The sequence below is a fragment of the Miniopterus schreibersii genome, assembly GCF_964146895.1.
Source record: "Miniopterus schreibersii genome assembly, chromosome: 1".
NCBI lineage: Eukaryota > Metazoa > Chordata > Mammalia > Chiroptera > Miniopteridae > Miniopterus > Miniopterus schreibersii.
This window is the reverse complement of record NC_138101.1, coordinates 25,683,433-25,971,790: the sequence shown is the minus strand read 5'-3', so window position 1 is coordinate 25,971,790 and position 288,358 is coordinate 25,683,433. Positions and strand designations below refer to the sequence as shown.

At 37.3% G+C, this 288,358-nt stretch overlaps 2 protein-coding genes and 1 long non-coding RNA gene across 5 annotated transcripts; 2 read left to right on the top strand and 1 right to left on the bottom strand.

Moving 5' to 3' along the window:
* Positions 1-82,872: 82,872 nt before the first annotated feature.
* Positions 82,873-194,471, top strand: GABRA2 (gamma-aminobutyric acid type A receptor subunit alpha2). 2 transcript variants are annotated; one of them, XM_081120480.1, is made up of 11 exons: positions 82,899-83,205; positions 84,102-84,191; positions 86,669-86,784; positions 136,090-136,157; positions 151,076-151,296; positions 153,426-153,508; positions 157,992-158,135; positions 159,161-159,313; positions 181,886-182,088; positions 187,830-188,009; positions 192,266-194,463. In XM_081120480.1, exons 2-11 carry the CDS (start codon positions 84,127-84,129, stop codon positions 192,560-192,562), a joined length of 1,530 nt encoding a protein of 509 aa, XP_080976606.1. In that variant the 5' UTR covers positions 82,899-83,205; positions 84,102-84,126; the 3' UTR covers positions 192,563-194,463. The 2 variants fall into 2 exon arrangements, with proteins under 2 accessions (XP_080976605.1, XP_080976606.1); XM_081120479.1 differs by lacking the exon at positions 187,830-188,009 and having other exon boundaries at positions 82,873-83,205; positions 192,266-194,471.
* A 46,099-nt stretch (positions 194,472-240,570) lies between these two features.
* Positions 240,571-244,337, bottom strand: LOC308557361. Its single transcript, XR_013998819.1, has 3 exons — positions 243,925-244,337; positions 242,964-243,125; positions 240,571-241,646 (listed from the first exon to the last, which is right to left on the bottom strand). It is a non-coding gene; the product is annotated as an uncharacterized lncRNA (long non-coding RNA).
* A 599-nt stretch (positions 244,338-244,936) lies between these two features.
* GABRG1 (gamma-aminobutyric acid type A receptor subunit gamma1) lies at positions 244,937-286,910 on the top strand. Of its 2 annotated transcripts, none has more exons than XM_081149347.1 (9): positions 244,937-245,335; positions 257,568-257,716; positions 262,664-262,731; positions 273,503-273,723; positions 274,417-274,499; positions 276,332-276,469; positions 276,582-276,734; positions 279,541-279,629; positions 286,419-286,910. In XM_081149347.1, the coding sequence occupies exons 1-9, from the start codon at positions 245,232-245,234 to the stop codon at positions 286,686-286,688; spliced, it is 1,275 nt and encodes a 424-aa protein (XP_081005473.1). In that variant the 5' UTR covers positions 244,937-245,231; the 3' UTR covers positions 286,689-286,910. The 2 variants fall into 2 exon arrangements, with proteins under 2 accessions (XP_081005473.1, XP_081005472.1); XM_081149346.1 differs by having other exon boundaries at positions 245,063-245,335; positions 279,418-279,629; positions 286,419-286,908.
* The last annotated feature ends 1,448 nt before the right edge of the window (positions 286,911-288,358 follow it).

The following is a 288,358-nucleotide window of genomic DNA, read 5'->3' as shown; positions in this document are numbered from 1 at the left end:
ATGTAACCTTACTGATTTCAAAGCAAAAGAGTTGAAGGAGATGAAAATGCTTGAATCACACCAGAGCCTCAGGTGGTGCCTTTGGCGCTGAAGAGTTGACATTTTATGTCCAAATCTCAAAATGTATGAGACATAACTGAACTTTGGGTAAATCTGATGCAGTAGCAACAGCTTGTGACAATATAGGCCTAAATTCCAAGGAGAAGACAAGATGTTTAGTGTGCATAAAAGCCCATGCAGCCCAAACAAGGGGCATGAAAGGGTAAAATAGGAGCTCCCCGACCTGGGCTTTCAGGAGAAGATTTTGTGGTGTTGCACAGGGGGTGCCATAGTAGCAATGTCTCTGACCCATGGGAAAATCCTGCAAGGCGGGAAGGACTTTTCCTTAAAAAAATAGACTCAAACTCTTGCCTGTTATTGACTGAATAAAGAACTATGTTCCTACAGAATGGCTGGTGATAAACAAGTTGCAATCTGGTAAAACCAATTGCAGAGCATAGTAGAGAAAAAGAAGTCTCCCTTAGTTAAAGTCTTATGTTGAGAAAGGCCATAAAATTATACATTAAGTCATTTTATTCTATAAATACATAATTATTCATTATGTTTATACTATTTTACATTTATCGAGTGATTACTACATGCCTGGTACTGAATTGAATATTTCACAATATTATTGCTTTTAAACCCCATTGACAGTCATAGGGAATATGTGCAATTATCAATCTCATTTTTTAAACAGAAAACTGGAGGATTTTATAATAATTATTGTGTTATTCAAATATATGAAATATTAATGTGCAAGCTACTTTTAAACCCTTTTTGAACTTTATATAAAGGCACCATAAAACTCTAGAGGTATTTTCTCTTTCTATTTGCCACTTACATTTCTCCTTCTAAATATATGCAATTTATTTTGCTATAAATATATTTTGAGCCCAGCCAATGTAATAATACCTGCCATTGGCTCTCTGGCATCAATCAGCAGTGCATCTCCCTGAAGCAAGCGATGCAGTCCATGTGTAATGAGTATTGTCTTTGTGGTGCCTAAGTGTCTATGTAGTAATTAAAGCAAGTAGCTATTGCAATCATGGGCTATTAGGGAGAAATGCTTGTGATTAGAAGAGAAGATGATTGTTTTAATATTTCAGGTGGCAGAGTCTGTCAGAAGGAAAGCTATTTCTGGAAGAACTCTGAGACTCTGTTCTTTAGATGCATTTGCTAATCTCAGATCCCAATATTAAAAACCTAACTATCTTTATCCAATATGAACCTGAATGACTTTTCCCACACACTACTTGAGATTCATTGGATATAAAGAGAAGGAAGCAAAAGGGTAGAGGATGATACTGTAAGGGGAGCATCGTAAAGCAATCAAAAACTACTGAACACTTCTATCTATATGCAAAGCAACGTGCTAGATACTATAGATTATAGACAAAAATATTGACTGCTCTGCCTGACCTCAGAGAGCCTGTATTAACAAAACTATGCACGTTTTTTAATTGAACAGTACAATAGTGTATTAGTTTTCTATTGCTGCTATGACAAATTATCACCAAGAGTGATTTAAAAACAACTCTAATTGGTTATCTTACAATTCTGTAGCTTCTAAGTCTCATCACCAGGCTAAAATAAAGATGCCCCCAGGAAGCTCTTTGGGAGAATTTAACTCCTTGCCTTTTCCAGCCTCCAGAAGCTGTGCACATTCGTCTGCTTGGGGCTCCATTACTCTGTCTTCAAAGTCAGCAACATCGAATGTCTCTCTAACCCTTCTTCCATCATTGCATTTCCATCTGACTTCAGAAGACAATGTTTCTCCACTTTTAAGGACTCAAGTGGCTAGACTGGGCTCACCTAGATAATCCAAGATAATCGATCTCAATATTCTTAATCTTTATCATAACTACAAAGTCCATTTTGCTAAGTAGGGTAACATATTCATGAGTTTTGGGGATTAGATGTATTTTAGGGGTGGTTATTCTACCTACCATAAATACTGAAAAGGTAGTTTAAGAAAAGATCATGTGGTCAAGATTCTAAGGGAAGAGTGTATCAGGGAGTTAGATAAATTGATCTTTCAAAAGTAGATTATTTGCTTTTTGATGTTTTCTTCTGCTTCTTGAATAAATTTTACTTTCAGAAAATCAATTATTTTATCAGTTTTCCAAGTTACTAGCATAGATAATAACATTTTTTTATTCAGATTTATGCTCAAAACACTATTAGGGAGGTATTGTTATGATCCTTGGTATATAGATGAAAATACAGATTAAGTAAATTACCCCAAATCACATACCTTGTACATATTGATACTAAATGCAAAACTACATTGGAACCTGTGTCTACACTTAACCACTATACTCTATACCTCTTTTTTACATATTTCTTCAAATTTCTAATATTTCATTATATTATTTTCTTTTTAAAAAACCAGGGTTATATTTAATTTTAAAAGACTAAGATGTTACATTTGATACATTTTATTTTCTATTTTTAAATTAAATTTATTGGGGTGACATTGGTGAATAAAATTACATAATTTTCAAGTGTACAATTCTATGATACATCATCTGTTTATTGCATTGTGAGCCCACCACCCCGAAGTCATATCTTCTTCCATCACCATGTATTTGATCCCCTTTACCCTTTACTCCCATTCCCAACCCCTTCCCTCTGGTAACCACCATACTGTTTGTTGTCTGTGTCTATAAATTTTTGTTTGTTTGTTTGTCTTGTTCATTTATTGCTTTCGGTTTTATATCCCACATATGCGTGAAATCATATAGTTCTTGACCTTTTCTGTCTGACTTATTTCACTTAGCATGATATTCTCAAAATCCATCCGTGTTGTAGCAAATATGGTTAGTTGTTTGGTGAGCAACCTTTCAATGTCCCAGGAATTTTTTTTTGGCATATATTTACAAAAATAATATAACAATATGTAAACTGTTTATAATTTTAAAAACATTTTTTACAATGTCAACAAATCTTTTTATGTCATGATTTTTGCCGATTGCACAGTAAGCCTTCAATGAAGATATTATAATGTATTTAGCTAATCCTCTTCTGTAAGATGGGTTTTCCCCCCAATTTTAAATTATTATAAATAACACAGCAATGAATACCTGTATACTTCTATCTATATCTATCTATCTTTTCCATATGTCTTATTTGCATGTCTATTTGATTACTATTCTTTGTAAGATAACATATTGTATTGTTAAGTATATGTGTTCTGGTCTTAGTATACCTGGAAATGAATCTCTTTTCCACCAGTCACTTAATATGTGAATTTAGGCTGGTCATTTAATCCTTCTGTGGCTCAGTTGCCTCATTAATGAGGAAGTAATAGTATGGCCTCATGAGATTGTGGTGAGAATTAAATAAGATAATTCAGGTAAGCCACTTTTAAAAGTGCCTGGTATATATTGTCAATAACTATTAGGTCATTATTTGAATTTATTCCTAGAAATAAAATTTCCAGGTCAAAGGGAATTCACATTTTATAGTAATATAAGACTGATGACATCATACCATGTAAACTCAGAAGACAGTTAAAACACGACTTCTCCTAAAGTAAACAAGCCCCTCTTTAAAAAAATCTTTAGAATTTGAGCCTTTTTAAAAATTTTTGTGATTTTAGACATTGAATTTAAAAAGTAATTCTAAGGTAATAGATTACATAAGGGAAAGATATCCAGAGAAAGATATGGAAGATGCTTCCACTGTGAAAAAAAATAAGTAAAATGAAAATCTAAAAGCAGGTCATCAATATTTAATATATGTTTCTCATTGTTCTGTTGTTCTCAGTCCAATTAGTGCCCATATTATAAAAAATGTGCAAATTATATCTTATAGAGTCATTTTAACTGTTTTTGTACTGTATTTGGAGAATTTACATTTAAAAATTAAACTTTACTTTAGTTAATAGACTCAGTGAATTAATAAAAAAGAATGATATTAAAGAAGTATATTGCCTGGCCGGCATGGCTCAGTGGTTGAGTATCGACCCAGGGACCAGGCGGTCACAGTTCAATTACCAGCCAAGGCACAAGCCCGGGTTGCGGGCTCGATCCCCAGTAGGGGGCATGCAGGAGGCAGCCAATGGATGATTCTCTCTCATCACTGATGTTTCTCTCTCTCTCTCCCTCTCCCTTCTTCTCTCTAAAATCAATAATAACGTAGTTCAAAAAAAGAAGTATAAAAATGCCATCTGTCTTTATTTTGTTAATACACTCAATTAGCCATAGACTATTCTGTTAGCTAGCTTTTCTCTCAAGAAAAGGTAAAATTATTTCCGTAGATATAATATTATGTTTACACAAAAATCAGTAATGCATACATTTATGCCATGAGTCCTGCCTAATAATCTAAATGAACATTCCTTGGATTAAATACAATTCATTGCCAAATGGTTGATTTGTCTCTCTTTATGTGTGAGCCCTGGACTACTTATGGGGACAGAGTGATTTATTGACGCTGAGAAGGCGATGCATCTAGACACTGTCATATACATGTGCAGCTCTCATCAATTTCAGTATGTGCTAATGATAACATGATATAAAGTGTTTGTGGTTAGGCTCTGGTTCAATTCAATTTTACTTAACTAGACAGAGAAATAAACCACTGAGGAGGCAAATGTGGGAAGGGAGGGAGCTCCAAGAGACAGGGTGTGTAATGTCAACAGGTTAAGAGGAAGGAAAAGCAGGCTGGGCCCATGGGGCCACACGGGATAAAGGAAAGCACAGCAAACTGATCTTCCCCTTAGTCATAGCCCTGGGGATTTTACAATCTGAAATTCCCAGAAAAGTGATAAAATGGCTTAAAGCAAGCCCAGCGTTAACTATGCCAACTAAATCAACACTAGATCCAAGAATTTAAAAACGAAAAATATCAGAATGTAAACCAGGGACGTTTGCAGTGGCCAATGCAATATTATGATTCTTTTCTTTTGGGTCCTTCCATTGGTTCTATTTTATCCACTTACTTTCTCTTCTCTACACTCTCCATGATTTTACTTATCCGTAAGTCATTTGTAGTATCTGCTCTCCTTTTACATTTAGTGAAGGTAAAAAGAGAAAGGAAAATATTAAAGATTATCTAATTCAACACTCTCACTTTAACAAAAGAAAGTAGCCCCGGGGAGGCAGTGACATGCTCAGAGTCAATGCGGATTATTGGTAGTAGCAGAATCGCAGATGAATGTTGCTCTACTGACCCTTCATGTGTTTCCCAGTATGTGAAACTGCTTTTCTAGCCTAGCTCGAGGCCCAAGTCCCAGGCGAGGAACATTGTAAAACTGTCAAAAGCTTCTTGTGTCAGTTTGAATTCTCTGGGACGCTGATGCCAAGACAGCATTAGAGGGGCCTGATGTTTATTGGGGTAGGCACCTCTGAAGAATAAAGAAGACTAAAACAGAGGGGGAGAGGCTTCAGATCATGATGCCAGTCTAACGCTGTGAGGGGGAGAGGGTGAAGGGGGGCACCCCGAAGGCTACACAGTTCCGAGAAAGTGTCAAGCAGGCTGATGGAGTGCTCAGAGCAAAGATTCGCCGTGAGAGGTGTCCCACGCTGGACAGAACGGTCTCGGCTCTAATATCTCCAGTCTTTGCTTTGCTTTGTCATGGGCTGAGAACCGGCTTGGGCTGGTGGGGGAAGGAAGGGAGTAGGGAGAACACTGTAGCGGGCCCCGAAAGTGTGAAGCTGCAAGCTTTTAGCTAATTACAGGCCTTGGAGCAAGTTCTCTCTTTAAGGAGATCTGAGCCATACGCTCCTTTAACTGCCTCAGTTGCCTACTACGTAACTTCTAAGAGGTGTGCGGTAAGGTGGGTAAGGGTACTAGTTGTGTATTGCCGCGTAACAAAGTACCACAAACACCGGCTTAAAACAGCACCAAGCTTGGGTTCTCCTTACTGTTTATAGTAAAATGCCAGAGGAGAGAGTGAGTTGAAGGGTAAATTGCTAAGTAAAAAGGAAACAGACTTTAAATATTCAGAAATTTCTTAGCCTATATATATTTAAAAGAAAGAAGAAGAAAAAGAAAGAAGAAAGAAAGAGAAAGAAAGGAAGGAGGGAAGGAAGGAAGGAAAGAAGGAAGGAAGGAAGGAAGGAAGGAAGGAAGGAAGGAAGGAAGGAAGGAAGGAAGGAAGGAAGGAAGGAAGGAAGGAAGGAAGGAAGGAAGGAAGGAAGGAAAAGAAAGAAAAAGAAAGAAAGAAAGAAAGAAAGAAAGAAAGAAAGAAAGAAAGAAAGAAAGAAAGAAAGAAAGAGAAAGAAAGAAAGAAGAAAGAGAAAGAAAGAAAGGAAGAAAGAAAAGCATGTTCTGAAGAGAACACCAGGATGTAGCTTAAAAAATCCTTTGGTAAAGAGATTGTGGGTGTGACTCATGGACGCAAAGAAAAGAGTGGCCCTGGGATCTGAATCTAATGATCCAGTTTTAGAGTTTGAATCTTTTTTCTTTTAAATGTTTTTATTAATTTCAGAGAGAGTAAAGGAGGGGAAGAGAGAGAGAAACATCAATGTGAGAGAGAAGCATCAATCAGTTGCCTCTTGCACGCTCCCCGACCAGGGGGGGTCGAACCAGCAACCGAGGCATGTGCCCTGACCAGGAGTCAACTGGCGATCTTTTGGTGCAGGGACTGACACTCAGCCAGCTGAGCACACCAGCCAGGGCTAGAGTTTGAGTCTTTAAAGTCAAAGCTTCCTGATAATTAGCATTTTAAAGGCCCTGGTAAGTTTTTGTTGTTGTTGTTTTTTTTAAAATTCACTTCTGTTTAAAATCTCAAATTTATTTGGGTATCACACTCTGTTATTCACAGTATACACACACACACACATATACATATATATGTGTATATATGTATGTATATATATGTGTGTGCATATATATATATGTGTGTATTTCATGGAGCGCATGTTAGGGAATTTCTACATTCTGTAGAACAGATTTTAGAAGACCGGACAAGTGAGGTTTTTAAGAGGAGTACAGGGGTGACTGGGATGTAAGAGGGCCGCTTGGTCAGCATGAGGATTTGTGCCTATAGCATGGTATGGAAGCATTTGGAGTCTTGTATTTCCTGGAGTGAGTTGAGTAGCTTGTCAATAGTAAGCAGCTTTTAAGAGAGGCATTTCAGTAGAGTGGTAAGAAAGGTCCACCCATTGTAGCCATGCATTAAAAAAGGTTGTACACGTCAGATGTTTTTGTTTTTGAGATTTCATGCATCTGGATTTTTATATAAAATTGCCATTTAAAAAAAAAAAGTTGGAAAGCACTTAAAAATTAAGTGCTGTGAAGGTAAAGAAAAATGTCTTCACACTAAATCGAGCCTAAAGCCATGTTTGCGATGCCTGGTTTGCGGTCAGCAGAGGTGAAAATGAAAGGAACGAACAGCCCATTACAGAAGAGCTGAGGCTGGACGGCAGGAATTTGCTGTGCTGCCAGGCAGCTTGCTCATCCTTAGCAGAGCTGGGTTGGAGGAAAGGAAAAAGCTCTTTCTAACCTAGAAGTTTTGTTATGTGGGTTTGGCAGGAGATCAAGAGAACAAAGAAATCTGTATAGAGGGAGGGACATTCATAAAGAATGTAGTTAACAAGCTGAGAGAGCCTAGAGAGGCACATGTTTCTCCATCAAAAACAGGTTTATAGAGAGAATGAATAATAGATACATTGCCAGAGCCACTAGGTGAGACAGGTGACACCCCTAGAGTACAGCATTTAAGGAGGTGCTTGCTCACAGGGCCACACGGGTTCTGGGTGGTGGCTTGCACAAACCAAGGAGTGAGTGCTCCCTTGCTTGTGTGCCCTGGATACATCCTTTGTCTCATCCTAGTGCTGGTGCTGGTGCTTGCATTATTTCAAAACCATTTATTTTTTTCCTTATGTGACATGGCTATATTTCAGGTTTGAGAATAGCAAATCTCAATAAAAAATAGTAAAAAGCACAAAGAAAAAATCTGGACACGTATGTTCTATTTTTTTGATGATGGAAGAATTTGCAACCATATTTGTGTTTTGTCTTTGTAAATCAATTTTTATTTACAATTATAGATTTTCAGTTGTACCTGCAAACTATGGCACAATTTCACTTTCCTGGTTTACATATTTATTTATTTATTCAAATATATGTATTAATTGAGTGCCTTCCTAAGGAGCCAGGCATTGTGCTAGGCAATGGCTATATATTGGTGGAAAAAACAAGAAAGGTCACCACCCTCTTTGAGTTTGTGGTAAGTAAAAGAGAAAGAACTATTTAACAGGTTTACAGGTAAACAAATATGTCCTTATTGTGGTAAGGACAATGAATGAAACAGACGAGATGCAGGAGTGTCTGCTGTTACTGGTTCATAGAGAGGACAATGAAAAATCACCTCCAAGACCTGAATAGTGGGGAGATCAGCCATGTACTGATGTTTTGGGGGATACAGTGTTGGGAATCATTCCACCTAGAAGCCCTGAGACATTTGAGAAAATAAACTATGTAACACCTTTTCTTTTTTAAATAGTAAAATAAAATGAAAATAATTAATGCATGCTATAAAAAATTAGAAAATATTTTTAAGTATATAGAGGAAAAAACAAACATATATGATACCATTATGAGAGGACTGTTAAAATTAGTTTTTCTCTTTTTTTCCTCATGCCAACACTTTCATAAAATACATATCACTCTTCTCCTTTCTTAAGTCTCCTTTTTTTCTTATACATTTAAGACTTATCTAACTTTAATTTTCTCACTAAAGCTACTTTTAGATATTTCGGGTTTTGTTGCTTTTGTGAATAAAGTCTGGTCTCTATATTTTCTTTTTATAATTTTCATAATCTCTTTACATAGTCTAAAAGTTTCACTGTTGAAAACATTTTTACAATAGGAAAAATTCTAAAACAAGAAATAAAAATCACCCAACAATGACATCTCTGGTTAATGTTTTCAGCATAACCTTCCAGGTCTAGGTCTCCATATGCAAACAGCAGTTTTGTTGATCATATGCAATTAGTATATTTTGTGATTATTATTTACTTATATAAAAGAAAGTTGAATTTTACTATAGATAGCTTGCATATGCCATCATCCTATCATATCTAATCAAATACTTTATCTTCATCTACTAAAATACAGCAGGTTCTCAGATAATGTTTCATTCAATGCTCCATTATAACATTGATGAGATGCTTAAGAACTTAACTCTTGTTTATATCAATTAGCCTACAGTAAAATTGGTGTTGTTATATGTTGTTTTGCTTAAGTCCCAAGAACCTATTGATGAAGTTAAGGACTTATTGTAATTATCATTTTCATATTTCGTCAGATCAGATTGATAGAGTTTTCTAAAATAGCAATGACCTTGTGTTCCTGGGATAGAATTTATTCATTCATGGTAGGTTATTTTTATTTAATTGGTGTAAATTTACAGAGATTAATAACAAAATTTATTATAATTGTAAATTCCATATGCATCATATGTTAAAGCATCATCCTCTTATCAAATAACCTTCTGGTAGAACTTAATAATTCCTCTATTTTTGCTACTTTAATTTAAAGACATTTCTTTGACCTTTCCCTATCACACTCTATTTTAAAAGTCCACTTACATAACATTGAAAACATAATTTTTTATCCATTTTAATAATGAAATTGTATAGAATTTACTCTTCCAAACGGTGGCGTGCAGGAGGGACAAAAGCCTTAATCTGTAGCATTTACTTGTTTCCATGGGGTAACTGTCCTCGCCCTGGCTGATCCCGAGCTGCAGGTGCGATGTCGCCGGCGTGGCTGTGTGAAGCAGTGCACGCAGCTGACATCGCGACCTCGTAGGAGGCAGCCCTAGCCCCCACCCACACCGACGGCCGGGGACGAGCCAAGGATGTGGGAAGAGTGGAAACTGTCCTGCTGCCCAGAGTGGGCTTGGCTCTTGCAACACGACAGGCTTGCCCGTGCCTCACGGGACGAGTTCAGGGGCTCGGGAGGCTTCCCCCCTCGCCGCAGCGCAGGGACAGCCTGGCCTGGGGGCCGCCGCCCGGGCAGCAATGTGTCTGAGCTTTGCCCCTGCCTACGAGTTAAGCTCCTGAGTGAGCAACATACATTTTCTGGGCCTCCATGTTACAACGAGAGAAAGTGTGTGTGTGTGTGTGTGTGTGTGTGTACACATACACACACATATATACTTCAAATTTTTGGGAGTGAGACACAGAAGTATTCATTCCTTCATAAACTATAGAAATGAACCTTTCCCCAGCTGTTTATAGAAACTGGAACTACCTTTCAGGATCATTCTTTAGTTCCTAAGTCCTTCATCAAGCCTTTCCTGACTATATGACTATATTCAGTTTCCATCTTCAGTCATTTCATTCTTTTTCATTTCCTGTACATTCACTTTCTTTATCACACGGTGCGACATGTGTATAAGTATCATTGGCATTATTCACAGCTTCATGTTTCCTGAACTTTCCTTTTTAGATATATTTTAACTTCTTAATGCTTGGAATCAGAAAGCGTCCAAATATTTAGCATGTTGTCTCATATCTAGCAGTGATCCAATGAATAACTGTTCACTAAATATGAAAATAGGATGTCACTCTGAACTTGAAAGAGTAAGTGACTAAAAACAAATCTTTGTGCAATAAGAATTTAGACCTGTGTTGGCATTTTTGAACTTGAATTGTTGCCATGTTTATTGTCGATTACTTACCGTTACGGTGTCCGACAAATTATTATGCTTATCACTTATTAAGGGCTTCCTACATGCCCAGACCCGACTAGGAACTTTTATTCTCTTTTTTCATTCTTATAACTCTAATAAGATAGGTCATTTCATTCCTTATTTTTGAGGCAAAAATATTATGCCTGAGAGATATGAACGTTGTCAAGGTTATATAAACCTTGAATGGTAGATTCAAAAATCAAATCCAGGTGTGTCTGACACCAAAGCCGATGTCTTAAAATATTGCATTACAAGTGCTAAAAGTATCTTCCAGAAGTTTACATAAAATTAAGGATATTCAAATATATGGAAAAGAGAAATCAAATGCTCCTAGTCTAAATAATACTAATGGTTCGGCATATAGGAAATCATAAGACAACTGCTTAAATTTAACCTTACCCTAGAAAGAACTCTAATTCTAGCCAGCGAAATTGAATCAGACATTAATAATGCAAGGTGATGTGCAGAGAAAGTCTTTCAGCCCATAAAAGTGATTCATTCACTCTCTTTCCGGAAACAGCATTCCACTGGAGCAAATCAATGCTCTGAGCTGCTGCTGAAGACACTGTCTACGCAAGCCAAAAATCACTGAAGTTCACTTTTATTCCGTGATTGTGATTCTGAAAAGTACTTGGCAAATGTTGCAGGATGTTCGGTACAAGAGGTGAACGGTAATAATTGGGGAAAATTGGGTATTGTACAGGAATGGACTCCTGAAGGATCCCTGGCATTAATTTTCTTTGTTTTCCTTTTTATGAGTTTTAATTGAGGGTTGGCAAAAAAAAATTGTTTTATAGGAAAAAAGGTTGTGTTGTTTTAAGTCCAAACCAAAAATACCTGAAAGATAAAATATTAAAAGATACATACATAAAACTTAAAACTTTTAGAATTATATTAAATGTTTATTTCCTTTGACTAAACAAAGGTTTCTGTTACACATAAGATTAGCGCTGAGGTTTGTTGGTCCCCAGTTTTTGATAAATTGTAAGCTAACAGAAAGGATGGGCTAGGTTGACAATTGTAAGTCACTCAACTTACCTACACACTGATGATAGTTATTCAATAAGAATTTGCTAAATGACTAATTGAACGTTTGGCTGTGAGTATATGTTTATGGGTGTATATGTAAACACATGTGGATACATATATATATATATATATATATATATATTTCTACATATGTATACATTTTCACAGCAAGAATTATAAGTACACATACATTTACAGGCAGACTTTTATATAGATCTATACAGATATACAGATACATACATACAGAGTAAATATGTATGTGTGCGTGCATGTGTTATTGAAATATAGGACTTGATTCAGAAATATTCTAAATCTCTGACCATTGTGTGTTCTGTGCTTTAGAAGAAGAAGAACAGATTTTAGAAGCAAACACACTTGGCTTTGAATGCAAGTTACACCATTACCCACACTCTAACCTTGGACAGTCTAATGTTTCTAAGCCTCAGTTTTCATCAGTCAGTTCACCTGCTTCTTCAGATTTGTTGAGACGATTGCAGAAGACAAGCCTAGTACAGTGTCTGATACAGAAAAGTAACTAAAACGAGCATTTCCCTTCTGTTCTTACCCCCTTTCGTCACCTCAGAAAGTACTCAGTAAAGTCTGTTACGCCTAATGAAGTTCTGCAGGTGCTTAACTCATTTTACCCTTCCAGTAAGCCCTTAATAATGTAAAATATCGTCTCTGCGCTGTAGTACTGGTAACATTTATGGTCATTTACGATACTTTCATTCTGGGGACATCATTTATGCCTTTCCAATGACCAGGGAAGTTGGTACTGTCCTTCCTGTCAAGTTAAATTCTCCACTTGTTCAAGGTCCATCTCAGAGCTTATTTCAGCTCCACATGATCACATTTCCTGTTTTGATCCTCTCAGTATGTGTATCTCTAACTGGTTCTATATAATTTTCTAGTGTACTTTGGTGGCCTTTAGACCTTGATATTTTATTTTGTTTTATTTTTTATGTGTGTTTTGTTTCACAAGACCATTTATCCAAGCTTTCCAAGGAGATGAATGTGATTTTAAGTTTCTTTGGTATCTCAAAACCTAGTGGACTGCTTGAATATGTAAAAACAAACAAACAAATAAAAAACCCCAAACAAACAAATGAACAAAAAAGGAAACAAACCAAACACTCTATTGACAGTGACTGAGAACTTTCACGCTGCACGGGGTAGGTTTCTCAAGCAGCTCCTTCCCAGTTTCTTGGGTTTAGTCACCTCATCCCTGCTGTCCTGGAACATGTGACTTTCGATTGTTAGCTATGTCTCTACGTTGACCCACTTGGGTCTGGGGCAGGAAGGGTCTCCCCCTGAGATTTAATTCTAACCGTTAGACCAGGGTCTGACCCCTGAGTTTCACCCTTTACCACACATTTCTAAGACAATGTATGCTAAATAGATAATGCCTGCATATAGAAAGAATTCAATACATGCTAATAATTTTATTTTTGAATGAACCTTTGGAAATAACTTACACTAAGCATTTATGCTTCCCTTTTGTCATGGTAACAAGATTTACATAACCCCAACATTTTAATGTTATGTGGTCTTAAGTTTTAGTTTCACTTTTGAATAATTTCAACATTTCAATATAGCCATTGGGGCTACAGACCCCATGTGTGCTGCATCTTTGAAGAAGATGCTATTTCCCTTTTTTAATATTCATGAATTAATTAAGTTGTTTTTCTGCTAGAGTTTAGACTGCTTTTATTTCATTTTCTAATAGAGTGTGATTCCAGACATTCTATTAAATTAAATGGAGTTGGAGAGAAACCAAATGTATAATTTATTAGGGAAACAAGTCTTTAAAGTAAACTAATACGCTCTTAGAATTTTACAAATAAGTATCAGGAGTTTGGGACCAATAAGTACAGACCATAATTCCCGTTACAGAAGATTGGAAACAATATGATCGAAAAACTGACTAACCATATAAAGTGGACAATGATAATTTTAATTAGGCAATAATTTAATTTTGCAATAATAATTTTAATTAGATGATGACATTTTCTTAATCTTTTATTGTGAATAAAACTAGCATTGGCAAAGCTCTAGTTCTCATCATAACAAATCATTTCCAGGTGTATGTACAGTTTTGTTAATCTTTCTAACTCCAAAATAGGCTGCATTCATTCTGCATCTCCCCCATATCTGTCAAACTCAGAAATGATGGCACCATCTTAAAAATAAATAAGTATCTATCATGTTGGAAAATAAGAAAGAGAAATGTCAATAAACAAGAAACTAAAATGAATTCCCCACAAAAATAATAGTAGAAGAGAAGTAGCGTTTCTAATTCATGACAACTATTAAGAAAAGACAGACAACACAGAGAGCTCATGTCATACAGCGAAGCCCACAACTGTTTCAGGAAGATGCAGCTCAGAAGTAGAAGAATCTGCAAAAGCGTGTTACAATAAACTTCATCACCACATCTTCAAGCATATCCAAGTTTCGGAAAGCCTAACTCAACACGTAGCATTTGCACTCAAAGAAACAGAGCTAATAGAACCGATAGGCACCCCTTTTACGAGTATATTTAATATGTCAGTAAAGTAAAGCAAGAACTTACACCCCCTTGGAATTATAAACAGGTGACTGTGAAACACAGAGGTGATTCTGGTAAAGGCCTCGATTCAATGTGTGTGTGTATAACTTTTGAAAGGGGATGTCTCAGAAAATGGTAGGAACTGGGCTTCGTTTTTCTCTTTCTGCCCATTCTTCCAAATTCCAAGTTTCTTTCAGTTCTTTTGTTTTTATTTTTTCACCTGAAACTGACTTTTTATTCATTCGTTAGTAGATTCCGAAAATTTGCATAATTACTTTGCCTCTGTGAGTTATATAAATTTTGGCTCTCACTGTTGTTCTGTATTCCAAATAAAATAAATAAATGCATAAATGCATAAATGCATAAATGCATAAATAAATAAAGTTAAGTGTAGTAAATTAGACCAAATGCTTTAGGCTGAACAGCCTATATCCTATGAACACCGCGCGATCATCTAACTCTGTGATGTGAGCCTCGCTTGGAATAGTTGCTGCACTCCTCTCCTTGCTCGGCCTTTCTCTCCTGTGGACTCTGGCCCCTCTGCAGTCCTCCTGAGCGGGTAATTTATAAGACACGGACTCCAGACTGACTCACCGGTGGGCTTGTGAAATCCATGTTTATCTCCCTAAGTACACAGCTCCGCCTGCCCTCTCCGGGACAGTACTCGCTTACCCTGTGGAATCCACATACAGGGAAAACTTCGGTGTCTGGTCCACAGCCCCCTTCACTCCCACTGCACTTCAATGAAAATAACGTCCTCTCCAGTATCATTCATCCATCTAATGACACCCTCATACCGTCACATGGTGGAGATTTGCAATCACCCCAACTCCCCTATTTCCAAAATTATTTACTGAAACATCCATTCCTCAGCCCCAACTTCCTGCCCTTCCAGAACGCTTGTTTAAACATTTCCACTACTTTTCTCTTCTATTTTTTGGCCTTACTGGGATTTTCAGTTCACTAATTTCTCATCTCTCTCATTACCCATAATTACCTCCTTTCCTCATGTCCTTCTGAACGCAGCTTAGATTGCATATTTTGGCCACTGTCTTCCCAGCCTGAAACTCTCTGCCTCCTCGATGAGCCCAGCTGTTCCCTGCACCTCCACCCGGGCGGGGGGCCCTGCTGAGGTAACATACGCAGCCAGGTTGGGATGACACTATTGTCAATTTCTGTTCCCCAGTGTAAACACTGTTTGAACTTTAAATGCATTTCCCTAGTCACCTAATTGTTCTACTTTCTGCAGAAAGAAGTTCATATCTTTCCATTCTACCCAGACTCCCAGCCCTTTCTACTTCACCGCACTCAGCAGAGTCTCAGAAGTCTCTTATTTCCTGTGGAAAATAAAAGCCAGCCTTGTGGAACTCCTTCAACCTCCCACCACGAAACGCAAACACCTCCCTGAATCCTCAGCCATCCTTCTTTTTCCCATGTTTAAAACTGATTAAACGTTATTTCTCAGGAGATGCCTAGAGCTTCCATTTTCTATACATTTCTTCACACTTTAACTCACTGCAATCCAAATTATTGAATTGAGAGTGACAGAACCACTTCAATAACACTCTAGTGGCTAAGAAAATGTAGATGATCTTAATTTACTAAAGTCACTTAATTTCTCAGCAGTATGATCCTTTGTTTCATAACACACACCTCTTAGTTTTTTCCTTACATTTCTTTACTACTGAGCTTTGTCTCTTGCCTTTTTTTTCTTCTTCTTCAAGACCTATGTATTTTCCTACTTCCTTCCCTTCTTAGCCTAACCTCCCCACATGATCACATCCATTTCTAGGGCTCAGTCAGTGTCCATCAAGACTTTTGTCTGAGTTGTAGATCCATACAACTATTTGCTTACTTGACATTTACGTTTGGATTTTCCAGAAGCATTTCAAATCTTCAAAACTGAACTCATGACTATATTTCCTAAAGCATTCTTGCTTTCCATAGTCTCCTATCACCCCGAAACAGGTTTGCAAGTCAGAAATATGGAAGGTCTTCTTGATACTGATTCCCGAAACCTTATTATGTCGTATCTGTCTTACTTCACTTACCACTGAGTGTTATTTCTTCCCGTCTCCATTCTACTCACTTACCTTCTGAACTACTGCATTAACCTTCCTACTAGCCTACCTTTATTCAAATATTTGTCTAATTAATGACTTAATAATTGAAGGAAAGAATGAGTTATTCCAAAGATCACTGTTGGAAAAATGTATTCCCTTCCTGGAAATTAACTCCTACTCTAAGATCTAGAACCAATTTATCTCTTTGGATGTTTAACAGATATTTTGGCTTTAGGTCGTCTTTTGCTCGATATTATGTAATTCTAGGGACTTCTTTGGGATGATTCATGAAGGTCTTCTCTCTCATAACTTCATACAGTCTATAGTGTCGGAGAACTTTCAATCTTTGTAATTCCAGAATGGGGGCATTGAGTGTTTGCCAAGGCCCACTGCTCTAAGCTTTAGGATAATCTCTTTTTGCTATCAGAGAAATTTGAGTTCTATGACCAAGATAATGAATAGATTTATTTAGCAGAGCAAATAATGTCTTTTCACATAAATGTCAGCTCTGCTCATCATTGCCAGAGTTTCCTCATAGGCATATGGAACAGACAGCTACTTGTCCCCCAAAACATGATTCTGCAGTTTAATGATTTGGGATTTGGCTATCTATAACAGCTTGGAATTTATAAAAATTCTTCTCCTTCACTGTACCCAGCTCCTCTAACTGTCGGATTTTATTTTTCCCCCTCTTGACTGGGTACGGTATCCTGAGACAATTCCTGAGACAAAGGTCCTGCTTACCCAGTCCTCATTTCCTCTGAGAAATGGAGTCATCTCTGAAACCCATTCTCGGTTCTTATGTTCTTGATTCCTGCTGGACACTCTTGGCACTAAGTTTCCGGGAGGCTAATCTTATATTTCAGGATACAACCTAATTTCTCTGCCCTTATTATTACTGAAAGCTTGCTCACAACTTTTTTCTGGTCCTGGGGGGATGTTTAGTTCATTTCATCACTGAGCCTAGGTTTATGCAGGGCCCATGGCATTTTGTGTTTGCTCATTTTGATCTGATTAAGAACATAATATGTATCCAATATAGAAAATTTAGAAGATCTAGAAAAGCTTTCAGTCACAGTAACACAACACAAATATATGTATATACTCACAGTCAAGACTAGCATTGAATTGGGGTCAAAATGTCAAAGTCTTGGATTTTAGGAAGATTTTGAAGTCACCCAATGCTTTGATACACTTTGAATATACTATACATATGCACAGTGTCACACATTATTATTGTCGCTTATTGACCAAGTGAAATTAATGTGAAAGTAATTTAATAAGCTGATGGGGAAAACACTCACCTGGATACTTAATTAACATATGATTATGAAATTATAATACATATTCAAATTTTATTTAATTTAAATATCTTTCAAAATTGTAATTTTTTTCCTTTTTGGCTGGATAAAAAAAATCTACATGAAGATGGGGTCTATATAGCAATAAAGTACAAAGTTTAAGATACATATAAAATAGAATAATAAAGTCCAAAATGAAGTAATATAATCCAGTATACAACATAAAAATTCAAATAATACAAATGTATGTGAGTCTAGCCAGGTTGATTTTATATTATTATTTAGAGAATAAAAGGATATTTTAACATAATCCTATGGGGATATTTTAGGAATGGTTCATGTTAAAATAAAATACTTGGTATTTGGAGAACTTACGACCAAGGTCTATTTATTGAAAGAATGTTGATCCTCCTGTCAAATACTGTCACATCCTTTAATTGATATGGCACAAAGTTACTGGGTATGTTTCCCGCTTCTCTTATTGAATAGAAAGTGCTTTTACTTTTTCCCCACAAGGCCAGACCCCAAGCAGATATGAGCCTCTAGGTGATGGGGAAGGTCTGCTTCTCCCAGAAGTCACACATAGTTTAGCCACCTCCTCTCTATATTTATCTGCCAAGGTCCTGCTCCCTCAATAAATTTTCTAGAACACTTTACTACCATTTCTGCTTTGCTAACAAGTGACTCCCCTGTTTCTGGAGGGGAATTATATGCCTTTCCTACTTCACGGCCGAGAGGAACTGAACAGGGAATAAAAGTGCCTAAGTGGAGTTTTCAACCTGAGCACTGCTTTGGAATTACCGCTTTGGAATCACCAGCCCATCCTGAGGATTAACTGTTTTACTAACGGTTGTTTAGTTCTTCACATTGCAGTTTAAATTACGGCTGTTTTAGACTTACCGACAGAAATATTCAGATATTGCACAGGGATCTGGAGAATTAATTTTTCATACTAATAAGATTTATTGTACCTTAGAACAGAAAATAAGCTAACTGTCGTGTATGGTTTAATAAAACCTAAAGAAGAAGGGAAAATCAGTGAATATCATTATATTGACACAGAAATTTCTTTATAACAGTCTTTTAAAATGCAGTTTGATTCCTCATTTCCCCAGTAGTTTAATTTTCCTTATTTACTTTCACTTACCCAAAAAAGCAACATATAATCCATTCCTTGGATTTTGTTTTTGAGTTCAGTGATGGAGACAATTTCTAGCTCTATCATCTTTCCTGTGAAGTTCAGAGCAGCTTTATTTGAATTCAGTAATGGTTCCAATTCATTTTATTTCTTTAAGACATAGAGTAAGATATAAAATGGGGCCTGGCCACTCTCTCAATGGAATTTTTAATGACTAGTTTAAATACCTACCGTACTAATTTGTATTTTTTTCCACCCTTGGAGCCATGACCTAAGACTGGGGAAGAATCTGTAACATGATCACGTTAAACCCTGGAGAAGAGCCCATCGTTGACCTCACCCTCTTTGTGCCTGTCTGTTTTTGCTTCGGCTCCCTGCTGATGCTCTGTGGGAGCCAGGGCTAAATATGGTTTCAGATTTAATTTCTAGCCATTAATGGTTTACTTTCCTTATTTATAAAAGTAACTAACTTGCTGAAAGAAAAGTTCTGACCAGGATTTGCAGTGTGTTCAGCAAACTTTTAATTGATGTACGATAGCGTATTAACGACACTGAGTACATAACCCTGCTCATATCCTTTTCTGTAACAATAAAATTAAACTTCAGACTGACAAAGCATTCTCTGCCAAGATAACTCGCAAGTCCATGGGGAGAAAGCCATTCTTCTACCTATAGAGGATATATACTTAAGTGGGATGACTATATGATTCATTGGTCAAATGGGGACACTTTGGAGAGGAAAATAAGATGTTAATAATCATTAAATAAGACAAAATTAAATTAAGTTATACAAAAATAGGGATGTCCCAAGAAAATAAAAACATGATTCTAGGAATTGCGAAAAAGTAGGCCAAATAAATTACTGAACTTTAATTTTGAGAAGTGAAACCCGAGTTTCATGATTACCAGGTCTCTCCAGAGATACTCTGTACATAAATATGTCAGAATTACTCTAGTGAAGGGCCAGCTTTACTACTATACACTTTCAACAATAAAAAGAGATGCTGTAAAGTTGCCGAGGAGTATACCATGCTTTTGCTTGACTTTCATGGGGTTTTCCTTGCTCGTTTCCAATATGTTTCTTTATTTTGTTTATTTGTTTTAAATCAGGATTATGGAGGTATAATTTATATGCAGTAAAATATATATATTTTTAGGTATACATTCACACAAATTTTCCCACCAACATCATCAACATTTAGAACAAATCCATTACCTTACAAATAATTTCCAACATTTTAAAGTTCCTTCATTTTACTCATTATAGGTGAAAATGTGTCCGTTTCCTTCTTGCCAACAGGGACACATGTGGATCACTTGAATTCCTATCTTTCTAGATCCTGATACCTGAAATCTCTGGACATGTTTATTGATTACTCTGTAATGCATGAATTCCATAAGAAAAATCTAAGAGAAATGGACAAAAAATACAGGTACTTTGTTCTCTATTCTTACTTTAAGTTATACAATACATTAATTGCCTAGCTAATTTTTTTTTTTTAAACCGTGTTTTTATTTTCCTTATTTCCTTTCCTTTCCTTTAGATATTTTGCCTGGTGGAGGGGCACTGATCCTCAGAGTTATGTTCTTCTGAAAGAAGAACATAACTAACCTACAACTACTTGGCGCTGTGTCATATCGAGCCCACTTCCATCGGCAGCTATAAATACTGTGCTTCATCCATTTAAATTGCATTACATTGCTAAGTAAAATGCACCAGGATTTGGGGAGTAAAATCTGGAGATATTAGCTTTTGTTATTAACATTTTTCAACAGAAAATGTAAGATCTGTTACTTATAATGTTGGGCTCAAGCACCTATTAAAACTATACCCTAAGAGATGAACAACTTGAAAGTGAGACTTACACACTCTCTTTACTTGAACTCACCTCCACTGAAACAGCGATGGAAATTAGCCATAATCTTGAAATCACTTTAGAAAAAGTCAATTATGTTTGAAATGCCAAATCTAATCAACACTTTTAACTCTTTTCTTATTTAAACTTTTCCAAAATATAAAAATATTGTTCATCATTTTCTCTTCCTTTGTAATGACTTTTCTAATATACACATAACACCTGATCATTTTTTAAAATGTGGAAAATGCACAGATATAAAAAGAAGAGAAAATGGAAATTGGTTAAAAAGATACTGCCATTTAAGAGCAATTAGTTTTTGTATACACTCTAGTGTATATTATATATGTATACTGTACATAGTGTATAGATATGTGTGTGTGTGTGTGTGTGTATTTCTGCTCACATTTGGGTTATCGAACTTAACATTTTTTATTTCAATGATTGTTCTCATTTGTCGATTTCTGTTTTCTAAGCCCTAAGCTTATTCTCCAAGTCATTAGGATGGCAACAGCGAGCTTCATCCCATCATTGCAATACTGTATCCAGGCTCCCAGCAGTTGCTCAGCCCGTTTCTAAAATAACTCCCAGCCCCTGAAAGCCATTTCGCATGGTGGTCGATGCCTGGGCTGGAAAACAAACCGTTCACCTTGGATCCTGGCTGAGTAACCGGGCAGGCTGCTTAATCCTCTGCGCTGCGGTTGCTCTTCTCAAAATAGAAATAATAATAGTACACATCACATGCTTTTTCATAAGGATGAGATGAGTGAATAGATGCAATGTGCTGAGAACTGTGCCTGGCATCTAGTAAACCTTCAACAAATGTTAACTTTTATTAGTATCACCTTATAAGAAAGAGCCAGGGTCCTTAACCAAAATGCTGACTTTGAATGTCGAACCCTTGGGAAGTGTTAATGTTTTCACCAGCCTTTCAGGATCTAAAGGACTAGCAATTAATTGACGAAGTGCAATCTTCCCAGACTGCTTGGCATCTCATAATATTTAAAGTCCACATGTGTTTTCCCGAAGTGTAATGTGCACACATCAAAACTCTGCAGCTACAGAGCAGCTTGGCACCCTGTCATTTCTCGTATTCCTCACCACGTGGGATGCTGAACCAGAAGGTGCCTGCCTCATTTCCTAAAAGAGGGCAACATCCAGAATGTAGTAGGGGGTATTATATATATTGCATCGTAAAGGACAGAATACAGCGGAGAATGCCACGAGAGAGGTCAGAGCTGCGGGAAATGAGAACTTCATGAACCCCCCAAGTTAGAAGGAAAACAGGGGGAACCCTCGGAGTCGCGTCCCTCTGCCTCGATTGTTAACACCGGCTTCTGGTCTGTCAACAGCCCTTCCCACCCGTCTCACAAGGCTTGCGGACAGATGCTTGTCTCTGCCTTAGAACGGCAGGGAGCACTGCTGGTGGCATCCTTCAGGGGTGGGAGGTGGCCCCTTGTTCAAAGGGCTCCCACCAGCACAGTGGGAACTAAGTGCTCCGCAGCGGTCACTGGCTTCTGAGCTCCTAGAAATGCGCGGGAGGACAAAGAACTGAAAGGCACCCTTGCTTGCTTCGCACGTTTCTCTAGGCCTGACTTTCATAATCGCAACGAACTTTTCTTTACCATGCAGGACTCCAAACCCTCAGTCGTGTCATCTCAGGATGTCTCCTGAGACCCTGGGAGCAGTGACGGGCAGACGGTATCTTCCCTGATCTACAAATGGAGCCCTGAGGGTTTTTTATAGCTTTCAGAGTAACATTTCAGAGCAAGGGCCAGGCAGGTACTAGGACAGCTGTCTGCTGGTGGTTTATTGAGTGCTCCCAGGACTTCCCTATACCAATAATGTCTCCATGATAAAAACATAAACAAAACCTACAAAAGGTTCATGGAATCAAGAGAAATATCCAGATGGTCATGCCTGCACTTAAGAAACTGAGTATAACCCATTAGATGCACCCTTGGGCGCTTTGTTACATACATACTTTTTACGAAGTTGTTACTGAAACCCTTTTGATGGACCAGCTTATTCTTATGAAGGTCAGCCTGAATCGAATGGTCCTGTCTTTTTGCTGTATTTTTAAATAATTTGCCCTAAGTATAATAATTTGAGACACTGAAAAGATTCAATCTTCCTCAATTAAGGAGTTTAAAAGTTGTTTGGAGAGATAACATTAACATACATGAAATAATATCGTAACGTCTAAAATAAATGCATCAGATGTGATAATAACTATTAGCACTCCATGAATTCATGAGCGAGGACAGTCCGTGTGCACTGGGGAAGACGGGGGGATGGGACTAGGGCGCAGCTTGAAGGAGCGGACCAGGATCTTATCAAGAACACACTCCCCTGGGCGGCGTGGGTGCCTCACAGCTTCCTAATAGCACCTTTTGGGCGTTGCTGTGAACCTGTCGCTGTGAACCTGTCGCTGACATGTGCTGCTTACTCGTCCTTTCCAAATGTGAACATGTACTGGTATTGCCACGTCCCTGTGCTGCGCCGGCCCGCGGGGTATCTAGCGGCAGAGTGGAGGCAATGGCAGGCTTCGTATGCCCAGGTGTGGGGACATCAGGCTCAGCCGTGGGTTTTCTGTGCCTCTCTATGTGAAGAAAAGATTCATCCCATCCTATTGACATCAAGCTTCACCAAGTGACTTCCTTTGTCTGGTGAAATGTGACAGATGCGTCCTGTTAGGATTCGGAGCAAAAGCTTTACTAACCCCTGCCGTGTTATTGTTTTACCATCCAGAGCAAGAACGTCAGCTCCCCCAGGACTAATCTCTCAGCCTGAATACCAGAATGGAGATTCTGTAGAAAGAGTCGCAAATTGAGGTGAACACAGCACGAGTGAAAAATAAACCTTTTCTTGTGGTAAACCTCTAAGAGCTGGGAGTCATTTATTAGTACAGCATCACTTAGACAAACTGACTGTTAACAGTGACAGGTTTGTGCTGGTGGAAGGAAAGACACAGTCTCGCATCACAATAGGAGGCACGAGTAAAGGAAAGATGCAAGATGTGGGAGAGGAGCAGTGAAGAGGCGAGCCTGAACACAGCGTTACAAAGAGGGAGCCATGGACATTTGTGTGCAGGTTATTTTTAGGCCTTGGGAAATCTCAACGCTAGGCATGAGTAACATTAATAAACATTTAGGCTTTTAGGCAGAAGTCACATGATGAAAATCCATGTAAGGACAGCCAGTTTGGCTGTTACAAGCCAGAAAAATGGATTGGGTGAAGAAGCAACAGAAATCCTGGAGAAGCTAAAGAAAGAATTGTAATAGTCATTTTAATTTGGGTGAAATGTGGCCTCTAACAGTGGAAATAGGAAGACGGTGAAGAACAAAATCATTCTTTCAAGTAAAAATATGGAGTTCTTGATCATTTAAAGAATAAATATAGTGACTAAAGAAAAGGAATTTGTCAAATATAACTTTATAGTTTTAAATCTAAGGAGCTTGGAAAATAGAAACACCATGGGCAAAGATAGGTAAATTAGAAGGAAAGGCTAATTTTGAGTGAAAATTTTGTGTTTGGAGTAGATGTGTTAGTTTTTATATTTGAGATGAACCATTCATTGGAAGGTTGGAGCACTCTACTGCCTGGATCAGAGATCAGGTCCCAGGATAGAAATTTGTGAGTCATCTACACAAGGGTTATTACTAAAGGAATGAGTCTTCTGAGACAAAACATAGAACAAAAATTTATGAAGGTTAAGGAGGAAACCATGGTTAAGGGGTGAGAAGGAGGCAGAGAAGTTTTAGAATCTAGAATTTAGATGTGCATATATACTAGACTTAAATATTATCACAGAATTGATTTCCCCCCCAAATATAGTTTCTTTAAGATTATGTGAGGCATGAGAAAAAATAAGAATAGAGAGGAGAGAAAAAAAGTTCATTGGATGCATCAATTCTCAGGGTTTGTATAAAAAGTCATTTAAGGTTCAAGAGCATTGAGAAGACTTAGGAAGTTTAAAGCTGGTATACAATAAGCATTAGAAATCAAAGATTCTCAAGGGAAGTGGAAATGGGGTAAGTGTGAGACAAGCAAGCAGTTTTTATAAACCAGATGGGATGAGGGATGCAAGTAGTGAGATTAAATTAGCTTTAGGTGAGATAAGTGTTTTCACTTTGACCTTATGGGCTGATGTGAAACTAATAAACATAGATGACCTGATTAAGTCCTTATGAGTAAAGCACTGTATTGAGCATGTAACATATATTATGTCATTTAATCCTACATATAATCTTTTTGATTAAGTAGTGCTATTATTATCCCCATTTATAGGGGGAAAAACACACTTATAGGCAATGAAAGGTAAAATGAATTAGCATAGGTCACCAGTAAGTGGCAGAACTGAGAGCTGAACTCATAAGTTTGGATTTAGAACCAGTACCCTAACCCACTACATTTAGGATGAAAATTAGCATGGAATTTAAAACAAGGGAAAGTAGGTGTGGCCATTATAACAAGCAACTTGAGGGGACTAGCATTATTGTAAGCGAAATGTCACTAAATATGTATATCTACTCTAGTCCCAACCATTTCAAATACTGGGACATTTTATAAAATAAGTACCTTTTTTTATTCTCACCTGAGGATATTTTCTCCATTGCTTTTCAGAGAGGGTGGAAGAGAGAGGGGGGGGGAGACATCGATGTGAGAGAAACACATAGATTGGTTGCCTCCAGCATACTCCCCAACTGGGGCCAGGAATTGAGCCTGTAACCTAGGTACATGCCCTTGGCTGGAATCAAACCCAACACCCTTCAGTATGCGGGCTGCTGTTCTAAGCACTGAGAGAGACCAGCTAGGACTAAAATAAATATTTTTAAAAATCAAATGAGTGATTTAGCATAACTCTTCATAATTTATTACCCATATTATTTAATTTGATTCTTACATCAAACTATATAAAATATAGGAAGTAATATTGGCTTTCTTCTTTTTCTTTTCTTTCTATTTTTTTTTAAACATGAGAACACCTAAGGAGGATGGGGGAGAGGTTAGCTTTGTCAAAGTTGCCCTGTTAGAATGTGACAGAACTGGAGCTCAAAGTTAGGTCTATCCCTTCATCCCAAATTCACTTTGCCAACCGGTCTTCTACCAAGAACTCCATTCTTTTGAAAATAACAGAATAAAACATTCATAGCATTTGATAAAATCCTCTGATTTTCTCTAATTATTCTTGAAGAGAGCATAATATGGGAATCAGAAAATTCTAACTCTCCAAGAGATACGCCTCCACTGTGGACCAGCTTCTTGACCTCCCCTTCTCTGCACAAGTCCGCTTACTGTATTGAACTCAGAAGTACTGATTGTAAGTTCACAGAGAATGCTTAGACTGATTTCTCTGTAGCTTTGAGAGCCAGTTCCCTGAGGCAGTAAAGAAGATCCTGTGTAGGTCTCTCATCATCGCATCCAAAATATAAAGTATTGCTTTCAGCTCTGAAATTGAGCATCCCTGGGGCTGGAAAGGCATAATTTATCCCATGTTCCCATGAGTCACATATTTTAACAAAGCACAACTTGTAACCTTTTATCTAAATGTAGTGAAAGCTTTTCTTCAGCATTATTCTTGTTCTTGCTTAAGTTATTAGCAATAGTTTGAGTTACAATTAAAAATAACATTTTAGCTCCCATTCTTCAAGTAAGCACTTTGCAAATTACTTTTGTTTACTGCAAACACTGTGTGTTTGGATTGTGGCCTAAACAAAATAAATTATTTATTAAGTACAGAATGCAGAAAAATGAAATGTATTGCCATTGTTCTTAGTTGCTTTCTTTTCCCTAAGATTAACTACATAATTTAGCATTATAAACTACCATACTTCACTTTGGGAAAGCAGTCCTATGAAGTTTGTTTAACTGGGACTAGATGTTTAGGTTCATGGCCAACAACATATGAAAGTGAACATTCAGATGCAGTGTTGCTCAGTATCTGTCTTGTGAGAGGTTTGCCATGCTGACAGTGCAATTCTCCAGACTCTAGCTCAGGAGCTGGCATTCAAAACTCTAGCAGCATTCTATTTAAACAATTGATTAGAACCAGAAGCTGTCCATACCCTCAGAGCGTAACATCCAAGAGAATAAAAATCCAGGTAGAGCTAAATTTGAGAAAAGCTTATAAAATCTGAATTTATCTGTTTGTCTAGAGCCAGCTCTGAGGAGAAAACAGTTTCTTGCTTCTGGATTAGTAACTTGGGCCAGTGCTGGAAGATGAACCATTTCAGTACTTCAAGGTAAGAGATATTTCTATCCCTGAATAGCTCCTTTCACTTAAGCAGCAAAACCATACCAGCTAAAACCCCTTTTCCAGATTCATTTGGGCTCGCGTGTCATTTTTAAAAAAATGCAAATATCCTGAAACAGTTAAGGGGTTAATCTCTTAGTGTAGAAAAATCTTTCATTCAGATTGCTTCTTTCCTAACATTGAACAAAAAAGCAAACCATGCTGAGAATAGTTGAAGGCCAAGACTTTTGAGGATCTTGAAAGTCAAGCAACCTTGGTATTGAAGGTGTGAGGTAACCGCCACACTTTCTTATGCAAAAGTGAAAAATACCACTTAAGGAAAATGGCCAACAGTACAGAAAAGTGAGTATCTATAAGCAGGTGTTGCTTGGTACCTTGGGCAGAGGCTTGCTATGCTGATAGCACAGTTCTCCGGACAATGAGATGTCTGGGATATGGGCTGGAACACGGCTGCATGGAGACGGGCATGATCTCAGGCCCTCGAGGCAGTGGGCTTGCCCTGCTCTGCTACATACTAACTATGTGATATTGGGAAATTCACTTTATGTTCTTAGGCTCAGTTTTATCACTTCTCAAAGGAAGGTGTTAAGTTATATATTTTTTTAAGTTTGTACATGTGCATTAATTTTTTAATTGAGATGGAGTTAACAAATAGCATTATATTAGTTTCAGATGTACAACATGATTCCACATATGTCTCTGTTGCAAAATGATTCTCACAATAGGTCTAGTTAACCTTCATCACCAAACATAGTTACAATATGTTTTTCTTGTGATGAGAATTTTCAAGATCTCCTCTCTTAGCAACTTTCAAATATACAAAACAGTGCTATTAACTATAGTCACCATGTTGGCCACAATAAGATATTATCTCACACCTGTTACAATGGCTATTATATATATATATATATATATATATATATATATAAAGACAAGAAATAACAAGAATTGGCAAGGATGTGGAGAAAGATTAGACCTTGTTAAGGTTCCTACTAGCCCAGATTGAAAATCAAATCATCGGAGTAGAATCAGAAAACCATGGGCACTTAAAATTAGAACATACCTCAGCAATCATTCCAGTTCCTGTCCAATTCAGGAATTCTTCTTTAATATCATTGATGAAATGGCCTGTAGCTGAAGACTAACCCTGAGAGGAAATGCTCCATGTTGTAAAGCGGCTTCTTCTAAGAAATAGGCCAGGGAGCTCCATGGCTAACAGAGCTTTGGAGTCATGCCCATCTGAGTGGGGACCGCTGCTCACTAGCCGAGTGGCCTTGGGCAGGTTAGTTCATCTCTGCAAGTCACAATTTCATCATTTGTTTAAAAAGGTAATATTACTGTTGTCAGTATTGTGATTATTGACAAAGACTCTCTCCTGACTAAACTTGAGTTCGGCTCCTCTGAGCCCTCTTCTCAACTAGGTCCCCTTGTCCGTCTTTGACAAGCCCAGTTTTAGCAAGAATCCTGCTAAGGCAGTTTATCTGATTGCCCTTGATATCTGATCACCCCTGGATAGCTGATCATAGTCCTTACCCCACCCTTGATATCTAATCACCCTGGTCTGCCTTCAGTAAGCATACTGTTAAATAAAGTTAGCAATAATCCCCCTATTTTTGATGTCTCCTCTTACTAATTTTCTATTCATTGATACCCTTACTGGCTCACTAGCTAGAAATCCTCAGCTGTCGTTGTTGTATCTGGAGTTGAGCCCAACCTCTCTCCTCTGTTACAATCTCCCTGTTGTAAGAGTCTTGAATAAAGTCTTCCTTGCCATTTTTATGTGTCAGAATAATTTCGAACATGTTCTCTAATTATTAGAAAGTTCCCCTTTGTGTTAAGCTGACAACTCACCTGTTATCATTTCCTCCCACTGGCCCTAGCACTTTCCTTGTCCTTTTTGGAGACATGAATAACATTTCTATTTCTCCTTTCACATGAAAATCTTTCAAATACATGAAGGAAAAGATCACATATATCAAATCTTCTTTATTTTAGGTTAAATATGTCCATTTTCTTCAGAGTTCCAGATCGTTACCATTTTGGTCCCTCCATATGAATATGTCTGAATATGTCACTGTGGTAGTTACGATACTTCAAGAGCGATCATACAGTCTTTGAGCCCAGTGACACCATTATCTTTCTTGGTCTAGGCCTTACCATTCTATGAAGTTGGCCTAAAATGTAGCCCACAGATGCATTAATTTTTGGCAGCTGCACCACACTTTGGCATACTGACACTGAGATGAATCTGAGTTTTCTCTAACCTTGAATTTTTGCAGTTCATTTTTTAAAACTAAGTGCAGGACTTAATAATTGAATGGGATTGTTGAGGATAGGCTTCCAGTAAAAGGCATTTACAGTCATCTCATCAAATAATGATGGACATGCATCTTGTGAACTGAGGCTTGAAAGAGGTGTTGGGCACTACAATGAAGAAGAGTGAATATTTTCTAATAGTAGGGTGGAAGAAAGGCGTGGGGAGAGGAACTCGCATGTGGCATGTGGGTAAGAAGGGAGCAAAGCGTGTGTAATGATGTATCACCTGCAGGGTGTCCCAAGAAAATGTACACACACTTTAACAGCTGATAGCTCAATTGATGTTTCTTTCCTTTCAGATTTAACCTATTGGAACAAATAATGGTATTCAAAGTGTGTATACATTTTTTGAGACACCTGTATTAGCTGAGATATTTCTTTCTTTGGAAAATCCCCCCTTGCAATCCCCCCTTCAACATTGGGGATTTGTCTCCAAAGCACCTTAGACCACAATTAAACCAGTTTTCAAACTGTATTTCTTTGACATGTGTTATTTCTTTTTCTGGAACATAAAAACAATTTGTTAGAGAAAATATTAAAAGTGTAGAAAAGTACATTTGATCTGAATTATATAGAGATATATATTTCTGTCACAGAATTAAATATATATACACACAAATATATTTGTTATGATATAGACATAGATGTAGGTGTAGTTATAGGTATTGATATGTAATAAAAATTTTCCCTTCTTCTCTACTGATCCCACTTCCCAGAGAAAACCATTGCAATTCACTTGTCTAGGCCCATCCCTCTTTGACCCTGTAAATTCCTTGATTATGTAAGGAGGGCTATGTTCAACGTTGCTAACCCCTTGATAAAAGATGAGGTTTGTGTGCAGATGAAGTCCTCTAAGCATTAACTCCTACCTGGTAACATTTTAATACACAGTCAGTATTCCATATTATATAGAAATAATACATGAGGATGAAAGAGAGAATTCCACCCATGGCACAATTACCAGATAAATGAGAATATATTTTTATCTGGAAAAAACTTGGCACAAGCTAAGCAATCGTGATGCCTTATAGGCTTTTAAAAATTATTATAGGAAATAAGCTTAAGTTGCACCCTGATAGAAGAACTTTGCCCAAAGATACAGTGTTGTTAGCCTTTTGTGCATCCCAGCAGCAAGCCACAGAGCTAAAAATGAACATTGGATTTAACAAAAGCAACAAACATTGTCACATAGGGTAGACAGGACAAAAGTAACGAGGAGAACAAGCTTTGGAGATGATAAAAGCTCAGTATCTTGGCAACCTTTTGTGTTGGGTTATTTTTAAAAGATTGATAATATTGTGCTCTGTTTCTAATTTATTCAGCCACTTGCTGAGTGATAGCAACATCATAAATAAAAAAACTATGTGTCACCATGACATTGTAAGTATTTCTTAAATACAGTAATACTTATTTTATTTTTCACTTCTTTATTTGTGTTGTGGTGGGGAAAAAATCTTAAAGTATTTAACTTGATTGGCTCAACTACATCGCCTATTTGAAAAGTCACAATTTTGTCCAGTCTTTTATTTTTAATTTTGAGAAATATTTCTTAATGTTTCTGTTACAGAAAGAGCAGGAAAAAAAAGTGAATTCAGCCAGAAATATCTTTCAAAAAAACAAACCAACCAACCTGGGATTTAATTTATTAGGTGCAAAGGCATAAGTAAACAGGGTGATTAAAACACAAACAAATACTTAAGTTCCAAGACTATTAAATGCCGCTTTTGTGCCAGGCACTGTCCTGAGTGTTATGTATACACAGATGTGTATGAAAAAGTCTGATCTTCACAGAGTTCATAGGTCAGTAGCAAATAATTATCTCATAATTTTCATGATTTATGTCTTTCAAAGATCTTTTACATTTACCATGAGGTGAATAGTTTAAAGATTATTTATGTAGGATTCATCACTAGCTGGCCTCTCATGCATTGTTCGAAGGAGCGCTAACTGTTGTTAAATTTATACATTTCTGCTGCTCTTCCTCCAGGGCTATGAGCTGTGGATGTGCAAAGCAGCTCAAAGGCAAATCAGAAAACTTTGTGAAGCTCGCCTCCCCCTCTGTTCCCCAAGTGCAGCTTATGAGTTGAGTCAGACCATCTAAAACCATCTCTCAAATTTGTGAAACCCAGACCTGGCATTTTCACATGAGGCTGTGACAAATATGTAGTGCCCTACATTTTTAAATATAGATTCTTATTCTGCTATAATCACCATCAAACATATCATACTCTAATCTGATGCAAACAAATGTGTGTGGTGCTCATTAACTTATTTTTCCATGTGATTTTTAAATATAATTTCTTTTCCCAGTTAATTCTTCTTTTAACTATTTCACTAGCTCAGCACAGTAAATATTTGTTAAATCTACAGATAAATGAATGGAGAAAAATACTAGACTCAAGAGCATGTCTCATCTTCGCTCTCTTTGCTAATCCTTTAGTAATGCCCCACGAACACTGTAGTTGCAACTGGGACTCAGACCTCCTCCTTCCTCCTGCACTGGCCAGTGGCTCCAGATGCCTTCTGCTCTGTTGCTTCGTCTCCACTTCTCACATTTCTCATGCTTTGGGGGTGCTTTCTTTGTTTTTGTTTCTGTAAAATATTGCATATCACAATGGTTTGTAGTAGGTACATGCAAACATTTCCAAACCTCGCAAGTTACTCAGTTTTGTTTTATCATTATTATTTTTAATCCTCCCTGAGGATATGCTCATTGACTTTAGAGAGAGGGAGAAAGGAGAGAGAGAGAAAGAGAGAGAAACACTGATGTGAGAGAGAAACATGGCTCGGTCGCCTGCCGGGCCCACAGCCTGGGCATGTGCGCTGACCAGGAATCGAACCCACGACCTTTCGGTGTATGGGAGGGTGCGCCAACCAACTGAGCCACACCAGCCAGGGCTTCTTTTATTATTTCAATGTTTTCTCCCCCCCCCCCCTTTCTGAGATTTTAAAATTCTACCTTTACTAAAATCTTCCCAAGTATTTCAGCACCTACATGTTAAGCACTTTACCTATGCTACCCCTTTAGCTCTCACTGTAACTGTAAGATACAGATATTCTACCTTTATCTGCTCTTTACATAGGAAAAAACCACAGAAACCCCTGCCGGGTAAGGCCCGGCCCAGGCTGGCAGCTGAGGATGGCCGAGTGTGGCTCTGCGCCCCCAAAGCTGCTGCTCTCCCGCCGCGTCCAGGGCCCTGCCTCCCTGCCATCTGCGCCTTCCAACCCCTGGAGAAATAGAAAGCCCCCCTTTGAGGCTCCGCGCGAGGTTCGGTGAGGACCCTAAAGAGGCTGGTTGGTGAAGCAGCGGCGCGCAGCCGGGAGCTGAAGTGCGAGCGCGGGCCGGGCTGGCAACGCTCACCTACCGGTGCTGCGCCTGCTGCCCACGAGCCTTCAGACGCCCCGGGTTTCTCTGGGCTGTCGGCCCCCTGCTTGCGTTGCACCGAGGCCATGCTGCGTCTTCTTCCTCTCAAAACAAGTCCAGCACCGTCCGTGGCCCATCTGCACCTTGGTGTCTTCAGTGTCATCAGTTTCCTCCCGTGACTTTCCTCTCAGCCCTCCTGGAGTTCCCTTTAGCGACTTCAGATATTCTCGACTTCGGTTTGTCTGTCGTTGTCCAGACGATATTGTCTGCATCAGGTACCTAAGCATCTCTCCTTTTTAACCATTTTCATTCGTCTTCCTCTAGTTTGTTATTTTCTTTGAGAGGATTTGCGGGCCACGCAGGAAAATAAAGGGCTACGTGGGTAGACTTGCTTCGCTCCCCTTATCACAATAATTTATTTCTTCCCCCACCCATTGAACACTAAAATGTGGGTCTTTGATGTAGATATATTGTGGGACCCAGATTTAAAGAAATAATTATTATGGTTAATCATCAAAGCCATATTTTTGAATAAACTAATAGGTGATTTTCCCCTCTCCCCTGAAATCCACAGCTATTTTTGGACCTCGGGCCTATCATTTGCCCGGATGTCATGCCTTCTGCTAAGCCTGCCAGCCTTTGCAGCGAGATGTCTACATGTGTTGTGATTGGTGTTCAGTATGTTAGTGACCTCCAGATTCTAACGCTTCTCTCCCCCTTATAATTATTAGTAGTAAACTATCTTGTCCTGGCCTCTCACCTTTAAGTCACACACCTTTAATCCAAAGGCTTTTTATAATTTTTTTTAAAGAGCTTAAAGACTCAGCAGAAAACCATCAAATATCAAGAAACATTCTTTTCTACCTTAATCACTGTGTGTAATTTCTGAGTTGATATGCCTGCTATAGAATAATTTTTAGCCTATTGATTACTTCCTCGGTACACACTTTACTTCTGTTTTATGTGGCATACGTTTCTTTCTTAAAGAGCATTTCTGTGATTTCTAATTTTTCTTTCTGTGCCATCAGAGTGCCTATTTTTAATATCATAAATATGATCCTAACTTTCTCTTTTTTGCATATTTTATATTTCTGTCTTATATTTTATTCTTATTTGACATTTTTTTAATACTTTTTTACCTTGATGGAAGGGACACATTCTCTCACCTGTACTCTGATTTTTCCAGTTGAGCTTTAATTTGCTCTCCTTTGGTTTCTACTCTGGCTCTCCCCACTAAGTGTCTCTGTAGCCTATGGAATATTGAGTTTCTTTTTGAAAGCGCTTTCTTTCCTCGCTTGCTTTAAAAATCATTCTTCACATCACCTTTAACCACACATCCCAACATCCAATTATTCCACTCTATGAATCAGGCTTTTGATTAGACGAGTCCTTTCCCGTTCTCATTTCCTAGGTTTGGTACTTCTCATATGTGTTCTCATAACACCTTCCATACAGCCCAGGACAGCATTTGTCACTCTTAACTGCAACCATCTGGTTCCTTGTGCCAGTCTGGCAGTTTTCTGACACAGGGTCATCTTAGAGGCATCTTTAGCATGGTGGCTGTGGGTACAGACTGGACTCATGCAGCAGTGACATTTCCTAGCTATGGACTGGGGAGAGTCACCCACCTCTCTCTGCCTTGTTTCTTCATCTACATGTGAGAGATATTATTCTACTTGCCTTGTAAGTCTTTGTTTGTGAGAATCAAATTCTTAGAACAATTTCCAGTATAACTCACAGTAAATGCTCTATAAAGTTAGCTGTAAAGTTTACTATAATAATAGTAATGATGATTATTATTCAGATACATTCCCAGGATATCAAGCATAATACATGCCCTACAATACTACTCAATTAATATCTGTTGAATAAATGAACTAATGAAAAGAAATGAATGATGTTGAAAATAATGCACTCACATAAACAATCTAACAACACAAGAGAGTGCAGATAAACTAGGACATATAAGAATGGGGCCCTGGGTGGGTGGCTCAGTGGTTGGAGCATCATCCTGTGCTCCAAAGGGCTGCAGGTTTGATTCCCAGTCAGGGCACATATCAAGGTAGTGGGTTTGATCCCCACCAAGGTGCATAGGGAAGGCAATGGATCTCTCTCTCTCTCTCTCTTCCTCCCCCTCTCTCTTCCTTACTCTAAAATCAATAAACATATCCTCAGGCGAGTATTAAAAAAAAAGAAAAAAAGAATGGGAACTTCCCAGAGGCTGGATTTCTCTCTGATTTTCCTTCTGACTGCCAGATCTAGAAAGGAGCAGACCTTCCAGATAAAACCACCTAAAAATAGCCAGGCATTGGTAATTAGTATGCACTTTAGAGATGTCCTTTGTTATCTCAAGAAACTTCTTTTCTGGCCTCTTCCCAAATTATTCTCCTGCCAAATATTCTCAGTTTATGAGAATATTCTGCTTTTCCCATGGCATTATAAGAAAAGGAAATGTCTTCCTTATTGTACAAGCTAAATTCCTTCTTATACACAAATTCTGTCAATTCTGTCACATCTCCTTTTTTACTGAATTTGTTAGAGTGTTAGCATGAGCATGCAAATGAACATCCTCCAATCCTGTGCTCTTTCAGATTGCATATAGCTATTTCTTGTGCAGATCTTTGTGGTTGCTGTTATTATTTTCTTTCTCTGTTTCTGCTGTTATTGGTTTCTATCACCTTCATGGATGGGCAGCCCAAATCCTCCCAATGGGTTGTATGCATAAAAACACAAGGTGTTTGCACATTCCTTGTTTCTTTCCATTTGAAAAAAAAAAAAAAATATATATATATATATATATATATACACACACACACACACACACACATTCACATGTCTAATCACACATGAAATTTTCCCTGGGATGATTCTACATCTAAATCTTAATATTCCACAACCAATTTTTGCATTTGACATTCACTGATTTAATATCTATTGACAACTCAATGTGGTATAAGGAAAGCAGAGGCAATAGGCCTTCTAAAGAAGTGTATAGTCTTTTTGTAATGTTAATTTTATAGTGGTTTGCATAAAATAATAATAATTCTAGTAAAAATATTAACATTAGTTAGCATTGTTCCAAGTATTTCACATACATTGACTCCTTTAGTTTTCATTAAAAAGCCTCTAAATAGCATTTGTAACTGACTTCAGATATGGGAAACTGAGTACCAGAGATCCTAACAATTACCTGTTATTAAACATACATAAGATGAAAAGAATACTTACAAAATTATTCTACTGCCAAATAAGTGTGTTATTATGAATCCAGTGAGACAAAAATATCAGGTTGTCCAGCTTGGTGGCATATAGTTGTTCACAGGATTTTCTTACAATACTTTGTATTTCTGGTGGGACAGTAGTTATTTCACCTCTTTCGTTTCTGATTTTGTTTATTTGGGTCCTCTCTTTGTTTCTTGAACCTGGCTAAAGGTTCATCAGTCTTCTTTATCTTGTCAAAGAACCAGCTCTTGGTTTCATTGATCTTTTTAATTTTTTTTAGTCTCTATGTCATTTATTTCTGCTCTGCTTTTTATTATTTCCTTCCTTCTACTTATTCTGGGCTTTTCTTGTTGTTGTCTTTCTAAGGTTTTAAGTTGTAGGGTTGGAGAGTCTATTAGAAGTTTTTCTTGTTTTTTGAGGTTGGCTTATAGTGCTATGAACTTCCCTCTCAGGATGGCTTTCCTTGTGTCCCATAGATTTGGAGTTGTTGTGTGTTCATTTTCACTTGTTTCCTGGAAGTTTTTTCTTTCTTGATCTCCTTGGTAACCCAGTCATTGTTTAAAAACATGCTTTTCAGCTTCTATGTGTTTCAGTGTTTTTTAGTGTTTTTATTGTAGTTAATTCCTAATTTCATGCCACTGTGGTCCGAGAAGACACTTGATATGATTTCAGTCCTCTTGAACTAGTAGAGACTTGTGTTGTGTCCTAACATGTGGTCTATCTTTGAGAACAACCCATGTGCACTTGAGAAGAATGTATATTCTGCAGCTTTGGGGTAGAATGTTCTGTAAATGTCAATTAAATCCATCTGATCGAGTGTGTCATTTAGGGTCACTGTTTCCTTGTTGATTTTTTGTCTGGAAGACCTATCCAGTGAAGTCAGTGGGGTGTTAAATTCCCCTAGTATGACTGTATTGCTGTCGATATCTCCCTTAAAGTTCTCTAGAAGTTTGTTTTTTATAAATTTAGGTGCTCCTATATTGGTTGCATATATGTTTATCAGGTGGATTGATCCCTTTAGTATTATGTAATGACCTTTCTTGTCTTGTTATGGTCTTCAACTTGAAGTCTATTTTGCCCTATATGAATATTGCTACCTCAGCTTTCTTTTCATTTCCATTTGCATGGAAAATTTTTTTCCATCCCTTCACTCTCATCCTGTGTGAATCCTTTATTCTGAGGTGGGTCTCTTGTAGACAGCATATATTTGGGTCATGTTTTCTTATCCATTCAGCCACCCTATATCATTTTATTTGGGCATTTAATCCATTTACATTTAAGGTTATTATGGAAAGATACTTACCTACTGCCATTTTGTTTCTTTATGCCTATGTTTCTCATTCTCTTTATTTCTACTTCTAATTACAGCAGTCCCTTTAACATTTCCTGTAATGCTGGTTTTGTAGTGATAAAGTCTTTTAGCCTTTTTTTTTTTTTTGTCTGGGAAGCTCTTTATTTCACCATCTATCTTGATTGATAATCTTGCTGGATAGAGTAGTCTTGGTTTCAGATCCTTGTTTTGCATTACCTTGAATACTTCATGCCATTCCCTTCTGGCCTGTAGAGTTTCTGATGAGAAGTCAGATGACAGCCTTATGGGGGCTCCTTTGTAGGTAACAGATTGCTTTTCTCTAGCTTCCTTTAAGATCCTCTCTTTGTGTTGAATTCTTGGCATTTTAATTATGATGTGTCTGGGTATGGGTCTCTTTGGATTCTTGTTGCTTGGGACTTTCTGTGCCTCCTGAACTTGTGTGACTTTTTCCTTGACCAGGTTAGGGAAGCTTTCTGCCATTGAACAGGTTCTCTAACCCCTGCTTACTTTCGACCTCCACTGGTACTCCTATAATACAAATATTGTTACGTTTTATGCTGTCCCATAGCTCCCTTAGACTGTCCTCCTGTTTCTTAATTGTTTTTTGTTTTGGGGTCTCTGATTGAGTAATTTTTTTCTACCCTGTCTTCTAATTCACTGATCCAATACTCAACTTCCTCTAATCTGCTGTTTATTCCTTCCAATGTATTCTTTATTTCTCCTATGTCATTCTTAATTTCCTTCATAGTTTCCATATCTTTTTTCATACTGTGGAGCATCCTTACAATCAGTATTCTGAATTCTATATCTGAGAGATTGCTTATCTCCATTCCATTTAGCTCTTTTTCTAGAGACTTCTCTTGTTCTTTCATTTGGGACTTATTTTTTGTTCTCCCCTTTGTGGCTACTTTTTTGGGTTTGTTTTTAAGTGTTAGGTAGATCTGCTAGGACTCTCAGTCTTTTTGGAGGGTCTCTGGTACAGGCCAATGTCAGATGCAGTTTGTGCCTGGCCTTGAGTACCCTGTTTGGAGCTATCAACAACCCTAGGTTTGAGATCTCCACTGCTGGGGCTGGGTGAATTTGGACAGGACCAAGATGCACACCAAAGTCTGCTTTTCTAAGGCCAGGGTCTTGAAGCAGATCAGCCAGGCCCAAAGCACCCTGATATCTGTCTCTGCCTGCAGACTGATTAATCTGATTTCTTAATGAGCCTCAGGCTGTAGAAGCTCCACAGGGTGGGGCAGCTGGTTGTTATCAATTTCTTAACAAGCCTCAGGCTGTAGAAACTTCTCTAGTCAGGGCAAGATGCTTTCCGGCAGGGTGGGGCAATTGTTTCCCCTACTCCCCTCAGGCAAAAGCCGAAAATTCACTGCCCAAGAAAAATGTCCCCCACAGTCTAGGGGAATGACTTGTCACAGGAACCCAGAAGGGCGTCCCCTGATCTCACTCTCCAGTGCCCACAACCCCAGACTCTCCCCACACAGCTCCAGTCCACTCCACTCCCCGTCCGCCGGAGCCCAAGGTGAGTGACTGCACACGAAACTTTGTGCCTTGGCTCTTCAAGAGGGGCCTGCATTTTCAGGCATCTCTCCCTGGCAGACAGAAACCCTGCTGCTTTTCCCAGCCAGATGTTGTGTGGGCACCTATCTCAGTCCTGGTGCTCTGGGCTGAGGAGCCCAGCCTGGGGTTTAAGCCCCAGAGTCCTCAGTAGGACCCCCACAGCCGAGATCTCCCTCCAGACCTTCAGCTGCTGCCTGTGGGGGCCCAGCCAGGCCTCTTGCATCCGCACTACCTACCAACCTCTATGTGGTCTCCCCTTTTCCTCCTTGGTTGTGAGGGTGCTCTCCAGCTAGTCTTCAGTTGGTTTTCAGGATGTTTTTTCTCTGTTTAGTTATAAATCCACATTGGTCCCAGGAGAGTGTCAGTGCAGCTTCCACTCAGTCTGCCGCCATCTCGGATCTCTCAGTAACTATTCATTGAATATTTTCCTCATGCTGAACACTGTGTCTACTGGACACACAAAAATGAGCTGCATAACTGCTAGTGTAGAGTTGTGTGGTTCTGGAGGCAGTAGCTGTGGCATTTGATTGCTGACTCCAGGGCAGCATTTTCATGGTGTAGCAGCAGCAGCTTCCTTGGCTGCTTCTTCCTGTTGCATCTTTGGGAATCATTCCTACTGAGACACATTCCTTTTGTCCTACTAGTGATTCTGAAAATCATTTTATAATTCTCTGTACTAAGCTTTTTTTTTTTTGGCTTAAGCTAATTTAGTGGATTCTGTTTTCTGAAACCTGGAGTTCAACTACCCATTGTTCTAAGAATATATCTACAGATGCCACAGTCTTTGGATTCCAGTTTGAGAAGCATTGCATTTGATGTTAAATGTTATTATTTATAAGTGATATGTGATTGCAAACCCCATTTCCAAAGCAAGAGCTGAAATTAATATTCAGTTATAATATGATCATTCAGATAATTCAGAACAGGTTCATAGTTTATTAACAAAATGAAATAAACAATTTAAAAAATATTAATGTGTGAACCTGCAGACACCCATGGTGCTACTGATCCAAGATTGAAAAATCCTGGTGTAACACATCTAGCTACATAGTGCTTGGCACAGTCACTAGAAGGCACCTGATCAATAGTTTGCAATTTAAACATAATGTTGTGACTGTTTAATACCAACTGAGATGATAACGTACGAGTCCTTTGTAAAGTTGGAAAGTGCTGTACACACTGTTGACAGTATCATCTGTGCGAATGCCTTGCATTTTCTCAGTGCATAGTCACAATGGTCCGGTACCACATTATTGTAACTGAAGTACCCCACACTGTATATTTTACCTACTAAAGGCATGGATAGAAATTACATAAAGGACCCTTCACTCTACATAGAAGATTCAAGTTAAGTAGCATTAGTATAAACAAAAGAGGAGTCCAGTAATTGAAACCCCATAGTGATTCTCGAGGTCGAGAGGCCTCCAAGTAGAACAGTTTAAATTACTGCTTCTCAGGTTCTACTTTACCCTGGGGATCTCAAGCTGCCATATAACGCCTTTCACCAGACTGAACTTGCAATTGAAAATAAATCAATCTTGAGGTGATTGAAATTACTATTGCCTGACTTCTCTCACTGTCATTCCACAGGAAGTCAGTGCTGGCAGTGGATAGAGACTTAACTGACTTTTTTTCCCCATTTTGTTGCATCATGAACTTCAAGAAAAATTAATCATAGCATCATTTTTTTCTATGACTAACATAAATTATAAATTTTAGTATATGCCATATTATTTTGTGCCTATTTTTCTCAGTTTATGTTTTTAATATTAAAATCTACTTTGGGTTCCAGACCTTAAACTTGAAAAACATTTTTAAAATGACATACTATCAATGTGTGTGTGTGTGTGTGTGTATATATGTATATATATACATACATATATATATATAAATATAAATATAAATCTCTCTCTATATAAAATATATATTTGTGTGTGTGTATATATATACATATATATAAATATAAATATATATATAAATATATAACATTGATAAGGTGGATTTCTATATGTAAACAGCATGTATATATAAATAGATATACATTTAATATCATGGATGACCCAACTTTCATGGATCATCTTGATTAATTTACTAGTTAACTATATTCTACTTTCTTTGAATTAATTCTAATTTTATTCTGCATAACATCTTCTACATATTCTTTCATAGAACTTCATTTTTGCCCTGACTTCTTTAATCCCTTTGTCTTACACTTTGTTCACCCTTTTATGTTCAAGCAATCCATGTGCTTTTTAATTTGCCTCACCTCTCAGATTGCAACTTTTCTTATAATTTTATCTGCACCATGCACCTCTCATATTCATTACCTCACACCTGCACTAGGGCATTAACTATCCTACCAATTTCCTGATGCAATTCCCTTTTCTCTCTCCAACCCCACACATTTCCTTCTCCAGGTTCCAGCCTCTGAAAGTTGATGTTCACCAGGCTATAATATTGTTCAAGAATCTATAATTATTCCCACCATCTCTTGCCAATTTTACCAAACCAAAAAATTGTTTATCTTATGAAAAAGAGTTCAGTGACTTAAGTGAATCAATGTACAGACGTTTTGCTAGACAACCCCCAATAAATGTACAGACGTTTTGCTAGTTGCATAGGAACTAGAACATGCTAATACTTACTGTACATTATCATGAGGGTATTTGGTAGGTAGGGGTTCCCAAGTACTATTGTTTTGGAGGGGAAGGGAGATAGCATTAATATCTAACAGAATACCAATGTTTTATAAAACATCATGAAAGAAAAGCTGATATGTGAAAATCATTTTTTAAAAGCCTATTGTTAAAGCCTTACAATTACGAAGTTACCCGTTTTTTAAATCTCCTCAACAATTGTCATGAGCCATACTCTATGGGGTCTTGTGACATGGCCTACACAGGGCTTGTTCATTTCCACGTCTGTGACTTTGTGCATGCAGCCTTCCCAGCAAAGAACGTCTCCCTTTTCCTCTTCATTAATTTTGTCCACCACTACTATAATTTAGGTAAAAATTTCTTTCTCCCCAAAACCTTTCTTAATTATGTTTCTTCTAGGCTACCATGCTTTTATTTTAGAGCCATAGTAGATATGAATTTCTTTTTAATCTTCCATATAAGAATTATATCCTTGGGAATATCATGCTAAGCAAAATAAATCAGATAGAAAAAGTCAAGAACCATATAATTTCACTCATATGTGAGATATAAAACGGAACGCAACAACTGAACAAATGACAAACAGAAACTCATACACACAGACTACAGTATGGTGATTGCCAGAGGGAAGGGGCAGGCGATTGGGGCAGGTAGTTAAGGGCAAGAAGGGTCAACTGTATGGTCACGAAAGTAGATTTGACTTTGGGTGGTAAACATGCAATACAATATACAGGTGATGTGTTATATAATTGCATACTTGAAACCTATGTGATTTCATTAATCAATGTCACCCCAATAAATTTAATTTAAAAAATTTTAAAAAGAATTATGTCCTATATACCAATCTTGTCTTTCTGACTGCAGTGTAGCTCCTTTTTGAAGTGGGACATTTCTAAGTCTTTTGTCTGCTTAATTCTTACTTTTTATATTTATGTCTTTAGAACAAGTTACTAATTGTAGTATCTTTTATCTGATATTTTCCTCATATATTATTTGTTCCTATCTACAAGCATGAAATGTACTCTGGCTGCTGTCCAGAGTCAGCATGCTGTCCGTATTCCGGATGCACTTTCAATGGCCCGCAGCGGCGTGGGGAGTCAGCAGCTGCCAGCGGCGGCACGCAACGCTCAGAGCTTCATATCAGTGAACTTCATACGTGACAGCTTCTCCGCGACTCAAGAAAACAACCTGCAACATACCATGAATGAGAGAAGGGACTCAGTGACTTCCACCAGGAGCTTTACCTATAATGTCTTATAAGCAAAGGGACAATACATGCATATATCATATATGTAATATAAATTATGTAAATTTAAGTATCAGTAAATTAAAATATTTAAGCATGAAATACATTAAAATTTTAACATTTGTTATTCCTGAGTGATGGAAATATGAAAAAATATGGTGTCCTTTGTAAGTTTCTATATATTCTTATTTCTTTATAATAATTGATGATGGCAATAACACTCCTGCAAAATTCACAGGATTTTTTTGTGAGATCAATAACAATGAATACCTTGATGTTATTTTATTTGAATCCCATAGATCATCTTGCTTTGAGTTCATATTTTTTAAGCAGCTTTCTGATTGTAATTTTGCATGTGTTAATGACCTAAGTGTACTGCTTCTCATGAGTTATAGTTTTCATTTTAACTAATAGTTTAGCATTTTGTTATCTACATTGCTCTAAGTGCATTTGGGTGATATGAGTCTGTTCCAGACAAATAGATCCACACTTCATCTATTTAAAATTCTTTTTGGCTTTCTGAGTCTGTAAGGGTGAGAATCAAACTCTAGAAGAGTGTTTCTGATCATCTGGGTGAGGGTCTTCCATTGAGCTTTGGTGAAAGGGGTTCTTCATGTATGAATCTCAGACATCAGCACCCCATATTCTCACACACATGTGAAGGAATAGTGCTCCTTGACCACTGAGTAAATGCTACCTTCTAAGTTGTTTTAAATTTTTTTTATTGTAGACATCTGGCTTCTCTCAGTATTGCTCCAATCTTACTAAATTCTTTTGCATTGTAACTACACTAAAATGCACTAATTCATGGGAAAATTGGTGGAAAATTTCTTACACAATGCATTATTCAATATAAAAACAGAAAACTTCTATTAAGATCATAATTCTGTAATTATAAATTATAGTTTTATATAGGGAATACTTTATTTCTTATTATTATACTTGTGGTATAATAATTTCTTTATAATCTTTATATTTAAGAAATCTAAAATCCATGCAAATCAATATATTCACTATACAAAACCTGTTCTCCTTATTTAGTGAATTGCTTCATTGAATTCACACAGAGGCCCAGTTAACATTTTTAATTTTTTTCTATTTTAAGAAAGAAGACAGTAAAAGTAAGTTAATAACCTAAAGATTAAAACACACACAACTTTGCCTCAATGCCTTGGACTTTATATATTCTTCCAGACATTGGTTTAAATGTGAATCTTCCTCAAAACGTATTAGCACAGCATAAAATTGCAAATTATTTTAAATATTTCAAAGGGATATTATTCAAGGTGTGTTCAGTGGAGAGAGTGACCTCTCCACATTCTGAAAGAAGATATTGAAGATTTCATTTTGGCTAACATGCGAACCAGTTAGCATGGCCATGTCTTCTCAGTGTCTTGTCTCCTAGATGCTGAAAGGGCAGTGGAGAAAAAAGCTATGATGGAAACTCTTCTCAGAAATATTCTGCTATATACATAGGCCTTTTCTGCTGAAGCATAAACCTTGAATTTGAATAGAAATCTGGAAAATTTATTTCTAAAAGAGTAAGAAATGAGGTAATTTTATCAATGGGAGAATGTAGATCATGGATGTTTGGCATTAACTTTCTTTATAGAGATATAGAATAACATCATTATTATTTTTACATAAATGCACTTTTGGACTTCAAAATACATAGTTTTAATTCAATGGCCACTCTGATTGGCATATCTTGCTTTTCCCATTTTAAATGATCAGATGTCACTAAAGCTTATGACTTAAGTCCTTAAAGAAAAGTATTTCCAATCTTAAAGTCATGTTAGTATTATTAAATATTTTATATAAGTATAAATCATTTCTTGTGATGAAATCTATACCTTTCACCCTGTAGTTTAAAGTTCACGTTTAGAAGACATTAAGTTTTTTTCTCAATAAAACTGATGTTCATCATTGTTTAGAGGAGGCTGAAGTAATTTGACCAGTGAAGGCCAACTGTACTATTTTGATAAATTGGCTATTTGAAATCAGGAGAGTTGAGATCAATATGAACCATTTTGCAAGTGGCAAACATACAAACAGTTGTGAATTTATGAATAAAATCTTTGAGCCTAGGTTAGAAGAGCACAGACAATATTAGAGACAAGTACTACTGCTTTCTTGTTTGCTTTCTGCTTTGTTCAGTGTGCACAAAGCAAATATCTGCTGATTGATGCTCATTTATGCCCAAGTCAATAATGGATGGCCGGACAGCAAGCGAAGCCTTTATGATTCACGATGCCAATTTCATAATCAATACCATTAGCCAAAGCTGCAGTGACTGGCACTGACTGTGAGGAGATATAGAAATGAACCGTGGAAGCTGTTTGCTGTACCTTTGTTGTATTTTCTCTCCCTCACATACCCATGGCCTCATGAGGAAGGTCCGTTCACTATTGGTCTGGTAGGACTCAGTCTTTATTAATCATTCAAGTTTCAAAAATTTCTGCAAATGATTTACAAAGACAAAAATCTGTGCACTGGACTCTGTTATAAATAAAACTTAGTCCATTTATAACCTTCCAATGAGACACTTCCTACACAACTTCTGTATATTACTATATTTATATGAGCCTTTGTGTAAAAAAATAAAATGATTATATTGGTTTTTCTACACAAGAGTTGGGTAAATTATGTGACCAATTGTAGAAAATGGGAATATGTAGTGAATAGATTGCATTTATATAAATATATTGTTTAAATATTAAACCTTACATACATGTTTAACCCTGTGTGAGCATGCTTTTATACCATCCCTCTCACCTTTATTTTCATTTTTATTACTGGCCCCATAACCTTTATTAAATTGAAACAATCCGTAATAGAGATGCTGAGGAGTGCACTAGTTTAGAGATGGAATCTGGCATCAGACAAACCTGGCACTGAATCTTGACTATGTCATTTAGTAACTTTCTAGAGTATGCTATACTATTTTGTTTCAGCTGCAAAGGAAAAAAGAGAAAAGGATAATAATAAAAATTTATATGTTTTTGTTATAGGTTTAAAAGAGACAATGCATGTAAAGTTACTGACCACAGTATCTGACGTAAGAAAACACTAAAAAATGATAGCTATTAAATGTATCATTTTTTTTTTTATTTACTAGAACCTGGCTCATTAATAACTAATAAACAAGTCACAATTTACAAATAGATGTTTAAAATTTAAAAAAACACAACTGTTTGGAAGATTCAGATATTATAATTTGTATATGAAATACAGTCAAGTAGAAGTACAGTTGAAAATTAATTGCCTATATCAATTACTGGCTGAGGTGTGGCCTCACTTAATTAAAATGTAGTCAGACAGAGGAGCTATGTCCATGTATATAGAACAGGTATCACCTTGGTTTTGTGTTAGTCACTCTTCCTCATTTGTTGTCTAGTACTTGACATACTTTCAGTACATTTTTAGTTGGGCATTTTATTAACTGAAATGTCAATTAATCTAAGGTTGTCTGGGATGATTGGAAGCTGCCAAATTTGTTTTTTCTTTTCCCTTTGAAAACTACACTGTGCAGTAATATTCATAGCGACGCCCACTCTCCAGCAATTTTGAGTTGTGTGGAATGAGTCATACAGGCATATGCATGTGTATTTTTATCTGGCTAGAAAATGTCATGCCCATCGAATTCTCAGTCTTCCAAATACACGCACTTCTGGGCCTCAGATCTCTTTCTCCCATGCATGGAATGCAAGACATGAAATGCTACTTACTCTGTAACGTATGTAAGTTATTTTTTAAATCACCCAATGAAAACTATTTCATTCCTCGAAAATCTTCTTTTAATGAAACCTACCAATTATGTTTGCAGTTTTTAATAAAATATTTTTATAAAACCAAAAATCAGAAAAACATTATGATCATTAAATAATGATCATTATTTAAAATAAAAAGGGTGAGGTTGCCTAAAAATGAATAGAAAAATTTTGATATTTTTGTTTGATCTCATGTAGCATAAAATAACACAAATATGTGCAAGGGTAGATATCTTATGTTTGGATTTATCTAAGAAAACTGAATGAAGAAATGATGTATTCATCAAGAATATTTTTGAGTGAAAAGAAATTTTTAAGCTAAATTTTCAAATTGGTTAATAAAGTATCTGCTAACTAGTCACTAACATATTGCACGTTTGTGACGATTATAAATAGAAACCTCATTTAAATTGCACTTTGGAGGTCCTGAAGGAGGAGCTCTCATGCCCTGCCATTCATCATCAGTTATCCTTAAAATAACTTTACTTCTCTAGCCACAGATGTTTTTCCCTCTACCACCTCAGCAGGAAGGAGGGTCTTTTTCTTTCCCAGCAACCACTCAACCATTGAAAGAGTGTTACAACTCAGCCAGTGAAAAGCCACTACACTGTGAACTCCCAGTTTCCTCCAATGAACTCTGTTTACAACTGCCTCTCTGAACTCCCCCTTTCCCCTATAAAAGTACACGTCCCTCCTTTGTGCTCAGGACTTGAGCGTGATTCACCTTTAGACTGCATGTTCCAGATTGCAACTCTTTATTGTTCTCAGATAAACCCATTTTGCTGGAGAAATGACTGCCTATTTGCATAAGTTCAACATGCCTTATAATAGGTTGGTTTGGCTATCATATTTCATCTAAACAACTACTTCTAAGTCAGTATTTATTACTCTCATCTTTTGAGTATCACTTTATATTACTTGCTTTAGTTTAAAATTCTTTTCACATTTGCCTAATATCTCTTAAAATCTTAAGAAAATCAGGTACTTTGGTTCAAGACTGTCTCACAGTCCACATTAACTGTTGAGTTATTTGAAGCAAACCAATCTTACTAATCTTGTTATATGCTCCAATCTCCTTAATTATGTTGATTGTAAACAAACAAAAAAATAGTTTATTTCTTTAGACAGAATATCATTAAAATATTGTAAGACTGTGCCCCTCAACTTACACACATTCTCCCTACTCCCACCTCTAACAAAAGTCAAACTCATTTGACTCCAGAATGAAGTCAATTATTTGCATGAGACTCAAATTCTTTTGGATTCTGGCCACAACCAACTTTCCAGTCTAGTCTCCATTACGCTATAGGTATGATTCACCCTTTTCTCGAATGCTCAACACTTTGCAGCTTTTGCACATGCATAGTCCTCTGAGGAAAAGCAATATTGCTAATTTGGCTGGAGTATTGGTTGTCTGGCTGGAAATGGGGGAAGATATGGCCGGAAAGATTAACTGGACTAGAACCATGAATGCTTTTGACCCTTAGCTTATGAAATTTGAGTTGCTTTATTAAGCAATGGGAATGGATGATATCCAAGTAAGAAAGTGTAGAAATATCAACCAAGCAGCGCTATTGCGAAAGCTTAGAAGGAACAAAAAAGACAAAGTTAACATGCTGAATGAGGAAACTGCATTTGAATGGAAAGAAGTTGAAGGAGTACAATACATTGGTAAGAGCATAAATGTATACCGTAGCTCCCCTGCTTACAAGCTGCATGGATTTGGACATGTTACTTGATGGTTCTGAGCTTTACTTTACTGCATTTTACAAATGAGGATAATAAACTTGGTGCTTCTAGATTTGTATGAAAATGAGTATTTAATAAAATAACATATAAAGTATAGAACATGGGAACTTAGCTCATAGTAAGTCTTCAAGAAATAGTGCCTTTTTCATTATTATTATTTCAAAATAAAATAAATTTGACAGTATATTAGCAATAAATGTCAAGACAAAAGAAATAATAGAAAATCATTCTAAGGTTTCTAACTTGAGTGCCTGGAACAAGAATGACATCAACAGGATTTAGGAGTACAGGAAGCAAGAGAGCTATAGAAGAGAAGAAGCTGTGTATTGTTATTTCTTTTTTTTTGAAGTGTTGGCGGGCTGTCCATGTATAACTTACTCAGTAAGAAGTTAGAATTGTGAATCTAGTGCAGAAGAGTGAGCCACCAGACCTCCCTCTGTTATAAATAGGCTGTGATAAGATCTGATCAGATAACTGTTATAAATAGACTGTGATAAGATCTGATCAGATAACTAATTTTTATCTGACTTTTGCTTTTTATCCAGTGGCTAGTTTTCATTAAGCTGATCATCATTATCCTATAGGAACCAAAGACTATCTTTAACGAAATCTAATCAAAAGCTAAACTATTTCACAAGCAAGGCTTATAGTCTCATGGATACACACCCTGAGTCATTTTCTACACTTATATAATCATTTTGTATGCTTATTTAGAAGAGGAATGTGGACATAATTTTGTGCATTTTCATCTGTAGAAAAATGTTTTAATTACCTTAGGAACGTTAAAGATGACTCAGGGAATTTCCCCAATGTTGATGGCTCCAATAATTGAACTGTGTTTGCAATGAAAGTAACATTATGCATATCTTGGTGACTTGCCAACACATTTGCTATAACAATTATTCTCAATATGTTCCTGTTTCTTCTATCTCCTCATTTCATTCCTTTACCTGTCTTTTTATTTTATTGTATCGTATTTTATTTTTTAAAATGTTTTTATTGTTTTCAGAGAGAGAAAGGGAGAGGGAGAGAGAGAGAAACATTAATGATGAGAGAGTCATTGATCGGCTGCCTCCTGCAACCCTCACACTGGGGATCGAGCCCAAAACCTGGGCATGTGTCCTGACTGGGAATCCAACCTTGGCCTCCCTGTTCATGGGTCAATGCTCAACCACTGAGCCACACTGGCCGGGATACCTGTCTTTTTCAGATGCTCACACATCCTCTTTCCTTTAAAAATTAAGTTTGATTTCTCAATCTTGCCTATTTTATGTAGGAAAATTGATGTGCTCTCTCATCTCTAATCTCTACCTCGTTTTTAGATAACTCACATTATGATTTTTTCTTCAATGCTTCTATAAAGTACATGTTTGGAAAATGTGGCATTTCAAAACAACTCCAAGATCTGGCCCCTAGTTATCTCTTCCTTTTAGCATCTTCAATCTTGTTGCCTTAGCCCTTACATATATCTGGCCTATAGTTTCTGAGTCATTGCACAATGAATGTGTATCTCATAATTTAAAAAATAGTAAAATTATTTCCCCTCAAAGATTAAAATACACAGGATAACTTAGAAATGAAGCAAGACTAGAAAAAAAGTGTTTTTTCTGCCTCATAACAACATCAGTTCTTATTTTCTGTATGCCTCAGAAGATGCTGGTCCTACCATGCCTTGTGTTGGATTTATTTCTATGCTCTCTGCCCTGCTACATAGTTAGCACCTTGAAACCTGACTTCATGCTTTATACATTTTTGCATAAGTATTCATCATAAAGTTCAGATTGAATAAATTGTATAAAAATTGTTTAAAAGAAGGCTTTTAAACATAAAGGCTATACATAGGATAACAGGTAATTTTTATGTGAATAAAAAACATGGCAACTCCCACATCATGATTTTTCAGGCATGCTAAGGGCGGGGAAGACAAATAACTGTCCATTATTCTTGTTGAGTCTTACCATATAATTGCATATACCATCTGATTCAGTAATTCCTCAAATGCATAAAATGGGGCTAGGAATATGCCCCTTACTCCTATCTCTTTCCTACATTGAATTTTATTTTTTATTTTTTAAGTTTCTTTATTGTTGAAAATATTATAGATGTCACCTTTTTATCCCCATTGATCCCCTCTACCCCACATCCGTCCCACCCCCAGGCTTTCTCCATACCATTGTCTGTCTATGGGTTATGCTTGTAAACATGTAAGTTCTTTGATTAATCTCCCACCATCTGCTCCCCGCTCCCCACCTTCCCTCTGAGATCTCAGTCTGTTCCATGCTTCTATGTCTCTGGAATCATTTTGTTCATCAGTTTATTTTGCTTATTATATTCCACATATCAGTGAGATCATGTGGTATTTGTCTTTCTCTGACGGGCTTATTTCACTTAGCATAGTTCCCTCCATGCTGTGCCAAAGGAGAAAATATCCTCCTTTTTCACAGCTGCATAGTATTCCACGGTGTGAATGTGCCACAGCTTTTTTATCCACTCATCTACTGGTGGGCACTTGGGGTGTTTCCAGATCTTTGCTATTGTAAAGTGCACTGCTACAAACATAGGGGTGCATAAGTTCTTTGTGATTGGTGTTTCGGGTTCCTTAGGATATATTCCTAGAAGTGGAATCACTGGGTCAAATGGCAGGTCCATTTTTATCTTCTGAGGAACCTCCATACTGCTTTCCATAGCGGCTGCTCCAGTCTGCATTCCCACCAGCAGTGTACTGGGTTCCCTTTCTCCACACCCTCGCCAGCACATGTAGTTTGTTGATTTGTTGATGGAGCCATTCTGACAGGTGTGAAGTGATACCTCATTGTGATTTTAATTTGCATCTCTGATGATTATCGATGTTGAGCATGTTTTCATATGTCTCTTAGCCATTTGTATGTCTTTGGAGAAGTGTCTATTTAGGTTCTTTGCCCATTTTTTCATTGGATTGTCTGTCTTCCGTTTGTTAAGTTGTAGGAGTTCCTTATACAGAAGTTAATATATAGGAGTTAATATATTTTGTATATTAATCCTTTATCCAATGTGTCGTCACCAAATATGTTCTCCCATACAGTGGGCTCCCTTTTTGTTCTGTTGATGGTTTCTTTTGCTGTGCAGAAGCTTTTTATTTTGATGCAGGCCCATTTGTTTATTTTCTCCTTAGTTTCTCTTGCCCTAGGAGATGTATCAGCAAACATATTGCTACGAGGGATGTCTGAGATTTTGCTGCCTATGTTTTCCTCTAGGATTTTTATGGTTTCATGTCTGACATTTAAGTTTTTTATCCATTTTGAATTACTTTTGTGTATGGTGTAAATTGGTGGTCCAGTTTCATTTTTTTGCATGTACCTGTCCAATTTTCCCAACACCATTTACTGAAGAGACTGTCTTTACTCCACTGTATGTTCCTGCCTCCTTTGTCAAATATTAATTGACCATAATGGCATGGGTCAATTTCTGGGTTCTCTGTTCTGTTCCGCTGATCTATATGTCTGTTCTTGTGCCAGTACCAGGCTGTTTTGGTTACAGTGGCTTTATAGTATGACTTGATATCTGGTATTGTGATCCCTCCAACTTTGTTCTTCTTTCTCAAGATTGCTGTGGCTATTCGGGGTGTTTTTTGGTTCCATATAAATTTTCGAACTGTTTGTTCTAGATCTGTGAAATATGCTCCATCTATTTTCTCCATCTATTAATATGGTTATGTGATTTTTGTCTATCAATTTGTTTATGTGATTTATCATGTTTATTGTCTTGCAAATATTGTACCAGCCTTGCATCCCTGCAATAAATCCCACTTCGTCATGGTGTATGATCTTTTTAACTTAATGCTGGATCTGATTTGCTAATATTTTGTTGAGGATTTTAGCATCTGTGTTCATCAGGGATATTGGCCTGTAATTCTCTTTCTTTGTAGTGTCTTTATCTGGTTTTGGAATCAGGCTAATGCTGGCCTTGTAAAAAGAGTTTGGAAGTGTTCCTTCCTCTTGGATTTTTTGAAATAGTTTGAGGAGAGTAGGTGTTAATTCTTCTTTGAATGTTTGGTAAAACTCCCCTGTGAAGCCATCCGAGTCAGGGCTTTTTTTGTGCTGGGAGCCCTTTGATTACTGCTTCAACTTCATCAGCAGTTACGGGCCTATTCAGGTTTTCTGACTCTTCCTCATTGAGTTTTGGAAGGTTGTATTTTTCTAGGAATTTATGCATTTCATCCAGGTTGTCCAGCTTGGTGGCATATAGCTGTTCATAGTATTTTCTTACAATGCTTTGTATTTCTGTTGGGTCAGTTGTTATTTTACCTCTTTTGTTTCTGATTTTGTTTATTTGGGTCCTCTCTCTTTGTTTCTTGATGAATCTCGCTAAAGGATGTCAATCTTCTTTATCTTGTCAAAGAACCAGCTCTTGGTTACATTCATCTTTTGTATTGTTTTTTAAGTCTCTATGTCATTTATTTCTGCTCTGATCTTTATTATTTCCTTCCTTCTACTTACTCTGGGCTTTTCTTGTTGTCTTTCTAAGTTTTTAAGTTGTAGGGTTGGAGAGTCTATTAGAAGTTTTTCTTGTTTTTTGAGGTAGGCTTGTAGTGCTATGAACTTCCCTCTCAGGACTGCTTTCCTTGTGTCCCATAGATTCGGAGTTGTGTGTTCATTTTCACTTGTTTCCTGGAAGTTTTTTCTTTCTTGATCTCTTTGGTAACCATTCATTGTTTAAAAACATGATTTTCATGTTTTTTAGTGTTTTTTAGTGTTTTTATTGTATTTGATTTCTGATTTCATGCCACTGTGGTCCGAGAAGATGCTTGATATAATTTCAGTCTTCTTGAACTTGTAGAGACTTGTTTTGTGTCCTAACATGTGGTCTATCTTTGTGAACAACCCATGTGCACTTGAGAAGAATGTATATTCTGCAGCTTTGGGGTAGAATGTTCTGTAAATGTCAATTAAATCCATCTGATCTAGTGTGTCATGTAAGGTCACTATTTCCTTGTCGATTTTTTGTCTGGAAGACCTATCCAGTGAAGTCAGTGGGGTGTTAAAGTCCCCTAGTATGACTGTATTGCTGTCGATCTCTCCCTTAAAGTTCTGTAGAAGTTTTTTCATAAATTTAGGTGCTCCTATATTGGGTGCATATATGTTTACCAGGGTTCTATCCTCTGGTTGGATCGATCCCTTTAGTATTATGTAGGACCTTTCTTGTCTCTCTTTATGGTCATCATTTTGAAGTCTATTTCGTCCAATATGAGTATTGCTACCCCAGCTTTCTTTTCATTTCCATTTGCATGGAAAATTTTTTTCTATCCCTTCACTCTCATCCTGTGTGAGTCTTTTGTTCTGAGGTGGATTTCTTGTAGACAGCATATATTTGGGTCATGTTTTCTTATCCATTCAGCCACCCTATATCATTTTATTTGGGCATTTACTCCATTTACATTTAAGGTTATTATGGAAAGATACTTACCTACTGCCATTTTGTTTCTTTATGCCTATGTTTCTCATTCTCTTTCTTCTTCTAATTATAGCAGTCGCTTTAACATTTCCTGTAATTCTGCTTTTGTAGTGATAAAGTTTTTAGTGTTTTTTTTTTTGGTCTGGGAAGCTCTTTATTTCACCATCTATCTTGATTGATAATCTTGCTGGATAGAGTAGTCTTGGTTTCAGATCCTTGTTTTGCATTACCTTAAATGCTTCATGCCATTCCCTTCTGGCCTGTGGAGTTTCTGATGAGAAGTCAGATGACAGCCTTATGGGGGCTCCTTTGTAGTAACAGATTGCTTTTCTCTAGCTTCCTTTAAGATTCTCTCTTTGTCTTGGATTCTTGGCATTTTAATTATGATGTGTCTGGGTATGGGCCTCTTTGGATTCTTGTTGCTTGGGACTCTTTGTGCCTCCTAAACTTGTGTGCCTTTTTCCTTGACCAGGTTAGGGAAGTTTTCTGCCATTATTTCATCAAACAGTTTCTCTAATCCTTGCTTACTTTCAACCTCCTCTGGCACTCCTATAATATGAATATTGTTACGTTTCATGATGTCCCACATCTCCCCTAGACTGTCCTCCCGTTTTTTAATTGTTTTTTGTTTTTGGGTCTCTGATTGAGTGATTTTTTTCTACTCTGTCTTCTAATTCACTGATCCGATCCTCAGCTTACCTCTAATCTGATGTTTATTCCTTCCAACGTATTCTTTATTTCTGCTATGTCATTTTTAATTTCTGACTGGTCATTTTTCATAGTTTCCATATCTTTTTTCATGCTGCTGAGCATCCTTACAATTAGTATTCTGAATCTATATCTGAAAAATTGCGTAGCTCCATTTCATTTAGCTCTTTTTCTGGAGATTTCTCTTGTTTTTCCATGTGGGGCTTGTTTTTTGGTCTCTCCATTTTGGCTACTTTTTTGGGTTTGTTTTTAAGTGGTAGGTAGATCTGCTAGGACTCTCAGTCTTTTTGGAGGGTCTCTGGTATAGGCCAATGTGAGACGCAGTTTGTGCCTGGCCTTGAGTACCCTGTTTGGAGCTATCAACAACCCTAGGCTTGAGGTCTCCACTGCTCGCGCTGGGTGCATTTGGACAGGACCAAGATGCACACCAAAGTCTGCTTTTCTAAGGGGGGGTCTCGAAGCAGATCAGCCAGACTCAAAGCACCCTGACATCTTTCTCTGCCTGTAGACTGATTAATCTGATTTCTTAATAAGCCTCAGGCTGTAGAAACTCCTCTGGGCCGGGTGAGAGGCAGGGTGGGGCAATTGCTTCCTCCCTCAGGCAAAAGCCCAAAATTCCCTGCCCGAGAAAGATGTCCCCCACAGTCTGGGGGAATGACTTGGGGCAGGAATCTGGACGGGTGTCCCCTGATCTCACTCTCCAGAGCCCACAACACCATACTCTCCCCACATATCTCCAGTGCACTCCCCTCCCCCTCTGCCAGAGCCCAAGGTGAGTGGCTGCACAGGAAACTTTGGCTCTTTAAGAGGGGCCTGCAGTTCCAGCTGCCTGTCCCTGGCAGACAGAAACCCGGCTGCTTTTCGCAGCCAGATGTTATATGGGCACCTTTCTCAGTTCTGTGGCTTTGGGCTGGGCAGCCCCACCAGGGGTTTAGGGCCCAGATTCCTCAGTGGGAACCCCCACAGCTGAGATCCCCTTCTGGACCTTTACCTACTGCCTGTGGGAGCCAGGCCTCTTGAGTCTACACTTCCTCCCAGTCTCTGTGTGGTCTCCACCTTTCCTCCTTGGTTATTGGGGTGCTCTCCAGCTAGTCTTCAGTTGGTTTTCAGAATGGTTTTTCTATGCTTTATTTGTAATTCCAGTTTGGTTCCAGGAGAGTGTCAGTGTAGCTTCCACTCTGTCTGCTGCCGTCTTGGATCTCTTAGATTGAATTTTAACCATTAAAATAATTTCTTTATTAAGGAATTGGAAGATGGGGGAATTTCTGTTCAATAGGTAAAGAGTTTCAGTCATGCAAGATGGAAAAATTCTAGAAATCTCCTGTACAGTACTGTTTATATTTAATACTGCTAGTCTATATATTTTGTTAAGAGGACAGATCTCATATCATGTATTTTACCACAATAAAAAAACAATTTCTTTGAAATATGTAAGCCAACTTAATCTTCACCAATTCAGTTATAAAGTGCCAATGTCTACAGAAGATAGTGCATTCTAGCTCCAGTGCTGTATAACAGCACTTTTTAAAGTGTGGTCCCCAGACTGGTGCTGGTCTTTTAAATGATTCGATACAGATCTATAATAAGTACAAGCAGTGGAGAGTATGCACTCAGAAATTTTTACAGATTTGACACTGCCACATTTAAAATTTTTATTTTACAGCAGTGTCTCTCTACAATAGATCAGAGGGAAAAAGAAAGAAGATAAAAAAGGTCTTTCCTCAAAGAATATTTGAGAAGCACTGTCATACTGTGCTTTTCCCTGGGGCCTTGTTCCCAAGATCCAGTAATGCTAGAACTTAGGGATATAGCCTGATGCTTGAAGAATTTTTAGTACAAGAAAATCAAAATAATTATTTTTTATAATAGAGAGTATCCTTGTGGAATTCAATGCCCCAGAAGATATCATAAGCTGAAAAACCTAAATAGATAAAGGCTACGTAAATAATTTTAAAGTTGTTGAAAAATTATGCTATTATCTACGGTTGTGGTAAAGGGTGGCCCAGGAATATTATTAATTCTTATAGCAAATGTTTGGGTATCATAGACCCACTTGAGAATCTGAAAAAAAAAAAAAAAAATACTTCCCAAGGAAAAAAAAAATTTAAAAGATGAATATAGACAAGTATTTGCATATAATTTTGGGATGTTTGAGTTTGAATTGGAAGTAGTCTGGTTAAAATGAATACAGTAAGAAAGTAGATCTTAAAATTCTCATCTCCAGAAAAAATTGTAACTATGTGAGGCGATGGATGTTAACTAGATTTATTGTGGTGATCATTCACAATATATACAAATATCAAATCGTTATTTATACATGTAAAATTAATATAATGTGTCCATTATATTTCAAATTGTGGTGTTTTTTTTTTTGTTTTTTTTTTAGTAAAGCTTTTAGCATTCAGGTTTCTAAACCAAGTTTCTAAACTCAGTGAGAACTTATTTTAACTTTGAACTAGAATCACTTTTTCACTGTACAGTGAACACAATGAAACTTGCTTTGGTTGCCACAGTTTGTTGAGACACAGAGGTTGGTGCTTGAAAGCAGGATATACTAAGATGGGGGGTGCAGCAAACTGTTGGATAGTGAGAAAAATGTTGCAGCAGCAAAAATTGATTACTTACAGATCTCTTGGAAACAACTGTCCTCCCTCCACAGGCTCTGCTCTTAATTTCCCCCATCCCCAGCCATCAGACCCTCTCTTTCTTGTGCATTCAATGACTTCCCTTTCTTACTGTTGCATTTTCTTAAGTAACCCTTACTCATTTTTCATGACTTAAGATAATATTTATGATTATAAAAATAATGATAATAATTTCTAATATTCATTGAATACAAGTATAAATGAATGAATGAATGAATGAATGCATAAATGAATAAATGAACCTCATAATTAAGGGCTGTATAAACAAAGGCTGAATAAGTGAATTTCACAATTAAGTGCTGTAAGTAGTAACATAACAATCTTGTTAAGAAAAAGTGACATTCTTGTTTTTTGACTTGGTTAATGAAAGTTATTTCTGTTGTTTATGGAACAATGGAGCAGCCATTTCCCTTGACCACTGCAGTCAGACCTTTCAACCATGAATTAACAGCGACAATGGAATGAAGGGCCATATGCCATTGATGTCCATAGCTCTCTTTGCATCAGCTAGGAATTCCCATATTGAACATGAAACTCTATCACAATAATAGTAGTTTCCAAAAGAGAAAAACCGATCAATATCTCATTTATTAATCTACATGGTATAGGATGGTATCAAATCCCTTGCTCTGGGTTTTCTTCTTTTACTGAGTTGTCAATTTCATTCAAGTCGGTTCAGTTCTATTTAGTGACACCCTTGCTGAATGATGTGTTATGAGTACAGCTTTTTCTCCTGGGAACAGATTTTTGCAGTGGCCTATTCACGGCCATCCCGCTTCTAATTCTTCTCTTCCAGTCTTTCATAGGGACACCAGATTTCTCTTTCAAATAGATTATTTTCGCCATTGTACATCTGTGCTCAGAACCTCCAATTACTTTCTTACCTATGGGATCAAGGTCCGATTTATTAGCCCGACGCTCAAGGCTTCCAGAGGCAGTCTAACCTCGTGTGCTTCTCTTATTTCTGACTCTTCTTACATCATCTTTATGTTTCATATTCTCTAGACATACCTTGCTTAGTCCATTATGATACGATGCGCAGTTAAAAAATAACGCTGAAAAGCCTTTCCTCTTCTTTTCTGAGTCTCCTTATTTGACTTGTCTAACAGGCATAATATAAACTCTGTTATTACTGAGGGCTCCATTTTATGCTAATTTTTTTCTCTTTTCAGTTTGTGAGATTTAGTTTTGACACCATTCATTTAGCATTTGGTTTTATGCTATCTGTATATTCTTTTCTTACATTTTTATTTTTTGTTCCTGCCTTCTTGTACTTTATGGTCAGCATCATAAAGGCAGAGACCATTTCTTAGACTTCTGTTACATTCCACATAATCCCTAGTTTCAGCAATGAGTGTCCAACGGATATCTGTTGAATGCATATGCTTATGCTCCTGGGGTAAATATTTGATGAGAGGTACTCAGAGCAGCACATAATTCCAGACAGGATCCCTGCCAGGCTGAGTCACTCAGCAGCTGCAACATGTTTGCAATATATTTCCTTATCTGGGTGTGAGAATTAGGAATAAAGAAATCTCAGTTTGAAGTATAGTGAATAAACTTGGGTTTGGTGCCTTTTTGTAATTTAATAATGCATTTTAAAAACAATTGCTGTGCATGATTCTTCCCTTTGACTTTTTGTAGGTAAAGTGGTTTTGGCTCCAAGTAGCAGAAATGGCTTTAGTAATAAGAAAACAACCGTGCCAAAAGAGAAAAGCAAAAGGAAAAGTTCAGAGATAGAATGGTTTAAGATTTGGTTCGTTTTGAAAATCAATGATGTCATCTGGGCAAGGCTTGTTTTCTCTCTCTGTCCATGCCTCCTACTACTGCAATCCCCTCAGGCTGAGATCTTTTTTAATTGCAAAATGGATGTTACAGATCCATCCTTTTGTTGAAGATACTGCAGTGTTCAGTGCGTGAAACGGAATCTTTCCTTCTTTATGGCTCTATTTTGGAGTGAAGAAGTCTTTTCCAGAAGCTCCTAGTAGATTTCCTCCAGTGTCTTATTAGTTGAAACTGGATTACATGCTCAACTCTAAACCAGTAAATGGAAGGAAAGAGGACACTGCTGTTTATCTTGGTTCTGGAAGAATTCTGGTCACATGAGGTGAGCAGATGGATGTGAGAATAAAACTGAGGCTTTCCAGTATGTTAGAAGTGCAAATGTCTGCTGGCGGAACAACCAGCAGTGGGCTTTAGATTCAAATTCAATATTGGCCATGACCCCTCTCAAAAGGTAAGTAGTGCTCTTCTCTCTCCTATTTGATTTTAAAGGATTGAAGCGGCCAATGCATTTCCTGACTCAGGGGGAAGCCATTCAGCTGATCAGTGGTTGAAATCCTCTGCCAGAACATTTTAATAGTCTTAATGACCATAAATTATATATATTGTTTGCATTGAAATATTGGCTATGACTAAGCTCAGAGGTTTCTCAAGGGCACCTTTTTTAAAATAATACATTTTAGAGTAGATGTATTCCTAAGCCACCTTGTGAAATAGAGAGCTCTTATGCTCAGTTATCCCCACCTCTCTCTTTTGTTCCTTTCTTTCACCTAACCAGGTGACCTCAGATATTCCAGAGGCCCAAAGCTATGTCAAAATCTGCTCTTACAAGTTTTCTATTGCCAGTCAATTATGCTGGAGGATGAATTTGAACACCTGTTTCTCTCTTTACCTGGAATATGTGAATTAAGACTTAATCTCTAATGGTAGGTAAAAAGACTTGTTATATTATATACCAGAATTCTAAGTGTAAGCTAAGAGTGTGTATGATAATTTAAGAGATTTTAGAAGTTTTCTGGTATCGTAAGCTACCCAAGGTAAGTTTAAAGCTGTTGAAAACATTTTAATTAACCAGATGTGTGTTTGTGTGTGTGTGTTGGAGATGGAATGGAAACAATTTTGAGGTGGTGTTTTATATTGTGATCCTAATTTGGTTCATATATACTATCTCCATTTACCAGTTTATAGAAGTTTTACTTCACATGCACAGGAAGTTATTAAGCTAAGTATACAGAAAAAATTATATAGTGTTGTGTTTTAAAGTCACTTGGAAATCATTTTGTTTCTGATCTACTGCTCCTAAAAATACTTTCTCTAAGATGACAAAACAGTAATATCATTAAAATATTTTCATTTTGTATTCTTTCTTCTTAAGATCTGTTTCTACCTCTATTATCTGCTTAATTGAGCTGAATACTACACATAACACCCAAAGCCACTGAATGTTCAGAATTGCCTGATGAGTTTTGTGTGAACATTAAAAAAAGTTTCACTCAGATGATGTCAGATTTCTGACATGTATTCTGCTTCACTAACTGCATTATTCTTTTTCTACATTTCCTTAGGATAGACTGCTAAGAAAACTCTAATATGTCAAGAAGAAATACTAATTGGAATAAGTTTTTTAATGGAATAAATTATAATTTCTAAGACTAAATTATGATTCTCAATCAACTTATAAGAAGTTAAAAGATATAATTATATAGAGAGTTTTAGGTAAAAGACTAATTAGGCACATGAATTCTTTTTGAAGTTCTCTCCAACTCAACTACATCAAGCAAGCACAGTGTGAGCCTGTCCCAATTTAGGCTTCACAAAGTATTGACAGGACTCCTACTTCCAGTATTTTACTAACCACAGTACACTATATTTATGTGTGTATTTTCAACTGCAAACCTTGGGAACTCAGTGAGCATTTCTAAATAATCTCTGAGTGCCCAATATCCAGCCAAGTATCTAGTTCACACTAGGTGGTCAATGCCCATTAGAAATTCCTTGCTCATTTTTGGCTCCTTACTTTGGACCTCTCTGGGTAATCAGTTAGGATCAGCATTATACTTGGCTCTCCACATAAGGGGATAGCAGTAGGAAGTCAAGGCCACCTTCATGGTTTTTCCTCTTTATAGTCTAATTTAAGCACTCCATGAGTTTTGGCCTGAGCAATCGGGAGAATGATAGTATTATTTAGGGAACCAGGAAATGCTGTGGGACAGACAGGAGGAAGGCAGAGAGGAACTGGTTTTGAAGTGAAACTAAAATCATAAATTCGTCTTGGGACACTTTAAGTTTATGATCATTATTGATTCATGAAAATTGATTCAGAAAGAAATGGCAGATGAACTACAAAAGAAAAATGGTTCTTGTGCCATTTTGAAACTTTCAGAATAAAATGGATTTGTGTCTTATCATGTAGAGAATTGTGCAGCTCTTGACAATTTTTTTAAAATTTGAAAATCTGTGTTAACCTATCTTTATGTACTTTAGTGAAAAGACAATAGCCCAGCTCCAAGCTTAGCCTTATTGTGATAGTTACCAATTTTAAGTATTTAAACCAGAAACTATACATATCCCATTTAATCCTAACAATCCTTCCAGGTAAATAGTCATCTTCATTTTCTATGTGAGGAGTAGAGGCTTAAATCCTGAGAAGAAAGAATGAAGTTGGAGGTATCACACTACCTGACTTCAAATTATACTACAGAGCTGTGATAATCAAAACAGCATGGTATTGGCACAGAAACAGACACACAGATCAGTGGAACAGAATAGAGAGCCCAGATATAAAACTACATGGCTATGGGCAAATAATTTTTGACAAAGGAGCCAGAAACACACAATGGAGTGAAGATAGTCTCTTTAATAAATGATGCTGGGAAAACTGGAAAGCCACATGCAAAAGAATGAAAATGGATTACAGTTTGCCCCCATGTACAAAAATGAACTCAAAATGGATTAAAGACCTAAATGTGAGACCTGAGACAAGTTACATAGAAGAAAACATCGGTACCAAACTTATGGACCTTAGTCGTAGAGAACATTTTATGAACTTGACTCCAAAGGCAAGGGAAATAAAGGCAAAAATAAATGACTGGGACTATATCAAACTAAAAAGCTTCTGCACAGTAAAAGAAACTGACAAAAAACAAACAAGCAGCCAACCAGATGGGAGATGATATTTACAAACTGTAGCTCTGACAAAGGTTTAGTTTCCAAAATATATAAAGAACACATAAAACTCAACATCAAACAAACAACCCTATGAAAAAGTGAGCAGAGGACATGAAAGACGCCTCTCCCAAGAAGACGTATGAACAGCCAATAGATACATGAAAAGAGGTTCAACCTCACTAGCAATCAGGGCAATGCAAATCAAAATTATAATAAGATATCACCTCACATCTGTTATTACAAGACAGGTAATAACAAGTGCTGGAGAGGCTGTGGAGAAAAGGGAACCCTCATTCACTCTGGTGGGAATGTAGACTGGTACAGCCACTATGGAAAGCAGTCTGGCAATTCTTCAAAAAATTAAGAATAGAGCGACCATACGACCCAGCAATCCCTCTCTTGAGTATATACCTGAAAAACTCGAAAACATGTATTTGCAAAGATTATGCACATCTATGTTCATTGTAGCATTACTCACAGTAGCCGAGACATGGAGACACCCAAAGTGCCCCTCGATAGAGGACTGGATACAGAAGGTGTGGTGCATGCACACAGTGGAACACCACTCAGCCGTGAGAAAGGTGACACTGCCATTTGCAACAGCATGGATGGACCTTGAGAATATTTTGCTGAGTGAAATAAGTCAGCAAAAGCTAAGAACCATATGATTTCACTCATATGCGGGATATAAAACTGAAACTCCTGGACACAAACAGCAGTGTGGTGGTCGCCAGAGGGAAGGGGGTGCAGGGGTAGGAGGTAAAGGGGGTATTAATATATGGTGACAGGAGAAGATATGACTTTGGGTGGTGAGCACACAGAGCAATATACAGATCTTGTAACACAGAAACCCACACCTGAAACCTATGTGTTCATATTAACCATTGTCACCCCAATAAATTTAATAAAGTGGTATTTTTTAAAAAAACAACAACTAGAGGCTTAGAAAGAGGTGAAATAAACAATCAATGATGATGAAGCTAACTCCAGCTTGCTGATGAAGGCTGTATAACCACACCCAGCACTGTCTCACCTCATCTGTTTATGTCTCAATTTCTTCTGTAATTTGAGGGTAAAGGCATCTGCCTTCCTCAGAGTAGGTCAAATGAAATAAAAAAGAAAACTCCTGGTGCTTTGCAAATGTCAGGTAGTGTTTATTATTATTATCATCTCTCAAAGCAAATAGGAAAACAGTTGGAGAAAAACTGAGTAGAGGAGCTTGTCCTAGATAATTGGAAATGTATTCAGCCTTCGGTTTGACCAGGCCTTCCAAGCTGCCCTGTCTTGCATTGCATATAAGAGAGCTGACTACAAACCTGGAACAACCACCTTGGGCTGTTACACTGGGTTTGTTACAGCAGCTAATTTTCCCAGTTACCCTAATTATAAACAGCTATTGCTATTATAGTATATTTTAGAAGTTGAAATTTGGAAGACTTAAATGACTTAAATAGTATCATTTTGGGAAAACCCCATTTTGAATTCAGGTCTTTTCATTACAAAGTTCATGTTCCTTTGAACACTCTATTCTGTCTCCCAGCTAAACATGAATCTGGGTTGGCCAGGCAGTTATTGATGGATGAGCCCCCTCTTTCTAAAGTTTCAAATTTAGTATCTTGCATTTTTGAAGCTGATTTGACAACTCACCATAAGAATGGTAAATTTAATAGTGATAAGAATAACACAATCATGCATTTCTGTTCTTTTTAGTTGATTAAAGTATTTTCATATATGGCTCATTTAGTTCTCTTAATAATCGCACATAGTTAATCAAATAAATCTTAAATAGTTTTGCTCCAAAGCCTATCATTTCATTTAGAACAGGAGGACTGAGAAGGGAGGTCTTTTGAAGGGAAAAAAAAAAGGAAGGAGAGAGACAGTTTCAGTAGAATTCCTGACATCATGAGTGCTTGAAAAAAAAATTGGATATAATCATGAAAATGAGAAATAATTAAAACTTTAGGGAAAAAGAAAATACTGTAAAAGAAGGAAAATGGAGTAAGAAATCCCCCACTTGGTTCTCTAGAGCAAAACATTTACCTAGCCATAATCGTGCATGAGCCACTTATTCATTCAACTAGAAATAGTCATAAAACCAGCTAGGGCCTATGAGAAGGAGATGAGGGGGCTGAGATGTAAGAGACCCGAATTCCTCATAGCAGGAATTGGTGGCTAATATCTGAAATCAGATAATCAGAAAATATTAGTCTGTTCATGTTGTTTGTAACATAACAAAATAATTGCTAGAGAAAACAATTTAAAAGGTTAAACATTGTTGCCTCTGAGGTGGCACAACTTATGTGTGAGAAGCAGGGTTTAGATTCTCAGTAGAGATTCAGGGTTTAGATTCAGTATAAAGATTCAGATTTCTATAACACTGAGAGTTTAAATCACACAGATCTATTACTCTGGTTAGAAATAACATTGATTTTAAGTGACTTTAAGAAATGCAAAATAATTAATACTAGTCTGAATGACTACATATGTGTATGTGTGTGTATGTATGGTATCCCAAAAAATGTATACATGCTTAACAGCTGATAACTCAATTGATGTTTCTTTTTTTTTGGATTTAACCCATTGGAATTAATAATTATTCAAAGTGTGTGTGTGTGTGCATGTGTGTGTGTGTATGTGTGTGGAGAGAGGGAGAGAGAGAGGGAGAGAGAGAGAGATCTGGTGTTCAGTCCTTATGCCCTGAGGGCAAGCCTAACTTCCACAGGGAGATAGGAGCAGAAGCATGTCTTACACAGAAACGCACATACGTAGAAAACAGGCTGTAAGGATGGGGGGCAAAAATAGATGCAGAGAACATCTAGCAGCCATTTTCATAGTCCAACTAATAGTTTAGGTTTGGACTAAACAGGAGAGTCAGTACGCATGAGAAGGATTCTAGATGTTTTGAAGGCAGAAACAAAAGATTCGTGGATGGATCAGATATCGACTGTTAGAGAAAGTGTAGGGTCAACAAGGATTTTACAGTTTGCATCTAAACAATGTAAAGAATGAAATGGCCATTTATGGAACTGGAGAAGACTGTGTGAGGAACATATTTGGGAAATTAAAATCAGTTCAGTGTCAGACATGATAAACTCGCTGTGCCTATGAAACATCTAAGTGGAAATGTCAGGTGCTTAGATATATGAGCCTGGAATTCAGGGATAGTCCTAAGGTAGGGAGACAGACCAGAGAGTCAGTGTATACATGGTATTTAAAGTCATGAATGAATGAGGTCACCTACGGCTTGAGCATAGAGAGTGAAGAAATACAGTCTGAGGGTGGAGTCCTGGTCACTCCGAAGTTTAGAGGTTGGGAAGATGAGAAGGATCCGACAAAGAAGAAAGGGAAGTAATGGCCAGAGAAGTAGGAGAGTAACTAGACAAAGTGGTATCCAAGCTTTTGAACAAAGATGGTATTTCAAGGAGACAGGAATGAGCAACTGGTCCAGATTCTGTTGAAGAATTAAGTGGATACTGACAAGTAAGTGATCCTTGCATGTAGCAACATGTAGGCCATTGGGGTCCTTAATATGAGCTCTTTCAGCAATGTGATTGGGGCTAATATGATTTGAAGGAAACAAATGGAAATCCAGGTAGTGGAAACTTGGAGTATAGATGTCTTTTTCTGAGTATTGTTGAAAGAGAATCAAGTTCATTAGACAGTCATTGCAGGAGAATGTAGGGTCAGGAGGGTTTTTTGGTTCTTTGCTGATTTTTAATCAATTATGTAATAGCGTGTTTGTTTGCTGGTGGAAATAAGACTATATCAGGGAAAATGCGTGCTGTGAGGGAAATGGGGAAATTAATATAGTTATGCCTTTGGGTAGACAAGGGGGCATAGAGCTAGTGTGCTGGTAGAAGCCTGAGTGCATGTAGAATTTTAGATTTGGTGGTGGGAGCATGAAAACGCTCTATCTTGTCTTTTCAGTTCTATTTTCCCTGGAGAATGAGAAGCAGAATAATCAGTAGAGAGTGAGAGAGGGAGGAGTTGTGGATGCTTGAGGAGAGGTAAGGGGGTATGAAATAATCACCCAGCAGAGTGAGAAAGGGAACACTGACTAAAGAAATAGAGTTGGACTGTCCTGGAGCACGAGGGGCCCACTTGAAGCTTTTGGTCATGACATTGTGTGTTTCTGACTAGCCATGTGCAGCTGCTCAGGTGTCTGAACATAGCATGTCGAGAGTTGGGTTCAACCAAGATGGGACTTTTTCAAAATTAGTTGAACAATGTAAAAGTGGAATGAGAAGGTGTCTATGCAGGAGACTAATCACGATGATGTATCATGGGATCCGAGTCAGGTAAGAAAACACATGAGCATGGGCAATGAAAAGGTAGTAGGGTCAATAGGTCTCCCTTATTTATAGAATTACAGAAATTGATGTACTAGAAAAAAGGGGTGAAAGACAGGACATTGTAGCAGCGAGAGAGGGTAGGGGGTTATGTACTGAAGACACTGGTTTCAAAGAGGCTGGGGTATTGAGACACTCAGGAAGACAATGGTCTGGATGTTGCAATGAGTTAGCAAATAGGAGGCCTGTTCCCCTCCAAGCTGAGTAGTACATGGAATATAACATAAATAAGGGCCAAAATTTATGAGGGCTGGAGGCCATTTAACTTTCTCCTTGGATGGATGAATTTCATCCTGCCTGACAAGAGAAAGAGTGACAATTTATCCTAGAGATTTCTTTTAGAACTTCAAAAGAATGTGGGATTGTGTGTGTGTTCTTTTATGGAAATAAACATTTCTAATGTTTTTATAATAGTTTTCTGGAAAGTAGAAAATGTTGATTTACATAATATATGTGTCTTTATCTATGCATTTGCTCTCTTCTGTTTTATAAAGTAATAAAAGGTAACTACAACAGATTCTAAGAAACATTGATATTAAGCACATCGTTACTTGATTATCAAGCATAGCCACTTTTTCTCTGAATTTCATTGTTTAACTCAAGTTTTATGCATTAGCATAAGTTTAACACATTCCTTTTGTCCCTTGAATACTCACCCCTCATCATTTTGCAAATAACTTTGTAGTACTTTGTTAGCAAGAACTTTCTTGGCTCCTTTGCCAAGTAGTTTATATCCAGATGCTCATGAGCACAATATTGTGTTGGCATAAACTAATTATCTGCCCTGTGCAACTATTTATACATCCCCACTACGTTAGTAAGATATGAAAGCCATTGACAATTCCCTTTAAATAGCCACATGCACCTGTAGGCAGTTTTGGTTCAATAATACAGAAATGAATAATAAAGATAGGCTAGGCAGCTTTGCTCTTTATGGCTTTAAGATTTCAAATGATTATGAACAAAATATTTTTTTAAATTAAATTTACTAGGGTGAGATCGGTTAATAAGATTATAGAGATCTCAAGTGTATATTTTTCTATGATACATGAGCTGTATGTGGTGCATATATACAATGGGATGCTACTGAGCCATAGGAAAAGATGAAATACTGCCATTTGAGACAGCACGGATGGACCTTGAGAGTATCGTGCTAAGTGAAATATGTCAGACAGAACTTATTTTCTTAATCTTTAAAGCAGAGCTAATATCTAAGAGGGCTTTTTTGAGAAACCGGTGAGACACTTTATATAAATTTCTCTGTATAGTGTCATGCACAGAATAGAGGCTCAGTAAAGGTAAATTATTATTGTTTTACTAAAAATAAAGAATTTGCCTACATTACAGCAGCAAAAATGAACTTAAGAAGCTCTGTCTGTCTGTGTTTGTTTCTCTCTCTCTTAACCCTGCTTCCTGCATCGTTACTGGATGAAGATAATTGAGAGGTTTGGCAAATTCAATCAGAACAGTTCTTTATAAAGCTATTTAATGACTTTATAAATTAACTTCTTATTTTAACTACTCAGCCATTAAACTGAAATATCTTGGGCTATACAACCAGGTTCCATAGTATGCAGAACCCATGTGCTACATGGACTTTGTGTTCATTTACATTTATTTTATTAATGTGGATGATTTATAAATGAGTGAAAAACTAAGATTTTGACAAAATTCTTAAAAAATTACTATAAACAATTTGTTTTAATTAAAAAATATTTTATATAAACTCTACTTCTACCATCTGAAGTATGGTAGAATATTTATGCAAAGTAATAGAAGAAAATAAATTCATAGTATTTCTCTTTCCCTGACACCCAGTGATGGCAGCCAGGGTTTCACCAAATGGAAAGAACCAGAAACATTTCTTATTTTATCTATGGAATTTTGAGAAAGAGAAGATGGGGATTGAGGGGAGAAAGGGGCCTGAACATTAATCTCCAAATAGACACTGATGTGAATGTCAGTCTGTAAGTGGGAACAACATAGACCTTCCCAAGGCCAGATGGTATAAGGCTCTGCTTCGTTTCCTGTTCTTGCACTGTTCTAGCCTTTCCAGCCCTGGTTATTTACTCATTAATCTTGCCCTCCCCTAAGTGGAGAATCTAATAGAATCCAATGATTTCTTGGGTAGCTGCTTAGACTTGCTAACCTTTCACTTTTCTCGTGAGCTCTGATCAAAGATCTGTGATCTTTCATTTCCAGTCTCATGTGAGCATGTGCCATGGTGAGCTTTCTTTAGGGGAAGTGTGCTAAGATTTGAAGTATCTCTGGCTCTGACTTGTGTGCTAACAACCATGTTCAAGAATTGCTTTCCATATTATCTATACATGTTCTAGAAATAAAGCACCTTTTCTGCCCCATGCTCTGCTACTTATGGTATAAGTTTCTTTTCCCAGAAAGGACTTATATAAGCTTAAGAGCCTAGGCTCAGATGTGAGCAAGCCTCCCCTTTCTGTATTCACTCCAGTCAACTTGTGTCATTGTCACTACCATTAGCCCTAGGCCAACTCTAAAGCCCTGGCAACATTTTCTTAAATATCGGCTGCTCACTCCTTGTTTTCTCATTTTCAAACTGCAGTTCCTGTGAACAAGTCCAAATTACCCAAGTGTGCCAAACCAATTTGGTCCTTCAGTGAAAGTCGGGTTCTTTTGGTAAACATCAGTGTCCACGCCTGGTTAGAGGGAGTCCTTACCCTGCAGCCTCTCGATCAAATGTTAAGTCACAGTAAAAGCAAATGTTAAGCCATAATCTGCCAAACAGAAGACATTTATTAATATACAGACATAGCCACAGAACATTTTTAGCTTAATTAAGAGAGATTTACTCTTTTGCCCTCAGGTTCACGAACCAGCATCATCCATGAAAAGCACTCTCTCTGAGTGGGACACAGGTTCTAATGGCAGGACCTGCAGGCTTTGTAACTGGATCCAGCAGCAAGATGTCTCCAGGTCAAAGGCCCAAGAGACGGAGTGCTGGTCATTGCCAAGCTTGGTCTTTTCATTCCTTTTTCTTATAAACATATTGTGTTCTCTTAAACTCCTCTTAATTTTTCACTTATCTCAAATCCCATTACTATCACCAACAAAAGTTTATTTCTCATAGGTTTTATGCAAATTAATTAACCCAAAGACAGTTGATTCATATTGAGACATTTCTTTTTTTCTTTCTCTTTTATTTTTTCCATCACCATTTATACTCCCTATTCTCTCTTCCACTTCCCCCTCCCGCTTCCCCCCACCACAATCAGTACACCACTGTCCATACATATATGTCATTCTACTTTTACTAAAATATTTAATTACACCCAGAAAATATAATGAAAAAACTTGGTGGGATGGTGTAGGTAAAAGTAACTTGCTAGGTAGCTTAATACATAAAATAAAAAGAATCTTGAAGTTACTCAGATTTATGGATCAGACACAGCCCAAGGTAGGCATGGATAACAGAATAGAGGACATTTAAGGTCCCTGTAACACTTGAGTCTCTGATTCTTTAGTCAGTGTTCTTCTTAATCCATTAGACTTTGTCAGCCTCCTCTAGGATTATGCCACTTAATGGGCCAGGCTCTCTTTTACTGTTAGATAAAACTCCAAGGAAATGCAGAGGAAAATAGTACACAAGGAAATGAGAGCTAGAGAGACACAAAGTTCAAGACTGTGAATTCAAGTTTCAAGAGGACTAAGGAACAAAACAGTAATCGATTCTTTAAAAAGAGGGTATGTTAAAGAGGGACCCAAAGCAGGAGTCAGATGGGAAAGAATAAAGTGGGGTCCCAGTAGCCAGAACCAAGTAGTGGTTGAGACTTCATCTCAATCAAAAGAACTCTCTTACTGCAACTCTAAAGGCAGATCAGGGTGGAACTCCAACAAGGATGACTTGAGGTCTGGTCACAGAACTCTGGTTCCAAGAGACTCTACATTATTTTGCTCCAGTTATTTTCAGAGCCTAGGGTGGGATTCATTCTTTGGAGCAGTTAAAGGGCCTATAAAAAATAATACAGGAACAATATGGTACCTCTTTATTTATTTTCCCCCAAAGATCTGTCCATTCTGAACCAGTGTTGAGAACAATTATGGTAGGTCATTACACTAATATTTTCCTGCTGTCAACTAATGTTTCTACCATATATTTTAACGATCTCTCTCTCCATTGCCACCTCCATGTTTTTTTCACATACCTTTTCAACTAAATAATAGCAGAAAGGTCAAAGTCCAAGAGTTTACATTCATCTATAGAGAAACCAATACATTACAGTTTCATTTTGTAGACAGCCATTTGCTTGACAATTATTGGGCAAGGATACCTAAATAAAGAATTCAACCTGTTCTTGATTATATTCAGTTTCATTTTATCTCTGCTTCACATGCGTTGATAAAACTTCAATTGATATGAATTGCTATTGTTGTGGGTTTAGTGCATTGTGGAATTTAAATAGTAGAAATGTTTTAGGACAATCTTGTGACCAATGACACAAACTGTGCTGAAACACCAGGAAATTCCACTGCTAAGTATAAGTAAGAATGAACAGGTAACAGCAACATGAGTATTCATAGAATAACCAGGTAGAAAGGTATTTATCTTCACAAAACATACTTTTTCACCTCTCCAGGCCAATTTGTTTCAGGATCTTATGACCAATGTTTGTTATAATCATGCAGCACAACAGTGTTCATTAGATTTAGTTTCCAACCATATATTCATTTTTCCATTCTTTCAACACATTTCTATTGAGAACTCCTAACTGTGCGCCGCAGAAGAGACACAGAAGTAAATAATTAGCTCCTGTCCTCAAGGAGTTCACATGCTCCTTGGGAAGACAAGTGGACATATATTTGCAATAGAGTGTGACACTGCAAACAGAGGGTTGTAGGAGAGCACAGGGAAAGGACACCCACATGGAGGATGCACACATGACCTTTTATTCTAGGTTTGTTTTGTTTGTTTGCTTTTTGGTGCAGATCACATGTTCTTTCATCAAACTTTTTCTTGAGGGGTGATGACTCTGTTTTTTTCTGTTTTTAATTTAAAATAACACCCAATATCATGCTTCACATTCTATGAATTGTAAATAAAACATGTTTCTTTTATTCTTTTGGAAAAAATGATAACTATTCAATTCACCAAGGCATTTTTTTTGATACCGATTAATATTTCCACAGGAGCTAGAAAGGAGCTTCCCAAATAGTAATTGTTGAAGCAAGGTATAAAGAAGCCACCCTGTTATACAACCCAGTTTTTCTAAATTGCTACTCAGATCATATATGCAAATCTTTGAAACTCAGTTCAGAGGTTGGCAAACTTTTTGTCTTAAAGGCTTTGTGGGCCATATGGACTTTGTTGCAAATACTCAGTTCTGCCATTGCAGCACACAAGAACTATTAGACAATACATAAATAAATGGGAATGGCTGTGGCCCAGTAAACTGTTATATATGAAAACAGGTGGCAGGCCAGATTTGTGCAGCAGCTAATTTACTGATTCCTGAGTCTTAATTGATTAGTTCAGATCATGCTGTAAATACATGCATATACAACTGTGCAAATGTTTGCTTAGTTATATGTTTATGTTATGTAAAATACATTTGTCTAAGCATGTACTTTGATTTATAGAAATATGGGACAGATAATTTTTATTATGAACATTCCCATAATAAAAATTCTGAGAGACTTTTGCCTAATGTGGCATTGTTGGCTGCTGCTGTGATGCTACTGTGATGTAATAAATTATTCAGTTGTTGAAAAGTGCTGTTTTTTTGCCTTAAGTTTTTATTTTATGTGTCTTGAAAACTATAGTATTAAAGATATTGAGATTGTGCAAATGCTGGGCACACTTGGCATGAAAAAAATCTGTTTTTATTTTTACAACATTACAATATAACTATGCAAGTATGTTTATTAAAAGGAAACAAACTACAAAACCCATTTAAAATAAAATCTCTAGGGAAGTCAGTCTTTTAGTAATTATGTATAATTTTTATAATATAAGAATATTTAATAAATCAAAGGCACCTTATATTTTATTCACTACAACTCTTTCATGACAGAAATCCTTTTAGAATATTTGTAGATCCTGCATCCATATGGTTCAGATGGGGCTGCTAATTAGTACTGTGTTCTAGTTAAATAAGAAAAGATCACACCATTCTAGGCAGAGAATACTAACGCAAGATTCATTGGGATGGTCAATTCTTAAACATTGGAAAATATATCCTTTGAAGTCAAGAATCCCTTGGCCTTTACCATGAACAAATACTACAGGATGAGCAGAAACAGTTTTCCTCATTGTAAACCAATACATAGATATCTTTCTTATCATTTCCTCTTGCTGGTCTACCTTGATTGAATTTAGAACCCCTGCCTGGATATCAACACTAACTGTGCCCTTTTCTCATTTCTCATAAATTCAGAGAGTCAGTGACATGGTTTTCAGCTATTAGTTTGCCCTAGACTCTTCATGAATGTGGCAACAATCCAAGTTACTGGACTGCAGATTTCTTTTTAGGGATATGAGATGCTAATTTTGAAAGTAGCATTATATATCCAATCTTATGTTTCTTACACATTCATTTATTCCTTCATTTCTTTCAACAGCTATTTATTGAGTGCTTACTCTAAGTTAGGGAGTACACTGATTGCAGGGATACAGTATTTAGTAAAAATAAGTGTGGACCCCGAATTCATGGCACATACAGCACAGCTGGTTAATAGATGTTAATCTAATGATCACACACAATGATAAAAACCTGAGATAGTTCCCTAAGTAATGGAACAGACTGGTGGGCTAAGGGATCTTCAAGGAAGTCTTCTTGAGAAGGTTCTTCCTAATTTTTCAAACAAAAGATAAATAGGTGCAAACAGGCGAGTGGAAGGGGTAGGAGCTACAATGCCCTATGGCAGGAGAAGAAATGGCAATAGGAAAGCTGACACGTTCCAGGAACTAGAAGGAGACGTGTTGACGGAGGAAGGGAAACTGGTTCACGGCCAGGCGGGAGTCAAGGCACCTAGGACTATGGCCATGATAAGGATGTTGGTCTTGACCTTATGAGAGAAAGGAAATATGTGAACTGATTGTAAGTTACGCAGGGACATAACCAGATCCATATTTTGGAAAGATTGCTGGGACCACCCCAAAAAGGCCAGCCTAGAGAGGCTCAGAATGGACAAAGGGAGAACAGTTGAGCTACAGTGAATGACATTTATGAACTCCTTGGCACACCCTTGCATTCATTTATTAATTCACTCATTTGTTAATTCACTCATGTGTTCTTTCTTCTATCAACGCTTACTGAGTACCAACAATATGAAAAATATGGTGAGAGATAAGAAGAGATAAATCGTAGATTCTGGTCCCTAAATATGTTTATATTTTTCTTTTCACAGTTCAAATGTTAAATTGAGGCTGTGGTTTGTATTTGAACAATCTTGATTGACTAGCTAAAAGCAGTTTGAACCTAGAAATTTTTGCTACAGTGAATTGTGTAATGACAACAAAATTTGCATTAAATGTCACGACTAACTGGCCTTTTCTGCGTCCTTGAAAATCTCTGAAAATGGCTTTAGAATTTGCACCTCGTATTTTTAGCTCAGAGTCAATTTCTTTCAGTTTTCTTTGTGTAGTAGAGATATGTTCTTAACACGAATTCCCCTTCTGAACCAGTTTTCTTGTCCATCCCTCTTTAACTTTGATATCTAGCAGTTGCTGTACCAGTCAGACCTCTTTTTCTCAACTTTTCTTACCGTTTTCCATCCCATTTCTGGGACTTGTCAGATGTGTTGGTAATGGAGGTTCCTGTTGGGACTCAATGCGTACCCCCTTCCCATCCTGCCACCACATTCCAGGGCTGTGCCTCAGAGGGGAAGGATATAGTAGAGCTTAAGAAAAACTGTTTGCCAAAAATAACTCAGACTTTGTTCCAACCCCTCTGGGTGTTTAGGTGCAGAAAGAAAATGAAGAACTGTGAAGATATGGAAACACTGCACAAATGTTACCAAAGACCAAGGAAATCAATTAGTTCAGAGTTAGGCAAGCAGCTATTTATATATTGTGATTTCAGGACCTTTAAGAAAGTCTCTCCTGCCAAAAATATTTTATGCACCACTATCATTCAGTACTTGATATTCAAAAATCACACACACAACCAAAATTCCTTTACTCAGCCCTCAGCAGTCAGGGTAGACTGAGTCATTTTGTGGTTATTTTATTTTGTTCTTTTCTGGTTAAACACCACCCCAAATTTTAGAGGTTTAAAGCAGCAGATACTTATTTCTGCTCTGTGCTATGTGTTCAATTCAGGACAGCTAGTAGCTCCGATACTTGTCGTTCTTAGTGGAGGAGCCACTGAGCCGCCACCATTTGGAGCATCACTGGCCACAGCCAGGCCACGGGGAGAGAGGCAGCCTGAGAACCAGTTCATCCACCTTCCTTCTGGAAATGGCCCGTCTCCTGTGCTCGCCTCTCATTGCTCCGAGCAAGCTCCATTGCCACCTCTAATTTCAAAGAGAGCACGGAAATTCCGTCTTTCCATACACCCAGGCTGGAAACTGGCAATATTCTCTGGACAGCACTAATGCCCGCCATAAGTCTTTTTTAAAATTTCTTCCTTCCAAAAGAAAGCCTTTAAAGATGACTTATTAACTCCTAAGGCAAAAAGTCCTCTTATTTCTTGTTTCCAGATGAGTGGCATGCAGATACTAAATACCTGGAAGTCACAAAAAAAGAAAGAGAAACTGGTAACCATATTTTAATCCAGGGCATATGATTAGGAGCGCAGCTGGAAGCTTCTATGTTGATTCATGACTTCAGCTTTCTGGATATTACAGATATGGCTCTCCTTTAAACAAAATAGCCAACATATAACAATGTCTTTATTGCAGGCAAACCAGTAACCGATTCCAAAGAGAAAGTCACTTGACTTTCCTATTCAATTCATATAATGAGTCAATAAAATACACTTGAGTGGATTTAATAGCATGACTTTACACGGAGCCCCACACAGAGATGCACATCCCATTTGCCTAAATAGACAGCTCTCATCTACGGGTCCTCTCAGAAGCACGCTTCTTGCCCATATGCCGAAAGACAGGCGTGCACAGTGCTCACTTCGTGCCCTGTGTGAATGTTATTGGGGAAGGGAGAGAAAGGGGACAATGGGGAACAAACAAAAATGAAAATACAGGCCAAACTGGAATCAAAAGGAGGGCATCGGATATTAAAAGGAGGACGGGGGGAAAGCAGCAAAGGGAAACGACGGATTTAGGGGAGAAAAACTAAGGCAGTGTGAGAGAACACGGGTCCGTGTGGGGGCTCTGACCAGTCATTCTGCAAAGGGAACCTGAGTGTCCGTGGGAAAGAGTAGATGGGCATGTAGGAAAAGATGAGTCCAAAGATCCAATACATTCAAGGGCAAGGAGTGCAACTAAATCTCACTTACTAAACTTCAAGGCCGTGAACTGACAGCTTTGGGACCCTGCAGTAATACCCACACACACGGTGTAGTGTGCCTACGATCCAGGGGTTGTCCTGTACACATAGATCAACTCATAAGGTGCTTAGAAACCATATGAGGTAGCTTCTGCAGTTATCCTTGTTCTACAGGTAAGAACAAAGGCAAACCAAGGCTAAGGGATTTATCAAAGGTTGCACAGTGAGTAATAGAACCAGGATTTGAACTTAAGTATTTAGCAGCAGAGTCGGTGCTTAACCACTCTTCTCCGTTGCACCTCGTTTCCTCTGAAGAAAGTATGTACATAGGAAAGCACTGATGCTCATGTATTCTCTCATTTGTTCATTAAGTTGTTCGTTCATGCATTGATTCATTCTTCTTGTCATTGACTCCTCAATAATTTCCTGAAAGATTATAGATGTCTGATTCTGTGCTAGGCACTTGGAAAGAAAAGATGATTAAGATGAGGCTCATTGCCTTTAAGGAGCTAGCAGGCTAATAGAGTGAGAGAGAAAAGTTAATAGCTCCATCGCATACTGTAGGTTTCACGTTAAATGCCTGCGCTAAGTTCAGCAGGAGTACAAATGAAGGTATAGATTTTTTTTCTTTTTTCTGGAAGGATAAGAAATAGTTTACAAGGCTGAGGCTTGAAGTGTTGACCAGGTAGCCGGTATGAAAGTGGCATTCCAGTTGAAGGGGCAACGAGATCCAGATGCATAGAGGCGCGAACCCCTTGGCCGCTGACATGTAAACATCGCCACTTGTAGAGGACACAGGGGCAGGGTGATGCGGAGAAATGATGCTGATGATAGACGTGCGTGCACCCGTGATGCGGTGGCCGTGGAAGGAGCAGAGGTGAGGCTGGAGACACAAACAGGGGCCAGACAGAATATACAAAACCGTGTGCACCTTATAGTTTTATTGAGAAAGGATTCTAAATTACCCAGTGACATCATCAAATTGGTTTCGAAACACTCTTTGTTGGCCCTGTAGAAAACAAACTGGAGAAAGCCGAGGTTGGAGTCAGAGGAATTAGTCAGTAGGCCTCTGCTTATTGGTTCTGCGGTAGTTCAAGTGAGGACAGAGCTGAGGCTATGGAAGAGGTGACAGAATGGATCAGACAATGAGAGGGAGGAGGGATTTTCTCGGAAACAGTGAATGTGTGTGTGTGTGTGTGTGTGAGTGTGTGTGTGTGTGTGTGTGAGAGAGAGAGAGAGTGTAGGGGGGCAGGGTGTTCAGAAAAAAGAATCAGAATGAGTCTATTTCCAGATTTTGGTGGGAGATGATGGTAAGATAGGCAACACCAGAGAAGATACCTTCTGAGGAAAGAAGGTGTCTACTGGTGATGTACAGAGAGCCGAGAGACAGACAGAGCTGTGAGAGTTACTGGTATATTATAGCTGAGACTGCCCAAGGTCGCAGCATTTTTGACTCTGATATCAAGGCTCCCAATTTGTATTCCAAGGTGCTCAACTCTGCAAAGAAATCTGCAATTATTTATTGTGAATCTATGAGCAGGTTACTCTGACAAATACTAAGAGGTCTCTAGCAAGGAGAAATGATCTACATATTACGATTTAAAATCATTTGATATTAATACATAATTAACTTGCCATGGCATTATTCACATTTTCTGAGAAATAATTGGTTTTTATTTTCTCTTTCATGTTTCTCTGAATGCCCATGAAATACTCATAGCCTGATTATATTTTTCATTTATTTCTTCACAATACACCTAACCTCTCTTCCACTCAAGATAGAAGAGTTTTGATGCTAAAAATAATGCTCTTGGAATAATCTTTCAGTCAGGAACCAATCCTTTCCCACTTGAGAAGTACACAAATGGGCCCAAATTAGGTTCTGGACTCCCTCTCTCTCCTGATTTTGTTATTGTTATTGGATTCTTCTGCATAATTTTGTATGATGAAGTGTTATTTTTAAAAAAATATCCATATAAGAGAGATTTTTTTCCCCATTCTAAACATAAACTTTTCCTGGTTTTAGGGGCTTAAGTGGCTTTTTGTGCCATATAAAGTACTTAATCATGTTCTTAATAATAATAATCCACTTATTGTCATATGGTAATAACTAGATTTGCAAATTAATTCAAGTAAAACTTCCTAGATTGCATTTTTTTCTTAGCTTGCCTTGCTAAAGGTAGTATTGCTAAACAAGTTTTTAGAGTACATGTATAGGTCTTGGTATTAATTTGTTTGCAATTAAAAACATAGGTTATTTTATACCTTCCCAAATTTCTGTAAGGTCTCTGAGGGCAGGGAACTAATCATCATTATATCCAGAACGGCACCTAACAGAGTATCTATAAAGAGCAGTCAATAAGACTTGTTGAATGAATACATCTGTTATTAACAGATTCTTGCTATCCGGAAAACACCAACATATAAACAGTTAAATATTTTGTCCAGAACTTCAATGGTGAGACTGAACATACGAAGCTGGAATTTTGGCTGTCGTGGTATAGTACATAGGTAAGCATGGAGACTCTGCTTCGGCTCTACTCCTGGCTCTACCATTGAAAGGCCTTGAGCCTGATTAAGGTTTCTGTGCCTCACATTTCTTGTCAATGAAATGGGAATACTAATCTCTTACTTGTGAAACTGAAATTAATATACAAAAGGTATTTAGAATGGGATCTATGCTGTTACGCAGAAAAATATGTTTACTTTTATTATTTTCAAAGATTATTAAGGTACCTGCCTCACTGGCAGAAAAAGCTGCCAATTATGTAGCAACTAATCCTTCAATGAAATCCATAGTATATTCTCCAGTGAGAGAGCTCATGGCTTGTATTACTGAAATTGTTGTTTTAGGAACCAATCGAATAACCTGACATAAATTCTATCTATAATTTCACAGAAGGAAGACAAAAGGACTTCCTTACAAGTAACTCTGAATGTGTCTGATGTGAGTAGTTAGACTTTAAAATCTTAAAAAACACCAAGATGTCTTGAATGTATTATGTACTTGATTTGCAAGTTGGGTAAGGATTTGTAAAATTGCCTTATAAACTGAGGGTTACTTCGTTTGAAGATGTAATGTGCGGGGTTTATCTGAGCTGGTATACATGATATATTTAGCTCTGATGAAATGTGACCTAGATACATTAATGTAACAGAGTCGTTTCGGAATTATTTGTTGATAAGGCTAATTACTCCCCCTTTCCAGCTGTTTCTTCTTTCAGAATCTTTGTGCCTAGTGGAAATATTAGAACCATCCATCTAAATTAAACTTACAGGGAAAAATGAAGCTTGTCCAAGCCGTGTTTTAGACTTGAGAATTACCAAGTGGGTATTTGCCCCAGTTTTTATCTTTTTAATCCTCTCCCAGAGATATGCTGATGGATCCCAGAGAGAGGGTCAGGGTGGGAGGATGAGAGAGGGAGGGAGGGGGAGAGAGAGAGTAAGGGTGGGAGGATAGGAGGGAGGGAGGGAAGGAGAGAGGGAGGGAGGGAGGGAGGGAGGGAGGGAGGGAGAGGGTAAGGGAAGGAGGATGAGAGGGAGGGAGGGAGGGAGGGAGGGAGGGAGGGAGGGAGGGAGGGAGGGAGGGAGGCATCCATGTGAGAGACACTGCTCCTACCAACACAGGCCAGAGCCAGTGTTTTTTGTTTTGTCTTGTTCTGTTTTTAATGATAATTGTGAATATGTGAGAACAGATTTGCACTCCAAGCATATTTTGAAATTAGGAAAGTATTCTGAGTAAAAGTACAAGTAATCTCTGCTTTAGTTCCTAATTTTTCATCAGTTTATAGTCTCACTTGAATGAATGACTCACATATGAAAGTATGTAGTTAAAATGTATTAAGTTTATTATATGAAATATATGCTGATATTTCAAAATTTGCAAATACAGTGAGATGCCATTCTTGTTAAAGTAGTTCTGGTATTTCAAAGTATATAAAAATCACTATGATCAAATTTCGTGGTAGTGAGACTGAATGCACTTTTAGAAATGTGTTATATAAATGCTGTTTTTAAATCTTTATGCCTATTGTTTATTTCAGATATCCACCTGTCTTTCTAAAAATATCTGTATATCCGTATGTGTGTATAAAATATATATATTATATATTTGTATATACATATTATCTTATAGAAGTTAAATATTCATGAAGTCTCCTAGGTTATATAGGAGCAATTGTGCCAAATCCCTATTTAGTTGGGCCTGAAAAGGGAGAGCCTACAAAATATCTGTTCAAAAACATGAGTCGCTTTGTAATGAATTTTAAAACTGCACAACATTATGAGATGTCAGGAAAGAAAAATCAGACAAAACCAAGATCCCCCAATTCTTCATATTTCTTTTTGTTTTTGATCCTCGTGTGGAAACCTCCTTAGAGACTTAGGTGTTGGAGATGGAAAATATTCTGCACCCCCAATCTAAGTCATGGGAGGGTAATTCAAACAAGTTAAAACAGAAGGTTTTGCACTGCCCTAGCCTGGGCAAGGATGGATTTGCCTGCAACCAATTAGTTGTCACTTCTTCTACAGGATTGGCTGCCTTAGGACATGCTCCAAAAAAAAGTGGGTAGGAAGAGCTTAGTCACGACCAACACAGTCTGGCTTTCAAATCACAGGCAGTTTGCTGCACTCCATCCAGAGAGGGTAGAGGAAAGCGAGGCTGGATCTGTCAGACGCCCGTGGAAGCTGGACACACCTAGAAGAAATCTGGCTGGACTAGTGACACAGTAAAGTATCAGTATGGAAACAGCAATGAGTAGAGGTCCACTGCCCGCAGTCTGCTTTTCTGATTTCTATTTCCTTTAAATCACAGCTCTCCAACATCAATAAAATTACAAAGTATTTCGTGAGGTAAAACAAGGTCATGGTGTTGTAATGAGCTGTTTTGTGAGTCTCTTTCAAATAAGTGCATATCCGAATCTATAGACCGTTTTAACACACAGGTTTAAGGAAAAGCAAATGGTGAAAATCATTCGAAACAGCTTGAACTTTGTGGAGTTACATATAAGTGGGTCACACAGCAATGAGACTGCATATCTAAGAAGGGTGCCAACTGAAGAAGGTTAATTCTTCCAGAACAAATCCTTCCAATAGATACAAATTTTGAGATAAAACAACTAAACTAAAACCCATAAACTGGCATTAGAGTCCAGGGAAAAACTGTATGGCCAGTATGAGACTAATCTATGAAGATATTGACAAAAATGGAGACATTCATGAAAGAAATTTTGTGGGAGGATAGCAATTAAAGTTGGGGAGAAACCATAAACTGCTGCACTTCCACTATCAAAATGTAAGCAGTTCAGTAGTAATGTAAATGGCGAAGTGATAAAGATCGTAGTGAAGACTGTCCCATAGAAATGGGAAACAGGGAAATACTGTAGCAAGTGAAGCCCTGACACCCAGTAGCAGAGGTTCGGGTCCCCTGGTTGCAAGGTTTAAATGGCAGGCTTTTTATCTTTGTGACTTTCAATTAGACTCTGCCAGGGGCAGGGCAGGGAGGGAATATTAATGCCGGAGGAGCGAGGTGCTGTTCCCTGCTTCAGAGTCAATGTTTGTTCAGGCTGCGGCATCCGGAATGCTTATCCAGAAAGTGGTCATTAAAAGGTTAAAAAGAACAGCTTGAAATATTTACAATGTAAAGGTTTTACTCTCCTCTCATAATCTTCAAAGGCATGCGGAAATACATGCAGATGAGCGGTGCCTGCTGTTACGAACACTGCACCACCCAGGAAAAACGTCTGAACATTTTTGGTTCAAAACTAAGGAAATTGAACTGTTTGGCACATACTGACTCCGAATGTAACACGACAGGCGCATATCTGCATACTCATCTTTTGCTTTTTCCTTTGAAAGTGTTCAACGTTTATAACTACGTCCTGAAGAGACAAACACCCGCTCTGCTCCGCCTTAGTAGTATGCGAGTAACATTCTCCCCGGTGCGTGCAAAAAAATCCCTCTCCCTCCCCCCTTCTCCCTCTCCCTCCCCCCTTCTCCCTCTCCCTCCCCCCTTCTCCCTCTCCCTCCCCCCTTCTCCCTCTCCCTCCCCCCTTCTCCCTCTCCCTCCCCCCTTCTCCCTCTCCCTCCCCCCTTCTCCCTCTCCCTCCCCCCTTCTCCCTCTCCCTCCCCCCTTCTCCCTCTCCCTCCCCCCTTCTCCCTCTCCCTCCCCCCTTCTCCCTCTCCCTCCCCCTTCTCCCTCTCTCTCTCTCTCTGTCTCTCTCTCTCTCTCTGTCTCTGTCTCTCTCTCTCTCTCTGTCTCTGTCTCTCTCTCTGTCTCTGTCTCTCTCTCTCTCTGTCTCTCTCTCTCTCTCTGTCTCTCTCTCTCTTGTTCAAGTTGCTCATTTAGATTTTATCGCCTCAGATCAAACAGAAAAGAGGAGACAGATCCAACACCCAATGCTGACAGCGTACCGTGGGGGCTGGAGTTACAACAGGTCTCCCTTTTAACAGAAAAAAAAAAAAAAAAGCCCCGAAGGCGGAAAACCGCACACTCGGCCGTCTCCCACCCTGGGAAAGCCCCCGGAGGCAGCAGGAGCGCGGCCGGTCCGGTCGCTCGGGGAAACGTGAACTCTTTAGAGCCGTCGGTTGACCGCGGCCGCCAGGTCGGGGGGGGTGCCCGCGGAGAGGCTGGGAAGGAGCCGCCGAGGGAGCCCGCGGCTGCCCGACCTGCGTGACCCGCAAACGGGCGGCCGGCGGAGGGAAGTCGCCACCCCAGAGCCTGGAGGAGGAACCGGTCCCGACGGCGGGAGCGTGGAGGAATGAGCGACACACCCAGGGGCCCAGGGAAGCAAAGAAACTTCCTGCTGTCTGAGGCCACCAACACGCACTGAGCCGGGTCCCGCGAGCGAGCGCTGATGACTGAGTGCGGGCGACGCGTCCCCTCGCCCGGCGGGAGCCGAGCCTCTTCGCCCCTCCAGGCAGCCGCGCCGCTCCCCAGCCGGGGGGTCGGGGGCTGGCGGCGGGCGCGGCCCGGGGACCTGGGGACACGCGGCCGTTGCGTTAGCCACCCCGCACCCGCACCCCCCGCAGCACCGTAGCAACCTAGGGGCCTGCGGGGAGCCGGCTGCGCCGCCGCGGGGAGCGGTCCCCGGCCGCGCGTGGGCTCCGCTCCGCCCGCGCGCTGTGGGCGAGGCGAGCAGCGCTCCGGGCGCCCCGCCGCTCCCGCCGCCGCCGGGGCTGTGCCGCCGCAGGTGCCCCGCGGACCGCGACCCCGAGCGCGGCGGGGGTGGGGGTCCCTGCGGGCCCCGAGTCCCCGCGAGCCCTCCTCCCGGGCCTGGCTCCTCCTCCAGGCGCGGGGCTCGTGCTCGCCGCTGCCCGCGCGCACCGCGCCTCCGCTCGCGTCCCCCGCCCCGCCCGCCCGCTCCCGCCGACGCTGCCCCCTCCTCCTCTCCCCCTCCCCTCCTCCCCTCCTCCCCTCCTCCTCCCAGCCCCGCGCCGCCACTACGGACGCTTCGCCTCTACTCCTCGCGCGGCCGCCGCTCCCCGCGCTCCTCCCGGCGCCGCGGGCCCTCGGCTCCCGGCTCTGGCCGCCGCGGCCGGGCTCTCGCGTCCCTCCCAAGTTTCCTCTCTGCCCAGGGCCGGGGCAGCGCGAGGGAAGCAGCGCGTTCCGCCCGCCGCTGCAGGTAAGGGCGCCCGCGTTGGTGCCAACGGGGACCCTTTCCATTGCCCGTGCCTGGCGTGTGTGCCTTGTCCTCCCCCTTCCCCCCCCCCCCCCCGCTCCCTGGAAACGGAGGGGGTCGGGCTCGCGCCCCTCGCAGCCCCTCTGGGCAGAACCGCGGCCGCGTCCCCAGAAGCGCGCGTGCGAGTCGGGGGCTGCGGGGGGCGGCGCGGCGCGGGCGCCTGGCTGCCCCACAGTCTCCAACTTCGCGCGCGGCGCTCGGCGACCTGCCGCCTGGGCTGCACCCGGGGCCCCGCGCTCCCGCCGGGAGCGGCTGTCCCACTCGAACCGGACAGAACCGAACCGAACCGACCCCGGCTGCCTCCGAGCCGCGGTCTTCGGCAAGTGTGGATGGGCAGGGAGGGCGACCGCGATGCTTCGTTGGCGAGGGAGTGGAGAGTGAAAGGCGAGAGGACTGCAGCCCCGGAACGAGAAGACACGCTCGACGTAAGGGGCCGGCTGCGCCCTGCTCCCTCGCCTCGGCCGCGGGGTGGTCCTGGAAGAGCGGCTGGTGGCACGAGGCGCCCGCCTCTCCCCCCCCTTCTCGAGCTCCCCTCCAGCCCGTTCTCCCCTCTGGCTCCCATGTCATTTCGGGGTCCCGTGTGTTGTTATTGCACGTCTGTGTGTGCGCGCAAAACAGTGTTTGCCGACGACGGGCAGAGTGTGATGACTTGATCATCTGGCTGTCAGAAGGAGAAGGAACCCCCCAAACCAGAGCCAGCGCTCACCCGCCCAGCTCGCCCTGCCCCCTGCGCTGGAATCGCCCCCCAGCTGTGGCAGAGTCCCCCGAAATGACGGCCTCCGGGGGCTGCTGGGACGGCGGGGCGGCATTTCATTTTGCGTCTTTCGGTTTCCTTCCAGGGCTTTCCGAAGGGAGGCGAGGACCATGAGGCCGACCGTGGGCAGCGCGCAGCTGCTGCTGCTGGCCTCCCTGGTGGGGGGCCCCGCCAGGTGAGCGGCGCGGCGCGGCTTCGGGGAGGGCTGCCTTTCCACGAGCGAGGCGTGTGCGGAAGAATTTTTTTCTAATGATTTAAAAAGATTGTACCAAGAACCTGAACTACGTAGTGGCAGACGTGATAAAAAGTTCACTGCTTCTGGCTTTTAGCTATAAATACAAAAGTGAACGGAAACATTTCCTAAAAAAAAAAAAAAAAAAAAAAAAAAAAGGCTGAAGAAAACAGTATCCTTTGGATGGCATATTCTTGCAAGGAATTGAAGGGATGAAGTTATATGCATTTTTAATAACACCAAACTTCAATGAAGTCATCAGTTTTTCTTTAAGCCAAATGAAAAAGCACAAACTAAAATCATTTGTGTTAACTTCACGTTTTCCTTCCTCCCTCCCTCGCTCCCTCCCTCTCTCTTTCTTTTCTTTCCTTTCTTCTTGGCTCTTTTAGTCAACAGAGAAAAGCTAAATGATATGTGAGCCTTAAACCTCTAGGTGGAGGTAGTATACAACTTCACAATCACAAACAATAAAATAAAAGCTTAATTTGTTAATCAACTTTTTATATTATTGATTTGGAGATCTTTTGTTCTTAAAATAATTACTGTCATAAAGAGTACTGATTTTAAACATGTAACTAAATATTTTGCCTATGTTCTACAAACATGAAATATTTTTTTGCTTTTAGTAATTTCATCATAGTTGTAGTCTTTTCTGATTTTTTTATGACCACTGGACATCTTTTATTGATTGCCTTTAGTATGTTTTTAAAATACCAGGGGACTTAAAATATAAGATTCATAGGAATGTTCATGTAACCACTCCTTTTTTTTTTTTTTTAAGAAAAAAATGTTTATTAAATCTTTATTTCCCTTTTAACTTTTCATTTTTCTGTCCAATCTGTTGTCAAAGTATGAAAATATTTCCTAGAATTGAGAAGAAATAAATCTCTTTATAAAGACTCCTTTTAACTGGAGAAAAGTCTCATTTGACATCTTAATACTGACTTTAGAAAGAAACTGTGATATGTGATTCAAAAAACCCACTTTTGACTGAAAAGCTCTATGTGAAACTTTATGACTGTCTTAGTGATTGGTTCGAAAATTAGCTTAAGACATGGAGGAACTTGAGGATGGAGGGTCTGAACTAATTTGCTTACGTAATTTTTAAACATTTATCTTTATATCAGTGTTTTAATATTTTCCCTGCTTTCAAGACAATATTTTAAATTGGTTATCAGTTTTTGATGTATTGTGACTATTTTTAGCTACTAGCTGTGTAATCATTTAAATGCAAATGGACCCTGTCAACGATGTTTTACATAATACACCTTGCTCAGAATGCAGATTACATAGAATCTTTTATTTTAAAGGAGCGAACACACTTGATCAATTAATAATCATTGAAAATCCTCAGCTTAACCATATTTCCCTCTATTAGTTTTCTGTTCTGTATTTGACCAGTAATGCTCATGCCAGTATTTCATTCTATTATATAAAAGATTCTCTATTTACTTATTTTTGGCCAGTAATTTAAATCTCTGAATCATTCTGGGGGAAAATGGCAGTGTAGAGGGACATTCTGTTTTATACAGAATGCTTCTGCATCAATTTGCTGGATGTCACAAAATCAGGTCTCTGGCTTTCTGATGGAAAAATAATGGAGAAAATCACTGTTTGTAACCCTCTTTTTGGTGATATTTTAAGACCATTTGTTCTTTCCACAAATTTATCACACACACACACTTACAAAAGTAGCTGGGCGTTTGAATCTTTAGGTGACCCCTGTCTCTTTCCTCAAAGTCCTGCCAGGAGGGGTCTCGACCTCCTAGGCTGTCTGCAGCTCTGAATGTGCTGCTGATCCTTTCAGAGCCCACCTCCACCTCCTGGCTCCACGCAGACTGGAACACAGCCAGCAGAGTTCCCCTGATGTCTGTATTGCGCTTGGCCATTGGGTGGAGGTATACCCAAAGTAAGGAAGTCATCTTGGCTTAAAAAGAGAAAAAGACATAAAGAGAAAAAGAAAGGCACTCATGAGGAAGGCAGAGAAATTTAGTGTCTCCAAGGGAGCAAGTTTTTTCTGAATTAATATTCAAATCACTGAAGAATTATTTCAGGAGACCCTTTGATTATTGTAGTTAGAATAACATTACTAATAGTATCTGCTTGTGATAATCTGCAATCATAATATATTCTAGGGAATAGATTTTAGGAAAAAAAGGGATAGTCCATACACATTGCTAAGGGGTAGATACCTGAAATAATTTTGACGTCAAACTTTCTAATAATCTGGTATTTAGTATCCATTTTCCACAGCATATTTACCTTCCCCCATAGACATATAGGTATTTATCGAAGTGAAAAGAAGAGTGGGTTGCACTAATAGTTTAGGGAGCCTTAAAATTCAAATCAAGAAAGAAAAGCATATTGGCACTTGCAAAACACATATGTATATGTATCAGCTTATAAAATTATCTGTTTAGGTTGGTGCTGGCTAACATCCAAGAAGATGGGCCTGAAAATAACATTACCATCTTTACAAGAATTCTAGACAGACTTCTGGATGGTTACGATAATCGGCTGAGACCAGGACTGGGAGGTAAAAATAGTTTTACCTTTTTTAAACTCTCACGAAATAATACCTTTAGAAGTTAAGATAAATATTTATATTTTAATACATTTTATGTATAAATGCATTTCCATGTATTAAAACACCGTAGATAATAGAAAGTAAGGTGTATGAAATAAACATTTTCTGTGATTCCTTTTATGCATACACACAACATATTTAACATATCTTTTATAGAATTGCTCAAGTCCTATAAGAGCCCTGACCTTCTGCATGAGTAGTTTTAAGTTAGTTCATTTACAATGGTTAAATTTTGTAAACTTGGAGTATGTGAAAGGGCCACATTATTGGGCAGAAATGCTTGTGTAATATCTGGTTTCCTTCATCACATTTTATAGGTGCCCATTTTAACATCAGTACAGATATGCACAAATGGGTTACATAAATAAAAGAGTATCTGTGTTGTATTTCAACACACACTCTTTTTAGGATTCTGTGATATTTCTTATACAGCATGTGGCATTTCTAAAATGCAGCACAGGTTTGGCATTCTTGGAACTTTCAAAGACATTTAGATTCACGTTAACTGTAGGCCTAAATTTATTGGGCTGTGGCAGAGTTTGACTTGAAATGTAAACATTAATTTTTCAACTCAGAAAAGCAACCTGTTTTTATTCATAAAGGTAAAGAAAATTAGGCTTGGCTAATACGTTAAATTTTCATTATATTTCAGCATAGCTATATGATACTAAGGAGATTAGGTGAAAGAAGGCTAAATGTGTAATTCTTAAAGGGGTTTTGAGTTAAAATATCATTACTTATCCCTTCTAATGTGAGATATATATCTGTATGCGCACATTTATCACATGTGTGCTGTACTTACTAGGGTGTTCAATTTAACAGTTAATTCAAAATTAAGAGAAATTAGTTGAACACTTGATATTAATCGAAGATTTATATAGTTAGCGTGGTTATTACCAGGTTGGCAATTTAGCAATATTAAGTTGAATAAGTACCTGGATGTTTACGTAAATACTTTCTTTGAAAAATGTAGGTGGTTGTTAATTTAATATATATTTAGCAATTGTACGATTTGCATTGTCTAGGAATCAGAAAGAGCAAGGAAAAATACAATGTGTTTTTAAATAATAGGTCATTTAATTGCTATTAGTTTTTGACTTGAATCCTGAGTATTACCTTGCATTTTAAGAGAGAAATGCTGAGAAGGAACAATGTTCAGAAATATGACACTGTATCTCTCAGAAAGAATTCAATGGACAGTTAGTTTTCTAAAAGGAAAGACTGAAAGGAACAGACCATTTCCTTAGTAATTAGTATGCTTAATGTGCATGAATATAAGGTATTACTGTCCATGTTAGCATATATGACAAAGAGCTATTGCCAAACTCATGCAACAGAAATATGCCTAGCATAAGGCTTTCACAATTCATGATGGTGGTTTGAGAGTTAGATTGCACTGAGGCAGATATTTTCCCTAAGCCATGAATTGTATCACTTTTAAATAAATTATGTGCTGTCCAAAACCAAAAATATTTGAGCTAGACCTTGGATTTTGTCTCTGAGGCTTTAGGAGAAATTATTACACTGTGGCTGTATGGCTGGTAGTAGAAACTACCTGTGGCAGGGCATGGATTTTGCCATTTATCTCTTTATATTTCTTTTGTAATGTCTCTTACATTCATTTTTACTTCCATTGTCAAGACTCAAATATAGATCCTGTCACCATTTTATTTGGGTTAATGTAATAGATTAAGTGGATCTTCTTGACTAGTGTTTTCTGGTTTCCCAAACTTTATCTGATGTTTTACATATGCTAATATTATTAGTGTTCTTTTATATTTATGATGCTTTTATATGCCACTCTCTTTTCTTGATCAGATGCGTTCCGTGGCTCCCCATTGCCTTCAGTAGACGGTGGTGAGGAGTAGTGGAAAGAATATGGGCCTTGGAGGCAGATAGATCTAGATTGGAGTTTCTTCTCCACCCACACACAAAACTGTGCCTTTCCCAGTTAATCTCAGTTTCCTTTATTTAAAATAGCCATGATATATCTCCCTTTCTACTTCATAGGGCTGACGAGAGGATTACATAAACCAAAAGTGTACACAAGCTCGTGCCACACACTGGCCATTCAACAAAGATCTATTTCCTCTCTCTTCCCTTAGCTGTCTAAGTTGCCGATCAGGGTTTTCTACAATCTACTTCTCTGGCTCCATTTTTCCTTTGCCCTCCCATCCATTCTGCACTTCAAATGCATCTATTCACTTTCCTTTGCTAAACCATCCACGTCTTCTGCCTGGGCCTTTGGGCATATTATCGCCTCTCACTGGAATTACCTTTCCTCTTCCTCTCTGAGGATCTAAACCTTACCTGTTCTATAAAGACTACGTCAGCACTGGTCCTCTTTAGTAAAGATTTTTCTTAACTGAATTGAAGCACCCAGATTCAATTTTCTCTCTCTGGAATTTCTTTAGTAGTTGTTGGCTCTGTATCTCATTTGGTACTTATTATGTGCTATCTTGGATTATTTATTATGTTTTTATGTGTCTCTTGTTACTTTAACAAGATTGCAAGCTCATTGAGACAAGATATTGTATCATAAATCTGTGTGCTTTCAGCAACTAAATATTGATTTGCATATTGTGGCCATAAAATAAATGTTGATGGCTTGATTAACTTTTCTGTGACCAGTTAATCATCTGTAAAATGGAGCTACTCATACCTGGCTGACCATGTTCAAGTGATATGTTGAGCATCTTGCTGCAGAATTGCAGTGTTGCTTGGTGAAGAGAACCTAACTTTAGACTGTGGGGATTTAGGGAAAATCCTGGTTCTGGTACTGAACAATCCTGTGACCTTTGAAACTTAGCCTCTCTGGGTCCACATTTGTCCTGTATAAAATGATGTTACTAATAGTTTTGATGACTATTAAATACAGTGACATATACAAAGAATTTAGCACAGTGACTAGCATATAATAGAGAGTTAATAAATAGCAGTGGCTAAAAGACTTCTACAAATTTTCTAAATGTACAGTTGTTAATGTAAATTATTCTTATGGTTACTTCTGCATCCACAGTTCTTAGCCTGAATGTTCATATGTCATTCCAAAGAGAAAGTTCAGGGAAATTACTTGTATCATTATGTTCCAGAAATTAATAAGGGAAAAAATGGGTTTGATTCTATTTTAATATATCAAACTGAACATCTCTATTGATGAGTAATTTGGATAATTAATCTCAATTATCACTTTCTTTCCTTTGTGACTAATATAAATGAATAAATAGGAAAGAGCAATCAGTTCTGGACCATGAGTTAGAAAAATTGTTCTTTTCACCTGGCTGTGCCACTTGCTAGATCTTATCTTAGGCAGGGTACTTAGACAACCTGAGCTTTGGCATTTTCTCTGGGAATATGGGAATCATTGTATTTTATTCTGAGAGAAGGAGGGTAAATTGGGATTCACATATATAACAAAAGTTATACAATATACCAAGTGATACAATTTTAAGATATTTAATGATTAATAATAGATCCTCTTTAAAAGTTAAGTCAGATCATGCTGCTCAACTGCTTGAAACCCTGCAATGGTTTCTACTTCATTCAGAATAAAGCCCAGATTTCTGTGGTGGCCTCCAGCACCCTGCAGGACCTGTCTCTGTTTTTCCTCTGACCTCCCCTCACACGACTCTCCCTGCCAATGCTGCCGCCGTCACACTGGTTTCCTTGCCGGTCTTTGAACGCACCAGGATGCTCCTTGGAGCCTTTTCCCTGGATATCCATTGATCTCTTCTTCTCAATGAGGCCTACCCTGACCAACCAGATACATGCAAGATAATTTATATCTTTATTCATGTTATGTTTATTGCTTATTTTTGGTCTCTTTTGCTACTACGTAGGCTCACTGAGGTCAGGGATTTTAGTCCATTTTGTTCTTTGGTTCCTATCATCAGTAAGTACTCAATTAAATATTTCTTGAATAAACATTTATTGCATTTATTTATTTTATTTTATTTTACTGTGCTACTGGGGAAAAGAATCAACTATAGATAGAAAGTATTCTTAAAATAAATGGAGCAGTTGTTATTTAATTACCACCTTAGACTTTCACTATTAGCATCAGCATATCTAAGGCTGAGTTCTCGTGAATTGGAACCATTGTTACACCAGTTACTCAAATTTCTGATTTAATGTTAGGTGCAGTTCTGCCGTGAACTGACTATGATTTTGGATGATTTTGGATGATTCATTTATCTGAACTGTGACTTAATTTTCTCCCCTGTGAAATGGAAGGAAAAGTTCTACTTATTCTGTTTATATTTCACAGGGATATTATGGGCTCAAGGAAATTAATATTCTTAAGAAAGCATAGTGTGACATACATTTGATGAGTCTTAGTATTGTTGGGAATAGCAGGGGAGAGTTCTTCAAGGAGATGCCATCTTACAAGGTCGCATCCTTTAAAATCACAACCAGAAAATACTGGAATGTCTTGTGCATTAGTGGGCCTACTTCCTTGTGAGCCTGGAAGCCTGAGATGGGTTTGCCTTGATGTCTTATCTACCAAGACCACACATTCAGATCAACTAGAACAAATAACCGAATCGGTTTTTCCTTTTCTTTATTTTAGTCACTGGAGCTAACAATTCATGGTATCGCTCATCTATTTTTATATTCCATAAGAGGCTTTCCAATTGTTAACTGAATGAAAGGAGCAACATTTGTTTTTTAGATGAATTTTATGGGGTCATTGGAAAAGTGGATGTGTAGACAGGCCTTGTATATTTTGACAGCTAACATCCACAGTGTTAAACAGTGACAACTATTAGAAATGACAAGCCTTGGTATCTAAATTATAGATTTAGTCTGGAGAATCTAGATTGAGTACCATGCTTAATTGCATGTCAAAAGGCTGTTTTGAGGAGGTTGTCTAGATAGGTTTTTTGTTTTTTTTTCCACTCAGTTCTCTTGTTTTATACTCTGAAACCTTGAAGACTCTTACAGCTTAAAGCCATGAAAAACACGTACGATCATAGTATTAGGGTGGCTGAGGGTGAGTTTTCAACTTCACTCTTGGATATTTATCCTCAGGCTATAGGGTGATGTGTGGTAACATGTTCTATGAATTTTACTACTCTCAAATTTATAAAAATAAAATATAGACTATTCAGTGGAAAATGTATAGAAAAATCTGATCTCTCCCAGAACCTAAGAGGGACTCTGACCTCAAAACAACATTGTATTACTGTATAAAGTAATGGTTAAGACCAATGCCTCTGGATACCAGCATCTTTGGATTTGAATTCTGTTGCCACCCTATATTAACTACAAAACTTTTAACGTATTACTCAACCTCTCCTTGCTTTTGTTTCATTTGTACAATGAGAGTAAAATTATGTAACTTATTGGTTTTCTGGGATTGAATTTTTTGAATCTGAATCCTTCGGACAGTTTCTGACATGCAGACTAAAACCTCAATACATATTGATATTATTATCACTGTTATTTTTGGTCCTACTATACTACTTCTACTATGAATGCAATAGAAGACATCACCCAGTGTTTCAATTAATTTATAACAGCTATGACTTCTAAAAAATGATAAATTTGTAGCTCATATAACCCACATTTAAAGAAAGGAGATGTTTGTATCTTTCTTACACAGTGAGTTTCATTGTGCAGGCACACTTTTGTATGTGTAAGGAATCTCTGAAAACAAAACGTACCATAAAAGAAATATGACAAATTTATTGCTTCTATAATTATTATGACATATCACAATTTGGCATCATCAGTTCATGATAATGAATTTACCTGTAGGAGCAAAATTATATTTGTATCAAAAAAGCTCATTATAAAACATCAGTAGTGATTTTAGAGATGTTAAGCTGAAAGAAGCATGTTGATCAGCCTAATACTGGATGTGCCAGGTACTTGAAAGGTCTTGTAACTATGGAGTGTATGCCTGACACTTGACAGCATCCTATGAGGTTAGGGGTGGTGGAAGCATCAGGAGGGAGACAGCACATTGTAAATGACCTGTAACCTCTCTAAAGAGTTCAGGAGGAAGGGAAAGTGAGCTGCAGGATGAGCACAACGGAGGAGATTAAGTTGTCAAGAAGTTCTAGTCTCGGGTGGAGGGCACATAAACCTCCAACATTGGGGACTCTGCTTCTTTGAAAAGCTGTGATATTTGGCATTCTCCTCACTCAGCAGCTGCACTTGGGGCTGATGCTCTCGAAGAAGCACAAGGCAGCTAGAATCTCATCTGTCACCCCTTCTGACTTAGACTTCTTAGATTCCCTAAAGTGTCCATAGGAGGGTAATTTTCAGAATAAGCCTTGGCATCGAGAAATTTCAGAGATTTTTTCACTCTCTGCCACCAGATTGCACTCACTTGAGTTTGCCTAAGGGTCACCGGGGACACGGCATTTGATTATTTCATGAGTGAGAAAATGGAAATGAGTTTAGGGTGATTTCACATAAGGGTGTAAATAGCTTTCAGGAAATGTGTAAATGACTACTATCAAGTCACTTGTTATTTCCTATTCACATAAAATTATTTTGTGGAAAGCATGAAACATAGAAAGCAGAAAGGTACTTGCTGCCTGAGGTGAGATGCTACAGGCGAGGCTGGAAACTCTGGGCATGCTTTTCTTTCTTCTTCTTCTTTTTTTTTTTTTTTTAATATATCTTTATTGATTTCAGAGAGAGGAAGGGAGAGGGAGAGAGATGTAGAAACATCAATGATGAGAGAGTCACTGATTGGCTGCCTCCTGCACGTCCCCGACTAGGGATCGAGCCCGCAACCCAGGCATGTGCCCTGACCGGGAATCGAACCCCGATCACCTGGATCCTAGGTCGACGCTCAACCGCTGAGCCACGCCCGGCTGGGCTGGGCATGCTTTTCAAAGTCAGTTCCTTCAATTTTGTCCCCTGGCCAGCTACCTGCTACTCCCCTCTGGCACCAGAATCCTATGGGCTTCATTACAGTGCATGTTAGGTTAAAATAACACCACCACCACCACAGGGCAGTGTTATGCACATGCATTTGGATTCTTTCTAATATTTCAGGGCAAAACTAAGGAACATCATATGTTTCTGCACACCCGCACTAACGCTGTGAGTAACCCTGTCAGACTAGCACTAAGACCGGCTTCTTCAGAAATGTTGAGAGTGGAGGTAATTTTGTGAAACTTATTCTGTTTGTTGTTTTAACTACATATATATAGCTTGCAATTATTTCACAGAAAAGGCAGCAATAACATGCCTGAGATTGCATGGTGGGATTTATACTCTCAGATCTCCAGCAAAATTCAAGGTAACGTCATTGAAGTGCACGGCCCAGAGATTACTGCCTGTGTTTTAAGAATCCAACGCAAAGGCTTTGTCTTTCCCTTAAAACATTACTTAGTAGCAGTTTGTTCTGTCAACCATTGCTGTTAGAAAGGTGTTGCCCTCAGCTGTAATTTCCAGGGATTGTTATTTTTGCTTTTTCAGGCACAAGTGTGCTTTACCCACCGTATTGTTTGCCCTCTAGCTTTTAACTCAGGTGCAATCAAAGTCGTTCTTTTTCCCTCGTCTTTGAACATCCAGTGGATAAACTGACCGTAGGCATGACCCAGCCATTTGTTTCAGTATTATTATTTTTATTGCTACAGCTCAGTCATATTGTAGAAATCTATGTTAGTTGTGGAGATGGCCAAGTAAACAGCTTGGCCAGTCAGTAATTCATTGCTTTTCAGTATATTAACATGGAAGGAGTGAAATGAAATTATTCTAGTATTCTGTTCCCTCACCATGTGTGTTGAAGGCTTCTGGCGTGCCCGACCTTCTGCAGGTATGAAGATGTAACGTCCAGTGTCGGCCTCAGGGGATGACCTTCCTCGGAGGACAGATTGTTAATATAACTTGAAACACTAGAACATGCTATTGAAGTTTAGAGAAGTAAGAAATCACTTTTACTTGCACCATATATAGTTCTGTGCCTGTATACATAGTTCATTCATCCAACTGTTTCTAAGGGCTGGAGATTTGCTGGGCCCTATTTTAAATGCTGGAGACACTATGATGAACAAGAACCAGTCTTTGCAGAAATTCACATTACACCAGATTTTGGCTCTTTCTGCCTTTTGAGTGTCCTAGACATTGTTTTCTTTTTCCCCCTCCTTAATTAAGAGTACTGTATGATCACCCTGTATTTCCTTTATTGAACTGTAAGTCTTCTCTCGGAAAGGGAATCGTGATTTCTGGCATATTCACTGCCAGGCTGAGAGTTATGCTCTCTGTGGAAGTACATAGCGATCAGAGAGCACGTCTTTCTCTCTGCTGTAGGGGTGCGAGAGTGTTTATGTTGTGTGGCATTCCCAGAGGCAATAAAGCAAGTGTTAATTCCAGTAGAAACTTCTTGACACTCCTCCGTTCTCTTCTTAAGGAAACTGTATTTTCTGCCTTAATTTGTTTTGAGCTACAGATAAGTTAAATAATAACTAGATATGCCCTGTGAAATAAAGAAAATAAATGACATGAGATATAATGTAATGAGTATTTGAATTTTTAATATTCCTGACAAAATAGAATTCTGAAAACTTGTTTTTAATTTGATATACTCTCATTTCTTGAGGTACAGATCTTATCATTTAAGAGTAAAGGATGAAGATAATAAAATTAACATTTAAATTCAAAAGGATTTCACGTAGAAGCTCATCAAATTAGGAAAATCAATTTATCATAAGACATTGATCCCTTAGAATTCCCCACTGGGCTTTCTCATTTCAGGTGACTTACATTAGGTGTAGTTTTCATATATTTGTAAGTTTTTATTATACCTTTTTAAAAATTAAAAAAAACCACCTAGCATGTAAAAAAGTGTAAGTCCATCTTTATCTTAATTTGATGTGAGTTAAATGATGTGAATTTTTAAGTTTTTTGTATTTATACTTGTTTTTTTCAATATTTAAAACATGTTAAAAATAAAAGTTTTTATATAAAATTCAAAAATATAGTACTCTGTTATAAGAGCATCCTTTTAAATAAACATCTTTATTAAAATTCAGGATGTTCCTCATTAGGGAGTGAATGTAAAATGTAGCACAGACAGAGATTGTTCCAGTAGTGTGTGGGAGGCCATTCTTTCTGTACTATGGTATTTCAGTTAAGGTATTATGAATTTGATTTAAAGCATAATGAAAAATGTAAGGTTTTTCTTCTTCTGATATAGTATTCACAGAAAAATATACGTCCACATTAAGATAGTGCTGTTTTCAACTATTTGGTGGAGATGCTTAGTGAAGTCTACTAGACTTTAGAAGTATTTCAGGACTATGAAATGATGAGTGATACAATGAATTTCTTCTGTGAGTTGAGGGGTAGAGCTATGTCACAAGGTTAAGGAAGGTTGAAGAAAGGATGAGAGAGCTTCCTAATGGCATTCCCAAACCCATTATTTAGATTATGTTTTGTAGTGGTACCAAAAGCATTTTAGTAAGTACTAGGGAAGCATTTGGCTTCCATTAAGAAGGTAAAAGGATCAGGTGCTTTTAGTGTGGTATGTATTGAAACCTCTCCAGGGAAAGGAGATCTCCAGGCTTGAATTGGAGGAGTGGTCTGGGAGAATGTGAACAAAGGCCATGGGAGACATTTAGAAAAAGGTGAAAGGTTTCCACTTTGCTCCTAGTTACTCACAAGTAGGTTTTACATTTGAAGCAAAAGATGCTGAATTGCTACTCAGATATAGGGGTTGGGAAGTCCAAAATTTTTCAATTATATGAAATTTTTAAAAGCCTTTACAATAGAATTAGGCAAATCAGCCATAGCCAGGCAACAGCAGTAAATGGAACAAATTCATATTTGTTACCATGATTACATAGAGAAGCTTGTCAATCTCTTAAGAAAGAAAATAGTGAACTAAAATGCCAGGCAGGTTTACAAGGAAGATTAAAATTTGGATACCAAGAAAGAAGAAGTCTTAATTAAAAGAAAATGGAATTGCAAGGCTGGTGTTCCAGTCGGGTAGAGGGGAATATGGGAGAGTAGATATAATTAGTTATCTAGGGCATGTGAGAGAATCATCATCGAAACAAAAAGTGTGAGGCTGATGATTGTACTTTGTAGAATAGCAAAAGAATGGTCCAATAGATGTTAGAGGAGCTGGAGCTCTACCATCTCCAGAGAGTAAAAGGTGTGGGCTTAGGTGGTGAAATGTTATGAGGGAATGGGGCGAATGTAGGGCCACTTTAAAGGGAGTTGTCATTAGAACATTACAGTAAAGTCCCCTGATAACTAAAAATTAAAACGGAATATCCTTTTATCATTGTGAGTAGCTTTTGCCTTAATAACCGTTACAGAGTTGCAAGATCAAAGATAAGTAACAGGAAAAGTAAACAGAACCATATTACTAATAGTGTTTATATTAAAGCCTGCCACCATTTCAAAGAGATTAAATATAAAAACTTGGCTTGTTATTCTTAAAACCTATAAACCAGAATAACAGTGTCAGAATTCTTTTTTTCTTCAAATTTTAAGTGCTTTTATTTATTACTTATTTATTTATCTATTTTTAATTTATCTTTATTGTTGAAAGTATTACAAATGTCCCCCTTTTTTCCCCTCCACCCAGCACCATCCCCTCCAGGTCTTCACCACACTATTGTTTGTGTCCATGGGTTATACATATATGTATATAAGTTCTTAGGTTCATTTTTCCCCACCCACCCACCTGCTCCTGACTTCACTCTGAGATTCATAAGTCTGTTCCATGCTTCTATGTCTCTGGATCTATTTTGTTCATCAGTTTATTTTGTTCATTAGATTTCACATATGAGTAAGATTGTGTGATATTTGTCTTTCTCTTACTGGCTTATTTCGCTTAGCACAATACTATCCAGGTCCCACCATGCTCTTGAAGGGTAAGGGACCCTTCTTTTTTATAGCTGCATAGTGTTCCATGGTATAAATGACTGAGAAGATGCTTGATATGATTTCAGCCTTCTTGAACTTGTAGAGACTTGTTTTGTGGCCTAACATGTGGTCTGTCTTTGGGAATGTCTCATGTGTACTTGAGGAGAATGCATATTCTGCAGTTTTGGGGTGAAATGTTCTGTAAATATCAATTAAATTTATTTGATCTAATGTGTCATTTAGTCACTGTTTCCTTATTGATTGTTTGTCTGGAAGATCTATCCAGTAAAGTCAGTGGGGTGTTAAAGTCCCCTACTATGCCTGTATTGCTGTCAATTTCCCCCTTAAAGTCCTCCAGAAGTTTTTTGGTTTTTTTTTCAGCCTGTATGGGTCTTTTATTCTCGGGTGGGTCTCTTGAACACAGCATATATTTGAGTCACATTTTCTTATCCATTCAGCTACCCTATGTATTTTGATTGGAGCATTTAATCCATTTACATTTAAGGTTATTATTGATAGGTACTTATCTATTGCTGTTTTATTTCTTTATGCCTACGTTTCTTTTTCTCTCTATTTCAATTTCTTATTACAGCAGTCCTTTTAACATTTCTTGCAATGCTGGCTTGTTGGTGATAAACTGTTTTAGCCTTTTTTCTCTGGGAAGCTCTTTATTTCACTATCTATTTTGAATGATAGTCTTGCTGGATAGAGTAGTCTTGGTTTTAGATTCTTTCTTTTATTACCTTGCATACTTCATTCCATTCCTGTAGAGTTTCTGATGAGAAATCAACTGACAGCCTTATGGGAGCTCCTTTATAGGTAACAGATTGCTATTCTTTTGATGCCTTTAAGATTCTTTCTTGTCTTGAATTTTTGGCATTTAAATTATGATGTGTCTGGGTGTGGGCCTGTTGGGTTCTTCTTGCTTGGGACTCTCTGTGCCTCCTGAACTTGTATGACTTTTTCCTTCACCAGGTTAGGGAAGTTTTCCGCCATTATTTCTTCAAACAAATTCCCTATCCCTTGCTTATTCTCTTCCCTTTCTGGCTTCTTATGATACAAATATTGTTGTGCTTCATGTTGTCCCACAGCTCCCTTAAACTGTCCGGTATTTTAATTGTTTTTCTTTTTGGTTCTCTGATTGAGTAATTTTTTCTACCCTGTCTTCTAATTTGCTGATCCAATCCTCAGCTTCCTCTAATCTGCTGTTTATTCCTTCCAATGTGCTTTTTATTTCTACTATGTCATTCTTCATTTCCTTCATAGTTTCCATTTCTTTTCTCATGGTGTTGAGCATCCTTATGATCAGTGTTCTGAACTCTATATCTGTTAGATTGCTTTTCTCCATTTAATTTAGCTACTCTTCTGGGGAGTTTTTTTGTTCTTTCATTTGTGGCTTTATTGTCTCCCCATTTTGACTGCCTGTTTGGCTTTGTTTCTATGTATTAGGTAGATCTTCTAGGATTCCCAGTCTTTCGGATGGTCTCTAGTGCAGACCAATGTCAGACACTGTGACTGGCCTCGAGTACCGTGTTTAAAGCTTTTTGTACTCCATAGCTTGTGGTTTCCTCCACTGGGGCTGGGTGCATTTGGGAAGGACCAAGATTCACACCAAGTTCTGCTTCTCTAAGCCCTGGGTCCAGAAGCAATTCAGGCAAAGACTCAAAGCACTCAGAGGCTGATTGTTATTCAGTCTCATAATGAGCCTCAGGCTGTAGAAACTCCATAGGGTGGGGTGAGAGGTTTTCCAATGGGGTGGGGCAATTGCTTATTCCCCAGGAAAAAGCTCTACGGACACTAAATGTCTACCTGAGAAAGATGTCCTCTGCAGTATGGGGAATGACTCAGCACAGGAATCCAGATGGCTGCCCTCTGAGCTCTATCCCCTGAGCCAGCCCTCCTAGATTCTCCTCACACAGCTCCAGTCCACTGTGCCCTCCCTCCGCTGGATCCCAGGGTGAGCGGCTGCACATGAAACTTTGTGTGTTGGCCTTTTAAGAGGGTGCCTGCATTTCCAGCCATCTCTCCCTGGCAGACAGAAACCCTGCTGCTTTTCACAGCCAGATGTTATGTGAGTACCCCTCTCAGTTCTGGTGCTCTGAACTGGGGAGCCCAGCTTGGGGATTAGATTCTGGAGTTCTCAGTGGGAACCCCCACAGCTGAGATATCCTTCAGGAACTTTAGCTGCTGCCTGTGGGAGCCCCTCAGCCCTCTCACACCTCCACACTTCCTACCAGTCTGTGTAGTCTCTACTTAATGTCCTTGGTTTTGAGGGTGCTCTCCAGCTCATCTTCAGTTGGTTATTCAGGATGATTATTCTGTATTTTACTTGTAATTCCAGTCTTGTCCTGGGAGAGTGTTAGTGTAGCTTCCACTCAATTCACCACCATCTTGGAATGTTGTCATTGTCAGAATTCTTAAAGGATAGCACCAGGCGGATGAAGTAGTGGGAACATTGCTGTAACAGAACCCATTTCAACCTGCATTCTTTAGAGCATCTCAGATAGTCTGAAGGGTTCTTGAAGACGTTTTTAGCTGCCACCAAACTGATCTTATGACTCATAGCTTTAGCAGGGAGGGTCCTGTAGGCTTTCCATTATTATCTGTGAAATTCAGGGATGATGAAAAGTCCCATGGGACCCCATTGTTAGCTCAGGATTGTGATATTTACATTTTGATGCAGTTCTGCTCATTACACTGATGTTCCCTGCCTTTGTCACTCTCCTTTAGCTTCTGCCACACCCAATCTATTCTGTCATTTTTGGTGACATCTTCTAATACAGACGTGTCACACTCAGGCATTTCATTGCCACCAGTTGCAGGGAGCAGCTGCAAATGCTGCCGTTATCGTTGCTGCCTCAGTACAACTGGGGGGTTAAGCAAAGTCTATCAGCAGACAAGGAAAGTGGGCAGGTGCATGTTTAAGTGAGTGGATGTGAAAGTCAGGCAGAAAGCGCATGTCTCTTCATCAGATCCTTTCCCTTTAGGGAACCGTTTTGTGACCTGTCATTTCCATAATTTTCCCCACTCCTCAGAGAGGGTAGTGTGACACTTTACACACTTCTGTCTGAAGACATTAGAAGAAGATGTAATAATCTCAAGTGGCTTTTTATAGTGCAAATTGAATGCCAGTTGGAAACAAAGGAAGCCTTGCTCCTTAACACTGGGATAGAATAATAAAATATAGGTGATAGAAGCATATCATTGTAGCCTTTATCAGTTAAGGATGTATTTGAAAGTAACAAGAAATAAATCTATCTGCAGTGAATTCAGTGGAATCAACTTTTCTCACAAACAAGAAGTCTAGGGGTAGGTGCTGCTAGTACTGGCTGAGTTCTTAAATGATGGCATCAAGAGCCCAGACTCTATTTTTCCACTTCTTTTTCTTTAATGTTCAATTCTGGCTGCTGCAGCTCCAGCTGTCATCTCCACAATCCAGCCTAGAGTGAAAGGGAGTGAAGGCACCAGCTCCATTAGTTCCTTTCATCAGAAAAATAAGCCTTCCCAGCACTTGTAGCTGGTTTTCACCTTTATCTCATAGCTATTTTCTGCTAGGAGAGCATTTGAGAAAATGTGTCTTACCTGGGGTTGGGCACATTTCTACCCTAGGTAAAACTGGAGAATACTTATAAGGAAGATGGGTTGGATATTCAGTCAGTTACTTGCAAGCAATACCTACCACCCATACTAATGCTGATAGAAAAGGTACTTAACCTCTCTGTGCCTCAATTCCCTGCTTTGCAGAATGAAAACTATCAGTTTCAATGATAAGATGATGTATCTGAAGTACTTAAAAGTTGAATTGCGTATGGATTACCAAGGTGGTGATTCTTAAAATGCAGATTTTGATTCAGTTTGTCCCTCTGAAGCTTAAGGGTCTGCGTGTCTAACAGGCCCCCAGGTGATGCTAATGCTGCTAGTCCTTGGGCCGCACTTTGAGTAGAAGGAAGTACTCAGCTAAGGCTACCGTCTTGTACAAGCCCATTGTGCAGTATAGAGAATGGATTGGAATGAAGAGAAGAGGCCCTGTAAGTACTCACTCAATGCTGCTGTTATTATTGTTATTACTGTCTTGGTTTTCTTTAGCTATTAGGAATTCACATTTCTGTTTTTAAAGTGTGACAGTGATAAACCTTACTTTTATCAGAATATAACCTTAGACAAGTTTATTCTTTATGATATGCTTTTACAAAATTGTTAGTGAATATTAGAACTGAGCGTTAACTTCTGTAGATGTACTACATAATGTTAAATATAATTTCTCTATCCAGTTATCAGTATACTTTAATTTTACACATCATAATATATCTATATATTTAAACAAAAAAGAAAACAAACCCGTGATAATGCCATGGTAGTATTTGAACTCTGTTTCATAAAAATGTGTTAGATATACCAATTAACTAGTTATGAGAAAAAAAATACTGACACGAAGATTATAAACTAAATTAATATGAATACTTGATTACAAAAAGGAATCAAATTCTGAATATGGTGTTGTTGTAAATGAAATGCTACCACAGGTGTAATTTTGGAGTAAATAACAGCTCTCTCTTCAAATCAGTTTTTGTTCTATTTACATTGCTTCAGAATTTTCTTTTTGAGCAGATTTTTCTTTAAAGTTATTATGTATGGTTTGTATTAGAGTGACTTACAGGCACCAGATTGTAAACCTAGAGGATCCTGAATTCTAAAAAACTGATTGTATTTCAATTCTAAGACATTAACAAGGGGGAGGGCCTTTGATCGGAAGAGGCTGAGGTGGCAAAGTCATGTATTAGAGCACCAGAAACATTACACACAGGAAAACTTTCCTTTTTCATCTCTCTATGGCCTTGGACAAACAATTACTATCTCTGTGCCTATTTCCAACACGTAAAAATCAGGGAACTATACCAGTGACCTGCAATGTCCCTTCCATCTAAAATTCCTCCTGACTTTTTGTAGCTTGTTTCAAGGCAAATGAGTAGAAAATGAGGTTCTTGGAACAGGAATCTAAGACCAATTTTTTCTTCATTGTAGAGAAATTGAGAGGCAGAGTGTGGACCTGGATAGCTGTGAAGAGTACAAAGGCTGTTTCGTCATCCAGCTTGTAGCACTTAGGAATTTGTGCAAAACTAAGTACTCCCGTTTCATGAAAATTCCAATTAAGAGCTTCTCTTAAAGCGGACTGAGGTTTGATTAGGAAGTGATTGGTACACATGAGGCAGTGATAAATGGACCAAATATATTTACCAATACCAGTGTTTACATGTCTAAATATTGCTCTGTATGTATGTGAGGTGAATGCCAACATCTCTTCAAAGCTCACCCTCTTTGACTTCTCTGCTCTATTGGATGTTGTAAATCTATTTCCTCTTGAAACTGTGTTTCTACCCTTCATCTATTTCATTCTCTGGTTCCTCTTTATCTTCTCTCCTCTTGTACGTGCTCCCTAAAGTTCAGTAGTTTTAACTCTCACTGTTTTCACTTTAAGGATTTCCCTAGGACAGTCCTATTCAGTTCCATAGCCTCACACATTAACCCATACGTGAGTGATCTCTCGTCCTGATGCTGTTTTCTGATGTAGATTTGCCCTTGTTGCCCAGGTGAACTCCCTTGTATGACCGCCCACTGCTTTCAGGATCAGCTCCAGAGAACTTAATGTAGTGTACACAGGCTCTGGCCTCTGTCCACTTTGCTGACCTCATCTCTCACTACATATCGCTGTCTTGCACAAAGGGAATTGAATTCACTGACCTTGTTTCGGTTTTTATTTTTTCATGCATTTGTCTTTCTCTAGCCTGTGGGCCTTTAGGCAGGCTGTTGCTTCTGTTGGGAACACATTTGTCTTTCTTCTGGTTCTAGTTTAGATGTCACTATTTTCTAGCAGCCTTTTGTTATCACCACACACACACACATCCTACATCTCTATTGAACAAATTGCCCATTTCTATATTTGGCATAATATTGTGCTGTTTTGTAATGCCGTGTTCCACCAGTTGGACTCTAAGATCTCTAAAGGCAACATTGACAACTTCTTGTCTGTTGTTCTAGCCCAGTCATGTATAATGCTTCCAGAAGGTAGACAGTAATCATAATATTTGTTGAATAGATGAATAGACAGATGATAAACCGTGTTTTTTCATACATGAAATTTCTCAAACTTAGAGAAAGTAAATTCACAATTTTGCCACCTAAAACTGCTTTTCATGCTGTGGTTCCCTTGCATGGTTAATGTATCCCTATTTGTTAAGCTACAAAAGCTAAAAATCCGTCTGAGAATAACTTTAAATTCTCTTTACTCCTTTCCAGTCTCCTAACTCTAGTTGTGCTATCTGTCCTCTTATATATAGACATCTACCTGAGTGGTTGGCTTGTTTTTGTTTTTAAATAAATAATTAACTTTAAAAATTTAGAAATCAGGATACTTTCAATAAAAATGAGGATTGCTGTCTTCTAATAATGGCAGATCTGGTGGCCCCAGGCTGAAAATTCTTGATAGAAATAGAAATTAAATTGAGGACAGAATTTGAAACTAAGCAACAGTTTTCCTCCTAATAGAGGGAGTGTGTCCTCTACATTTAGCCAGAAATCTCAGGTCCATGTCACCCTGTCAAGTTACCTGCCTAGCCAGTAAATAACAACAAATACCTATCTACCCTTATAAAAACATTTGAGTATGTAAACATTGCTCTATCCTATTTTCTATGTAACCAGATTTATATTTTTTAACTAGATTTGATTGTATAAATCTTTCGCTCAGCATTATTCAATGGGTTTCATTTTCCCCGCTTTCTGGAGCATAACCTCCAGTCTGTGTAACAGTGTTCAGAAACCAGAATAACGGGACTCAATCTCTTCTGCTTCTCCTGGGCAGGACAGATAAAGGAATGAGTTGACATGGAGATGGAAGAGCTACAGTGTGTGCCTTCATTGTGAGAAGGGGACTGGGTGTTTTGTTGTTGTTAACCCTCACTTGAGGATATTTTTTCCATTGATTTTTTAGAGAGAGTGGAAGGGAGAAGGAAGGGGAGAGAGAGAGAGGGGGGGAAGAGAGGGAAGAGAGGGAGAGAGAAACATTGATGTGAGAGACACATCAGTTGGTTGCCTCCTGCATGTGCCCTGACTGGGGTAGGAATGGAACCTGTAACCCAGGTATGTGCCCTTGACTGGGAATTGAACCCCCGACCCTGAGTTGAGCAGGCCAATGCTCTTACCACTGAGCCACACTGGCCAGGGCAGGGACTGGGTTTTAACTGAGAATTACAATATAACTGTATGACATTAGAGTTGCCAGATATTCCAATTATTTTTCAAAAGTCATTGGAAATATCAATTTTATGGGAAGTTTCTTAATTTTTAAAGGCCAAACAATTCTAATTCAAATAGAAACAAACAAAATCTCATGCATCTCAAACAGAACACACTTGAGCATTATTAGTTAGAAGTCTCTGGCCCTAAACCAAGACTTCTCATGAAGGCTATGAAGGAATCAATTGCATAACTTGTTAAATGTGAATTTAACACATTCTCAAACATTCAATCAATTTGGGTTTAGGCCCAGATATCTGCATTTCATCAAATATTTTTTTATTTTGATTCAGATTGTTGAAACACAGGACTAAATCATCTGTTTTCAAGTTTCTTGATAAAAATGATGGCTTCTTCCACCATTCTCTCGTAGTACTTTACTTACATCCTTTTAATTAAACATGAAAAATAAAATATATAGTTAAATTAGCCTGTATCCAAGTGAATCTGACTGGCATTTTCCTGGATAACCTCAAGAAAGGGCTTTTGTACCACTGTTGTGAGCTGGCTCTCATTTTTATAAGGTCAGAGACCTACTTTTGTTTACTAAGTATATTAATCTGAATTAACTGGCTTATGCAGCAGTAACAGCTCTTGGCTTACAACAGTCAAGTTTATTGCTCTATTATTTATCTTGCTCATGACCCAACACTGTCCACTGAAGTTGGAGGTGTGGCGTTTGGCCTCTCTTTCTGAGATCATCCTCACCGAGAGTCTCAGTCTGATGGACATCCACCATCTAAAACATTGCTGGTTACTGAGCAGGGGAAAGACATAGTCAGATTATCACTTGAAACTTTTCCCCCAGATGAGTCCTAACATCATTTCTGCTCACACTCCATTGCTTAAAGGAAGCCATACAGGCATGGTTAACTTCAAGGAGCAGGGAAGTCAACTCTACCATTTACTCAGAAGTAGAAGAATTGGAGATATTTGGCCGCTTAATGATTACTATACTTAGCAAAAAGCACCCATTTCTCCGGGTGTAACTTATCTTCAGTAGTGACAGATAATATACACTGGTTGATGACACAGGTCAAATCTGGTTTTAAGATACATAATTCAGCAACAGTGTTTTGTGTGTAACATGCAGAGTGTGTTCATGAAGTTAATTGTTATGCTTTTTTGACACACCTGATTGGATGCACCTTTAAAGCCTTCTATCCCAGTTCCCAGGAATAAAGAGCTTTGCCATTTGGGCTGGGACGACGTAGCCCGAATTGCGGATATTAAAGAGGAGATAGTCTTTGAAGCGCTAGCTTGAAATCTCAGACCTCCGTGACAGTAATTGCCGGGGAGAGTGAAATTAAATGGATGAGAGCAGAGGCCGTGTCTTTCAAGTTTGTGACTGTGTCCTCAGTGCCTGGCACAGTACCTAGAACTCACTGTCAATTGATTATGTATGTGAGTCCAGCAACCATATACCTAAAAATACATAGACACATCTGTACTTTGCATACCTACTTATTTGGGGTGCTCAGTTTAGGCATTTAACAATCAGTTTTATCTTTAAATTTTAGTGATTTAGACTTCTGGCATTCCTTACAATGAGTCATCCTTCTCAGAAACTGGGTTGATTGATATATGGGTTCGGTTGCTGTGCTGAACCTTAAATTTAGTAGCACATAAAATTAGAACCATTAGGATGAGTTTGGGCTTAATATAGTGAAATGGACTAATTCAGTGGGCTTCGCTGTTACTGAATTAGGGACTGTGTGAGCAATGATTGTTGAACAAAAGGATGCATGGGTTCTGTTGTCTATAAGGCATATAGCACTGCATTCTAATGTCGGAATGAAAGTTCTGGAAAAGCCGCTAGTTGTACATGGTAGAAATGAGTACAAAAAACTACAAGAATGTATTTCAAAAGCCTGAGTAACATAAGACTGAAGTGTTTTCCTATGTTGAGATCATGCAGAGCTATTAGTTTTATATAAACTATTTAAGTTGTTCAGTTGTATTTCAGAGGCTATTAATTGAACATTATAAAATAATAAATTTTAATAGCCATAATAAATTAACAATAATATCTGACATACTTTGAGTGCCAGGTATTACGCTAAGCACGTTACTTATGATTAATGCTCAGTAGTAGTCCTGTGAGGTAAGTGATTTGATGATCCTCACTTTATTTGCCCTTTGTCACACAATTCTTTTGTTATAGATTGGCCATTCCAAGTGATGCATCTTTCTCCAGAGCCTTTGTCTGATCAATCAGGAATTAAGGACTCCCAAATCCAGCGAAAGTGGTGAATAGTAATGAGAATATCTCTACTCTAGGAGTCAGGAAGTCATTGTTTATTACAATTGTATAATCATTAGTCTCTGGAGAAGTACCTCTGGAAGGTAAAAGATGGTTGGCAACCGCACTCTCTTACTTGCTTAGGGGTTCTCGTTCTCACATTTCTTGATCAGCCTTGACTTTGACAAATATCCTAATCCTGCATCTGGGCTACACCTGAAGGGACAGAAAGGACATTGATTAGTAGAAAATCTCTTAGGATATTGGTGAATTGCAGCCAGAATCTTTGACTCTCACACTGCAGGTTTTATCCCTTACTTGATGTAAATCCAAGCTTTTGCTGTTATTATGCTCAAGAATAGCTAATGAGAAGGACAGAAGAAGACCGTGTGGTTTAGGTAGATAATTTCAAATTGCTTGGTACATAATAAATTGGTACTTAGATTATTTGTGGAATTAATAATGCAGTGATATATTCAGTCACATAAATTTTAGATTTGATTGGCTTATTGTAAGTCACATTGAAAGAATAAGACATGTGAAAGAAGAATAAGTCTATAAAAGCCAAACCAATGAAGGAATCTTAAATGCAAGAACCCTTTCTACTAGATGCATTGGGCTAAAACTTCTTTATTTTCCTTTGGCCCTTTTGACCCATGATGACTTTATGAGGCAGTTGAGTGTACTTTGGAAAGAGATCAAGGCTTTGGAGTCTGACAAATCTAGGTTTGTATTCTGGGTCAAGCATGTTAGGTGGTTTTTGTACACGAGTTACCTTCTCTGAGCCTCATTCTTTACTAAAACAGGTATAAAATAACCAACATTCATGTGAATGTTAAAAAGATTAAATTATGTGCGTAATGTTTCCACGAAAGTTCCTGGCATGTGGTAGGTGTTCATTAATGGTGAACTTTCCACTTGCCCTTTGATACTTGCTAATATGGCCTAATGTGGAGCTTTGTTTACAATTTAGTAAATAATGAGTTAAAGTGAGTTTAAAATGAGTTTAAAAATAAGACACAAGTAGTTATTTTTTCTAAGAGAATTCATGGAATTGGATGATCTTTAACTACTTACCCCAGGGCTAGCTGAGATTATACTTCCTTTTTTGGGGTGCTCTTCCGGTGGGAGAATCAAACTCCAGAAGTTTGTCAGGATCTGTGAATTGCTTGGCATTTCTTGTCACACATGGAATTATATGAAAGAGAATTGCTGACTTTCAAGATTACATCTATGGAAGTGCAGAACGAAACAAGACAATAAGGTGTTTCTGAGGAAACATAAACAGGCAAGTAAATGGTAGTCCAGCTTCTGGCTTTTCTTTAGAACTTCAAACTTCCCTAAATATGTTGTATCTCCTGTGTATAAATATAGTTAAACATTAATAGTATAATAACATGGGGGGGCTTTTTGAAGTTTCTAATCACAGTTAATTATTTCGTCAAACCTTAGAAAAGGCAACTTTTTAAAGTGATTGAAAATGTTGTACAACAGACAATTATTAAAACAGAGCAATTACCATGGTAAATAGGATACTGAGATGCCCCCTACAATTCCTGCCTGTTTCACAGGTCCTGCATAATCCCCAAGCCCATGAATATGTCAGTACCATAGTAGGTTTTACTATATGACACTTTGCCTTTAAGAAAGAGAGATTATCCAGGTGGGCCCGACTTAATCACCTGAGACCTTTAACTCTGGTTTTAAAGTTTAGAAATGATGTCCAGGAGATTTGAAAAAGAAGAGGCATTTTGTCATGAAAGAGAGTCTTCCTGGGTGGAGGGGGCCATGTGGGAGGGAATGTGGACATCCTCTAGGATATGAGCTGTGAGAGGCAGCAAGAAAATTGGGACCTTAGTTTTACAAGGAGTTCTGCAAGCAACTGAATTTGGTCGACAACCTGAATGAACTTGGAAGCTAATTGTTCCTCAGAGTCTCCAGAAAGTAGCCCAGCCCAGCCAACACCTTGAATTCAACCTCAGATTCTGAGCAAAGAACCCAGCCAGGCCCCGCTGGACTTCTGACCTACAAAACCGTGCTCTAAGGAGTGGGTGTTGTTTCTAGCTGCTAAGTTTATAATAACTTGTTACACAATAGAAATCTAATACCATTCCTATTACTGGTAAAACATATACCCGTTTTTTAGCATTTAACCTGTACCAGGCACAGTATACTTTACAGACATCATTTCATTTATTTTTTATAAAAACACTGTAAAGATCAACATTATGAAGTCCATCTGTGAACAAATTACAGCACACATAATTGGAGTCATTTGTACAGCATCACAGAATTATTAGAGTCTAACTCAGATGTGAAATTAAATTTCTCTGGTTCCAAGTTTGGGGATCTGACTTACCCCTTAATTGTGTAGGAATGGACATTTCATTGAGGTGATAGCATGCAATTTATAGGATAAGATATGACACTTGATCTACAAAATCTCTGTTTATGAGGCCTTAGCAAGAGATAAAGAAATTTCAATTTATTTTTATATGACAAGATTACCAGTTATGGATGTTATAGTTTTAAAGCATTATATGTGAATTTATTTTTCCTTTAAATTTTTATGGAAGAGTTGAATTACATTCAACAAATTTTTAGTTGTCAGTTATGGCTCCAAATTACCACTAATCTGAATTAAAGTACATATTCTGAAATGACTAACTTTTAAAGTACATTATTGATACATTCTTAATGTTTAATTTTATTTTTATCACCTTTGCCTACATTGAATAAATGTCTTTTAAAACCATTATAACATTGTTAATATTCTTGTATCTTTATTAAATACCTTAAAAATTGTCTCAGAATATTAACTTTATAGCTGCAAGGCTAAATTATCACACATTAGAAATACTAGATAATAAAGTTTATTTTTTTCTTTAAGCCTTGCCTTGCTAAATTGTCCTTTAAATTAGTTACCAGTCATTACATAGTCTCAAAGAGGCTGTTATCTTCTCACACTTTTTAGTTAATATTAGAGTGTTTCTGCCTTCTTTCTCCCTGATGACCTCTGCTCTTCTCCTTCATACCTATAAATATTTCTTGCTCCCATTTTCATCCTTGGTAGTGGTCTCATCTGTCTGTTCCCTGGGATTCAGCTGCCCTCCTGTGTGCGGGTTTCTAAAGTCTTTTCTCAGCTTGAAGACCTCACGCCTACTCTACTTCCATAGGTGTAAACAAGTCCTAACTGTCCATTGATGCCTACCTATTAGCTGTTTCCTTTTTTTCTTAACGCTGCTCCTGACATTTTTGTCCTTGCTGGCCTATGGAAATAATCTGTTCTTTCATTCCTACATTCACTGTCCTTCCCTTATCATCGTGTTAGGCTAGATGAGGTGAGAGAAGAAATGTCAAGGATGGCTTAAAGGTTTTTGACTAAGGCAAATGGGTGGAAGCTGCTAACATTTACCTAATTAGAAAAGATCTGAAATTTGTTACTTTTGTACATGCCTTAGCTTCCTGAATAGATTAAGAATTTCTTGACTATAGAAACCAAGTCTTCTTGATTGTCTTATCCCCACAGCACTTAGCACAACATCCTGCATCAAGTATCAGTCAGTAAATGTTTAATAGTTGAATAAACCAGTTTATCATCATGTGTCCTTTTGCAAACCATTGCTTTATTGCATATAAGTCTGCTAAGACTTGAATTTCTCTCTTATTATTAATGACCAGCAACCGTATAGCACATGCTCACAACCAGTGATTACAAATTTAGAGATAATCTCAAACCTTTACTTGGCAGGTTTTTATAGTTCTGTCATGATTTCACCTAAATATTTTTGAAGTTATTCCTATGTCCAAACTGTTCTTTTCTTACTAGAAGGAATGTAAGTTAATCTCTACCATGCAATTTTTATTAAAAACAAAGTTTATTTTCTCAAGTTTAGAGAATTTTGTCATTATTATTTTTAGATTTCCTGAACAAATTGCATTCCCAAAGAGCTAGAGTGCACTTTATCTCGTTTCATTGCTCTCAGGACTAGTAGGACAGGAGGAGAAATCTTCTTTTTCCTAGTTGCTTTTCTTCTCTCCACCCTTTTCCTTCCAGGGATGAATGGAGCTTCCCCTTCTATTACAGTTCTTTCAGGCTCTCAATAATTATTTCATTGTAACAGAAAAATAAATATCATTATAGGAGGAGTCCTTCCATGTTGAAAGTAATTATTTTGAAAAAAATAGAGTTCTGAACAATGGAGAGTGCACCAAAAGTTACTCAAATACTAGTTGCTTTATTTAAAAAAATAGAAGCAGGCAATTGTAGATATGTTATTTTAGCAACACATTACTGAGTAAAGATATGACACCAATCAACTTATATTTGACTGGTTTAGAAGGAACTGACAGTGCCTTTCCTGGGTCATACAGAGTTAAGTATGATGAGTGTCATGAGTATCCACACCTGATGGTGGGCCCTGCTGTCAGAATGTTAGGTCTTCTAAGGGTTTTGCTTCAGAATAGCTCCTTAAACTGCAGAGAGTGGTATTAGATTTCACAACATAAATGGACAGTTTTTGGTAAATGTCTACAGAGCAGTGTCTGTAGTTTGATAGACTCAGGTCAGGAGGAAAATCTTCTGGTTAATGTATCTACTAATTATTTTTAGGACCTCATGCACATCATGATGTTTAAGTTCTCCAAATTTTGATTTCCTGTTTCAAAATGAAGATAAAATTGCAGATCACAATGTTTGGTAAAGAGCAGATGTGATTTGATGATTGACTAAATGGGTGGAGAAATTAGCTGTGTTTCATAGTTATCCATTACCTGTGTAAACAATTCATCATTTCTTATGTATCGAAGGAGTCTTGACTTAGGGTAGTAAACACACAGTGCAGTATGCAGATGATGTGTTGTGGAACTGTGAACCTGAAACTTGTATAATTTTGTTAACCAGTGTCACCCCAATAAATTCAGTAAAAAGGAAATTTAGAAAAAAAATTCAATGTGCCTGAGATGAGTGGATCCATCCCAGATGGTTAGACAAGAATTCAAATGGACAGATTCTAACAAGTGACCAAGTTGGTGTATCAGATCCTCATAACTGGTGTGGCATGCAGATGAAATGGAAAACTCTGATAGGAGATTGTGCAGCGAGCTCTGCCGGAGATAAAATCTAAGATGAGTTGCATTGTAAGCAGTGTCTATGTGTGCATGTGAGGGCAGGAGTGTGCTAGTGTAGCCGTTTCTATGCTATAACCAACTCAGCAAACACGTGAGCCTGGAACCCCTTACTAGCCAGTAACTGCAGTGATGACTAAAATATTCTTAATGTCAGTTCTGTTTGGCAATATCCTCAACCACTTCATAGCCGTATTTATTTAGCAGTGTCCAACTGTTACAAAAAAGATTATGAGAAAATATTTTTATATTTCCTACCACAATCTAATTAAAAGTACTATATACAAAGCATGCTCTACCTAAATATTGCGAAATAAAACTCACACACATTGAAAGCCCTGTACTTTCAAATTCAGAAAATGATTCCTCCTGATACAGCATAACATATTAATTAACACTATCCTCTAATGAGCTGAGTGTAGGGTTTGAGAGTGGAGTTTGTAGATCAGAAGTTATAAAATATCTCACCTGAGAATCATCATTGCATCAGGGGACATCCTAAAGCTCAGAGACAATCACACAGAAAGAACTGCTTTAATAGCAAGAATTAGTCACTTAGAGTTGGCTTTGCTTCTCTAAATGAAGCAAAGGTCAGTATCATTATTATCATCAGTTATTGCTCCCGGAGCTTACTGTGCTCCAGGAACCACTGTAAGTGCATCTCATATACTAATCCATTTAATCCTCATGATGACCTTATGCCATAGAACTATTTCAATTTTGCAGAATGAAAGGTAGCTATTTTGGTCTGATGTTCAGTGGGTGTTCTCAGACCCCAGAGCAGTGCCCGGCACATAGTATGTGCCTGTTAAATATTTGTTCAATGTGCAGTTGAGGAAACAGAGACACTAAGAGGTTAAATAACTTGCCTAATGTTGTAGAGATAGTAAGTGACAGGATTCATATTCAAATTGAGATCTTTAAACTCCAGACATTCCAATCAAGTGCAAACCCCCCCTTTTGGGTGAAAAGCATGCATGATTATTTCTCTTTAGCTGTTGAGGGTCTATGAAGCCAGTAATAAGATTCCTTTATTCCCCTCCTAAATCCCTAGTCAAACAAAAACTAGGCATAGAAAGTAGGCACATGGAGATTAGAATATCAGTTTTATTACTGACAAGGCTAGTTAAGAAAATGTGGCTTATATGTGTAGTTATAGTCAGGCTCCATAATCCATAATTCTTCACCCCGGGGTTGATTTGGGCTTGCAGATGGACACGCATACTCTTGGTCACTCCTTATGTCTGTAGAACCCCAATAGTGTAGCCAGCAAGGGACACTCTCAGATCCACCTCTGGATGGCAGGCCTGTGCTCCGTTGTGTGACTGTCACAGGAAACAAGAAGAGAAGGCATAGCTCTTCTGGGGGCAGGTAGACAGGATGTGGCAGAGCTGAAATCATGTTCTATTCCTTCTTCCAGTTTCATTGTCACAAAAGTTACTTCTTTCCCAGGGTGGGTGTGAATGGGCAGAGAATGGGACTGGAAGTGTTGTTTCAATATTGTTACCTCTAGAGAGGGAAAGGTACACCACAGTGTGAGGAGTGGGACTCAGGGCTCCCCAACACTAGACCAGGCCTCCACAGGGTGGCAATCATGGCCATTCCTTTCCTTCCCTACAGAAATAGAAGATGCTGATTCCGAAGCTGTTAGGTTTGTTCCTGATTGTCCTGTGACAGTCTCTGCAGGCCCAGGGTTCAGGTGAATCTCAGAAGTGATTTTGATATGCAGACTCTAGATTCCTCAAAGGCATACTTATTCTGGTCCTGCTGCCACAAATCCTGTCCTTGCTTGATAGACCTCGAGGAGAGGAGCTGTTAGATACTCGAAATTCCAGAGGCTGAAAAACCAGTGGCTGCTTTCTGCTCAGTGAGTTTGCCAACCCTCGGATAACTGCAGAGACGTTTCCTGCCTGGACGTGGCTGTGAAGAGCTGCAGCAAACAGGTTCTGGAATGGGACACATCGAGAAAGTCAGAAAACCGGACATTAGATTGGCTTTGGCAAGCGCACAGGAGGGACTGGGCAGAAGGATACACGTAGAGGCCCTGGGCAGAGGTTACACGCAGAGCAAAAGAAAGCTCATTTTGATTTTCGGAAAACTCCCGCATTATTAAAGTTTTCTGAGGGGCACAGAAGAGCAGTGGTTGAAAAAACAAATCTATTTAGTGGCTGACAAAAAAGGGTGACTTTGGGAGAAAGTGGGATTCTTTCATGAGGATTGCTGTGGGCGGGAGTACTGAGAACCATGATCCAAATAAAAATGCCCAGGGATATGAAGTTGGCCCCTTATGTGAAGCAAGAAATGTCCCATTTCAGCAGGGTCAGTGACGATGGGGATGAGTGCCCGTGACTCTTGAAACAGGCAATGCATCGGCGCCTTTATGAAAATAATGGATAGAAATGTAAACAAAGCTGTTCAACCCCATTTAGTTCTAAATGGTCTAATAAGCTGATGAAGCATGCGCTCAGAGCCTTAAAGAGCTTTACTATTGTCGTTCTAATTGACCCAGTCATATTTTAAAGCACTGCAGAAAATTATAAATAAATGAAAACAAGGCATAAAACTCATAGCATATTAGGCCGTAATGTATTTTCTTCCAGAAGTGCTCTGGGAGTGCTGTGCCTAGCATAGACCTGATTATTTGAGGGTTCTTATGCCCAGGGGGGGATCTTTGGCAATGGGAGAATCAGGAATCCTACATGTTAAATGAGCTACTCCGCAGGAATTGTTTAAGTAAATAGTTTGTACATTTAAAAATTCTTCTCTTGTTTTCTTTAATTTAATAATAATTTTGATTTAAAAAGAAATTGGAGAATACATTTAAGAAAAGTTATTTGCAGTTAAAGGATCTACTGGGGTGAAAATTGAGCATAGCCTGACCCCAAAGGATATATTATTTCTTCACTGTGCATACAAAGGAAGGAACAACTGCTGTTTAAGGCACCATTTAGAAAGACAATCTGTTGGGGTACTTTTAAAGCATGATAGATGTTTAATCCTAAAAAAATATTGTTTAGTTGCATTGAAATGCCAGGAGTCTACTGACGGCTTTGTACATCCTTCCATGTTTTATACCTCAAGAAATGAACAATTATAAGGACTATTTGGGTTAAAAAAGAGTGGCAAAAATAGCAAGAAATCGGGATTGCAGCATTTAATATAAATTGCCAGTACTGATATGACTCACCAGACAAATGAGAAAGAAAGTGAAGTGTTGATGTGGGTGGAAGGTGTCTTGGAAGGGAGTAGGCTAAGATATTTTTACCAGAACGTACATATTAAGAGTCTGTTTGGTTCATGGCTGCCTGTAAGGTCTGTATCGAGTGAGTTAGTGCATATAATTGTACCCAGGCCTCTCGTCCTCCCAAGGAATTTTGGAATCTAAGTTCGAACATAGATGGGGAAAAAGTGGATGACAGATTAAAGTGTGAAATGAGATAATGTCCACAAGTGCATACCCCAGCCCCCCTGGTGAGGGAAGTTAAAAGGGTTCCTTGCTTTATCGGGGTGCGACCAAGTGATTTCAGTCTTGAGACCCCAGCTGAATTCAGGAGGAACCCTGAGAGCAGCTGAGGATGAGCTGGTTGCTTGGTTTACGTAAGTCCAAACTAGTAGTTTGAATGCTTGTTTTGTTTGTTTGTTTTGGTAAATCACTTAGCTGATTTTAAAGTGCTGAATGTACCAAATGGTTTGGATCTTGCATTAATCGAAGATTCAGGAACAGATGTGGAGCATCAGAGAAATTTAGAAGTAATTCCCAGGGGATAATTGAGAACAGAATATGATGAAATAAATTAAAAGGACAACAAATTAAGCTTCACTGATGTTCCCTTTTTTTTCTTTTTCCTTTTTCTATAGCAATTATGAGCCAGTTTCTTGTTTTGAAAATTTTCCTAAATTACAATTAGACTTTGGAATAATGTATATTTTGATAATTACATTTTGCTTCCCAGTCCACAAGGATTAAATTCTTTCCTACACATTGTGGAATTTATGACTATGAAGAACTGTGTAGTGAAACTTGCTGGAGTCCTGACTTCCAACACATCACAGCAGTTACCAGCCCAAGTTTTACACTTAACCTGTAGTGTAACCTTGGACAAGTAACACATTTTTCTAAATGTCAGTTTCTGCATTTGCTAAGAGGAGGGGTAATACCTCGCTCATGGGGTTTTAAGAGGGGAGATAAGAATATTTAGTGAAACACTGGCATGTAGTATGCACTCAGTAGAGCTATTTTTTTATTCATTCTTTCACGAGTTTACTCATTTGTTTAATAAGTATTTACTGAGTGCTAGGAATGTGTCAGCAGTTGTTTTAATCTATTGTAATACATCGGTGAACAAAACATATATCTGCCCCTAAGTTTACATCTTAGCGAATGAAGCAAAAATAAACACAGTAAACAATTATATATAGTATGGCTGTAAGTGATGAATGCTGTGGGAAAAATAAAAATAAAGGTAGAGAGGGGAAATAAGTAGTGGGAAAACTCAGAGTAAGATGAGCATTTTCCATTTAATATGGGGTCATCAATACTGGCCTGACTGAGATATCACATTTCCATGAGGATTTAAAGAAGGTTGAAGGAGTTACTTCCACGGATGGCTGGGAAAAGAGCATCCAGGTTGGGGAAGGGTGCAGCCCATTCAAAGGCTTTAAGGAGAGAGTGTGCCGGAGCTAGGAGGCCAGACCATAGAGGGAGAAATTAGTAGGATGAAGGAGATATGTAATGGCGAGAGTAGCTCACATCTCTTAAGGCGTTGTTGGCCACTCTGTGAGCTCTGGCTTTTACTCGGACTGAAACGGGGAATTTTATAATACTCTTTTTGTGCTGTGATGACAGGAGACGTTCCAAGGGTAAAGGTAGAAGCTGGGAGACAGACCAGATAGATATCCATGTGAGAGCTGGTGACAGCTTGGACCAGGATGGTAGAGGTACACATCTTTACAGAGGCAGGATTTGGGTTATCTTTTTTTTTTTTTTTTTTTTTGACAACAGTAAAAATAGCTTACATAAATTCAGTACTTACAGTGTGTCTGATATTGTTTTATTTATTTATATATTTATAAGTTTCTTTATCTTTATTTTGAAAATATTACAGATGGCCCCTTTGTATCCCCATTGATCCCCTCCACCCCGCATCCATCCCACCCCAGGCTTTCCCCACACCAATGTCTCTGTCCACGGGCTACGCTAATAAACATGTAAGTTCTTTGAGTAATCTCTCCCCACCCACTCCCCACTCCCCACCTTCCCTCTGAGATCCCTCAGTTTGCTCCAGGCTTCTGTGTCTCTGGATCCATTTTGTTCATCAATTAATTTTGTTTATTATATTCCACATATCAGTGAGATCATGTGGTACTTGTCTTTCTCTGACGGGCTTATTTCACTTAGCATAATACTTTCTAGTTCCCTCCATGCTGTGCCAAAGGATCAAAGATCCTTCTTTTTTCCAGCTGCATAGTATTCCACAGTGTAAATGTCCCACAGCTTTTTTATCCACTCATCTACTGATGGGCACTTGGGCTGTTTCCAGATCTGAGCTATTGTAAATTGTGCTGCTGTGAACATAGGGGTGCATAAGTTCTTTGTGATTGGTATTTTGGGTTCCTTAGAATATATTCCTGGAAGTGGGATCACTGAGTCAAATGGCAGGTCAATTTTTAATCTTTTGAGGAAACTCCACACTGCTTTCCATAGTGGCTGCACCATTGTGTGTTCAGTCTGCATTCCCACCAGCAGTGTACTGGGTTCCCCTTTCTCCACACCCTCGCCAGCACTTGTAGTTTGTTGCTTTGTTGATGGAGCCATTCTGGCAGGTGTGAGGTGATACCTCATTGTGATTTTAATTTGCATCTCTGATGATTAGTGACTTTGAGCATTTTTTCATATGTCTCTTAGCCATTTGTATGTCCTCTTTAGAGAAGTGTCTTTTAGGTCCTTTGCCCATTTTTAAATTAGATTGTTTGCTTCCTTTTGTTAAGTTGTATGAGTTCCTTATATATTTTGCATATTAACCCTTTATCCAATGTGGTGTTGGCAAATGTGTTCTCCCATACAGTGTCTCCCTTTTCATTTTGTTGATGGTTTCTTTTGCTGTGCAGAAGCTTTTTATTTTGATGCAGGCCCATTTGTTTATTTTCTCCTTAGTTTCTCTTGCCCTAGGAGATGTATCAGCAAACATATTGCTACGAGGGATGTCTGAGATTTTGCTGCCTATGTTTTCCTCTAGGATTTTTATGGTTTCATGTCTTACATTTAAGTCTTTTATCCATTTTGAATTTACTTTTGTGTATGGTGTAAATTGGTGGTCCAGTTTCATTTTTTTGCATGTACCTGTCCAATTTTCCCAACACCATTTACTGAAGAGACTGTCTTTACTCCACTGTATGTTCCTGCCTCCTTTGTCAAATATTAATTGACCATAATGGCATGGGTCAATTTCTGGGTTCTCTGTTCTGTTCCGCTGATCTATATGTTTGTTCTTGTGCCAGTACCAGGCTGTTTTGATTACAGTGGCTTTATAGTATGACTTGATATCTGGTATTGTGATCCCTTCAACTTTGTTCTTCTTTCTCAAGATTGCTGTGGCTATTCGGGGTATTTTTTTGGTTCCATATAAATTTTCAAAGTGTTTGTTCTAGATCTGTGAAATATGCTGTTGGTATTTTAATAGGGATTGCATTGAATTTATAGATTGTTTTGGGTAGTATGGACATTTTAATGATGTTGCTTCTTCTAATCCATGAACGTGGTTTATAATTCCACTTGTTTATATCTTCCTCTATTTCTTTTTAGAGTGTCCTGTAATTTTCTGAGTAAAGGTCTTTTACATCTTTGGTTAAGTTTATTCCTAGGTATCTTATTTTTTTATTTGCAATGATAAATGGGATTGTTTTTTTAGTTTCTCTTTCTGAGAGTTTGTTATTGGTGTATAAAAATGCCATTGATTTCTGGGTGTTAATTTTGTATCCTGCTACCTTGCTGAATTCATTTATTAAATCTAGTAGTTTTTTGGTGGAGCCTTTAGAATTCTCTATGTACAATATCATGTCATCTGCAAATAAAGACAGCTCTGTTTCCTCCTTTCCAATTTGGATGCCTTTTATGTTTTCTTCTTGTCTGATCACTGTGGCTAGGACTTTTAGTACTATGTTGAATAAGAGTGGTGAAAATGGACACCCCTGTCTTGTTCCTGTTCTTAGAGGACATGGTTTTAGTTTTTGCCCGTTGAGTATGATGTTGGCTGTAGGTTTGTCATATATGGCCTTTATTATGTTGAGGCATGATCCCTCTATTCCCACTTTGTTGAGAGTTTTTATCAAAAATGGGTGTTGGATTTTATGGAATGCTTTTTCTGCATCTATTGATATGATCATGTGATTTTTGTCTTTCAGTTTGTTTATGTGATGGATCATGTATATTGATTTGCAAATATTGTATCAACCTTGTATCCTTAGAATAAATCTCACTTGGTCATAGTTTATGATCTTTTTAATATATTTCTGGATCTGATTTGCTAATATTTTGTTGAGGATTTTAGCCTCTGTGTTCATCAGGGATATTGGCCTGTAATTCTCTTTCTTTGTAGTGTCTTTATCTGGTTTTGGAATTAGGCTAATGCTTGCATTTTAAAAAGAGTTTGGAAGTGTTCCTTCCTCTTTGACTTTTTGAAATACTTTTAGGAGGATAGGTGTTAATTCTTCTTTGAATGTTTGGTAAAACTCCCCTGTGAAGCCATCTGGGCCAGGGTTTTTTTTGTGCTGGGAGCCCTTTGATTACTGCTTCAACTTCATCAGCAGTTACGGGCCTATTCAGGTTTTCTGAATCTTCCTCATTGAGTTTTGGAAGGTTGTATTTTTCTAGGAATTTATGCATTTCATCCAGGTTGTCCAGTTTGGTGGCATATAGCTCTTCATAGTATTTTCTTACAATCCTTTATATTTCTGTTGGGTCAGTTGTTATTTCACCTCTTTTGTTTCTGATTTTGTTTATTTGGGTCCTCTCTCTTTGTTTCTTGATGAGTCTGGCTTAAGGTTCATAAATCATGTTTATCTTTCCAAAGGACCAGCTCTTGGTTTCATTGATCTTTTGTATTGTTTTTTTAGTCTCTATGTCATTTACTTCTGCTCTGATCTTTATTGTTTCTTTCCTTCTACTTCCTCTGGGCTTTTCTTGTTGTTCTCTTTCTGTTTTTAAGTTGTAGGGTTGGAGAGTCTATTAGAAGTTTTTCTTGTTTTTTGAGGTAGGCTTGTAGTGCTATGAACTTCCCTCTCAGGACTGCTTTCATTGTGTCCCATAGATTTGGAGTTATTGTGTGTTTATTTTCATTTGTTTCCAGGAAGTTTTTGATTTCTTTCTTGATCTCTTTTTTTTTTTTTTAAACAGGCTTTTCAGCCTCCATGTGTTTGAATGGTTTTTAGTGTTTTTATTGTAGTTGATTTCTAATTTTATGCCACTGTGGTCCAAGAAGATGCTTGATATGATTTCAGTCTTCTTGAACTTGTAGAGACTTGTTTTGTGTCCTGACATGTGGTTTATTTTTGAGACTGTCCTGTGTGCACTTGAGAAGAATGTATATTCTGCAGCTTTGGGGTAGAATGTTCTGTAAATGTCAATTAAATCCTTCTGATCTAGTGTGTCATTTAGTGTCACTGTTTCCTTGTTGATTTTTTGTCTGGAAGACCTATCCAGTGAAGTCAGTGGGGTGTTAAAGTCCCCCAGTATGAGTGTATTGCTGTCGATCTCTCCCTTAAAGTCTTCTAGAAGTTTGTTTTTTATAAATTTAGGTGCTCCTATAGTGGTTGCATATATGTTTATCAGGGTTATATCCTCTTGTTGGATCGATACCTTTAGTATTATGTAATGATCTTTCTTGTCTCTCATTATGGTCTTCATTTTGAAGTCTATTTTGTCCAATATGAGTATTGCTACCCCAGCTTTCTTTTCATTTCCATTTGCATGGAAAATTTTTTTCTATCTCTTCACTCTCATCCTGTGTGAGTCTTTTGTTCTGAGTTGGGTCTCTTGTAGATAGCATATATTTGGGTCATGTTTTCTTATCCATTCAGCCACCCTGTATCTTTTTATTGGAGCATTTAATCCATTTACATTTCAGGTTATTATGGAAAGATACTTATCTACTGCCATTTTGTTTCTTTATGCCTATGTGTCTCATTCTCTTTCTTCTAATTATAGCAGTCCCTTTAACATTTCCGGTAATGCTGGTTTTGTAGTGATAAAGTCCTTTAGCCTTTTTTTGTCTGGGAAGCTCTTTTTTCCACCATCCAACTTGATTGATAATCTTGCTGGATAGAGTAGTCTTGGTTTCAGATCCTTGTTTTGCATTACCTTGAATGCTTCATGCCATTCCCTTCTGGCCTGTAGAGTTTCTGATGACAAGTCAGTTGACAGCCTTATGGGGACTCCTTTGTAGGTAACAGATTGTTTTTCTCTAGCTTCCTTTAATATTCTCTCTTTGTGTTGAATTCTTGGCATTTTAATTGTGATGTTTCTGGGCATGGGCCTCTTTGTATTCTTCTTGCTTGGAACTGTCTGTGCCTTCTGAACTTGTGTGACTTTTTCCGTGACCAGGTTAGGGAAGTTTTCTGCCATTATTTCATCAAATAGGTTTTCTAACCCCTGCTTACTTTCGACCTCCACTGGCACCCCTATAATATGAATATTATTATATTTCATGCTGTCCCACAGCTGCCTTAGACTGTCCTCCTGTTTTCAAAATTGTTTTTGGTTTTGTCTCTGATTGATTTTTTTCTACCCTGTCTTCTGATTTGCTGATCTGATCCTCAGCTTCCTCTAATCTGCTGTTTATTCCTTCCAATGTATTCTTTATTTCTGCTATGTCATTCTTCATTTCTGACTGGTCATTTTTCATAGTTTCCATATCTTTTTTGATGCTGCTCAGCATCCTTACAATCAGTATTCTGAACTCTATATCTGAGAGATTGCTTATCTCCATTTCATTTAGTTCTTTTTCTGGAGATTTTTTCTTTTTCTTTAAGTTGGGGCGTGTTTTTGGTCTTACCATTTTGGCTACTGTTTGGGTTTGTTTTTAAGTGTTATGTAGATCTGCTAGGACTCTCTGTCGTTTTGGAGGGTCTCTGATACATACACCAATGCATACACCAATGTCAGATGCATTTTGTGCCTGGCCCTGAATACCTGTTTGGAGCTATCAACAACGCTAGGCATGAGGTCTCCACTGCTGGGGTTGGGTGTGTTTGGATAGACCAAGTTGCACACCAAAGTCTGCATTTCTAAGGAGATGATCCCAAAGCAGATCAGGCAAAGACTCAAAGCACCCTGAGGTCTGCCTCTGCCTCTGGACTGATTAATCTGATTCCCTTAGTGAGCCTCAGGCTGTAGAAGCTCCACAGGGTGGGGCAGCTGGTTGTTATGTCTCTTAACAAGCCTCAGGCTGTAGAAACTCCTCTGGGCAGGGCGGGAGGCTTTCCAGCAGGGTGGGGCAATTTTACTCCCTCTGGCAAAAGTCGAAAATTGGCAGCTTGAGAAAGGTGTCCCCACAGTCTGGGGGAATGACTTGGCACAAGAATCCAGATGGGCATCCTCTTATCTCACTCTTCAGAGCCCACAACCCCAGACTTTCCCCACCCAGCTCCAGTCCACTCCACTCCCCCTCTTGCGGGGCCCCAAGGTGAGTGGCTGCACAGGAAACGTTGTGCGTTGGCTCTTTAAGAGGGGCCTCCAGTTCCAGCCACCTCTCCCTGGCAGACAGAAACCCTGCTGCTTTTCACGGCCACATGTTGTGTGGGCACCTTTCTCAGTCCTGGTGCTCTGGGCTGAGAAGCCCAGCCTGGGGTTTAGGCCCAGAGTCCTCAGTGGGAGCCCCCATAGACCCCCCCAGCTGAGATCTCCCTCTGGACCTTCAGCTGCTGCCTGTGGGGGCCCAGCCTGGGGTTTAGTCCCCAGAGTGCTCAGTGGGACCCCCCAGCTGAGATCCCCCTCCGGCCCTCCAGCTGCTGCCTGTGGGGGCCCAGCCAGGCCCTCGGGTCTGCACTTCCTCCCAGTCTCTGTGCAGCCTCTACTTTTCATTCTTGGCTATGAGGGTGCTCTCCAGCTAGTCTTAAGTTAGTTTTCAGGATGGTTTTTCTGTTTTAGTTGTAAATCCAGATTCGTCCCTAGAGAGTGTCAGTGTAGCTTAGTCCACCACTATCTTGGATCTTCAGGAGCTGGTGACAGCTTGGACCAGGATGGTCGAGTTAGACATCTTTATAGGTGGCAGGATTTGGGGTATCTTTTGATGATAGAGCCAACAAATTTCCTCCTGGAATACATGAGGGTGTGAAAGAAGAAAGTCAAGGATAATTACAAGGTTTTGGCCTAAGAATCAGCAAGGATTGTAATAAATGTAATGATTTTTATTATTTTACAGTTTGTAGCTTTTTTTATTTTACAATTTGTTCTTGTTTTGTTCATTTAAAAAAGAACAGGGACCTCAGTTGTACTTCTTTGTGTCCTCTGCAGCAGTAAGAAAATGATTTGCATAAAGATGGTTCTAGATAAATGGTTGTTGGATCTTTGAGGGTACAGGGACAGCTCTACTGCTCAGAGAAAACAGTAACGCATAAAAAGGTAATAAGGCCTTCCAGAAAAACAGACAGACAAAAGGCACACACAACTTTTTCTTTACTGCTTGATCTAGGTCCAGCCCTTCCTATTTATGCCCCATCAGATGATCCAGGCACTTTGCTACAGCCTTTCTCTAAAATCGATATGGATGCCTTCAGCCTTCTTGATTGCAGAAAACAGCCTCCTTGTTAAGAGCCTTAGCAGTGATCCGGCCTCATTGTTCTCTGGCCACATAGAGACAAGTACTGTGCAGTCAATAAAAATGGCAATGGATGAAATTATCTGTCTAAATAAGCCCTGCAAAGTCGGTCTGAAATTTCCCTTCCGTGGGTAAAAGGGGACCTCAGCTCTTCTCTTTATGGGGTGATACATCCTTAGGGACTACGCAGAGCTGCCATGGTACTTTCTGGAAGTGCCGTGATTCCTTTCTGTGCTGTGTTTATATTGTGAACACTTATAGATGGTATACATAAAAACTTCCACAGTGAGGAGGGAAGCAAACATTATTATTTCTGGGCAGACCAAAGGAAAAGTAAATGGAGCTTATTTACTATGCCTGTGTGTGGTGGTGGTTGTTCTTTTCCATTATAATTTGTGAGTCACAAATATCAGCAAAATGTCGCACCCCAACAGTTGTAAGTAGAGTTCAGAAGTGCTGTGTCGGTTCCAAACAGGGGAGCTGGTGGGGAAGTCTCAGGGCACAAATGAAATCCCTGGAGTCGGCTGTAGCTGGCCCTGCGGCTGTGAGCCGGGTGTGTTTTTACTGCGGGAAGTACCGTGTCTCATGCATGTCTCATGCCTCGGGGACTGTCTGCCCCCCAGGAGGAGGCTGAGCGGCCCCCCTGGATCGAGCGCAGGGAAGGGAAGGGAGACGTGGGGGGCCTGCCTGTTAGCTGAGGTTGCCCCACAGCTGTCAACACTGCCCGAGAGCTGGAGCAGCCCTTTAAAAAGCTGCCAGCAAGGCCAGGAAGAGGGTGGACACGTGGGAATCATTTTCTGATAAACCCCCAAATGTATCAACTCACAGGTTTATGTAACAAATACATTTCTAGGAAGTAGTGCTGAAAACTGAATTTAGGACAGGGCAAGATAATCAGCTGCTCATGAAAGCGTGTCAGAGCCAAGAAGGAGAGAGGGTAAAATTTAAATGCAAATCAAAAGGGAACCAAACAACTTGAATATTAATATTAAAATATATTCTGCAAGAGATATGATCAGAGCTGAGAAATTAAAGGTATGCTACATACTAATCAGTAGCAAATCCAGTTTTTTATTTCAAATATGGTCGGTAATCATGTTCCTTAAAAGGTCAGTTTTTTATGTGTAAGTCTTGAATGTTATTACTTATACATATGTCTTTTTAAATATTCTGACTTTAAAATTTTGATTGTAAAAAAATTCTTATATCTTTACTTTTTCTTTAGTACAATTAAATGCCTAAAATAAAAATTTCTGTTCTGAAAAATATAAAGATATAATTAGGATTCAGGGACACATTTAGAACAAAGTAAGATAATGTGAATTATAAAGAATGCTGAATTTGAGAATTTGCGTTACAATTAAAATGAGCATTTCCTGACCAGATCTAAGTGTAATGTCCAAACAATTTTTAAACCACCAGAGAATTTTCCCATCATTTAAATTTCAGAGTTATCTCCTTTTTCATTCTTTTATTTCACTCCTGTGTCGCATGAAACCTTTCTTTTAAAGTTTCTTCTACTATCTGTTCCTGCCTTCACTTTGAGGTCCCAGCCTGGTGCTATAATCTACTTTCTTAGGATTTTCTCTGAAGGAATAATCTAGATCTCCTAAAATTTCTCCAAAGGGCCTATTGTAAGTATCACTATTCATTAAAGTTAGTAGCTATAATTTGTTTTTAGGTTGGAACTATGAGGCCATGGAATAAATTGAGTTGAAATGATTGAAGGGAAGGTTTCTGAGAGTAGAGGAAAAATAAATAAAAAGAAGCATGAATTACAGACGAAGGGATGGCTCGGCCTGCCTGTCTCTGACCCCCAGCGCTGAGCTCGGTGCCAGCTCGCTCCTTAACCGTCACCCACCATCTGCCTCCTCCCGCCACACCTTAGCATTCTTCATTATTTTTACCATTGATGAAGACTTCATGGATGATAATATATGTACTTGTTTTTTCTCTCTGAGGCATGATGGTTACCTATTATGTTTTCTTTATCTGAGTGTAACACGCAGTCATCTTAGTGTAACACGCCTTTAGTATGTTTTTGATTTGAAGGAGGAAACACAGGAAGGAAGAAAGGAGGAAAGAAAGAAAATTTATTTATCCGTTTCTCAGTCATTCTGCGTGTAGCCCTCTTCTGAAGTTCCAGATTTAAGTTAGAATAATAGAAGCCTTTCGATTTAAATATAGGGCAGTTCAACACCAAAATTTTATATTGGTCTGTATATACCTACACAGAAAAAATATATACATACACACATAAATGTATATATATATATAACATGTAAAACACATAGATATTTGTATATTATAATGTATTTACTAAATATTATGTGTATATGTATGTGTGTATATGTGTGTCACATTCACAAACATAAACTTTTTATCCTAAAGTTTAAATGGCCTTATGTTTTGCAAAACTAGCAGTGATTATTTAACTGGAGTGTAGGTTTCTTTAGTATTACTCCATATTTTTATATCTTCCCAAATATATCACTCGAGGCTGGCACATGACAGAGCCGTAATAAATCTATGTGGTTTGATTATACTGGCATTACTCAAGACACCAAAGTCTTAAACCGGGTGAAAAGTCCTTTGCATTGTTCGTGTTTTGATGGCACTTTATCGTTGGAATAATGATGAGCATGAAATTTTAAGTCGGAGGAAAAACTTTCAGTGCAGCTCTGTGTTTTATTAGCTGCTGAATTGGATGCCGACTAAAACAACTCTAATTGTGCACAGTCTACAGAATGGTCATGAAAATAAGTTTGGATCATATATAAAAATTTAATCTCTAGTATAAATTTAAATTTATACTCTAGAGGCATAGAGTATAAGCTTACTAGGTGGTAAGTTCCTTTTATTTTCACACAATGAGAATTCAGCAGATAGGATACGTACTTAAAGGTTGCTACATAAGTTTCTAAAATTTCCTAATTGCATGTTAGGTGTAGAGTAATCATAATATTTCCCAATGCTCATACCCTCAGGAAACAGCATCCAGTGATGGGTGGTAAAGTTAATTACTTTAGGAAAGTTCTTTTTTCCTTTTATTCGACTTTAAGCTAAATTTATTTTTAGGAAGAAAGTGATACTATCATCAAATTAGAATATCAATAAGCTCCATGTAAGTAGAGTTTCTTTTTGAGACTGTTCCAGGAGATTCAGGGAGAGATAGCAAGGTTTTGTAATATTGCCAACAAGGCTCTCCATGCCTTTAATCTTAGAATGTTGTAGATGAAAAATGTTGGATTGTTGAATGTGAGAAATAAACTCGACTTGAAAATAAATCAGATGATCTTATGTTTTTAACATCAAAATCTAAAATTTTGCCTTTAAAATGTTTCCACATATGATTAAGTTAATTCAGCAATTTATCACCCTCATAGTTTGCCTAATTTAGTTCAGATTATTCATAGATGTAAAGATAAATACTTTTATTTTTTTCATATTTAAGTGTGGCAGGATTGGTATGGTCTTATTCATGCTCAGAATCTGCTATTCATTTAGAGTTGAACAAAAAGAAGCTCAAAATGAACTCCCTACTTAAAAGCCACATTTCTAAAGAAAATATAAACTACATGATAGACAATGAATGATGAAATGATTGTTTTTAGGATGTTGCTTTGTATCATTCTATGATTATCTATGATGTTCTGTTACTCAATAGAGCAAATTGCTAGGAGCTGTTTGTTGTGTGGTGAATAGAGTGGGAGAACACACGACCATTTAATAACTTCTCATGCATTGAAAGTTACAATGAGATTGATTATTTCATTTGAAGGAGTAAAAATTCCTGGAACCAACAGAAAGACCAATTAAATACCCCAGGGATGGTAAGGGCAACTTCAGAGAGGAAGTGTTATTTGAGATTATTTTTTTAAGAGCAAATATTAAATTAGAAGACATTTTATATAGAAGAAAGGGCAACTACAAAGAAAGGGTGAAGGAGAGTGACATGGAGTGTGGGATGGCCAAGGTACACAACATAGAACTGTACCGGCAAGGAAACACGGACAAATATAATCATGAAGGGCCTTGTATGCCATGCTGTGGACTTTGCACTTGATCTGTAGGCAGCATCATTGAGAACAATTCTGACCAGATTAGAGGCATCCCAGAGTTTATAATTAGGAGGGAACACTCTAGCAGTATTAAGGAGGGTAGGCAGGAGCTGGCGAAAGTAGAGGAGGGAATATGAAAAGAAGCTGTTCTAGAGGCCATTGCCAATGAAGGTGGGAGAAAAGGAAACTTCAAAAAATATGTAGGAAATATAATCAAAAGAACCCAGTGAAATTTTGACAACTGACAGGATGATGGTGCCTTTTACCAAGACTAGAAACAGAGAAGGCAAGACTAGAAATTTCGAATGATTGAAAGCCATGGCCTGTATCAGCTTTTGAAATTGTTTGGGTTGTATTTTCAGTGTTAGTACTTTTATTACATTTAAATAATTTTCTTCTACAAAATAGTAAAAAAACCCAGAAAAATTGTTTTGCAAGATAAACAGAATTATTGTCAATAGCAATATTCTTTGGGGATGGTGAAAATCAGGTCATAAAAGAAAAAGTCAATTAGCATGCTTAACTTATATACCATTTTTTAATAAAGAAAATGAATAGGGGAAGATTTTTTCCATCCCTTGATATTAGTAATATATATGAATTCTATACGAATTCTATTTTTAGTGCATTAAGAATCTTCAGTTTATATTGATTTGTTAAAAAAATTTTATCTTAAAAGATAAAAGTTTATTTTTATTATTATTGGGTATAAGAATCTTATTAATATATACTTTGGGAGCAAAATGTAAATTTATATCAGCATAGTTTTTATTTTAAATTCTTTAACTTAATCGTTAAGTTAGTTTTTATCAGTACTTGGAGAACAGCATAGGTTTTCTAGTTGGTGACTAGTATGCTCCAGGTTACTAACTAACCCAGGAATACTAGATCTATAGTAGCCTGTACCAGACTCAACTTTGGACTCTTAGTGTTCTGACATATCCCATGTGCTCTGGATGCCATCTTTAACAACTCGAAATGGGGTTGGGTCACTAGAACCTCCTCACAAGAGAATATAACTCATAATAGTAGAAGTGATATCTTTGAGAACATCTTTACTCTTTCCGTTGTCAGCGTCCCAAACTGAACATGTAACAATTAATTGATGAAACATTACCTTGAGGAACATAAGTTGCTTCTGGTACCACATAATAGCTTCCCTCTGGGAACATTCTCTCCCTTGTCTGTCAGTCTGGGAATGTCTCTGGACTGTACTTAGTACGCCTTTGGTAGCTGTTTGTTAATTGAACCAATGGTCCCACTGAGTTGATGGGCCTCAGTGTGTACTCAGTCTCCTGTTTTACCCATTATTTCCTTTACTAGGGCTTTGGGGAGAAGGTGTGTCCTCAGCTTGCTCACCAGGGTAAGCTGGGTCATTAGGTATGGAAGGAACACATTTCCAAGAGAGAGAAGGCATTGCAAACCCACCTACAGAAGAATCCCAAAGCCTGAAGTGATTTCCAGGTTGAATTCTGTAACCCATACCAGAGGCTGTCATGATGGGAGGTGTTTAGCTTCTTCTTTAAGACTTTTGTGTCCTGTCCATGGCATGCAGGCATCTTGACTCTTGTTCAGGATTCCCAAATAGGCCATGCTTTTAAAATCAATGTAGACTATAAGAACAAACAGAATATATAAAGATACAAAAATTAAAAAGCACCAGGAATCTTACACTGACAGAAAATTTCACTTAGTCAGTATATGTTGATATTTCACAGTTCCAAATATATGCAAAAAATCAAAGACCAAAACTTAGAACTCTAATGAAGAATGATTGTAGCAAAACATAATGCATAATGGTTTTATTATTATTCTTAATTCTTCCTGTTTATGGACAACGTGTTGACCATCCAAATGCAGCACTGTATTGTTCAAGTCTTCCTTTTTCATTAAATGTGGATTGGAGTGTCTATGGGAAGGAAGATACCTGGTAGGTGCAGCAATTCCTTTGTGGAAGAAGGGTGGCAAGTATATTATCAGATTCAAAGTTTTCAACTCAACTGGGAACACAAAGTGACGTATCCACAAAAGTCTCTTAATAAGTATTCATTGACTTTGGTGGAAATTGAAGACCAATCACACATGTAGGTGTATGGCTATCGTCCCAGGAAGCAAACTGTTGTGATTGCTGAGAGAGTAAAGCAAAACACAGCAATGACTTATTTTAAAATATGTGTATGACATTGTATCTGTGATACATGATGAGTAAAATTATTAGGATCCAGATCTCCTTGAAGGGGTGTCATCACAGTTTGATCTTACTCTTAGTATTGTAACTGTATTTCCTTATTAACATTATTGTTAATATCTAAATTACAGGTGTGAGGATAGTATAGCTTATTGCTTGTGTGGTTAGCTAAAGTGAATGCATGTGTTTAACTATGATCACTTTTCCTCCTTAGAGTAAGTTAATGATGTCGATGGTTGTGTTTGGTTTCCCTCAGAAGGAGACTCTCAGGTATGGATTATTTGGGAAGTGATGTCAGGCGGCACTAGCAGAGGGGATGGGAAAGTGACAGGGGAGGGAAGGGACGCAGAGCAGTGTGCACTAATGAGCAGGTTCCTGCTGAGGACAGTTGAGGCTTAATCTCACTGAAGATCCCTGGGAAATAGTGCCTTAGAGTTGTCTCCACTGCGGGAGAGAAATCTGAGTTATATTACCTCCACCTCCCATCAGTCACTGGTTGATGGTTTTTCCCATGGGCGTAAACCTCTCTGCACTTCTGGCCTGCCCTGTGCAGCCAGGGAAGGCCGTCAGGCAGAGAATCTGTATGGGAAATATTACAGAAATTCTGTAAGGGAATACATTTGTATTGCATTTGTATGACAGCAAATTAACTAACCTAGATGAAATGGACAAATTGCTAGGAAAATGAAAAATACTAAAACTAACTTAAAAAGAAACAGCAAACCTAAACAGACTTACACAAGGAAAGAGATTGAATTAGTAACAAAACAACTTCCCACAAAGCAAGTTCCAGGTCCATATGGCTTCACTGATGAATTTTGTCTAACATTTAAAAGAGAATTAACACCAATCCTTCACAAAATCTCCTGAAAAATAGAAGGAAAGAGAACATGACTCAGCTCATTCTATTAGTCCAGTGTCACACTGATACTAAAACAAGACAAAGACATCGTAAGAAAACTGCAGACCAATATCCCTTATGAATGCTTACCCAGTACTAACAAGTCACAACCAGCAACATGTACAAAATTGCGCACCAAAACCAAGGGAGATTTATCGTAGGTATGCAGAGCTGCTTTAACACATGAACTGACACATTGATGTAAAGTGTCATATTAATAGAATAAAGGGCAAATACTTCACGATTTTCTGCATACATGCATAAAAAGTATTTGATAAAATCCAGCACCCATTCATGATTGAAAAAATACCCTCTCTATAAACCAGGCATAGGAGGGATTCTATTTATATGAAATATCTAGAATAGGCACATATATAGAAATAGAAACAGAATTAGTGGTTGCCAGAGCCTGGATGGGGGGGAGGACGGGGAATAACTATTAATGGGTTCAGGGTTTCTTTCTGATGATAAAAATTGTTCTAAGGTTAGAGACTAGTGGTGTTGTACAATTCTCTACTAAAAAACACTGAATTGTCACTTATAAAGTATGTATTTTACATAATGTGAATTATATCTCAAGACAGCTTTTATAACAAAATAAAAGACTGTAGGGGTAAATGAGTGGAAGTAGTATTCCTATAGAGAGATGAGGGTAACTTTACGAGTGGTGGCAACAGTTTTAAAAGGAGGCGAGAAAGTGGTTGGACTATAGGGATCTCTGAGACTCAACCAGACATGCTGTTTAAAAGAGAGATGCTGTGGATGAAGCCAAGATTTGTGGCTTTAAGGGTTGAAACAACAACAATGATAGGAAAGCTACAAGTATAGTTGATTTTAGAAAGGAAAATAAATTTGGTTTGGGACATGATGAGTTTGAGAAAATTAATAGATAACCAAGTGGCGATATCAACTAGATAGTTGAGTATAGGAGTTCAGACTTTAGGAGAAAGCTCTGGACTGTAAATGGAAATTCAAGAGTACGTGACTGCATGAAAGAAACCATCGAGAACTAAGTAAAGAGAACCCCCCAAAAATGAAGGCTGGAGCATTCCAATATTAACAGGTTGGGGGCATAGCAGACAGGGATTCAAAGAAGTGGGATTAGATTAAAATCAAGAAATTATGGGTGTTTCAGAGCCCAAGTGAAGAAAGTTTCCAGGAAAAGTAGTATTTCCTTGTTATATTTTTTCGTAGCATGTATCATCTCTCCAATTTTATACTGATTTGCTTTCTGCCTGATATCTGTCTTTACTAGGCTGTGGTAAGCTGCATTATAATAACAGAGGCCATGTGTACTTTAAGTGACTCTGAACAAGAGCGAGAATTCACTTATTCAACAAAAAATTATTAAGAGTATATGTGATGCCAGGGGCTGTTCTGTGTTGGGCTTTTACTTTTCTGAACAAATAAAAATCCCTGTGTCCATGGAGTGTTACTTCTAGTGAGAGGATATAGACTAGAATTCCCTTCTAGAACTTTCTGTGGTCATGAAAATGTTCAGCTGTGCTACTCAATGTGGTAGCCAAAGTCATATGTGGATAAAATGTGACTAGGATGACTGAGAAACTAAATTTTAAATTTTATTTGATTTTAATTAATTAAAATGTAAATTTAGATAGCCATGTGTGGCTTGTGTCTGCCATGTGGTGTAGACAGCAAACAGTAAACATAGCAAGTAACTGAACCTATTAGAGACAGGGCGAGACTTGGAGTGGTTGCAATCCCAATAGGATGGTCAGGTGGGCCTCACTGAGGAGGTGACAGAAAGCCCCCTGCTGTGTTCAGTTGTGTTGAAAACTTTGCACCGATGAAGGTCCGCTGGAAACAACCATGATTGCGTACTTTCGAGTGTATGTCAGTCATCCACAAAATGCTGTTCCTAAAGATAGGATCTTATTCCTGCCCGATGTTAGACATTTTTTCTTGAAGGTTTGATTGTTAGTGTATTACATAACTGAGTACAGTTCAACTGTTCATGACTTCATCCAAATATTTTTAACAAGCATTTAAAGAAAATATTTTCTACTTGTTCTTTTCATGTATTCACCACCCATTTACCTTCCATTCCCCTTTCATTTTTTTTTTTTATGCAACTGCTCATTTCTAGGCTCTAAAGATCCTCTAATAGTCAAACAATGGGGCTTATTTCAACATCTTTTAACAATACCACTTTAGAAAAAACCCCTGTTCCCTTGATTTCCACACTTTTGTGTTCTCAGTGTCGTTTTTTCTTTTGTCTTAACTATTGCAGCGTCTTTCAAACTAGATACATTTTCTTCAGCCTCCTCTTGTTCAGTTTGCCCGCTGTTATAAATGTGACGTAACATTTCTGGTACCATCGCCTTGGACCTAACACTCTCCGTCTCAGGGTCCTTCGCCGAGTGCCTGGCTGCTGTATATAGAGTGAGAGAGGCAGGAGTGTTCGCATCACTTTCAGGTCTTTTTCAATGCAGCCTCTGTCTTTCTTAACATACTTCTGCACATATTAATCTGCAACAGACTTTTAACAGTAGGCTCGATTGTTATTATATGCTTCCTTACCCAGTAAAGAATAATTTCCATGACTTAATTTAAACCTTTCTTGAAATTATTTCTGTGTTCACTTTGGATATCCTTCAGGCCCATTTATTTTTTTTGGTGAAGTGTTGCAAACATTCAGGAAAGCACAGAGAATAATGTGATTTATTCCATGACCAGCTTCATCAAATCTTAAGACTTTGATGAAATTGATTAATGTCAATTTTAGGAGAAGGAAAATATCAGAAATGTATTAGAAGCTCCTTGGTACCTCTCGGCAGGTTATTCACTTTCTCTCTCCCCAGTTAGTTGTCTTCCTGAATTTAACGGTTTTTCCTAAGCACCAGACATTCTTCCATGTTTATCACACAAATACACTCACACATTTTTGTTCTCTCTTTTTTTCAATGTCGCTCTTCCAGGCTAAGGAAGGTAATTGTATTTGTCACTCTGGGCGAAGACCACCTTAACATTTCCGTTTCTCTGCTCTGGAGCATTTTAAATAAATATCTATAATTACTAAACATTTATTGTATTGTTGATTGAGTAAATGTGTGATTGATTTAGTGCAAATAAGGGGGGAAAAACAAACTCGGTTCTCATTTTCTTGATTTCTTTCTAGGAACATATATAATTTAGGTCCAGGATTGGTTACATAATTTGTGAGGCCCAGTCCAAGATGAAAATACAGGCCCTTTTATTCAGAAAATGATTAAGAATGTGAAAATAGTAAAAACAGAACATTAAACCAAGCATGGGGCTTTTCTGAGCACAGGGTCCTGTAGCTTGCGCATCCATGAAGCTGACCCTGTGCAGGTCTTTGGAGCAGGTGGCAGCTGAGAATTAACTTCATAAATACATTTATGTTTCAAATCAGTTTTATGATAAAATTTCATAAATACAGTTTTTTGTAATGGAATAGTATACTAATGTAATAAAGTTGAATGACTATGTTTATTTGGAACAGTATATCTATGTTTTTGACACAGACTATTCTGGTGAATATGTAGCTAATGAGAAAACTCTTTTATTTCAAATTTATTGTCCACTGTGGTATAACATTTTGGTTTACCCTAAAGACTCAGGAGCCAGACTGCTTGAGTTCTAAGTGTGAGTCATTGAGCGTCACTCCTTACTTTTCTGTACATAAGTGCACACACACATGCACACACACATTGGGGTGATAAGAGAATATCAATCTCATAGGTTTGTTATGCTGTTTATTATATGTAAAGACTGCTGGAGAAGTCTACTCTATTATTTCATACTCTTTTTATTTCTTAGTTTTGCCTTAGCAGATACAATATCCCAGGCTTAGTTTACTCCCTCTTTCATGGTTATGAATTAATGCCCCATATAATAGTAAACATATTTCATGGTGTTGTTTGTCTAGAATTAAAACTTCGACAGTTACTAGATAAGACATTCAGTTCATGATGGTAGAAATTAATGATGCATTATTTTCTATAAGAGCATTTAAAGGGTTTTTCTTTTTAAATCTTTCCTTTGGACTTTTCTCCCTCACCATTTGCCTTATTTGAAATCACCGGGTAATAGAGCAATCCAGTTAATCATGTTACAGTTAATAAGTTACATAACTGTAGAATCTAATTCAATCCAACTAAGATGAATGCTAAGTCATAGCATTTCAGGCATTCTTAAATACATTTGAAAGCACGCTTGTTTGGAAGTAATCCATTGTGATTAATATATGTTATTTGCTTTTATTTTTATATCACTGAATAATAAAATTTTTATATTAATGTGAACTATATTTATTTGTAATGATTAACAATCTGTGTTGTGCTTTATTGAGGAGATGCACTAATTTACAACCTACAAACTAAGTCTCTGCCATCATTAAATAACATCTGAAATATTTAGTTTAGAATCAAGTTCAGGACTATATCAAACAGAAAGCATACTAACTGTACTGCATTTTCAGTGCCGGTGGAAAATTTATTGTAAACCAGCTCAGTTACGATGGATTCTAATGAAGCATTAATTTTTAGAAATGTGCTTACAATGGAATGCTCTAGTCAGGTATAGTTTCCAAGTAAGAAGATCCTATATTTCTTGGCATTTTGCACTTAGGGTTGCAAGAACCTATGAAATAAGTGAGCTATTTTAGTTGATTCTGAAAGTTGAAAAGAAAGTAAAAAGCAATATTCCTAAATATCAAACAGTTTCTAGCCATGCCATGAATTGACCCCTCTGTCTCCTGTGCCTCTCATTATATAATATCTCTATTCAATCTCTTTTTCTCATATCAGACAGTATTACTGAAGTCTTCACTAACATCTACGTGACCAGTTTTGGCCCTGTCTCAGATACAGATATGGTGAGTTTTCCATTAAATAGTATTTTTACTTTATATAATGTGAAGTTGGGAGGGATAATTCTTTTTTAGAATAAGCAAGTATTTTTAGTGTTACGGGATTATGTGACTGTCTCCTGCCTATTTATTCTAGCTAAATGCATGTTGTATTTGTGGTGCACCATCGTGGGTTGGGTGTTCAGATTAGTCCTGTATATTTTATATTTTCTTCAAAACTTGTGTCACCAAAAAGACAAGAGTTAAAAGTATTGGTGAAGATGTGGAGAAAATGGAACCTGTGTGCACTGTTGGTGCGGAGGTAAAATGGCACATACAGCCTCTGTGGAAACACTGTGGAGGTCCCTCAAAAATTTAAAAATATGATCCATATGATCCAGCAACCCCACTTCTGGGTGTATATCCAAAGGAAATGAAAACAGGATCTCAAAGAGACATCTGCACTCCTATGTTCATTACAGTGTTATTCACAATAACCAAGATAGAGAAACATGGTATATATACACAGTGGAATATTATTCAGCAGTGATAAATAACAAAATCCTGCCATTTGCTGCAAGGTGGATTGGCCTTGAGGGCATTATGCTGAGTGAATTAACAGAGAAAGACAAATTCCACATGTATCACTTATATGTGGATTAAAAATATTTCAAACTCATAGAAACAGAGAGTACAAATGTTGCCAGGGCCTGGGGGGAAGGGATAGGGAGAGGTGGGTCTACGGCTGTAAACTTTCAGCTATAAGATAAAAAAGGTCTGAGGGTTTAATGTAAAACATGGTGCCTATACTTGATAACCCTGGATTATATAATAAAAATTTGCTAAAAAGGCCTGAGGAGAGGGCGGGAGCTGGGTAGAGGGGGTCATCGGGGGAGGGGGGAAGGGGACATCTGTAATATTTTCAACAATAAAGAAATTTTTTTAAAAAAAGAGTAGTACTTAAACATAATCACACACACAAAAGATAAATAGTTGAGGTGATAGATGTGCTAATTAACTAGATGGGGGAATTCTTTCACAATGTATAGATAGGTATATTAAATTACCACAATGTACATTTTAAATATCTTACAATTTTATTCGTCATTTATACCTCAGTGAAGCTGAATTTTTTTTAAGGGAAGAAAAAGAAACTGTGATCTTGGAGGTAGTGTTTCCATGTATGACTTCCTTTCATGGAAAGTTGGGTAATTTCTATATTTTTACAAATCATGAATTCTGAGAAAAACAAAGTAAGGAAAATAATGGAAAAAAGCTTTATAATTCTCCCAGAATTAAAGTTTAACAGTCAGCATAAGGAACCCACTGATGTCAAGATGAAATCAAGAGCAGAGAATGCTGATGTGTGAAGTTAGGACTTGAAGGTGAAGGACAACATGCCCCAGAGCTGGGACGGGCCCCTGTCTGCGTGAAGTGGTCATGGCCAGCCAGTCTTGCTGCCTGTGTGTGTCTGTGGCCCTGTCTGCTGCTGTCATTTAAAGTGTGTGTTTATGAAAGCGGCTTTGAATAGTTTTCAATCTGTTCTGGAGTCCTATGAGCCTATGCTTATTGTATTTTACATGATCTACAACCTATAAAATCATGTGTTTTTTCTTTGGTTGTCACTATAGACAAAAAGGTATTTTAATAAAAAATTAAAATGAGAAAAATAAAATAAAATAAATATTGTTTATATGCAAAGAAAGAAATAAAAATAAAAGGTTGGTAGCTTTTGTCAGGCAGTCATTAGCAACAGAACCAATTTAAACTCTGAGTGGAAGTCAAAATTTGGCCTCTTCAGTGAACTTTGCCTAAGAACCTTCAAAAGAATTTAGCAGGCTCAAGATTTTATTTATTTTGGAGGCCCCTGTCACATATTATATTAAACATTAAAATGGACTTATATTCTAAACTATATGTAATTGAGTTGAGTGGAATTGTAATTAGCAAAGTTTAAAGTGCAAAATCACTTACTTTGTTTGATTTTCTTTTTCTGTTTTGGAGTGTACATGTATGTGAGTATGTGTATGTGTGCACACGTGTCTATATATGGAGATATTTCTACAAAGGAAATATATATTTAACATTTCTGAGGATCTTGAAAGGCTTGTGGGCCCCTGACAGTTTTCTAGCGATACATTCTTCTGAATATCCCAGCCTAACACAGGCCTGTAGAATTCTCTTTGGTCATGTTCAATTTTCTACGTTATTTCCCACCTTTATTTATCTTGTTTACTCAGTCTTCCCAGTCCTTTGCTTGGAGGAAGCCTGATTAATTGCAAGACCACCAAGTGAGCACCTATGTACTCCATAATCAGAGTCCAGTCAGAGGAAGGGATCCACAACAGTAATTTGAACAGGGAAAATCTAATATAATTAAGTAGTTACTGGTCCAGAGTAGTTAAATAATGAAACAGGGTAAAAGAAGACAGAGCAATGCAGAATTAGGAAATGCAGAAGGCAACGGCTCCTTGCAGGGGCGAAGTATCCTGAACCAGGAAGAAGCTGAGACCTTGGCAGAGTACCCTGCCTGCCAGGCCAGGCTTTAGGCCTCACTGGAGAGGTGTTGCTGCTCCAGCAGCCTCTGCTGGTGAAGAAACATGTGAAGGGCCTTGCTGAAGCTGGTGTGTAAAAATACGCTGCCTGGAGGCTGAAAACTCGCTGCATGCCAATCCTTTGAAGCTACACCAAAGGATGAAAATGCACCTGAACCACAAATAGAAGCAGGAAGAAAAGTCCCTTTCTTTTGCTATGATACCAGCATATCCCTCCAGTACTCTACTGACAAAGCCGAACACTGCGCCAGCTGGCAAAGCACCAATGTTTACAGAATCCTTCTGCAGTGGCACAAGGAAGGGGAAAGGAGGTGGAACTGGAGCTGAGAGGCAGTGCACTGATAATTGCTATCCATAATAATGTGTGAAATGGGGAGGACTTTGAGTAAGAGCCAAGAGGTAGTTTGATCACTCAACAGGTACTGTTTGTTATTTGTCCAAATCTAGAGAAGCATGATAAAGCTGGGGAAAATGAAAGCTGAATGATCTATATACAAATGTAACACAGACATATACAAATATATACACTACTCATATTGCAAATCTATTAGTGAAGATAGAACTCAGTTTAAAAACATGTATCTATCCTGTGAAAAGAAGTGATTTCGTCTTCCTATGATCAAATGGAGTAATTTTCAATCTTGATATTATTTTTGCTAGAAGGCAAGGTAATGAGGGAAAGTTTGAATTTATATTAGTATAACATGGCAAGGTCAAGAAACAAAACTTGGCTGTGACACTTTAAATAGAAATAAATTTATTATGATGAAGAAGGAAAATATACCCATATCATTATCAGCCATATATAAAAGTGGCTTGCAGAAGCAATTAGTCAATGGAAGAAAAGCAAAGAATAAATTTAATTTTACTTTTAGCAGCTTAGCAGATACACTCATTTCTATGCAGTGTGTGTACCAAGTAGCAAAACCTAAACCCCTAAGTCTCCCTGTTCAGGTCAGTGATGTAGATTTGTTGTGACATTAGCCTGAGAGGAAAAGCAGCATAGCAGAAAGAATTAAAAACCAAAAGAACACACACACACACACACTCAAACTGTATCAGAATCATTAACCAGTGTCATTGTCCAAAGAAAGTTACAGGTCTAAATTATAATTAAAGATCCTAATTACAGTGTCTGCAATTAAGTTTAAAATCTTTTATTTCAACATTTCAAAAATTCATGAGTAAGAAGGTAATTAAACCTTGGAATGCACTAGTAGCTGACAATGGACAGAGTTTGAAGTAAGCGTGTGCATTTTGTCAATTGATAACTCCTTGTTATTTTTTCTCCTTGGTTTCTATATAGGATGACTTTTGCCATATTAGTAAACACTTTCACTGTGTGCATGTTCTTAAGGCCTAAGTGGCATCGCCGCCAGTTACTGTACCAAAAGCTAAGCTGAGAACCTCACCTCAAATGGTTATCTCTTGCAGTGCTAAGGGTTAGGGTTAGAACTTGAACAAGAAACTTTGACGTCATCTCAACATTTCTGATTCAGAGTTTACCATTAGGCTATTCAGAAGAAACCAGGCAGGTAAGTGGTGACCCTGGTTTATTGACCATACTTTTCTATGTTATCAAAACACAGTGTGTAGTATCTCTTAGATTCTCCAGAAGCTATTGGGATATTATGTTGTTCAGTAGTTAACATGATAGGAAGGTTTAGAGAGTTATTATAGGTCAATATTTGGTCAAAAATTGACACTGGACTTAGCCGTTAACCTTTATCAGAAGTTGTCGTTTGTAAACGTGGCTAGGTAAAGAGACCTACTGCAAATATGGTAAATACTATATATCAAAAGTAAAGATATAATGTTTGCTCACTTTAAAGCTGTAGAAGGTGATTACTGGAAGGTTATTGATATTTTAGAAGGATAGGAATTAGACTTGGGGAACATTCATTCAGCCAACATTTTTCAGTACCCTCCTATAGTTTTTAAAGATGGTTCTCAAAATGAGATTCATAGACACTTGCATTGGAATCTCTGGGAGTTATTTATTAAAACAATTATTTCCTAAGCTCCTTCTAAAATCTGTGAAATCATGCCAGTTGTGGGACGTGACAGTCTGTATTTTAACAGATTAAGTTATTTGAATAAGATGCAGTATTGGGGATTGAGTGAAAGGTGGCATCATTCACTGGGATATGAAATAGGAAAAGTTTTATTTGGTTTTGTTTTGGTGTTTAGGGGACAAGTATTTATGTTTTGGATGTACTGAGCTGGTGTGACAAATTTAATTAGAGATGTCTACGTAGCAAGTGTAGTTCAGGAGCTCAGGAGACGGGCTTAGAGTGCAGATGGTTTGGGAGCCACGTGATGGTTGCTGAGACTATGGGCATACCTAAACTGTGTAAGGAAAGAGATTAGCATGAAATGCTCAGACTCCTACAGAAACTTTAGAAAACAAGAGGTTAAAAACGATTGCATAGTCTGGCTGGGCATGGCTCAGTGGTTGAGCATCGACCTAGGATCCAGGCGATCGGGGTTCGATTCCCGGTCAGGGCACATTCCCGGGTTGAGGGCTCCATCCCTGGTCGGGAGCATGCAGGAGGCAGCCCATCAGTGACTCTCATCATTGATGTTTTTCTCTCTCCTTCTCCCTTCCTCTTTCTGAAATCAATCAAGATATATTTAAAAAAAAAAAAAAAAAAAGGTTGCATAGGAGACTGGGAAGGAACAACTATGGATGTCTGTCAAAATAAAGGGGATTTATCTCTCTGAGCTAGACTGTTCTTTGATCCTTGACAACAGAAGTCTAAGACCACTGCCTTTTATTCCTTAGCAGATGCAATGATGTCTAATAGTCAGATATCTTTTTCGCTTACAGCCTTCACTCAGGGTAGGATGTGATTCATTAGTAGCGGATGAACCCATAGATGTTGCCCACAGTAAAACCTCACCTGGGGAGTGGGGTGACAAGTCCCCAAAAGAGGGCAAATAAAGGTAGTTTGACTCCATCCCTTATCATCTTGCAGGAGGGAGGGCTGTGGGGACTGAGTACATCCAGTCATAGCTCCCTTGGCTCCTTCAGAAAAGAGCATCCCCCGCTGCCCTCCCATTATTTTTGTATAAACTAAGTAACAGACAGCTATGATTTCTGAACAGGGAATGTTTTTTTGAAAAAAATAAAAAAATTGCAGAGGTTGCACCTCTTCCCCCGGGTTGCCAGGGTGGGATCTGTTTTCTCGGGAGAGCCGCACTGAGCTTGTACGCTTTGGTTAAGGATTACAGATATTATCCATTGGTGTTAGTCCCACCCATTTTCCAGGAGGTAGCATTACAGGTAGGTTGTTGGAAGACTCAGCAGGGCTCAGATCCCGGGATGAGCATTTTCCCAAGGGTTTCCCACAACACCAGGCGTGTATGGTTTTAATGCCAAGGCAGGAGGATGCTGCAGAAGGAGAGAGAACCGCAGTGTCACGTATTGTAGTAAAGCCAAGAAAAGGGTTCGAGTGTGTCATTAAATGAACAAGAAGATATTTGCTGATTGTGGTAAAAGCAGCCAGATTGCCGTGGGCCGAACACGTGGGAGGTGAGGAAATGGATTGCGAGTGGAGGCAACATTTTTAAGTAGCGTGTTTGAGGAGAGGAGGTGAGACAGAGGGCAGCCACTTTATTTTTAAGGATGGCATCGAGCCGCTCACTGTCCTCTGAGCATGCCGTCGTCTTTAACAGCTCCCTGGCTTTGCACGTTTCCCCTGTTTTTGTTCTGCTTTGCTCCTCCTTTGCCAACTGGAGAGCTTTCATTTACACAAGGCCAAGCTCGAATTTCATCTTCTGTGATGTTCTCCAGGCTACTCCACGCAGACTCAGCCCTTCTGGTCCTCGTGCTCTGCCACATGGTGTTCACACATTTCTTATGACTTTTCGCACTGGATAATAAAACCTTTACATGTCTTTCTTTTTACTGAAACCTGAGCTGTGAGAAGCAGGAGCTGTGTTTGTTCATTTCAACAAGATTTACCAAGTGCACACTGTGTGTGTGTCACAGTGTCGGGAGCTAAAATACTTAAGTAGGTCCAGTGCTGCCCTCAAGTTGTTCATGGTGTGTATGGGGTGGGGGGCTGAGAAAGAAATCATCATTTTAAGACAGTGTGATCATGCTTTTATTGAGGTACTTATAGGTTAACGTGGTAGGAGAGGGGATGTAGATAGAGGATACCTATACCTGAGAAGGATTCTAGAAAAGGAAAATAGCTTAGGAAGACAGATAGGGACTGATTAGCCAACTACATAACAAGAAGAATGTTTTAGCACAGATTAGAAGAGTTTATTGAGTTTAGTGAAATGTAAAAGTTCAGTGTAATTGAAGCCTAGAATGCTCTTAGGGGTTTGAAAGGAGATGAGGCTAGAAAATAACTCAGAGCCAGATCAATAACAGACTTACAGCCAATTGCCTCCCCAGAAGCTGAAGTATTCCTAAATAAAGCTAAAACATAGTAGATCTCTGTTGCCAGAGAACTTATTATGGCATGGCTTCTTTGATATATACCAACATTCTCTAAAATACAACTATCATATACAATAAAAACCCACTGTGATTAGTTTAATATAGTTATGCAAACATACACATGGCAGAATTCTCACCTGTGAATTCAAGAATTAGGGTATTGCTTGCTGGTGACTCTTTTCTGTAAGATGGCTGAGAGTCCTTCTTCCATCTGCCTCTGCTGATGCTTTTCTCCTTATGTACGATTTGTTGCCAGAATCCTTGTTTCAATATTTAATTTCCAAAGAATCCTCTCATTCATTCATTCGTTCACAGGCTAATTATTGTTTATTTCCTGTGTTGCTGGTGACATGGCATGTGAGAAGGTGGTTGTGGTCCTTGGTCTCAGTGTGAAGTAAAAGTTGGCCAAGTGTAAGGGTGGGTAGGGAAGAGAGGCTGAAGCAGAGATCAGTGAGTCTGGGTAGTGAGGTGGAGCGTGAGGCACCAGAGGCCCCGCAGTGTCAGGACTGCTGCAGGAGAGTGTGTGGGATGGGGAGAGAATCGATGGACCCAGGCTCGGGAGGTAGGGGAGGGGAAACTATACTGGGCCTTGGAGGCTGGGAGAAAGGATCTGGACTTTATCCCAAGCGCTCTAGAAATTCTACTGTCCCAACTCAGCAACAGTTCATTCTTTGGATCCCCTTGCCTGACATCACGGCATCAGGTGCATTCTATAGCTTTTTCTTCACGTTCAAATATCAAACAGTCCAGGCCAGTCCAATTTCAACATCAGTCTCTATGCCATTTAGATCTTCTCCCCTTTTCTCAGCCATGTTTACAGCTAAGGGTGTACAGTGGGTGACTGCCCATGTCCTGCTCTTCCTCTCCTCTTTCTGGGTCTTCCGGAGTTGAGTCAAGGAGAAGGGAGATTATAAAAATGAGGAACAAATGTACTTTTACTTAGCTTGTTCTGTGATAGTTCTCCCTTGGCAGCCAATGCCATTTGAATGGCTGGTAGATAAACACAGGCTCTTTCATGGCGCACTTGGGATTTCTGCTCTGTGAGCTCTTGATTACCCCAAACACCAAAACACTTAAGTAGCTTATTCTTTAATGGACCTCTTGAGGCATCCTGCTCAGCCCCTGCCCCGGTACTTTCCTTTGGGATCTTTTGTTTCTAGGTGTCCCTCCCTTGTCGGGCCACCCTTTTGCTGAGTATGGGAAATGGAGAGAAGGACACTTTGAAGGTTATTTAAGCCATTTCCTTGAGGTCCAAATAGTTTCTAAGAACTTTACACCTATCATCTCACTTCATTTTTACAAGAGTTTTAGGAAGTAGATTTTATTATCACCAGCACTTTACAAATAAGTCAAGTGAAATAGAGACTGAATCTTCTCAAGGTAATGTACCCCGGTTTGTCTGACTTAAGAGCCCATGCTCTTAATGTCTGTTTCTAATTACTCACTTTATTAATTACTTTATTATTCTTGTTGATATCCTTCAGTCTTGTGTTTGAGTCAGTTTTAAATGTGGAAAGACTGACAGATATTCTAAACCTCCAATGTCAGCCCTGCAACGAATTTCTCCCTGTCATCTTCCATAATCCATGACTAGCATCCATTTATTGATCTAGAAAAGGAGAAAACTTCACTCTAGTGTCCTGCCTCCAAAGATTGTTTTTATGTATGGTATAACAAAAATAGCTTGGTGTTAAGAAACATAAAGTTTGAGTACCAGTTTTGGCTTTCTTGCTCTTTATTTTTTTAATGTGACTTTGAAAATGTCCTCTGCTTATGAAATGGTGATACTTTTGCATATTCAATAAGATTATTATGAATTTTATTTATTTATTTTTAATTAAATTTATTGGGGTGACATTGTTTAATAGGCTCATATAGTTTTCAAGTGTACATTTCTTTGATACATGATCTGTATATTGCATTTTGTGCCCAGCATCCAAAGAACTTTACACATATCTTACTTCATCTTGGAATTATTACAACTATTAATCATTCTGAATGCTTTGCTTAGATATATTTTAATTATCTACTATTAGAATATGAATGTTTAGCATTAGCTTTTAACTTGTTCATGAAACTTGCCTGGCCTCTAGTTCTAAAAGATAGCTCAGGTATCTTACCTGCACAGTGATCTGAACGTGAGGTGTCTATGTTTTTCTACAATCTCTGTTTATGTGAGCTTCTTTGCATAATAGGGTTTTGTGATCTTGTACCAACTGGGTTTTTGACACTGTGCTGATCTGGTCTTAAGCTTTTCACTTCTTGCAATATTTGAAATGCTAATACTGGGCTAACTTTGTTCAACTTTTGAGTACCAAATAAAAGTGTTTGAGTTTAACCAGTCTTATATATTCCAGGGATGTTGTTTAATTGCTATATACCTGCTTTATAAATTTTTTTTTTTTTGGTTATACAAGAAACAGACGCTTGTCTATGTCCATGAATGTGGCGATTGTGGTGGGAGGAGGAGTGGAAGGTGGTGGAGGAAGGTATACAGGGATAAATGATGATGGAAAAAAAATAAAATAAAAATACAAAAAAAGAAACACACTGATTGGAATTTACTCAGAGGAGACTAGCCTTTATTAGCCAAAAGGGTATAATGAAATAAACTTCGGTACTTTAAAGTATACTCAGTAAATCAAAGTAAATGAGAAATTACTCCAAGAACAGTCCTGCCATTTGGATGTTTTAGTGAGTAGATATAATTAATCAGAAACAGGCAAGCACTGACTTATAATTAATGTACTTAGGCACTAAAAATATAGTGTCTTCACTAAGTTAATGTGTCCTTGAAATCATGTTTATGCAATAAACTATGCAATAGAGAGTGATTTCCTTGTTTGCATTACAAGTCATGGACATAGTAGTGCTAGTAAAAATATTGGACTGGAAACAGTATCCTTCTCTTGGTTTTGCCCCTAACAAGCTTGGAAACAGGAAATTCACTGAATTTATCTATTACCCCATCTATAAAAGGAGAAATTGGATCATATTTTTCTGGTAAAGAATTTTCAAAACCTGGAAGTATATGAATCTTTCATTTCAGTTTTATCCTAAAATCGGTCTCACTTCTCCCATACATTGGCCCTAGGATAGCTGCATGCTGATATGTCCTTGTGAAGTTTTTTGTTTTTTCCTAAATTTGCTTCTTACTTGTTTGTGTACTCCCTGAGGGATTTTGTATTTGCTCTTGTTATTATTGATTTTTTTTTTAAGAATCTCAGTTCATGGGCCTAAGTCTTAAGTTTGTATGAGGAGGTTGCATTGTTCTGTATTTCTCTGGCAACTTTCTATAACACAAAAATAAAACTATTACTATAACAGTATATACTCATGGTGAAATCTAAGTTTATTTTAAGAATCTTTCTATTCTTTTCAAATACTGAGAATGCGCATTTTATATGAATTTAAGGCAGTCATATGTAAATAACTTGTTTGGAAATCCTGTTATTCTTCATAGATATCCATGAAGATACCCTGCCTTTTTAATCTAGAGAGCAAACCCACAAAGACTAGTAGGTCAACTGCATTTATTTATGTATTTCTAGATCTAAATACTTTTTGTACTAATTTATGAAAACAAGATAAGCACTGAAGTAAAAATTGGAATGAGAAAGTTAAATCACTTATTGTTCAGGAATAATGATTATAGTTATTCATAAAAGAGATTTATTTTTGCTCCCACTTAAGATTGCTCTTAATGATAATATTTTAGCAATTAATGTGTTTAAATGTTGTCATTATTTCTAAATATCTTTCTTAAATACTTTAAAATATAGAAATCAAAGGTCTGACTCTAATTCATTTTGTTTCAATAGTTGTTTTGATGACTGTTGTGGATGAAAAAAGATATATAAATTCAAATTTAGAAGTTCATTATTGGCTGTTGTTTACTGAACCATCATGACAATTTTTAAAACACATCCACCAATTTTAGATATTTATCTTCATGTGCTAGATGTTTAATTTTCCAAACAGCTCACTATTTGCAGTGGCCCTATGCCATCATTAACCAGTATTTCAAGGTACAACATGTGCTTAGGATAAAGCTCATCCTTAAACAGTGAATGTGAACCCGTATTTTAAGTAGCCTCAATGATAATTATAAATTTGCTTTGGCAGATTTTGTTTTAGAGTTCATTCGTTCATCATTTTTTATGTGGCAAGTGAAGAGCTCATATTAGGCACAGAACAGATAACCCTTTTTCTTTTCTTTTTTTTTTTTAAAGATTCTGTTTTTATTTATTTTTATTTTTATTTTTTTAAATATATCTTTATTGATTTCAGAGAGAGGAAAGGAGAGAGAGAGAGAGAGAGAGATAGAAACATCAATGATGAGAGAGTCATTGATCAGCTGCAGCCCGCAACCCGGGCATGAGCCCTGACCAGGAATCGAACCCTGATCGCCTGCATCCTAGGTTGACACTCAACCGCTGAGCCACGCCCGGCCGGGCGATAACCCTTTTTCTAGTTGTCCACTTACGCTTATGTAATTACTAGTGTTTTGTTCAGTCCAAGGTGTCATTTACAATACTCTTTTGAAGCCATTTGTCTATTTTCATTAGAGGGAGTTTAATCAGAACTAGATGTTTATAACTTAAAAATTCAATTAAGTGTACGTCTCAGTGCACTGAGAACAAATGAATGAGGCATCACTGGACTGTTCCCTGTGAGGCTCCTTTTCTTCCCAGAGGCTGCCTCACATGAGCATCATCCACGTGTGGACATGGTGGGAATGCTGACATCATTCCATATATTGTCTATTGGCAAAGCTTTATTTACCTCCTATATTTAGATAATTCTATATACAGATAAAGATTCTCACATTTTCTTCCTACAGTCAAATGGATGTACACACCCCGCGCTGTGAACCATTGCTCTAAGCTGATAATCCTGCTTCAGCTCACAGGCTTTCTCTTCATTTAGGTACAATACACTCGATTACAGTTATTTTTACTAAGTGATAAGCACCCTGCCTCAATTTGACAATATCTTGTGATTTTGACAATATCTTGTGATTTTGAAGATGCACACACAATACATCCCAGTAATCCCCCTTGTAATTTATTCTAGAGCGGTAGGGTGCATACTAGGCCCCACGGGCCAGATCCTGTCAGCTGCCTGTGCTTGTGAACCAAGACGCGTGGCCACAAACCACTCTCAGCATTTGTGTATTGCCTGCGGGGGCTTTCAGACAATAGCGGAATTGAATAGTTGTGATACTGACCATATGGCCTGCCAAGCCTAAAATGTTTACTAACTGGCCCGTTATGGAAAAAGTTTGCTGACCTCCGTCTGGACTAACTCTCAGGCCCCTGCACTAAAAGCTCTGTGTAACCATTTTATAGCTGCATTGCTTACAATAGTGACAAGCTGGGAACAGACAAAATGTATCAGAGCAAGTAGAAAAAAACTGATATTGTGAAATATTCTTAGGAGGTAATGCTATGTAGCAGTGAAAATGAATCTAAGTATGAGATGTATTGCCATGAATAAATCTCAGCTATGCAACTGAAAAAAGTGTCAGAAAAATATACACAGCATGGTCCCATTTCTATAAGTGTCAAAAATGTGACACACAGCACATGGATTTGTAGAGTAAATGTGTAAAGGCACGTGTGGGTATGATGCACACCAAATTCAAGAAAATTATTTCCTCAGAGAGAGGGGAGTGTGGTTGAAATGCAGTCAGCAGGAGAGGGAAGGCTTCAGTAATATCTGTGATGACACTTCCACTGCTGATAGTTAAAAGGTGTTTGTCATGTTCTTTATACTCATATGTCTCAAGACAAAGCAAACTAATGTACAAATGAAAGCCTTGGCCCCTTTCTTGAAGATTTGCAAGCTAGTTGGGAGGCAGAGGAACAAATGCACAGCTGAAGTGTGTGATCTTGCAGGAATGGAATGCTTTGTGGGAAATACAGACAGAGACATGGCCATGGGTTTTCCAGGCGTTCAGGGGACTGGGAGTGTGGTTGTGAGTAGAGCTCTTGACTCAGGAGGGTAGGGAACTTGCTCTATTTGAGGAATGTCAAGAGTGAGGATCATTAGAATTACCTAGAGAACAGCATGACTGTGCCTGGTGAAAGTGGAAGAAAAAGGCCCCCATCGTGCTGGGTAGGTTGGCATGGTACAAGCTGGGACACTGAGAATGCTCAAAAACAGATGGTGTTCCTGAAAACATATTTTTTTAAAAGATCACCTAAAATTTACTGTTTGGAAACCTTATGTATCTACTATGTGATATGTCTGTAGGAAATGATTGCCATAGCGATAGCTTTTAAAACCAGTAAAACATACCATAATTTTACAGAAATGGAGAAATGGAATTTGAAATTTTATAAAAAGTTGTTAAATACATTCGGCTTGCCTGGAAAGGTAAATGCCGTAGGGATTCACATTCAGTGTGAATTTGAGGGAACCACAGATGGAAAGAAACACGTGCATAAAACCTTATCATATACAAAAACTAATTTCTTAATCTCACTTTTTGTTGTTGATCATTGAATTTCATCTATATGGAATTAAATCTTTAAAACAATGACTAAACCGTGGAGAGAGAGGGTGGGTTTGAGGATGAATTTCCCTTTTTTAAAACACATTTTTATTGATTTTAGAGAGAGGAAGGGACAGGGGGAGAGAGAAACATCCATTGGTTGCCTTCTGTACACACCCCAACCAGGCACCAAACCCACAGCCTGGGCATGTGCCCCAACGGGAATCGAACCAGTGACCTTTCGGTGCACAGGATGCCGCTCAGCCAGCTGAGCCACACCGGCCAGGGCTAATCTGCCCTTCACTACACACACAGTGTTAATTGAGTGAAATCGCCAATTGCTGAAGCACTTGTTTTCTAACGTGTGATAACTGGGACATTGTGCTCAAAGGACACTTTCTGAATTTCCAATCTCAAGTGTGTAAATAAAAATTTTAATTATCATGTGAGTATTTGCAAAAACATTCATGGGCAAAAATTTGAACATCCAATAGAGTGTCAGTTTTAATCACAGTTGTGAATTGTATATCTCATCTAAAAGGTATGCATTCTCTTATGTTAAGGAAGAGAGAGAGAGAAAGTGAAAGGAGGGAAGGGGGAGGAAGAGGGAGGGGGCGATGACAGAGACAAGACTGGGAAGAGAGAAGGGGCCTGGGGGAGGGGGGGGAGAGAGAGAGAGATCCAGCTAAAAAAGGTATTGGAGAATGATAATAAAGGAATTGATCACACACTGATCTGTATGAATATTTAATATTACGTTTTAACCTGAAGGAGTTTGTTTATAAAATATTTGTATTGTCAAATGCAATAATTAATAACTTGTCAAAGTTCTTCTATTTTAACTAATTTCATAAAATAAACTTTATTAAAATCATTGTGATCCCCTACTACATTCTTGCCAACAGTGATATCTCACCATTTATTTTAGTATTTTATAAAATAAGATATTCTACAGTTTCTTTGGCAACAGAGATGATGACTCACACAGATCTGACAGTATGTTTAATACTTGTTTCTTTTTTCTTCTTTTTCTGCTACTGAGAAGGCTCCCTGCTATTTCTTTCTTAAGATAAATGACAAAGCAGTCCACCCAGAACCCTGCCCCGAGCATGCCCCTCTCCGAGTAGTTCTAAATTATAGAGTGAAGTAAAGCAGTTTGAACTGAGACCTTGTTCGACTGAAAAAGACCAGATAAAGTAAATTTATATTTTGTTTTTATTTTAATATGTAGCTAATTGTGTAAATACAAATGCTTTATCCCATTGTTAGTGGCAAAATTTATTGATAAGAGAAAGGAATGATCTTTCTGATTCAAAATTTACTTCTTTCAATACTGTATAGCTTTCTCTCTTTTGAAACTACAGGATTTGTTGGAGTTTTGTAGTCCTCGTATCTAAAACATTTATTATTTTCAAAAGAATGTTATTTTATATTTCAGGAATATACAATAGATGTTTTCTTTCGACAAAAATGGAAAGATGAAAGGTTAAAATTTAAAGGTCCTATGAACATCCTTCGACTTAACAATTTAATGGCTAGCAAAATCTGGACTCCAGACACCTTCTTTCACAATGGGAAAAAATCAGTAGCTCATAACATGACAATGCCCAATAAACTCCTTAGGATCCAGGATGATGGGACGCTGCTGTACACAATGAGGTATGTTGTAGGTTTGCTACGACGCGTTTAAATACTGAGTAATTCATGCATTGAAAACCTGGCTAATGTAGTTTTCAAGCATTAGCACAAGTTGAATATTTTCATAACAGATTATGTTGAACCTATAATATGTTTTGTAATTGCATGCATATTAAAAAAGTAAAGATCAAATAATATTTGTGAGTTTGAGTCTCATCTCAGTGTGTAAAAATTTAAGAAGTCTTTACTACTAAGAATTAGTTTTTTGGCTATTTATTTTTCACACTTCATTTTAATTAAGTACAGTAGCATGGCTTCAATTTTTCTTTATACCAGCATGTAATTTTATTTTTAATATCTCATTAGATCGCCCATCAAAAATGTGATTTTTAAGCAAGCTTTTACTTCATTTAATATTTTGTTCCTCCTTATGAAGTTACTCTAAAGAAAAAATATTTTTTAAACTCAGAGTTAGTTTTTATTTAATAAGGCTTACAAGTGTATTGGATGCCATAAGCATATGTACTAGATTGAACCATATGAAATTGCCACTTTGTAAATCAAAAGTGTGATGTAATATCCATTTCATTGACTCAAACCTTTAAAAAATTAGCTAAAGAAATATACAGTTGTTAACACTACTATTCTATATTAACTATTCCCATGAATTCATCTTTTAAAATGTTATTGGTATTATGTAGAAAAGAAAATCACCACCAATCTAATAAAGTGATATATAATCTAAAGTTAAAATGTTTAATAAAGGCTCTAAAGCATGGGTAGCTTTCAGCAGCATTATATAGAGACAGAAGTGTATTTCATGCATTCGATGCTTTTATTATTTCATATGAAATGTTAAGTGGTAGATTTCAGTTGTGAAAATTATTTAAGAAATGACATCAATGCAGTACTGATCTTTAAAGAAAAAACTCTTGAGGGCTCATTACTAAATGACCATTATAAAAAATGAGAGTGTTACCTATTTTTTCTGCCTTTATCTCTGAATCTTGCAAAACAGAGGCATTACCCCTAATGTTTTATACACTTTGATCATTCCTATGGATTAAGACAATAATTGGAAACCTGGGGTTTAAACAAAATCTAGGCAGATAACACACATAGTTTTGGAAAAAAATGCATGAGGTTCTCCTTCAGTACTCTCTTAGAAGTAGATAATCTATAATTAAATTGTTGGCCACATTTGTTTTGTTCATTATAAGAGATTTTTCTATATGTTTGATTTAGTACCTGTTTTATCTACTTTACCTTTGTGTGAAATGGAGTAACTTTCTTATAAATTTGCTGATTACTCTTTATTGTGATCATGAAGATACAGAAAAATATTTATATAACATTCATAATTTAGCCAACAATCTACTCTCAACAAGATATTTTTAGGAGTTACATCTATATGTATATCTATACCTATTTCTATATTTATATTCATGTGTCTACATATGATACTGATTCAAAGTTTTCATATCCTTGAAGGAAGCTTCTGTGAGCCAGTATTGAATTCTTTTGTCAGTTTTGTTACATGGTTGTTGATGAGATGATGGGGGAGAAAATTACATTCTTTTCATTATAGAGATTTTTTCATTTTTTTCTCTAATATTTCAAATAGGAATAGTGAGGTTAATGGGAAATAACCCTTCAAAATGTATATATAACTTATTTTTTAAAAATATGTGTTTTTATTGATTTTAGAGAGAGGAAGGGAGAGGGAGAGAAACATCAATCGACTGCCTCCTGCACGCGTCCTACTGGGGATCAAGCCTGAAACCTGGGCGTTTGCCCCCCCGGGAATCAAACCCGAGACCTCTTGTTGCATGAGATGATTCTCAGTAAACTGAGCCACGGCTGCCCGGGCATATGTAACTTCTTTACTTTTTAACAAGCCACAGAGTAAAAAACTGTTAAATATATTTGTAAATAAGTATTACTGTCACTTGAGCTCAGATTTTATATATGCTAATGTCTTCTAAAGGATGCTCTAAATGTGAAAGAACAGAATCAGTGTTGAATGTTAATTAACCTAAGATGCTCTAATGAAAGTCCTACCTCATCATTAATTTTGTTGACAACAGTAAGGAGTGATGTATCCCGACTTGCCAATTTACTTAAACGAAGAGTGGGATTTTGACTTTTAGGCTTACAGTTCAAGCTGAATGTCCAATGCACTTGGAGGATTTTCCAATGGATGCTCACTCATGTCCTCTGAAATTTGGCAGCTGTAAGTATGGGGATGGAGTTACATGTTTTGGGTCAAAAATATCAAGGATAGTCAGCAGTACTGCTTAATGTTACAGTTTTTTCTCATATTATTAAATGCTTAATACTTGCTCAGTAAGATACAGAAGTAAAAGACATGCTGATTTCCATCACAGCACTAATTGGCTAACCCTATTATACTCTCAGATATCATTATATTTAAATCATGGTGTTTACATTATCACTTACATAATTGCTAATAAAAAACAGTATGTGTTTTTGTAAATGTATAAACTAAACCTCATTGAAGGTTAAGACTGTCATTTACCTTGTTTGCCAAGTGCTAGCACTTTAAACATGCAAAATGAACATTTCTCTTTTGTCAACTAAGAATGAATTGTGAAGGATAGATTCTATTATTTATTGAAGTAGCTATCAGCCTGTTGCAAATGGCAGGCACAGATGCTGGATCTGTGCAATTTTCTTTCTACTTTCTAACTAATGGAAGCTTTTTTTTCTTTCTTAATTTCCTAAAATAAATTTGAAGGAGATAATGTAGCTGGATTGCTGCACGAAGGCACCTCTGTGTTCATAGAATATTTCAGAAATGGCTCTGCGCATTTGGCGTTCTTTAGGTCGTTGAGGTTATATCTTGTATGTCAAGCGAAAGCATTCGCTCGCCCGGAATAATTGAAAAGAAGGAAGGTCAAGTCATCTCCCCAGGCCCACAAGGCATTCAGGGCAGCTTCAGGATAAATTCATGGACACTGCTAAAGAGCTCCTTTCTTGTGCGAACGTGTCCCATTGCCTGACCTTTTCAGAAACCTTGCTCTTTCGGGCACCCCCATCTTTGGCCATTCGGGCAGCTTTTGACTTTTCCTTCTCTTGAATAGAAATGCGGTTCTTTAGCCTGATTTAAAATATTTCTTACTGAGGAGTGTGCCTTCTCCCCACAGACTGTATCAAGTGAAAGAAAAGGGAGGAGTGATGGCATCTAGGATGCAAAGCCCTAGTTATTTTGATGGCCATAGCTTTGTGGAATGAGGAGTTCAATCTTGTTTTTTTTCTGTCCATTCTTACAGAAAGTGTCAGCTCTCAATTTTCTTTGAGAATCTCTTCTTTGTTTAACTACAAAGCCTTCTTTTATTGTCATGGAAACCGCTGCTTCAATCCTGGCATTTCTCCCAAAATTATTTAAGATAGTCAATCATGTTACACAACGTAAATATGATGTTGAAAAAACTCAACAGATGCGGCAGAGAAAAACTCATTTGCATTGCCTAAGTGGCATTAAGGAGAAAATTGAAAAAGGCCTTGATACCAAAGAAAGGATTTGTTCATGATGCAGTAATGGTGTAAGAAGGAAAGGCACTTTCCAGTGGACAAGTTAGAGCTATTAAGACACCAAATATAAATGGGGTGATGTTACCACTGAATCTGAAATAAATATACCTGAAATTACTTTAAATGGAAATAACAAATTCTTCATAGTGTGTCTACAGAGTAGTGGAATATTGCATGCTTGAGAATGTGGCTGTCTGTATCTAGAAGTGTAATGGGTAAAACATAAAGTTTGTTGTTAGGCATTCTCTGTTTAATTGATTTTTATGTGGTTTTCTCTATGTTTGTTTTTTGACACATTAAATAAACATCTTGTGTAGTCTTTAATATATCCTTGCCAACAGTACCTGCTTGATGCATCAGTGTTGAAAGAATGAGCCCCAGAATGTAGTCAGACTCACAAGCCAACCTGAACCTTCAGATGTGGGCACAACAAATACGGCCAGAGCAGTCATGCCCTTTCCTTCCGTCCACTTATTCCTGTCTTGCTTAAAAGTCCCTTTATTTTCCCCAAACTGGTGGAATTTTTGGAACTTTATCATTGTCCTGAAATAAAAGAAGCATCTTTTTTAGAAGTTTATCATTTTGAATTCAGCCTTTTTTCTTTTGTTCCTATGGCCTCACACTTCTATATATTTCCTTGCTCTTTACCTTGATTTAGAACTTCCCGCATGGGCATGTAGGCATATTCTGTGCATTATTAGCCCCAAATAAATGGGAAGTTGTCTTTTGGTATAAAAATTAATAAATAAAGTATATATTGGGACTTTTTTGGTTAAGAGCTATTATGAATCAGTCAGTATGCATTTGATGTTTAATACACAGTAGCACTAAAAATGGGTTCTTTAACAGAATTAAATAAAATTATTTAATGAAAACCTAATTTAGAGATGGAAGTCATAATGGAATTTGTAATATAAATTTTCTTTACCTCTTTTTATATTTTACTGAGACGTTTCTATGGCCTCCTGGTTTACATGTGTGTTAGTAAACCAGGGAATGCCTCTCTTCCTCATGGCATAACTTTCTGCTACACCTTCTCTCTCCAGACCCCAAATCTAAAAAACATATCCTTATATAACTAATAAAATTAATTGTGCTTTTTTAAAAAATAAAAAACATGGGAAGGATCAGTTATTTTCTTTAACATATTATTGTGTTCCTATCCAGATTTTTATCTTCTATAACAATAAATAACATAATCAAAATATTATGAATTTTTTCATTAATCTGGCAAGAATGAATTGAAAACTTTTTGTGTGTGTCAGGCACAGTACCAGGTGCTGGAAGTATAGGCATGAATCAAATGGAGTCCCTGCCCAGCTATGTCTCAGTAAGGTTTCATTTTGTAGGGTTTTGTTTCCTTTTATTTATATTTAAAAGTAACATCAGACTCAAAAGTGATGATGCAATTACTTTTACAAAACTTTATACTTTATTAGGATTCACAACTATTTGAGTGTTATGAGGCCTTCTGATATAAAGTAGTACATGTGATGTGTCTTTGATTTATTAAATTCTGTGCCATTTGAATTTTATTGAAGACAAGGCCATGATATGTATTCATGAGAGAACAAAACAAGCCACTTGGTAATTTGCAAATGAGTTGCTAGTTATCCATCTACTGATGTTATTTATTTAATCTTAGCAGTCATCAATGACCAACTAGTCAGAATTAATAAAATATTTAAACCTTAAAGTAACTAGAATTCATTCATATGAAACTTTAAAAATATATCTCTGCTCTTAAAGATACATATACACATACGTATACATAAAGATATGTATACATTTTTTAGAGCCCTGTTTCAAAAATTGTTTTATGTAATATGATTAACTTGTGAATGTAGGTGAATACATGTACAATGAAATCAGTGCTTCACAGATACTAGCATTTAGTAGTGACATTCAGAACACCATTAAAAGACCGCACAGAGAGACACAAACTTATAAACATTCTTTTTATTGTTACTGAAGCTTAAGTGGGAATTGATTTACAATCATAGGCTTTGGATCAAGGTAAGTACCGGGACCATGGCTGCACAATGACTTAAATAGAAAATTCATAGTTGCCAGGAAAATGAGCCTCCCAGTGTCCTGGGTAGTTAGAGACAAAGATATTGCCAGAGACAGCTGGTCCTTTCTCTCCCTGCACTGAGAGTGTGACCATGGTGCTGAGCTTTGCTCAAGGACCAGAAGTAACTAATATTTCAGAACATCCCCATGAGCAAAAGGGCATAAGATTTCTTCACAAGGTCAATAGAGTAGCAAGAGTGACCTGTTTGTTCATCTGTGGAGAGACTCGTGCGTGGAGAGGTCAGCTGCTCGCCATCAGGACACAGATGCAGCGGAGGTGCAGGGCCCGAGACAGCTAAGACAAGACGTGCTGTCTGCCCTCCAGTTCTAGAGTCACCCACTTGTGCTGAGTTCTGCTGCTTTGGCCAAATAAAGCAGGAAATTATACCTGGTCTGTATGTCTTTAGTCTTTTCCAACCAACCCATAACTTTCATGGGATGTAATGAAAGTAGAATCCAGTGAGTTCTGGGTGTATAAATTAATTTTAAAATGAAAATGTTTTAAAAAGTACAGCTTGAGGAAATTATAGCATTCTCATTTATTTTACATGTTTGCAACAATCAGTCCTCATTTTTCTAATGAAATGCATTGTATCATGTATGATAGCTGTAATTTAATTCTTAACTAAGTTAATTTATGTCTAGAAAGCAAAATTATTTTGGATTATTATTGTCATTTCATGAGTGATTGTTACTTCTAAACTAATTACCTGAGCTAATTGGCATTCATAATTTGTTTACCACAATGTATTCATCCACCACATTGAGACTATGGGAGATGTTTTTATCACCTCAAGCCCACTGATTTTTGCAGGCTCTAAAGAGAAATGTGTTCTTCACCTCTCAGAGTGGTTGCAAAAAAAACAATCTCATGATCTTGATTTTCTCTCTTTAGCTGCTTCACATACTTTATATTGAAGTTGTAAATTTCAAAGATACTTTTTACCCTAAAAAATATGATCTGTAAATATCAACACTGATTTATTTTAGTCAACAATTATTCTATGAAATATACAACTTTTGATGTTGCACTTACTGATGTTCTTACTAAAGTGATGAAAATATATTTTTTTTCTGGTTTCCTACAGATGCATATACAACCTCAGAGGTCACATATATTTGGACTTACAATGCCTCTGATTCAGTCCAAGTTGCTCCTGATGGCTCCAGGTTAAATCAGTATGACCTGTTGGGCCAATCAATTGGGAAGGAAACAATTAAATCCAGTACAGGTTAGTAAAATGAGTCTAAAGAAAAGTTAGTTCCTAAGAAAATTAATGGGCTAAAGTCATTGGAAATGACTCAGTAGGCTTAAAAGCTTTTGCTCTTGAGGTTACAAAAGCCAGCAGCATAGACTGTGCTTGGGGGCTTTTTAGAAATTCAGAATCTGAGGCCTGGCCCCTTATTAATTTAAGATCTGTATTTTAACACGATTCCAAGGAGATTTCTTAGGTGTGCTTTCAAGTTTGAGAAACATTAGTCTAAAATATACTTCATATTAAAAAAGTGTGTGTCTTCTCAGACAAGTCAGTTTTACCTTCGAATAGTGTTGCCATTTCCCTAGTGTTCTAATTCCTTTCCCTTTATTCTAGATAACTTATTACGATTCAACTCTTGATGTGCAGATAATTACTATTGGCCTGTGTGGGGAAGCTGATGTCCTTTCTAAGGCCACCTTCCCCTAAGAAAAAGCAGCTTTGTGCATTAATGTGCTTACATCCAGCAGATGTAAAGCTGGAGAGCAGGAAGGAAGGTAGTGAGGATGGGATAGATCTGACTGCAGTGAGTAAGAGCAGACATACAGCATCGAAAAATCCAAAATCGGTGACAGGGTCAGCAGTGGGAAATCTGGGTGAGGTCAGCCTTGGAGATGAGGCTATTGATCAGTACTTTAAAGAGCTAAAGAGAACTGAACTTGAGGTTGGTACCAGTGGAGATGAGGGACCTGACTAGGTAAAATAATTTATGGCCAGAGAGCGTTTATTAATCCTGTACTCCCTTGATCTATAAGTATGACCTAGAGAGAAAAACAGATACCATACCATAGACATGCAGAGCAAGTTTCTTGGTAATATTAAAATCTTCTTTTAAATATTCTTGCTATGCTAAGGAGGCATTTAAAAATTATACAATTTCCATGTCATATATGTGATAAATTCTTTTTTAAAATCAGAAACTGTCCTTTCCCTTCCATTTACAAAATGTGCAAAACTATTGGCTATTACAGTTTCTTAAGCTTCTTAAATTTTTCTTCTAGGTGAATATACTGTAATGACAGCTCATTTCCACTTGAAAAGAAAAATTGGGTATTTTGTGATTCAAACATACCTGCCTTGCATCATGACTGTCATTCTCTCCCAAGTGTCATTCTGGCTTAACAGAGAATCTGTGCCTGCAAGGACTGTATTTGGTGAGTGAGTAGCTACACGCTTCCTTGTACAGCACATTATGTTTCATCACATACTTCCAAAGCGTTCTCTCTCTTGCTCCTCACACCAGTGATTTGTGGTGTGTGGGGCAGGGAGTATTGGCTTCATGTTATAGATGAGAAAACAGGCTCAGAGAGGTAAATTACAGAGTCAGTGCCACAGTGCTAATAAGAAATGTAAATAGTACTCAAATCTTCTGGAAATATTCAGTCTACTTTCTATTGAATCATTTTACTACTTAATATTTGTCTCTATGTTAGTATAAGGAGAATATTATTAGAGGTTTTAATTTGGAGTATAAGAGCACCACATTTCTAGGCTTTCTATGTTTATTTTGTTTTGTTTTTAGATAAACGAAGATGATTTTGACACTTTACGTTAGTGAGTGAAAGGGAGGGAAGAGAGAAAGAGAGATCCTCAGGTACTACCATTAGTGCGTTTAATTACAAAATTGTCTTTCTTTTTTAAAAATTTTGTATATGTTTATATTTATTCCACACCATATTTCAAAAAAGATGTGAGGTACCTTAAAATGTATAAACAAGAAGTTGTAAATAAGTTTTTATATAATGCAAAGAAAACTAAAGGCTGAAAAGTAAAATAGAAGGTTATGATACCTAATATTATGCCTCGAGCACTTTATCCTTACTGCAATTCATGTGCATTGTCCCATTTGATTCTTTTTTAAAATTTATCTTTATTGTTGAAAATATTACAGATGTCCCCCTATTGATCCCCTCCACCCCTCATCTACGCCCCCCCCCAGGCCTTCCTCACACTATTGTCTGTGTCCATGGGTTGTGCATATATGCACGGAAGTTTTTTGGTTAATCTCTCCCCACTCACTTCCCCACCCTCACCTTCTCTCTGAGATCCCTCAGTCTGTTCCATGCTTTTATGTCTCTGGATCTATTTTGTTTATCAGTTTATTTTGTTCACTAGATTCCACATATGCGTGAGATCACGTGACACTTGTCTTTCTCTGACTGCCTTACTTCACTTAGCATAATAGCATCCAGGTCCATCCATGCTGTCCCAAAGGGTAAGAGATCCTTTTTTTTTTATAGCTGCATAGTATTCTCTTGACACAGTCACAAAAATTGAAAACGCTAGGCATAATTAATCTGATTTTACAGATGAGTAAACTGTGTTATACAGAGCTTAAATCATCTTCACAAGTAAAGAGTGGCTGAGACCAGATCTAAATTTCCTAACTTCTAGCCCAGTGCTCAGTTTCTGACGCTCTAGATGCCAGGGCTGGAGAGACCCAGGGAAAGCAGGGATGGCTCACTGAAAGCTTTTTTGGTCTGCCTTGAGGTTTAATTCCTTCTGCTGCTTGCTGGCTCCCCAGAGCCCTTGCCAGAGCTGATTCCATCTTCCATTGCTCCACCTCACCTCACAGAGTCTCACTGAGACTCGCTTCTTAAATAGCATAGTCATTCTATGCATTTATTGTGAAAATCGCCCAATTGGGTTTTCAGGTCCCTCAGGGACTAATTCTTGGCCAAGTAAGGACCAGCTGAGTGTCTACATTTAGAATCAGACATATGTACGTTAAGGCAAATCATGAACCAAAGGTCATAATTATAGGGAATGATGTTTTGTTCTCAATAAAATAACAACAGGGCTATCTGTACCCAGAGTGGACTCAGTGTGTGAAGGGAGGCACTGGTATGTGGTAGGCTCCCATCCCTGTAGCAGTTTCCATACAGGCTTGGTGCCCACTTGTCAGGGACAGGCTGGGTTGGGCAGGGGTCTCCTTGGCCACTACTAGTTGGATTAGATGCCTCTGACTCTGCTTCTAACTCCCCTGATTTTAGGGAGACACTTCTTTTTTCGCCTTTTGTTACAAACATTTTACTATAGATAAATAAATAAATATTGGGTTAAAAACCAATTAAGTACATTTACACAATGGAACACAACTCTGCGATAAAAAAGAAAGAAATCCCACTACCTACAACAGCATGGGTGGTCTGGAGAGCACCGTACCAGGTGAAATAAACCAGCCAGAGAAAGACAAACCTCCACAACCCCACTCTTATGTAGGATCTAATGAACAAAACAAACAAAAACCAAACAACAACAACAAATGTGGGCTCTTTCCATTCGAGACCATGAAGTATTTGCCCCTTATTAGTGTGCCCCTGTAGCTGCCCCTTGCGATAATGTCTTCCTCTTGCATTAGGGCCCGGCTGGGACTCTCTCATGACAGTAGCTGCCTCTCAAGATACTAGCTAGGAAACTGCCTCTGGCAATAGCTTAGTGGTAGAATATCTGACTGTAGATCAGGCGGTCCCCAGTTCAAATGTAATTTTCTTCATTTAAACCAGACAGGAAAATTTGGATATATGAACGAGGCTGAGCACATTTTGTGATAAGATAAATTACTTTTGTGTATTTGGACCACTCAGTCATTTAGAAAAGTTTTACTGAGAATCTACTATGGCAGATCCTGCATCAGGCCCTAGAGTGGAGGGCAACCAAATAAGCAGAAAAGATAATGGCAACCCAAGGTACAGACGTTATAAAAGAGGCATAGGCAAATTATTATGAAAACAGCAGCATAGATCATCTCTAGAAGAGCTGCTTAAGTAGTTGAGCTAACATTTGAGCTAAATCTTGAAGGATGAGTAGGGAATTCTCAGACTGATGAGTGGAGCAAGAATCCTAGCCAAAAATCATAGATTGTGTAATGAAATGACGTCAAGGAATGAAAGTACATAGTGTGTTTGGTGACAGTGAGTTGTTTCAGTGCCAGTGGAGATATATACAGATAGAAGTGTAGTTTAAGGACTAGATAAGAAAGACCTTGTAGGCCATGTCAATACGATTTACCTTTATCTTGGAAGCTCTAGGAAGCTGCTATAATGTTTTGAGACCATAGACATATGTAAAGCTCTTAGAATGACCCTGGTATTTAACATGTGCTGTGTACCTGTTAGCTATTCTTATTATCAATGCCAAAATATCAGTTTGAGTCTCATCATTAGCACAAAGTAATTCAAAAGGAAATTAAGAAAACAACTCAATTTACAATAGCATCCAAAATAATAAAATATGCAGAAATAAATTTAACCGAGTAACTGAAAGACTTGTTCACTTAAAGCTATAAAACTTGAAAGAAATTAAAGAAGACCTAATTAAAGGAAAGCTATCCTATGGTCATGGATTTGTAGACAATACTGTTAAGATGAGATTAGTCCTCAAGGCAATCTACAGATTCAATTCAATAATTATCTAAAGTCAAAAAAGACCTTTTTTACATGAAGGGGAAAGCTGATCCTCAAATTCATATCGAACTGAGAGGGGGGCTCCAAATAACCAAAACAATATGTTTTTAAAAATTTATTTTAATTTAATTTTCTTACTGTTGACACGATTGCAGATGTTCCCCATCCCACCCCCCTTTGACAATATTGATAAAGCAAAACAAAGTTGGTGGACTTTCCAGTTTCAAAAATTAGTACAAATCTACTTTAATCGACAGTGTGGTAGTGGCATAGGCGTGGGTGTATAGACCAATGGAATAAAATTAAGAGTCCAGTAACAAACTCAAATATCTATGGCAAACTGATTTTCAGCAAGGGCGCTGTGACCATATTATGGAGAAATAGAGGTCTCTTAATTAAATATTGCTGGGAAAGCTGGATGACCACCACATGCAAAAGAATGAAATTGGAACCCTACCCTAATCCAGAAGCAACAATGAACTCAAATGGATACAAAACTTTAATGTAAAATCTAAAACTAGAAAACTATTAGAAGGAAATATAGGATACACCTTTATGACCTTGGATCCAGCAATGATTTCTTAGATTTGACACAAAAAGCATGAGTAACAAAGAAAAAATAGGTACATTGGATTTCATTAAAGTTAAACATTTTGCATCTCAAACATTATCAATAATATTAAAAGACAACTTCTATAAGAGAAAATATTGAAAATATTTTGTGAGTCCTGTATCTGACAAAGATTTGATATTTGATATCCTGAATAAATATAGAACTCTAACAACTGAAAAAAAAAGACCAAAAACTACTTTTCAAAAAAACAACAACAAAGAACTTGAATGGACTTTTTACAAAAGAAGGTATACAAATGGCAAACAGCACGTGCATGGTGTTCAGTATCATTGGACATGAAGGCAATGCAATGCAAATTGAAACCATAAGAAAATGCATTTTATACACACTGGGGTCTATCATAATAATACAAAACAAAACAAAATGGAATTAAGTGTTGGCAAGGTTATGGAGAAATAAAAACTCTCATATATTGCTGGTGGAAATGCAAAAATGGTGCAGCATCTGTGGACAGCGTTGAGCTGTTCCTAAAATAGGGAAACATAGAATTACCATATGACCCACCAATTCCACCTCTAGCCTGTACCCAAGATTAATGAAAACATATGTTCACATGAAAACTTATACACAGATGTTTGTGGCAGCATCATTCCTAATAGTTAAAAGGTGGAAGGGACCCATATTTCCATCGGCAGATGAATGGATAACCAAAATGTGGTATATACTTCCCATGGAATATTATTTATCCATGAAAGGGATTAAGTTCTTACCCATGCTCCAACAAGATGAATCTCAAGAACATGCTAAATAAAAGAAACCAGAGTTAAAAGGTCACATACTGTATGATTCCTTTCATATGCATTATTCAGAATATTTAAATCTGTAGAAACAAAAAGTAGTTTGGTGGATGGAGGCAGAGGGGAACAGGAAGTGATTAATGAGTAAGAGCAGGGTGTTCTTCGAGGCCAGGTTGGTGAAAACTAGAGAGGTGGAGATTGCTGGACATTGTGAATGCACAAATGCCACTGAATTGTATACTTTAAAATGGTGAGTTGTATAATATGTGAATTTAACCTCTGTAAATTAATTTTGAACTATCCTGAATTGAAAAAAACTGCACTGAATATGCACAATAAAGGGTCCCAGGATTTAGACACAGAAATGGTCTCAGATACCTATTTCAAAATTTGCAAAATATTGAATCAAAGACAAAAAAATTGATGTAGGCAAAATTGGTAACGAAATTTTTGTTCAGATGACTTGAAAAATAAGGTTAGCTCGGCTGGGCGTGGCTCAGCGGTTGAGCATCAACCTAGGATCCAGGCGATCGGGGTTCGATTCCTGGTCAGGGCACATGCTCGGGTTGTGGGCTTGATCAATGACTCTCTCATCATTGATGTTTCTATCTCTCTCTCTCTCCCCCTCTCCTTTCCTCTCTCTGAAATCAATAAAGATATATTAAAAAAAGAAAAAACAAAAGAAAAGAAAAACAAGGTTACATGATTTTCAGAGCACAAATAACAGACAAAAATGTTTAAGAAAAAAATAATAATTAAAAATAGAAAGGAAAAGAATAGGAGAGAATTGACATTCCAGAAAGATCTAAATTTATATGTAAATGTATGACAAGTCAAACAAAATAAAATAATGGGGCATTTGTTTGATAAATGTGAGGGAAATAAAATATTGCATTGAGGTAAATAAAGAGAGATTTTGTAGCATAAATCACATACATGAATATGTTAAAAGGAGCCAGTAGAAGACTCTTACCTGTCTATAGAGGAGAGGTAAATAGATGAATAAATGTTTAACTTGGAATCAGCGGGATGTGTTAGTGTCAAGGCTTCTAGGTTTAACTATTACACATGTACAAAAGTTTTAAAGATTGGTAATGAATATAAAATTAAAAATCCAAGCTATATTTGAATGTGTAAATTTTTATATGAATTTTTATAATACAGGTTTAAGTATCAAAGAGTCATATTTTCATGCAAATGTAGCCTATTAGATGGTACAAGTGTTCTTAGTATTTTCTCTGCCAGTTGCTCTGTGTAAAGTTTTTAATAAACCCGATTCCATGCTTTGCATCTGTGTGTGCGTGTGCGCGCGAGTGCAAGTAGAGGACAGACACAATCGTGTGCCCTGTTGGGATGGGACTTGACCACTGCCCCCCCCTTATTCCGCACCGTCTTCCGTTCTTCATAGTTTCCTGCCTCCCCTTGAGTCTGCACGTCACCATCTGACTGACAGACAGCAGTTACCTAAGCAGAGCGTCTCCGTCTCCAGGTTCCTCTCTGATTTCACAGTCCTGTTGACAAGCTCATGAGAGATCAGTAAATCACCTGCCCGCCGCCTGCCTCCCGGGCTTTCTGTGATGAGTAACCCACCCCAGGAAAAAACTATTACAGTTCAGAAATTAATATGCCCTGGGAGACCGATGTCAAATTTCTCAGCCTTTGAGGTCTGGCTTCCTGCTGTGAATAGAATAAGAAAGCAGGGCAGAGGAGAGGTGAGCAGAGGAGCTGAAATTAGAACGTGTGCCCCTTGATGTCAGAGACTTGCTCCATTATGTTGGGCTTTCTCTCTTCCTGTTTGTATGCATGCATTTTATGGTTGTAGATGCAGCTTGATATATTTCTAAGTACTTCTTCAAAGGGGCTGTCCCTGCACCTTGCGATGATGAAAGCCTGCTTTGACTTTCTCTGAGTGTTCGTGCCCAGTTCGTTCAGCACTGACACGCACTTATTGAGCGGCTCTTTTGATCAGCCCTGCTCTAGACGCTGGGGGTACATTCTTGAGCAAAAACCAAATGCAACTTCCCTCCTTATGAAGTAGCTGCTCTCTGTTGCCAGTGGTAAAAGAAAGCACTTGGGAAACTTTCAACTTTACACCCGAGGTTTTGTGCTTTGAGGGCTCCTGTGAATGAGCAATGCATGTGCAAACCTCACTTGCTGTTTGTATAAACATATTCTTTTGTGTAGCTGCGGCTGCTGGTTCTTTCAGTCGCTTAACATCCTTCGGAACTTTAATAAATAAGTGATAATCATAAGCAATTTACCAATTATGTTTTAAGCCAACCACGTTTTCAGATTTACAGAAAAGTTAATATATGAGCTTATATTTGAACATACGAATACAGTATGTGAATACATTTATATATAATAACTATGTCCTGCTGTTTTTGTATTAATGTTATATACAGTATAGAACAGAGAGTTTTTCTATTAAAAACTAAAATCAACTGCACAGCTGGGCATGACTCAGCGGTTGAGCATTGACCTAGGATCCAGGAGATTGAGGTTCAATTCCCTGTCAGGGCACATGCCCTGGTTGCGGGCTCGATCCCCAGTAGGGGGTGAGCAGGAGGCAGCCGATCAGTGATGACTCTCTCATCATGGATGTTTCTATCTCTCTCCCTCTCCTTTCCTCTCTCTGAAATCAATAAATATATATTAAAAATGTATATATATTTAAAAACTAAAAACAACCAACATCTGTTAGGGTGTAGGTTTGGTAAATGAGTACAGGGAGTTCAAATGCTTTATATTGCATACAAAGTTCTTGGCATAAGAAAGGGCCTTAGATGCCTGTCTTATATAAATTTTGAAAAAGTTAAAACTCCAAAAGGGATATGTCTGAATTGCTCATCTTCTTAGTTCCATGATTAATTATGACTCTATATACCATGGAATCCAAGATATAATGGCTTGAATATATATGGTTGGGTTTTTTTATGTAAAAGAAGCCCACAAGTAGATGTTCCAAGATGGGTATGGCAACACCATGGGCACTGGACACTCAGTCTCTTTCTTTCTTCTTTGATATCCTTAGCATGGAGTTTTGCTTCATGGGCCAAAAAGACTGTTGGTGTTCCAGCCATCACATCCATACCCCCAAAACAGGAAGGGATAAGCAAAAGCGCAAAAGACCTCTTCCAGCTCTCTGTTTAACATAAATTAGCTTTTCCCAGAAGTCCCTCCCAATAATATCTACTTATATAGCATCAGTCAAGCTTGATTCCATAACCAGAAAGTCTGAGAAATTGCCATCCTGCATAAACTCAATGTTTAATATTATGGATTGATTAAATATTGGATTGTTAGCTAGTGTTTTCTACTACAATAAGAAAAATCCTTGTTTGCTATAAGGCCTTAAAATGATTAAAAGCACATATTCTGAAACCAGAGTACCTTGGTTCAAAACCTGGCTCTGCTACTATCAAATTATGTGACTTCTGACCAGTTTTTTAATCTCTCTGCACTATAGTTTCACCCCTCTGTAGAACTATGATTTAATATCTACTTTGTGAGATAGTTTTGGAAATAAAACACATTCATATACAAATAGAACACTATTCTGGCACATAGTAAATGCTTTGTAATTATTGGCTATTTTTATTAGTGTTTATTATCTAATACTTAATTCTCTTTTTCATGTCAAGAAATATGTAAAGGATGTTAAGATCTCATTTATTTTGAATAGCAGTAATTGCATTCCAAGATGGCATATTTCAGGAGTTATGAACTCTATAAACTCTAGGGAAGATATAACTGGGCAGGAACTAGCTTATTTGACCTCATATCATCAGTATTTGGTTTGTTTCAGGGAAATCAGAATCTTGTCCCTATTCCCTCCTCTGTCTAATTCCCCATAGTTCTCAATATTTAGTCCTACTCTGAGGCATTCCTTCCTCCTCACCATCATATCAAGAAAATTACTTAATACTAGAAATATCTCGTTTACAGTGCAGATGTTGAAGGAAAAACATGCTTCTTTATTTAGAAAGGTACACAGAAAATGGTCTCTGTGTACCTATTATACAAAACATACTGAGGGGGTCATAAAATTAGATAAGAAAATATTCCATTACACTTTTCCAGAAACCAGTTATCTATTGGGCGGAAAGTCCCTTAATAATGAGGCACTTACTGTAGTTTAATAAAGAGATAATCACGATCTGAAGTAATGAATATAAATTTTTTTCCCTTTTAAAATTAAACAACAAACACTATTGAGTGATTGTGACATGTTTGAAGGAATATTGTGCCAGGAATGAAGAGAGCTTCTGTTAGGTCCTGACTCCACTTCTAAATTAAGCAAGTGTGTAAATTCTCTAACCTCTAGATTTTCTCTGCAATCTACCTAACAGCGATGTTAAAAGGATCCATGAACCATGTCTTATCGGATTTCTTAAATTTTGAACATATACTTTTATTGTTTTATATGTAGAACAAATAACAAGTTGGAGTATTTCCTGAAAGCCAAGGATACTGCAGAATGTACTATGAATCCAAGGTGTGTGTGTGTGTTTCTTGAATTCAGATTCTTAGCCTGAGCTTATAATTTCCAAATCTGCAAAGTTCCAGTTACTTCTCATATTAGTATACAAGACTGTTTCTTACATGCCCTTACTTTGTCTGAACTAGCTGCTGAATCCCCTAGAGTTACCTAGAACATAAAGGAGGGTAAATAGATACATAGGTGATTTATATGATACATGTGTGTATGTATGTGTGTGTGTGTGTGTATATATATGCATGCATATCTTTTATTGCCTATATATATATATATATATATATATATATAAAATCTTGTGTGCATAATGTATAGATGCTAACAGTTTCTATTACTTTTAAAAAAAAGGGCAATTGAAAAGTCAGAAAATTTGGTGAAACAGGGACTTATATTCTTGCATGGAGACCCTGGATAGGAACTGATTAGTAGCAGTCCCCTTGGGCAAGAAATCTCTAGTTTGCCACAACCCCAGCGCCCACTGTGGCCCACCTACCTGTTTGTTTTCCCTGCCTAGTCAGTCCCTATGGACAGTGGAATTTGCAGCCTATGGATGAAGGCATTCAGAGTTAGGAAAGAGCATTCCATGAGAGCTGGGTCAAAAGGCAAAAGCAATGACTGAATGTAAAACTTACAAAAAACAGAGAGTAAAATGGTGATTGCCAGGGGCTCTGGGGATGGGAGAAATAGAGAGGCTGGGAGAAGAGCACAGGTTTTCAGTTACCAGGTGAATGAGGTCTGAGGTTCTAATGTATAACATGGTGACTATAGTTGATAACACTGTGTGATCAAAATTTGCTAAGAGAATAGAACTTAAGTGTCTTCATGGGGAAAAAAAGGTAAATACGTGAGGTGACGGGTGTGTTAATCAACTCTATGATGGGAATCCTTTCGTAATGTCTATTAATTCATCACTTTGTACACATTAAATGTATCACAACTTTGTCGATTATGCCTCAACAAAGCTGAAATAATTGAGACAGAGACAGAGAGACAGAGAGAGAGAATCAGAAAGTCACCTGGGTGCGGCTTGAGCCTGTCCAGGCTGAAGAGTTGGGGCAGCCTTAGAAGGAGACATACCTGGTTTTGACTGGAAAGAAGCGAGAGGGGGGCAGCCAGAGCGGAATGCCCGGGTGGGAGCAGGATGTGAAACCAACGGACAGAAGCCTGCACAGGGCACAACAGTCTCTGCAGAACTCATGCCAGATCCCTGTCTTCCAGGGGACATGGGCCGCGGAGTGCTAACAGGCGGCACACCTGGCACCCAGAATTGACTTTGGCACAAGGCAGCGCAGGCCGCCCGGCAAGCTGCCCGCCACCAGCCGCCTCCCCCCGCTGGCACACTCGCATCCGAGTCAGCTCCTGCCCATTAGGAGAGCTGCCGGAGCAAAATACGTAATAAGCCATGGCTAGAAAATTAGGAGGCCTTGTGAGCTCTGGACCTGGTCTAGAGGCAGATTTAGAAGTTGTGTCAGGAATGCAGGTAGCTGGTCAAGCTTAATTGGTAGGGAGGACTTATTTAGTAAAAGTGTAGCAGGAGAATTAAAAATATATGCTATTTGGGCCATGATTTTGCTTTTAGATTTTTCTGAGACATGCAAATATTACTTCAGTACAGCATGACCACTCAAGTCGCGGGGGCAGTTTACCCAGTCTCATTTCCTACACGGAAATCCACGTAGTCACAGTGATGAGAAAAAACAATTAAATAGCTTTTGTTGAGCACCTTCTATGCATCATATACTGTGTGGGCACTTCAGATTTACTCGTTAAATTCTGAGGAAAAAAGTCCCCAGTTAGCACAGTCTAAGTATCTCCTCTTTTCAGACAAGAACATGAAAACCCAGAGCTGTTGAGAAGCTAATCCATTGTCACAGAACAGGTCAGTAAAATGACCTTGACCTTACAACGCTCCAGCTGTAATTGTTTCACTTTTTATATTGCACCATTGTGCCATCAAACTTCTATTTCCTTTTTTTTCCCCTTTTGGAGCCTGAAGTCAGAAATATCCTGGGTAATTTTTGTTTGCGAGTCAAGCTTACCAAGCATAGACCAGAACTGGAGGTAAAGGTTCAGATTTGAATTCTCCTTAACTGTTAGTATCAGCAGTTGCTTACGGAAATACTTCAAATTCTTTGCTCAATTCTTGGTTCAAAAGTTGATACTGTCAGATAGATTATGGTACAGCAGCTAATCCATTAAATGGCTTTTCAAAGTTCAGTCCTGCCCAGGTGCCATATTCTGCATTTTTAAGGTGAATTAACCTACTTAATACAGGTCTTTAAAAGTATAGCTACTTATAATAGGATGACCTTAGTCATGGAAAACTTTGGTTTAATCTGAGATGAGAACTTTGATTACTAGCATTTTTGTATAATATACTTTGCTTGAAAATCATCTGTGAAATCTTTATGACCTTATAGAATATATGAGGGAGATTACAGGTGTTTCAAGAGGGAAGGTTTTGTTGTTGTTGTTTTGTTTTAATTTTTTTGTAAATATTTTTGTTTAATTAAGCTTTGAAATAAAGTATAAATTAATAACTTTTTAACTCCAATTACATTACTGTTTATACCAGTTTAGGTTATTGAATATTTAGTTTCACTATGGCAGAATTTTGAGTGCATACTTATTCTTAGTTTTTTAACTTTCAAAAAAAATAGAATGAAAGCTGTTATTTATTTTCAAAGATGTACTAGCCTTTCAAGAAAGTTCTCTACATGGGTGACTTTTTGTGAAAAAACATCTTTAATAATGCATTATTCATCACAAATAACATAATACCTCCCCAGTTAAATCACCTCAGGGAGCGATAAGAAATCACCAAAACTATTAACATTTGAACAGTCACCCTGCATTTTATGGCAAAGCAATTATAAGACTGAAATATAAAAGGGTTTGAAAACAATGAGGAGTTTATACAGCATGTGCTTTCTCTTTTCTCCTGTTATTTTATTGTCTTACTACCATCATACCGACTATATTATTTTCTTTTAAACTCATGAAATCAGAATATTCGTTTTAGTTCAAGCTGCCTTAACAGAGTACCATAGACTGGGTGTCTTGTGGACGACAGAAGACTATTTCTCACAGTCCTGGAGGCTGGAAGTCCGAGATCAGAGTGCCAGCCTGGTGGGCTTCTGGCGAGAGCCCTCTTTCAGATTGCAGGCTGCTGACTTGTCATTGTTTCCTCACCAGGAGGAAAGACAGCCAGCTGGCTCTCTGGCTTCTTGTAAGGGCACTAATCCTATCCAGGAGGGCTTCAAGCTCATGACGCAGTCTCCTCCCAAATGTCCCACTCCCAGATACCGTCACATCAGGGATGAGATTGCAGCAGGTGAATTTTTGAAAACTTTGGTTTAACCTGAGATGAAGAACTTGATCACTAGCATTTTTGGATAATACACATGCAATCCATTGCAGTTACTGTACCATTTGGCAGTTGCATCAGGTTGTACCTTTTTGGGTCATAGAGCATTGGTATAGGGGTCCCGCAGAGATAGCCCTGGTAGGCTGTATTTACAATTTTTAGATCCAGCCTTAATTGAGAACTTCCGCCTCATTCCAATTTCAATTGGGATTAGATGTGAATCATACCAGATTTCTTGGAAGTCACTTCTCAAATGTAATAACTGATGACTGATGGATATTTCTTACAAAAGATTAGTCTTAAGTCATAATGACACGGATGCATCCATTTGATAGAACCAGGCTATCAAATTATGCCTATTTTAAAGAGTTGAATTAAATCCTTTTAGAAACCTGGGAACAGAGTAGTTCAGACTGGGCCAAAATGAAATGAAAATGATGGGTTTAATAAGACCAGAAATGTGTGTATCCACACTAAAAAGATTTCAGGCTTTCCTGGAACAGTGGAAGAATAGAGGGGAGTAGGGCTCAAAGCTTTCCTTTCTCTTTCCTTGTGAGGCAATTAAATAATTTCTGAAGGTAGGAAATGAATAACTGAAATAAAATAGCCCAAGTCTTTCTAGGTAGCCATGTAAGCAGTACAATCCCTGTGTCCTTTGATTTTTCTCAAACCACCACTAGATGGGACTCGTGCATCCTTGGTTTGGATTCTTAGCTTTTTTATCATCACTTTGGGGGCCTAATGTACTCAGGAGTAACAGGGGAGCCACAGCGGTCTTGGCAGGTTCTACATAGCTCATTTGCATGTATTATTTAATGGTCAGGTATTATCATTCCCGTCTTGGAGAGACACCACTGGGGCTCAGAGAGACAGAGGGAGAGAAGGGAAAATTTAACATTTGTTGGGCAATTTATCCTTCCAACAAACCTGAAGAAATATCATTTCTGTTTTTGCAGATGAGGAACTTAGCAAGGGGGGAAGCTGCTGTGTCAGAAGCAGAGTCTAAATCCTTGCTTGACTTTAGTGTAGAACTCTCACTATGCATAGCCACTTCTCAAGCAATTTGAACACTTTAATGAATGATATAAATTTATTTTTTTTATTTCTCTCCTGAGGATATTTTCTCCATTGCTTTTCAGAGAGAGAGAGAGATCGATGTGAGAGAGACACATCGATTGGTTGCTACCGCACACGCCCCGACTGTGGCCTGGGATCGAGCCTGCAACTGAGGTACATGCCCTTGGCCGGAATCGAACCCGGGACCCTTCAGTCCGAGGGCTGACACTCCAACCACCGAGCCAAACCGGCCAGAGCTGCGTGATACAAATTTAAAACTACTACGTTTTTAAGGGCCACATCAGTAAAATTCAAGAGTTAGATTCATGACAGTGAAAAAACACATGATATGGACACGCAGTTGGCACTGAGAGGGAATACCATCTATAGACTGAGCAGTATAATTTAGCAAAGAAAGTAGACTGAGGCAGCCTGCATGGATTCATATCCCATCTCTACGCTTTGAGATCAGTGTGATCTTCAGTCAGGTGCCCAAAATCACTTAGCCTCAGTTTCCTTGTCTGTAAATGAGGGTGATAACAGTATCTAACTCACCGGGTTGTTATGTGGACTAAACACATTAATATATGGAGAGCTCTTATAACAGAATATGGCATCGAGTAGGCGCTCCTTAGTGGTACTTTCTATTGTAGTATCTGGGGTAATGTAAGAATATATGAGATTTATGTGCAAAAAGCATCAATTTATACAATGTTTACATCACATTTATATTGCGGTGTTGCTATTAAACCTCTGTTTCATTCTAAAGCTTACTAGATTCTTAACTTGCACATTCGTTCATATAGAACCTGTGAATATGGTCCATCGGTGTTACTTTTCAGTTTTTGAAATCAGTCCTCTCATTTGGTGAACCAACAGGTAATGAGTATTCACTTTTGCCAGAATCTAAGGAGGTGGCAGCATTTTAAAAAAGTGTGATGAGCCCCGTGCCCACGAGCTGCTCAGAGTGTGGAGGAGTGAGAGACATGTAGACAAATAAGTGAAACAGAGGATCATAGATGCCGGGAGAGAAATATTCCAAAGTGGGCTAAGGGCAAACGAGGGAGGAAGTCAGAGAGGCCCAAAGGGGAGACGTGTCAAGTCCAGCCTAGCAAATGAGCACAGTGGAAAAGGCCATGTCCTAAACTGAGGACACGCAATTATCAAAAGCAACGTGGAGCATATGGAGAGCAGCAAATTACTGCGCAGTGCATCTCAGGTGTGCGGCTCGCTTATACGTAAGGCTGGCTAGAAAGAGGCCACTTCATGTACAGGCTCATATCCCATGCTAAAGCCATGGAAACGGCTTGAAGGGTGCCTTAGCTGGAGGGTAAAATGGATGCATTTGAGTGTGGGGCAGACTATCATGGAGAATATTATATAAATAGTTTGAAATGCTATGAGTGATATAGAGTAACTAGTTAAGAGATAATTGGCATCATCCAGGTATGAAATAACGAAGGCCTGACATAAGTCAGTGAATACTGGTGGAGAGGGAGTAACAGATTCGAGAATATGCAGGCCATGGTGAGTTTGAACTGGAGAGAAATGTAGACACTGCAGAATACTCCTAGATTTCTAACCAAGTGCCTAGGGAAATGTGATTTTATTACCTACAATAGAGAATCATGGAAGACATAATAGGGTTTGCTTTAGACTATGGATTGAGTTGTGAATGTTTAAAATTTGAGATTTCTATGGAACTCATCTCTGATTACTGTAAAAGGCTTCTCTGGTTCCCCTGTCCCTAATTCTATCTTCCCTTGTCCCATTCTACATAGTATGGCAAAAGTGATCTTTTAAAAACTCAAATCTAGTTGTATAACCCCCTTATGCATAAAACCTTTCCATGGCTCTACATTGCATGAGGCCTCCTCAGCCTAACCCATCGTGAGTCCGCCTTTTGCTATATTAACCTACACCAGACCTAGGAACATGTTGTATTCTTCATTGCACGTATTCCCATGACTCTTCAGATCACCGTTCATATATCACTTCCTCTGGGAAACCTTCTCTGACTCTAAGATCTTGGATAGGTAACCTTTGGGTAGTCTTGGAGCACCCATACTTTCTTCAGCACTTACTGCACTGTCTGGGTAACTTGCTTATTCGTTATCTATATGTCTATATGTTTTAGAAGGTTATATTCTCGCCGAGCACATGATTCTTGTTTTTTATATACTCATGTCTGACAAAGTGGCAGACAAATAGTAGACTGGATGTGTTTTTAATGAAAATAGAAAGAATGTCATAGGAGGCTCAATAAATTTTTTTGAGCCCATGTGGAGAGTTCCAGAAGATGGCCAGGTATTTGTCACTGGAGCTCATCATTCGATGCGTTCTTGAGGAACCTTCATCATGTGGGAGTAAATGATATTGTCAAGAGAGAGCAGTAAAGTAGGAAGAGTCGGAGAGCAGAACGTTCCTTTGTGCGATGTGAAAAGTCAAGGAAGCGGTGGTGAAGGACAGCCTACCTCCTTCACAAAAGGGAGCAAAAGAATGGTCCGAAGCGAATGTGCACAGCACGGTAGTAGCTATAGAATCTCTCTTTAGACATCAAATTGCGTGCTGTGTCTTTAAGCTGTGTTTGCACAGAAAGCACATTGGGATGGTTTGCAGGAGGCCAGTGTATGTATGTTTTGTTTTGTTTATTAGGTAGTTTGATATTTTAGAGGGTAAGTGTAATGCATGATTTTCTTCTTGTCTGAAATTTTCAACCAATTTACAGTCTGTGCCTGGACATTCCCAGGCCTCCCTATACCAGGGATGGTTAGTTGTCTCCTAATAACATACAGAATAAGGGACGTCTTGATTCTACATGTACATCAAATCAAGGCTACATTTCTCTGCCTCCCTTATTGCTATATATGACTGTATGTCTAAGTTTCCAAAGACATGGTTTTCAGTTTGTAGCCTTCAGCTCAGGAAAATGCCCTTAAAAGTGAAGGAATGTGTCTCTCCTTCTCTCCCCCACCGCCTTTTTTTGTTTGCTGGAATGCAGACCAAGTGTTAGTAAGCCGTGATGAACCCCAAGAACACAGACAATGCTTTAAAAATGGCAGAGAAATAAGAAAGAGGAAGCCTAGGTCTCTGATAACAAGACCATCCTACTCTGGATGTCTTATGCCACAACTATTAAATGAGAGGGGGTAAAAATACTTTCATTAAATCTTACCTGCTTTCCTACTGCTTATTGAGAAGAGTCTTTAGTTGGTGCTTAGCTTAATACCTTTTCTATGACATACTTTTATTTTACTATAACTTTATTATATATGTAATATTATGTGTTTTTTAATTAAAATTTTTTAATGTTGACATTATTGTAGACTTCCCCATTCCCCCTCTTTTGCCCACCTCCACCTTCCCCCCTTCCCCGCTTTTGGCCTTCACCACACTATTGCCCATGTCCATGGGGTATGCATATACGTTTTTTAGCTAATCTGTTCACTTTCACCACCCCGCCACCCCACCCCTCTCCCCTCTGGCTCCTGCCAGTCTGTTCCACGTATCCATGCTTCCAGTTCCATTTTGTAAGTCAGTTTATTTTGTTCATTAGATTCCACATATAAGTGAGATCATATGGTATTTGTGTTTCTCTGACTGGCTTACCATATATAGTGTACATACTGTATACACACTATTTTTATATATGTATGTATGTGTGTATATATGTATATATAAAATATTGCATATATAATATTTTGAATAGGGCACATAAAATATTTACCTAGAAACTGTTGGAATGATCATACATCTCTCTATCCCCAAATCCTCCAAGGTAAGGCACCCATTTTCCTGCTCCTTGAATTTTGAGAAAATAGCTCTCAGGCTATTTTTGTGGATTTGTGTATTTATCCCCAAACACATGCAAATGTATCCATTCATTTCTGTGTCTGTATCTATACAGATAAGTGCATCTGCTTTAAAAATACATTTATTCCTTATTGAATTCAAAAATATATGCCAGGCAGTATACAAGGCCTTACAGAAATGAGGTAAACAAAAAAGATAGGACCCCCACCCTAAGAGAGGCTGCAGTCTGTTTGAGGAGATCGGTAAGGAATGTGCAGGGCGCTCTCTGATGGCGTGGAAGGGTCTCTCGCTCCGGATTTGGAGTATTAACTGGTCCTCACAGCTTGAGGCTCCACCACCAATTCCCCAGAGTTTCTGAATATTCATGTGCTTATATGTGTAAGTACTTCACATTCCTATTCATTGCAAATACGTTTCAGTCTACATCCATGAAAGTGCTTAACATTTTACTAATTTAATAGCTAGTGTGCATAGATGTTAAATTTGTGTCAGTAACGTTATTGGATGAATTTTCTTCTTTCAATCTTAAGCAGTATGATTTTCCTTATGCTTGCGGTGAAAGCATTAAGAAATCTGGCCCATATTTATAGGTCATGTTATTGCCAAAATATAACCAAGATGGTGAGAAAAATAAATTAAGAAAGCTGACTGAGTAAATCAAGTACATATCAATTAAAATCTTGGTGATTTTAAATTTTCCTGTTCAAGTTATTTTAAAATGATGTAGATACAATATTATAACAATACTCTAACACCATATAATAATTCATTGCAATTTATTTTCATATGCATTCAGAGTTCCTGTTCTAAGATTCAGTAAGCAGAAACACTGAACTATTAGAGCATCTGTGTTTCAAATTTAATTATTCTGGCCAAATTCAGAGATTTGTGGATTTGCCTTGTTGGCTATCAGTCATCTGTTGATATCAATTTACTCTTTACTTCCAGAAGGTTGCCTATATTATATTGATTCATTGCTTTGGTAAATATTACCTCATTTTTTTTTGTCATCTGTCAAACTTAATTACCCAGAACACAACCAGGAACCCAAGGAGAAGAAAAAAATAGACATCTGACTGGTAAAATAGGATGTTATAAAAAAATCATGTATGGCCCAGCCAGGTGTGGCTCAGCAGTTGAGTGTTAACCTAGGATCCAGGCGATCGGGGTTCGATTCCTGGTCAGAGCACATGCCCAGGTTGCGGGCTCGATCCCCAGTTGGGGGTGTGCAGGAGGCAACCGATCAATGACTCTCTCATCATTGATGTTTCTCTCTCTCTCCCTCTCCTTTCCTCTCTCTGAAATCAATAAAGATATATTAAATAAAAAAAAAAATCATGTATGAAAATAAAGGCACTAAGCTTCAGGTTTCAGAGCTGACATTGAAGAGCTTGCAAGTTGTCACTCCCATCCCCACAACAAGAAAAAGCTGAACAAAATGAGTATTAAAGACCCTTAGTGCATTCGCAAAAGGATCGAGGTGACAGGCAGACCACCATCCCAAATTGTGCGGTGGCAGGCACATTCAGAGCGACACAGCTAAGACTTTTTTCACTTGGAAGTGGGGCTGCTGAAGCATCATACTGGTAGAGGCACTTGCGTGGTCATTTTGGCGAATTCCTGGAAACTGAGAGTCTTCTACTGTGAAAGTGAGACACTCCTAAGGCCTCCCCCTCTGGCCTCATCTGCCATGAAACCCTTGTCTGCTGCCTTCCCACCTTGCAAGCCTCCTTCTGCTCCTCTTAAATGCCACCTTTCCCCATGTCCCTGGGCTTCTGTGCATGCTCTTTTCTAAGTTCAGTTATTTCCTCTTGCCTGGTGACCTTTGTAACTTTCCCCTTATTTCCTGAGGGAAGCCTGACCCAACCTCGAAGTCTGTAGATCACCTGATTATAGTTCATCATCAACTGCCCAGTTGTGATGTTAGTTTACATGGTGCTTTTTTTAAAAAAGAATATGTCTTATTTGGTTTTGCTCACATTCCATTCACAGTACCACAGTGCCCAGCACAAAACGGGGACTGAATGCATGCTTGCTTTATCAATGAAGGAGTGGAGTCCGTGCAGTTATCCTGCTATCTCAGTGGTTATCAATTACAGATTACTGGGGAGTAGTTTCAATAAATATTCAATAATTCATTAAAAAACTCTTTAATGGCCTCTTACCTACTACTAGGCACCCTTTTACAATTTGAGGAGATGACACCCAGGCTCTAATCCATATAGCTGACTGAGGTATACAGTCATGTAAACCAACAGAAAATTAAAAATGGACATGATCTTGCCCTGGCCGGTGAGCAGTGGTTAGCGTGTCGGGCCCACATACCAAAAAGGCGGGAGGCTCAATTCCCCATAAATGGCATGTGCCTGGGTTGCAGGTTGATTCCTGGCCCTGGTCGGGGCACATGCAGGAGGCAGGCAATCGATGTGTCTCTCTCCCTCCCTCCCCCTCCCTCCCTCCCTCCCGCCCTCCCTCCCTCCCTCCCTCCCTCTCCTCTCTCCCTTCCACCCTCTAAATACCAGTGGAGAAAACATCTATCCTCAGGTGGGGATTAACAAGAACAGAAAGCGATGGACATGACTAGTGGAGGCGTGCGTAGGCCCAGGTCTTAGGGGCCTTTAGGTTGAGATCCTGCAGAAGGAACAAGCTGGGCCGTGCGCGCCACGGCGTTAGGGGACTGCGGCCCTCGGGGGCAGGAACCTTAACTGGTTTGTCATTGATGTGTTGCCGGTGCCTACACGTGTCCCTGGCAGTTAGTGAGTACTCAGTAATTTATTAAGAAAGGGAATCGGAGTGAGCTCAATAAAAAAGAGGGCTGAGTGACAAGGAGAACATTGTAGGCAGAGGAAACTGTGTTGCCCAGACCGACAGATAATACACGTCGCGCAACTTTAACCTGGCACGTGAAAACGACGTCCCTTAGATTGTAGGGGCTTTTCCCCGACAAAAGGACTCGGGAACAAGAATTTGGGGAAAGGGATAGGAGTTTTTGCTGTATTAAAATCCATGACCTACTCAGGTAAGCAAACAGAAAAAAAATTGTACGCCCTCATAGTATTGTCCACACTGTAGTTAACCTTTCAAACATTTACTTCTAGATCATCATAGTTTCTAAAGTCTCACAAATTTTAAATTAGTGGAGTTTGAGTTGATTAGGTTTTGTTACCAAGATATGTTATCCAAGTTCTAATTTCTGTCTCTAACACGTAGATGTTTCATCGTTTTTATCATTCAGACGCAGTACAGTTATGAATTAAAGCCACACCCTTAAAAATAAAGTAAAATAAAATTGCCACCTTTCATAATGCAGCTGTACTGTATTTGTAAATGTTATTTTATCATTGTTGTTATTATTAATATTGATATTTGGAAGGAAGGTATTATTTCTTTGTCCTTTGGGCTGAAGGGGGACAAACCCCCACAATTATTAGAATGCCTGTTGCTTCTGCCATTTCTAGCAGTAACCAGCAGGTGGTATCAAACAGTTTCCCATTTCTGTTCTGTTGCAGTGTTTGTGTCTGTCTGAGACTGCTCCTTCCTAACCTGCACCCCACACCCCAGTCACAGATATTCCCACACAGCATTTCATGGGGATAAAGGACTAAAGGAGGATTTTATTATTATTATTTTAATTTAAATCTGTTTTGACTTTGCTTTCAGGGTGATATGTTTTTCTCGCACATGCACTGAGGTTTTTTTTCAAAATAGAGACACTGTTTTATATGCAGTAACTCATTGTTGCTCTAACACCACCGTGGAAATCACTATTCATAATCTCCACTTTACAAACGAGGAAACTGGTGCAAAGAGGCTGGGGAATTTCCCAAGTTCACAAAATTAGAACTTGGGTGTCTGGCCGTGGTGTCCACAGTGTGTCTCTGTGCTGAAATTACTTCCCCTCATCTGATTTTCATCCAACACCTGTCATTCCTTTACTTTGACACTATTTGTTTGGCTACCATGAGTTGAGGTTTTTGCCACCTACACCTTGAAATAAGAAACACTACATAGAATAACACCAGAATATAAAAGAGCTACGTGTTAGATATTGTCCGTGCATGGGGAATGGCTGCATATGTGCAGATTATTTTAGTGCTAAAAGGATTTTTAGATTCTTTCCTTTTATTTAACTGAAAAAGAGACTTAAGCCTCCCCAAAAAGCACTGAGTTATAGCAGTCCCACAGAGGCGGTAAGGGAAGAAACACCCTGTTAAAGAAATGCTTGGGGAATATACGTGATGGAGGCCCTTCCAGGTATAGGAAAGTGCCCTTTGCTGAAAGTGCCCGCTGGTGGGAGACGGGCATGCTCAGGGTTTGTGAGCTTTGCGGGTAAATGCGCCTCCCTAGCTAACGCCCGGCCCCATCTGCAGTGCAGTGGGGCGAGGCCGGCTGAGCCCGCAGTCGGAAGAGCTGGCCTCTAGCTTACCTTTCCAATGGGAAGGGGAAAGAATTTATAGTCAGTGTTAACAATTTCATTGTCCAGTTTCTAAAATCAAGTAAAAAATGTATAAAAGTTAAAGATGGGGGAGATTGGAGATTCATACTGAAAGTGTTGTGATGTTTTATTAGCTTAAGTGACCGCCAACGGTGCACGAGGGGTGCTAGGTTATTTTTTCAACCAAAAGAAACATAAAATAGTCTTTCAATGTAGTGATTTACAATTTAGAAGGTTTTGCTTTAGTTGTTTTATTTTCCATAGATTTTAAAATTCATTATGAGGGAAATTATGTCCTTATGATGCTAAGCAACCAAGAATTACCTTCATACTTGGAATGAAGTTCTTAATTGTAGTCCTGTTGGAACCATTGGTGAGGTGGATTGGTCCATTGCCTACCATGATTCAAATAAATGATCAACAAATTAATGTGGGACTTTATGTGGGATTAAAAAAAATAATGTTAATGGGCAATAGGTCGATTTAAAGTGCAGACTTTTCCTCCTAGGAAATTCTACTTCAGTCTCTCCAGTCTTTTTACCCTCAAGTGTACTGAAGAAGCAAATAGAGGGACTCATACAACCAAATTGAAAACTGGAAGCATTTCAGGGTCATCTCTTCCAGTAGTTTTCTGTCGTTGTTGTTTGTTTTATTTTATTTTATATTTTTTAGTGGAAAAACGTGGCCCTGAAATTTGCTTCTGAAAATAACAACTACTAATTCCAATGCTGTCCTGCTGGGATCTGTTGATGTTTTTGGTTCCCGTTTGTTCTTCCGCAGGTGTAACGACTGTTCTAACAATGACAACTCTAAGCATCAGTGCTCGGAATTCTCTCCCCAAAGTGGCTTACGCAACTGCTATGGATTGGTTTATTGCAGTTTGTTACGCATTTGTGTTCTCTGCCCTAATTGAGTTTGCAACTGTTAATTACTTCACCAAAAGAGGATGGGCTTGGGATGGGAAGAGTGTAGTGAATGACAAGGTAAGTGAGAACTTCCTTCTCACCATGATTAAGAGAACCCCTGGAAGGTATAGCTTATATGTATGAGTCATACAGGTTTCTTTTAAAGTGTGCTCTTGCCTGAAACCCTTTAGGGGTGTTTCTAGTCATGAGACTTCTGTTAGAACCTTTCCCTAGCATCTGGTGAGCTCTGACTCTGTGTCAGGAACTGTGCTGTGTTTTTTACATATGCTCTGTCATATAATCTTCATATCAACTTTATAAATAGTCTATTTTTAATTCTTTCTTCTTTTTCTGATGAAGAAGCTGGGGCTTAGTGAAGTTACATACTTGCCAGAGCTCACACAAATAGGTAATAAGTGTACTTGAACCCAAATCTGTCTGCTCATTAAGTTCACTCTTAACACCACACTGGTTCATGATAAAGAGATTTGGAAAGAAAAGGAGGTGTTACCTTTACCTGCTATCGAATTTCAGACCTTGTCAGTACTACTCTGCACCTACCCCTGTCTCTGTTGCTTGGATGTAAAAGTCTACACATCATTGTTATCTTGCCCAGGTTGTATGAAATAAGTGGGCAGGTGCTGGAATAACTAGAAATTTTAAGTTGCTCATGTAGTCCATAAGGGAAAAGTTACTTATTTTTAAGGTGAACTTCTTTGGGGATTGTTGCTGTCCATTTTTAGGTTTCTAGTACGGAAGCTAGCAGGAGTTTTGTGCATTGATATACTAGCTGATTCCTTTCTTATTCTACAGATTATTATTCATCTGCCTCAAGAGCAGGCTTTGGTTATACCACAATGAGATACAAAGTTTTCTTAATAAGCGTAAAAAGTTCTACTTGGAGGATTTCTTTTAGCAATATATCTACTTAAGGGTTCTATTACATTTGAAATAACATACTTGCTGATTTCATTTCTTTTTCAGTTATTTCAATATAAATGTTTCCTCATTTCTATGACCATATTGCAGTTTAAGCATACAAACATGTTATAGTTTGAATCCTGCCATTTTACCTTAATTTTGTACACTGTTGAAGTTTTGATGAGTTCTGGTTTATTTCATTTTATAAGCTGTGTTTTGGATACTAACGGCCATTGAGTAAATATTAAAGGAAATTAATTTTCTGTTTAACCTCCATGTTATTTCAGCATTTCTATTATATTTTATTATTGATTTATGTTTTCATACCCCATGTAGCATACTGCTTTTTCATTGTTATCTATGAAATTACTTTTTAGTTATATTAGTTATACATAGTTAGCACTTTCATACTAACATAGTTTTGAAGATAAAATGCTAGTTAGTTCTTTGGGAGTATGTCACAAATGATAAATAGTCATTTGTGGTATAAATGCCCCATGTAGAAATGTATTGGCATATATATTTTAATGCTATGAGAGTGCCAGTCAAATTGACATTGTGATTTGGCATATCAAGTAATATGCCTTCTGAACCCTTGAACTTGGAAAAGAGAAGTACCTATAAATGCAAAAAACACATTGTTGATAATACATTTTAAAAGCAACGACCAACTATGAATAGCAGATTTAAGTCTTCGCACATATCAAATCACACATAGTGAAGACAAATCTATGTCGAAATCATTGATGTTACAACCTAATATGCAGGAAAACAACTAATAAAGTTTATATTATTTCAGTCTTCAGTGGTTCAGGTTTAGTGGTTAAGTTAAAGGGAACATCGCATCAGGCACATTGTTTGTTTTTATTTACTCATTTATAGCTAGAGTGCCAAGCACAGTGCCAGGTACTTCAGATACTCCTGTTGAATAAAAAAATAAATGAGTTTTTGGTATTAAATATGGCCATGTAGTATCAATGAGAAGACTTCTTTTCCTTCATGGAAAAGTTTTAAAACTTTACAATGGTGAATTTATTAATGGGTACTCAGTCCAATTTTATGATTCAAATGAATTTTGGAAGATATTTCCTAAAACCTACCTTGGAAATAACCAAGTCCTTAAACCTGGAGGGAAATCAAGTTAGAGTAGCCTAAACTAGCCCATCTGCCTAAAAACAGTATATTTCAATGCATTTAATCTGCTTTAGTTTTCCTTAGATTTAATTTTTAAGTAGAAAATAATAATATTCTGGAAATAAAGTTTTAAGCCACAGGTCATATTGTTGTCCTTTTATTCTAATCAGTCTGGTGGAAGTTCTCGTCTTTAGTAAACATGAGCAAATGCAGTTAAAGTACCTGTCAACCCAGAGTGAATATGAAAACTTCTTGAAAATTTGTTAACTGGCAAGTATTAATTTGCCTCATGAGAATAATCACTGATACATACATATCAATGTTACATGTTTAAAAGAAGAAATATGTATTTAACATAGTTCCCATGTAGATTGTGCTCTGTTGATTTTTAAAGTGAAATAAATAAGTCTCCTGAATTCGTATTCATGTTACATTTGAGCGCTGTGTTAGAAGACAAAACCTCCCTCCCTCTGTGATCTCGGTCAAAATTGTACATCACCTGTAGCCTCAGGTGTAAAATTAGACAACAAAACCTTATCATTCTAAAAATGTAATGCTGGATCAAATGACCCAACTCCAAATGTTTAAGTCCTTCCATATACAAAATTATCTATTTATGCAACCCTCTGAGTTCTTCTGGAACCTTCCCCGTGCCCAGTGTTCTTGCCCAGAGGCGAATTCTTCCACTCCAGGGCTTGTCCCCTTTACTTCCTGTTCCTTTCTCAACATTGATCCATTGGTTATGATTTTCTTTCCCTGTTTATTCAAAACCATATTTTCTTTCTCAGATGCTTCTTTCCTTTCAGTTTATGAAGATGTTTACTATGCTTAATTTACCATAAAGACACAAAGAAAACTCTCTCCAGGTCTTATGTTACCAGTTCCCATATCCTCAGTTTCTACCCTCTTTTTCTCCACTTGAGCTTTTTTAAAACATTGCTTACAGTGCTATGTTCTCATTTTCAATTTAATTTTCAAGCTACTGTAATCTGATTTCCTTTCTATTTATTGTTCAGTAACTGAAGGGGACCAATAGCCTCCACATTTTCAGATTGGATAATAATTTTCCGTTTTTCTCAACGGATCCCCACTGAACCCATTGAGTTCTATTATACTCCAGAACTCCATTCCAGGCCCATCAGCAACAGTTTCTCTTCTTTTCCTCTTTAAAACCAGTCTTGGAATATCAACTTCCTTCCCTCAAAATTTGGCCTCTGCCACTATTTATTCTATTCTTCGAGATTCTCTGCCTGAGGTCAGCAGGGATCCAGTCTCCCTAGCATCTGCTCCTGTTTATCTCCAGACAGTCTCTTGGCTTTATGTTGTTTATGTTGTTTTAGATTTTACTATTCACCATGTGTCTCACTTTAAAGGTTTTACTGACAATATTTGTAGAAATGTGTGCCGCCCTAAGCACAATGTCCTGCCATTTGCTGTCCCCAAACAGATAATCCCTCCTCATCGCCAGCACAAATGGCAGTGCTCAGGAAGCTCCCCCTCCAAATAATTAGATCCCTGGAGCGTGTCTGGTACCCTCTCCTTCTGCATTAGAGCCTTTATCACATCACAATTGTAACTGCCTATTCATGTCTCAACTCCTTCACTGACCATGGTAACAATGACCATGCTTATTTTACTGTATCATTCATTCCTGTCCTTTTGCGCAGGACTTTGTGTATATTTGTTGCTCAATAAATATGGTATGGATTAATAAAATAGACAAATCAAATTTACAACCCACGCCTTTCTCTCACCTGCCGCAGTGATGGTCTACAAGTGTTGCCCAGACCTTCCTTTTAACATCCAGGATCATATACCCAACCCGTTCCCTAGGCACTTATCCTTGAATCTAACATCTCAGTCTTCACATATCTTTTTACAATGAAAGAAACAACAAACAAAAATAAGTAAAAAGTAAATAAATAAATGCTCTAAATTGATTTAGTTATCTTTCCCCTGCCCACGCCTGTTTTTCATCTGTACCTCAGTTCATGGCAAAACCTAATATCACATTCCAACAACTTGGAAGTATCCCTCAAGATCTAACCAATCATTAAGTGGTGTCCATTTTTTGACCCATGTGTGATAGACTGTGCCCCTCTCATTTTCCTGAGTATCTTTACTTCTCACTATCTCTAATCATGTCTCTTTCAAATCCATCTTCTAAATTCATTACAGAATTATCTTTCTAAAACAGAAATCTAACCTTTTAGTTTCTCAGCTCTTAAATAAATAGTGGAAGGCAATTCTTTAAGCAGCTCAGCTGATATGGCCCAAGTATATATTCTTCTCACCTATTTATTTATATGATGAATAATAAGAGAACTATTTTTTGTTCTGTATTGTGCACTTACTTCTCTGTCCCTGGGAATATGTCCATTTTGGAAATGAGGACATCTGGGATTGGCCAAGTAAGTTTCTTGGTTACTTGCTTAGGCTCACATATCGAGTACATGGTGGACTCAATATTAAATATAGATCTAAAATCCATGCTCGTATTCTCCCTCCAGCCATTACACACGTCCCCAGACATCACGCTTCCACACATCTCCAGGACTTTGGATGTGCTGATCCCTTTTGCTGAAATTCCCTTGCCTCCCTTCCTCAACTGATGAACTCTTATCTATTTCATAAGATCCATCTGATTTTACTTACATCTTGAAACTTTCCAAACAAATCTAATCACCAAGATGCTTCTGCAGAACCTGGCACAAATTCTTTTAAGTAACCTCATTAAATTACATGTTTATTGTAAAGAAATCTGTTTCTAGCCCGGCCGGGCGTGGCTCAGCGGTTGAGCATCAACCTGGGATCCAGGCGATTGGGGTTCGATTCCCGGTCAGGGCACATGCCCAGGTCGTGGGCTCGATCAATGACTCTCTCATCATTGATGTTTCTATCTCTCTCTCTCTCCCTCTCCCTCTCCTTTCCTCTCTCTGAAATCAATAAAGATATATTTAAAAAAAAGAAAAAAAGAAATCTGTTTCTAGCATCAGATTACATGCTCTAAGAGGATAATAGTTTTGTTTCATTCATTATTTTCTCTGCCATTCCCTCGCATACCATTTAGCACATAATTTATTTGAATTAAAATTTTAAAATAACTAACTTTAATCTGTTGAGATTTTCCATTTCTAAACCTTACTCAGTGGTTCTGTGTTGCCCAAGTAAAGCATATTCTCTGGAAATACACTAGATACCTAATTATTAAAATAGAGAGATAGCAATGTAATATCCAAACTAACATGAAGTGTGCCATTATTTTGTGATTCACTCCATGCAACACATAGAAAACATCACTTTCCAAGTGTTTTTATTGATTTCTTTGTATTTTTTAAACATCCTGCCTTGTTCCAAAAGCATTTCAGGCGGTTTACCAAAAGAATGCATGTACTTAAATTACTATAAAATAATATTTAAATATAAATAGAAAATCCAAATGAAGGACAATAGACTGCTAATTTTTCCACCATTTGGGCCAGAACAGTAACTGCAGTTCGTAGCTAGAATAGCTAAGTTTCAAATTCCGAGTTTCTTGGTTACCACAGTAAACCATGGTGGTGGTGGGGGGGTGGTATGTTTCTTTAATCAAAAAATGGAAAGATAAATTTCCTCAGAAAAAAAGATTTCCTACACTGAATTCTTCTTAAAAAACAATATCATATGGGTTTTATATTAGGGAAAGCTGGGTGCTGTTGCAAGTGGTAATGTCAACATTTTCCCAATAAACGCAGTAATGAATTTCATATTGATGTTTCTTGTAGTCCCCTTCAATAAAAGCTGAAGGCATTACATTAACATACAACTCAGTGAAGGCAATTCTCCAAGGAGCTAAGCTAATATGGTCCAAGTATATAGCTTTCTCATGGCCCAGTTTAATCCAAGGAAAGACTTTAGAGTACTTAGAGAAGTGGATGGACTGTGTAACCTTCAAACGATCTTCTGTAAGTATCACTTTTCTCAGTGAGGATGGTTAGCAGATAGTTAATGCCATTGTCTGGCCAGGGAGTGTGTTGCTGTTTTGCAAGTAATGGGCTCTCTAGTGGCCACAATGACTGTAAAAAAGCAACATGGGATGTGGAAACAGCATAGATTTACCACTTCGGAGACCTGGTGTTTTCTCCAAAGCCTGTTATGTTTAGAGTTACATTTATGAAAGCTCCATTTCCTTGTTGTAAGGGACAGATCTGAGATTCTTTCCAACTCTAAAACCTTGTGGTGGTTATTTTTATTTATATGCCAGGTCATTTCTATATTTTAACTAGAGAAATTGCTCAAGCTATTAACACATTATTTTACCTAATACTGTGAGGAAACCAAGATTGGTTTGCCACCATGATGTGAGACATTTAGATTTCTGTAATCAGAAAATTTCCAGACTTGAGGTTTTAAAATATATTCAGAACTCAGATAAAGTAATAAGCTCAGAATATTCTGAATTCTATAAAACATCATTTCTAAAATAGGATTTAATTAATTTTAGTGATGTTTCCTTTCCATTTCACTTCAGTAGCAACACCAACAAATTTTACACCAGCATAATTTACATTTTCCCCAAGTAGTGTATAAAAATACATCATTTACTGAATTTGCTCATAAGCCATATTATCCCCCTTCCCACTTATATGAGTTTTATAGTTGAGTTAATTTTATGATTTCCCAGTTGCCTACATCTATAGATGGTGAAATTGGGAACTTCCAGGAGAATTACATAATAGAATTGTAGAATAAACTACTGAAATCTGTTTCTATTAATCTAATAAAAAATATTGTACTCTATAAAAACCTAGTTTGTATATATTACATTTGTGTGTATATATATATATAATCAGAGTAATCATTCTAGTATCTGCCATTCATTTACCATTAAGCAAACATTTTTAGAGCCTGCTAGGAGCTCTGCATTGCATAGTCTATGCTTTCAAGGAGCTTACAATCAAGTGGAAAGAAAAAAATGCCATATATAGACAGGCATATACATTAATGTATATGTATTTTTTTATTTTTTAAATACGTTTTTATTGATTTCAGAGAGAGGAAGGGAGAGGGAGAGAGAGAGAGACATCAATGATGAGAGAGTCATTGATCGGCTGCCTCCTGCACGCCCCTGACTGGGGATGGAGCCCGCAACCCGGGCCTGTGGCCTGACCGGGAATCGAACCCTGATCTCCCGCATCCTAGGTCGCTGCTCAGCCGCTGAGCCACGCCCAGCCGGGCACTGGAAGCATATTTAAAGGGAAATTATTGACGCTGGAAGTGATGTCCCCACAGATGATTCTGAGCTGAGTCCCTGTGAAATGTAGCTGACAGGGGAGCCATGTGGGCTGATTACCGGTTCCTGGCTTTATTGCGGTGCCAGTCACAGGTTAGGGAACACAGGAGGGGATACAGATTTAGGTTGGCAGTGAAAGTAACCTTAATTCGTTTATGGATATTTTATGTTTTTAAAACCTGTGGGCTATGGAGGTGGCAAAGTCTAATGAAACATAGTGAGTAAGGATTCTGGTGTTCTGAGTTGTTAGTGCCTCTGCTCTGGAGTTTGTGACATAATTTTAGTATCGCCTGTGCATTTATTTACAGTCGAAGGGGGTGAAAAGGGTTCTTGCCAAAGTTAGTATAGAGTTCAATCTGTAACTCCCCTTGTAAGAAACAACATGGATGTTTTATGGGTTTTTTTGTCTAAAGTTTAAACCATACATCATAATTCCTAGCCCAACTTAAATGTCCCTCTTCTACAAAACCTTCCTTGAGCTCCTCTGTACAGTTAAACAGTTCCAAAAATATAAAATTCATTTTCTATACATCTTATATGCCAGTAATCATTGTCTGGCTTATAAATGAATTATGATTTTTACTACTTTCCACTAACAAACTTTTTCACTGTGATTCAAATACATGTATTAGTTCATTTGATTCTCATAATAGTTCGATATGGCTTTGGTATAATTATCTCCTTTTTTAATCAAACTAGAAGCTGAAGCAAGGAGATGTGAAGAAGTATTTTCAACGCCCAAATTCTCTATCAGTGCAATTTGAAATCATTTTAAATGATGCTTAGGTATAGTTGAAATAATATAAACACTATATGTTACATATAGTGTTTAACTTTATGAGTTAAAGAGTCCTTTTAGAAAATTGACCCAGTAACATAAACTTCAATAGGACTATTTTAGTAAAAAGTTCTCCCAAGTTCAACAGCTTCCTCAGACTGAAAGTCGCATTGCCTGGTGTTTAAAGCAGAGGTTAGAAGTCACACACATCTAAGTTTCTGTGCTTTTTCATCCTCTTAGTAGACGAGAGACCTGGTCATGTGAGGAAACCTCTAGCCTCCCTTTCCGAATTTGTAACCTGGGGTTAGTAATAGAACTTCCTTCTTACCCAGTAGTGAAGTTGGTCACGGATGACACCCTTAGGCTCACCATTCAACCTGAACCGTGCTAGTGCTCAGAAGGTGTCAGCTCTCATCTCAGCATTGCCGTCCATTTGTAACACGGTAACTACACAGGTCACTACTGAAGAAAGGCTATTTTTTAGCTTTTTATAAAGATATAAATGGTAATCCCTCACCCAACTTTCTTTTATGCTCCAGCCAGGCCTGGAAGAATGTCTCAGCAGCAAGGGGAAACGAGAGGGAAAAGCCCGATGCCAGCGAAGGACAGAAAATGCAGTCCTGTTTTCAGATCCTCCTGGCCTTTCAGAGGCCCCTTTGTATCTTATTTTACTTGAATATTTTGAGAATTTTTAACTCAAAATAACTGATACTTGAAATTCTGTTCTAGGCCAATTTGTCCTCTAAGTCTGTTGATTTATACTATACACTACTTTGCATAATTCATTGCTGGCTCAGTTTTGTTTGCATTTTAATAACTAACAACACATTTATATTAGTATAAAAATGTAGGTAAATACTGTTGATATATTCCGGTTTCATGAATTCAGTTACATATTACATGCCTACCTCTTGGAAGGTATCGTTCAAGGTGCTAAGGTGGTAACGGTGAACAAGCCAGGAGCAGCCTTCACTGAACGTAGATTCAAATGAGAAAAAAAGATGCCAGTAAAATAATCACGCAACTAAAGAAGGAATTTACACATTTGGCAAAATGCCGTGATGGGAGTAAAATAAGCTGGGTGTTACGAAAGAGCGTGAATGGGAACAGGGACTACGTTAGGTAGAGTGGTTAAGGAAGGCCTTTCTGAGGAAATGACATTTACACCAAGATCAGCGTGCAAGAGGGAATGGGTCACATGAAAATCAGGATGGGGGAAAGCCATTCCAGGCTGAGGAAGTAGCAGGGCCAAAGGCACCAAGCAAGGAAGTATTCTGGAAAAAAAAAAAAGCTATTTCAGTAGGACTGTTATATAATAAGCAAAAGAAAAAAATCCATGCTAAGAAGTGTTGATTTTATTCTAAGTTCCATGACAGTATTTAAGGGATTTAAGCCGAAGAGTGACATGATCCAATTTATGTCTTAAAAAAATATAGTGAGTGCATGTGGTGATTGGACAAGGTCAAGCCAAGCTGAGATAGCACAGGAATATCCAGTCATCCAGGCAGGAGATAAGAGTGACCCCCAACTAGAGTTGGTGAGAACTGAACTGGGGATTATAAGGAGAAACAGGTTGTGAGTGAGCTAGCAAAAATGAAAAACTTTGTATTTTATTGTCCTTCTAATGTTTTTAGTGTTTATTACACTGCCATCTGTAGATGGTTATGATTTTTCGCCATCTGAGTAAAGCATTGCTGTTTGTGACATGAAGGGGAAAATACTGTTATCAAGTTAAGAAAATTAATTTTTTTTACTCAGAATCTGAGATGATTCACTGTAGATGATCATTCCTCTTGTTAAAATATTTCTACATTCCACTAATTCATTCACTCATTCATTCAACAAATGTCTGAGTTACTTGTAACAGTCAAAATTGTTGAATCATTTATTGAAGTTGCATTTTTCCATGTGAGAAAAAAAAAAAAATGGCTCTCCAGGAAAATGGTACCATTGATCTTACTCTGAGGGTTTCATCATTCTCATGGTTTCAGGATTTAATGAACTCCTTTTATTTATTTCCCTAAATTCCTTCTTTTTGATGGATAATGATGTTTACCAAGATACTTTTCTTAAGAATTTGAACTGGAGTTTGAAAAATGTTAAGAAGCGGACTCAACCCACATTCTGTTAATTCTTGTATTTTTCAATAGAAAAAAGAGAAGGCCACCGTCATGATACAGAACAATGCCTATGCAGTGGCTGTCGCCAATTATGCCCCGAATCTTTCAAAAGACCCAGTGCTCTCCACCATCTCCAAGAGTGCAACTACACCCGAGCCCAACAAGAAGCCGGAGAACAAGCCAGCTGAAGCCAAGAAAACCTTCAACAGTGTTAGCAAAATCGACAGAATGTCCAGAATAGTTTTCCCAGTTTTGTTCGGCACATTTAATTTAGTTTACTGGGCTACATATTTAAACAGGGAACCTGTATTAGGGGTCAGCCCTTGAATCTGGACACAGGTTGACTTTGGGACGCATAGCACCATTAAGCTCGGTTTGTTTTGCTATGTACAGTCTGACTAATAACTGCTAATTTGTGAACCAACGTGTACAGTTTGTATATAGCTATATAGCTTAACAGTTCACCTCTAAAGGAGACACGCATTTGCTAACTCATGGAACTGTAGGCAGAAAGCACCCCATGCCCAAATCAAGATTTACCCCAGGAACTGGTTTAAGGTGGTTTCAGACGACCTGATTCGATGCCTCTTCTAACAGAGATGAAACTGGAGATCCTATACCACACTTTATGAACTCTTGACTTCGGTCTTGTGTAGGAGTGTTGTCTGCTGTTGCCTAACTGTAATGTAAGATAACATTGTCATTCCGAGATAAATTCTTCTAAATAGCAGAACCTCATATCAGCAACATCAGTCCCTTCCTGAGCGCTCAAAATTCCTCGAGCATAATTGGAAGCTTAGTACACATCAGAAGAAAAACTAGAGATTTAACATCAGCTTTTAATTACTCTGTATAGTACCTGCCTATAGCCATGTACGTATGACCGCATGACAAGCCCAAATAATTACAAGTAGGCCCTGACAGGATGCCAGTTCTGCCTAGAATATAGTAACTATCAGAATGTCATGCATTATATTTTTAGCATCAGAGTTTATTCAGAAGTAATAATTGAACTCCTAAAGATCATTTTAATCATTGAAAACTATCTTAAATTAAAAGAAGTAAAATGAAATGTGTCTTACTCTTTCCAGTATGTGTTGTATTGAAATTGATCGGCTAACTTTTCTTGGTGCTGGAGACTGGAAGAAGCACCCAGTTTGGCTGCTGTGGAGCAACATTCATATTGGATTAGAAAATTGTGCCAAAAACTCCCACCAATGAGAATTCATAGGTGTCACAGCATATAGATATTTAGATGGACACTTATATAATTCTCTTCTTTCCTGTTTACTGCAAATTCTGCCTTAAGGCTTCTTCTCATCAGGACTCAGAAGCCACTGATTACAATGGAAAGGGCAGTTCATTGGCACATTTTTCTGTCTTGAAAGCAGCACTTTCAGATAAGAATGAATGTAAATCCGCTTTTGTAAATTGCAACTTTAAATTTCACTGACTCAAATTTACAACAGCTTTGTATACCAGAAGAGGTTTTGGTAAGAGTTGAACATTTTTAAACTGAAACTTCAAAGCATCACCAACAGATTGAGAATTAATTCACATGCACAAACACACACACACACACACACACACTCAGCTAAATTTGAACACATACACACACAAACACGTAGCTAAATTAAAACCCCAAATTTTCTATTTTATATAATTGCTAATTATTTATGGATAAAATTTATTTTTCTTCTAATATTTAAAAAATACTCTTTATGCCCCTCAAGTATGTTAATAGAAGTTAACAATTGTGTCTTATGCCTAGATTCAATGTTTTTTGGCAAACTTAAGATCCTTTGATTCACATATACATTAGCAGTTATTAGTTGACTTTTACGAATAGATACACCTTTATGATGGTGTTTTTGTAGAAACACAAGTAGTCAAATAGTGGCATTTCTTGCAGTTTTGTACAGTATTTCAGTATAGTGCATAAATAGGTACATTCATAAAATCAATAAAAAGATTATCTTATTGAAATAAGCAAAGTCACAACAAAAAATTGCTATTCCTTTGCTTTGTCTAATTTTTTTCCTCTTTGTTTTAGTGTGATTTTATTACGTGCTTTGCATGATTGTCTTATTACCAAGGTCACAAATGCATCTTATTAACAGAATTCACCCTGTAGACAGCCTTGACATTAAACATTCTCACAAAAGGTAATCCATCATCCTTAATAAAATAAAATTGTTATATGAGCCAATAAATGTATTTCTTTAATCCCTTTCAGTAACACCTTATTTATTATCTAAATAGTTTTAAAATGTACACTTTATTATACGTTGAAATGGAAGATATTCTATTTTCTTCCGCCTCGAAATACAGCCTGGCCCTTCTGTGTCGTTCAGGGAAGTGGGCAATAGTGTGAGGATGTACCCAGTGCCTGACGCAAGCCATTAAAATGCTCTGCAGGGTGTGCCATTACTAGACACTTCAGAAATATTGTTCTTAGGAGTTCTGCATTGGCCCTTTAGCGTCTGACTATAAATTATAAATTTATAAATATGTAGATATGTAAAAATAATTGTAAATAGCAGTTTCTGCAGGACAAAAGAAAAGACTCATCCATACTTTTGGCAAAGGGTTGCACCTACATTGATGGCCTCCGTTTTATTAAAATTAATTATAGATTGACCAGAAAAGTTATCATTATTGTTATTTTATTTTTAGGTTTAATTGTTAAAATCTTACTTGAGCATGATGGCATCCTTGCAGTTTAAATTCTATGATCAGGCTTTGCTATTATTTCTCTAACGTTGGTGAATTTTTCACACACTTGTTAATCTTTTAAAGTTTAGATAAATCAAAGGGAGCTGTTGGTCTTGTCGGAGAGAAAGAGGATGCTCCATGGAAAAGGATTTTAAATTATAAAACCATAGTCTTTACAACTATTCTCTTTTCCATAAACCACTTTAAAAATACAATTCAAAGTCACATGTTAAAATGACTAATTTTTCCGGAAACACATTTTTAACATATTAACAGTGTTCTCTTTGGATCATAATAATATTGGGCCTATTTTATGTAGTTGTACATTTATAAAGGGTTATAGTATGTACAAAATGTAGAGAAATACATGTACATATATAGAAATATAATCTCATTTTTGTATAGCTACTGCTCTGATTCAGGTAATTACTCAACAAATATTTTTTACCTCCTACTGTGTGTCATACATCGGGGAGGGTGTTAATACCACTACATCACATCCACAGAATTGAATTAAAAATTAAAGTACATCTCATTCTTATGAAAGACTTAAAAGCAAAGACTAAATGGACCATATAAATTAATTTAGCACTGAGAGTTATTTAATTACCTATTAGATCACTACTGTGCTGAGATGGTGGCTGTTTCTCTCTTTTCTCCTATCTGTGCTCCTGTTTGTTTGAATATAAAACTGGAAATAATATAACCACTTAATGTTTTTTCAACCTTCAGTGATTTTTTAAGTGGCAATCTTAATACATATTTAACAATCTTTTCAGGGATCTCCGTATTTTGAATTTATCTCAGGTTTGGATAACTGATCCCTTTGAGCCACATTTTTCTTAAAAGTTTCATAGTTTATTTTAAAAGAACACAGCTATTATTTCACTCTTATTTTTCTTATATATATTTCTCATGTCTTTATGATGTGGCTCTTTTTATATTCCTGGTTGAGGGAACTAAACTCTGCCATGATATCATAGAATCCAGTGGGCACCAAAGCTCTGTGGGTTCTGTGGATACTGGAGTTGGCATGGTCTGTCATCACTCCAATGGGAGAGCAAGGGAATTCACCCGAAGAAGCCTTGACGTTAAAGGGAAGGAGCATAGGCCACCTTCTGCAAAGTCATGGTTCTTCAGGCATCTATTAAGAATTTTTTACAAGTGTCCCATATTGATACACTCAGACAATGCCTGTGAAACACTAAAATGTTTATTACTTAATTTGGAACATGGATCCATATTAATAGGTTTATTACACAGGTTGTTTCTGTTATTAGTCTTCTGGCATTCTTACATTCATCAGCATATTTTGAAGCTATTGTCTGATTGTTTTCATATAAAAAGATTCAGAATTTCAAAGGAATCCTGAGCTGACCCATTGCTACCCTGTATTGCATTTATTTTCCTTTTAATTGAGGTTTCATAGGCACCTTGGGCTTCCCTGTTATTAATTGAAAATATGTATATTCATAAAATTAAGTTGTGAACGGTGCTGGTTTTTTTTTTTAATATGTTTGGTTTTTTTTAATTGATTTTTTAGAGAGAGAGAGCGAGGGAGAGGGAGAAACATCGATCAGCTGCCTCCTGCACGCCCCCTGCTGGGGACTGAGCCAAAACCTAGGATGTTCCCTGACCCGAATCCAGCCTGGACCTCCTGGTGCACAGGTCGACACTCAACCACTGAGCCACACTGGATAGGCAAGGTGCAGTTATTTTTAGTATCTGCTTGGGAACCCAACACACTGTATCCAAATCACTAATAATGACATGGAAAGAAAAGACAACTTATGATATTTTCCTCTTGTATCATGCTTTAAAAAATGAAATTCAGTATTTAATAAATATTTTTAATATTCATAATCTTGTGTTTTCAACATTATATAAAAATACTTATGTTTTTCATTCGTGTTAAGGAGTCATAATTTTACCAAATGCAAAGACAAATTTAGAGCCTCAAAAACAAGAAAAGGAGAGAACCCATCAGAATAATGAGCTGTTGCTAATTAAACTATGTAAAGCATTTTCTCTTTTTAACTTCCTAATTATACACACATAAGTATATATTGAAATGCCTAACAGTCATGATTCTATCAAGGCATATGCATCATGATTAAAGCATTAAAATAGATCAAGTTCATGTAAAAGGCATTTGGGGAAGGGGACATTCAATAATTATTCAATATCTTCTACTTATTAAGAATTTTGTATCATGTTATTTCTTTAAAATTCTTAACTTTCCAACTTATTTAGACCTCTGTTCTCAATTATATTTAGTTGAAATATTCTATATTTGTTTTTATATAAAGAACATTTTTTATATGTGTAACTACACCCCACTTCAGATCACTACCTGTAGGTTGTATTTAATGCATTACATCAATTAATATTGCCAGTAGAGGAGACCAACAAATTTACATTTCATTTTATAGGAATAGCTCCAGAACCTTTAAATCTTGGCTTTGATTAGAATTTTATGTGTGTGTGTGTGTATGCGTGTGCATGCACACATGTATTTCCCAAGTATGAAATAGTATTTTGAGAAATTTTGACCAATTTATTCAATCTAAACAATTTATTAATGAATACAGTAAAAAAAATGTAGCTCTTATTAAACTAGCAATTCACTTAGTCAATAGAGTAGTTTTTTTCAATAGATCTGTAACAAACATTAATTGAAATTTAGTCTTGAGCTCTACAAATGGTTAGAAATATCCTTATAAAGCTATAAACATTTTTTTCTGATGTATTTGTAGTTGGTTCCTTTGAGCCATTAAATTAAAAATGACATTATAATTCTGCTTATAAGGTATCTTGGAAAAATCCTTTTAACTCCAAGTTTCTCAGTGGACATTTGTGAAAGTTTCCATTAAATTAAACATTTGGTTTTTCATTTGCAAATACCAAGTCATCTACATTCACTACTGGTTAGTTGCACACCTTTGAATAGAAATAGTTCTGAGTATATTCTTAGAGAGAATTCATCTAAAATCACATGCTAGGCAATGTTCCAGACCCTTTGCATATATTACCTCATTCAGTCCTCACAGCCATAATCACTGTGTGATTCTTGAAGTTGTGGAAGCTTAAAATTTCTATAGAGTTCACCAACGTGCTAGTTTACCACATATTTCAGGCAAAGTAAAAAAAACACCACTATATATATTTTTTGCTTTAATTCAAATTTATATTCATACTTTTTTGGGAGCATCAATCCAATCAAAAGGCCGCTATCTGCTTTTCTACACAATAAAACCAAGCAAAACTAAAACTAAACTGTACAGCAACCAAGAATCTGTTTTTGTGAAAACAGCTGTTTACTAAGATTGGTTACAATTTAGATTTTGGGAATACATTGCATTTTTCATTTTTGATCCATAGGCACTTCTAATGTGTAACAAAATGCTTAAAGTTGATGACACACACAAAAGAATGCTTCCTTGTTTATTTTTGTCTCTTTTTTGCCAAGTTTGTTAGGGGTTGGAGAGGTTTTTATTTACCATATTGTTGGTTTCATGACATTTAAATCCACTGGACTTCAAATATATATTGATTTCATCAATTTGTTGCAAATTACTATTAATAGAAAGAAGCCTAAACCAAGCCAAAGTAAATGCCAGTGCTGGGACTCTAAGTGTTGAATTAGCTTAGTTGGCGGGAAAATGAGAGTCCATGCTTTCTTTCAAAGACTAACCTTCCCCTAACGTGCCGCCAGATACAAGCCTGGCTTATGGGTAAATGAGCATCTCTCACAAAGTGTATGTGTGAAAACGATTGGTCCTAGGAAAGGAAAACAAAGTAGTTAGAATTACTTTAGGAATAATGCCTCATGGATTTGTTCCAATTACTTTATATTTTAAATATTCAGCACAGTATTGGAAGCACTTGGCTGTGTTTTACATCCCGCGTAAGGTGTAAAGCGGTTTAATGTGTGATCAGAAAGGCCTAAAGGAAACTGAACTTTGAGCCACAATTTTCCTGAATTAAACTTGACCACCTCTGGATAAGTCCTTGATTGTTGGTTGATCCTGGGTGTCTCTTCCATAATTGATTTCAAGTTTGTTGATATCCAATTTTTTCAAGAATTTTTGGGGAAAAATAATCTGGTTTGGTGTGCTCCAAAATGAGGAACATCACCATTATGAAATATTTGTTGCTAAGTTGGAAAATAAAAAAACCAAAAACGACTAAAACATTTTCCCCTTGCTGCAGATTAATAAAAATGTAAATGCATAAAGAATATATGATAAAGTGCCAATTGTAAACACTGAATATTTACATTAGGAGAAATTTGAAATTTTGGGGGTGATGGTATGCTTGTATGGTAGGTTTTCTGGTTTGAGGAAATCATTCAGGAGCTAATATTTGTAATTTGTGACCTTGTTGTAATTGGGGAAAAGTCACTATTTTTTATGTATGTAAGATAATTTGACCTTTATTGAATGTGTCATTATGCTTGCTATTTAAAAAAATTCCTGATTAATCACATGCAAATTAATGCTAAACATTATCTTTTTGTACTTATTAAAATTAATTTAAATATATTTGATCTGAAAATTGTGTTTTTTGTACTTTAATCATTACGTGTTTGCTTACAAGACTTGAATTTATTGTAAATGTGAGTTTTTATACTGATATTTTGTAATAGTGATTTGAAATGTTGTTAGTTTCTTAAACTCCTTTTTAAAATAAAAAATTATAAGATGACAGGAAAAACATAAACCTACCCTGAAATTTTAGGGGAAATCATAAATTGCTAATGTTGATCTCTTTAACACTTTAAGAAAGTGGTGCTGTGGAAAATAAAAGTTCACCCAGAAAATTGACTACATTCTATCATGAAAGTGTCACATTTACATGAACCTGTTAAATAAAATAAATAAGATTTTCTTTATTTTAGATAGACTCAGTTCATCATTCTATTTGTAAACTAGAAATATTACAGTCTTCTAGTTAGATATATTCGCTTAATTTAATGCAGTTTTATTTAAATGAGCTCCTCTTGATTATCGCTATTATTACTAAATATCCCTGAAGTTAATTACTTTTTTCAATTGAGAGGGGAAGAGAGAGAGAGCGATCAATGTGAGAAACATTAATCAGTTGCCTCCCATATTACTGCCTGACCCGGCAACAAACCCCCAACCCGGGTGTGTGCCCTGACCAGGAATTGAACCCGCAACCTTTTGGTGTACAGGATGACTCTCCAACCAAGTGAGCCACACTGGCCAGGGAAAAATTAATTACTTTGAAATGTTAAAATGGTATAATAACAGCAATTTTTATCAGTATGGTAAGTTCTCATACAATATTTCTCAACCCTAGGCACATTTTAAATCGCTTGAGGAGTTTTAAGAAGACATTCATTCTACCCTAGACCAAATATATAAGAATCTTGAGAGGTGTTGCGACAAAATTTTAAAACTCCCCAAGTAATTCTACTCTGCAGCTATGTGCATGTATGTTTTTATTTTATAAACCTAATTATGGGCTTTTTCTAATTTCTTTTTTGGAGACCTCTGCTTGCTTTTCTATTGCTTTTAGTTTAGTCTATATTAGTAAAGAGAGAAAAAAGAACAACTACAAAATTACATGAACATTGCAAGCTAATTTTTCACATAAATAGTTTAAGGGACAATATCAAATCTTGTGCGACAAGGTATTCATTTTTGAAATTTTACTATCTAATCCGTTAATTAAAATTACTGCTACTTTTCACTTGTACCCTATAGACCTATAGTTAATTATGAACAATTTGAGTATACACAGTATTACCATTGCCATTTTCAGCCTATGTTTTTAAATGATATATTTAAAAATTATTTATACTAACACTCTTTTACTATTTGCTTGGATGAAAGCCTGCTCAATTCAAATAATAAGGTGAGTATTGACAGCTCCAAATTCACACCTCAGTAAAATTACAGCCAGCAAAAAGCTACATTCTTTAATAGCATTTAGCTAGTCTCCCCAATAGCAATTTCTACTTCAGGCTTTGTCAAATTCATGTAAATGAAAATATGCTATAAATGGAAGTATTTACTTTATCTTTGCTCTGAAGGATTCAGAAAGGGAAGAACTAAGGTTTCAAAGGGATTTCTATGGAGTTAGAAGTTTTACCTCACATTCTCTTTTTTTTTAAACCCTCAACCAAGGACATGCTTAGAGAGAGGAAGGGAGGGAGAGAGAGAGGGAGGAGAGAGAAATATCAACGCAAGAGAGAAATATAGATTGGTTGTCTTCCATACGTGTCCTCCTGGGGATCGAACCCAAAGCCCAGATACGTGCTCTGACAGAGTTGGTCCAGCCGCCTTTCAGTGCACAAGATGATGCTCAACCAAGTCCCTCCAGCCTGGCTACCTCGCCTTCAGGACGTAAAGCCAATGAAACTGCTGTGAAAGCCACTAGCGAGCTAATCATAATAGGAAAGGGGCAAAGGGGAGGCCAGACATAAGCATGGTCATCTGGGCAGCTTCACCAGGGAGCTACAGCGTCATGCTCTCCAGGCCACCACCATTCCCCACAGGTCACTGGGGGAGGGGTCCAACAAAGGGCAAAATGGGCACATGTGCAGTGACGTTTGGGTGATGTAGGAAAGTCTAACCTGGGCAGAATATAATTGGCTAAAGTGGGTGGACCCAAGTGCAAGCCCATGAAAATGTTGGAACATATAATCGCCAAAATTCTCTCTCTTTTGTTCCTCTTAAACTCCTGTTTCTCCCTTGCTCAGTGACCCACACTTGTCATTTGCCTCCATAGCCAAGTGGCCCTAGAAGCCAAATGGCTCATGGCCATGTGGACCCTACACTCAGTGGACTGCTGCTGGGAACACAGCAAAGCTAGCCATATTGCTGGACTGAACTGTGCAAATATGAAGCAGACACTCTGTGCGGTGGCTTTGATCTTAGCTCTACTCAAGACAAAAATGAGACTTTTTCCATGGCAGAACAGAGGGAGATGGGACATTGGAAACCCAGGGGTTTAATTTCACAAAAATAAAGCTTTCCTCCCCTGGGGCCTCAGGAAATTCTTATTCCCATGACACCCCAAGAAGCTACTTCCACCAGTAAAGGTGGGGACACAGAGAATATTACACTGATAACAAAAGCCATAAGACTCAAATAATAGTAGTCCGTGAAGATTACTGCTCTGTCAAGTGAAAATGTCTTATATTTTAAGGCCTGTTGTCAATTTTAAGTCTTGGAGGACTTTAGATGCAGCTAGAAAAGTAGAAAAATGAAAAACCAGATGAAATAGTAAAAATAGCACTGAATCCTTCAATTACCCCTTCAGGAAAATATTGAATTATATCCAGTGTTTTGGGTTTAAGAAATCAGGGAAGTGGGTACTTTTAAATAATTTTATCTTTATCAAAAATTTGTAACCAAATCCGAATTCTGCAATGAAAGCCAAATTCTATTTTTTTTTTTTTTTTGCAATCTCTTCACTTTATTGAATTATCAATCATAATTCTTTTACAAGATTATGAACAAGCTGGTCTGTGTACAAATAAACATGAGGTTACTCTTATTTAAGTTTCATCCAAGTCTCTCTATAGAGTATATCATCAAAGTGTATTGAGTCCATGATTGTAGTTCAAGTTAATTGATTAATATTTTAACTGTTTTGTTGTAATAAAACTATACAACTGTTTGGTTACTATGACTTTTCTGTAAATGTACACCTTGTTATACTATTTTAATACAAACTTTGTTTTGGAAGTCAACCTTCGGTCAGATCTTTTAAAAAGTGAGAAAGTTGGTGAATGTTAATGAGCTTTTGAAAATGACATCCCTCACACACCAAAAAAGCCACAATAAAATGCATCTCAAAGTTAGAGAAATATTGGAGTGGCAAACTGAAAATAGTGAGACAAATGAGAAGAAAATAAAAATAAGAATTAGTTCAAAAAGCTGATCTCATTTTACCAGTTGAAGAATTTTTAAAAATCATAGAAGCTATGCACATATTTTACTTCTTTTCATTGTTTTTCATTCAAGGCTGGAGTGTTATAACTCTACAAAATTATTTTTTTAAGTAGAAACTAAACATTATTTACTTAACTTCTTTCTTGATAGAACAGATACAAAGGGCGTGACTAGAGAACACTGCAATTAAGAGAACGCTTTCCTCCTGGTGTACTTGTAAATGCTCCTGCATTCTAAGAATTGTGGTTCGGGCGTGTCTAAAGCAAATCTCATTTGTTACAGTTTTTGAAAATAATAGCAATGGTGTAGTGATCCAATTTCCTACAAATAAGAGGGGAACTATAGATATATTTTTTAGTAAAAAATGAATAAAACCATTAATACTCAAGAAAGGTAAACAATCAAATTTTTCTTTTTTTCCTTTTTTTTAAAAAAAATTTATTATGTTTGACTTTTCACATATATTTGAGCATCCCACCCCTCTCAAAAAATGTTCAATTCTTGAGACAGGTGCTGGTAAAAGGAAAGAGGTTTATTTGAGTGCTGGCATCTCTAGAAGATGGGGGACGATTCCCAATCCTCAAAACTCCATCTGCCCCTCTCAGTGCAGGTCAGATTTTTCACAGAGGAGGGAAAACAGAGCAAAGAAACCACAGGGAGGGGTATGGGCAATCCATGTCTCCCAGGCATAAAGAGAAGGCCAAGGGAGTGTAGCTTCCCAAGGTTTCCTCTCCCCATTTCAGCATTATCTCTCTGAATTTGTGGTTTTACCTGGACACCTGTGGACGTTCATGGCTGGCACCAGGCATTCCCTTCTCCCTGGAAAGAGCCTTCTTTTTTATTTTATTTTATTTTTTGAATTGATCTTTATTGTTGAAAGAATTACATATGTCCCCTTTTATTTCCCACTGACCCCCTCCCCTCACCTCCCCCAGGTCCTCACCACATTATTTTGTGTCCATGGGTTATGCATATATGTACATAAATTCTTTGGTAAGAGGCTAGATAAGAAAGAATAGCACAGGGTTTTATGTACACACTCTTAAGATTTAACAGAAGGTAGGCTGCAGCCTTAAAACAAATGGAATACACAGCCTTTTTTATAGCTCAATTTGAATGTTAATTTGTGATTACCATTTCAGTGAACAGGTTGGAGCTTAATTTCTTGAGGTTCATTTACCTGGGAAAATTTATTTTTGTGGAGCACCTTGTTCCATTAATGTCTTGAAATTGTAGAACATTCATTCCATGAATCAATAAAATAATCTAGGGAGAAGTCCTAAATCATGTTTTAAGATGTAGAATAATAAAAAGATGGAAACTAATAATGGAAACACATCAGCTTGAATTTCTCTTGCTTTACTTCTGAACTAAAATAACATAAAATGGCAAATAAATAAAAATATGAAAGAATTTATCAATATTTAAAAGTCGTAATGCCTGCCCCCAAAATGAGCTTACAGGGAGATTTCAATGGGTATGTACTGGGACATCCTAAGGCTCAGAACTGAACTTTGTACCCACTAAACAATTACTGCTCATGACCCCGCCACCCTCCAGCCCCTGGCAACCACCACTCTATTTTTTTTTAATCCTTCTTTTCCCACCATATCCTAGCTTCTAGAAATTCCCATTCTGCTCTCTGTTCCTGGAAAGAGACTAAAGCTTAATGTCAAACAGAAATTACTCTGGCAAGGGATATTCTAGGACAATTATAATCAACCCATTCAAGCTGCAAGAACAAGGCCAGAACCAGAGGGTGAAGAGGTGAGGAGAACTGGAGGGGAACTGGAGCGCCAGTGGTCAGTGATGAGACAGAGTCCCTCCTGCTGACCTACAATGAAACTACCTCTTCCTCATCTTCATTACCCACTATGCTCACAATACCTGCTGTGTCACTCTAATATGAGATAAAATAAATAAAATGAAACAAAATGATGAGATGTGAATACGATATTATTTTAGTCAGAGAATGGCAGAAGACAGTGGCAGAAGACTAAAATAATTAGTCTTTGAATTTGAGTATCACGAAACTGCCATCAGGATTTGAACACTTGGTCTTCCGTGTCTTCAAAAACTAGAATTTGTCATTTGTCTTCATACTAATTTATACAACTAAGTGTGCACTTGCTCTGTTGCTGCTTTTTATTCATAGGTTATAATTAAGGTACTTTTTATATCATAGGCATTTTGGTACAGGAATAGTGGTCACACCCAACATATTTAATATAAGCTTAACTTATTTGATTAGCATATTTCAAGGTAGTACAGTACTAATTTCTGAAAGCAGTATTTTATAATTTCACTGTTTGCTCAGAAGAATGAAGTTCTGTTTATACAGGATGTCACTATTAATGGCTCATTTTAAGCATACATTGTTATAATTTCTATAATATTGAACATCAGTTAGTACTTTAAATTTGATGTAGCTATAGCTCATATAACAATAGGCCTGAAGAACAAGTCTATTCTAAACTAGAAAATAATTTATAGTTTTGTATTTGATTTAAATGTACCATAGATGAACTCTCATAAAACTTTGTATATTTATATTGGGCAAAATTAGGTTCCACCTAATTTCTTGTTTGTCTGCCTTTCTCAGCCATCCCACTAACAGACATTGTGTTATAGGGGAGAAGTCCTGTTACATCTCTAGCCTGTTTATACCGTGAAGCTAGGCCATTTCCGCAGCCCTCCAGTGGCCTAGGCTGTGTATAAGTTCCAAGTCACCCTTGTGTAAAACTTAATTGCATGTTCCTGCTGATCACTGGGCTCCCAGGCTACCCACACTTACTCAATATTTGTCTTCCGCATTAGTCTATCATACTTCAATGGCAGGGATTATGTCCATCTCTTACAAAGTTTTTGATTGAAATTCAGTGAGAATCTTTGGATTTGTGGATTTTTTTTTTTGTTTATTTTTTTATGAGGTCTGGAAATTCTCAGTCATCACATCTTTCAATAACATTCTTTCTGCTCTATCCTGTCTCCTCTCTTGCTCTGGAATGTCCATTAGATGTATGTTAGATCTTCTTACTCTATCCTCCTGTGTCGTAATGTTTCTTTTATGTTTTCTGTGCCTAACTCTCTGTACCTCCTTCTGGATAATTTCTTTTGAACTAAAGCTAATTAACTTGCCTAAAATCACATTTTTATTATCTTGAATTTCAAATTCCATGGTGTTTTCATTAAATTACACAGTGATTCTATAATTCTTTTGCCTTGAAAGAAATTTATATGAATATAAGTTGCATGTTTAGTAAGACTTTACAAAAATCAAGCTGAAACTCTATGATCTCTAGGAGAGCAGTAGAGAAGGTACCCAGGGAAACTGAGTCAAGTGGTTGCCCTAAGAGCCTATCTCTTAGGGTTTTGTTTGCTTAATTTTCTTCACGTAGTTTCTGTCATATAAAACACCATGGGCAAGTAAATGTCATCATTTCACAAAATGTTGTATTAATTGTTTTTCCTACGTTCAACCGAAGACTTCGATCCTCTGCATATGCTAAATGCTCGATAAATGTTAACAGATTTCCTGACTGAATAAGTCTCTAAAAAGTAATCCTGGCAATTGACTTCAGCCAGATTGTACTTGAAAGCTCAAAAGGGAGTGACTTCATCTTGATGATACCAAAACATTCAATCTTCCATCATTGTCTGCGAGAGTTGTGCCTTCTATTACTCAATTGCATAACAAAACAGAAGCGTCTATTAAAGAGATGAGTGCCTAGAAAACGTCTTCAGATTGCATATATCAGGATGCAGCTGTGGCCATCCTGTTAGTATTTGGTATTTAAAAGACATACACTTCATTTTTAATTAACTATTCATGAAAAAACTGCAAATATCTCTATAAACATTGTGCTCATTTCTAAAATATGAAACTATTTTAAAAGTCAATGCCTGAAGAAGACAATTACTCAAAGCAGTAAAATTTAAATGAATTGATTTTGATTTTAGGTTCGAAAGACATAGAATTATTGTGGACAATTTTAAGAGTCTCATGCTCTACCGACCGAGCTAGTCAGGCACCATATTGCAGACAATTTTAGAAGAAAATATACAGGAATGTGAAGAATATTCATCTTATATGAGCTGTGCTAATAGTTTATAGGGCATTAAAGTTGTCTATGTCATAAATAAAATTATAGATAATTATTTTAATAGAGCAAACCTATGGCACTATATTAATCAGACTTCAGTTGAAGAAAACAGTCCATTGTAGGTGTTTTAAGCACAAAATAACTTATTACAGAGTTTTAAAAGTAACGTACAGATTGTTAGGAAGGTTAATAAAACAGAATATGGAATAAATGTTCAAGAAAATTTTAAGTGTGGTGAAGGCATGGGGATGGGGCAAGAGTGGGGTGGAGAAGGTCAGTGGGGGAAAAGGGAACATCTGTAATACTTCCAACAGTAAAGATAAATTTTAAAAAAGAAATTTTTAATATCTGAACTATAGGACCATTCCAACAAGGCTATTATCACTTCTTTAAATATATATATATTTTAAATATATCTTTATTGACTTCAGAGAGAGGAAAGGAGAGGGAGAGAGAGAGACAGAAACATCAATGATGAGAGAGTCACTGATCAAGCCCGCAACCCGGGCATGTGCCCTGACCGGGAATCGAACCCCGATCACCTGGATCCTAGGTCCACGCTCAACCTCTGAGCCACGCCCGGCTGGGCTATTATCACTTCTATGGGTAAGAAATCACTGATGCCCTGGCCGGGTGACTCTGTTGGTTGGAGCATCGTCCTGTACACCCAAAGGTTGCGGGTTCGATTCCCAGTCAGGGCACATACTGAGGTTATGGTTTGGTCCTCAGGTCGCATACCAGAAGGCAACCGACTATGTTTCTCTCTCACGTCGATGTTTCTCTTTCTCTCTCTCTGTCTCTCATCTCTCTGTCTCTCTCCCTTCCTTCCTTCCTCTCTCTCTCAAATCAAAAGCATATCCCAGAGTGAGGATTAGAAAAAAATCACCAGTCCATGATCTACCCCACCACGGCCACAGTCAGAAAGGCTCTTCATTAAGGATCTAGCATGATGCTGCTTTGTCCAGAACCACACTGTGCTTGCAAACTTCCAAAAATCTAAGAAGTCGCCCTGTTGTCAGTTAACCACATTCACCGCAGTTCTCCCACTTGCCTACTCTGTTTCCCCAAGCACCCTCCTTCCCCTGTCCAAATCTCCGCCCCTGCCGCCCCCACACACCAACACACACATTCTAGAAATAACCAAAAGCTCATATCAAGCATAACAAAGCCATCACTGAACAGCAAACATACATTCATCAACTCTCCAAAAAGAAGAAAAAAAAATTCTAGCAGTCGTTGCATATTTTTGGGGAGGCGTTCAGTCTCAATCCTTCATCAGCACAGTCACAATTCTGTGTTGACATTTCATAATTATATTAAGTTTATCTCCACAACCACAGGCTATGTAAAAAATGTAAAATATGGACAAAAGAGAAATTATGAGTGAATACTTCTGTTTTACAACAGATGATGAGGCTCTGTTTAATAATTATAACTTTCCTCTTCCTATGACCATCTTACGTTTATTTTGTTCTCGCCACACTGTAGCGCTGCCAACCTGTGCCCCTCAACTTACATAGGTCCCAAGTGGAGGGCCCAGACAATTGCAAATAACATCTTTTTCCCAAGGGAGCCATGTGTGCTTTAGAACTGTAATTCTTGTGTGGAAACCACTAACTTGAATTCCTCAATAAAACATGGTAAATTGCACTCTAGAAACCTTCCAGTATTTAAGGAAACATTGCCAATAGATCATTTAGCCCTCAGACTACAGAGCTCTTTCCACAATAAGGTTATCCTTGATTATTCAGGAGGGTTTCCTGGAGAGATAATTGACTCCTTAGTTATATGCATCCTGAGGGTAGTGTATTTCTGCAATGGGCGTCATCGGGTTAGAAAAGGTGGTAGGAAATTTGTTTCCTGACTTTACCTGAGACAATCAATGACACCACCTTGACACATAAAGACCTTCAGGTCATCCTCAACTCACTGGCCCGGGTTGTTAGGGATGATAGAATAGTTCTAGATTTCCTCCTTGAGGGCCAGGGCAGAGTCTGTGCAATTGTTAATACATTCTGTTCTGCATGGATTAATGCTTCAAGACAAATAGAAAGGACAATACAAAAACTTACAGGAAAAATGTCCTGGTTTCTAAACCAGGCCCTGATGATTTATGGGATTTGTTCTGCTGATTGGTTTTGAGAATATGGAAGAGCATTGTTGTGGTCAATACTGCAGGTCTGCTTCATCTTTCTTCCTGAAGGAGAGTTGATAGCAGCTGTAGTTAATTGCTGTATGACATAAAATGAACAAATATAACACAAGTCTCAGTTAGTTAGATTTATAAGAAGAATCAATAAAGTGGCATATACTCATGAAAAACTTCACCAGAAGCCAAGGTAATACAGAAACAAGGGGCAGATCTTTTTCAAACCATTCTCCATGCGCCTCTAATATTTATATGTATCTTGTTAAGAAAGGCACTGGTTGCCTTTGTCCCAGAGCATCTTTTCAAATATGTTTATATAGCAAACAGCCTTGGAAGATAAGACAGTAGCAAAGTCAGGTTGTCTACAGTCCATTATGATAAGAATAATGTCTCTGTCTGGGGCAAAAGTCAGACAAGTTTATTGCTCATTACAAAAGATTCAGGTTCCGTAGGTTTGAAATTCAGCTCTTATGAAGTAACCCATTGTGTGTGCAGGTGTCTCCTGAATCCCTTTTTGTTGCTCTGCAGGAACTGAGGCTCAGGAAATGGGCGTTGACATGATGTGCTGTTTATTGCTATTGCTTTGAGCAAAAAAAAAAACCCATCTTTTGTCTCTGACCCAGGAATCTTGCGTCTTTCTGCTAGTATTCAGAAAATTTTGGCTAGCTAACTTGTTAGCTTGCATGTAGGGTAGAACCTTGACAAATAACAACAACCATGGCTATAACAGTAACAATAACAATGATAATACAAATAATAAAGAAACACTCACTGCCAGACATCTTTCTAGGTATGGGATACTGAAATATAATGTCAGGAATCAATGGTATCACAAATTGGTTTTGCTTTAGAAGTTACATAGATCTAGAATAAAGAAGGAACTGAGAAGTCTGGCCACAGTTTCAAAAAACCACGTAAATTATCTGTATACAAAGCAGAATTTAATCTCTATAAGACTCTTGTAATTGCAAGAATTTTATAGAACCAAATGATAAAAATGATTTAGAAATGTAACTGGGCAAATGTGGCAGCAAAAGACCCCAGAATTACAGCATTCCTTAAGCTAAATAAGACATTAGCAATGAAATGCTGTGCTAGATAAATTTCTGGTGCTATTATGTGATGATTTTGTGGGTTGTGAAGAGAGAAATTAAGGGCATGGTACAATCTGTCCAGAAGATGCATTGTGAAGTGCTCTCACGGGAACGAAAAGGGAATAATTGAATGCATGAGAAGAAAACAGATTGTGGACCAAAATATTGATGAATAAAGAAGGGACAGATCTTGGTAAAGAAACAAAGCCATGGAAGGCAGGTGATTTTTAAGCTTCAAGTTCATTTTCTTATTGAAGTTTAAGAGAGAATGAATGTGAGGCCACTCTGAAATTATAATTAGAGGGAAATCTATAACCATCACTTTTGCAAACACTTCTGAATGTGACAGTGGGGAAGATTTTTAAACAAATAATTTGCAGGCCTATTGGAAAGATAATGGAGTGTGTAGTTCTCTCTTGGCCCAGACAACAGCTCACTCTGTCCATAAAATTATCGGGCGAGCAATACAGAGCACTTGGGCTTCATTAAGGAGAGTGCAGTGCTCTGCCAGCTGGGAGACAAGTGGCTACTGGCACAGAAAGCCAGGAAACTACGTCTTTCCTATTTGTCATTTCATTAAAATATTGTTGTAAATGTTTTAAACCATTCTCTCATCTCATTCTCTGCTGAAGAAAAAGAGAGTTCTGTTTTTGTAATAAATCCAGCTGTTCAAGAAGGTTAAGAATAATGGGATGAGTGGGTATGCATATTTAAAGCTAATGTACAGAGAAAGAGAAGTTATTTATGGTAAAACAATTGCAGATTGAAAGTCAAGAAAAATGAAATTTGTCTTGCTGAGCATCTGAGTAAGTAGATCACAGCTGGAAGTGTTTTCACTTTTTGTGGGATTCCAATTATTATTCTTCAGCTTGTCTAAGAATTACACAGTAACTCGCATATGGCATGCTAAATTTCTCAGTTGAAAGGCAGTTTGCTAATCAGATAATTGAAAATATTATATTTTAGGTCTAGAATTTTTACCTCAACTCAAAAACTTAGAGGCTCAATTAGGTGTGTACCCTTACCTCTCGAAATACTGGAAAACAAAGAATTAAATTTGTTCTCTGAGAGTTAAACCCTAAAGTAAAAAACAGAAGTTTCAAATCCATATTTAAGTGACAAAATATTTTGCAGGATTTATGGACTAAAAATATAACCTGATTATAAGCTTTAACATTTCAAAACAGAAAATTTAAATTGGAATTGTTGTTGGACAGCCACAGAAGCGTAACAAAAATAGATCCTTAGACACAAATATCTTCAGTGCCCATCCAAGCTCCACACCAAAAGCGAGAAACTTAGCAATCACATCAGATATCCCGATCCTTTACCATGGGCAAGATATTGCCAGATGGTTGCATCAGCCAAAGTAAGCCTATTTCATTTTAATATTCAGTTTTATATTCCTTTGTTCTGATTACTTACACACTGAGCTAAGTCTTCATCAGAATTTGGCCTCTTATTTAGATATGCCTATAGTGAAATAATGTGTTGGACATATGGACTAGAAATGTTTTTGCTTCTATAATTGTTCTTACAGATATAATAATTCTTACAGATTAGCACTGTGGCAGTCCTGATTGTATACATCACTTTCACATGTTAATTACTCTGAGTCTGTCATCAAGAGAGGAACTGCCAGTGATCAGTTGACACTATCTTATTTCTGAATCAGATACTGGATATAGGTTAATTACAAAAGACGCAGGTAGAATTTTGAGTCCTTTATAGAGGAAAGACTGCTGGAGTTTCCCTCACCTCCAAATAACTATATTAGGAAGAGAGATGTCATACATTTATTTATCCCCAGGTCATATCTTATTGCTCCAATTAACCACAATAGTCACTTATTCCTTTTACCTCATCAGTGCATTTAATGCAGTTTATATTCATTATTATATACTCCCTGATTTAAATAACATAGTGTCCATTACATATTCATTGTTCAATAAATGTTACAAATCATTGGCATTCTTGTGGTTATTATTATTATTATTATTTTAAATCCAATCACCAGATCACCAAAGTCAAGGTTACCCCAGGTCTTTCTCTCTCCATCCACAGCACTTAAATTTTAGGAATTAAGCTTTCAGGGTGCATTGTACAAGTGTCATTTCTGTTTCCCGGTTCCCAATCAACTTTGTGGGGAGTTGCTATACAGTGATAATACTAATATAAACTTTCTATTTCTAATTCAGAAACAACATCAGGTGGTACAAGAAAGAATGGTCCTGCTTCTACTTTTTGTGGCGGACTTCCATAAGTGGTCCATATTTTATTTTTATATAAAGTTCCATCATCCTTGTCATTGGCAAAAGTGCCTCCTAAGACTAGCAATAGGCAGCTGCTAAACCTTTTCTTTTGTGGTAGTTTGAAGTGCCTTCCTTTTTAAATGTGTGTACATGTGTTGGTATTTAAATTCAAAAGTGGAGAACTGTGTCAGACGCTGCAATCAGAGGCGATGTGCTCACTGCGGACAGTGCTCAGAGGGGAGTCTCTGCTCCTCCCAGGCCCAGCTCCATCACAGGGCGAAGCTGGCCTAGTGGGCCATGGTCCTCTGCAGGTTCCTGCATCACCACGTTCAGTCATGTTTGGGAATACAAGGTGGGGCAAAAGCAGACTTAGAGTTATGAGTACCCAAAACACTTTTGGTATTATTATTTATTAATCATTGTATTATTTTCCATACAAACAACTGTAAACCTACTTTTGCCCCATCCTGTATATGTCATCACTGATTAGCAAACATTTGGCCCTGCCCCCAAAAAATCCATGGAAACATTTGTTCCACATCAAAAGGTCCTTGATATTTGGTCCTGTCCAAAACATTCATGAGCATATTTGATTTACACCAAATGACCCTGGATATTTGGCCCTGTCAAAAACATCCACCCTTAGAAAATGTCCCTGGAACTAAATAGCCCATATTGTTCATTTCTATTTTTGGTTTGCGGGATTAATATATTAAAAAATGCTATCATGTTTTACTGGTACAGTAATTGCATTGAGGCTGTGTTGCCAATAAATAAGCCTTCTTGCCTGGGTAAGCCAAATATCAGGAACCTTCTGTCAAGGACCAAGTGTCTCTGTGGACATTTTGAGCAGAACCCAGTATCAAGGACCAATATCAAGAACCTTTTGACATAAACCAAATGTCTCTTTGAACATTTTGAGCTGGACCCAATGTCCTGGAAGGTCATTATCCAATGGTTAGCTATCAACAGGCTCTGATATCCAGGCTCTGGTTAGGGAATGAATTCATCAAGCAAATTGGTTCTGAGTCAGGTTCCCCTGGACGGAGAGTCTTCACTCATCTGCCTCCCCATTCCATCTACCAGAATCCAGATTTGTCCATTTCGTTATTTGTTTTTCAAGATATTCCATTTTCTCTTCCTTTCTCTACAGTTCAATTCTTATCAATAATGGCTAGATTATTATCTATTTTCTTATCTATTTACTATCTAAATTCTTATCTATTTATTAAGCTAGATTAATTTGGCATGCACTGCACAAAATTTTTTTCATGAATCCACTCATTTAATTATCATAGAAAATATAAGGCAGGTACTAATATTATGCCCGTTTTACCAGTGGCATAGTGGAGCTCTGAGGCTCAGTGGAGTTAAGAAACTTGCTCAGTGTCACACAACTGAGCAGAGGTAAAGAAAGGGATATGAGCCTCAATTTACCTTCATGTAGCACTAACTTATGTCTTGAGGTTGAGAAATGTTGCTCGTTTACATGTATGATAATATTTCTGTCTGTGTATAGTCTTTGTGATTGCTTATGAAGTGAATATCTAAAGCCCAGTGATATATAAATGAAGCAAGGTAATAATGCCTGAGAGGAGGGATATGCACAAAACATCTAGATAAATACTGCAAGTTAAAACTCAACCACAACTCATTATACTCGATTCTTACAACCACAAATTGTACTCGGTTCTTTATTGAATCATTTTGATAGATAAAATATCCTCAATTTTACCAGTTTATTCAAGTCCCGAGTAAGACAGAGTCTTTGCTGCATCTTTGTATGTGATAAAAGTTGGACAAATTGTTCATGTTCAACAGGACTAACTAATTTGGCTGCATATTGGAAGCTGTTCTTAAATATAATATTGAAATGTTTTTCATCTTCAAACTATCCTTTTAATAGACTCTCAAGATTTAATTGCATAGATATATGGAGGTCAAGGAAACCTGAGAACAAATGCAAATTGATGATCTAACTTTGTGTTTTATATTGATTAATGTCATCTTACAGTATAAAGAGGGAAAATTTTCCACTACACTATGAACATAATTCTTAAGCTACAGAGACCAATTGCTTACAAAGAAATGACTTTCATAATAAAACAAGAACATTTGTCGTTTACCCATTAAGCATCGCCTTCTCAAAGGCTATTGAATAAATCTGTAGCATGCTCATTTTGGTAATTTCCAGAGTTTGTGTGATGGATGAAAATCATAACATAATGAACTAGTCTGTGGTTTTGTGAAGATGTTGGTGATAATTGTCCTGGCATCTTTATTTAAGATTAAAAAAGATGGATTGCATGAGGCTTCTTATTTACAAATCAATAAAAAAATGCCCATTTCCAATGCAGTTACTAGTAAAAGCCAGTTGATTATGTAGGACTCACCAAGGAGAAACGTTCCAGAGGGCTCTTAGTTCTTTCTTAAGGCTTTGTACCTTGGTGATCTCTGGAAGATGTGGTCTGTGTAACATATGTCACCAATCCCCAGCATTTCATATCCAGGTGAGTGCCTTAGAAATGTTTTGTTAATAAATAATAATGGTGGAGTTTAGGAGGGAAATCATGTATATAGAAGAGCTCTATATTTATAGTCAATGTCTTAATTTAATGATATGAATTTGCCTGAGCAGCATAGATTGGCTGCCAGGGATCTTCTGTAACTGTGAAGTGAATTCATATTCACCTTACCCGCCCAATTAATTTGATTGTGCTGTTTGTTTACCATTAAGAAGCCATTTCAAAGAGGATGACACTGGAGAGCTGTTGTGGAAACATACTTACACCTTCACAGGCATGAAAATTCTCATTCCACCACGCAGATCCCTGAGGGGCAGAACCACCCACTCAGATACGTGTCTTAGGTCCTGACCATCCAGGTGGCCACACCCTCACAATTAGTCAGAAGAGAATGTTTGCACTCACTGTTGCTTCTATTTTTTCCACTCTTATTTTCAACCTCACATCAATTTTTGTTAACAACAAATACCCTGTGTCCAGCTGAAAAAAAATAGTTGCTTCTTTCGTTGAAGTGTCCCCTGGACCCTTCCCTTTCCTCCACCCCTAATGCCACTGCCTTCACTTCGAGTCTGTCTCCTTTCCTTGGCATCCTGAAAGACCTCTTCACCTTGTCTCTTTCCATTTCCATCACCCTCATCTCTCCAGCAGTGGGTTTTTTTTTTTCTAAAATCAAAGTCTGAGCACGTCAGGGTACTGCTTAATAGCTAACCATTTCACAAGGATAAAATTCAGACTAAACAGAGAAGCCCTTCATAATATGACCACATCCTAAATTATAGACCCTATTTCATTGCCATTTTTCTTTGCCTTTTTCTTCAAGCACTTACTCTCTCCTCTGTCAGCAGTGGGGTATTTCTTGATCTCCACATGGGTTGCATGCATTCCTTCTTTGCGGTTGTGTGTTTCCCATTTCCCTGGCATGTGCCCTACTTTCCTGCCATCTTTGCTTGCCGAAAAGCCAATCAGCCTTCAAGACAGGGCTTCACCTGCAGCCCCTTCTCTGAATTATTTTTCACATTTTCTCAAGAGTTCATTTATGTCTTTGAGCCTCATTAGAACTTTAAATTAAATAAGGTATTGTGTGCAAAGAGTATAGAATGATTCTATTGAAGTAGAGTATATTCATTTTCTGTCTGACTACAGTCTATCTTTGAGGCTCTGTCCAATGTGTCTGAAGCTAATAGCCTATGGATGGCTGTGATTTCTGCAGCTCCTTTTAAATCATGCCTTTAATAAATTCTCAAAGCCCATAATTCTTCATGATCTATACATTACACTGATGTGGTATTTTTTCAACTTCTCTCTTTAATGGAAATACCAAGAAGGTTAAAGTGTATGTCTGTTTTAAGAATCCTAATTCCCTTGGGAATAAAATTAACTCCCACAGTCATATATTACAATTTATGATCTTCCTCTGTCGGCAGACTTTCAACCAAGTGAAATTATGCTCATAACCTATCCAATTTAAATCACTTGGCAATGCTAATGAACACCACCTGGGAAATACAAAAGAGATGTAGACACCCATTAATAGTAGCAATCTCAGTCCAGCCTGGCCACCTCTGCACATTAAACACCACTCTTTGAAAATGACTTCTGACATATGCAAGTGTTTGAAATCTTATAAGCCGTTTTATATGAAAAAATTTCAGGAACATAGATTTCCTAAGTATTTTTTGTGTTTTTGTCAAGATTTCCTTTTAAAAATAGCCAAATGAAGGCTCAAAGTAAAATGGCTTAAAAACTTCTGAGGAGACAGAAGAATCTTAAGACCAAATCCAAGCAGGATATCACTGAAAAAGTCAGACAGATTCATTGGAGATGTGAAAAAAATGTAGAGAACAATGCTTAAGTATTTTATTAAGCTTCATTGATACTATAGTTCAAAACGTTTGAAATAAAAAGAGTACTTAAATTGAAGATTGAAAGAAAAATGTAACATACTCACCTAAAGTTATTCCCTTAATATAAAGATATATTTGACTTCCCATTTCAAATATGAAAAAGAGTTCTGAGAGTAAGGATTTAGATAGTAAGGAATACAGTTTTCTCCACAAGGATCTACGAAAAATAAAATTATATTCCATTCTATTGGGTTTGTGAGTGTGCATAATGAGAGATTGGATAATAGGGGATGCCTGTATTTGCATTAGCATCGTATATGTTTATACAATATGTAATTACTGGGATGATTCTTTGTGCAATAGTGATTGTATACTTCACGGAGACCTTATGTATAGCCATTGAGAATACCTTTAAAGACCATTTTATTTGTTTTGTTTTGTTCTGAAAGTTTTAAAATTTTCTCATTAAACAGTGTTTATTTTATTTGTATATACATAAGGCAATTTGTCCCAACATTTTGTCCAGTCCTGTTTTTACCAAGGGCAGGAAGAAAAGAATTTTAAAAAAGGTCCTTGGAGAGAAGTTAGAAAATCTTAAATTCAATCATTCCTCTCTCAGACAAAATTTTCAAATTCTCCATGTCCCTTCCTGAGTATCTATAAAATTCTAACATTTCATTAAAACCCACAGCTACTGACCTCATCATTTATCTTTCCTTTTAGACTAATCTAGGTCTTCTGCTCCATTTATTATAATAAATCTCTGTCAAACACCCTCAACTTCTGCCACAGTTTCTCTTTTTAATATTCTCTTGGTAAAACCCGTATCTGGTTGTTTCTAACTTACCTTCTTTCTCTGAACTTCAACCCAGACATCTGAACCCTGATGGAGAAAAGTTATACTACTTGTCAAAGTGATACAATTTTAAATCGCTGTTGCTACTAGCAGAGTGAATTAGAATTATCTGTCAAAACTATCTTTCTCCCAAATCTTCTTACTTTCTGAAAAGATCATTTCATTTCTTGCCTCTGTTCAAAACTTCAACTTCATCTCACCTCCATAATTAATTCTCAATTGATGAGTCACCTTATTTTTAAGTAAAGAAATAGAAGGTATCTCTTGTGAGAGTCATTTTCTTCCACAAATTTCTGTCTCTATCAATTAGATGTAAATTTGGATTCAAGTTACCAGTGATTAAAAATAACAGTGGCTTAAGTCAGACGGAAGTACATGGATTCACTTTTGTTGAGGCCTGTAGGCAGGCAGGCACGGCTCCATATCTATAGGAATTCATCTTGTTCCAGCCTGCTCATTCCTTCACTGCCTCTATTCCTCAAAGCACTTTGTGGATTAAAATGATTCCTTTATTCCCAGCCATCATGCTTGCATTCGGCCAAAAGAAAGGCATAAAGGACAAAGAAACAGGGACAAGTGCCAGCTGTCTTATAAGGAAGATTCTGCTTTCATCTTATTGCTCAGAACTTAATCAAAGTTGAGTACAACTAGTTGCAGAGAGGCAGAAAAGTGTAGCAATTATTCTGGGCAACCAAGTGTCTGGCCAATAGGAGGGATTCTACTGGGAAAGAATCCTAACGGAAAGTTTGCTAATTTTATTAATATATCGCACGAACAAATAACGTTTGGCTTTAATGATAATCTCTCAAGTGTCTTTCTTGGGTGATTCAGTATTTCTAGAAGTAAAAACTACTTAATCTGAGTTGGCCTCATGTATAGTATTAATGGCCCTTTGTGAAAAAGATTGCTATTATAATAGTTCATTTTGCTTAAGAAAACATTTGTCCAGAGATGATTATTTTTTTAGTTTATAAAAGATATTGAATGTTCTAAATTACTCTTATTTACAGAATTTTACTTTTCTTAAAACAACTACCAATATTACTACTACTAATAATAATAACATTTACTGGATGATTACTATGTACTGGACACTGTAACATGAACTATTTTTGTGTATTAATTCATTTAATTATCAGAAGAGCTCTATCAGACAGATACTATTTTTAACACCTTTTTTTTTCCAAGCAGATACTGAAATTCAAACAATTTAAGTTACTTCCCTCATTCATAGAGCTAGTAAATATTGATGTGGGGATTAAACCCAGGCAACTTAGGGATAATAACTAAAGCTTAACTTCTCTGCTAAAAATTCGTTTACATGTATTTTTTCACTTCCCTCCTTCCATTCAGTCTCAGGGATATTTGATGCACTTTAATTATAAGAGCACTATTATCTGATGAGTTAAAAAAGGGTGACTTCTGTTTATTAAAATCCTTATAATGAAAAATAACTTAAGTTATAGGAAAACATTTCTTCAGCCATACTAAATTAACAGTAAATTTAGGCACTCATTTTAATCACTTTTCCTAGTAAGAGCCCTGTAAGGTAGATTATGTGTTGAACTTACCCACTCAGCTAAAAAATAATAATTTGAAGTTTAAATGATATTTTCAACTGTATTTTTCTGAAATTAAAAACAATATTAATCTTTGTGATTACAAGTCATTGCTTGAATTTTATTTTAATCTAGCCTCATGATATTTATAAATCTTACCAACCTGAGTTACACCCATCCTTTTGTTTGAGTGTAAAAATAAATCTTGCTAGGGTACAGAAACTGTCAGGAATAAATGTGACATGTTTTATTTGTGCAACAGATTTCATTGCTTTGAAGATCCCACACTTCATGCTTTTCTGTTGGTTTGCTTAGCAGGAGGGTAGAATAAAACGTGACAGGTTTAGGAGTGATGATTTATTTTGTCTCTCTGTCTCTAATCTACTAACACCTTGAACGCTGGTTATTTCACCCTTGTCAAATGACTGTAGGCTGGAAAAAAAAAAACCAGGTCCAACTCAGGAATCAAAACAAATGGAGTAAAGCAAAGAGAGTCATACTTATGGGGACTGTGCGTGTACTTTCCGGAAGCATCCTTCTAACGACGTCATTGAATCCCTGGAACTATACTCTAAAGTAAATGTGACCGTCTTACAGATTAGGAAATCGAGGCCCAGAAGGCTTGTGTAATTAAATGATAAGCTGCTAAAGGGCAGAGGGAGGAGTCAAGACGTTCCTGGATCCAGGACCACATTATTCTGACTTTCTTTTAGTTTGGACTTTCACAGATAATGTTTATCGATTGTATTTCAGAAGCCTTTTTATAATAATTGTATTATTAATAATCAATGCATACGTGATGCTTATTATGTTCCAAGCACCAAATATCTTACATAAATCAACTCACAACAACCTTATGTGATAGATCCTATTATTATCCGTATTTCTTGAACAATACAGCTTCTCTGACTAAGGTGTCAGAATAAACCTTCTCACAGCCAAGCAACTTCTAAGCTGAGTACCTTGGAGAGGTTTCCAATTATTTGTTAGGAAGAATGTTTAAATAATCTGTCAAAGTGAGATTTAGTTCCAGTAAGTTATTTCAGGATCACGGGTTAGTTTAATTTTACATTTACTACAATATTTTGAAAACAATTCTAGGAATTCCTGGATCTTTGAAGTTTACCTAGAACTAAATCCCCACAAGAGCCCATCAATCCTGGGGTTGGAAGACATGTCTTACCAACCTTAAAGAAAGCAATAACTATATTTATGGCAGAATTTTAACTGTATTATAGGTTTTTTTAAATATAAGGATTATAAGAAGCAATGCAATGGAGAAAAAAAGAAAAAAAAGGAAAACTAGCAATTTAGAACTACAATTGATATAATCAGCTTGCAACACTAATAGAGGGTGTTATTTCCTTTTAAGTCAAAAGCAGTTTTGTTAAAAAAACAACAACAAACTTTGATGGGCCCAAGCTGGCCAAAAGGAGAGACAAGGGAAGAGGTGTTGAGAAGAAAACTAGTTCCTCTACTCCGCTTGCACCAGGTGGCAAGTCATTTGAAGGCAACAGATGGGCCTTGGGTGTACAACCAAGTGATGAAGAGATATGAATTTTATTTGATTTACAAAGGAAGAGTAATGCCAGCACACTGGAAGGCTCAAGCCATCTCAACCAACATTTGTATTTCCACTGGGAGCTATGATATGGACCTTCTAATTCAGAGGCCCTGTGTCCCCTCAGAAGTTTCCATCTGATTACACATCATTGACAGCCAGCTGAAGAATAGCCTGGTAATATAGGGGATTATACTTATTCCCTGTCACATGTAGTTAAGGATTTAACTGTTCAGTTTCTCTTTAATCGCCATGTATGATGTTGGATTCTTTAAAATCCCTCAGGGCAAAGAAAACTAATTCTACACATATTCTGACTAATACAGCATCTCTGCCTAAGATGTCAGAATGAGCCTTCTCACGGTCAAGCAATTTCTAAGCTGAATACCTTGGAGAAGTTTACAATTATTTGTTAAAAGTTTGAAATAGAAGATTGGAATAGAACTCTGATTCCCACATGTCAAAAATTAATTTGACATGATTCATTCCACTATTTGTAATAAATTTGTTTGCACTGCATATATTTAAAACAGATATGAGATTGTTCATAGTTTTTAAGAGTACTCATAAAAATGTTTCTAACATTTCACAAATATTCTTTGGAAAATCTAACTGTAATATCACATGCAATAGTTTCGTTGAATATAATCACAGGTAAACATGCTTTAATTTCCTTATATTATCCCAATATGTATAATTGTGGTCCCAATAATTTAGAAATCCGTTAATAACAAAACATAATTTTCTTATGTGGATGTATATCCCTTACTTAACCAAAAAATGTTATTAATAAGTTGTTCTACTTTTTCATTTTTGGCAATTCAATGTTATCTGTGCTTATTAAATATTTCTAGTAATCAATGTCCTGATAATTATACGGTGGTTTTCCGCAAGTGTATATATTTATTTTTCATTGAATGTGCACTGAAAGCTTAGATGTTTCAGATTCTCATAAAACTCTGTTTTGATTTTGTTTATACCACTTTATTTGATGCTGTAAAAGAGAATTAATTTCATATTTTCTTTTTCTGAATTAAAATACTTATTTCCTTAAGATAATTGTTATAAATGTATCAAAAATGACTCAAATACAAAAGAGATGTATTTCTTACTCACATACAATTCCAAAATGTGTATCCTGATCCCTAATGACTCCAGGAGATGATTATGATACAGGTCTCTTCACGTGTGACTCCAACATCTCCGACACCTGGCCTTTGGGTTTGCAGTGCTTGTCACCATCAATCTGACACTTGAGGCAGCAACGTGGCCAGCTGCACATAGGGATATTAAAAGGTCAGTTCAGAAAGTGATAGATAACTCTTTTGCTTGCGCTCCATTGATTAGCAATATATGAATTGCCACATCTATCTGCAAGGTAAACTAGGAAATATAATCTGTGGACTGCATGGCAAGAGGGGTCAGAGGGCTTGGTGAATAGCTTTGCCAGACACTCCCACACTCTCGATCGCATAGTAGAGTGTATACAGTCAGGGGTAAAAACTTGAGGATTCGCTCCTGCTCTTCGACTGTAACTAGAGAAAGAAAACATACGCACATATAACATCAATGGAAAGAGAGATTCGCAGCAGTCAAAACATGGTCCAAAGAAGCCACATCCATAGCCTCTGTTGCTAGCAAAGAAGCCTTGTGGGGGAGGATGCTATTTCCTCTCAAGGCTTTGCCTTGGAAGATTGGGAAGATTGTGGGGAATGGGCAAAAAGCACTCAGCTCTTTCCTTCTTTATCATAAGAGTTCAATGAATAGTCCTTGCCTTTGTGCTGGGATCCTGAGTGCTCATTTTGAATGGCACATCTGAATGGGTCAGAAATGAGAGAAGCGGAAAATAGTATCTTAAAGCCATATGCCTCCAGTTACTCTGGGGCATTTCACATAAATATATTTTCTTAAGGAGTTAAATTTAAGATTTAGGATGTATTAAAGAAAATATCTTTCATCTCTACCATGGAGGGATACAGTATAAGACATTTTTAATATTGTATTTATTGTATAATCATGAGGTCCTTATCCTCTTAAAATAAAACCATTCACCCACAAAATTAAAGAGGGATCATTAATGACTTATTTTAGCTATTGAATTTTTTAAAGAATGCACTTTGCTTAGAACAAAGTGTGAGCAAAGCAAAATATCTTTAAACCAAGTTACAGCAGCAGTAACAGAAGCCAAGTCTGAGATTCAGACAAATTCCCGTGGTTGCACCTGATCTGAGGAGGTCCCCTCCCTACAGCATCCTGGGCCACAGCCAGTATAATGTGCCCCTGATGTTAGTCACACCCGGTGACGGGCAAACTGTCCCATAGCTGTTCAGTAATAAAGGAGCATTTACCTTCAGTATGATCAGCTCTACAGGGCTGTCGAGAACCTGGCCAGTTCACTGCTGCCATCTGACCTCAGCCCGCCCTCGGCCTCACTCACCACACCCTCGTGGTGTTTTCTTCTGCTTCCCAGGGGGTCTGCTCCCCTTGGTCTTTTCAGGCGTTTTTCCTTCCTGCCGCTCAGATTCACCTTCAGCGTCACCGCATTAGAGAAGTCTTTCCTGGGCATCCTGTGGAAGAGCTTGCCTTCATCCCTGCCGAGTCACTCTCCACCAAACTGCTGTTGTTTTCTTCATGAAATTTAGAGGAGCTGAAATGATGTCATTTACACATTTGTTTCTTATGTTCCTCCTTGTGTTCTAAGCTTGACAAGGGAAGTGAGCTTGTCGGCCTTGCTCATTGCAGATGTGTTTCCCAACCCAAGGACAGTGTTTGGCATATGCTAAGTACACAGTCAATATCTGTCGAAGGAAAGAGACAGTGGGTGATGGTAAGTGGGTTAGAGAAGCTGACATTTGTCCTTCTCGGAATGTTAGGGTGGTTCTGAGATTGATCGGTGAATTGCAGATTTCCTGGAAATGCCCTTTGAGTGAAAGACTGTGGGTCTTCCCATCAAGGCTAAATGAATATGTAAGGCCCTTGCCATCGCTTTATGGTAAAATAGAGAAACTGCCTTTCCTCTAATATTTTTTGCTAATCTGATCCTCGTAGAGTTGTGTTTATATCTCTGACATCTCTGAATTATTTTGTTAATACTGGTTCAGAGTATCACCTAGTCAATGTACAAAATGTACCATAAGGTACAAAAATAAAATAAAAATAATTCTTCATGAAACTCATTATGCAACATATAATAATTATGCATTGTAATGATCAAAATAGCAATAGTAATGAATAATTTATAGCTAGCAACAGTATAATTAATAATAACTAGCAATTATTCTTGATTCAATGGGCTTTGTAAACAAAGCGTTATATTCCTAATTTATATATGATAACACTGAATTTTAAAAAGTTGGAGTACTCTGTAGAAGGCCGTAAGTCCAATAATGATGAGGCCTGTTTTCCACCACAACTTTTACTGATAATAAGATTTGTTCGCCTTCACCATTTTACCTAATTGTCATCAGCAGAAAACGTCTGTGGAGTTTTGTTACATCTCGCAGATCTTAGATACGAACCCAAGCAGTCCAGTGTCAGAGCCTGTGTCTGTAACCAGTACTCTGAGAGGCTTCCTATCTCATTTTAATATTTACTCTAGTTTTCAATAAACACATTCTGTTCTTTTAAAAAAATTATCTCATGTTGCATTATATATTTTTAAGGGTAGATTAAACATGGTTGTCTAAAGAAGCATTTTAATACCCATTAAAACAAATTTTGAAAATTTATAACAATTATAGTTTGATAATTATAAATCTCATACATGCTTATTGTAGAAAAATGTAAAAGAAAAAAAAAGGAAAATTAAAAATCATCTGTAATCTCTTCCTTCCCAAGATAACTGCTGTCAAGAAATCTTTGGACCAGAAAACAAAATTGTACTTAAGGGTAAGAAGGATGAAGTTTTGGAGACTACACAACTCTTCCAGCTCTCATAGACAATCAGACGGTGTTTCAATGATCAGGAAAATCATTGAAGTCCCTAGTTTTCACCTAGTACTGTAGGTATATATCACTAAAATATGTGCAGAAATCTCAATGCAGCAAGGTCATTCAACCTTTTGGCCCCTCAGGTGTTTCTTTGAAATATAAAAATAATAAGCCCCAGCTTATCTACCTCAAGGATGTGTTTAAGGGTAAAATTAAATTATAAATGGGACAGCTCGTCGAAATATCTTCCTTGTTGCTGGGCACGGCTCCATTCTGTGCTTTGCTCTCTGACCTGTCTTCTCACTTGAGAATCAGTTGTCTAAGTCAGGCCTCTTTTTGTCTCTTTCTTCAACACAAAATGAAAAATCAGGGGGTTACGTACTCTCCTGGCTACTTTCTGATTCAGTGCTATGATTTCTGGGTGGAAATGACAAAGTTGCTAGGGGGGAAACAGGCTTACAGAAAAATGCTGAAAAAATGTTTTAAGATGTGGTCTTTCAGTGATTCAGCGTGCCAGGGGTCCAATTTATGCAGGTTTCGTGAGCAGTAAGACTCTGATTGCTGAATGACAGCACACCTTCTCATATCCACCACTTCATTCTCGGGGCTCTCATTCTACCATTTCCTACTTTTTAAAAAAAAAATTATTTTCAAACTCTCTTTATTGCTGTATCTTTTCTACTGGCATTTAAACCTCTCATTATAAAGAAACCAGTCAACGCCTCGTTTCCATCTTGCTGTGGCCTTATCTAATTCCTGATTTTCAATGATGGTCTCTTCCCACTGTTGTCCATATGGTCTGACTTTACTTGCTTCCTTCCCCATGTATGCTTTCTTAAAATCCATTATAAGACTAATAAATGCATTGGTAAATATTTCAAACAGGTTAAAAGGATTTATAATTATAGCCCAGAGGCTCGGTTTCACTCCTCAAAATAAAATATTCAATGTCAACCTCAGGTCCTGGAGGCTGCCCATAGTCCCAAGCCATGTGAACCCTCTCACAAGTTTTCTCAAAATGTGAGTTTTAATTCTTCAAGGCCAGTGGGAGAAACTCTGCTACTTTGTGTCTCTTCTCTCAGGGAAGGTCTGGACCTATTTTAAAAGAGCTTATCTTTTAGATCAGGACAGACTCATCACTGTTTTGATTTTCTCAAGTCAACCCAATAGGGACCTTAATAACATCTGTAAAATCATTCACCTTTGCCATGTTCTAGGGGTTAGAAGCAAGTCACCAATTCCACCCACTCTTGAGAAAGTATTTATACAAACGTGTGGCTAACAGGCTGGGAATCTTGAGGCAATCTTAGAATTCTGCTTAAAATAAAATTCTCAGTATAATGTTTACACTTGTGTCTGCTTATGATAGTTTTTCTATAAATACTTTTAAATTTAGGTAAACTCAGTTTTATCAGTCTTTTTACTTTTGGGTTTAGGCCTTGCTTAGTAAGGCTTTCCCCATTCTAAAATATTATATGGTAGTGCTTGTCTTTCTTAAGTGATCTTCGAGTTGTAGGTCCTTTTTTTCATTATTTTGCATTAATTCTTTGACCATATCTGGATTTTTGTTGTGATTGTTACTTAGAAATCTTACTAGTTGTCCCAGTGTTACAATATGGAGCAATCCATTTTTTACACATTGATTTTAAATGCCACCTTTATCATATAATAACTAAGAGCAGTTCATTCTCTTGGTAAAAATCTCAATATTTTCTCTATTGTTTTCTGCACCAAAATAAAATCATTTTTACTTCTGTGGCCTTATATATGTATCTACTCTACATATATGTGTCTAAAATCATTATATAAATATATTATTTTTTTATTAGTTGTTCATTAATTATTTTGACATTTTCAACTATATAAATTAAATAAATGGGAGGTAATGATATTTTTGCCCTTTCTTTTTAAATTGTATTTCTTTTTTATTTCTCTTTTGACAAATGACACTGGAAAGTGCAACCAAAAAAATCTATAAAGTCGATTATATGTTTTTTCCCTGTATATTGTTATAGTGACATTTTCTAATATTATTAAAATGTGTTCATGTAGTATTATTTTTAAAGTGTTGCTGCATTCTAAGAATAGGATATTGATTTTGCACCAGGATGTACTGGAGAGATTAGGCTACATTTTGTCCGCTTTTTATAAATTTTCATATAAAAGTTATGCTGCCTTTTTTATAACTTTCCATAGAATTCCATAATCTAGGACCTTTTCTTACCTCCTTATGCTCTAAAATACTTTAATGACACACTAGCGTCATATGTTCTTTGAATGTTTGATAAAATTCACCTTTGAATTTTTCTCAACTCTAGAACAATGTGTATTGAACTTTATGTTAAATATGAGTCACTGAGCTTTTGTGAAAATACAGATTCAGTGAGAGTAGATGGGGCCCAAGACTCTGCATTTCCCGCAAGCTCCCAGGTGATGCCGAGGCAGCTGGTCCTCAGGACAGTGTGGATGACCGGCAAGATCTTGAGTTTTTTCAAGGTTAAATTTTCTCTGTTACATTCAGGATGACTGGTCTGTGCAAATTTTTTTTAATTTAATTTTTGGCATTAAATTTAGAAATTGTATTTTTATAAAATTTTTTCCTTCAACTTAGGTTTTCAAATCTATAAAAATAAAGTTGAGCAAACTATCCTCCTATAATTTTAATAGAGTATTCTCCACCTATTTGAATTTGCTTAGTTTTATTTTGTAATTTTGTGAATTTAAGTTTTTTCTTTTATACTAATGCTTTTTATTTTTTTAAATGATACATATTGTGCCTACTGACTTCATTCATTTAATTGCTTAATTTATGCCCTTATAAATTTTTGCTTTAGTTTTCTGTTGTTGTTATTTTTTAATTCCTTGAGTTAGATGTTTAACTCATATAATATTAATTAATAATAATTATATTATACTTCATTATAATATTACTCTTTTAAAATTTTATCAAGATATATTTTATATATAAAGGTGACACATGCCAAGTGTAAAAATTCAACAATTATTAATTTTACTATGTTGTCCATTCATCACTTATATCAGTTTCAGAATATTTCTCAATCCCAATATAATGTAGCTTTTTATAAAAAGTGGGAGTGTTTGTGTACAGATTTTCCATTGTTCTCTTGGCCTAATTATTTTGTTTCATAATGTTTTAATTGTTAGTACTTTCTACTTACCCTTCAGTCTGTTTTTACTTTATTTTTTGTTGACTAAAGTTTTCTTTTTAAGAAAGAGGATCTAGTAACATCTTCACATTGTATACTTGGGATTTTATTTAATATTGATTAAAAACAAATACAGGGGCTGAACAGCGGACCCTATTGTAGCTTCTGGCCTCAGACTTCTGCTTTGGAATTATAGGCCTCTGGTTCCTTACTTCAAACTTGTGCATTGAAAATATGGATTTTTCTTCTGGCATGTTGGAAACAATTTAGTTTTGTAAAGACAACAAAGAATTGTGTTTTGCTATATGACTCCTAGGCATAACATTGGCTTTTAGGATTTAAAAAGAACCACAGGCCATTTCCACATGATACCACCGACAACCAAAATAAACTGGTTGTATTGAGCTATAATAGGAGAAAACTGTGGACAAATACAGAACTTTCTTTGTCTCTATTTCAATGTATGCCTGGTTATTACTCAATATTAAAATGAGGTTATATCTATAAAGTTCTGAAAGGCAGAAGGTAAATGGGGTACTTATTTCATTGAAAGAGAGGAAGGATCATTTCTTTGGACGTTACCTTCAAAGGATTAGTTATCAAAAGTGTGGGTTAAGGACCATGAAATCAGTTTCACTAGCAATTTTTTTCTTTTTAAATGTTACTGAGTCAGTAGAATATACATTCCACAAGGACAGTTACTTTGTGTACGTTTCATTACACAAAGAATCCCCAGTGCCTGTACTACCTGGAAACTGGTATGCACTAAAAAATAAAATAAAATGTTGCATGAATGAGTTAATGACCATAAAATGGGACATTTAATAAAGAGGAAGGAGGAGAGTCCTTACAAGTTTTTAATAATCTATTGCGATGGGTACTAGTTTCTTCATCTTATGAAATTACACTCTGCATAAATGAGAAAATTAAAGCAGAGCTAGAAAGTACCTCACCCAAAATACATATATTTTATATACATATATTATACAATGATAATTGATTTGTTTAGCTTTTTTTTCTAATGACTCCCAAAAATATTTTTGTGTCTCAAAAATCATAGCCCTTCACTTATTCAGAACTTTCATTTATTTCCATAAAAAAACCTAGCATTTCTTATATTTCCCACAAATTACAATGTAATATATTTTTCACATTATTTGAATTTGTGTCGAGGGATGTGTAAAGGCCAAGAGCTTAAGAGACAGATGCAGTGAATCAGGGAGCTAAAGAGATATAAAATTTAAAGTAATATATTCATTTTGATTGTGCTAACCTTTCCCCACAGACTTTGAATAAAATGACTTCTGGAATGGAATGAGTGTTCAGAGGCTGCAGGTTGTTGAGAAAATGAGGTCACTATATAAACGTTGGTTAAATGCTTCCATAAAAATGATGACTTAAAGTTTCAGCTCTGCTTGAAGGAAGTATTCAGCAAGTCATATAGATGATTTTATTATGAAATGTAGGCATGTTCACATTTTCCATTTTGGGGTTATTTAGTAAGACAGATTGAAATATTTCATATAATTTTCAGGACTTATTCTTTATTAAAAATTTCAACTACTTCACTACCATTTGTGCTCATTTGGAAGAGGTTTATGGTCTTTTATGCTAAATACTGAGCCAAAAATTAGAATTAGATTTATTTTTGTTTTTCCAATAATGAAAATATTACAAATTTTCAGCGGAGAGACAAATCCATTAGGTAAAGTGTCTTGCTCAGAATGATTACAAACTGTTTACTAATACACCACTAGACAGAAAATACAGACATTTAAGTTATATGTATAATAGTGTTTTGAAATATTTTATAGAATTAATTTAAGTCAAGGCAAATTCTTTTTAGCCAATCTCACACACAAACATTTTCAGATCAAGTTGAGAAATTATTTCACATATCTTTGTGGTGCTCATTAAGGAGGGATTGAGCAAAAAAAAGAGAGAGAGAACTCAGTGGCGTAGACAACAGTGTGGTGATGGCAGTGGGGGGGCACCGGGGGGGGAGCGGGCATAGAGGGGACAAAAGATGATGGACAAAATAAAATTTAAAAACAACAACAACGGCTATTCCTATATATTTATTTCTTCTTCCAAGTTTGATGTGGCTATGTGACTTGCTTTGACTAATGGAATATTTCTTTTTCCTCAATGGAAGCTTTAAAACCCAGTGCAAAATTAATCATGTTTTACCCCTCTTGCTACAGTAACCTTGAGGCTGTGTCCAGGTAGAGTCTGTGGGTCTGAGACTTTAAGTGACTGCCAGTGCAGAACTCGCTGACCTCTATGGCACATGGAACATATATAAGAAGCCTACTTGTTGCCCAGTTCTGTTGTGGTTTGTTTCTGCCGTATAATTGAACCTCTTATGAGTGACGTGTTGTTATTTGGGGGGAAGCTGTTTTTGTATATAAGTGGCATTTATGTGTATTTAAAAGCATGGTGACAGTTACACATTAAAATGATTATTAGTGGTTTTATGTAAAATATAAAACTAGACACGTGATTAATCGCTGTAAATTCTGACTGTGCTAATTAGAATATATCTTTCTGGATGGCTGATAAAATTCCACCTGACAAAAATTGTACATCTAGTATAGGACAGGGGCATACCGGGCACTCTATTGACACATTTTTTCTTCTTTAGCTATTAGCAGGTAAGACTCTCAACTAGTTTATTTAAAGCAAGAATTTAGAACTTGACAAAAATGTATTAGCCATGCAATACTTGAATGAGTGAATTCTCAGATTATTGTGTTAATAAAAACTCAGCCCTTGTTTTCAAAGGGTTGTAGTTTGTAATCAAAGCACGAAGCCCTAATTGTCAGTGATCTAATTTCTCCAGTTAAAATAACCACACTAGATGAGTTTGTGTGTGTGTTGATTTATCAAAACTTAATATAATCCCTAAATCATATTTATATATGTGCAGTAAAATTCTTATATGTCAGTATTGGTATATGATATATGCCATGTTTTCAAATATCTACATGTTTATACATATGTTGTTTAACACATATTCACTGAGTGCTTAATGAAGGTCCACATAGTGTGGTTAAAAATAGTTGGTGAGCCTGGCAGACCTGGTTCAGTGGTTGAGCATCCACCTATGATCCAGAAGATCTCGGTTCAATTCCCAGTCAGGGCACATGCTGGGGTTGCAGGCTCGATCCCTGGCAGGGGGTGTGCAGGATGCAGACTCTCTCTGCTTGATTTTTCTATCTTTCTCCCTCTCCCTTCCTCTCTCTGAAATCAACAAAAACAATATATGTATATATTTTTAAATTTATCATTATTATTGAGAGTATTTCAGGTGTCCCATTTCCCACCCCCAATTGACCCCCTCCACTTTGCTCCCACCCTCTCCCCAGGCCTTCACAACCTTATTAACTGTGTCCATGGGTTATTCATATATGCATATAACTTCTTTGGTTAATCTCTTCCCACCCTCCACCCCCCTTCCCTCTTTACTCTGAAATATGATCATCTATTGCATGAGTCAATGCCTCTGGATCTATTTAGTTCATCAGATTCTTTTGTTCATTAGCTTCTTAAAGAAGACCCTTCAACATTTCCTGTAGTGCTGGTCTGGTGGTGATAAACTCCTTTAGCTTTTTCTTATCTGTGAAGCTCTTTATCTGCCCTTCAGTTCTAAATGATAGCTTTGCTGGGTAGAGGAATCTTGGTTGTAGTTCCATGTTTTTCATCACTTTGAATATTTCTTGCCACTCCCTCTGGCCTGCAAAGTTTCTATTGAGAAATCAGCTGACAGTCGTATGGGGGCTCCCTTGTAGGTAACTAATTGCTTTTCTCTTGCTGCTTTTAAGATTCTCTCTTTGTCTTTAACCTTTGGCATTTTAATGATGCTGTGTCTTGCTGTGGGCCTCTTTGGGTTCCTCTTGTTTGGGACCCTCTGTGCTTCCTGGATTTGTAACTCTATTTCTTTCCCCAGGTAGGGGAAGTTTTCTGTAATTACTTTTTCAAATAGGTTTTCCATTTCTTGTTCTCTTTCTTTCCCTTCTGGAACTCTAATAATATGAATGTTGGGCCTCTTGAAGTTGTCCCAGAGGCTCCTTACACTATATTCATATTTCTGGATTCTTTTTTCTTTTTGCTCTTCTGGTTGGGTGTTTTTTGTTTCCTCATGTTCCAAATTGCAGATTTGATCCTCAGTGTCCTCTACTCTACTGTTGATTCCCTGTAAATTATTCTTCATTTCAGTTTGTGTAGCCTTCCTTTCAAATTGGTACTTTATTATGTCATCAATTTTCTCAGTTGTTTTCATAATAATATGCTTGAGCATCCTTATAAACAAAATTCTGAACTTTCTGTTAGCTTGCTTGGATCTATTTCATTTAGTTCCTCTTGTAGAGATTTCTTCTGTTCTTTCCTTTGTGACATGTTTCTCTGCCTCCACATTTTGGCTGCTTCCAGGTGTTTGTTTCTATGTATTAGGTAGAGCTGCTTTGTCTCCTGGAATTTGTAGAGTGGCTTTGTGCAGTAGGTGTCCTGTAGGGTCCAGTGGCTCAGCCTCCCGCAGCCACCTGAGCTGGGCCTTCTAGGTTTTCCCCTGTGTGGGCTGTGTGCACTGTCCTGTTGTAGTTGAGCCTTGGTTGCTATTGGGGTCCCTGGGAAGAACTGGCCCTCAGGCCAATCAGCTGTGAGGACCAGCTGCCGCTACAACCAAAGAGCTGCTGTGCTGGAGACACCCACATGGAGCAGGATTTACTTCAGTGGGGCTTTGGTGTTCACCAAGTGCGCCCCTTGAGTGTCACTCTTGGATGTGGTAGGGTTGCAATCCAGCATGGTCGAGTCTGACCACCAGGTGCACTGTCTCTGGTGCAAAGTCAGCCTGTGCCAGTGCCTTACCCAGGGCCACCCAGCATGAGCTACACAGCAAACCGTAGTTGGCTGCTCCTTGTGCTGGGCTTGGAGGAGCCCGGGAGAGGCCAAGCTCTGAGCCAATGCAGCTGCCGCTAGTGCCAGGCCTGGGGCCCCTTATCAAGCCGTATGGGGCCCGCTGCTGCTTGCTTGAGAGATTTTAGGAAAGTCCTAAGCATGAGGCTCGAGAGGCCACTTGCACAGAAAAGCCCCTGGAAATGGCCCGGATGAGCTGCAGGTGGGAGGGGCGGGGCCTCCGGGAATCACGGGGCGGGGCCAAAGGTGCGAGTCAGGTGCTGGCGACTCAAACATGGCGCCTGCCTGCCGGCTGTGTGTGGGGAGGACTCGCCAAGGAGCCATGGCCTCCGCCAGCTCCTCTGCCTGGGAGGAAGCCGCCCTCCGCCTCTCGCCCGGATCTCAGGCAGGTTAGTTCCTCCCCGAGTGTCCCGGGTCCTTTCAGGCTGCTGCCCGGCGCTGGGCTCAGAGGGAGCGTCCGAGTGAGTCCGTGCCGGGCCCTTTAGAGGAGCTGCTGGGGCTCCCGCAGCCTCCAGGACCCTCAGCGACAGTCCCCGCTGGTTTCACAGCCCAAAGGTGTGGGGACGTCTCTTCCCGGCCCTGGAGCCCTGTGCTGGGGGCCTGCTGTGGGGCTGGGACCCCTCACTCCTCCAGGAAACCCCCACCGCCGAGATTCCTTCCGGGGTTTACCCCTCGGCACCGAGTGTGGGCCCGAGGCCGCATCTCCGGGATTCAGCCAGCCCCGCCCCGCCCGCGTCTCCTCCTGGTCTCGGTGCTTCCTCAGCTCCCTGGTTGTGGGGCTTCTGTTCAGCCAGATCTCAGGAGGCTCTGAGCGATGGTGGTTCTGTATTTAGTTGTGATTGTGATGTGGCTGCGGGAGGGGGTGGGTGCAGCTGTTATCTACGCCGTCATCTTGTTTCTCCTCCTCAGAAAAATATATTTTAAAAAATAGTTTTTGCTCTTCCAAAAATGCTCAGTATTTTCCATGACATTCTAAATTTCTAGATTCATGTAGAGGTTTCGTTAACAATTTTACCTATTTTAATGTTCAAAATAGTGCCCAACACATAGAAATGGCAGAAAGTAGCAACGAAACCTGATTGAGTTTTAACTTATTTCCATAATAAAATTTCCCCCAAATGAAAGTGGCCATTTATATCCAGAATGACCCAAAGTCTGACAAACTTCTGCCACATTTTCTCCTGCCACAACTTGTGACCTTAACATTTCACCAAAATTACCATAGTAAGTTTGACTTATTGCAGCCAGCCCCACTTCCTCCTAATAATTCTACATGGAATCACTAGAGTGAACCTCCTCTCTGCTCTGCACAAAAAAAATGAAACAAGCACAAGACTACCAAGAGTCAGCACTCCTAAGACAAGCCTCAAATCTTCCCGGTATTTCTACAGACAAGTCCTGTGGTATGAACCAAGCATCCCTGTTTCACCGTTGGTCAGGCCTGACAAGCATCTCAGCAAGTCCTTGTCTTTCCACATGCAGGTTAAGTTCAACATTAAGCAATTTGTTCCCTCAATCAACCCCTAAATGATCATATTATTGTAATATATTATTACTTTAATCAGTTCTACATTTTATATTATAATCACCAACTATTTTAAAATATAGGCTGTGATTGATATCTTAATGCCTCTCATTATGCAAAAGAAATAATTCAGGTTTTAAATATTGTTTTAACCATTTTATTTTGTAACTGTTTATTGTATTCTCTATCTATCTGTTTATTTAAATCACTTTGTAAAAAAAAATTCTGCCTTACATTTTCATGTAACTCTTTCAAAACTCTCCAAATAACAAATTGATGAACTAACAATATCTGGAGAGTAATTTTTGACTGAAAAGAATGATCTTCCAAGTTTAAAGTATTACTGGGAATACAGTTCTTAGTTGAAACTTTTGAGTTAGAAATTTAAAGACACGTTACTTCTAATATCCTGGTTGAAGCAGAGACATTTGATGCAAATTTTATTCTTATTACCTTAAAGTTACGATTTTCTTTCCCTTTAAAATTTTCTTTTCTTTTAAGATTTCTATGCTTTGCCAGTTTGTTAATAGGTCAGAGTTAAAGGAAAGAATTAAAAAAGTGTTTCATTCAAAATAAAATAAATTGGTAGAATCTTCCACGTGAGGGCTGCTTCCAGGGAAATGATCCCCTTTAGAACAGAGACGACGACAAACCGGAGCAGCAGTGGAAGCGACAGGCACTTCTCCAAGCTCTCGGTTCTCTCCTTAAGGAAAGAAAGCCGCTTAAATGGCCCCTGAATGTCTCCTTTAGACTGATCTTCCAGGTTCTGGAAGATTTTTCTTATTTTTCCTTGAAAGCAACAAATGAACAAGAAGGAAATGAAGCAAACAAAACTCATAGACAGGGACAAGAGTGAGGCGGCCACCAGAGGGAGGGCGTGGGAGCGTAGTCAAGGGCAAGGGAGGTCAAATGCATGGGGACAGAAGACGTGACTGGGTGGTGGGCACACAGTGCCGTACACAGATGGTGTGTCGTAGAATCCTACGCTTGAAACCAATATCGTTTTATTAACCAACGTCGCCCCAATAGATTTAAGTTTTAAAAACGAATTTTATGTTTAGCCAAATCTACATTTAGCTTCTATTTTAACATTGTAGGTGTGTTGTGTTGTTTAATATTTCCTCCTTTGGCTCATTCTGTTTCCCCTGTGTTCATTTCTTTTGGTCACTCATTCGGGTTCTTTTTTTAGTGAGGTCTAATAATTGTCCTGAAAATTCTAGAAAATTGGTTGTATTAATGAGTGAAAATGCAGATTTACTTCTATAAGGACCTAATGTGGGTTTGCACTGAAGCGGTGTAGGGTGACTTCCCAGTCAAGACCCATTCCAGAGTTGGGAGGTGGAATGTTCTCTGTGAGTACAGTGAAACCTGCAGGCTCATTGAGAGCACGTGGGTGGAGCACAGGGCGACTGGTTCTGTTTCTTCTTAATTGACAAAACGAGCGGGATTCTGTCCTTGGGATAGTGATTGCTCGGGAGTTCCACAATTCCAGAAGCTCTCCTCTACGTATACTTGTGCCCCCGTTGCCATTCCCGCTACACACACTAAACCTGTTTACACAGCTGTGCTCCTGTAATGCATTTCACTTCGGGGGAAGGTATGTTAATTAAATAGTGACTCAGAGAATTGACTGAGGTGTTTCTGGTTTTTTTTTAAATTTTCTTTTGTTAATTCTCACCAGAGGATGTGTTTTCTTTGATTTCTAGGGAGAGGGAGGAGTAGAGAGAGAGAAAGAAACATTAGCGTGAGAAACATTGATCAGTTGCTTCCTGTATGCCCCCCAATCTGGGGTTGAACCCGAAACCTAGGTGTGTGTCCTGCCTGGAATGGAACCTGCAACCCTTTGGTGTATTGGATGGTGCTCCAACCGACTGAGCCACCCCACCAGGGCTTGACCGAGTTCCCCTTGATCATTTATTTCTTGACACCATTTCTGGAGAATCACAAAATGACAACCTCGGCAGTGGCTTGCTCTGGTCTGTATTTTACATTGTGGTGGGTTGTCTTCAATCTGCTTTCTTTGTTATTACGATCCAAAAAAGTATCTATGCTCTAAAAGTTTTCAAACTGCCTGGCCTGCTTATGGCGCTCTTTTGTTTTCCAGGGCTATTAGGGATTTTTCTTTAACAAGAATAACATTTATGCCAATTCATAATAAATAGGCAAGGGGGAGATATATAGGTCTTCTCAATCTTCTGTCTTGATCCAATTTTTGAGACAGCCAATCTCAATTTGTAAAATAGTGTACAGTCTTAGTACACAAAAGTAGTATTGGGGGCCCTTGGATATAGTAGATTGGCCCGCTGGAAACTGTTTCAGCCTCCTATGTGCTAAAGCTGTTTTCCCCAGACTTCCTAGGAGCTAGGTAAGACCTTGGATCTGATTTCAGCTTTGCCGACCAGGTGAATGAGTATGAGGTTTGAATTTGGAAATGAGTCAAATAGGGTGAGACGTGCTGAAAGGATTGATTTTTTTGGCTGCTGGAGGATGAGTGACACGGGTCTGGACCCACCATTCTGGAGAGGGATTCCGAATGCCTGGTTATAGCTGCAAGTCAGTGTGAGCTTGGAGTTAATAATTGCAGGGCTGGCTTTTTTATTCTTCAATTTCTTGGTTGTGGCTGAGTTCTAGTTAGACTGATCCTAAATCTCTTTCTGTTTACCATCTTTAAAAATATTAGAACAGTGCCTGGTACAAGTTAAGCACTTAATAATTTTAGGGTATTATTATTAATCGAATTGTTGCCTTCTGCTTACTATATAAATAGCCTCCATCAAAGCAAAAACCGTGTTTGGCTTAACCTTCTACACAAATGTTTTCTGGATGAATACATGAGCACAAAAGGAAAATGTGAAACTTGGTCAAAATGAGTGTTTTTAATTCACAAGTGTACACTATAAAACCTATGTTAGTTTGAAATTGTACATTTGAAACATGCAGCAGAGATTTTAATCTATTTTCTTGGCAGTGAATGACTTCAGAAGAATACTTTTCTTCTATTTACATAAAAGTTATACTATATTTTAATTGTATTCATCAGGATGTACTATTATTATAAAGGGCAGTAATAGAGGAACTAACTATGTACAATCACATAGAAGCCAAGAGTACAAAGGGATTATCAAGAAAAACACAATCCATACCATTTTAAAATAATAATGAACCTGTTACAGCAATTTTAAATTATTTTTCATTAATATTTAAAATGTTTCCAACAGAAAATGTTTACTATATAGCTTCACACTCATTAATTCACAAGTATAACAATGATTTAATTAGATTAAGAAATTTTTCTTTACAAATTAGCTGAAGAGTGAAATACGAAATTCAAAATAAATCACACAAGAAAAAATCCTAAATATCGAATTAACTTTCTTGTTCAATTTACTTGTTTAGTAGTCGCAACTAGGTTAGACATTAAAAGGAAGGTATTGCCTCTGCTGTTCATTTCTGTAGCCATGCCCACCGTAACTCTGGTGATTAAATGCTGCCACTGATCTCAGCCATCCTGGGTGTTATCATGCCCAGAGAATACAGGAATCCCTGGAATCTCATTGTCCCCATTGAATTTGGGAAACCTGTTTTGATGACAGCATCTTTCATGGTTGTCCCTGGCCTATAGGTCATAGCCACCCTGGAGCTCTTCAAGGCTTCTATGGCTTCCCTGATGACTATATTAGGATTAAGAAAGAGAACTTGGGCAAATTTAGAGGCATAGATTGGAGTCAGGATAAATCCATGCTAACGTGCATTGCTTCCTAAAGCTTTGGATACTTACTCTTCAGTATCACAGATTTTTTAAAACTTTATTATTTGTTACCTTTGGGTAAAGGTTTAATCAACCATTAAAGCAAATACTCTTAGCTCCACTAATCAAACACTCTTTAATTAAACATATTGAATCCAGAATCTTTGCTTAGAACATATACTCATTTCAACACATTTTGATACTATATCCGTATAATCCTTATACTCTGATCCAACATGCTTAGAATTCATTCCCATAAAAAGTCCCAGATGCCTGTCAGTAAAACTCTTGGAGCACATGACACCTCCTTATTGGGTTATGAGGAGACCTGAGGATTATAAATGGTTTCCCAGGATTTACACTTAGAAGCAATCTTTGTTGGACCAAGAGCTACAGTGGGACAAATGAGAATTTAAAAAATGCAAGTAGAAGGACTCGCTCTCTCTGGGCTTTAATTGCCATAGACAACTAAATGATTCTTTAGCTGTTCATCAAACCCACATAAAGAGACACATTGTGGGCTATAAACTAGATAAGTAGGGAGTTAGGTACTAGATAGGAGCTGTTCAAACATGCCCTGGGGGGCTACTATTTCAATAAAACTCCTGTTAGCAAGACATTTTAAAATAAAATATATTAGGCTCTATATGAGGCAAATGAATAATTGACGTAATAAAACGTCATCAAGACCTTTAGGTTTTTATTAAATGTCAGGTGTTGATAAACCTTCAAGTGCTGGACCTCTTTCCTGTAAGTGTCTCATATCCTAAGCAGGACTATATTCGTTTGAAATATGGCTGCTGAAGGGTCATTCTTCAAAAACTCTTTCCCACCTTTGGCATTTTTATGGGATGGCCCTTTAAAATAAAATTTGAAAGGCCTTCAGGACAATAATGCCTGGGTATGTAGTCATTGAAATAACAGTGTTGGTTAACTGGACGGGGGAGAGATGTCCTTGGCAGAAATCGCGACTCATCTGCCATCCAAGAGACGACAGCACTCAGCAGCTCACACACGGGCTCTGAAACCTGGTTCCCGGGGTTGAGATCCCAGCTCTGCCACTTGCTGTGTGACCTGAGAATGTCACTAAACCTCTGCTCTTTAGTTTCCTTATCTGTAAAGTAAGGGTTTATAATGGCAGCCGTGTCACAGGATCCTCGTGGGCTTTTAATAAGTTAAGGTATCTAATCAACTAAGATACCCAAACTGTGAGGACTACATAATTGTTAGCTCTTGGTATTTTGCATGCCTTGGTCAGGCCTTTTTAGATTATTGTCATTTTGATTATCAAAAAGTAATAACAATAAAATCAATAACTAATTTTTCTACATTACTTACTGCTTTACAAAGAGCTATACTAAGGTTATTTTACTTGCCATTCATACCTATTTTGGTAGAAGTCACTGCCATTTCCATTTTGTAATTGATAAATCTGAGGTTCTGACAGATGTGGTTTGCTAAAGATCATGAAAACAATCATCGTAGAGGGGGTTTAAATGTATGTTGTCTGGCTCTACATTGCTTCCTTTTTCACATATAACTTAATTACACGATTCATAAGCTTACAAGCATTTACCCACCTAATTACCAATTCTTGCCAATTATTGAGGGCTATTATGTGCTAAGCATTTTTACTTCCTCTAATGATATTATATCAACTCAGGAAACTTCATATTAATATTCTATACTTTTATAGAGAATAAGCATAAACTTACAGAAATTAAGGATACATTGTAGTTCATTCCTTAATTTATTTATTCATTCAACAAGTGGCTATGATAGGACAATATACCAGGCATTGGTACAATGTGGAAAAAGAAGAAACACAGATTCTCTCATTCTCAAGGAGTCACAGTCTAAATAAGAGACAAAAATTATGCAAATGTTTTTTAAAAATATGTTTAAGAATGAAAATATATATGATTTATATTATAGAAAGCTCAACAGAATGCAAGTTTTTATTTATTTTTCATGGTATCTGTAGTATGTAGAAGAATGCTTGGAATCCCAGGGCTCAGTGACTATTTCTTGAATTAAATAAATCCATGAATTATAAAATATAGCAAGTGTCACAAAGGAAAAATCCTGAGTGCTATTAGATGCATAATTAAGGACTAAATTTGAACTGGGGGACTTGGGGCTTCTTTGAGGATGTGCCAGTGAGGTTGCGACTAAAAGGGGACAAGGCAATAGCAAGGTCAAGGGTGAAGGGTGAGACAGAGGCATCCAGGTACAGGGAAATAATCTGCAAAGTCCCTGTCAATGAGTCATGGCAATGAAAACACTGAAGGAAGGTTGTTGTGGTTGAAACACACTGAGGAAAATAAAGAGCTGCGGAGGTGGAGCAGGGATAGGGGACGTGTCAGAAGCTGGAGGGTCTCAAAGGTCATGATAATAATATTACATTTTTGTCCTATGCACAATAGGAAACCATTGAATGGTTTGAGCAGTAAATGATCAGATTTCTCCTTTTAAAAAAATTTGTCTTTATTGTTGAAAGTTTTACAGATGTCCCCTCCCCCCCAATTGACCCCCTCCACTATTGAAAGAGATCCCTTAATGATTACAGAAATATATAAAATGATTAAGTACATTCATGTCTTTATTTATTCAATTTTACATTGAATACTTTTCATTCTACAGATATTTATGGAATAATTATTACTTGCTAGCCACTGCTTTGAACAAAAGGGATGATAAACGTACATAAAAGCTCTGCCTTCATAGTGCTGTGTTCTGGAGAGAGAGCAAGGTATTAATCAAATATACACATAATATTAAATATACATTCACTATAATAGCATTAAACATACACACAATATAATACCAGGTCTAATAAGCACTATAAATCTTATGATATAAAATTTAAAAATGCAGAACTGACCGTTTGAGAAGAAATACAGATAGTTTGCAGAAAGGACGATATGTTCTATGATATAAATATGAAGTGGTAGCTTTAAGTGGACAGAAAACTATGTGCCCCTATAATTTGGAGCCATTAAGAATAATGCCTGGTGACAGGTAGTGAACACAATAAATATCAAGTATTAGTAGTTAATGAATGAAGTTAAAATATATTGGCTAAGACATAGACACTGTCATATCATGTGACTGTGTTTGTACAGGACAGGCCTGCACCACAGGCTGGCATGCGGTGAGCAATCAATCAGGGCTTTCTGGAAACACAGTGACCCCTAAACCTGATCAGAAAGGATGAAGAGAGCCTAAGCAGATGAGGGGGCTTGGGCCTCCTAAGCTGGGGGAGTAGCATCACAAGACGATAAAATATGACAGCGAGCGGTAAGTTGAGAAACCTGCAGTTGCTATTTTGACAGAAGTAGAGAGTTTGTGGCCATAAGAAGGAACGTGCCGTGGAAGAAGTAGAACAGGGCTCGAAGGCCTGCGTGCTCTGAGGTCACCATTTCGGAACAATGGTGAGTGAGGGGGATGAGAGCCCCAGCCAGTGTCCCCGAGTCCCCTCGGTGCTCCCTGTTAGGCTGCGCAGTCTAGAGGTTACTACTGTTCCGCTACAGGTACTGTTCTAAGGAATAGAGGGAATACATTAGAGTTTAAGTCCACTCTCAGTAAGTTAATAGCAAGGGCAACTAACATTTTTTGAGTAATTTCTATTATACATGTATTGTTTTAAGTGACCCCTATATAGTAACCCAGTTAATCCTTAAAACAACTCTAGAACCTAAGTAGAATTCTCATCTCCTTTTTACACCTGAGAAACTGAGGTACAAAGTGGTAAATCTTGGTCACCATTTGAATTTCTAATGCCAGTCATACTGCCTAATATCACCGTTTCTTCTCTTTTAATTTTTAAAATTTATTAATTTTAGAGAGGAAGAGAGAGAAACACACACACACACACACACACAGAGAAATACATCAATTAGTTGTTCCACTTATTTATGAATTTATTGGTTGATTCTTGTATGTCCCATGACCGAAGGTCAATGCAGAGTCTTGGTTTATGGGAATGATATTCAACCAACTGAGCTACCTGGGAGGGCCACAGTTTCTTAATTAATATTTTGAATAAATAAATTAATAATGGACTGAAGAATCATGCCAAAATCCAACTTCGCTAGGGCCAAGGCAGTGCATTCGTAATCAGGTCTCTGCCTCACTCATCACTTTGTGAGACCATTATAGGACAACAGTTCTCAAACTGTCTGAGGTATAATAATCTCCAGAGGTTCTTGCTAAAAATTCTAAGTGGTTAGATCTGGAGAGCAGCCCACGAGTTTGCATTTTTAATGGGTACCTCAAGCGTTTTGTTCTAAGGTGATACCTGTACAAATTTTGCAGAAAAGAATATTACTGCTCACTATGAGTTGATAGTCATTACAGCTAGAAATAAAACTAGTGGGTAATGGTTATGGCTCACCTTGTCAAAGGAAGGAGGAGGGCAATGGTGGCTTCAATGACAATATAAGGAAGTCCTCAGCGGCAGTGAAATCTGGCTACCTATCCGTATTGCAAGGCTTCTCAACCTTGGTAATATTGAAAGTTTGAGCACTGTAAGTATTGGCTGTGGGACAGCTTTCTCTTGCATTTTAGAACGTGCAGCAGCAACTCTGGACTCTACCCACTAGACGCCAGTAGATCAGCCCAACCCCTAACCGAAAATATCTTTTGACATTGATAAATGTCAACTTGCCTGAAGTTTGAATCCACTGCCACAATGAAAGAGAGCTTTGTCTAGTCCCTTCCTTATAAGCAACTTTGGGCCTTCTAATCTAGAACCATGTAAGACCCCTGATCTGCTTCCCTAAGCGTGTTCCTCTGTGAGACACTATGGTTTGTTTGTGGAGCGCAGTGTACCTTCTTGGCTTCCTTCAGAACTTACAGTATTTGTCATCCTTCCCCTCCATCCCCACACAGCTGATTTATTAAATCAGGTGAGACAGGCTGTCAGGGTCAAGACATGGCTGATATCCAAAATCATTCCTTCTTCAGGTCTTTGAGGGCTCGGATCCCTTCCACACAGCTTACAGAGAATTGCAATTGACTGTGACAGCAAAATAAGATGTTTCCCAGGAGACATACATTATAAAAAAAAAAAGAAAAGAAAAATCAAAGAAGAGATGTAGAAATAATGAGTCAGATAAAAGTGTTTGAAAGAAAGGAATGAAATAAATTCAAAAATAGTTCAGCACAAAATTGGCAAAAAGCTAGATTTTGAAAAAGACAGGGATTTCCAAATTTCCCAGAAAATTACTCCAATTCTTTATAATTTACAAGCATAAACAGGCAGCATGTAACTACCCAAGGGGGTATATCTTTCACTTTTCCTCTCCATTAATTTCTCTTAACTGTTCTCAGTATCTTTCAGTTACATATGGAAACATTAAGGGTAAAAACCTTAGTATGTGTTTTTGATGGGAGAACCACTACTACTATTGTGTAACACCCTGAAGATTCATATTCCTATTAATATATGCAAAAATCTTACCGAAATGCAAAGAATAACTAGATAAGCATTTGTCAGTCACTACATACTTCCAGCGAATTAACTTCTAGTTCACCGGATCCTAATCAGATCCGTGAATTAGTGTGTGCGTCCAATGAAGCATCTACATAGCTGTCCAAAGCACGTTCTTACTTGAAGCAGAAAAAACTAGAAAGAAACTATCCAGATTTATATTGACATCAACTTTTAACTAAATGTATTCACCTAAAAATCAATGATAATGGAACGTTAGTGTTCTATCAATTAGTCGCTCTTAGCTCCCTTCACTAACGTGCTTTGTGAAGACAATAACGCTGCCTAATGAACGTTAATAGAAGAGTAACAAGAAGGTCAATACCTATTTTCAGGAGAGACTGAAACGATGGAGAATCAATCAAAGGGAGGTAGGAAAAGCCCAGCATCGCACCATCTGTTATTCTGGGCAAGGAAAGCCCTGCAACCTTGTTACCTCCAGGCCAGCTCCTGCCGGTGATTTCGGGAGGCGGGGTGGCAACAGTTACCCTCGCGTCTCGCACAAACACTGTTGCTTCTGCCTCGCGCTGTGTGCAGGGAGACAAATGCTCTCGGGGAAACGAGGTGCTAAATGGCAGTTCACCCCGGAATCTGGCCGGTTCCACGTGACTGCGGGGTGATTAATGAGACCACCAAAGACGCCGACCCCGGGCATCGCCGGTGGGAGGCAGGGCTTCGGGAGGGCGGGGGAGCCGGAGACAGCCGGGCAGCCGGCCTGCTTCCGCCGCGGCGCTGTCTTCGGGGTACAGTCGTTCCAGCTGCCAGAGGCTTTCTGGTTGCCATGGTAACTGTTGAGCTCTGCTGCAAACTCGAAGCAGAGCCTCTGAAGTTAGGCACCCAACACTGGAGCTCAACAAATGCAAAGGCAACCGGGGAGGGAGAAGGGAACAGTTACCCGCGCGCCAGGGCTACAACTCCTACGGCTCACGGGGACTTTTCCAAAAGCGGACTTTTGTGTGTGTCTTTGTAAAATGAGATAGTTCGTGCCTGGCATTATTCATTTGTTTCCTCTTCTGACGCGGAGGGAGCAGACTGCAAATTCGTTCCCCTCGTAAAGACGAGGAAGGGAGTTCGGGAGCGCGGGGCCCAGGGGCGCACGAGCGCGCAGCTGCTCCAGGCGCGGCCACCTCGCCGCCACTGGCCGGGGCCAGGTCCTGGGGCCACAACGGGACGGGGGACACCGCCCGCATCCCAGAGAAGGATGCTTGGCGAGCCCTAGCACAGCCCCGCGAGCCCGGGGAGAGCCGTGTGGGCAACGCCGCCTTCCCGCGTCTCGGAGGCGGGCGGGAGGGCGGGCGGGGAGGCCCGGGGACACCGCCAGGGCCCCGCCTCCCCCGTTTCCCAAGGCTGTGAGGGAGCAGAGGTGTGTTTTGCTTTCAGAAAAGACAGAGCCCTGCTCCCCCCTGGGCTGGGGTCTGGTTGGGGGACCCGCCCCCGGCGCCGGGATTGGCCGGGGCGCGCCCAGCTGCTTTGGGCCGGGATCCCCGCGGGGCGATTGGCTCCGCCGGCGCGTCCTACCTGCGGGGAGGTGTGTCGCCGCCCCGCACTCTCCCGGCGCCCGGTCGCCCGGCTGCAGCCTGGGGGACAGAGAAAGTGCTGGCTGGGAGAACGGAGCGGACAACGGCGGTTCTGATGGGGGCTTGGAAAGCTTCTCCCTTCTCCCCCTTTCTCCTGTGGAGTCACAGTAGAGGGGTGAGGCTGATGTTCTTGCTGCTGACCCTGCATTTGGGGAACTGGTGAGTCAATGCGAGGGCTGAAAACTGTTCTTTGGTATCTACCCCCTTCCCTCTCGTTTCTCTCTCGTTCAAAACATCATTCTAAGTTAAGCGCTTTGCATCCCTCAGGTACATGTGCAATGTGTTACCATCATTTTCTTTTCTGCTTAGGTCTGCCCATGTTAGACCCAGTAAATGATCCTCTGGGTGAAGCATGGAGGTTAGTCCAGCTGTTTTTGACTTGCAACACGGCCCGAACTCGCAAAGGCTCAGGTGCTGGGAGGGGGGAGGAAGAGTAGAAATGATTTTGCCACTAAATCTAGGGAATAAATGTCATTCATGAACTTTCCAATGATTCTGCATTTTAAAGAGATAGTCATTTTAGACACTAACAAGTTTCAAAGCATGGTATGTACGGTGCTTCTCTATATACTAATGTTTCTGTTTTCCTTACCTCTCCCCCCTTTTTGCTATTCAGGAAAAAAACCACTAACACCGAAGTTTTACATCAAGGAAAATCATAAATATGGCTAAAAATCTATCAGGTTCATGTGTTATATTTATGTTAGAAATAACTATGTATATTTTATTAAGTCAGATTCCAATGATTTTTATTTTAATTGGCTTTCTGCACATAAATAAAAATTGTATAGTGATATAAAAGATGTCCTGGCTCTGTGTGTGTGTGAGTGTGTGTGTGTGGGGGGGAGAACCTCCAATTTAATAGGTTTGCTTGGGTTGTAATACCTTTCAATAAAACTTTTAAATCATTCTGGAAAAAATTAAATTGCTCAGGTATTGCATCTTGCTATAGGAGTAGTTAATGAACAAAGTTAAAATACATTGGTTAGGACATAGACCCTATAAAGGTCCCGGACATGCTACTCATATCATGTGACTGTGTTTTATATAAATGTACATTTAACATTATATCAGAGCAAGATGTGATCCTGCCTAGAGCTCAGGAGTAAAAGGCAGTTACTAGGCAGTGAAAACATGCCTTTATAACTACTTGCATCATTGTTAAAATTAATTATGATGATGATTAACTTTAGTGTATATCAAGAGTGAATATTTTTGTCCATACCAGCAGGTAGAACAACTATATTTTCTCTCTGAAAATAGAGAATGGATTGAAGTGTGCTAAGTAATACTAGGCATGTCAGAAAATGTTGACACTCAATGCTTTTTTAAGTATGATAGTTTTAGTTTAGTTTACCCTTTTTCTTTAGAAACTTAAATATTCTGCATGGACACAAACACACTAGTTGATCAGTTATTCCTTATATATAAGTTGTCTCATAGTGGCTTATTTCTTTGAATATATTATGGAAAAATATAGAAGAGATTTTGATAAAATATATATTGGTGCTCTTAGGCATCTTTATAATATTACAAATGAATCTGTGTTCTCATAAATAAAAGCAGATTTAGCCAGTGTTTCCTGAAATAACAACCTGTATGCTCCTTTATCATTCATTATAAGTGAAAATTCCCTTTGCAACCTAAAAGACAAACTGCTTACTAAAGGGCATAAAGAGATATTTTGTTTTAAACAGTATCTTTTGTTCTTCATAATACTTACATCATGATCATCAAAATTGCTCAGGACTTCTCTTCAAGCTGCTCAGAATTTTAAAGTTGTGTGTTGTCAAAAAGTTGTGTATTGGATTGGACAGGTGGGTTCTAGCAGCCTGGGGACATGATTTTATGTGTCAAGAGTCCTTAACCTCTGAAGAGTTTCTTCATCCAGGAAATGAAGGGCAGTAGTAGATCATTTATGACTGTTTCAACTTTTCACATGCAGTAGGTCCAAGATTTGGAACTGAAACATAAAGTAACTCAATGGTTGTTTCACTGGTTTTCTTAGTACTTTCTTTTCAAGAGGGAAGTTTGAATTGGTACTTCCATGTGCTTTTTACACCATATGTATGAGTGAGGGAGACAGAGGTGTTATGCAGTTCAAATAGATACATAATTCAGTTTATCCTAGCACTATGGATAATCTGGATCATTGTAGCCAGAGGGTGAATATTTAAAAAATAAAGCTATATTTTGCTGTTATAATGAACTCTGAGGGCCTGGATTGTGAGAGTTTTTGTCTACTTTTTTACAATAGTTACAGTGTGGTGAACTTTTCCTCTTCGTAATATTGAGTTGGAGATAATTGATGTCAACATATATTGACCATTTTTATTTATATTTTCCCTCCCTTTCTTCTTCTTTAGAGGAACCTTTTCAAAACTAACCATAGACTGTTCTGTTTATAAGAATTTTGGCATCTTATGCAGATTTCTAATATAAATCATCAAAGTCATGTATTTTGAGATTTACCAAATGGAGGCTATCATTTCTTATATCTCAGCAGAGACAAGAGCTTGTTTCCTCATTAGTTTCTATCAAGAGCGCAAAGGAGAGACAGTATATTGATTTTTATGTTGCTGAACTATGAAAACCTGCCTCATTGTTGCAACTGAAGCCACAGTCATGGCTCCAGTGTTTCATTCTCCACAGCGCTCTATGGAATTGTAACAAGTTGCTTCAAATCTCTTAAGTTTGATTTCACTTATTTGTAATGGAAAAGAATCTCATTATAATCAGGTGTTTAAAAAGAGTTGAAGAGTGTTTTGATATTTCAGCTGTTCTAAAAAGTAATTTATGATAAGCTTTGACTAAGAAGTTATAATTTGAGAGAGCTCAAGAAAAATAACTTGTTTTGATTTTGTAAAACAATTTTATGAATCAATAATATACAATTTAGCATTCAGTTGCCCAAATAAAAATATTCAAATACAGTTGCTTTATAAAGCATGTAATTTCAGTATTTTATTTTGTGAATGAATTACTTTTTTTTAGTCACCTAGATTTTTGCTTAATTTTCTGATACCAATGATTACCATGCAAACTTGAGGGCAAAAATAACTAAGTATGATGGTCTATGATAATTACATTTTCTAAAGACCGAGAGAAAAGGATTTTGAAGCTGAAATTCAAGTGCTATAATAGATAAATCCTCTGTGTATAGAGTCTTTTTAGGTATTCCCTTATTTCATTACATATTCTTAGACACACTTTTGACTAACAATGAAAGGAAACATTTGACCTTTCATTCAAACATTAAGTAGACTAATTTAATATTGTATATTTATATATACAGGTGGTTTAAATTTGTCTAAAAATATAATAGTGAAGGTGAAGTCCCAAAGGAGAAGATAAATAACAGGGTGGAAAACTGAAAAAAAATGACCAAAGATATTATCTAAATATGATAAATCACTGCCATGGGCTAAGGCGGAGATGTGGGCATAAATTGAATGTATTGGCTCAGGAGAAACATTCACATATGTGCATGGTACCAGCAGAGAACCCCAGACTTTCCAATCAGATGTAAATTCTGGTTTCAGCTCTGCCATTTCCCACCAGGGTGATTTCAGGCAAATCTTTGAGGCAGAGAGTCCTCATCTGTAAAAAAATAAAAGTGACATCTACCTTTCCAGATTGTTTCAAGATCAAGATAAAACATGTGTGGAAAGAATATAGCACTTAAAATGAAGACATAATAGCAGAAACTCTGTGGAATCACATTGATTCTAGTACTATTTATCCTAGTTACAGTGATTTTAAGTACAATAAAGTGAAGTCCTTGGATTCTTGTGCATTGATATCTTTTGGACTTGAGATAGATCATTCATTTTTTACAACAAATATTTATTAAATGCCTGCAGCATGCTAGGTTTACATTGGTGAATGGACTAGACATGAGCTCTGTATGTATATGGAGCTTATACTCACGGCAAAAACCTAGATTTGTGGTATTAATCAAAAGAAAACATCTTGTAGTCAAAATAAAAATATGTGCCTTTAAAACTTCAAAGATAAACAGAAAAGTCTCAACTTTTAAGGATGGGACAGATCACAATTAAGAAAAGATAATTAGAGAGTCATGAGATTTCTTGCAGCAATAACAGAGGACTATGAGGGAATTGTCTCCAAAATTCTGAAGACAAATGTTCAACCTAGAAGGTTATACTTAGCAAAGTTACACATCAAATATGAAGGAAGAACAAAGCCTAGATACTGTTGTTATTCTTCCCATTTTACAGATGGGAAAACTGGGGCACAGCAATTTTTAGCAATTTCCTAAAGATCATCTTGCTGATAAGTGCTGAATTCAAGACTCAAATCCATGTATTCTATGCCCAGAGTATGTGATCCAAACCACCACACTTCTCAGGTTACAAATGCTGTATAAGTCAAACAAAAAAATCTGGCTGTGGATGAAGGAAACAAAGAGGAAGGGAGAGAAGGCAGAAGGGAATGGGAAGGTAGGATAGTGCAACTGGTAGAAGCACAGTAAGGATACTGGGTGCTTATCACATAATCTGAAATCTTATGTGTACCTATCATATAATCTGGGATCTTATGTACAGCACTAGATTGATTATTGGGGTAAAAACTAACAAACTGGAGTAACTGACCTATACAAAATCATAAGATGAAGGGTTAAACGCAAGAATTTTGGAATTTAGGTAAGTTTCGTTGAAGAATCTGATGGCTGCTTGTGTTTAAGGATGCTCTGTGAAATCACAGTTGAATTTCTTTCATCTCTGTGGAAGAGACGAACCATCACCAAGTAGTGAAAACTATGTGAAGGGATTTTTCTTTTAAATCAAATGCTCTGTAACAAAATCAAGGCTTATTCAAGCAAAAACTTGATAGAGCTCTTGTACTCTGTGGGAGGCAAATGACAATATATGGTACTTTTCTACTTTTGAATATTTCAGAACCTAATTCTATCAGTACTCAAATAGTTTAACCAACTGAAGCCTCATGTTTCAGGTAATACTCTTAAGCTGTTCATTCGCTCAGTAAATATTTATTGAGCATCAGCATTCGTTTAGTGCCTACTATGTGTTAAGTAGAGTCCTGGGACCTTGAACCTAATCCTGGGCCTTATAGTGTTTGTGCAAAGTATATAGAACATATATAGGATCGTATATATGCTAGATGCATGGGACAAAGAGGGCAGGGTCCCTGCTCCGAGTTTATGTTGGGGTTTTTTTTTTTGGCTTTTCATAAATTATCTTTATTAGTTTAGGAAGCTACCGGTTTGCTGAGAATTTTTATCATGAGTAACTTTTTTTTTAATTTTTAAAAATTTATCTTTATTGTTGAAGCTTTACAGATGTTCCTCCCCCCCATTGGCCCCCTCCTCCCCTCCCACCCCATCTCCAGGCCTTCACTGCACTATGTGTCCATAGGAGACTTGTTTATTAATATAAATAAGTAAAGACAATAAAATGCTATAAACTCTACTCAGAATTCTAGATGAGCTATAGGGGAGACATGAAGGAGGCTGGCGATTGCAACACTGGGGAAAGTTTGAATATTCTTAGCTTTTATGGGGACAGGCGCTGTCAGTGTTACTGAAGAACAGCGATAGAAAGATTACATTGTTATCACCTGGCCAAAGGCATGGCCTCAAAACTCAAAACTTGGTAGGCCTTTTGAAAACAATACCTGTATCTTCTAGGAGATCCTTTACTTTGGTCATCTAACATGTGACAATAAAATGGTAAGATCCTATTAAGGCCATAGAATTTGGTTTAGTGGTGACCTTCTGAACTGCAGGAATCCTTTCCTAGCAGATACAATGTATTTAAAGGTTTAACATTTCTCTTTATTTTTAGACCAATATATTAAGTAAAAATATACCAGTAACACAGTAGTAGAGACTGTGCTGAGCAGTAGGGATATAGAAGTGAGGTTTACATGGACCCTGCTTTCCAATCTGTAGCTGGATGAGCAAATCAGAAAGCCTATGATCAGAATATAATGGGTGTTAAAAAAATTCAACAGAGTAATTCTGAAGATCTAATTGGCTATATTAATCAAGTTAGCAATTGGGCAGTATCCCACTAGTAACTACAAAGATACTCTGAGGGATTGTACAAAACTGAAGAATTTTATAGACACAAGGGTGGGGCTAGGGAGCCATTCACCCAAGAAAAGAGAGGATTATTTTTAGACTAGGACATCTGTTTTTGAGGGGAGTGGGGAACACAAGGGTTTTTCTCTTCGTTTTTCTGTAACAGAGTGCAGCAGGCATTTATTGAGCCTTTTGCACAGTTTGCACTATATATAAATAGTATATATACAAATAGTCATTAGGAAAAATAGCAAGAGCAGTAAAGGTGATTGTCCTCCAGATCAATAAGTTAATCATTTATGCCTGTGATTTCCTGCATTTTGGATGAAAGGTTCTCTGTTGAGGTCCTCTGAGTCTGAACTTTTGATATTATTTGAAGGGATTTTATCATTCAGATTGCCTCTTCTTTCTGTGTGCGATGGTAAGGGCTCACTTGACAAAAAAAGTGAGGTTTTTGGTAAAAGCCCCCTGGGTTTTACCAAAAAATCCAGACTGGATGCTTAAGATTATACTTCAGGGAACGGTTGAAACAGCAATAGTCCAGCGATTATATCTAGGTTTAGTAAAATGGGCTTTAGCACAAGTGACACCATTTGGGGCCTATGGTTTTCTCTTTAATGTGGGTTTAGTATAAGTATTTTAACGGCGTGATTTGGTTCTCCAAATAGCTTCAAGTCTGCTAGAATTGAGAGCTCTGGCCAAAGAGTTAAATCTTCGGGCACGTTTCTAAAACCATCACTTACGGTTGCACAATGTGTGAACTGCTTAAATGCAAGGACATCATTCACCTCTCAGTCACCCTAGATGTGTATAATTATCAGAATAATTTTTCAACACAGGTAGTCGAGTGTCTTGAGTAAGAATTACCTGTTCCACAAAATAGCCATATTGACTAGCACAAAGCAGTTCTTTCGCTGGGTTACATTTGTGCTACCCAGACATGTTTTCTGCAAACGAACTTGCTCTGTGCAGGTGGCTTATGAATGTGCATTTGTTTCTGCCATTTCCTCAGTTACAATTCTTTTTGAAAAACCTTCAAGTTGTCATAACTAGAATTAATTAGAAAGAGTGTTTTGTTGTTTTTGTTCTACTCATTTGCATTCTCTCCGTTTTGAAGTGAATAATTGGGCAGGATCCTTATGTCAATGAAAACATTTCATCTCTTATTTTATGATCCCAAGGTTTAGCAAAAAGGGTACAACTTTCCACATTTAGAGGATCTAAGTCACATTTTATTCTATCATTTAATTTTAAGATCTTTTAATGTTTTATAGTGTAACAAGTCTCAATATTATGCCTCCACTTTGTGAAATTTTTAGCAGCCTTGTCGAATTTATCTGATTTAGAAGAACATCAAAAGCTTAGAGAATGTGAATGTCATGAAGAGTTGCATTGTTTCTAAGTCCAATTTATGTTTTGTCAATTTCTATGGGTATAAATTGGAACAGTGGTGAATTTGATGTTCATTTTAATATACTTTCAATCCAGTTGTCATTTTCTTTAAAAGGCTGTAATGAAAATTATGGTTTCTGTAACTTCCTCCAAAAAATACAAGAAAATGGTCCCAAATGAACATTTATAATCTCTGGATATTCACCAGCCCCCTGAAAATTATTCTTTGGACTCGTGGTTTCTAATTTCTAAACTTTTTTTAAAGAACAGCGTGGGCCTGCCTAACAAAGTAAAGAAAACAAAAACAATACTCTTAAAATTGGCAAAACACATTGTTTTATTACTAGTATTTGCTGTGATATTTGAGATCAATCACTAAACTACAGAAATTCCATATCTGTGACCAAAGGTGTTACAAAAAATACCTCTGCTTTATTATATAATTTTTTTGTTTCTATTCTTTTTCTAAAAACATGACACTAAAATAATTTATTTTTTAAAATATCTATTTTATTATCAATCTTCCCCTTTTCTCATTAACTAATAGAATTGTACATTCTTTTATCTAATATAACTAAGATCAAACTAAGTTCCAATGGACTTAGGATTTGTATAGACCCCTTTTTTGAAACTGACAAGGAAGCACTCTGTGCCAAAGGCAATTTTCTAATTTTAATGTCATTTGAAGGGTTCTATGTATTCTACATACCAAGGAGACTACATGAAATTCACAATAGAAGAAGATGCCACCTTTTATTTTTTGTCCTGAATCAATGTTCTGCGTCACAAATTGTGGAATCATTAATGTATAATCTAATTACTGTGTTTTCTATGGACATAAAATATTTTAAATTCTAATTTTTTTACCACAAATATTTTAGACTTTATTTTTCTTTGTTTTATTAAACAGATAATTTAAATATTTTCTAAGTGACCTACAGGGGTGGGCAAACGTAAGTTTACAGTTGTAATACAAATAAATAATATACTAATTAATGAATAATAAAACAAGAATAAACCCTGTGTTACACATACTCACAACGGCAAACCTACTTTTGTCCATCCCTGTATATTAATTTCCATATATATATATATATATATATGATATATATACACACACACACATATATATAATGTTTTTGTTAAAATACATGAAAATACATGAAAAAATACATGAAAAAACCTCAAACTGTTTTCCCTAATGCCATAGTGTTTTTTGATCCTGTAACATAAATAATAAGGTCCTTTATTTTATTCCACTCATCATAATTCCTTAGTAATTTGAACACTATAATTCCAAATGTTTAGACAGGCATGTGTATACACATTTGTGTATGAATTTTTTATGTAAATAAGATCTTACCCTTGTTTTTGTCACATACCTGATATTAGAGGTAGCTTTCTAGATTAGTATACTTAGTTGTACTTCTTTAATAATAATGTGGTATTCTATATTATAGAAGAATCATAATTTATTAGCTTATTTCATAATAGATTCTATTTTATTTTATCACACATTTAAAAAAATATGTGTTTTTATTGATTTTAGAGAGAGAAGGGGGAGGGATAGAGAGAAAGAAACATTGATTAGAGAGAAACATCAGCTGGCTGCCTCCTGCATGCCCCCCACGAGGGATCCCACAACCCGGGCCTGTGCCCTGACTGGAGTTGAGCTGGTGACCTCTTGGTTCATGGGCGGATGCTCAACCACTGAGCCACACTGACCAGGCATATTTTATCACATTGTTTTTGTGTATATACATACATATGTACATCCCTTTAACTTCAATATTTCATTAATATTGCCAAATTACTTACCATAAAGCAATTCAGTTTTCTCTTAATGGTTACAAAAATGATTTTTATCCATATTATCACCAGTCCTGGATGTAATGACTCTTTTAATGTTCTGCCAATGTGATGGCTAAAATTTGTCACATTTTTAACTCATATCCCCTTGATAACAATAAATGTTAGCATAATTTATTGTTCTTTTTTCCCCTCTGAATATTGTATATCAAATATGTTCTAATTTTTTTTGTCTATCCTCTCTCTCTAGTCTTTTTCTAAATAATGTTAAGTCATCCATAAGTTATTTTCTATTATTTTTTTTCCTTTCTTGGTTTGGTTACATGTTACCTAGAAAGACCTCCTTACCCCAAAGGTCAAAACATTTTTTTCAATATTTTCCTCAACAGTTTATACTTTATGTATTATATTTTGATTTTTAATATAATCTATAATTTTTTGTATAAGTAGAACCTAATGTATGTTCTTCTAAATGGCTTACTGAGCATTTCAATACAATTTACTGAATAATTAATTTTTTCCAAACTGGCCAGTCGCTTTTATCACACAGTAGATTTCTATTCACCTGGATCTGAATTTGAGCGCTAGACTTAGTTCTCACTGATTTCCATATGTGTTACTACAATGTGGTATCGATTACAGGAACTTTATTTTGTTTTATTTGTATTCTTGCAGAGCAAATTTTATCTAACAAAACTTTCAATAATTTCTTCTGAACCCTCATTTTGATTCTCCTACTTAACTATAATGATTTTAACCTAATACATGTGAACTATGGGATTCTGATTAAAATTTCATTAAATTTATAAACTAATTTGGGCATGCTATATTAACAATATTGTTTCATAGCAAAATCATGTCCCTTACCTTTATTTTTCTCTGTTCTTATGTTCTTCAATTCACTTGAATTCCTTTATGTAAGACTTTCTCTGTTACATTTTCTTTTAATTGTTTTCATTGTGAAAGAAATCAATTTTTTTGTTTATGATGAATCATTAATAATATCAAAAAGCTACTGTGTTTTAAAAATTAATTTTATATTAGGTAGGCTACAATACTTTAATTCTTTTATTAAGGCTGATAATGATAGTTTTTAGTTGTTTATTTTTTTAATTTTATGTAATTTTACCTGTAAACACTGAGATGAGCTTTAATACTCTTTCCATTTATTTATTTATTCAGTGAATTTTTTTTATTGGACACCTGATATTTGTCAAGGACTGGACTAGGTGCTAATGATATAACATTGAAAGGCTTCAAGGAGTTTAGAGAGGGCCATAAATAAATAGTCAATTAAGATGCAATGTCATCAACTTCCTGGTCGAGTTAAGCACTGAACAGAATGGAAATACGTAGCAGAGAACAGATTCTTAATTTTCTTGCTTGGTTCCCTTTTCCCTCCTAAATTTCAAGGCATTTCTCTCTCTTTGTGTTAAATGATGGGTCCCATATTCCTTTGTGTTAGTAAAATAATCACTGAATTGAGTGGACTATTCTTTTACCACTTTAAAACTCTGAAATTTCAAATTGATAACTGTAATGTATCACTTTTTCAGTTATTTTACTTCCTTACCAACTTTTATGAGTAATAAAAAAGATTCAGAATTAGAACCCTAGAAAGAAGTTTTTGTACAAAAGAATTTAGCAACTAAAATATAAAGGCAAAAAGATAACAAAATTTGTGTTTTTTTCTTAAATTTATTTTACTTTAATTTTCTTTGACTTCTAGATCTAAAATCAGTATTTATGCCTACTCTCTAAAAGCTATGCTTACCAGAGAACTTATATACATAATCCATGGACACAGACAATAGTGTGGTGAAGGCCTGAGGGGTGAGCAGGTGCAGGGTGGAGGGGGGATGAAGGGGGGGAAAAGGGGATACATGTAATACTTTGAACAATAAAGATAAATTTAAAAAAATATAAGCTAGTACTTAAAGGCTTTGACATTAGGGTATCTTCTACTCTGAAACATGAAAACAGGTGTGTTTCTTTACTGCAACTTATCACTTGACTACCATGCTTATAGAAACTGATGTTTATAAATAAACACAATTTAACTTGTCATGAGCAACAGATCACAGATGATGACTGGCTTTGGAGTTTCATCTGCCTTTTATTAACAGATCAATGGAAGAGTCTTCCTTGGTGTGAGAACCAGGACATTCACACTCACCTTTATATGAACTATATTCAGGGTGACTATTTAATTTATCATTCAAATTACATCACTGCCATTAAAAGAGGGTGCTATTAATAATTATTCCAGGAAAATAGCTGTAAACCAGGTCATCCTGTGTAAAACTCGATAAATGTTTACCCTATGTGTGAAAAATAGTTTGTAATCATTGATTGACTTGCTGTGGCTCTGTTGCAAACACAGCGCTCCTCCGGAGAACTGGCGACTGGGCTGTCAATCAACTGTGTCCCCATGGCAGGAGAATCGAGTTGCAGATTTTCAGGGCTGCCACTATTGATTCTTGGCAGATTACAAAGCTCGGCTTCTCTCTATAAAAGGCCCTGTTTAATTATTTTTTATGATTAGAGATTTATTTCAGAGCACTATCTGGTGGTGTATAGGGAAACCTGGGCATTAATGTCCAATTAACTCATTTTTGTGTATTTATATTACAAAACGATACAGAAGATTAGAGTACATTATTAATAGACATACATTTTAAAATGTATTTTACCATACTAATTATTACAGCTTGTCCTGTGTTAATTGATGTTTTAATTTTTCTTTTTGGGGGGGTGGTTTAGATCACCACATATGGTTGTCCACATCATGTGGACACTGCATGAGTGTACCCACCACTCACATTTTCAGTGCAGAGTCTCTATGGCCTTAATGACAGTTGTGGGGATGGCCTAGATTTATTTTGTTATTTTAATATTATATGTAATATTTCTTGTGACAAATTCTTAACCTTTGAGTGTTATTATATTAGTATAGTTCATATGATGAAAACACTAGTCTTACTGAATATAAAACATTTCTAGTGCCTTTTCCCCCTCTTACTATTTTCCCCTAACAAAAGTTTAATAATCTTGAACTATTTTTTGAAATACACAACTTGGTGGAAATTTTGTATCACCCTTTTTATTTTTGGAATTATTTAGTGTTGATAAAGCAGATGATGAAGATGATGAGGACTTAACAGTGAACAAAACTTGGGTCTTGGCACCAAAGATTCATGAAGGAGACATAACACAAATTCTCAACTCATTGCTCCAAGGCTATGACAATAAACTTCGCCCAGATATAGGAGGTAAGTTGCAGTTCTCTTTCTGAGTCTCGGGGGATTATGAAAACCATATTTACTGATGTCATTTTAATTATAGATCACATATTCCTTGAGTGTCTGATGCAGGTCAGACTGCTGGGTTTGACAGTTATTAACCAGAAAGGCAGTAGTTTGGGAGGTTCGGTCTGATGTGAGAATAAAGGCATGTAAACACTTCTGGTCTAATTATTTTACAACTGCTACAGTGAAAAGTACAATAGCAAAGTTTAATGAAACTATCTGAGAAGCTGAAAAATACTGCATTAAAGAGAATATTTGAAAAGTAGGAATTCAAACTTTGTAACAATGTCACAATGTTTTAATTAATGTAGAATTATAAGCCTTGATATTATATTTAGTATAAGTAATCCTGCTTTATTCTTTGTTAAGATTGTTTTCCTCCTCCGTTCTTTGAATTTATGTGTAAGTTTTATAACATAATTAACTTCTGAGTCCTCCCCATGAATCTTTAAAACACACAAAAATAGCTTGGCCTGCAAGGCTTAGCAATTGAATGTCGACCTAGGATCCAGGAGATCGCGGTTTGATTCCCAGTCAGGGCTTACCTTATTGAATTTTTATCATATCAAATTCATGACCATCGTATATTGCTCAATGTTTACATTTGTTTTTTATTAATGTTTCCTGTGAAGAAGTGTTAAATGTATTTTACGAGATTTAATTCTGTATATTTGGAGCTCTAATGTATGTGCAAATATATTTTAAAAAATATTTTCTAATTTTTTATTAGCAGTATATAGAAATAAAATAGGTATCCTATCCTATGTTCTTTCACATGTCCCCATCATATTCTTAGTATATCCTTTCTTTCTAGCACATGAGACATTCCACGCTCATCTTGATTGAACAGTGGAATTTACCATTTCTCCAAGGAGCCCTGGTTCCTTTCTTGTAGAATGCTATTTAGAAACAACCATCTGGGCAGTAGGGGTGTACATTAATGTTGAGTAGCATGGCTTCATGATCTCCTCAGTGGGCAAATAGAAATATATGTTGTACACACACATGCACTGACAGCTATAATTCTATATCTGTCCCTTTGTACGTGTATTATAAACTATGAATTGTTACTGAGTGCTCTGATTCCAATCTAAACACCACAAGCTTCAGTCTTTCTCTGTATTTTTAACTCCTTTTTGCAACAATAAGACACCTGACTCTCATTTACCTGTAGTATGTTTTCTTATTTGTTCAATTCCAGTAAACACATAGTTTTAGAATTTTAACACGTCTATGAAAACAAACTAACTAGAATAAAATAGGTACGAACAATCATATTTTATTTAGCTTTACAGTCTGCAATCAAGGTACTGATCCCCGAAGTTACTTAGACTGTTGTAGTGCTTTTCAGCCCTACTTTCTTCAGTGTGGTTGTTACTCATTTTCAACACAGTTTAGTTCAAATGCTACTGGTTATATTCTACTTAGAGTGGAATTCATCCATGTTTACTTTTAGTACTTGTATGGTTTTCATTTTTTAAAATATATCTTTATTGTTGAAAGCATTACAGATGGCTCCCCTTTTCCCCCTTTCCCCCTTCTGCCCCCCATCCATTTGGTTTTATTGTATGGAACGATGTATGAATCAAACTTGATCTTTTCTAAATGGATTTTCTGTTGACTTCACGTTATTTATTTTAAAAAATCTTTTCTTTTCTTTTTGGCAAACTTTTATTATTTATTTATTTATGTATTAAAACCATCAATCTTTGCCTTTATTATTTGAAATATCAACTTTATCATATATTACATTTTCACATGTAATTTGGTTATATGTGATCTTTCTGTTTCATTCTCTCATCTGTTTTTCTATTTATTTGCCACTACACTAGATTAATAATAGAGATTCAACAGTATATTGAAACTAAAATATTTAGTATTAATGTCATGAAACCAATCCCATCTCATACTTTCATATTTTGTTTTCATTTTCAGCTTTTCTGGCTATTCTTGTATTTAAAAAAAATATATGATCTTTAAGTATCAAAATGTTTAACTCCAATAAATAAAAAAATTTGATATTTTTATTGGGGATTGTGTTAAATTTATAAATTAAGAGAACTAAGATTTTAATAACATTGAGTTATCCAATATAGAAATATGGGCTGACTTTCCAGTTCTCCATGTTTATTTTGTGCCTATGGGGAATATTTTAAAGATTTACTCAAATACTTTTTTCACATTTCTTAAATCAACTCCTACTTTTTTTTTTCTTCCTGCTGTAAATGGTACTTTTTAACCATAATGTCCTCTTAACTGGTTATTGTTTTTGTATATCAATGTTATTGATATTTAAATGCTCATTTTACATCCTGCTACCTTTTTGCTACCTTACTGATTTTTTTTATTGTTAATTTAAGCACTGAATATTGGAGTTTTCAGGACATGCTATTATGTCATATGCAAAAAAAAAAGATTTTATTTTTCTTTGCTAATTCATGTGCAACTCATTGATGTCTTTTATCTAATGGCATTCAGTAATATGTATAAATAATAGTGGTGATAGTGGGTAAGTTTGTCTTGTTCTAGATTTTAGTGGAAATGACTCTAGCGTTTCTTCATTTGTATATTCACATTAAAAGTTATCCCTCAATTTTCTTGATTTTATTTTTAAATCAGGAACTTATATTGAAATTTGTCACAGTCTTTTTCAGAATTTCTGAAAATAATTATGGGTTTTTTCCTCCTTAGAACTATTAATATGGTGTATAATATGAACTGAAACAATTTACACACACACATACACACTTTGAATAATTATTAGTTCCAATGGGTTAAATCTGAAAAGAAAGAAACATCAGTTGAGCTATCAGCTATTAAAGTGTGTATACATTTTGGGGGACAGCATGTATATATGTCTTATAATTGAGGGATAATTTTGATATCAGAAAACCAGGATGGATCACTCATATCTACAACTTTCTACACTGTAAATGTGAAAAGTATGTCCTACATATAAAAATGTCCTCAGGAATCATTGACTTCTTGGCATAGAAGTATTTGGTCCTTAGTATTGTGAAAAAAAGAACAGTCAGTCAGTGTTTGTTGATTTATCAAATGAACTGAAAATATCTAATTAAGTAAGACTGGTATGTTGCACTAAATTGCATATAAGTGGTAATAAATATACTTAGGAGTGAAACTAATAAACCTATTGCCTAGTTATTAATTGGCTTTCATAAAAACCATTCTGTAAATCTAGCTATAATTAGCTTAATCATATTATATTTATTGGCTAGAATTCATGCTAGTCAAAATAAATGGCAAGTGGTTAAAGCAATGCATCTCAGAAGTCATTAGCCTAAGTTAAATTTTAAAACCTTCTATAAATCATGTGACTTACTTTTATTTAAGAAATCTAATTGTTGGATAGAAAATTAAATTACATTGTCATATATAGGTCTAAAAATCTATAGTTTTTGTATTAAAACTATTTATAACAAATCATTCCTTTTTCTAGCTAAGAAATATGAACACCATATAATAAACTCTTTGCTCGAAGAAAAACAAACTATTTAAATGTTATGTATTTCTAAATGTAGTGGGGTATTTTTTTTAATTACAGAGGGTATGACTAAGTACTGTTATAAAACTGAACAGGCCCTGGTTTTCGAAATGCTTCAGGTTTTCCACTGAAGCTTGCTAGCGGGGAGCTCTGCCAGCCTGGAAGGTACGAATGCAGGGACTTAGGCTGAACTGAGCCGCAAACCAGCAGGCCCGCCTCCCCCTGTTACTACTTAAATACCCAGGTGGGTGTTAGGGGGGGAGGTGGGTCCTGCCAGGCGGGACACAACGTCTGAACTGTCAGAGCGACAGACACCAGGCCACGAAGGGAATCAGATAGAGTTTAGAAAGGAGAGCTGACTAAGTATTACTGAAAACATGCTACTTTAGCAACTTTTACACTACAAGTTGTTTTTACTGCTTTATTTCATTTGCATTATCTCTTTCTAAAACTCTGTTAGATATTTCATATATGTGTGTATATATATTAAGTAGATTTTTTTCCCCCTGGAATTATTTTTTCCTTCTTGTCTACTTTGTGAAACTTTACACACATTCCTCAAGAAGCATTTGCTAAACCATCAAATAAACCATTTGTACCATATTTGGTGGGGGAAGGGTAATAAAAGAAACTGTGAAAATGTTTTTCATAGCAATTAAAAATTCTTATGAGTATAAATTATAATGATAATTATTATGGCAAATCTCATTATAGGAACCAAAAATACCTGACAAAGTTTGAAAGCCCAAATCATAATTGAATATGGCATGACTGTGGATATCCTTGAATCATATTATTTGATAAACATTTAAAATGCCAACTTGTGCTACTCATTTTGATAGAATATAAAAATGCTGTGTCTACCATTTAAAGACTTACTGGGAAAACACAAATTGTTTGTACAAAACACGAAGTTCATAGTGATGTCCATAACATACACTCTGTGAGAAGTAAGTAAAAATCCACCTTAAACAGAGGCCAACTAGGAACAACCTATGGGGCTATTGTTAACAAGGGAGGAACAGGGTAAGGAAAAATAATAGGCTCTAAAATCCATTCAAATTCTAAAATTCTATGACCATTGTAGACAAAATCATCTAGCAATTTTTACTGAATTGAATTTCTCAGTTTTAATAAATGATATAGGTATGTTTAAAATAATTTTTATGTTTTGCACTGGAATGTTTTCAGTTAAAAGTGTCCATTTTTTACTTGCATAATCAATTTGTAAACCGAAAAGGTGTTTATGATTTTGTAACATTTTATGTTTCTTCATTTCCTAATGAGGGATGTTTTATTATTTAAATAGTAAATACTATTATTCATTTAGATTATTTTAAAACTAAGTTCTATCTAATGCAACTTCTGGTCATATCTTTGACCATTTTTTGTTTGATGTTTTGCAGTGAGGCCCACAGTAATTGAAACTGATGTTTATGTAAACAGCATTGGACCAGTTGATCCCATAAATATGGTAAGTGATAAACATTAAAAACTAAAACAAGACAAAACAAACAAGCAAAAAACTCTGGCATAGAATTCTCAAGTATATACCTCAATAATAGGATGAATATGTCAGTAATTTCTGATAGTTAATTCTGAATGAGTTGAGGACATGTCCCAATTACTATGTGCCAGGTACAAGAAACTGGAGCTAAAATATTCCCATATCTAAGAATGAGTAGCTTTTATCAATGTGCTGTATTTGGTAGGAACTATGCTAGGGAATAAAAACTTACCATCTAATCCATCAAGAGTGAACCCCTGAAGAAACCTGGAAGAAGATAAGCAGAAGGGCTGAGGGGAAAGTAGTCAGTCAGAGAAGGAAAGGCAGAGGAAGGCTCATGCAGAAAATCACAGAGGAATAAACAGCCTGGTAGGATCAGGAGAACTTCCAGCCATTTGAAAACACTGGAATATAAATTCAAGGTAAGGAATTAAGACTGACACAACATTTAAGTCTCTGGAAGCTTTTCATCAGGAGCATGTAATAGGCAGATTTATATTTTTAATAGATCATTCTTATAACAGTATAGAAGATGGATGTAAGGGGCCACGCCAGGGAGAGAGGGACCAGTGGTGAAGGCCTGGGATGGGGGCAGGTGCCAGGCAGAAGGGGTCAATGGGAAAAAAAGGAAATCTATAATACTTTCAACAGTAAAGATAATTTTTTTAAAGAAGAGGTTGTTGCGTTAGTCTGAACAATAGATCTTGAAGGCCTTACCTAGTGCAGTAGCAATTGAGATGGAGAGGAAAATAGTACATTTAAGAAATATTAGATGAGTGAATTTTTCAGGATTTAGAGGTTCATTGGTTGTGCATAGGCTGACTCCAAGGTATAGAAATGAGAAGACTTTGCAAATAGTAGAGTTATTATTTGAATAGGGAACATAGCCATGGGCCCCAAAGGCTAATAACACATTCGGGAAGAGTTGTCCAGTAATAATTAAGAGTTTAAGCCTGCTGGTCAGGAAAGAAATTATGACTGGATATAGATGTAAATGGGGAAAGAAAGAGGACTAGGCAGCATATAATATAACTTAAAACCTCAATAATACATGAAATGATCCAAGAGAAGATGGAGATGAAGAACACAGATCTAAGGACCAGATGTTAAAATGAGGTCAATGTCTGTAAAACAGGTAGAAGAAAGTCAGGTGCAGAGAAGGGACATAGAAAGTCAGAAGGGGAGGAGAAGAACCTGGAGAAGATGATATATAACGTGAAAAATTCAAGCACATGAATGTGAGGAACTAATAATCAATTGCCAATGTACCTGAGAATCCAATAAAATTCAAGGGAAGGTCATTTAGGATGAAAAGTGATCACATGTGTTATCTATGTTTTATCTTTATACATTGAATGGATAATGTTTTATTACTCCTTGGTGGACATAATTAACTCCCCTAATATAACAAATGGACATTATTAAAATTAGGTTTAATATGTTCTGTTCAAAACCCTAATAATCCCCTTTCTGCAAATCAAATTTCTAGGGCCCATTCAGAGGTCTCAATAATGTGTCCTATTCATCGCCCTTGATTTTGTCGCCTGTGTTAGTCTCGCAGGATGCCAAAATGAAATATTACAGGCTAGGAGGCTCCGACAACAAGCATTTATGTCTCCAGTTCTGAAAGACAGCGCACATCACGGTTTTAGCGAGACTGGTTTCTTTTTAGGCCTTTCTCTCGACTGCAGGTGCCTGCCGTCTCGCTGGTCCTCACATGGAAGTGCCTACCGGGTGTCTCTTTGTGTTTCCAAAGTTTATCTTCTTATAAGGACACCAGTCAGATCTGATTAGGGCCTAGTCTAACAACCTTATTTTAACTTAACCACCTCCGTGAAGAACCTTGTTCCAAATACTTTGCGTTCTGCAGTACTGGGGGCTAGGGCTCCAGGACGTGAATTTCGGGGGAATACAGTTGAGCCTATAACACCCTCTGAATATAATTCTCTAAGACTCTGCTGATTTTCTCCCTCACTTTATTTATTCATTGTCAGCAGTCAAATGGTTTCTTTATTAGAGGGATTTAGCCACTTTATATCTGAATAATCATCATACCTAACAACTGCCTGCAGCGGCACGTTCCGGTAGTATTACAGTTGGACTGTTTTTTCTTCCTCAGTAGGATATTCACATGATTGTCCTTCCTTTCACAGCTGCCTGCATTGACTCGTATTGGCAGCTTTTGGGCCACCCCATAACTGACATCTTTGTCACCTTAATGCAAATGAATAAAATTGGCTGTGGATAAGTTGAATTTGAGAGTCTGAAATTGGAAGCTAACTCTCAGGAAAAGCTAGCACCGGAGCAAGTATCTGTCAAGAATTAGCGAAATCTCTGAGATATAGAGAAAACAGTCTTAAAATAAAGAATAAAGAAATGAATATCATATCTTAAGGAATATGCACATTTAAGGACCTGTAAGATGAGGCTGATTTAGTAAATAAAACAGCAAAGTTGGCAAAAAAAAATTATGATAAAAAAGTGGCAAATAAACCAAGAAAAAAATAAAGTTTCAATGAGATTTTCAGTATTAGCACTGCTCAAATTGAATTCTTGTACAACCAGTTTATTTTTGTAAGACAAATCACTCTAACTACCTGTGTATATTATTTAACATTATGCAAATATAATATTTCATAAAGTAATACATTATTTAAATGTTAATTTTCTTTTTAGGAGAATCTTAAAATGTTCATTTTTTATTAAGCAATCCTTAGAGAAGATAAGCCTGTTTGAGCATATGGAAGTCTACATTTTCCTGAATTGTATATTTTTTGTTTTGGGCTTTTGTTTTAAATTTGAATGAATTCATTGAAGAAAAATATATGGTCATTAAAATGCTGGAAAACAGGATTCAAGGCTGTATTAATATTCCAGAGATACTTTGACAAGAATGGGTACCAAGAGGCTTTTATGATGATCATACTGTATAAAAGTTTCATGGTACTGAAGATCATTTTCACGGGGACACAAATTACACTCTTATAACCTTGAACAGTGATAGTTTTTAAAAAGTGAATAAAATGAAATTATGATTAAAACTGGTGACTCTAAAGTACATGCAGAAAAAATTATAATATTTGATAGTGTTTATTAAAAGTATTGTGATGTTAGGGATTAATAAGCAGCAGTTTACATAGGAGACTGTTTTAACTAAACAACACAGAAAAATTAGAATTCAGTTTTCATAAAATGAACAAAATTGCTTTGAATGTGAGAGCAATCAAGCAGGCAGAGGAGGGTAATTAAGCAACGAGAGGGCAGGTCTTTCACCTGGAATGGCCGAGTATCACACGTGTGTGTCCGGGAGGGGGGTGGTGTGTAGTTTAATAATCTGTTTGAATATGGTGAGAGCTGACTTTTAAGTCTTTTTGCTTTATCTTGTTTCATCAGACTCATTTTCAGTAATAAACTCCCCAGACATATAACATATAAGCATTCAAATATTCTAAATATCCTGGAGAAGCTGGTGCTCACAGAATTTGTTCTCCATGCATTTTCTTCCCTTTCAAGGAGCACATTTCTTCAGCATGACTTGGGCAACTGGCCCTAACGCTCACTATTTCTCTCTCTCTCTGTCTCTTCTTTTTCTCTGCTTGTACCTATCCTTCCTTCCTTTTTTTTTTTTGTTATTGCTACTTCTAGACTTAAGAAAATACATCCTGAAGCATAGCTTCTACATATCAAAGAACTCCTATTTATTCCTTTTACTGTATTAACAGGAAACAGTCACTCCTTTCCAGGTACATTAAGTTGAGAAATTGTGAAACAGCAAAAGCATAAGAACAAAAATTTTCCCCCTTATCTGGATAATCGACCTGCGCATGCTAATAGAGGGGAAGGGGAGTATAGCCTTCCTGGATGTGGTGAATTAAAGTAATTGAAGAAATGAATTTATATTTAACAGTTTTAACTTTGTTTTTTTGGTTTGTACAATAATTTAAAGCTTATTACCATAGTTTTAATTTCTTTACTTTTCTATATTGTGTTAATATTTTATTTTTTGGCATTAAATACTCAAATCCATTTCTTTTCACAGGCTGTATTTTAAAACAATGTAAAATATAGGTACATTTTGATTCAACACTAAGAGAAATAAAGTAAGAAATTATAAATGAATAAGTATTGTTTTCAGTTCTATGCCTCTTTGACTCAGTATGCTCATTTACCCATATATGTGGCATTAGATCTTAGAATTTGAAAATTAAATTAACCTCTGATCTTCAAAAAAATATAAAAAAAATTTTTTTTGATATAAATAAATATATTTCTATTTTATTTCATGGTTTTGTCTGTCTTACATGTATTTACTACCTATATTATAACAGGTGGTTTATGGTCCTTTAAAAATATATTGCTTCCTTCCTTCAGAGAAGCTCAAACCTAATGGAGAGAATAGCTAAAAAATAAAATGCCAGCAATAGAGAAGGGCAAGGCCAAGAAAAACGCTGTGTATGAGCCCGTATGTATTTTAAGTTGCAGATGATGACTCTATGCTGTTTTTTTATGAAAACAAAGTTTATGTCCTTATTATAAAATAAATTCATGTCCAATATGGGAAAGTTAGAATTTTGATTTAAGCAAGAGAAAGAAAATTTAAATATACTAGGTTAACATTATCTATTGTTTACCATTGTTACTATCATTGAAATAGCTCTATGTACATAGTTTTACTGAATACCATATTATTATACATATTGATTTATAATATTGTGTCTTTTCAATCATTATATCACAACCATTATTCTATTTAATTACTTTTTAAAAATATCATTAAATGCTACATAATATTAGGAGATACATTTGTACCATATATATTTAATAATCCATTTAACATTTGCGATGTTTCCAATTTGTTGTGATTAAGAGTAATGTTATCAAAATCCTTTTTTTGTCACTCATAATTATTTCCTTAGGATATGGGCACATCCACCTTTGAGACCTCTGATACATCTTAGTCAGATTTTGGAGGTGTCTATTTTGAATTATTTTCAAGATAGAGAGTCCCAGGTTAGTTACAACTTGAGTCCCTGGTGGATTAGCAGACATAGAATGCTGTAGAACGGGCCTGTACTGCTTGGTAGCTCTGGCCTCGGGCTTGGCTTGAGAAAGAAACTTTGGCAGGATGAGGGCCTGGATAGTTTGTTTCAACTCATAACTTTCGTAAGGACTGGTTTGGGCCCTGCTTTCTACCTAGCTGCTCCAAATCACTGTTTCATTTGTTGTAGTTGATTCAAACATACTTTATTATTCCTCAATTTTTACCTCTTTATTTAAAACTGAATTATTTGGTTTCCTTGGTACCTACCAAGGGCTTTCATTGCTAAACTCAAAGTTACTAGGCAACCACTTTATTTCTTAATATAAAATTTATTTATAAGAGGAGAGTGACATGTGTTAATACTTTGCTAATAATGTAGAAACACAGAAAAACAACTAAAAAAAAGTTTAGCACACTTGGTGGTATTTAGCATTAAGTAAGATAACTTCAGGGGGTTAATATCTTGTCATTTTATAAGGTTACATTCTAGAATTGTGTAGAGGTTCCCATATATTAGTTGCATGTTAAAAGCCAAATGTCTTTTAAATGTGCGCGCACACACACACACACACACACACACACACACACACGGTCTCACAATAGTGTTTAATATACAGAGCTTGTATTTAGAGATGGCGGCCTACATTGGTCAGTTTGGAGAGTAATGGAAAATCATCTCATCTATAGAGATTAACTCCAAAATGTGTTTAATTGCTCTAAATTCTGCATTTAGGTATCTATTATTTTGTATAGTATGGATCTTTATCTCTTTCTTTCTTTAACTTTTTTTTAGTCAAAAGCCTAGTGAATATTGGATAGAAATACCTCAACAAAGGAATAAATCTTGAGTCAAAATTTTAAAACTTTTAGAATTCAAACTGTATGTAGAAAAAAAATGCATGTTTTTTTAATTTTATTTAAAAGAAATTTTATTTAAATAAAATTTTAATTTTATTTAAAAGAAAAGTCCAAATTCTCAAGCATCGTTCTAGAAGATTCTGATTCAATGATTTGTGATGAGGACCTGAAATCAGAATTTTGAAAATGCTCTTCAGGGACTTCAGTCAACCAGGCTTGGCAGCCACAGGCTTAAGCCATTTTCAACGATCAATTTATCAGGAATTAGGTGGAACTAATGACACCTAGGAATCAAGAATGTTTTATAAGAAAATGTCACGTTTCCATCTTAGCCTTTATTCTTGTTTATGTTTAGAACATTTTTTAAGAAGTTAATTCCTATGTTTTATGATCACTGATACTTAGAGTTGGAAAAGATCATAATAAAGACCCTGTCTAGTTCCCTCACTTTCCTAGTGAGACAAAGTGACTTGGTTAACATTATATTGTAGTGAGTCACAGAACTGGAACTGTGACATGATATCCCGACTCCAACCAACCAGTATTCTTTATATTACATCATAACTTCTCACTACAATGTACACTTGTAACGTATCAGTATTGATTTTGTTGATTATCTGAAAATTATTTAAAATTATGTATACAACTAAAAGTCAATGCCCTATTACTCAATATGTTATTTTTCTATGTTTTAGTTCAAAAGTTTCTAATAATGTATTATAGTTTAAGGTCTTAGATTGACAATGAACTTGAACTAACTTCAACTGTTCTGTAGTTTAATTAAAATATGAAAGAAAATTTGCTTAAATGTCTTGACTTTTAACATTTTGCCATCCTAGCAACACACTGACAATGTCAAACAATTATTATTTTCTGCTCTAAGGCAAGAATCTATAAAGTGGTAATAAATAATTTAAAACATAGGACAGCAGATCTTTCTAAATATGTCATCTCCAAATATAGGGTTTTTTCTTGCTTAGAAGGGTTTCTCTTGACTATATGTCAGATTCATCCATTAGCTACTTTTCCTCCAGCCATTTCTGTTGCTGCCCCCTCGCTTGATGCATGTTGCAGTGAGTCTGGAGAGCCATTCTTCTGCTTTCTGGATTGCCTTTGTTTCGCTTCAGCTTCCCCTATGGCAGATGCTGATCATCCCATGTGCACATCTGTTCCTCTTTTATAACATTTTATAATAACAGAGTGAAGGTAAAAATTATTTTGATGTCTCTACATTGGACAAGTTCCTAGAGTTTATTCAAGGAATTGTCCTGCCATGTGATATTTGGTATTAGTTGGGTATGATTTTGATGAAACTTTCCAAGACATACCTAACTGGGGGAGGTTACATTTACAAATTTATATATATTTATAGGACTTTATTGTTTAAAATTTCAGAATCTGAAGTAATGGATTTCTCATGGTAGACTGATTAAAAAAGATGTAGATATGCCCATGACTTTTCCCATCCTAACAATGGATATCTTAGAGGAAAGCAGTCCATATCTCTTACTCTCCTATGAATGGTACAGGGAATAGGCAATATTGTACGTTTAAGCCTATTTAATAATCTAAATGTAGGTAACATTTTAGAGTTACTTTATAAATAATAGTATGTTTTATTTGGAAAATTCTCCAGCTGAAAAATAGAATTCCAAATTTCATTACCTTTATGAAATGTCAAAGTTAAATCTGAGAATATCTTAACATGAAGCTATCTGCATGGAAATAAATGGTAATCTGTATTTTCTAGAGTGTATTTGACAGGACTAGTAATTATTTCCTCCCTTTTTTGTTCCTGTGCCTGGAATCTGAATTCACTGACAAATATGCATAAAAGACAAGCAAAAACAGAGATAAAATAAACAAACAAAAATAAACTTCTTAAAAAATCACTAATTAAAGTAGGGTTGTAGAATAGGGCTAGGGTGTGAGACCCAAATGATCTTGCCAGCACTCCCATGTACCTAACTGAATCCAACTCTCAGTTTAGACTTTGAGATAGTTCATTCAGATCAAGTTTGGAGTTCAGAAAATGAAAACAAACTGACAAAAAACAAGAACTGACCGACAATTTGCAATATATTACATTTACTCAGTTGAGAAATATGGAACAGATTTCACTAACAGGTAGAGTGAGTAATTAATGGGACAAAATGAAAAGAGTATATACTTATGTAGGAAACATGAACTAGGTGAATATGTTACTTCCTACCACAGCAATTAATTTTAACTTGTCTAGCAAAGAAACACATTCATGAGTTTTGTTAAGTCTTTCTGAATCTGTGAATGTTCATTCTTCCTGTTATAGCCTTGGAATGGTTTATTTTATATGTCAACTTGGCTAGACTATAATACACAGATATTCGTCAAACACAAGTCTAGATGTTGCTGTAAAGGCTTTTTTTAGATGTGATTAACATTTAAATCAGTAGATTTTAGGTATCAGATTATCCTTTATAAGGTAAGCATACATCATCCAATCAGATGAAGGCTTTAAGAGAAAAGACTGAGGTCCCATGAGGAAGACAGGATTTTTTTCTCCAGATGCCTTTAACTCAAGACTGAAACATCCCCTCTTCCCTGTTTTTTCAGCATGCCCTGAAAACTACACTTGTCCCTTTTCTGGACATGCCTACAGCCCTTAGATTTGATTTACTGCTAACCATTATTTGGCCCATCATAATATTTGGCCATGTGAATAGATAGTTTAGGGAGAGATGAATATCCAGGTGGGAAGACCAGATCGCAATCAACCAAATTTCACTATGAAATTATGCACCTACAATAATGACTTAGGCAGGTCTGCATTTTATGTGAAATTTCTTCCATTACTAGAAAGACAGTAATATTGAATTAGCTAGTTAAGTGTGAGACACATTGCGTAACTGGAGATCTGACAGTGCAATAGGAAGACTACGCTACATAAACTTTCATCAATTACGGTTTGATTTAACGGTGTTAGAAAGCAAGTTGGCCCACTTCTTCCTCTTCCTTTGCTAATGCTGTTTTCTCAGCTTTCAAGAAGGCAGAAGAAGCCTCATAATGTTCATTGGCTCTCACATGTTAAATGCACTGTTCCCTATCTCCAAATGTTTATCCTGGAAGCTATTGCACTTGTTCTGGGTAAATGGAAGTTTCTTTTCATGTTTCTTTGGCTTCTTTATTATGCATTTTGTTATAACCTCTAAATGGGAACATGAAGTACAAGAACACAGTTGATCAAGTTTTCTGGAAATTACACAAAGACAAATGAGTAAATAAAATTGGATTTTTTGATTACATATAAAATGGCACAAACTTCAATGACCTTCTTATCTCAGTGAGACAGGTATTAAGGATAAGCAATTTGAAAGAGCTTGGAATTATTAACCTCTGTTAAGTATTTGGGAAGGACAGATTATCAAGACAGCTTTCACTTCTTGATCCTACATTGAGAGAATAATTTTAAATAGAAAATTTTTCACATTTTCTCAAGACTGTGCTTGGGAGTTTGACCCTTTGGAAACCACGGCTCTTTCAACAATAGTTAACACTTTTATAAACAGGTTTTCTAAAGAACATCCTGTCAGCTGCTACTAAGGAAGATTCCTAGCTGCTTGCTAAATCCCACACCTAGACTAGTTCTCAAGTGCCATTTTTAATGTCCTGTTAGTTTGGAACACTGCTATTAAGTATACCCACCAGTGTTGGATCTTTGCCTAGCCGTAATCCTGGAACATATGTATGCCTCTTCCTTTATTTTAAGCTGTTTCTGCTGTTTGAGTACATAGAAAAGAACAATGAAATTCTGGCATATCATGTTAACTAAATATTCTTCCTGAGGTCTGCCATATCTACTGATGATTACTCATCAGAATGAGTGTGAGCCTTCTTTCTATTTGCTTTTACTATTAAAACCAGAAAACATGTCATTAACCCAGTTACACTGTTAGACTCTGAATGGTTAATCGTGTCAGTTGAAGAGACTTCTTGGATAAAGCATAATTTATCCCAAAGAAAAGATATCTGGCCTGAGAAGCAGGATAGACATGAAAGATAACTGTTGTGAAGCTGCCCAAGAATTGTGTGTTGTGTGTGTGTGTTCATGTTCATGTATTTTTGCTTTAAAGTTCGTGTTCATGTATCTTTGCTTTAAAACATTTGAAAACAATAATCTAAGTAATTGTAATTAACTTTTGGATAAAGAACAATGTAAGGGCTTTTAGGTAATTTGGTGAATATTTTCATCTTAATTTTTTGTTTAGTATTTTTTTCTGTGACTTATGCACAATGTGAATTTCACAAAATTAACATGATTGTTAACATTAAAATAATTTGCTTTTGTATTTAATGATTATATCCTACATATTATAAAATCTTGAATAACATTTCTAAAATATATATATAAAGCCACACTAAGCAGCAGTAATTAGAAATATTGGATTACTTTTACAGCACTCATATAAAGAATTTTTTTAAAAAAGGTTTAGATTATGGCATTTTTCTCTCCCAAAATTTTGAGGTTAATTGCTATCAACTTACAGAAACTTTTAAATATAGAAATTCAAACTCATGTAAGACTACAAAGTCTTGTGTAAGACTACACAAAAAATTAATACAACAAAGAGCTGGTTCTTTGAAAATATTAATAAAATTTACAAACCCCCAGACTCACTAAGGAAAAAAGAGAAAAGACTCAAATAAACAAAGTCCGAAGTGAAAGAGGAGGAGTTCCCACAGACAACACAGATATACAGAGGCTCTTACTAGACAACTCTGGAAGACTATATAGCACCAAAGAAAACATCTAAAAGAGTGGCTTTCCTATTACATGCCATTACTCTTCCTTTTGTCTTTCAGGAATACACGATTGATATAATTTTTGCCCAGACCTGGTTTGATAGTCGTTTAAAATTCAATAGTACCATGAAAGTGCTTATGCTTAACAGTAATATGGTTGGAAAAATCTGGATTCCTGATACTTTCTTCAGAAACTCAAGAAAATCCGATGCTCACTGGATAACAACGCCTAATCGTCTGCTTCGAATTTGGAACGATGGACGAGTTCTATACACTTTGAGGTAAGACTGTTTTGAAAAGTGTAGTTACTCTAAGTTACTTTTATACCAATGTTTGATTAACTCATAAGTTCCCCTTTTTTAAAGTTGCAAAGCAAGAGATATAGAGCTCCTTTTACACATTAAAACCTAACAAGGTGCAGTGTTTTGGAAATTCTTGTTTAAGCTCAGAATAACACTGTGATTTTTAATGATGAAGTAAATAAAACATCTTTAAAAAAGAATTAAGTGAATGCTGATGTGTAAGATTCAAGTTTATTTAATTCATTGTGTTGAACATGTTATCTGCTTATTAAGAATAATCCATAATGGAAAGATGTTCATGATAAATTAAGAGAAAAAACCATCCTACTTAACCATGTACACTCCGCTAATTCTTTGTGTGTGTGCACATGCACAAGCCCACATGTATGTGTGTTGATCTCCTGAAGTACAAATTTTTAACTGTAAAAAGAGGTTATACTAAATGTATACAGAGGCGGCTTAGTTGACTAGAGAGGAAAGTGTTAGAATTGCCTGACTCATTTATGAATGTTGTTATATTACCACTTAAGACTTTGAGATTTTAGAATTATTATCTTCTAATGTGTCAAAGTCCATTATTGCAGGCCAAAATCATGTTTGAAAATCATGGAAAATATTTTCAATGCTTGAAATTATTTTTCATTTTTAATACCTATTTTTCCTTCTAAATAGATTGACAATTAATGCAGAGTGTTACCTTCAGCTTCATAACTTTCCTATGGATGAACATTCCTGTCCACTAGAATTTTCAAGCTGTAAGTGATAAAATACATGATAATGTAATAGATCAACAGATATGTAGAGACAAATGGAAGTGACAATATGACATATCAAAACTTCTGGGATGTAGCAAAAGCAGCAGTAAGAGGGAAGTTTATATCATTACGGGCCTATCTCAAGAAACAGGATAAATCCCAACTAAAAAACCTAACATTAAATCTTAAAGAACTACAAAAGAAGAACAAAGCAACCTGAAGCCAGCAGAAGAAAGGAAAGAAAAGTTAGAGCAGAACTGAATAAAATAGGGGAAAAAAGGACTACACACAAAATTAATACAACAAATAGCTTGTTCTTTGAAAATATTAATAAAATTGACAAACTTCTGTCTAGGTTCACTAAAGAAAAAAGAGAAAAGACTCATATAAACAAAAATAGATAAAAGAGAAGTTACCACAGACATCACAGATGTACAGAGGATCTTACTAGAATACTATGAAAGACTATGCCGCCAAATTTATTAACTTAGGAGTAATGGATAAGTTACTAGAAATATATAACCTTTCTAGATTGAATCATGAAAAATTGGAAAATCTAAATAGACCAATCAACAGTGAGGAAATTAAAACAACCATCAAAAACGTCCCAAAAAAGAAAAGTCCAGGAGCAGATGGCTTCACTAGTGAATTCTACCAAACACTCAGAGGAGATTTGGTACCTATCCTGCTCAAACTTTTCCAAAGAAGAGGCAATACTTCCTAACCCATTTTATGAGGCCAACATAACCTTGATACCAAAAATTAGCAAGGATAACACACATGAAATGACCTACAGACTAATATCTCTGATGAACACAGATACAAAAGTCCTAAACAAAATACTAGCAAATCGAGTAAAACTATACATCATTCCAAGGGCACAAGTATGTTTCAACTTATGCAAGTCGATCAATGTAACACACCACGTTAACAAAAGGTGAAAATCATATGAACTTATCAATAGATGCAGAAAAAGCATTTGATGAGATACAATATCCATGTATGATTAAAACACTGGATAAAATGGATAGAGAAGAAAAGTACCTCAACACAATAAAGGCCACATATGACAAACCCTCAGCTAATATCATACTCAATGGTGAAAAACTGAAAGCGTTTCCTCTAAAATCAGGAACAGACAAGGATGTGCACTCTCACCACTCTCATTCAACATAGTTCTGAAAGTCCCAGCCGGAGCAATCAGGCCACAGAAAGAAATAAAAGGCATCCAAAATGGGAATGAAGGAGATGTGTCACTTTTTGCAGATGACATGATTCTATAGATAGAAAATCCTAAAGACTCCAAGTAAAAACTATTAAAAACAATAAACAAAGTTGCAGATTCAAAATTATTGTACAAAAAATCCATTGCATAAATATATTAAAATATGTAAAATATAAAATAATGTATTCAGTAGAACAGCAATCAAGTCGAGTTCCAAAAAATTAAATTAAGCTCTATTTTCCAGAAATGCATATTCAAATATAACAACAACAAAAAGTGAAGAATTATCACAGAGAGCAGGTTAGTGTTTACCTCTAGTTGGGAGAGGAAATGCTGTATTGGAAGGGACACATGAGATTTCCTGGATGCTAGCAAGGTTCTATTTTTTAAACTTATGTGGAGTTACATGAATTATTATTTGATGATTATGTGATTATTCTTTAAAATATGGACATACATTTTATGCAAGTTTTAAAAAAATGTTTGATATATACTATAGTAGAAAAGTGAGGCAGAATTTCAAAAAATTTGTCTTTGGATAATGTTGGTATGGCAACAGGAACAAATTTGGATTTTACTAATCTATATATTTTAATTTATTATCTAGATGGATACCCTAAAAATGAAATTGAGTATAAGTGGAAAAAGCCTTCTGTAGAAGTGGCTGATCCTAAATATTGGAGATTATATCAGTTTGCATTTGTAGGGTTGCGGAACTCAACTGAAATTTCTCACACAATCTCTGGTAAGGAGGAAACACAAATTAGTGAAACTGCATTTATATTTCAATCTATGGGTTGGAATCTATACTTTTATATTTATTTTATAGCCAAAATAAAACTATTTTTTTCTTTCAGGGGATTATGTTATCATGACAATTTTTTTTGACCTGAGCAGACGAATGGGATATTTCACTATTCAGACCTACATTCCATGTATTCTGACAGTTGTACTTTCTTGGGTGTCTTTTTGGATCAATAAAGATGCAGTACCTGCAAGAACCTCACTGGGTATGACATATAATATTATGTTATAGTGTCATGGGACTTTTACAAATAATTTAATGTGGTAAAGTTTATTGTTGAATATACTTGAATATTCCTCTACACTATAGTCAAGCAAAAATTAGCAGATGCTCTATTGCAATATAGTGTTGAAATATATATATGAAAAAAAAAAAAAAAAGAATGAAATAGATTTGCAAAGACCTTGCAACTTCAGAAAATATATATATTTTTTCATTAATAGAAGTCAAGGAAAGCATAAACACACAAGAATTAACACATAAAAAGCACACACAATCGCTGAATTTTATTTAGTCAACATTTTCAATCACTTTTCATCAAGATTTTCTTTTCTTTTTAGCCAACATTTGTTGACTGGTGTGTATTTAGAAGGCTTTGAGGAGCCTTGCTCTTACAATGGTGCTAATGAATAGTCAGCTGTTCTAAAGGGCAGGTTGCTGAGAGGAACTTTCTAGGCTTCTGTAATCTATAAAATGTGTATTTAGTCCGTGAATATTTTGAGAGTTTCCTGTGAAATAAGACTGATTTAAAAGGTAATTTGTAATTCATACTTGATAAAATAGACTCTTTCTTTCTTTAGCAATCTATTTCAGTAATCAACATCACATAAGAAAATATGTCTAATTACTATACATTTGCTTAAAAATGATAACTTAAATTCATATATTGATATATAAAGACAACTCATTGATCAATTAATTCATTCCCACAAATAACACAGGAAGTGAATCACATTACTGAAAATTGTGTCTTACGAAACAAAGAAAGTTATGGTCATTGTTTTTTTAAATAGCAAAGAGGTTTTCATTTAGTTTCTATGATAGCTGGTGAATATCTGCACTTCATAAATACAGTAAAATGCAAATCACATAAAAGCGGCAAGATAAAGCCTGAGGCACCCAGCTCTCTGCTTGGAAATGCAGTTCCTTTGGGAGTCTAAACAGAAGGGGAGACATAGTTAATGGATAAAATGCAGGCATACCTGAGATTTGTTTCCTGTTTAAATAATTAGTACTTCAAATTACATTTTGTGTCAAGGTAAAGAAATGATTTTAGATGATTTATATGGTACTTTGAATATAACTTAAATATTATATATTTTTTAAACATGATTCTCATATTTTTTCCAAAGAGAATTTGAATAAATTATTTATACCATTAGGTTTGTATGAAGCCAAAAATCATATGTCATAGTGTCATGAAAGACAATAGCCAAATGAGGAACTGTGTTTTTGCATGAATTCATGTATTTAATACTAGGACTTCAACTGTAAAGATAAGTGCTGGCTCTAGCTTGAAGAACATCTCCTATAATTGTGGATCCTATGTAGTTGGAACATAAAGTTTTTTTTAAGCATACATGCATAAATGTGTGTATACACACACACACATAATTGAAGGAAAATTCCCTGAGCTCATTTATTCAATATTGCATTTTATCAAACATTTATGAAATGCTTTTGATGAAAGAGGCAGTGTTCTAGGCGCTTTAGCATTAACAATAAACAATATTTATAAAAACCTCATGTTCGAGGCATTTATGTCTTAATGATGTATGTAGTTAATGTACAAATATAAAAGATATAGAATGAGTAATAAAGGTTATAGAGAAAAAACGAAGAAAATGGCTACAGAATGGCCCTGGATGTTGACAGCTCTAGTGTTTGCTATTTGACCTTGTGGAGGCAGCCGAGGCCTCTCCGAGGAGCCGGCCCGGTGGGCATCTGGCAGGGGGCCCGCGAGGTTTTGAGGCTGGACCTTGGTCACCGCGCCATGCCTGGCCTTCAGGAAGAGAACTTGACTAGAGCTCACTGACAAGTGGTAGAAAATGAGACCAGAGGTGTGGGCAGTTGTTAGATTATGTAAGTTCTAGTAGGTCTTTCTAAGGACTTTGGGTTTTATTCTAAATGTGGTAGGAGATTATTGCAGGAATTTGAGCAGAGAAAGTCATGGAGGAAGAGGAAATGTCAGTGACTCTGCTTAATAGCTCAATAGAATTCAAAAGACTAAAATTTTCCAGAGTACATTTTCTGACAAAAATAGAGGTGAATTAAAAATTACTAAAAATAGTACAGATAATAATGACCTCATATATTTAGAAATTAAAACATGGCCTTTTCGATAACCCTTGGGTCAAAAGAGAAATTAGAAAATATTGCAAAACTAAATTTTAATAGACATTTAACATATAAATGTTTGCAAGATACAGGTAAAGCATTGCTTAAAGGGAACATTATAGCTTTGGAATGCTAATATTGGAAAGGAGGGATGATTTTAAAGTCCATATTCTAAGTGTCCTCTTCAAGAACAAACAAATAAAATCAATACCTTTGTGCAGGGTGGGGCAGAAGTAGGTTTCCAGGCAGCCTCAAAAGAGTTAAAAATTGGATGGTCTATTACTATAGAGGAAAGGAGAGAGATGGGCACAGGGAGTCAACTATTTGCAGTCCGCAGAATTTAGATGATTAAAACACACAGACACAAAGAACACTTTGAACATAATGTAACTATGGTTACCGGTTTTTTTTCTTTCTGTAAATCACAGTAATCATACCCTTTTGTGTCCATTGTTTATTTCCACTCACAATATTGCCAAATCAGATGAAAGAGTAAGAACGGTCTGTGAGGCTATTTTTCATCTTCTACTGTTGTTTCCCTCCCTCCACAGGTATTACCACAGTTTTGACTATGACCACTCTGAGTACAATAGCCAGGAAGTCATTGCCTAAGGTTTCTTATGTCACTGCGATGGATCTCTTTGTTTCTGTGTGTTTCATTTTCGTTTTTGCAGCCTTGATGGAATATGGCACCTTGCATTATTTTACCAGCAACAAAAAAGCAAAGACTGCTAGAGATAGAAAGCTCAAAAACAAGGCCTCGGTATGTTAAAAATCTTTATTTTATAAATAGCCATTGACTGTTAGAGATGCTGTTTTGAACACTCATACTTACTTAGACTAATATGGGTGCTTGAGGGACCGTGATAAAAAATTAAATTAAATTAAAATGGAACTGGAGTACCTCACGTTGCCCACCAAGGAAAGTGTGTTTATATTTCCCCTTAGAAAGGGCTCCTGGGTCTCCACTGTAAAGACTGGTTTCATGTGCTGTGAATTTTCCCCAAGTGCTAGATACTTGTACCTAAAAAATTATGTAAGATCATTCTTTAAAGAGATTCTATGTTTGTCTGAGGATTTGGAATTTGAACAACAGGCGGCCCAAAAAATTACCTTACCTTTTAGAGAAAAGGTTCCTCTTTAACACTGGTATTCAACTGTGTTTGAGTCACAGCTACACAGTTCCTTTTGGTTTCTGTATGTCTATATTCCCTTACCCCCTCTTTCCAATCATGTATCTATCTTAACTTACATCGCATCGGATTGATATATTAGAATTGATTCTAAGATACTCAAGTGTTGGATGATTGACTGTAATTTCTTGATATAATGGGCGTTATAAAACCTTGAAGTAATAACTAACAGAGATCTTGTCAGGCGCTCCTCTAAGTATTTTACATGTGTGATTTCATTATGCTCATTTGAGTACAAGTTCAGTAATTTGCACAAGGACAGCCTCGGGAAGTGAAGGATCCAAGACGTAAAACCCGGTATTTTTTTAGTGCCAGCATCAAGTTTGTAACCCTTACTTTATATTTCCTTTTATCAGAAAACTCAGAAAGTAAACATCCATTTATGGATCTCCAATATTAATTTAGAAAAGCACTCCATTGCTGACTCCAGAAAATGTTTTCAACGTGGACTTGTTCCAAAATATCCAAGTAAAGGAGAACTGTATAAAATTGCCATGCAAGGGTGGGAAGCAGAGTTTTCCATATTATCTCCTAACCTTGTAACTTCTAGGATTCAGTGCTTCTTTTCTCCCTCCCCCATTTTCCATTAGTTTCTCCATAAAACTTCACCATACTTATAAATTATATTTTACTTTTCATGTTATACGCCAAGGAACAAATCTTTGTGAATTTGTTTTCAGCTTTCCACAATATTCCAAGAAAGCAGAGCACATTACTGGCTGTACACATTTGAGAACTTGCATTGTAGAATCAGCCTGTGCGTTTCTCAAGTTAACATTATTTTAACTTATTCATAGGACATAATATGACCCCTGTATGGACAAACCATCAAAGGGCAATGATGTCAAATTTAATATTGATTTGATAAATTTTAGGTAGAGAACAACGCAGGTTTTCTACCATTTTCCTTTCATCCAGGCCAAGCATCCTCTCTGGATTTACCATTTCATTATTTACTCATCCGCAGCTATGCTCAGTTACTACCTTGAAAATTTTACTTTTGGAAATTGTGAATGAAAGCCAGACAGTGTCCAATCTCACATGGATTCTCTGATTCCATTCTGAGAATATCTAATGTAGGTACTATTTTTATAACATCTAAGGACACTCAACCAATAAGTGGCTGCGGCTAATTACTTTGACACCACATCAGGCACTCTCGATCACATTGCATGTCACAGCTACTCAGGAAGCTACAAATGAGAGTGCAGACTTTACAGTTATGATGTTTACTTCATCGTTCATTCGCCAAATATTAAGGACACCCATGCTCTAAGCACTGCTTTAGAATATTTATTTAAGAAAAAATCTGCACGTTGAGTATTTAAAATTTAGCATCAAGCCCAGGAAACAAAATAGTAAAGATGAAAAAATAAGGAATAAAAATTAAATGAGAACTTTACAGCACTAAATTTCATATATCAAAAGTTTAATTTGACATATTATAATTGACTACCTGGGTACAAAAAGTATTTTCTTAGAGCTATCCAAAATAGTTCTACAGTCTTTTCTTTCTGTTCAGTTATGTGATTCATGAGCTCTTTCAATACTAAATGTCACTTTGAGTGAAAAGCTGGGATCAATAATCAAATATGACTCCCTGCCTGATTCAGTAATACCTTTTTGCTAATCAGGTAAATCAATATGAGTGCACTTTATAAAGACTAGACACCTCCACTTGCCCTTTTCTCAAATGTGGTACTTGAGAGCTCTGTGGAACCTGCTTTTCCCTTTCCTCCATGGTGATCAAATGCACAACCTGGACGGGAAATCTCTCCCCCACCTGCCTTCTTCCCTTCCCCCTCCTTTCTCCCTCCTTCGTTCACCTTCCTTCCATCTCCCCACTTTTTTTATAAGCTCAAAATTCTGAATAGTTTAAAATGCAGTATTTTTCCTTTTTTACCCTTAAGTTACTGCAATAGTCAGGCCAGGACCAAAGACCTTGAGTAGAGTCATCGAAAGGTCAGTAGGTCTGTTATGAAGCAAAGCTAAAAATCTCCCTGATGATGCCTCTGACTGCTTAACTGAGAATCCCAGAATACCCCCATTTATTGTAGTTACAAACAGGTGTTTGAACACAATAGATTTTTAACTTCAATGAACCCTCTTAGAAAAACATAAATCAATTAAGATGCTTTCTACCTTAGTCTCCATATGATATATTAGGCCTTTTCTCCCTCCCTCCCTCCCTCCCTCCCTCCCTCCCTCCCTCCCTCCCTCCCTCCCTCCCTCCCTCCCTCCCTCCCTCCCTTCCTTAATATTTTTTCTTTCTTCTTCAATTTTCGTTGTAAATGTCCATGACGTTTTGATTTGGTTCCTATGTCCATCCAATATATGTAATTGTGCTTTTATTTCTACTCATTAAAATTGTGTCAATATCTATTTTCCAGAAAAATTAAAAAGTTAACTATGTTGGGACATATAATTAAAATTATCTATGAAACTGGTAAAGGTCACAGAAATACAGTAGTAGTAAACCAGTCATTACCAACTGAAGAGCAGTTCACGTAGAATACTCAGTCTATAGATGGTTAGAAATCTCAGGAAACTGTGTTATACTCACACCAGTGGCCTGATTTATCCATCTGAGGATAGAACTTATCAGTAATCTCTCAATTTGATTAAAATGTAAAATGATAGAGATTTATTTCACCAACCATGAACAAGACACTTTGGAGGGAAAAATGATAAAATGTGTTTTCTGCTTTCCGGGATCTTTAAATCTAGCTGTAGAAAAATACATCGGGCATGTAAATGCAAGGTAATAAAGCACAATGCACAGAACAGACCAATGTAAAAGTCAAAAGTAAAAAAAGGTACCACAAGGGAATTAGGAATCAGGTGACGGGTTTGAAATACTTTCTCAGAGGCACAATGTTCTCTGTGATGTATGTGAGTAACAGACATTTGTAAAGGAGATGTTCCTATTGAAGATCTTGCTCGCACGCCCCGGCCGGGGAAGCACCGCTTAGCCAGCGTGCGGCCGAGGGGAGGCCCGCTGTGCCCGAGGGGCCGCGTGAAGCACCCGGTGCCCGGTGGGGTGGTTTCCATCCCACCCTCCCTGCTCGGGGCAGCCCGAGGGCAGCACGGCCCCCACGCCGCTGATCCTCTGCCCGAGCCTCTTCTCAACCGGGGCTCCTTCGGCCCGTGTTACCCACCTGCCTGTTCCTGCCTGTTCTTTGTCTGTTAAAAACTCATCACCAGTTCTGGCGTGTGATGGGCAGCTCAGCATCACCAAGACCCAAATTTATGTGTTTTCTTAACACCGAAGTACCTTTTGTAGTTTTTGAAATTCTGACTGGTTCTGTGAAAGTGCAATGGAGAAAACCTATGGTTGTGTTGGCATTTTCATGTGGAACTTTTAAATGAAAAAATTAATAATAGTAACAGTCAATATTACATAACATCAATAACATGGCCTAATATATTTTCATTCACATTACTAATATTTAATAGCATATAATTAATGATATTAGTATATGATATGATACTTATATCATGTAAATTCGTATCTAAATATAATTTGTTTTATAAAAAATATAAATGTTTTATTTACTACGTAATAATATTTAATTGATACTAGTATGTCTTGGTACTTAAAATGTAATTTGTATATTTAATGATGTTATTAACATATGTAATATAGCATTTAATATACAACCAGATACATATGCACATGTAATAATGAGAATGTAATCAATTCTTCAAAATGGTAAGTTCAGCTATATCCTTAGTGACTTTTTGAAATAACAAAAAAAGGCATGTTCTCAAAACTATCATTGGAAGAGTAAATCCTATTCAAATTTGTAGTTTCTTTTGTATCACTTCAACTAATTAAGTTTTACCTTTTCAGTGCTTGCTATTTGGTGGGGGGCACAGGATCTTTACTTGGAAAGTTACAAGTTGGCTAATATAGTAGCACTTTAGATAAGTAAGGACTGGAATATTTATATTCTTCAGAGTAATCTTTCAGTAGTTTCCAGGGTGACAGGTCTGTCAGTCAAAATATTTATTTTATTGATATTGCATCAGGTCTTTGACTATTTTTCTCAGCACTTATAAAGTCTATTTCCATTCACATTCATTATTCATTAAAGTGTAATTTCTTTCAGTTTCTGAATTTTTGGTGTTTGGGGTCGGACAGCAGGAAACTGGGATATGGTCGATGTAAGGTGTCACTGCCACCGGAGCTCTCCACGGTCTTTGACCACTAGAGATTAGTCCAGTTTTTAAATGATGCATTTGTAGTTTTTCTCTGTTTTTGTGCACTTTGGTGCTTAATCATCCCTTTCATATACAATTGATATCTTCTGACAAGCACACTATATTTCCATTTATTGCAGCTCTGAGTGATATGTAAAATGTGTTTTATACCATATAACCTTGAAATTGCCAAATATCAAACTTGTATTTTAATCACCTTTCACTCTGATTAGCATTTGAACTATGCTATTTAAGTATTAAGTGACAACGAAATGAATACCAATGTCTCAATTTTTTTTTTTTACACAATTTTAGTACTCCACTAAAATTTAGGAGTCTAGTAAAGTATCCCCAAGTGTCAACCTCAAAAGATCTGTCATTAACGTGTAATGATACACTGCCTCTGCTTTTTATGACACATTTTAAGCTCGTGGAATCATGAATTTATTTGTGTTTAGGGCATTTCGCCTTATCTCCAGGCTCCACATTTTGTTTCCAATATGGATATTATGACTTGTCTGATGCGTTTATCTTTTTAAAATATCACAAAATGTGACTATTTGCTTCTTTTTGCATATGCTGAATTTTTAATATTTAGTGGTTTGGATTCTATATTTTTGTTAAAAATAAAATGAATTTAAATACATTTTATACATTTAAATGAATTTAAATGTCCACATTTTAAGAAGTTCTAAGTTTTTGTTTTTAATTTTTCAAATCTTTCCATATACTATTTCATTGTCATGGCTTTGTGATATATTTATTCCACATTTAAGATGAAAACAAATTAGAAAAAATTTAGATCAGGTTAAAAGAGTTTTTAATAATGTCAGCATTATATCTGCTGTTTAGATAATAATATCCCCTGAAAGATGCAGGAGTTCTGCAGAATAAGAGTTACTAAAATTTCAGTCTTCATTCACATTTTAGTTGCTATTTTACTCAAGGGCTTATTAACTTTTTTCTGGTAACATTTTGCATAAGGTCCAGTTTTTGTAGTTATTTTGTTGTTTGTTTGAACACATACTTTATAGCCAATTGTGATATATTCTCTTCAGCAATCAACCAGTAACAATAGCAGCAATAAGTATTACCTATTGGCAGCTGAACGATTACTATGTTTCAAATATTTAGCTTGGTGCTTTATGTACCTCATCTCATTTTATCACCAGACAGATCCATGTGTGGTCATTGTGACTTGTGCCGCAGAAGGCACAGAGGCAGAGCAGAAACATTTCCTGCTCAAGGTCACACAGCTCCTCTGGGCGGAGCGGGAATTTCTAACCAAGCCCGACCGACTCCAAGGCGATTGTTTTACTGTTCCGTAGTATCCTGGGCTAGTTTGATTTTTATATTTTAAAACGTTATTTTTATTATTTAAGTATTATTCAGAACCTGTTATCATAAAAAGTCAAATGATATGTGTCCCAAATAATCCTGATAATAATAGTAGGTATTATTACTGGGCAAGATGAAACACTGATCATTTAACATAAGCTATGGCATATAGTCATCACAGCCGTCACAAAAATTAGGTGCTGGTATAATTTTAGCTTTGAGGATAGCTACATAGGTGGAATGAGACAAATTTTGCACTCCAGTTGTTCTGGAACCTGAGTTTTTAACTTCTGCTCGTTCTTTCCCCCAAATATGGTGCCTTAAGCTCACCCATTACTACAAGCCCATCATACCATTTTTTATTCATTCACAGCTCCTCAAAGCTTGTTTACATGACCGAAATGTCATCTTTGCTATTTTTCTCATTATTACTAAAATAAATAACTTACATAATATAATAGCAAACAGACATTTATGGCATCGTAAATGTTTTAGTGTAAAACACCATGGAAATACACAGTTTATTTTTGTTTTAGCATTAGAATCATTCCTAATATTTTAGTGGATCATCTTTCTGAAGGTACAGCATAGATTTCATTTCTGAGGGGTGTTTCTTCTGCAAGATCTTTAAAATGTAAACTAATATTAAGCTGTGTGTTACAAAGGAAAGTATACTCTAAAAACCCATTAGAACTGAATAGCTGTTTGGTTGTTGGAAGGCAAGGTTATTTTTGCTGCATTGTTGTAGAGTCTGCCTTGAGGGGACACGCTGATCTTTTCTTCATGCTGTTTTCTTTCCCATCTGTTATTTTACGCAGATATCCCCTGCACTCCATGCTGGATCCACTCTGATTCCAATGAACAGCATCTCTGTGCCCCATGGCGAAGATGACTACGGGTACCAGTGCCTGGAGGGCAAAGACTGCGCCAGCTTCTTCTGCTGCTTCGAGGACTGCAGGACGGGCTCGTGGCGCCAGGGCCGCCTGCACATCCGCGTGGCCAAGATCGACTCCTACTCGCGCATCTTCTTCCCCACCGCCTTCGCCCTGTTCAACCTGGTCTACTGGGTTGGCTACCTTTACTTATAATTCTCCCTGCTAAGGAAAACCCTGAGCCCGACTAACCCCAATAGAACCTTCAGGAGCTTGAGGTTTAAATTTAAAATCCAGAGAAACCAATGACTTATTATTGCAACCATTTTAAGACTTTCATAGGTAAGTGAAGTACAAGTTTGCATATTAAGTTACTTAAATGTATGTAAAACAGGTTACTTGAAAATTCAGCCTATTAAAAATACTGTTCTATATTTTTACTTGAATTTTATTTATTTTACTGAAATCGCATTAGGATTTTGAACTAAGTTCCTTGATTCTTATTTTAAAGATAGAATAATTTTAATACATATTTTATTTAAATATAATCTATATATGTGGGAGCCTAAGCTAATATGTAGTAATTTTTTGCCTGGAAAATATCGTTAATTGGATTTTTTCTTACTTTTTACTTGTATGCCCTGTTTGGAATAGAGCATTTTAAAAACATAAAGCCATGATTTCCTGGGATTTATTTTCCAGATATTTTATTCCAAGGAAGAAATTAATTTATTTATAAATTTTTTATTAATTAAAGAAGAACATGCCAATTTTTACATAATTAAAAGGCCAATTTTTATCTCTTTTAGTCAAATCTATTTCCTGACACACTATTAAATAAAACCATGGTTACATTTAGTTTCTTATTTTTATTAAATCTATTGGGGTGATATTGGTTAATAAGATTATATAGGTTTTTTGATGATTTACAAACTAGGATGGAAACCACCAAAGTCATCTTTTTAAAATACAAGGTTAAAAAAAAAAGGAATGTTACATTTAACTATTTTATTCTCTGTTTTGTAGCATTTATGTAGTATAAGGCGTTAACACTGAAATATTTAGCTCTACCAATACTGGAATTAAATGGAGAGCAAATTGTTTTTTTCTGTATGTTCTTCAAAGGTGTTACATTCCCTAAATTAACAAAAACACTGAGGAACTGTGCTTTGTGGTTAAAGAATCATTACCTAGCAAATTGAGCAACAGTTCATATTGAGGGTAGGTCCTAAATATGAACTATTAACATTTTCAGACTAGAAATGCTCTGGAAGCATAGTTTTAAGCATTTGTCACAGACTGCCTTTTCCATCTCCTAAGTTTGGACCCTGCCAGTTTTCTGACTTCTTTACAAATCGTTATAATGTTCTCTGCTAGGAGATGATAACAGGCCCCAGTCACATCAAAGGTGCACTGAGAGGCCCTCTGACGAACGCGAGTGTGGGCTCTAAACTGTTAGAGACAGGAGCAGAGAAGTTTTCACTCTAATTTAAAGCCTGTTGGTTAATAGTTTTCAAAACATGTCTTTTGTTAAGAGGGAGTTAATTTAAGCTTTAATCCTTATATTCTTGTAACTAGTTTGGCATATCAATTGTTTATAAGAAACACATATTCATTATCGCCTAATTTTCTAGAATATTTCCAGAGCTATCTTGGAGGTAAAATTTAAGAATTGTTTTTCCATCGCCAAGAGCAACTATCAGGATGAAGTTTTTTTGATAAAGGCCTATCTTATGTTAAGTGGATGAAGCTTTCACCTGTACATTTGACACTCTAGTTTTTAACACAATAATTCCTTCACATGGTTAGTGAATACCTGAGTGAGTGTCTGTCATGTTTATACTTATGTTTTTAGAATATAGCTGTTTAAAAATCTAAATGTATTT

What these genes read in the sequence shown, in the direction of transcription:
- GABRA2 (XM_081120480.1), top strand. Translation starts at nt 84,127, where the DNA reads ATGAGGCCGACCGTGGGCAGCGCGCAGCTGCTGCTGCTGGCCTCCCTG. An exon ending in GCTGAGACCAGGACTGGGAG is followed by an intron (nt 86,785 to 136,089) that starts GTAAAAATAGTT and finishes TTCTCATATCAG; the next exon opens with ACAGTATTACTGAAGTCTTC. An exon ending in ACGCTGCTGTACACAATGAG is followed by an intron (nt 151,297 to 153,425) that starts GTATGTTGTAGG and finishes TTTGACTTTTAG; the next exon opens with GCTTACAGTTCAAGCTGAAT.
- GABRG1 (XM_081149346.1), top strand. Translation starts at nt 245,232, where the DNA reads ATGGGGGCTTGGAAAGCTTCTCCCTTCTCCCCCTTTCTCCTGTGGAGT. An exon ending in CGAGTTCTATACACTTTGAG is followed by an intron (nt 273,724 to 274,416) that starts GTAAGACTGTTT and finishes CCTTCTAAATAG; the next exon opens with ATTGACAATTAATGCAGAGT. An exon ending in AGCTCAAAAACAAGGCCTCG is followed by an intron (nt 279,630 to 286,418) that starts GTATGTTAAAAA and finishes TATTTTACGCAG; the next exon opens with ATATCCCCTGCACTCCATGC.